Below are 288,358 nucleotides of genomic sequence, written 5' to 3'. Positions count from 1 at the left end.
GTGGTCTTTTGCTATAGGAGGCAGGAGATATGTGGAAAAGACACAATATATGGTAAAGCGTGTCAACTCGGGGAACATGAGGCCCGCTCCATAACGGAACTTGACTTTCCCTCTAACCTCACATCTGGAACAATTTCCCTGTGAGACCCTTCCACCCTAGGAGTGAGATAACAGAGAGGTATTTGTCCTTGTTTTACTAGAAATACAATCACCCCTACAGCCTACACCTGAGGTTAAATTACAGGAGCACTGCCTTTGATCTCTCTCTGTATTTGCTCTGTAGCCTATTTTGATAAAAAGCTGGCGGCTTCTGGCTTTGTTTTTCCTGAGGCCTTCTTGAAATTCTGAAATTAGTTCCCTTAGGGCAATGAAGAGCATCACTGGGGTTTGCTAGAACAGTGCTTGGCACATAGTAAGCGCTTAAATACCATAAATATTATTATTATTAAACCTGGCAGATCCAATCAGTGGTATTGTTTGAATGCTTACTTTGTGCAGAGCACCGTATCAAGCATTTGGGAGAGAACATTATAATAGAATTAGTAGACAGTTCCCTGCTCATAACAAGTTTATCATCAGATTTACAGAGCGCTTACTATGTGCAGAGCACTGTTCTAAGCATTTGGAAGAGTACGTTATAACAATATAACAGAGTTGTTCAAAACAGTCCATCCCTACTGTGAGCTTTACAGTTCAGTAAAATCCCTAGGGTTTCTAGTTAGGTAAAACAGGGATCTATTGAAGCACATGTCAGGAAATGGATACATGTGGTCGGGAACTGGGTCTGCTAATTCTGTTGTATTACACTTTCCCAAGTGCTTAGTACAGTGCTTTGCATTTAGTATGTGCTTAATATGATTGATTAAAATAATAATAATTATACCATTTGTTAAGCACTTACTATGTGCCAGGCATTGTATTTAGAGCTGAGGGGAAACATTTAGCAAATCGGGTTGGACACGGTCCCTGTCTCGTATCGGGCTCACGGTTTTAATCCCCATTTTAAAAATGAGGTTAACCTGAGGCACACCAGAGAAGTGAAGTGACTTGCCTAAGGTCACTTAGCAGAGACATGACAGAGCAGGGATTAGAATCCATGATCAAATCTGGGCAATAAGTAAGAGATGCAAATATTCTATTGCCTTACGGCACCCCCAGAACAGAGGGGCTCTTTCCCAGTCCCCCGCAGGTTTCCGGCTAGCTGAATTCCAAGTGTTTTGCAATACTAATCTAGAGCCTGCACAAGGCAAAATGGCCCCAGAGTTCAAACCATATCACTTGAACAGTGGCAGGAGCACGAGCTTGGGAGCTTGGGATGTGGGTTCTAATCCTGCCTCTGCCACTTGTCCACTGTGTGATGGTGGGCAAAGCACTTCACTTCTCTGTGCCACAGTTACCTCATCTGTAAAATGAGGGTGAAGAGTGTGGGCGCCACGTGGGACAGGGACTGTGTCCAACCTGATTATCTTGTAATTACCCCAGCATTTAGAACAGTGCTTGGCATGTAGTAAGTGCTTAGCAAATATCATAATTATAATTATTATTATCCTGAATGCAGCTGAGACTAGCTCAAATTCAGGTGGTCCCAACCACTCCCCCTTCCCACACTTCCCCTTGGTCAGCTCTCACGCATCTGTTCCCAGACTGCGGAAGGGGGGGATTTGGGTGGCAGAAAAGAATCACTCCTCCGTCCCAGCTGCAGGCTTTAGCGGAGCTCTTTGTGTGGTCCTTGGAGAGAAGCTTTAACCCAGCTGGGCTCATGCTGTGTGAGGGAAGGTGAGCCCCAAACATCATTCTTCCTCTGTGGGGTCCCGGCTGCTGGGGGGGACCCCAGGAAGGGGCAGGGTGAGGCCAGCTGAGGGAAGGGTTCAAAAGTCAGTCTGTTCCCACTGGGATGAAGAAAGGAATATAGAGACCAAACAATTTTTGACTGGCTCTGAGGTCTTGTTAGTAAAGGCAGAAACACGACGTGTATAAATGATTCATTCTAGGACTCAGGCCGTCTCTGAACCAAAGCAGAACACTCTCAGACGAGATGCGCTCCCAACTTTTCTAGAAGCCTCACTGGGGCCAATGGGAGTGAGTTTGTCTTCCCTCTGAGAGAAAAGAATAAGAATCAGAAGAACACTTAGTTCCCTGGAGATTCATTTTCTCTCAATAGATACAGTATATTTATTCACTGCTCCTGAAGCTATGTCATTTAGATGAAGATAAGATTCTTTTGTTCCACCATGAAGCCGGCAAAGTATAGGCTTACACATTAGGGTACCAACGTGTGACTTATTTTAAAATGGTTTTACTGAATGAAGAAATCCCTTCCTCCTCACCATCCTACACATCCCTTTCCAGGCACCTTTGATGTTGCAGCCCTCTCAGAAACTGGAAGAAAACGAGTAACCCTAAAACACAGGCCTAGAATAAGTTTGGATCTGGGGAAGAATGAACGGTTTCCAGCAGGAGACTCAAGGAAACAGGAGACTCAAAGAAGGCAGCGTAGCCCTAGGGGAGAGATCCCGGGCCTGGGAATGAGAGGATCTGAGTTCTAATCCCAGTTCTGTTACTTGTCTGTTGGATGACTTTAGGCAAGTCACTTCTCTGCGCTTCAGTCCTCATCTGTAAAATGGTTCTCCCGCTTTAGACTGGAAGCTCGTCGTAGGCAGGGACCATGTCTACCAAATCTGTTATACTATCACAAGTGCTTAGTCCAGTGCTCTGTACACAGTAAGTGCTCCGTAAATCCCATTGATTGATTGGAGTTAACTACCTGTTCTCCTTTCCCCATAGGTGTGAGCCTCATGTGGGGCAGAGACTGAATTCTAAGTTGATTATCTTGTTTCTACCCCAGGGCTTAGTACAGTGCTTGTCACAGGGTACGTACTTTGAATAGTTCTTTCCAAGTGCTTAGTACAGCGCTCTACACTCAGTAAGCGCTCAATAAACATGGTTGAATGAATGAAAGTACTTAAAAATATTATCATTATTATTATTTGATCAGAATCTTATCCAGACTTCACTGACATCAGGTTCAGCTTGGAAATTTTCATGAAACCTATATGCTTCCTGGTTCCAGATGTTCTGGAATCTTAGCGTTTTCTCTTCGAGGTTTTAGAGACTTCCATTTGCCCCACTAGATTGAAAAAGAAGAGTCTCAAAATTCAAAAAAGGGTCTTGCACGACTTCAGGTTTTTTATTTTTTTTTATAATGGTATTTGTTAATAATAATAATGTTGGCATTTGTTAAGCTCTTATTCTATGCCAAGCATATAGTAATACAGGGTAATCCGGTTGTCCCACATGAGGCTCACAGTCTTAATCTCCATTTCACAAATGAGGTAACTGAGGCACTGAGAAGGTAAGTGACTTGCCCAAAGTCACACAGCTGACAGGCGGCGGAGCCAGGGTTAGAACCCATGACCCCTGACTCCTAAACCCGCGCTGTTTCCACTGAGCCACGCTGCTTAAGCACTTACAATGTGCCAGGCACAATACAAAGTGCTGGACTAGATACAAGTCACTTAACTTCTCTGTGCCTCAGTTACCTCATCTGTAAAATGGGGACTAAGACTGTGAGCCCCCTGTGGGACAACCTGATTCCCCTGTGTCTACCCCAGCGCTTAGAACAGTGCTCTGCACATAGTAAGCGCTTAACAAATACCAACATTATTATTATTATACAAGACAATCGGGTTAGATACAGTTCCTGTCCAACACTGGGATCACAATCTTAATCTCCATTTTACAAATGAGGTAGTGAGGTACAAAGAAGTGAAGTTACTTGCTCAAGGTCACGCAACAGACAAGTGGCAGAGCTGAGATTAAAGCCCAGGTCCTTCTGACTCCTAGGCCCGTGATCTATAATACTGTTGGTATTTGTTAAGCGCTTACTATGTGCCGAGCACTGTTCTAAGCACTGGGGGAGATACAGTGTGATCAGGTTGTCCCACGTGAGGCTCACAGTTAATCCCCGTTTTACAGATGAGGTAACCGAGGCACAGAGAAGTGAAGTGACTTGCCCACAGTCACACGGCTGACAAGCGGCAGAGCCGGGAGTTGAACTCATGACCTCTGACTCTATCCATTGGACCACACTGCTTCTCCACCCTGCACCTTACTTTAGTTTGGATCTGAGGTGGGTGTGAAGGATTAGGTTCTAGTTTAACCAAAAGATTTGACCTGATAGGTAAGCAGGAAACTTTTCAAAAGAAGAGGACACTGAATTCTTCTCCCTTCAGCCCTTGCTAGCAAACCATTTCTGTCGGAATACATGGAGTCGTTTATGAATGCAGACTCGATTGGCTCTTAATTGTAAATAAAAATCACTTCATACTTCCAGTTCTGGTTATTCACCTTGTCTTGTCTTACGCTGTCTCACACCTGCTGGCTATTTATCTCTTTCTCCTAAAGTGAAAGTTGCGTTCTACACCTCTCCTGCACCTGTTCTGCACAACAGAGCATTGTCTGAAGTCTTTTTTTTCCCCCCTCTCTCTCTTTGGAAGAGTTGTTAAGCGAGCAGAAAAGATTTCAGTGTGTGGGCTATAAAATTGTCACTGGGGTAAATGTAGGACTGCAAGTGGTTTGTAATCTGATAATGTATTAACAGCCATTCTAACATCACACGACCCGTATGGGTCTATTTAATGGAGTCAGACTTTTTATGGTGTGAAATGAGAGATGACTGAAAAATGGTGACTTTCCCAGCATTTACTGAGGGCCGTCTCTTATAATAATAACTGTGGTATTTATTAAGCACTTGCTATGTGCCAGGCACTGTTCTAAGCGCTGGGGTGGATACAAGCAAATCGGGTTTGATACAGTCCCTATCCCCATTTTACAGATGAAGCCCAGTGAAGTGACTTGCCCAAGGTCATGCAGCGGACCTGCAGCGGAGCGGGGATTAGAAGGCAGGTCCTTCTGACTCCCAGGCCTGTGCTCTAGCTCTAGGCCACGTTGGTATCCCAACTTTCAATTCTGTCAGAGCGGCCGTGACTCGGATGTCTTACAGACACACACAGGCACACATTCACACACACTGGTGGGCAGGCAAAGGGCAGTAGAAACCATGTTACCTGAAACAAGACTTATCCCACCTAATATTAATTATTGTCGCATTTGCTTAGTGCTTTATTATGTTTCAAGCACTGCAATAATAATAACGATGTTATTTGTTAAGCACTTACTATGTGCCAAGCACTGTTCTAAGCGCATGGGTAGATAAAAGGTAATCAGGTTGTCCCATATGGGGCTCACAGTCTTAATCCCTCTTTTTTTACAGATGAGGTAACTGAGGCACGGAGAAGTGAAGTGACTTGCCCACACAGCTGATGAGTGATAGAGGTGAGATTAGAACCCACGTCCTCTGACTCCCAAGCCCACGCTCTTTCCACTAAGCCACGGTGCTAAGCCCTAGCAAGATAATGTGGGGCTCACAGACTAAGTGGGAGGGAGAACGGGTATTTCATCCCCATTTTAAATGATGAGAGAATTGAGGCACAGAGAAGTGAAGCGTCGTGCAAGATGAATGTATCACAAAAAGTATTTATGTATTTTAGGGTATTAAGTTCTTACTGTATATCAGGCACTGTAAGCTTGTTGTGGTCAGGGAATGCATCTGTTATATTGAACTCTCCCAAGCACTTATTACAGTGCTTATTAAGTGAAGCGATTTCCCCACGGTTGCACAGCTGGGATTAGAACCCACGTCTCCTGACTCCCAGACCCGTCTTCCTTCCACTAGGTCACGCCGGTTCCAAACGCGCCCTCGCCATCCCCACCACAGACCTGATTTTTAAAATTTGAAAAATCACCCTAGTTGATTCCAGCTCTGTCTCTTTCTGCAGATTGCTCAGTGGCTCATGCCCTCGCTTGCTCTGTGGGACTACATTCGATTTGCGTTTGCCACGTGGACGATATAAGGTCCACATTAGGTGCGCACCTGTTGTGAGGGGAGAGGAGGGCGGGAGAGGACATTGCTTCAAGTGACCAAATGGAATTAGATTATACTTCCTCCCGAAGGGTCAGAGGAGACAGACTTGCACCTGTTGGCTTGTTTTCAATGGGGATGCTTGTTTTAGAGGCTGCTTTAAGTAAAACCTGAACAATGGACAAAAAACCAGGCTTTGCAATGTGGAACCTGAATCCAGGGAAACCGGGGGCTCAGGCATTGGGCCTTCAAACCAACGGACGGAATTGATAAAGGGTAGTTTTTGTTGTTTCCCTAGGATCTCTCCAATGGACCGTAGTTGAACATAATGAGGAAATGGTCTGCGATAACAAAACAAAGAGGTAGTCTTTTCAGAATAGGTTTGCCCTTGCACTTTTCTGGGCAAACCAAAGGACCATGCAGCTACCGAATAGTCAAACCATAAACCGAATTTTATCGTGAACGAGCGTGTCTGTAAATACGACGCGTCGGTTTCGGGAATACGGGGAAGTTGATATTTCTTTACGCTAGTCAGGAAATCCGGAGGGGGGATTTATGCCAAAACAATACGAACTCTGCACCCTCCCGGGGATTATAATAGCGTCTTTCATTCCTTGATCGCACGCCATGTGGCCTTTTGTATTTCTAACTGGGTATCCGAGGTAAGCGGAGGAAAATTGTCTTTTCTTTTATTATATCAGGAGTCAGATTTTTTTTCCACACTGTTTTGCGTGAGTGATCTCGAAACACAAGCCCTATATAAGGTGGGTAAATCTTCATCCCAAGAGAACCTTGAAACTAGATCCCTTGACGTTCCAACGGAGCATGGAACTAGGAGTCCAAAGACTTCAATTCTAGTTCTTGCCTCTACCCTGTGTGACTCTGGGCAAGTCACTTCACTTCTCGGTGCCTCAGTTACCTCATCTGTCAAATGGGGATTAAGCCTGTGAGCCCCACGTGGGACAACCTGATTCCCTTGTGTCTACCCCGGCGCTTAGAACAGTGCTCGGCACATAGTAAGCGCTTAACAAATACCAACATGATGATGATTCAGCTGTGTGATCTTGGGCAAGTCATTTAATTTTTCTGCCTCAGTTTCCTCAGCTTTAAAATGAGTATACGATCCCTCTTCTCCCTTTCTTAAACTGGGAGCCCCATGTGGGAAAGAGACCATATCTGATCTGATTATATTGTCCGTCCCCCAGTGTTTAGCACAGTGCTATTCACTCCGGTCACACAGCTCATCTGTCCATTCTCACTCAGTCTCAGATCAGGAAACCTGCTCTCGGTCTCTTTCTCCTCCCTTCTTTCCCTGCCTTCACAATGTCTATAATGTCTGTCCTCCAGCCCAGCAAGAGAATGGAAAGTCTTTCCTCTGGGAATGCTGATGTAGATGGGTAAATTTCTTCTAATAATAATAATAATAATAGTAACTATTGTAAGTAGTAGTAGCCATATTAATACAATATAATATAGTAAGCACAGGCCTGGGATCAGAAAGACCAGGGTTATATTCTGACTCTGTCAATGGCCTGCTTGCCTGACCTTGGGCAAGTCACTTAACTTCTCTGTGCCTCAGTTACCTCATCTGTAAAGTGGGGATAAAGACAATGAGCCCCATGTGAGAGTGGGACTATGTCCATCCTGATTAGTATTAATGCCAGTGCTTAATACAGTGCCTGACCCATAATAATGATGATGATGATGGTATCTGTTAAGCGCTTACTATGTGCAAAGCACTGTACAAGATGATCAGGTTGTCCCACGTGGGGGGTCACAGTCTTCAGCCCCATTTGACAGATGAGATAACTGAGGCCCAGAGAAGTTAAGCGACTTGCCCAAAGTCACACAGCTGACAGGAGGCGGAACTGGGATTAGAACCCATGACCTCTGACTCCCAAGCCCGGGCTCTTTCCACTAAGCCTCGCTGCTTCTTAGTAAGCTGACACATAGTAAGCGCTTAACAAAAGCCATAAATAATCCATCACTAAATAATGATATTGTGGTATTCGTTAAGCCTTACTATGTGCCAAGAATTATACTAAGCACTGAGGTAGGTACAAAATCATCAGGTCAGTCACAGTAAGGCACAGTCCCTGTCCCACATGGGCTTCAGAGTCTGAGAGGGGAGAGGGACTAGGTATCGAATCCCCTTTGGACAGATGAAACAGACCCAGAGAAGTTATTTATACGAGGTCATACAGCAGGCAAGTGCTGGAGCTGGGATTAGAACTCAGGTCCTCCGACTCCCAGACCCGGGCTCTTCCCACTAGTCCAAGCTGTTTGCTAATGAACTGTTCCAGAATATCCCCAATGGTGGGGGCAAGGAGGCCCACAAATAACCCAGTCATCGTTTTCCTCCCCAGTTTTAGCAGCTCTTCTCTTCTCCCCAGTGTAATACATAACTCAGTCACATAACTAAAGAAAAAGAAAACATATTCGAGAGTGCCAGTACTATCTAAAGCATAATAATAATTATAATGGTACTTGCTGATAATAATAATAATAATGTTGGTATTTGTTAAGCGCTTTCTAAGCGCAGGGGCAGACACAAGGGAATCAGGTTGTGCCACGTGGGGCTCACGGTCTTCATCCCCATTTTACAGACGAGGTAACTGAGGCACAGAGAAGTGAAGTGACTTGCCCAAGTCACACAGCTGACAAGCGGCAGAGCTGGGATTCGAACTCATGACCTCTGACTCCTAAGCCCGGGCTCCTTCCACTGAGCCACGCTGCTTCTCATGTTCAGCTTGTTCAGAGCTTACTTCATGTCTGGGCACTGTACTAAGCGCTGGGGTGGATACAAGCAAATCGGGTTGGACACAGTCCCTGTCCCATGTGGGGCTCACGGTCTCAATCCCCATGTTACAGATGAGGTAACTGAGGCCCAGAGAAGTCACCCAGTCACACAGCAGACAAGTGGTGGAGCTGGGATTAGAACTCATGACCTTCCGACTCCCAGGTCCACGCTGTATCCACCATGCTGCTTCTCAAGTATGTCCCTTGGCAGACTCAGAGTTGGGTCAGCACAGAGATTCAAGCTTCAAACCAGTCTATGGATTAACAGTCAGTCAGTCAGTCAGTGGTATTTATTGAGCTCTTACCACGTGCAGAGCGCTGTACTAAGCTTTTGGGGGAGTACGGTACAACAGAGTTAATGAGCACATTTCCTCCCATAAGGATCTTACATCATCCACAACCTTCTATTTTCAGTCTCCCAACCGCTCAGTACAGTGCCCTGCACACAGTAAGCACTCAGTACATGTCACCGATTGAATGATTGACAGGACCTTGACGTCTCACTACTTATCACTACCTAGAGAAGCAGCGCGGCTCAGTGGAAAGAGCACGGGCTTGGGAGTCAGAGGTCATGGGTTCGAACCCCGCCTCTGCCCCTTGTCAGCTGTGTGACTGTGGGCAAGTCACTTCACTTCTCTGGGCCTCAGTTCCCTCATCTGTAAAATGGGGATGAAGACTGTGAGCCCCACGTGGGACGACCTGATTCCCCTGTGTCTACCCCAGCGCTTAGAACAGTGCTCTGCACATAGTAAGCGCTTAACAGATACCAACGTTATTATTATTATCTTGTCCCAAGATTCATCCCTTCATTCAGTCGTATTTATTGAGCACTACGGTGTGCAGAGCACCATACTAAGCGCTTGAGAGACTGTGATATAACAGTAAGCAGAGGAGCCCAGAACAATGAAGCTCCAAACTCTCACTGCCAAATAAAGACTGAAACGTTCGGGATGTAGAGAGGGAAATTGAAGAAGAAATGAAAAGAGCGAGAGAAAACTCATAAAGAAGAGGTTAAGGCTGCGGTGAGATGAGTTAGAGAAACAGCGTGGCTCAGTGGAAAGAGCCCGGGCTTGGGAGCCAGAGGTCACGGGTTCGACTCCCAGGTCTGCCCCTTGTCAGCTGTGTGACTGTGGGCAAGTCACTTCACTTCTCTGGGCCTCAGTTCCCTCATCTGTAAAATGGGGGTGAAGACCGTGAGCCTCACGTGGGACAACCTGATTCCCCTGTATCTCCCCCAGCGCTTAGAACAGTGCTCTGCACGTAGTAAGCGCTTAACAAATACCAACATTATTATTAAAATTGACCCAGGAGATGCCAAGTTACAGTTACTCTTTCGTCGCCGACCAATACGAATTCCATGTCTGTGAGGTGAGAGATGATTTTATAGGCTGCTGTAGAGGAGAACTCCTGGTGATAATAATGTTGGTATTTGTTAAGCGCTTACTATGTGCAGAGCACTGTTCTAAGCGCTGGGGGAGACACAGGGGAATCAAGTTATCCCACGTGGGGCTCACGGTCTTAATCTCCATTTTACAGACGAGGTAACTGAGGCCCCGAGAAGTGAAGTGACTTGCCCACAGTCACAGAGCTGACGAGTGGCCGAGGCGGGATTCGAACTCATGACCTCTGACTCCAAAGCCCGGGCTCTTTCCACTGAGCCACGCTGCTTCCCTGAGGGAGGGCAGTTAGTGGAACTTCTCCAGGACGAGTGAAGCGCTTTGCTCTCTTTGGGGGTTGTAAATCAGGCCAGGCCAATTCTTCCATCCACTGCCTCTCAAACAGGAGAAGGGTCACCACCAGGACTGTATCTGGTATATATCCATAATTAGGTACATATCTGTAATTTATTTACTGATATAATGTCTAGTTTCAAGGTTCTCTTGGGATGAAGATTTATCCTCCTCACATAAGGCTTGTGTTTCAAGATTACTCACGCAACCCACTGTCCAGAAAAGAATTGTTCCCTGATATAATAAAAGGAAGAACGATTCTCCTCTGCTTACCTTGGATGCACTGTTAGAAATACAAAGGCTACCCTGGTGCGTGATTGAGAAATGAAAGATGTTGTTATAATTCATTTAATAGTATTTATTGAGCGCTTACTATGTGCAGAGCACTGTACTAAGCGCTTGGAATGTACAGATCGGTAACAGATAGAGCCAGTCCCTGCCCTTTGACGGGCTTACGGTCTAATCGGGGGAGACGGACGGACGAGAACAATGGCAATAAATAGAATCAAAACAGTGATCATAATGTTGGTATCTGTTAAGCGCTTACTATGTGCAGAGCACTGTTCTAAGCGCTGGGGTAGACACAGGGTAATCAGGTTGTCCCACGTGAGGCTCACAGTTAATCCCCATTTTCCAGTTGAGGTAACTGAGGCCCAGAGAAGTGAAGTGACTCGCCCACAGTCACACGGCTGACGAGCGGCAGAGCCGGGCGTCGAACCCATGACCTCTGACTCCGAAGCCCAGGCTCTTTCCACTGAGCCACGCTGAAGTAAAGAGACATTAATGTAAGTAAGTAGAATTCTAGATATGTACATATATACACAAGCGCTGTGGTGCGCGGGGTAGAGCGAAGGGAGAGAGTTGAAGCAATGGGGAGGGGGACCTGAGGAAAAGGGGGGCTTAGTGTGGGAAGGCGTCTCGGAAGAGGTGAACCTTCGGTAGGGCTCGGAAGGGGGGAAGTTTGCTAGTTTGGCGGATTTGAGGAGGGAGGGCGATCCAGGCCAGAGGAAGGACATGGGCCGGGGGTTGACGGTGGGACAGGCAAAAAGGAGGCTCAGTGAGGAGGTTGGCGGCAGCCGAGGAGCGGAGCGCGTGGACAGGAACGGAGAAGGAGAGAAGGGAGGGGAGGAAGGAGGGGGCAAGGTGATGGAGAGCTTTGAAGCCACCAGTGAGGAGTTTTCATAATAATAATGTTGGTATTTGTTAAGCGCTTACTATGTGCAGACCACTGTTCTAGACGCTGGGGTAGATACAGGGTCATCAGGTTGTCCCACGTGAGGCTCACAGTTAATCCCCATTTTCCAGATGAGGGAACTGAGGCCCAGAGAAGTGAAGCGACCTGACCACGGTCACACAGCTGACAAGCGGCAGAGCCGGGAGTCGAACCCATGACCTCTGGCTCCCAAGCCCGGGTTCTTTCCACTGAGCCACGCTGCTTCTCCACCGACTCTGTTACGTTGTACACTGCCGAGAGCTTAGTACAGTGTTCTACACACAGTAAACATCCAGTAAATGCCACTGACTAATATATTCAAAAGAGTATTTTTCCAGTTGCAATGGTTCTTGATAGATAATATCGTATCTCTCTGTGGAGATGTGAGAAGACCAATGCAGATCTTTTTCCATCCAGTCAGGCAGTGTCTTGGTCATACGTCCAAATGAGAATGCATTTATTTGAACTCTGGTTTGAAAGATGGTGAACTGCTATTTGAATGGAGTGATTATCTTCTCCAGAGTTCCTTAGAGCCTAAGTCACTTTCCTTTTTTCATTATCGGTAAAGTGTTGACATCAATTAGGTAAAGCGTTGACATCAATTAGCACATAATTCCTGGAGTGTGTTCAAATGACTAACCTCAGAAGGGATTAACCCCCAAATGAACAGAATGGCGGAAGAAGCCCGGGGTAGTGGCTAGAGCCCAGGCCTTGGAGTCGAAATAATAATAATGTTGGTATTTGTTAAGCGCTTACTAAGTGCCGAGCACTATTCTAAGCACTGGGAGAGATACAGGGTAATCAGGTTGTCCCACGTGAGGCTCACAGTTAATCCCCAGTTTACAGATGAGGTAACTGAGGCCCAGAGAAGTGAAGTGACTTGCCCACGGTCACACAGCTGACAAGTGGCAAAGTTGGGATTCGAACCATGACCTTCATTCAATAGTATTTATTGAGCGCTTACCATGTGCAGAGCACTGTACTAGGCGCTTGGAGTGAACGAGTCGGCAACAGATAGAGACGGTCCCCGCCGTCGGACGGGCTCACGGTCCGATCGGGGGAGACGGACGGACGAGAACGATGGCCACAGATAGAGTCGAGGGGAAGGACGTCTCGTAAAAACCGATGGCGACGAAAGAGAATCGAGGCGATGTACATTTCATTAACGAAATAAATAGGGTAATGGAAATATAGACAGTCGAGCGGACGAGCACGGTGCCGAGGGGGTGGGAAGGGAGAGGGGGAGGAACGGAGGGAAAGGGGGGGAAAAGAGGGTTTAGCTGCGGAGAGGTGAAGGGGGGGGGTGGTAGAGGGAGTAGAGGGAGAAGAGGAGCTCAGTCTGCTCGGGGGGGGTCGCGTAACTCTGACCTCTGACTCCCAAGCCCGTGATCTTTCCACTGAGCCACGCTGCTTCATGGGTTCTAACCCCGGCTCTGCCACCTGTCAGCTGTGTGACTTTGGGCAAGTCGCTTCACTTCTCTGTGCCTCAGTGACCTCATCTGTAAAATGGAGATTAAGACTGGGAGCCCCACCTGGGACAACCTGATCACCTTGTATTCCCCCCTCAGCGCTTAGAACGGTGCTTTGCACATAGTAAGTGCTTAACAAATGCCATTATTATTATTATTATTATTAAAATGAGGATGAAGACTGTGAGCCCCACGTGGGATAATCTGATTAGTGTATCTACCCCAGTGCTTAGACCAGGGCTTGGCACATACTGAGCGCTTAACAAATACCATCACAATTGTTATTATTATTATTTGCTTGTATCCACTCCGGCGCTCAGTAATCACTCATTCAATCGTATTTATTGAGCGCTTACTGCGTGCAGAGCACTGTACTAAGCACTTGGAAAATGCAATTCAGGAACAAATAGAGACAATCTCTGCCCAACAACGAGCTCACAGTCTAGAAGCGGGGGAGGCAGACATCAAAACAAGTAAACAGGCAAGTACATTGCTTGGCATATAGTAAGCACTTAAATACCACAATTACGAAGCAGCGTGGCTCAGTGGGAAGAGCCTGGGCTTCGGAGTCAGGGGTCATGGGTTCGACTCCCGGCTCTGCCATTTGTCAGCTGTGTGACTGTGGGCGAGTCACTTCGCTCTTCTGGGCCTCAGTTACCTCATCTGTAAAATGGGGATTCACTGTGAGCCTCACGTGGGACGACCTGATTGCCCCGTGTCTACCCCAGCGCTTAGAACAGTGCTCGGCACACAGTAAGCGCTTAACAAATACCAACATAATTATTATTATTATTATCCACCTTGGTAATCCTTAGCATTGTTCTGCAGGGCTTGGGCTTTTGGGGGATTTGGGAATACGCACCTCACCTCCAAGGTAGGCTCCCCACATCGAGGCAGGCTTCCCATAAACTGATCGGGGATCCTGTTTTCAAAGGAAACGGGAGTTACGTTCCAAATCGGGGGGAAAAGCAAGGCCTAGGGGAAAGAGCCTGGGCCTGGGAGTCAGAGGACCTGGGTTCTGATCCCGGCTCTGCCATTTGACGGCTGTGTGTCCTTGAACAACTCCATTAACTTCTCTGTGTCTCAGTTTCCCCCATGTGTAAAATGGGGATTCAGTACCTGTTCTCTCTCCCCTTTAGACTGGGAGCCTCATGTGGAATAAGGACTGAGTTTAACCTGATGATCATCTTGTATCTACCCCCGTGCTTAGCGCGTAGTAAGCGCTTAACGAACGCCGTTATCATTATTATTTTGGCTAGTGTAAAAACAGAATTGGCCTCCGTTGCAAATTTAAAAACCAGTATACCCAGTTCTTCTACAGTGTGCTGATTGAGGGCTTGCAAAAACCTGCATTAAGGGTATTGAAACGCACCACGGACTTAGTGGATAAAGCCCAGACCTGGAAATCAGAAGGGTCTGGGTTCTAATCCCGACTCTGCTACCTGTCTGCTGTGTGACCTGGGGCATGTGTTGCTTAACCTAGAGAAGCAGCCTGGCTTAGTGGAAAGAGCATAGGCTTGGGAGTCGGAGGTCACGGGTTCTAATCCCGGTGCCGCCACTTGTCAGCTGTGTGACCTTGGGCAAGTCACTTCACTTCCTCTGTGCCTCAGTTCCCTCATCTGTAAAATGGGGATGAAGACTGTGAGCCCTACGTGGGACAACCTCATTACCTTGTATCTACCCCAGCGCTTAGAACAGTCCTTGGCACATAGTAAGCGCTTAACAAATCCCAACATTATTATTAACTTTACTGTGCTCAGCTGTCCATCTGTAAAGTGGGGATTAAGAGCTGAGGAACTTGTGTCTATCCCAGGTCTTAGTGCAGTGTCTGGCACAGAGTAAGCGCTTAATAAATACCATAATATTAAGGAAAATTTGTGTGGTAGGACTCGCTGCATCTGACATTGCACTCAAGAGTGTGAATCATTCCATCAGAGACCGCAGCCCGCTCTATCCGACAAAGCTTGCGTAATCGGACGAACTTTCCTTAATTACCAGCATCCGAGCTGGGCAAAGAACTGTGTATTCGAAGACACCACTGAAGGTGAAATTCTCCTTTGAGTTTCTCCTAGACTGCAAGCTCCTTGCAACTCCTTGTGAGCAGGGAAAACGTCTACCAACTCCGTTCCATTGTATCTCCCAAGTGCTTAGTACAGTGCTCTGCACACAGTCAGCGCTCAATATATATGATTGATTTAAGTGAGTGACAAGGGCAATGTGGGACCTACAACAGACACACAAAAAGACTATCTCGTGTTGTTATGTTTGATTTTTGCAGTGCCTGGCTCCATTAGAAGCAGCGCGGCTCAGTGGAAAGAGCCTGGGCTTCAGAGTCAGCGGTCATGAGTTCGACTCCCGGCTCTGCCGCTTGGCAGCTGTGTGACTGTGGGCGAGTCACTTAACTTCTCTGGGCCTCAGTTCCCTCATCTGTAAAAATGGGGATTAACTGTGAGCCTCACGTGGGACGACCTGATGACCCTGTATCTACCCCAGCGCTTAGAACAGTGCTCTGCACATAGTAAGCGCTTAACAGATACCAGCATTTATTCATTTATTTTCTCTTGACCTACTAATCTCTCTTTCCTTACTGAACATTTGGTTGGAGTGAGCCTCTCCTCCCTTGATGGCAGCGCTTCATCCTGGTCTGTCCTAAGCGGTTGATTCCCAGTGATGGGTTGGGATGGCGACACTGTCTGAAGCTTTGTTTTACCGTATCCTTTAAACATTTCCTCTGACCTCTTTGCTTTCCATTTCCCAGTTCCAACTCTCCGTACCAAAGTTGATTCCTGCTGTTGTCCAAATTACTCTCTCAACCTTCAGTCTTATAAGATACATCTTCTCCAAAAGCCCGCCCCTGACTAAGCCCTCATTTCTTCTATTGTCACTCTGATTTGCTCTCTTTAGTCACCCCTCCCTCAGCCCCATGGCACTTATGTCCATATCCGAAATTTATTTATATTAATATTTCTCTCATTGTGAGCTCGTTGAGGGAAGGGAAAGCATCTACCAATTCTGTTATATTTTTCTCTCCGAAGCACTCAGTACAGTGCTCTGCACACAGTAGGCGCTCAGTAAATGTGACTGATGACTGATTCCCCATAGAAGATGCAGCAAAAACTAATAGTGAAAAGCTGGCATATTACCTAAATGAGTGTGCTGGGTATTTTAACCCTATTCGCCCTGCTTCATCTGAAAGCTTCGCCAGAAGGCTTCCGCACTTGTCTGCTGTTTGACCTCGAGCAAGTCATTTCACTTCTCTGTAGCTCAGTTATCTCATCTCTAAAATGGAGATTAAGACTGTGAACCCCGTATGGGACAAGGATTGTGTCCAACCCAATTACCTTGTATCTACCCCAGTGCTCAGTACAGTGCCTGGAACACAGTAAGCACTTAACAAATACCAAGCTTTTTTTTTAACAGAGCGTGAGCTTTGTGAGTACAGTTCCATAGAAGACCCCCAGTACAAAGCACTCCGTCGGTTAAAAGCTCAACTGCACCAACGTGTAGCCGATAAGTTTTTTAGATAGTTGGGCTTTGGGAGAGGACCCTTAATCTATCATAATGGAACATTAACTTCAATTAAAGCACATTTTCAGGGTTCTATTTTTATAGCACCATTAGCATCTTTACTAGGATGAATGAGGTGGTGTGATCGGAGTGGGAAAGCCCAGAAGGGATGAGGGTAAATAGCGGCGGATTCTTTTAGGTCTTGCTTAGCATTCACTTTGCAGTGCAATGCAAGGAAGAGAGTCCATTAGAGGAGAGCGTGAGAGAAAGTTGGGTGGGTTTTTCTGAGTTATCTTACAGTTCCACTCTCCAATTGGATACGTCTCCCCCTACATTCTCCTGAGTGTCTACAAATATAGGCCTGGAAGTGAGGCTTTGTGTTGTGGAAAATGTACAGGCCTGGGAGTTATGGGACCTGAGTTCCAATTCTGCCTCTGTCGCTTGCCTGCTGTGTGTTCTTGGGCAAGTCTCTTAACTTCTCGTTGCCTCAGTTTCCTGTAAAACGGGGATTCGATGTTATGAGCCCCATGTGGGACGGGGATCGGGTCCAACCTGATTATCTTGTACCTACTCCAGTGCTTAATAGAGTGCTTGGCATATGGGAAGAGCTTAACTTGTACCACAATTATTATCTTAATTAGTATCTGACCATTCTGCTTTAGAAGAGGCCAGACACTGGGCACCCAAATATAGCAAAAGATGGATGACTTAGAGGAGAAGCTCAGAACCAGTGAAGAGGAATTGGCCCAGGAATTCCAAACCATTGGAAGTAGCATAGGAACGTCTCCTGAGAAGGCAAATGGGCCACTGTTCTCTGACTAAGCCTCCTTTCATTTCCCTGGGACGTTTTTTTTCAATGATATTTATTGAGTGCTTACTATGTGTGGGGAACTGTACTACACACTTGGGAAAGTGCAAGTTGAGAAGATGGAATCCCTCCCAGCTTGATGCCCTAAAATGTAATTTGATTTGATTTTTTTGGAAACAGCATAGCGTAGTGAATTGAGCATGGACCTCTATAAATATCTAGAAAAATGGGTCCAGAGAGAGAGGGAAAGACAGAGGAGAAGGAAAGTAAGGGTAAGAGAGATGGGGAGAGAGAGGGAGAAAGAAAGGAGGGAAGGTAAAGGGTGAAGGGAAAAAAGAGGAGGGAGAGAGGAGAGAGACAGAGAGAAGGAGAGAAAGAGGGAGAGCACTTTTCCAACTCTCCAGTTATTTGAAAGCAATCTATTTTATAGCTATTCTTGACAACCCAGGGTGGTCCCTGTTAGGTTCTGAGCACACAATCTCAGAGGATTTTCAACTCAACATCTTCTGGTTTGGGTCACATTCCCTCAAGCAGACAACCAGAGAATTTACAATGCCTTCCCCAGATCTGTCAGGCAGAGAGGACGGCTGAATTAAATAAAGCATTATGTTCCAGGGTATTGAGGTTTTGGGCTGCCCACTTCAGTCTTAGAGACAAGGCCTGTCAAAAAAACAATGCCTTCTAAATTGATAATTAGTGTTTTCTATTCAAGTTTGTTCTCCTAATTAAGTAGAACTTATTTGAAAAAAACTCATGTCATCTGCAAATAACTAGAAAGGAATGATATGAGGTGCAGTAGTAAAGCATTTCCCTCCAATAATGCTTTGTGGAAGACTAGAGTTTTCTGGAAAACCTCAAGTCATTGTATTGACTTCATTAAATAATTGCATAATTAGTAATTGCTTACAGGAGGGCAACATGTTTTATTTAAAGCAGAGAATATTTTCTGCCCCAATTTTTTAAAACTGCTTTAGATCCAATTTGTCAACAATAATGAGAAACACTAAAGGGGGAATTAAATAGTCTTTTTTGGTTTTGCTAAGTACAGACACTAGCTGAGACGAGTCCAAAACACCACTATTTTTAAAACTGCACGTGCACACACTCACAAATCAAGTGAAGAAAATCCAAAGTAAAACTCCCAAAAAAGCATGCCTTTTAGGTTATTCACTATATTAGTATAGCAAGCTTCAGCTCCTGCCTTTTCTTCCCCCAAATGTTAGCCTGACTACTGATCATTCTAGCTTGGAATACTATACCCAAACTTCCTCAGAGAGTTTTTGGGTGGGTCCTAATTTGTTAGCTCTCCCTGTAGCGATTCAAAGATTTCTTTTTTTCACCTTGGCCTTCATCTCTGACCTTTCAAGTCATCTTAAGTGCAATTGCCAAAGCTCCTTTGAAGAACAGCCCCCAGTTCCTCCAAAGTAATTTATAATAATAGCCCAGGCTGCAATTTTTAATAATATGCCTGCAGATGAAACAAAATCGGGCATTAGAAACAATCCATGCAAAGAAGAAGAAAGACTTTGTGGTACAAATTTTCATCAGCCACACAGAACTTAATGCTCTTAAATTCTGCTACCTTAGCAGTAGACTATCAATCAATCAATCAATGGTATCTACTGAGCATTTACTGTGTGTACTAAGCACTTGGAAGAGTTGGATAGAATTAACAAACATTATCTCTGCCCTCAAAGAGCTTGCAACCCTTTGGGGGAGACAGTACTTTCCAAGAGCTTAGTACAGTGCTCTGCACACAGTAAGCGTTCAATAAATATGATTGAATGAATGAACGAACCATTTCTTTAGTGGTCTTTTTTGTGGTATTTGTTAAATGCTTACTATGTGTCAAGCACTGGGGTAGATACAGATCAAATACATCAGAAACAGTCCCCTTCCCACATGGGGCACACAGTTGAAGTAGGAGGGAGAGAAGGTATTAAATCCCCATTCTACAGTGGAGGAGACTGAGTCACAAATAAGTTAACTGCCTTGCCCAAGGTCCCAAAGCACACATCTGCATTTATGCCTAAATCAATAGCTTGACCGGATTATTAACAATGGAGTTTTGAGATTCAGTCAGTTCACCAGCATTAGGCAATATTCATTACTCAATCAATGATATTTACTTGGCACTTAACTGTGTTGAGAGCACTGTACTATGCACTTGTGAGGGTACAATAGAATTAACAACCATGATGCCTGCCTTCAAAAAGCTTACAATCTTTTGGGGGAGATACACCTCAATCAAGCATTTATTGGTATTTAATAGTGCTTATTTTGTGCAGGGCATTGTACTAAGTGCTTGAGAGAGTTCAATATAACAGAGATCATTCATTCAATCGTATTTATTAAGCCCTTACTTTGTGCAAGGCACTGTGCTAAGCGCTTGGGGGAGTACAATATAATAACAAACACATTCTTTGCCCACAGTGAGCTCACAGAACCTGGCCCCCAAGCAGTTTTCAGTCTAGAGGAGGAGCTTACAAGTCTAACGGGAGAAGCTCCCATGGGAGAAGCTTGCGGACTAGAGGGGAGAATCTTACAGACTAGAGGGAGGAGTTTATAAGCTAGAAGAAGAGTTTACAGTCTAGAGGAGGAGCTTTCAACCTAGAGGAAGTGCTTACAGTGTAGAAGGCATGTGAAGAATTGACTATTTATGGAGCTCCTGGCTAGTGATACATGCCAATGTGGAAGGGGGAAAACTGTGCTTTTAATATGCGCTAAAGCCCGGGGTTAAACTAAGAGCTAAAGTAGTGAACCTGGCTGCTGGGAGGCCACTGCTGTGTAAAGACCTGTCAGCCCTGCAGGAATCAAATGAAGCAATACTCTCTTTGAGAAGAAGGTCCTGGAACATTATGAAGCAGACTGGCTGAAAAACAGACCTAAACACTGCAAATGGCAAATATATGCTAGGAGCAGAGATATGTCTTTGTGTACACACAGTGTGGAATGGCTCTTCAAGCATGCGTCCAGTTTTTTTTTTTTTTTCCAGCTACACCTGCTTCTGCACTCGTAGCTTTGCCTTCATACCCAGATTAGATATAGTCAAAAAATTCACAGCCTTTGCCTGCGGAGACACTGCTGGATTATTTCCACATTCCAGTCAATCAATCATATTTAATGAGCGCTTCCTGTGTGCAGAGCCCTGTAGTAAGCACTTGGAAGAGGAAAATAGACCAATAAATAGACACATTCCCTGTCCACAGCGAGCTTACAGTCTAGAGGGGGAGACAGACATTAATATAAATAAATAAATGACAGATAAGTGCTGTGGGGCTGGGATGGGGGATGAATAAAGGGAGAAAGTCAGGTGACTGTGAAGGGAGTGGAAGCAGAGGAAAGGAGGGCTTAGGGAAGGCCTCTTGGAGGAGATCTGCATTCAGAGCCTACACTGCTGCCTTCCTGATGGAAAAAGGGCTATTATGGACAGTATTCTTCAAGCCGATTCGTCACTTCAAAGAACAATTATCAGGGCATTAGTCTTCTTGCCTAATTGAATTGGTTGAAGTTTCAAAGATTGCAGAGATGTGAGGTTCTCCTTTTCCTATTGGATTCACAGGGTCTGCCAGTGGCACAAATATCAAAATGAATTCTTAAGATCATGCAATTCACGGGCCTAGACTATATTGCTTCTCCTACCTGTAATTTATTTTCATACTCCCTAGATTGTAAATTCATTTTTTATAGTATTTGTTAAATGCTTACTATGTGCCAGGCACTGTACCAAGCTCTGGGATGGACACAAACTGATCAGGTTGGACACAGCTCATGTCTCAAGTGGGACTCACAGTCTTAATCTCCATTTTACAGGTAACTAAGGCGGAGAGAAGTTAAGTGTCTTGCCCAAGGTCACACAGCAGGCAAATAGCGGAGCCAGGATTACAACCCAAGTCCTCCGGCTCCCAGGCCTGTACGTTTTTCATTAGGCCACAGGGCTGGTGTCTACCAAATCTCTTACATTGTATTATCCCAAACATTTAGTACCGTAAGTACTCAATATATACCAACCGATAAATGACTGATTGAGGTTTGTCTCCCTCAACAGATTGTAAACTCTTAGAGGCCAGGGGATCAGTTTTGCTAATTCTATTGTACTCTCCCAGGTGCTTAGTGGAATGTTTGGCTCAGTGTTCTTAATATGATTGCTTTACGTTTTGCAGTGGAAGCTACTTGTCAAAAGGGATCATATCAGCTTGTTATTCTGTACCGCTAATGCACATAGTATAGGTCACTGTACTAAATGCACGCTCAACAAATGCTGCTAGTAATTGCCCAACTGGGGCAGGGAATGTGTCCGTTTATTGTTGCACTGGACTCTCCCAAGCTCTCAGTTTAGTGCTCCGCACACAGTAAGTGCTCAATAAATACCGTGAATGAATGTTAGTAACGGTAAGGCAGTCTTAACATCATCATTAATGGTATTTATTGAGCATTTCCTATGAGCAGAGCACCATACTAAATGATTGGAAGAGTACAGCTCACCAGAGTTGGTAAACACCTTCCCTGCCCACAGCGAGCTTACAGTCTTATTGTAAGAAATCAACTCCACATCAGTTCCAAACCTACAGTGTGGTTTCTGGAAAGAGCACGGGCCTGGGGGTCAGAGGACCTGGGCTCTAATCCCAGCTCTGCCAATTGCTTGTTGTTTGGCCTTGGGCAGGTCACTTCACTTCTCTGTGCCTCAGTTCCTCAAATGTAAAATGGGGAATACCTGTCCTCCTTCTTAAACTGTGGGCCCCGGGAAGGACAGAGACTGTGTCTGACCCAATTGATTTGTACCTACCCCAGCGCTCAGAACAGTGTTTGACACATAATAAAAGCTTAACCAATACCATAAATAAATTCTTGATTCTGAGTTCTACTCCTTTGCTTAAAACAGAGCTCGACACCAAATAAAGAGCAAATACCCTAGGAAAATAATTCATTTAACACCCTAATTCTCAGCAGAAGGCTTACTCAGTGGCAGCTAGTCCCTGGAAAATTCAACCCAAACCCACCTGAGTTTGAGATTTAAGAGCTAAGGTTAGTGGCTAGTACAACATTCAGATGGAGAATTGAATTATGTAACTTGCTCATACTTCATGACCTAAGCCTCCGAAGAGGAAATAAACTTGGAGCTAAATCTTTGAACAAAAGTATTTCTCAGACTCCAGACTTTTTTGGTTTCATGTTTCCAGCTGAATTTAGACAACTACACTGCTCCTCTAATTTGCACCCATTTCCCATCAGCTTCCAGGAGATCCAGACATAGGCATCATCTGTTTCAGTGTTGTCTCTTAGCAACTGATTCTACACGTATCCGATCACTGACACCACGCCACCTTCCCCTAGTCTGCCAAAACTATAATTGCATTTCTAATTCGACCCGGTACTGATTCTCCCCAGGAACTTCATGTTTTCCAGTTTAATAAAAGAAGTAGGACAAAGAGTAAGAGCCCACCAGAAAACACATTTAGGTCTTAGTGCTTCAAAAATGCATTTGAGCCCGAATCCCTTAAGTACGTAGGTTCTCATCACCTCATCCTCTCCGACCCCACAACACTTAAGTACTTACATTTATTCTCACTTCTAGCCACCTTTTTTATTATGGTATTTTTTAAGCACTTACTATGCGCCAGGCACCGTACTGAATCCTGGGGGTAGTTACAGCTAATCTAAAACTAATCAAGTTGGACACCGCCCATGTCCCACGTGGGGTTCATCATCTTAATTCCCATTTTATAGATGAAGTGACTGAGGCTCAGAAAAGTTTGATTGGCTTGCTCGAGGTCACAAGAAATGTGACGGTGTCAGGTTTAGAACCCAGGTCCTTCTGACTCCCAGCCCTGTACTCTATCCACTAGGCCATGCTGTTTCTCTACCCATAACATATTTTAATGTCTGTGTCCCTACTAGATTAGAAAGTTCTGGAGAGCAGGAATCATGTGTACAGATTCTAGAGTACTCTTCCAAGAGCTCAGTACAATTCTCCACACGTATTAAGTGTTCAGTAAATTCCATCAACTAGTAGATAGAAATCAAATAATTTTGGCACCATTAGCCAGGTAAGGTTGAATTCTCTTCGGCTACTTTTTGAGTGTTTACTCTGTGCAGCCCACTGTACTGAACCCTTGGAAAAGTGCAGTAGAGTAGGTAGACACTCCCTAACCCTTAGAAACTTCCAATCTAGCTCTTAGAGGGTCATTTTCTAAGATGGCGGAACTGAGAGGTTAAAACTGAATGAGTGCTTTGCTTTGGTGCTACATCTGCAGAGACACTAGGGTATATACCTTTACATCTTAGGAATTGATTACTAATTTATTATAGAAGCAGTATTTCCTAGCAGACAGAGCAAAGGCCTGGGAGTCAGATGGACCTAAGCAGCGTGGCTCAGTGGAAAGAGCCCGGGCTTCGGAGTCAGGGGTCATGGGTTCGACTCCCGGCTCTGCCACTCGTCAGCTGTGTGACTGTGGGCAAGTCACTTCACTTCTCTGGGCCTCAGTTACCTCATCTGGAAAATGGGGATTAACTGTGAACCTCAGGTGGGACAACCTGATGACCCTGTATCTACCCAGCGCTTAGAACAGTGCTCTGCACATAGTAAGCGCTTAACAAATACCAACATTCGTTCTAATCCTGACTCTGACACTTGAAGGCCGTGTGACCTTGGCCACACTTCTCTGTGCCTCGTTACCTCATCTGTAAAATGGAGATTAAGAATAGGAGCTCCATGGAGGGCAGGGACTGTGTCCAACCTGATTTTCTTGTATCTATCCCAGACACATAGTAAGTGCTTAACAAATACCATTAAAAAAAAGAATAGACTGAACATTCAGATCATTGAGGTCCTATTAACCTGCTCTGGTCCAGTTCCGTACCCAGAGGTGGATCAGAAGACCAGATCCAATCAGTCTTCTAGGGCTGGGGAAACGCTGCCTGCTGTCCCTCCTTGCCGACCTCCCAGCCTCCTGTCTCTCCCCATTCCAGTCGATACTTCACTCTGCTTCCCGGATCATTTTTCTACAGAAACATTCAGGTCATCTTTCCCCTCTCCTCAAGAACCTCCAATGGTTGCCCATCCACCTCCACATTAAACAGAAACTTCTCACTATCAGCTTTAAATCACTGAATCATCTCGCCCTCTCCTACCTCGCCTCGCTACTCTCTTACTACTACACAGTCCACACACTTCATTCCTCTAATGTCGACGTTGTCACTGTACCTCAATCTCATCTGTCTTGCTGCCGACCTCTTGCCCACATCCTGTCTTTGGTCTGGAACGCCCTCCTTCTTCATATCCGACAGACAGTGACTCTCCCCACCTTCAAAGACTTATTGAAGACACACCTCCTCTAAGAGGCTTTCCCTGACTAAACTCTCCTTTCCTCCTCTCCCACTTCCTTCCGCCTCGCCCCTTTATTCATCCCCGTCCCAGCCCTTCAGCACTTATGTACATGCCTGTAATTTTATTTATTTGTATTAATGTCTATCTCTCCCTTGAGGCTGTAAGCTCACTGTGGACAGAGAACGCGTCCGTTATATTGTACTCTCCCAAGCACTTAGTACAGTGCTCTGTACACAGTAAGCGCTCAATAAGTACATTTGACTGACTGAATCCCTCCCTCCGCCTCAAAAGAACCATTCATCACCACTGGCTTTCCGCTCGCTGTGGGACATCCTTCTATAACCAATTTGGGCCAGCATCTGGTTTCAGTCAATCTATATAAACCTCCCTCGGCTAAGATGAACAAACCAATAAAATACAACTTCTCTAAGGAAGGAAGTAAAATGGCGGTGGTAAATCTTTAGTGTCGAAACAAGATCATTCTGTGTTTTAAACAAGGTCTCCCAGCAGGCACTGCTTGTACCTCTAGCTGAGCAGTAGCTATCAGTAGTTGAAAATCCTCCACACCAATCACCCCATCAATTAATCAACAATATCTATTGAACGCTTACTGTGTATGGACTCCTCTTCTAGGCTTTCCATAAAATGGTTCTTGGCATCACCTTTCCATTAAAGGCCTTCACTGGTCACCTACTGTGTGCAGAGACCTGTACTAAGTGTTTAGGAGTATGTAGCTCAAACAGAAGGTACAAACCCTACTCTCAAAGAATTTACCACCTAGTAGAAATCAATCATCCATACTGAGCATGTACTGTGTGCAGAGCATTGTACTAAGCGCTTGGAAGGGCACAATATAACGGAGTTGGTAGACACGTTCCCTGCCCACGGGGAGTTTACAGAAAGACCAGAATTGCTTACGAATAACAGAACAGGAGAGATTTTAAAACTTCAAAGGTTAATAGGAATGAAGCAAGGTAACTACTCACTGTGCCCTGATCTTGGTCTATCTCACTGCAGATCCCTTTCCTACATCCTCCCCCTCTTCTGCAACTCCCTCTCCTCCAAGATATAAAGATAGCTCTGCCACTTGGCAGCTGTGTGACTGTGGGCAAGTCACTTAACTTCTCTGTGCCTGTTACCTCATCTGTAAAATGGGGATTAACTGTGAGCCTCACGTGGGACCACCTGATCACCCTGTATCTACCCCAGTGCTTAGAACAGTGCTCTGCACATAGAAAGCGCTTAACAAATACCAACATCATCATTATTATCATTATATACTTATTTACTTATGTATACTTATGTTCATCTTTAAATTATAGATTGTAAATTATTTATATTAATGTCTGCCTCTCCGTCTAGACTGTAACCTTATTAAGGGCAGGGAAGGTGTCTGCTAATTCTATTGTATTGTACTCTCCCAAGCGCTTAGTACAGTGCTCTACGCCTACTAAGCACTCTGATTTCTATTAGGTGGTAAATTCCTTAAGAGCAGGGATTGTGTCTGTTTGAACTTTACACTCTCCGACACTTAGTACAGTGCTCTGCACACAGTAGCTAACCAATAAATGCCACCGACTGAAAGGCGATGTCATTGTTTGAGTGATAAGTGGAAAAATCAAGGTAAATTAATTGGACTAGATGTGATTTTAGGGAGGAGAACAGGGTTCTTACGGGATGTGAAGGAGAATGGAGGAGTGTATGAACAAGTTGGAGACCCTTTTGTAGATGAGGAGAATTGGGGTCTAGGAGATATAAATTGGAAGAGAGTTTAAGCGGGGAAGGAGAATATGAACAAGAGGTCAGAGGTGGAAGAAAGAAAGGAGTGTCGACATAGTAAGGTTAGCTTGGGCGAGGGGAGGATGCAGGCTGTGGTGTAGAGAGCTGAGGAATCACAGGAAGCGCTGGTAAGGGATTCTGAAGTTAACGGTCAGGAGTTTCTGCTTACTGTGGAGAGAAATGCTTGACCCTTGGTGGCCTTTGAGGAACGTGGTCTAGTAGACGGAGCATGGGCCTGGGGGTCAGAAGGACCTGGGTTCCAATCCCGGCTCCGCCACTTGTCTGCTACGTGACCTTAGGCAAGTCGCTTCACTTGTCTGCGCCGCAGTTCCCTCATCTGTAAAATGGGGATTAAGATGGTAAGCCCCATGTGGGGCGTGGACTGTATCCAAATTGATTAGTTTCTATCTACCCTAGGGATCAGTACAGTTCCTGGCACGTAGTAAGTACTTAATGAATGGCACCAAAAGAAAAAAACGAAACAGAAGACGAGCCAGCGAAAGAGACTGAGAAGGTGCAGTCAAAGAGGTAGAAGTAAAACCAAGACCTTGAGCCCCATGTGGGACAGGTGGGACCGGGACTGTGTTCCAACTTGTATCTTCCTCAGCGCTTAGGACAGTGCTTGGCACATAGTAAGCGCTTAACAGATGCCACTATTATAATTATTAAAACCAGGAGAGAATCGATGATGCCACCGAAATCAAGGTATCAGAAGGGAATGGTCAATAAAAATGATGGCATTTACTAGGTGCCGGGCACTGTACCTAAGCACGGGGGTGGATACGAACCAATCAAGATGGACACAGTCCCTGTCCCGTGTGGGGCTCACAGTCTCAAACCCCATTTTACAGATGAGGTAACTGAGCCACAGAGAACTGAAGTGACTTGGCAGGGTCACACAGCAGACAAGTGGCAGAACGGGGATTAGAAACCATGACCTTCCGACTCCCGGGCCCGGGCTCTATCCACTGTGCCACGCTGCTTCCCCACAAGTGTTGAAGACAGAAGAGAAATCAAGGAAGCTAAGGGTAGATTAGAATCCACTGAATTTCGGGGGTAAGGGAGTTGAGTTGAGGAGAAAGGGTTGTGTGAAAGGCAAAGGCTTTGGCATAAAGGAAGGGGAAAGCTGATTGTCAATCCATGTGGAAAACAATGACTTCTGACAGATTCACAGATTCTAGAGTGAGGAGGTCTCTACATCAATGGGACAACGGGTTGGGTGAAGGAATTCATTCATTCCTTCATTCAATCGTATTTACTGAGCGCTTACTGTGTGCAGAGCACCAATAAGAACACCTGTTGAGCGCTTACGTGCCAAGCACTGTACAAAGGGTTAGAGAGATCAATCAGTGCAATTTATTGAGTGCTTACTCCGGGCAGAGCACCGTACTAAGCGCTTGGGAGAGTACAGTACAACAGAATTAGCAGACACGTTCCCTATCCATAACAGGCTTACAGTATAGAGGATGAGCTTATAGTTATTTGTCTAGAGTAGATACGACATGAGTGGATCAGATCCAGTTACTGCCCCACTCAGGGGACGCACAGTCTAAGGGAGAGGAAGAACAGGTTTATGATCCCCTTTTTATAGATGAGGAGATCGAGGCACAGAATATCATTTATTTAATCGATAGTATTTATTAAGCACTTACTGTTTGCTGAACGCTGTTTTAAGTGCTTGGGAATGCACCCAATTTGCACCCGTTATTCAGCCCCACCCTCAGCACTTTTATACCTATCCACGATTTATTTACTTATGTTAATGTCTCTCTCACCCGCTAGACTGGAAGCTCACTGTGGGCAGGGAACGTGGGGACCATGTCTGCCGTACTGTACAATCCCAAGTGCTTAGTATAGTGCTCTGCACGCAGTAAGCGCTCTCTAAATCCCCTGGATGACAATGGGAATATGAAATACAACAGAGGGAGTAGAAACAGTCCCTGCCCACAAGGATCATACAGTCTACGGGGAAGTTAAGTGATTTGCCCAAGGTCATAGAACAGGCAAGTGTCAGGGTCAGCATTAGAACCCAGGTCCTCTTACTCCCAGGTCCAGGGTCTCTTTCCATAAGGTCATGTTTCTCCATTATTCCCCTCGGTTTAAAATTTGTGGTGATCTCAACGGTAATTTTTGAATTGTGTCAGTCTGTACTGAAAGTGTTCCAGCATTTAACAAAGACCACAATTATTATTACTACGCATGCAACCAAATTCCATTTTTTTAGTGGCATTTGTTAAGCCCTCTATTTATGCCAAGCAATGTACTAAGCTCTGAGCTAATCAGGTTGGACACAGTCCCTGTCCCACATGGGGTTCACAGTCTTAAAGCCTATTTTACAGATGAGTTAACTGAGGCCACAGAGAAGTTGTAACATGCCCAAGGTCACACAGCAGACAAGTGGTGGAGCAGGGATTAGAGCCCCAAGCACGTAGTACAGTGCTCTGCACACAGTAAGCGCTTCAGTGGAAAGAGCCTGGGCTTCAGAATCAGAGGTCGTGGGTTCGACTCCCGGCTCTGCCACTTGTCAGCTGTGTGACCGTGGGCGAGTCACTTCACTTCTCTGGGCCTCGGTTACCTCATCTGGAAAATGGGGATTAACTGTGAGCCTCACGTGGGACAACCTGATTACCCTTTATCTACCCCAGCGCTTAGAACAGTGCTCTGCACATAGTAAGCGCTTAACAAATACCAACACTATTAATAAATTGGATTGAATGAATGAATGAACCCGGGTCCTTATGACGCCCATAAAATGAGGGTATGTTTCATTCATTCATTCAATCGTATTACTTGAGCGCTTACTGTGTGCAAAGCACTGTACTTAGTGTGTGGGAGGGTATAATATAACGACAAACAGACATAATCCTGCCCACAAGGAGCTCAGAGTATAGAGAGAAAGACATTAATATTAAATAGATAGATAAATATAGATATATATGTTTACTAAAGGGTGTCTAGCTCCTACGTTGTGATCTTTGTTTTTGAAGAGACAATAGGCGAAGGGCTTCTTAACTGATTGAGTGTGATTGAATTTCTGGGTGAGTTGGCTAAATCGCTAACTCAGGAATCTCCCACTATAACCCACCCGCTAACATTAACCTAACTCACTATACCTGCATCTCACCTGTTTCACTGCAGTTGCCTTGCCCACGTCCTCTTTCTGGCCTGGAACTCCCTCCCTCCTTCACGTACAACACGCCACCACTCTACCTACTTTCAGAGTCCTCCTAAAATCATATCTCTGCTAAGAGGCCTCCCATCCCCGAAGCAGCGTGGCTCAGTGGAAAGGGCACGGGCTTCGGAGTCAGAGGTCAAGGGTTCGAATCCCGGCTCGGCCACGCGTCGGCTGTGTGACTGTGGGCGAGTCACTCCACTCCTCTGTGCCTCAGTTCCCTCATCTGGAAAATGGGGATGAAGACCGTGAGCCCCACGTGGGACAACCTGATTCCCCTGTGTCTACCCCGGCGCTTAGAACAGTGGTCTGCACATAGTAAGCGCTTAACAAATACCAACATTATTATTATTATTATGACCTCATTTCCCCCATTTCCCCACCTACTCACTCTCCTTTATATATATATAAATCTCCTTGGTAAATATATATATATATATATTACTTGGTAAGCACTTACTAGGTGCCAAGCACTATTCTAAGCATAGAAGTAGATATAAGATAATCAAGTTGGACACAGTCCCCGTTCCACAGAGGGCTCAAAGTCTCAATCCCCATTTGCCAGATAAGGGAACTGAGGCCCAGAGAAGTAAAATGACTTACCCAGGGTCACACAGCAGACAAGTGGCAGAGCCGGGGTCTAGGTTCCTTGATTCTCTCCCCACAGCACCCTTAAGCACTTTGATACCAGACCGGTGCTGCACTGCACTGCAAACCTCACAGCACTTAGAGAAGCGCCTTGGCATAATGGATAAAGCACCGGCCTGGGAGTCAGAAGGTCCTGAGTTCTAATCCCGGCTCCGCCACTTGTCGGCTGTGTGACCTTGGGCAAGTCACTTCGCTTCTCTGGGCCTCAGCGACCTCACCTGTAAAATGGGGACTGAGATGGGGAGCCTCACGCGGGATAGGGACTTTGTCCGACCCGATTTGCTTGTAGCCACCCCAGTGCTTACTACAGTGCCTGGCACACAGTAGGAGCTTAACCAACCCCATAATGATCACTTATTATAATAAGTAGCAGCCTGAAGCAGCCTGGCTCAGTGGAAAGAGCCCGGCTTGGGAGTCGGAGGCCATGGGTTCTAATTCTGACTCCGTCGCTTGTCAGCTGTGTGACCTTGGGCAAATCACTTCACTTCTCTGTGCCTCAGTTACCTCATCTGTAAAATGGGGATAAAGACTGTGAGCCCTATGTGGGGCAACCTGATTACCTTGTATCTGCGCTTAGAACAGTGCTTGGCACATAGTAAGTGCTTAACAAATACCAACATTATTATTACTTATCTATAATGTATTTTAACGTCTGTCTCCCCAACTGGACTTCAAGCTCTTAGAGAGCAGAAATCTGGTCTGTCAACTCTTCTGTACTTTCCTAGGTGTGTAGTACAGTGCTCTGCATTCAGTAAATGCTCAATAAATACAACTGACTGGTTAACTGATTAAAATATTGTCTGCATGGAGTCCAGTCCAAAAGGGGGCTTGGATTTGGGGTTTATGGCTGTTCTTGTGGAATTTGTTACAATTTACAGGTGGCTCTCAGGTCTGGAGGTCGAAGGACCTAGGTTCTAATCCCGACTCCTCCATTTGTATGCTGTGTGACCTCGGGCATGTCACTTAACTTCCCTGGGCCTGTCACCTCATCTGTAAAATGGGGATTAAGACTGTGAGCCCTGCTTGGGACAGCGACTTAGCTTGTATCTGCCCCAGCACTTAGTACAGTGTCTGACACATAGTATGCACTTTACAAATACCATACTACCAAATACCGATACCATAAAAAAAAATTTTTAACGGTGTAAATGTCATACTGTGAGGGCAGGCTGCCCTAGCCACCCTGACCCCAGAATTCACCTCCGACACTTAGGAGATGACACCAGCAGACACTTGAAGCATTTCGAGGGGCTACTGTAAGAAGTACATTTAGATAAAGGTGATTGGCAGGCACTGTGGTCTCTTTTACATAGTTATAAAAGAACCTGAAGAGGTTTTAGTGCTACCATCTGGCTCAGAGGTGGTTCAACACTTTGGCTGCCCTTATTTCTTGAGAACCACCCTTCATCTCAGTGTTTTAACATTTCACCGGTCTCCCAGAAGGGAAGGGCCTCTCTGTTGCTCAATAGCATCTCCCTTACCTCCGATTCGTTACGACGTACAGTTATGTAAGTAAAGATTTACAGCGGAGGATTGGGGTGACCTATACCATTCTTTTTTTCTTCCACACTAAGGCTGCCCTCCCTGAATGATGGAAGAGCAGATAAATTGTGAGAGAATTGAGAAGATCAGAGGCAGACCCAGGACACAAGAAAGGATGGATTTTTTTAAGGACAAAGGCTACTTCTGCTGCCAGTAGGGATAAAGGTCGCCTTTGTGATGGATTCAGAGGGAGCTCAGACCTGTGGTTTTTAACCATCTGTTCAACAGCAGGAGGCAGGAAGGGAAGAGCCCGAATTTCCGGCCCCTGAGAATGGATACCAGAGGTTCTTCTCTGGTAAATTTAAAGAACTGCCTCAAAAGGCAAATATCTTTTCTGGGTCTGACAGAGTCAACAGAGTCGGTCTTGAGCAAATATCAACTCATTGTTCTTTCTGTCCTAAATTCTTTCCGCATCAAAGCACGAGTTCTGTTTCAGGCACTGGAGCCTGGAGGATGAGGTTTCTGTTCACCGGGTCTTTAGAAAACTCAAGAAATAAAATGTAGGTCGTTCTCCCAGTGGACTAGATTGAGTCGTGAGGGTGGAAATCTTTCGGCAGCCCAGCCCTGTCTTCTGTTTTGGATTTATGGTATTTGTTAAGGCTTACTCTGTGCCAGGCACCGTTCTAAGCTCTGGGGTAAATTGAAGATAATCAGATTGGACACAGTCCCTCCCCAATAAGGCGCTCACAGCCTCAATCCCCATTATAAAGATGAGGAAAATGAGGCCCAGAAAAGGGAAGTGACTTGCCCACGGTCACACAGCAAACCAATGGAGGACCTGGGATTAGAACCCCGGTCTTTCTGACTTCCAGGCTCATGGTCTATCCACTAGGCCACACTGCTCCTAACAGTCACACAAGGGGTGGGGGAGCAGTGTGGACGAGGACGCAGCATCCCTGATGATGGCTCAGTGCTTAGCACCGTGTTTGTCACAAAGTAGGCCCCTAATTACAAAACAAAATAAAAATACTATAATGCCATGGGTGTCTGGAGCTGGGTGATTTGGAGCTGGGTGATTTGGAGCTGGGAATGGGTTTTACATTCTTATAGATGAGGTAACTGAGGCATAGAGAAGTGAAGTGACTTGCCCAAGGTCACACTGCAGACGGGTGACAGAGCCAGAATTAGAATCTAGGTCCTTCTGTCTCTCCAGTGGACCACGCTGGATGGTGACTATCCTGTGTGACATCACTGGGGGTGGGGTTAGGAGCAGCCCAGAAGGGCTGGGACTGTCCCTCTCCACGCTCTCATCTCTCAATTGATCGATTGATCCGTTCCTTGATATCTACTGAATGCTTACAATGGGCAGAGCACCGTACTAAGTGTTTGGGAGAGATTTAGTTAGGATCCCTGCCCTCAAGGAGTTTACAATCTCCCAGGTGGGTAAGTGCCAAATATCCCAGGAGGGAATGCAACCTTAACAGGCAAATTTGCCCTTTGCCTTTTCTCTTATTAATGACTCAGAACCACAACCCACTGGACCTTCTAGCAGCGGATAGAGAATGGAATTATTCCCCCTGAAAAACAGCCAATGCTGACACATCCAAGGAACGTGTTCCAAAGAAATGGACATTTGTCAAGACTGACAGGGGAGAGATTTCCTTTCATGTCCAGCAGAATGCAAAAATAAGAATTCCATTAGAAAAGGAAGGCATTTCATCTCTTCGATCCATGCCCAAAGTAGAAAGATGTGAAGTGTCTCTTTTGCTCGTAAATCTCTAGAATCCAGGTCTTATTGTGATAGGAAGGCTGAGGTTATTTTCTTTCTCTCTTTCTCTCTCCCTCTCTCTGCAGGACACTGTAGGCAAACATTCCTCTTTGTTTTGGCTCACTGGGGCTTATGCTTCTTTGAGCCCTGCCTGGTTGTAATCAGGCATAACCACCGAGTTTCACATGGTTCGCATAAATCGCCCAACTACAGCTCAGGTATGCAGAAAACTTGGCCTCCGATTCACCCATGATCAATGGCCGAAACAGCGTATTCCCACGAGACCCTCCAGCTCCTCCTCGTCCCAGTTCCACTTACGAGACAGGACCCGATTTTGAACATAACCCACGTGCACCATTTCAATCAGAAATTGCACTCTGGTTTTCAAGCAATCAATTGCATCTGTTTGAGCGCTTACTGTCTGTGCAGAGTAGACTGTAAGCTCATTATGGGCAGAGAATGTGTCTGCTTATTCTGTTGCATTGTACTCTCCCCAACGCTTAGTACGGTGCTCTTTACATAGCTGTCAATAAATGCCATTGAGTGATTGATTGCAGAGCACTGTACTAGGCATTTAGGAGAGTACAGTTTAACAATAAACAGACACATTCCCCGCCCACAATGAGCTTACAGTATAAACAGTGAGATGTGGCCTAATGGATAGAGTATGGGCCCAGGAGTCAGAAGGACCTGGGTTCTAATAATAATAGTAATAATAATAATTGTAGTATCTTTTAAGCACTTACTATGTGCCAAGAACCGTACTAAGCGCTGGGGTGGATTCAAGCAAATAAGGGTGGATGCAGTCCCTGTCCCATGTGGGGCTCACAGTCTCGATCCCCATTTTACGGAGGAGGTAACTGAAGCACGGGGAGGTGAAATGACTTGCCCAAGGTCACACAGCAGACGTGTGGCGGAGCTGAGATTAGACTTCTGACTCCCAGGCCCGACCCCTATCTGCTACGCCATGCTGCTTCTCATCTTGGTTCTAATCCTGACACCGCCCCTTGTCTGCTGTTGATCTTGGGAAAGTCATCACTTCTCTGAACCTCAGTTACCTATCTGTAAAGTGGGGATTAATAATAATGATAATAATGTTGGCATCTGTTAAGCGCTTACTATGTGCCGAGCACCGTTCTAAGCGCTGGGGTAGACACAGGGGAATCAGGTTGTCCCACGTGGGGCTCACAGTCTTCATCCCCATTTTACAGATGAGGGAACTGAGGCACCGAGAAGTTAAGTGACTTGCCCACAGTCACCCAGCTGACAAGTGGCCGAGCCGGGACGAGTAAGACTGTGAGCCCCACGTGAGACAGGGACTGTGTCCAACCCAACTGGCTTGTATTCACCCCAGTACTTACTACAGTGACTGGCACATAATAAGTGCTTAACACATACTATTATTATTAGCATTATTGCTATTATTACTGAACTCTAGTGGCATGGGGTAACCAGAGACTTGGGTCCTGGTTAAGCTGTGGGCAGGGATGAGGTGACCACAGGCCCTACTCCCCGAATCAGGAGTAGGCAGGCCAGAGTCCCACTTCCACATCTGTGATATTGAATCTACTTACCTCCAAGCACTTTGATGCTCACCCAAACCTTACAACACCCTCTTCCCTTGAAGCCATTATTCTGAATCCCCCCACCCCCCGACCAACCCCGCATGTCCCTGGGCTGGACTTATTTGAATTATACTTACCCCAGTGCTCAGAACAGTGCTTGACACATAGTAAGCACTTAGCAAGCACCAGTACTTAATACAGCAGCGACTGGCACATAATAAGCGCTTAACAAATACTAATCTTCTTATTAGCGTTACTGCTATTATTATTGAACTTTACTGGCAAGGGGTAACCAGAGCCTTGGGTCCTGGTTAAGTTGTGGGCAGGTATGAGGTGACCACAGCCCATACTCCCTGAATCCCACTTCCACATCTGTGATAGTTAATCTACTTACCCCTCAAGATTTTGATGCTCACCCAAGCCTCCCAGCACTTCTGTACCTATCCTTATACTCTATTATTTCCCCTGTCTGTAATTTATTATAATGTCTGCTTCCCCCTGTGAGCTCCTTCGGGGCAAAGATAGCATCCGTTATTGCGCTGTAATAATAAATAATGATAAATGTCGTATTTAAGTGCTCACTGTGTGTCAAGCACTGTTCTAAGTGCTGGGGTAGATAGGAGTTTATCAGTTTGGGCACAGTCCCTGTCCCACATAGGACTCCCAGCCTTAAAGCCCATTTTAAAGATGAGGGAACTGAGGCACAGAGAAGTGAAGTGACTTGCTCAAGGTCACACAGCAATAATAACAATGTTGGTATTTGTTAAGCGCTTACTATGTGCCGAGCACCGTTCTAAGCGCTGGGGGAGATACAGGGTAATCAGATTGTACCACGTGAGGCTCACAGTTAATCCCCATTTTCCAGATGAGGTAACTGAGGCACAGAGAAGTGAAGTGACTTGCCCACAGTCACACAGCTGACGAGTGGCGGAGCCGGGATTCGAACTCATGACCTGTGACTCCCAAGCCCGGGCTCTTTCCACTGAGCCACACTGCTTCTCTAGACAAGTGGCAGAGCCAGAATTAGAACCCAGGACCTTCTGACTCTCCCACTGGTCTAGTCCACTAGGCCATGCCGCTTTTCCAAGCCCTTAGTAGAGTGCTCTGCACACCTTAGGTGCTCAATAAATACCACTGACTGATTCACTGATTGATCTGCTCTTGAGTTTTTATTACCCTTTTTATTTTGTTAACGAGGTGTATATCCCCTTGATTCCATTTATTGCTATTGAGTTGTCTTGTATTTGTCTGTCTCCCAAACTAGACTGTGAGCCCGTCAATGGGCAGGGATTGTCTCTATCTGTCGCCGATTTGTACATTCCAAGCGCTTAGTACAGCGCTGTGCACATAGTAAGCGCTCAATAAATACTACCGAATGAATGAGTTGCATAAAATTCACCACATCCTCTCACACAACTAGACAACCTCACACGCACATACGGACTCTTGTACACTTACACACACGAGCCCTTCCACATAGTCGCATCGATGCACGCCCGCCATTATACAGCTACACATCCCTTGATGCTACCCATGGCGGTATCTTCCACACTGACCGCTACCAACTAATTGAAATGAACAGCCCGTTCTGAAGCACTCCGGTTTAGGATGAAGTTTCAAATCAACAGTGGTAGCATTCCTAGCTGGTACCTTTGACGGGGAGGATCTAGTAATCAGGACTTGGTGCCTTTTGCGAAAAATCTCCTTCTTTAATCAGACCCATGGGAGGAGAAAGGAAACCCTGGGGGGTGGGATCGATTGGATTTTGCTTTATGGAGGATAAGAAGGTTTGAGATTTGATAGAATATAATGACCTTGGGGTCATGTGAGAGGCACATTTTTCTAAATATTGAAGTATATGAAATTCACATTCTGATCCCATGAATAATTCCAACTCTACGGATTAAATCTGTCATGCCGTCTCTGAAACAGAAGGCGGACATCCCCGGTAAAGAGAAAACTCTTGGAGGACAACCATAATGCAACCATGTTTCATCACTCAGCTAAGACTGTGGGTTGTCTATCCTCATTCTGCAACTATGGTGTGTTCATTCATTCATTCGATCATATTTACTGAGTGCTTGCTGTGTGCGGGGCACTGTATTAAGCGCTTGGAAAGTACAATACAGCAATAGAGAGAGCCAATCCCCGCCCACAACGGGCTTACAGTCTAGAACACTGTACCGAGCGATTGGGTGAATACCCTGCCCACAACAAACTTACAGTCTAGTCGTGGGGAGAGAGACATTACTATAAAAAAAAAAGTAAATAATAAATAATGTTGGTAGTTGTTAAGCGCTTACTATGTGCAGAGCGCTGTTCTAAGCGCCGGGGTAGACACAGGGGAATCAGGTCGTCCCACGTGGGGCTCACGGTCTTCATCCCCATTTTCCAGATGAGGGAACTGAGGCACAGAGAAGTGAAGTTACTCGCCCACAGTCACACAGCCGACGAGCGGCCGAGCCGGGATTCGAACTCATGATCTCTGACTCCAAAGCCCGTGCTCTTTCCACTGAGCCACGCTGCTTCACAAGTACAGCTGTGTACATAAGTGCTTGGGGCTGAGATGGGGGAAGAACAGAGGGAGCAATTTAGGGCGAAGCAGAAGAAGTGGAAGAAGAAGAAAGGGGGGACTTTAGGGAAGGCTTCCTGGAGGAGACGGGCTTTCAATAAGGTTTTGAAGTGGGGGAAGAGTATATGTCTGTCAGATCTGAGGAGGGAGGGAATTCCAGGCCAGAGGCAGAGCATGGGTGAGGAGTATGAGGCGAGATAGGTGAGATTGAAGCACAGTGACAAGGTTAGCGTTAGAGGAGCGAAGTATGTGGGCTGGATTGTAGTAATAATGTCGGTATTTGTTAAGCGCTTACTATGTGCAGACCGCTGTTCTAAGCGCCGGGGTAGACACAGGGGAATCAGGTCGTCCCACGTGGGGCTCACGGTCTTCATCCCCATTTTCCAGATGAGGGAACTGAGGCACAGAGAAGTGAAGTGACCCGCCCACAGTCACACAGCCGACGAGCGGCCGAGCCGGGATTCGAACTCATGACCTCTGACTCCAAAGCCCGGGCTCTTTCCACCGAGCCACGCTGCTTCTCAGTAGTAGTAGTGGAGTAGTCAGGTGAGGTAGGAGGGGGCCAGGTGATGGGCTGCTTTAAAGCCAGTGGCGGGGTAGATTAAGTGACTTGCACTGTATTTACTTAGTGCCCGGGTAGATACAAGATAATTGGACCCTAAATGGGGTTCACAGTCTAAATAGGCAGGAGAACAAGTATTGAGTCCCCATTTTTCAGATGAGGTAACTGAGGCACAGAGAAGTGAAGTGACTTTCCCCAGGTTACAGCAGTGGCCGAGCTGGGATTAGAATCCAGGTTCCCTGACTCCCAGGTCTGTGCATGCTGCTTCAATACACTACCGATTGATCAGTGTATCGGAGAAGTAAATGAAGGAGATTTCTGAATCAAACACATACATTTAGTTCTCTCTTCTCTGCTTACTTTGAAAGCTGAGAACCAAGCGGGAGAAAGGGGAGAAGTGGGGAGAAGGATGGGGAGAAACGGGGGGGAAGAAAGAAAGGGGGAGAAAGGAAATAGGGGGAAGATGTTCTTGTTGCAACTTCTCCTGTTGGGTGTAGGAATGTCTCTTAAAACACAAGTGTTTAGAGGGCAGGGAATGAAGTTTTGGAACTGTCCAGTGAGGGCAGGGAATATGGAATATGTCTGGTTATTGTTCTCTTGTACTCTTCCAAGTCCTTAGAACAGTGCTCTGCACCCAATAAGTGCTCGTAGATTGAATGAATGAGCCCAGCAGGGTAGGAATCAACTTTAATTTCTTGGTTGTTAACTTGTTTCCTGACTTGTTAGCACAGAACAAGCGTTAGCTCCCCTGCCTTTCACTGTCGCCTCGTAATCCTATCCAGAAAGAGAGGACCGGTGAATTCAAAGTGACTAAATCCCTCTCCCAGAAGTCACTCTCACTTCTGCCTCAGTGGGGAAATATTCATTCATTCCATCGTATTTACTGAGCCCTTGGAAGAGTACAGTACAGCACTAAGTAGACACATTCCCTCCCCACAACAGGTGTACGTTGTGCTGTGGGGCTGGGACGGGGGAAGAACCAAGGGAGCGAGTCATCTTAGAAGGGGTCCCTGGTCTGCAGAGACAAAACGGGGAATGACCTTGATTTAAAGAAAACCTGCAAAAACAGTGAAGGAGCAGGGTGGCGTAGTGGACAGGGCACTTGCTTGGGAGTCAGTGTGTCTGCTGTGTGACCTGGGGCAAGTCACTTCACTTCTCTGGGCCGCAGTTCCCTCATCTGTAAAATGGGGATTAAGACTATGAGCCCCATCTGGGACAGGGGCCATGTCCAATCTGACAGTCTTATTTCTACCCCAGTGCTTAGTACAGTGGCTGGCACATATTAAACGTTTAATAAATAGTGGCTTGGACTCACTGACCTTACCTGGGAGGCTCAGTGACTGAATGGTTTCCATAGTTAATGGACTGGAAAACCAGGATGGAGAGCAAATGTGGCCCTTCCACAGATACACTGCTACTCATTCATTCATTCATTCATACAATAGTATTTATTGAGCGCTTACTATGTGCAGAGCACTGTACTAAGCGCTTGGAATGGACAAATCGGTAACAGATAGAGACGGTCCCTGCCCTCTGACGGGCTTACGGTCTAATCGGGGGAGACGGACAGAAAAGAACGATGGCAATATATAGAATCAAGGGGAAGAACATCTTATGAAAACAATAGCAAATAAATAGAATCAGGGTGATGTACATCTCATTAAACAAAATAAATAGGGTGATGAAGATACATACAGTCGAGCGGACGAGTACGGTGCTGAGGGGATGGGACGGGAGAGGGGGAGGAGCAGAGGGAAAGGCGGGAGAGGAGGATTAAGCTGCGGAGAGGTGAAGGGGGGGGGTAGAGGGAGCAGAGGGAAAAGAGGAGCTCAGTCTGGGAAGGCCTCTTGGAGGAGGTGAGCTTGACATCATTTACATCACCTAGTGGGAAGAATCCAGGAGTCAAGAGAGCTGAGTTCAAGTTCCACATCTGCCACTGGCCTGCTTCACTTAAGCTCTTTTTCTCTCCATTTATTCATCTTTAAAATGGACTTACAGTCTCTAGACTGTAAGTTCGTTTTGGGTCGGGAACATTCCCACCAACCCCATTCTAATGAACGTTCCCAAATGCTTAGTAGAGTGCTCTGTATACAGTAAGTGCTCGGTAAATAGGATTGATTGATTGATTGGGAATAATAATGCCTGCCTTCCTCTACCTCAAAGGATTGTTTTGAGACTAAAACAATGCAGTTGAGGGGAAAGCACTTTGAAAAATAAAATGTGCTACACGATCCAAGGCGTTATTATAATACTGTTTGAATAAACATCTCCCAAAGTATGACAAAGCTAGTATCCATCTCAATATTCTGCACTACAAGAGCGCACTGAATGTTAAATGAGCTGGGCCTGGATTTCCCATTCTTAAAATGTTTTTTTAAAAAAAATAAACCATATCCAAATGAACAAATCAGACACTTTGTTGTGGAAATTACTTCATCTCAAGTCTGTTGAAAATGATCTGCACATGTACCAACACAGGTACAGAAACGGTGCCATTTACTCAGGAAAAGATTGACAGGAAGATGATGCTTGATTGGGGTTTTTTTTGTAGGTTGTGAAAATTCACTGCCTGGTGGAAGAATAAATACGTAACAGCTGTAGTTCTATTTAAGGACTTGGCTATTTTAAGGAAAGACATACTCTCCATTGTGATTTTAGGGTGTGTATGTTGCGGGTGGGGGAGATTTTTAATCAGAGCATATAATGTAAATTACAATCATTTCAATCTGACAGGCATAAGGAGATTGAAATCAGGATAAATTAATTTTGATTCCAAAATACAATGGAGGAAGGATGGCTCTTGGCTGGACTCTTCTTGAAGGGTTTAGTGTCCTGAAATACAATGACTTAAAATACCTCAGAAATTCACTTGAAGCATTAAACATATAGGGTTCGTGCTTGGTAGATCTGGTGGTTTATTAAAGAGATTCCATCTACTAGACTTTGACTCCTGGAGGGCAGGGATCCAGCCTACGTTACTCTATTGTACTCTCCCGAGTGCTTCGTGCACTGTTCTGCACATAGGAAGCACTCACTAAATATACTGTCTATACACTGTAACTTTCTTGTGGGCAGGGAACATATCTACCACACTGTACTTTCCCAAGCACTTAGCACAGTGTTCTACACACAGGTGTTCAATAAATTCCATTGATTGACTAATTTTGCTAGGACATAAAATTCCTTGATTTTCTTCAGAAAACTGTCTAGTTCGTAAGAGCCTTGTGGTCAGGGATTGTGTCTACTGACATAATAATGACAATAATAATAAAAATGGTATTTGCTAAGCACTTGCCAGGCACTCTACCTAGCTCTGGGATAGATGCAAGATACATGGGTGAACACAGTCCTTGTCCCACACGGTATTCACAGTCATATTTATTGATTATAATATATCATTTTTATTTGAGCATATTTATTGTGTTCAGAGCACTGTACTAAGTGCTTGGGAGAGTACAGTATGATAGTATAAAAGATACAGTCTTAATCCCCACTTTACAGATGAGGAAACTGAGGCCCAGAAAAGGTAAAGTGACTTGCCCAAGGTCACACAGCAGACAAGTGGCAGACCCGAAATTAGAACCCAGGTTATCTGACTCCCAGATCTTTGCTCTTTCCATTAGACCATGCTGCTTCTCAATACAATACTCTATTCACAGTACTCTGCACCCTAGGGAAGAGCTCAGTAAATATCTGGGATGCTTAGGTCGCTTGGTCATCATTTAGTTTCGATAAGAGGGATAAGTCCATTATAAACATAGCACAGCTGTGGTTGGGATCCCCTAAACCCACTTTTAAAAAGTTCTTCAACTTGCTGGAGAAAGATTTACTCCGGTAAAGTGGATGTGAGCTCATCGTGGGCAAGGCAAGTGTCAGTTTGTTGTTGAATTGCACTCTCTCAAGCACTTAGTACAGTGCTCTGCACACAGTAAGCACTCAATAAATACAATTGAATGAATGATTGAAAGGTGAATTTAAATAGTAAATAATTCACAGGTATTCACCACGGCAATCTGTGTGTAGGAGTTATTTTGAAGGTTCTTTTTTTCAGAAATGATGTGCTGAATTGCGGGGCTGCTAAAATTGTGGATCCAGTCCAGAATTCTTTATCAACTCACTAAGAATGGTAGAGATTTCTTAGCAAAGCCAAACCATTCCTGGTCTATTAACCCAACAATCCATTCATAAAAGCTCTAATGTCTGTACACAAGCCAGGGTAAAGGACACTAAGAGATGTAGAGCTTTAAAGATTACCGGACAGAAGGGGCATAATACTGTGGATGAATTCTCTTTGACTCCAGTGAATAGAAATTCAAGATCCAAACCTTGAATTATTTTAATGTCCAACAGTCAGAATATGGGCCCACCGGCCCAACTTCATAGAACTACCCCCAAAATTCCTGTGCTCTTTTTCTGGCTTATTTTCAGAGAGGCAAAATATAGCTAGAAAAAATAGGTAAAGTAGCCTCCCTATTAATATAATGCTTTATTGTGTAGGCAGAAGCGTTTAAAAAATTCATGGATAAGAGCTCCATAATGGATTGTTAGAAGGAAACATTAGGCATGTTAAAACGTTCAAGAGGGTTTGGGGTCTAAATGGATTCAACTCATTATATACAGGGACCATATCTACCAACTCTGTTGTGCTCAGTACAGTGTTCCGCACACCGTAAGCGCTCAGTGCCATCGTTGATGATGATGAGGATGATTGGTGGATAAGAAATCCCTGAGGCCGACTGGGGGTAGAAGTTGAGTAGAAAGTCTGGATCTTCTAATGAAGACCTAGCCCTAATCATGAAAGGGGAAGTCAAGGAGAACAAACATCACAATCAATCCATCAGTGGTGTTTATTAAGCACTTACTGTATATAGCGTACTTTACTACGTGCTTGGAAGAGTACAGTATAATAGAATTGGTAGACACGGTCCCTGCCCACAAAGAGCTTACAGTCTAGAGCTTTCAGAGCTCCAAGCATCCTTTGGTGCCACAGCTGGAGACAGGGCATCGGTCTTTGTGGCCCCTTAGTTTCGGTAGCCTCTTTTTTTTAAGTTCGGAATCTCCAAGGAGTTCAGAACACATTCCCCAAATCATCTCATGGGCCTTGGGAGCCTTGAGGAAGTTAAAAAAAAATCTACTTGAATATATTCATTTTATCCTTATTTGGTTATTCATCTGTTCCAGCTGCAGCTAGATGCATAATGCGACTCAAATGCAAGCTCCTTGAGGGCAAGGATTGTGTCTTCCAATTCTATTGTATTGAACCCTCTAAATGCTTAGTACAGTGCCCTTCACAAAGTAGCTGCTCAAAAAATACCATTGATTGATTTTAGCCAACATGAAGTGATGAAATGCCCGGAGAAGAAGACGGGATAAGGAAGGGATGTGATAAAGGAGAGGCCACACAAGCTGGGATACATATGATGGGAAACCTTCTGAAATAGGGACAAAAGCTACACATTCGATTTTCCAGGTGATTTTTCAGTAAAGACTCTACAGAACAGATTATAGTTATAATGCAGTAAGGGCTCAATAAATAGCACTGATATGAGAAGCAGCATGACCTAGTGGAAAGAGCACAGACCTGGGTGCTCAGAAGACTTGGGTTCTAATCCCTGCCCCGCCATTGCCTGTTGTACGACCCTGGGCCGGTCACTTAACTTCTCTGTGCCTTGGTTTCCTCATCTATAAAATGGGGATTCAAAACCAGGTCTGCCTCCTACTGTGAGGCCCAAGTGGGACAGGGACTGGATCCAACCTAATGATCTTCCTTCTACCCCAGCACTTTGCACATAGTTCTTAATATCATTATTATTACTGTATTTTTTTCTTGCATGGACATTACTCTCTCAGCATCATTGACCTGATGCATCTAAGGCCTACCTAGTGGAGTTGTTAAGAATTATTCGCTTTTTTATGAGACAGAGAGATAGATGGACAAATAGGGACAAAAATATGGAGAGGGAATTAGAGAGAGAGAGCGCAAGAGAGATACCAGGAAATGCGGTATGATTTGCAGATTGTCTCTATAGCCTGCTATTCTGATTCCATTATCTCTTTCAGCTCACTCTTCTGTTTCATCATTCTGGCCACTTCTGTAACCGTTACCTTGTCCTTGATGTGTGTCCAAATTTACTCCTAACTGGATTAACGGTCTGGGAAAGACTGGCCCCTCTCGAATCCACCTCTAGGCTCACATACAGCTCAGTAGAAAGTCCGGTTTTATCCCTGAAGTGGATTGAGTTCAAGTAGCTGACCCTGTGAACTAGCCTTTGACCCTACTTGCTGACCCTACGAATTAGTCCAAAAGAAAGCACAGAGAAAGACAATCGATCACTGGTATTTCCTGAGCAGTTACTGGGTGTATTAACACCGTACTAAGCACTTGGGAGAATACGACAACGCAATAGAGATGTAGAAACGTTCCCTGCCCGCAAGGAGTTTATGATCTAAAGGGGGAGACAGACATTAAAACGAATTGCAGATTTGTAGCTAAGTATTATGGGGCTCGGGTAGAGGTGAATATCAAACGCTTATAATAATTATGGGCTTAGTGGAAATGAGGGCTTAGTGGAAGAAGACATCTTGGAAGAGATGTACTTTTATTTGGGCTTTGAGGGTGAGGCGATCAGTGGTCTGTCATATATGAAGGGGAAAGGAGTGGCAGGCCAGTGAAAGGACATAGCCAAGGGGTCAGCAGTGAGATAGACGAGATTAAGGTACAGCGAGAACACCTTCACAGCATCGCTAAATTCCACCCTTTCCTCTCCATCCAAACTGCTACCATGCTCATCTAAGCACTTATTCTACTCTGTCCTGATTACTGTATCAGCCTCCTTGCTGAATTCCCTGCCCCCCGTCTCTCCCGACTCCAGTCTACACCTCACTCTGCCGTCTGGATAATTTTTCTCCGGAAACGTTCAGTCCATGTTTCCCCACTCCTCAAGAACCTCCGGCGGTTGCCCATCTGCCTCCCCATCAAACAGAAACTCCTTACCGTCGGCCTTAAAGCACTCAGTCACCTTGCCCCTTCCTACCTCTCCTCACTACTCTCCTACCGTAACCCAGCCATTTCATTCCTCTACTACTAGTCTTCTCACTTTATCTCCTTCTTCGTCTATCACAACACCAACCTCTCACCCACGTCCTGCCTCTGGCCTGAAACACCCTTCCTCTTCATACCCAACAATCACTCTCCTCACCTTCAAAGCCTTAATTGAAGGCACATCTCCAAGAGGCCTTCCTGAAATAAGCCCTCCTTTCCACTTCTCCTACTCCCTTCTAAGTCCCCCCGACTTGCTCCCTTTATTCATCCCCCCTCCCAGCCCCACAGCACTTAGGTATGTTCCCATAATTTATTTATTTATTTTTGTAATGTCTGTCTCCCCACTAGACGATAAGCTGATTGTGGACAAGGAATGTGTCTGTTTATTGTGGTATTTTACTCTCCCAAGGACTTAATACAGCACTCCGCACACAGTAAGCACTCAATAAATACAACTGAATGACCAACAACCAAATGCCTCCGGAATCACAGTGCAGCTCACCGTGGGCGGGGAATGTTTCTCTTATATTGTTATAATATACTCTCCCAGACAGTACAGTGCTCTGCACATAATAAGCTCTCAATAAATATGACTGACACACTAAGTCCTCAATTTAATAATGATGGTATTTGTTAAGCACTTACTATGTGCCAAGCACTGTTCTAAGCACTGGGGGAGATACAGGGTAATCAGGTTGTCCCACATAGGGCTTACAGTCTTAAACTCTATTTTGCAGATGAGGTAACTGAGGCCCAGAGAAGTCAAGTGACTTGCCCAAAGTCACACAGCTGACAAGTGGTGGAACTGGGATTAGAACCCACGACCTCTGACTCCCGAGCCCACGCTCTTTCCACTAAGCCGCGCTGCTCAATAAATATGAATGACTCTGTGACTTCAGATCACAGTGTGGCACAACAGGCATGATCTTTGCAGGCTTTCAGAAGCAAAGAAAATCACAGGGATGAACTCCCTGAAAGATTCACTAAGATTCTGAGACTATTTTAATGATACCTGGTTGGATCAGGTCCTTGGGGTGAAGCGGTAGCAGACATGGATTTCTTCCATTTATTCTATGCAATCAGACTGGCAGCAAGGAGAGCTGGAGGGAGGAATTAGAATACGCTTCCGCTCCTCTGGGAAATTCTTCTGTCACTAGGGATTTTATTTACCAACTCTATTATACCAGACTCGCCCAAGTACCTACAATACAGTCGCCTAGTGGTTAGAGCATGGGCCTGGGAGCCAGCAGGACTTGGGTTCTACTACCCAAGTAGTAGAGAAACAGCGTGGCTCAGTGGAAAGAGCACGGGCTTGGGAGTCAGAGGTCATGGGTTCAAATCCCGGGGCGGCCATTTGTCAGCTCTGCAACTTTGGGCAAGTCACTTCACTTCTCGGTGCCTCAGTTACCTCATCTGTAAAATGGGGATGAAGACTGTGAGCCCCAAGTGGGACAACCTGATTCCCTTGTGTCTACCCCAGCGCTTAGAACAGCGCTGGGCACATAGTAAGCGCTTAACAAATACCAACTACCGGCTCTGCCACGTGTCTGCCGAGTGACCTTGTGCAAGTCACTTCGCTGTGCCTCAGTTACCTCCTCTGTCAAATGGAGATTGAAACTTTGAGCCCCATGGGAAAGGAACAGTGTCCAACCTGATTTGCTTGTATCCACTGCAGTGCTCAGTACAGTCATTCCACAGTTATTATTTTTATCAAAGTAAGAGTTTAATAAATACTTGAATCATTACAATTTATTATTACCCTCCCCTGTCGGCAAAAAGCTATTTCCTCTTTGGTTCCTAGGCTGACCCTGGATGTCCCTCCCCCTCCTCTTTGGGCACCTTTGGTCTAGCCATCCCCAACGGGGTGAGAAGATTAGAGATGCCTCAGATTTCCAAAATTGTTTGCCTCCCCTCTCTCTCACCTCAGTTCAAAGTACATCTCATCCAAGTCTACAGGCCCTGCAGCCAGCTCTGTCTCTGTGGGACAAGGGACTTTGATACGACAATCCCCTTCGGCTCCAACAGTTATTCCTTCTCTATTGGTTTCCATGACTAGGGGACATAAAAGCCTAGTTCCCAGTTTCTCCCAAATCCTTCATCAGTCCTCCCACCCCCCACCGAAGTTTCTGAGGGGTACTTTACACTTTGTTCTTCTTTTTAAAGTTAAGAAGCAGAGAAAACGTTGGGCCTGCATTTGAATGTCAAGAAAACAAAGATTATGACAACTGCAAGTTTTAACACATTTAGAGTGGATGGAGAAAGAATTGAAATAGTTGACTATTTTTCTCTTCTGGGGTCAATAATCAATAACAAAGGAACTAGTAGTCCAGAAATACTGGATGAAGAGGAGTCACTCCTGGACAAATGACCACTCGGAGGACAATCAGCATGGCTCAGTGGAAAGAGCACGGGCTTGGGAGTCAGAGATCATGAGTTCGAATCCCGGCTCTGCCACTTGTCAGCTGTGTGACTGTGGGCAAGTCACTTAATTTCAATTCAATTCAATAGTATTTATTGAGCGCTTACTATGTGCACAGCACTGTACTAAGCGCTTGGAATGAACAAGTCGGCAACAGATAGAGACGGTCCCTGCCGTTTGACGGGCTTACGGTCTAATCGGGGGAGACGGACGGACAAGAACAATGGCGATAAATAGAGTCAAGGGGAAGAACATCTCGTAAAAACAATGGCAACTAAATAGAATCAAGGAGATGTACATTTCATTAACAAAATAAATAGGACTTCTCTGTGCCTCAGTTACCTCATCTGTAAAATGGGGATTAACGGTGAGCCTCATGTGGGACGACCTGATGACCCTGTATCTACCCCAGCGCTTAGAACGGTGCTCGGCACATAGTAAGCGCTTAACAAATACCAACATTATTATTATTATTATTATCACTGGGTCCAAGGAAACTGAGCTCTCCTCTCCCATTGTCAACTGATCCTTCCAAAAGTCTCAGAGCTCTATGGGAAGTCTCAGCCCCCTGTCCTGCTAACTCGAGTCCCTGCCTCTCTCTTCCCAAGCCACAGGACATCCCAGACCCCTTGGACAATTCAGTGGGAGGGGCTGAGGCTACCCCATAAAACGAGCTGCACCTCAGCAACTGCACATTCCTCATTAAGAAGGACAACTGGGAAGATGGCGAACAAGATACCTTTTATCCTTAAGGTGACCCCCAACCCCCACCAGGGCAGCATGGCACGTAGGTTCATCCTAATAATAAAAACAATAATAATGGTATTCGTTAAGCACTTACTTTGTGCCAGGCACTGTATTCATTCGTTCAATCCTATTTATTGAGAGCTTACTATGTGTAAAGCACTGTACTAAGCGCTTGGGAGAGTACGATACCACAGTAAACAGACACGTTCCCTGCCCATAAGAAGCTTTCAGTCTAGAGTAGGGAAACAGACCTAAATACAACTAACTAAATTACAGTTACATAAAGTGCTGTGGAGCTGGGAGTGGGGATACTTAAGTGCTGTGGGGCTGGGAGCGGGGGAAGAGCAAAGAGAACAAGTGAGGGTGATGCAGAAGGGAGTGGGAGTTGAGGAAAGGGTGGCCTTAATCTGTCCGAGAAGGCCTCTTGGAGGAGATGTGTCTTCAATAAAGCTTTGAAGCAGAGAGTAATTGTCTATCGGATTTGAGAAGGGAGGGCGTTCCAGGCCAGTGGCAGGATAGGGGCTAGGGATCAGCAGTGAGATAGACGGGATCAAGGCACAGTGAGAAGGTTAGCACCAGAAGCGAAATGTGAGGGCTGGGTTGTAGGAGAGAAAAACGATGAGGTAGGAGGGAGCAGGGTGCTGGAACATATAGAGCCAATGGTGAGAGGTGTTTGAAGCGGAGTTGGATGGGCAACCACTAGAGTTTTTTGAGGAGCAGGGTGACATGTGCTGACTCTTTGCCTGGGTGGATACAAGCAAATCAAGTTGGACACAGTCCCTGTCCCTTGTGGGGATTATAGTCTCAATCCCCATTTTACAGATGAGGGAACTGAGGCAAAAATTTTGGTGCTTGACCCAAGATGGGTCTTGGATAGGTGTCCCTGATCTTCTAAAATAAATATAATTATAATGATACTTATGGTATTTGTTAAGCGCTTATTGTGTGCCAAGCACAGTTCTAAGCACTCTGGTAGATACAAGATAATTAAATTGTCCCACGTGTGGCTCACAGTCTTAATCCCCATTTTACAGATGAGGTAACTGAGGCGCAGAGAAGTTAAGTGGCTTGCCCGAGGTCACACAGCAGACAAGTGGTGGAGTTGGGATTAGAACCCACATTCTCTCACTCCCAAGCCCGTGCTCTTTCCTCTAAGCCACGCTACTTCTGTGGGAGAGGATTTCTTCAGGCCTGCTGGACCTCTGTTAGGATCCTTTACTTTCAGGAAAGAGAAGCAGCGTGATCTAGAGGATAGAGAATGGACCTGGGAGTCAGGAGGACCTGGGTTAGAGTTCTGGCTCCTCCAACTGTCTCTTGTGTGACCTTGAGCAAGACTGACTTCTGTGCCTCAGTTACCTCAACTGTAAAATGGGGATTAAGACTGAGCTCCATGTGGGACAGGGACTGGGTCTAACCCCATTTGTTTAAATCTACTCCAGTGTTTTGTATAGGACTTGGCACATAGTAAGTACTTAACATACCATAAAAAAGAAGATTCCGGAGTTCTAGAAATTGGAAGTTCTGGCTTCAGTTAGCATGCGCAGCAGAAAAGTAGACAGGAAAGATACATATAATTGTACTAGCCTATGATAAATGGGTTATTGGTTGTCTAAAAATGGGCAGTGAACAATTTAATAAAATCTATCAATAGTATTGAGCACTTGTGTGTAGAGCGCTGTAAGCATTTGGGAGAGTACAATACAACAGAGTTGTTAGACACGAGCTGATTAACAGAAAAATCACACAACAAAACTCGGTAATGTTGAGAAGCAGCATGGCCTTAGCGGATAAAGCACCGGCCTGGGAGTCACAGGACCTGGGTTCTACTCCCATCTGCCCTGTCTGCTATGGGAACTTGGGCAAGTACAATTTATGTGCCTCGGTTACCTCATCTGTAAAAAAATGGGGGTTAAAACGGTGAGCCCCATGTGGGACATGCACTGCCCAACCAGATTAACTTGTGTCTACCCCAGTGGCACATAGTAATCACTTTTAGACTTCCTTTTCCACTTGTCTTGAATAATCCAAGCACAGATATTCTGTGTCTGAGACTAAAAGACCAGAGGAAAACATTCCAGAGCATCAGGTAGACATTTCAAAGTCTGAGTACCTGTGCATAAACCAAGACGTGAACTGAAGAAGCTGCGTGGCCTAATAGAGATTGCACAGACCTGGGAGGAGGCTGCTTAAACCGACAATTTATGACTTGAAGAAGCATGTGGCCTAGTGGAAAGAGCACCGATCTGGGTGGCTTCCCCACTTGCCTACTCTGGGGCTTTGGGCAATTCACTTAACTTTACTTGCTTCCTTATCTGTAAAATGGGGATTTAATACTTGTTCTCCCACCCATTCAGATTTTGAGCCCTGTGTGGGGCAGGGACTGTTCAGTCTGGTTGTTTCTAACCCATTCTACAGTAGGGAAGAGAAAAAAAATCGTATTTAACATAACATATTAGCATATTTAAAAGAAGGCTAGAGACCAGGAAAGTGTGACAGTATTTACTTTTTGTTCCCTTTGTCTCTGGAATCACCAAAAGTCCAAGGAGACTTGAAAGACGGAAGACCGGCTAGACAATTGATGAACAAGTTTTCCTGCTCCAGGCTACGGAGCACTAGAAAATTGAAGGATTCCTTCATAGGTACTCAGAGCACTGGCCAAAACCCAACAAACTGGATTTACTTTAACATCTCCTGCAAAGTTCTGGGCTCAGGAAAAACCCTGGAGCACATTTCCAAAGTCCCAACAAAGAGTGCAAACTTGACTTCCAGGCAGAGGAGACATCAGAGGAGAGGAATTTGGAAATTGAAAATGATTTCAATTTCATGACATAAATTTGAGAAACTCAGCCAGCCACCATAGCTTGTGTAAAACTTGTCTGAGTGGTGTGATTAGGGACAGGGATTCAACGTTGCCTGATGTCTCATGTCTGGGGCATTTATTCAGAGCAGAAAGTGATTCCATACTGATGTATCTGTTCTCATTGGTGAAAAATATAGTGAATATACTTGGTATTTGAAAATCTGGGATCTGGGATGCATTCCATATGTTGTAGGTAACCAGCAGATAAATGAGATTATTTCACAGGTAAATTTATCAGCATTCAGAACAGTGCCTGGTACATGGTAAGCAGCGTGGCTCAGTGGAAGGAGCCCAGGCTTGGGAGCTGGAGGTCATGGGTTTGAATCCCGGCTCTGGCGCTTGTCAGCTGTGTGACTTTGGGCAAGTCACTTAACTTCTCTGTGCCTCAGTTACCTCATCTGTAAAATGGGGATTAAGACTGTGAGCCTCAAATGGGACAACCTGATTACCCTGTATCTACCCCAGTGCTTAGAACACCGCTCTGCACGTAGTAAGCACTTAACAAATACCAACATTATTAAAAAATACCATAATAATTATTTTAAGTGTAGGGTGTGAGAGCGGACCAAGATGAGAACATGAAGGAGTGATAAATTTCTTCCAAAGCGATGTGGACACAGGATTGGAAGGTATTTTCAGCATTTACAGCTCCCTTTTCCTTGATCAAAAATCCTCCAGGCTTTGGTCTCAGTAAGGTAGGTCTTAGGGTGTTCAGTAGACAATAAGCTCCTTGTGAGGAGGATTTGCAGCTACCAACTCTATTGCGTTGTACATTCCCAAGCACTCCAGAGACCAATGATACAGAAGTTTGTTTTTTTTTTCTTATGTAGGCCAGAAGCCACCAAACATGGCGTGAATGTCAGTGAAATGGAAGTTCTTATAGGCTTCGTCTTTCCACTTAACGGTAATAGCGGTATTTGAGAAGTGCTGACTATATAAGTACTGCAGGATAGTTAGAATAGACATAGTCCCTGTCTCACATGCTTGCTTACACTCTAAGGGGGAGGGAGAGCAAGCAGCAAGACAGAACATTACCCTGAGTTCTTTATGAATCCCTCACTACGGAAAACTCTGTGCAATAAATTCTCTCTTGACCAGCCACAAATTGGCAAGCCAACCATTTCTTCCAACATCACTGAGTTGCCCTACCTACTTGAAACTGTACCCTTTAAGCACTTGATATTCATTCCCCCCTCAACATTTACGCACCTGACCATATTGTTTAGACTGAAAGTTCACTTGGGTCAAAAAATGTACCTACCAAGTGTGCTATATCCTAATCTCCCAAGTGCCAAGTATAATGTTCTGCACACGGTAAATTCTCTGTAAATATCATGGATTGAGTCATAGTTTATTTTATTGTCCAACTCCCCCTCAAGACTGTAAAGCTCTTAGTGGGCAGAGAACGGGTCTACCAACTCGGCTGTAGTATAGTCTCCCCAGCACCTAGTACAGTGTTCTGGACACAGTTATTATTCAGGAAACGCCAATGCTTCTCTACAGTTTGATACATAGTCACAAGAACATTCCCTAAAGGCTTTTCACCCCAGAACACATGGGGAAAACACAGGCTACAGAAGACCTCACCTCATTTTTCTTCATGGCATAAGGTCTCCTTTGTTCTCGTCTGTCCGTCTCCCCCGGTTACACCGTAAGCCCGTCAAAGGGCAGGGACTGTCTCTATCTGTTACCGATTTGTACATGCCAAGCGCTTAGTACAGTGCTCTGCACATAGTAACCGCTCAATAAATACTACTGAATGAATGAATGAACCTCACTGTTGGCTTACAACTTCTTTCCATAGGACAGGATAAAACTTTTTCAGAGGGAAAAAGTCTCAAGGTGCTAATAATTTTCTTTGACCAGTCCGACAGATGACACTAAAACCTCTTCAGGCCTACGCTAACCACTATCCCCTCCAACTAGGGCTCAAGATAGAGCAGCATTCTATTTAAATGCTGATGGAGACTCTTCCATCCGGCAAGCTCCTTTACTCATTTGCTATTGATCTTCTGCCTGAGTTTTTTCTGTAACAGCCACTGTTAACTGGCACAGCTGGGTCAGTGAGTCACTGATCTGGGTCAGAAATTCCCAGTTCTTAGCATGGCTCGAGGTACTCAGAATTCGTCGCCATTCTGGGTAGAAGCAGTGATGTAATCAGATGCCGTTGCTTAGTTCAGGGATAGGACACGGTGATGTCGTCTTTATTTTTCTGAGGGAAGACAGCAGTTCACGGGTTCTACGTCTGACTCGAAGGGAGTCTGCTTGATTGGGGTGTCCAGAGGAATTAGCTTCTTGCGCCCTTCCCTGCAAATGGCACCAATTCAAAGGTTCAAGTAATTATGGCATTTGCAAAGCACTTACTATTCATTCAGTAGTATTTATTGAGCGCTTACTATGTGCAGAGCACTGTACTAAGCGCTTGGAATGTACAAATCGGCAACAGAATGTACTATGTACCAGGCACTACACTAAGCTTTAGACGGTAAGCTCACTGTGAGCAGGGAATGTTGTCTTTTTTATTGTTCATTTCATTCATTCAATCGTATTTATTGAGCGCTGGCTGTGTGCAGAGCACTGTACTAAGCGCTAGGAAAGTACAATTCGGCAACAATTAGAGATAGTCCCTACCCGATAAGGGGCTCGCAATCTAGAATGGGGGAGACGCAACAAAACAAAGCAAGCAGACAGGCAATATTGTTATATTGTGCTCTCCCAAGCACTTAGTACAGTGCTCTGCACACAGGAAGTGCTCAGTGAATACGATCGACTGACTGACTGGAGTAGAAACAAAGCAGTCGGGTTGGACACAGTCTAAAGTCGAGAAGCTGCATAACCTAATGGAAAGAGCACAATCCTGGAAGTCAGAGAGGCCTGAATTTTAATCCTGATGCCATTGCCTGTTTGCTATGAGACCTTGGGCAGTCACTTAACTCCTCTGTCCCTCAGTTACCTTATCTGTAAAATGGGAATTAAGACTGTGAGCCCCATGCGGGACATGGACTGTGTCCAACCTGATCGGCTTGTATCTACCCCAGTGCTTCGTACAGTGCCTGGCATATAGTAAGCTCTTAACAAATGCCATTCAAAAAAATCCCAATTCTGGTGTCAAAGGCTGGGCTTTGAATGCACAGTGTCAGAGAGGATTTGGTTTATTTTATGGTTGCATCAGCAGCTTCAGGATAGAGGTCAGGGGTTTGGCAAATTAAACCAAAGTGGTCTTTGGAATGCTAAATAACTCCACTTAGATTAGCATATTTGGAATGCTAAATAACTCCACTTAGATTAGCATATTTTGAACACATAATCAGCAGGACTAATTCTCTGGAGAAGACGCTATTGCTAGGAAAAGTCCAGGGAAAATGTGGAAGAGGCAGACCGGCAACTAGATGGTTAGAGACCATAACGACGATAACGGAAGAACCGTTAGAAGGTTGTGGATTATGGCAGAGGACGGGATGTGCTGAAGACAGTATATCCATGGAGTCTCTAGGAATCGGAAATGACTCGATGGCACTTAATAATAATAGGATTACTTCAGAGCGGCCATTTTAGCAGACAGTGTGGACAGATGCTTACAATATCAAGATATTAAGGGAATACTATTTCCCCAGAGATTTAAAGTAAAATAGAGAGGCAGGAGAGCTCCTCTTTTGCAGTGCTGCATAAATAATTCCATTTCCAGTCAATGCTTTGTAATAATAATTATGGTATTTATTAAGCACTTACTATGTGCCAGGCACTGGTCATTTAATCATATTTATTGAGCGCTTACTGTGTGCAGATCATTGTACTAAGCTCTCGAAGCACTGAGGTAGATACAAGTTCATCGGGTTGGGTATGGTCCCTTTCCACATATGGCTCACAGACTTAATCCCCATTTTAAAGATGAGGGAATTGAGGCACAGAGAAGTTAAGTGACTTACCCAACTTCACACAGCAGACAAGAAGGCAGGCGGGAAGGTGTCAGTAAAGCAGGGTGGGGCTGCTCAGGAGAGGCCTTGGGTGGAGACCACCCTGAAGTCTTGAGGACCGTCAAACCCCCCCCCCCACCCAAATCTAGTTTGCAACAAGCCCACAGGGAGCTAATTCTGGAATTAGGGCAGGGAAATTTCTCCTGAAAATTGGTATCAATCACATTTATTGAGTGCTTACTGTGCAGAACACTATACTAAGCATTTGGGAGATAAGACTGTAAGATCGTGCGGGCAGGGAACAGGTTAATATTGTTATATTGTACTCCCCCGAGGGCTTAGTACAGTGCTTTGCACACAGTAAGAGCTCAATAAATATCACTGACTGCCACTATAACACATTCCCTGGCCACAACTTATGGTTTCCCTTCGGCTACTGTTCTCTCTTCTGTGGGTATGGGAATGGAAGCGAGGGGTGCAGTCTGGATGAGGGAATACCTAAAAGGTCAAAGCAATGAAAGGCCAGATCTGTGGGCATGAGGGGGTCTCCGACGTTTCTCTGGGACCTCCCAAGTGGGAAGGGGAATCAAGGTGTCTGGACTGTAAGCCCGTCGTGGGCAGGGAATGTGGCCATTTATTACTATGCTACACTCTCCCAAATGCTTAGTCCAGTGCTTTGCACACAGTAAGTGCTCCATAAATGTGAATGAATGAATGAATGAATGAATGAATGGACTGTAATGAGCCACTGCCATTCCAGTGTTTTTTACCCTTCACTCCTCCAGGGCTTGGTAGCAACTGTCATGAAATGAGTCCCTCCTTGGGGTATTAAAACACCAGCTGCAGATAAGCCTCTAAATCCACTGATGTTTGATTGCATCATTGAAACGACACCCATCGGATTTGCCTCATTTGTCCTGATGAAATTCCTGTCACTTTTCCCTATAAATAATTCAGGTAAATGGCAGTGGTCTCTATACTCCTCTCCTCACACTCCACCTCAGGGATTTATGGGGGGGGAGTGGGGGTGGGGAGGGTCAGCACTCTTGTTACACGAAGCCTTAGAATTGGGATCAAAAACTGGGTCAGGTCCTTTCCTGTCAAAGTCTTCCTTCCCGGAAAAACAAAATGAACAACCCTTCCCCCCTCCCCCCAAAAAACTGGTTTATAAGTATGTGAATTTGAAGGGTGGTTTTACCAAATTGATTCCCCGAACAAAGAAGGAATAAAATGTGGAGGATTCTATCATCCAAAACATAAGGCAAAACATTCCCAGGGTTTTAAAAGGGTTCATCAAATCCCCAGCACACAACTGACACCTTCCAGAATGCTGAGGAGGAAGTGACATTGCTTGCATCACCCAAAGTCTGAAACGAATCCAGCATTTCCATTATAAAGCCACTAATCCAACAAGAAAGTCTAGATAAACTAGAACAAAGAGGTGGCCGTGAAAAGGCTGTGTTTGAGGACTGAGCGGTGTGATTTTAACCAAAAGACAAAAGCCCTGATAAATCTAGAAGATGTGTGGCCTGTCACTGAGTCTTGTTGCTGACATACTAAACCGGCGTTATCGAGTGCTGTGGAGTACAGAGCACTGTAGAGGCAACTTGGAAGAGTACAAGCAGTGTGGCCTAGAGGACAGAGACTGTGAGCCCATCGTTGGGCAGAGATTGTCTCCATCTGTTTCTGAAATGTACGTTTTAAGCGCTTAGTACAGTGCACTGCACAAAGATAGAACAATAAATACGATTGAATGAATGAATGAATGAAAGAGTACAGGTCTGGGAGTCAGAGGATGTGGGTTCTAATCCCGGCTCTGCCATTTGTCTGGTGTGTGACCTCGGGCAAGTCAGTTAACTTCTCTATGCCTCCGTTCCCTCATCTATGACCTACTCAGGCTATGATCCTCATGAGGGACCTGATTACCTTGTACCTACCCCAGTATTTAGTACAGTGATGGGTACATTATAAGCACCCCTATGCGGTTATTTTATTTTAGAACTAGTAATAGTAGGAGTGATGAAGTGATCGTATCACAATTAAGTAAGAGGTTCAGCTTCTGTCTTCTAGGAACGCATAGTCTTACGTGGTACCTGAGTTACATCAATCAATCAATTATATTTATTGAGCATTTACCAGGTTCAGAGAACTGGACTAAACACTTGGGAGCGAGTACAGTATAACAGAGTTGGTAGACACATTCCCTGCCCACAGTAAGCTCACAAGCTCTTAGAGGGGGAGAGAGAAATTAATAGGAACAAATAAATGACGGATATGGACATAAGTGCTGCGGGGCTGAGGGAGGGGTGAATAAAGGGTGCAAATCCAAGTGCGAGGGCGATGCAGAAGCGAGGGGGAGAAGAGGAAATGAGGGCCTAGTCAGGGAAGGCCTCTTGGAGGAGCCGTGCCTTCAAGAAGGCGTTGAAAGTGGGGAGAGTGATCCTCTGTCGGATTTGAGGAGGGAGGATGTTCCAGAGGCAGGATATGGGGAGGGGTGGGAGGTGAGATAGAGGAGACGGAGATACAGCGAGTAGGTGGGCACTGAAGGAGTGAAGCGTGCGAGGTGGGTTGTAGTGGGAGAGGAGTGAGATGAAGCAGGAGAGGGCGAGGCGATTGACCGACTTAACGCCGATGGTGAGGAGTTTTTGTTTGAGGCGGAGGTGGATGGGCAACCTCTGGAGGTTCTTGAGGGGTGGGGAAACGTGGACTGAATGGTTCCGTGGAAAGATGATCTGAGCAGCAGAGTGGAGAATGAATTGAAGTGGGAGAGACAGGAGGCAGGGAGGTCAGCAAGGAAGCTGTAGTACAACACGATTGGCTGGTTTTCACAGCTATTGCTGTCTACATCCATTTTTCCCCCTTTTAGATTGGGAGCTCCAGGTGGGAAGGAATCGGGTCTCCCCCGATAATCTTCTTCTTACTCCGGCACCCGTGGAGTGGTTAGCGCATTGTAAGTGTTCACAATAATGGCATTTTCTCTAGGCAATAAGCTCCTCTCTAGACCATCAGCTCCTTGTGCCTTGTAGGCAGGGAATGTGACTCCTGACTCTGTTGGATTATACTCTCCAAGTGCTTAGTACAGGGCTCTGCACACAATAAGTGCTCAATAAATACCACTGATAGATGGATTGCTAAATTTATTTTGTGCCAAACTTTGTAAAAAGCACTAGGGTAGATACATGACATCTAGGTTGGTCACAGTCCCTGTCCTATACAATAATAATGATGGTATTTGTTAAGCGAGACTCACAATCTAAGGGGGAAGGAGAACTGATATTTAATCCCCATTTTTCAGAAAGGGAAACAGAGGCACCGAGCAGTGAAGTGACTTGCCCAAGGTTATACAACAGTCAAGAAGACCAGCCAGGGCTAGAACCCAGGTCTCGTGACTCCCAGTTCTGTGTTCTTTCCTAAGTCTCTGCTTTTTTTTTACTAAATGTAATAATAATAATAATAATGTTGGTATTTGTTAAGCGCTTACTATGTGCCGAGCACTGTTCTAAGCACTAGAGTAGACACAGGGGAATCAGGTTGTCCCACGTGGGGCTCACAGTCTTAATCCCCATTTTACAGATGAAGTAACTGAGGCACCGAGAAGTTAAGTGACTTGCCCAAAGTCACCCAGCTGACAAGTGGGCTAGCCGGAATTCGAACCCATGACCTCTGAGTCCAAAGCCCGTGCTCTTTCCACTGAGCCACGCTGCTTCTCTATCCCAACTAAGTTAAGTCAGAAATCCCCGCCACGAGCGGTGAGTCTCTGACTTGTCCTAGTCGATTTAGGAACTAAAGAAAAATCAGCATAAGTATGGCAAAAAGCAAATTTGATTTCCAAAATGTTTTAGTCTCCCAGGCCCACGGGAACCTCAGAACGGGCAGTTGTTTCTCGAATCACTTGTCTATTTAACTTTGATTTGAACAGTAGACCAGAAGTCATGTTTGCTTTTTCATTTACACAGCCCGAAACTACCTATTCATGCTCTGCAAATATTAGTAATGGTAATTTTAAGCACGTTCCTATCCACTCCTGACCTACTAGAGAAGCAGCGTGGCTCCATGGAAAGAGCCCGGGCTTGGGAGTCAGAGGTCATGGGTTCGAATCCCGACTCTTCCTCTTGTCAGCTGGGTGACTGTGGGCAAGTCACTTCACTTCTGTGCCTCAATTCCCTCATCTGTAAAATGGGGATTAAGACTGTGAGTCCCATGTGGGACTACTTGATTTCCTTGTATCTACCCCAGAACTTAGAACAGTGCTTGGCACATAGTAGACGTCTAACAAATGCCATCGTCATTATTACTATTATGGCCGACTCTGCTCTACACACAGTAAGAGCTTAATAAATGCCACTGATTAAGAATTAAGAGGGACAGCTGACTTGACAGCACACATCCTTACTGTTCCTATTGTTGATCTTTCCTTATGTATCCGTCACCGGCCCCGTGACCTCTCAATTCTTAATCAGTGGTATTGACTGAGTGCTCACTGTGTGCAGAGCACTGTACTAAGCGCTTGGGACATTGATAGACATTGATCTCTGCCCATGAGGAATTTACAATCTAGTGAATTATTTTTCATTCTGAAATTGTGATCCCCCTGAGGGGCAGGACCTTGCCTTGAATCTCACCTGCGCATTCTCAGTAAGCATCATTAATACTACTAGTAGGAGAAAGAAGAGTAAGAGGGATGAAAAGAAGAGTCACTTGGCAAAAATTTCAGTTCTGTATATCCCCCTTCCTCGACGGTTCTGAATCACTTCCATTAGAAAACCCGGACAAGGTTGTCTGCTAACGCACAGACGGGCAAACTCAACTTGGCATCTGAACAGTCGAGCTGTGTCGGTGCCGCTTGAATCGCTGCCAACAGTTAATATCTGGAATCAAAACTTAAAGAGCACCTCTCTTAATGGTGCCTGATTCCGCACAAAGCGCGAGATGAGAGAGCCCTTGCGACGCATGTTGGCCAATAAGCACGAATGAATGAAGGGGATGTACCAGGTGGCAGAACATGGGTTATTAGCCTAAGCTATTGAACGGTATCTAATTGTCCCAGCTACAATCGCAGCATTAGCTGAATAAGCCAAAAGGAATCCAATCCTGAGCAGATATAGAACCAAAGCATTCGAAATACAGTCTCCTTCTCTTTAATCTTTTCTCCCTCCCAGACTCCACATCAGACGGACCTCAGCTCTCTCCACATATATAGTCCTCCGAAAATTTAACCTCTCTAGCCATCTAACCAATTGTTATAATAATAATAATGGTATTTAAGTGCTTACTATGTGCAAGGCACTGTACTAAGCCCTGGGGTAGATGCAAGCAAATAAGGTTGAATACGGTCCCTGTCTCCCGTGGGGCTCACGGTCTCAAATCCCCATTTTACAGCTGAGGTAACTGAGACCCAGAGAAGTAAAGTGACTTGCCCAAGGCCACACAGCAGACAAGTGGAGGAGCTGGGATTAGAACCCATGACCTTTTGACTCCCAGGCCCGTGCTCTATCCATTATGCCACGCTGCTTCTGCGTATGCGTTTGTTATATTGTACTCTCCCACGGACTATACGGTAAACTCTCAGTAAATACGATTGATTTGATTCTAAACTACCAACTCTGCTATACTGTACTCTCGCGGGCGCTTAGTGCCGTGCTCTGCACACAGTAAGCACTTAATAAATACCACTGATGATAAACTACTCCAGTTGCCATTCTAACAATAATAATAATCACACTGTTTGCTAGGCATTTACTATGGGCCAAGCACTGTGCTAAGCTCTGGGGTCGTTGAACTGTAAGCAGATCGGACATAGTCCGGACACAGACTCTCCCCTCCTTCAAAGGCTTTTTGAAGGCACATCTCCTCCATGAGGCCTTCCCTAAGTCCTCCTTTCCTCCTCTCCCACTCCCTTCTGCGTCTTCCTGACTCGTTCCCTTCGTTCATCGCCCCCCACCAAGCTCCACAGCACTTATATCCATATCTTTCATTTATTTATTTACATTAGTGTCCGTCTCCCGCTCGAGACCGTAAGCTCACCGTGGACAGAGAATGTGTGTTTATTGCTGTATTCTCCCAAGCGCTCAGTACAGTGCTCTGCACACAGTAAGCACTTAATAAATACCATTGACTGACTGACTGACTGATTGGATACAGTCCCTGTCCCTCATGGGACCCAACTCCTCAAAGCACTGGTCAGAATTGGAACTGATGCCCTATGGCCCATGACATTGAGTCTGACAAGGTGTAACTGGTGACATTTACAGTACAATTTTTCCAGACCTTGTGTGTGAGTTGAAGTTGCCGGATGTTTAAGCGATGTGTCCGTCTAATAAGTCTTCAAGAACAGTTTGATGGTGGCCCTTTGAGCGGCTGAAGGGGCTAAAATATAGTTTTCTCTGATCTACTGCTTGAAAATACAGAGCTGGAAATCTCTCTAGAAATATATCTCCTTAAAGGACCAGTCTAATTCAAAGAGGAGCTTACACATGATGAAATATGAAAAAACGCTATTAATGAACAGTCACAGGGACTGCTTGCTCACAGAAGTGGGACCCCCATCATTGATTCTGGTGCAGGTCACTTTGTTCACCCAGAAAGCAAAAATCAAGCTGACATAGTAATGAACCGGAGAGAAGCCGGGGGCCTAGACACGTGAGGTGGCCTTTAGTTTGTGAGGAAGGGTTGGAGCCTAGAAATAATGGGGAGGTACAAAACTGACAAGACTTGGTGACAGACTGAATTTGGGGGTTAAAAGAGGGCCGGAGTCAAGGATTTAGCAGGGATGTGGACTTAGGAGGCAGGGAGATGATAGGAAAGTTTCTGGAGGAGAGGATTTAGGAGGGAAGATGAGGAGTTCTACCTCTATCAAATGACAAGAAATTCTAATTTCTTTACATTAGAAATGACTTTCCACTTTCTTATTTGCTTCATTTTAATTGTCTATACATTTCCTGTGGCTTTGCAAACAGGAAGCTGAATCTTGCTTGAGAAGCATGCCAAGAAAATTACTCTGCCTTGTGCAAGTGGGAGAGTGATTTTCCATAGCTTCTGAGAACGTTGGCTTTTTCCAAAGCTTCTGGGCAAGTCGTTACCTTTTATCAATGCAAAGTCTCAAATTATCTGCTAGAGTTTTTTCCGTCTTTTTCTTCCACGGTGGGTAAGTGGGTTCAGGGCCAGCAGACGTGATTCCAGTCAATCAGTGACTGCTGTGAATTCTTTAAGGGGAAACAGTTTAAAACCAGTCTGGTTATCTGGAAATTCTCTGCTCTCTAGGGACAGCAAACGCTCAGCTCAAACAATTGTGTGAGTGTTTGTGCGTGGGTGTGTATGTGCTCCACAATAATGCTGGGTGAGCAAAGTAAAAAACTGAGCTCCAAATCAATCGATCAATTGTATATATCGAGCAACTATCTGTTGATCGTATTGAGCACCTATCGAATGTATGCTACTGTTGTATAACAAAAGCCAGGCAAACGTTCCTGCCCTCAAGGAGCTTACTATCTAGTGGGGGAAATCAGACAAAAAATATTTACAAATAGTGGAAGCAGGAGTAAGAATAAAGAAACAACCAAAATATCAAAAATGTGTGTGAAGATGGGGCACAGCTATAACAGGATGGAAGAGTTAAATAATTATGACTATGAAAATAAATAACTGTGCATACATATGTAACTTGTGATGCTACTTGGGGCCTGTGAATTAACCTGGGAAGGATTTGGGGGAAAGAATTTTACCAGTCCTTCATTTCCCGAGTGGATTCATTCATTCATTCAATCGTATTTATTGAGCGCTTACTGTGTGCGGAGCACTGAACTAAGCACTTGGAAAGTACATTTCAGCAACAAATAAAGACAATCCCTGCTCACAACGGGCTCACAGACTAGAAGGGTGGGAGACATATCAAAACAAGGAAACAGGCATCAGTACCATCACTATACCTACCTTGTATGTACTCTGGTGCTTAGAACTGACATTCAAATGTATTTATTGATCACCTTGATTCTATTTATTTGCTATTGTTTTAATGAGATGTTCATCCCCTTGATTCTATATGTTGCTATTGTTTTTGTCTGTCTCCCTGATTAGACTGTAAGCCTCTCAAAGGGCAGGGACTGTCTCTATCTGTTACCGATTTGTACATTCCAAGCGCTTAGTACAGTGTTCTGCACATAGTAAGCGTGCAATAAATACTATTGAATGAATGAATGAATGAGCAGCAGTGTATCTGTGGAAGGGCCACATTTGCTACTGAATGAATGAATGAATGAATGAATGCAGAGCACTTTACTAAGCACTTGTAGAGTACAATTTGGCACCAGAGACAATCCCTACCCAACAACGGGCTCACGGTCTAGAAGGGGAGAGACGGACAATAAAACAAAACAAGTAGAGAGACTTCAGTAGCATCAATAAAAATAAATAGAATTATAGATATAGTAACTTCATTAATACAATAAATAGAATAATAAGTATGTACATATATACACAAGTGCTGTGGGGCGGGGAAGGGGTAGAGGGAGTCGGGCTATGGGGAGGGGAGGAGGAGCAGACGAAAAGGGGGCTCAGTGTGGGAAGGCCTCCTGGAGGAGGTGAGCTTTCAGGGCTTTGAAGGTGGATGCTATTTGTAATTCCCATTAACTTTATCAACCTCTGAAGTCTTCCCACCAAATGTTGCCACAAATCCTAGGAGAACCCCTCTAGACTGTAAGCTCATCACAGGCAGGAAAAGCGTGTAGCAATTTTGTGGTACTGTGCTCCCCCAAGCTATTAGTACAGTGTTCTTCACACTGTAAATGCTCAGTAAATACAATCGATCTAGTGATCCCGGGAGGTTGAGAAAAGAGATTCATGAACTGTAGGGAAAAGTAAAGAATAGTTACAAGGCTAAAAATGTTCGCATAAATTAATGGGTGATAGGATCTAAAAGGGCTGTTGTAATGTACTCTCCCGAGTCTTAATACAGTGCCGTTCACACGCTAAGTGCTCAATAAATACCAGTGATTGATTGCTTGATTTAGGCTTGGTTTTTTATTTAGTTTGAGCCACTCAATTCTAAACAGAAAATTCCTTCTCTGAGGCTATCAATGAAAATTCAAACGCGCCAGCAGAGCTTCAGTACTGTCTCACTCCTTATCAAGAAATTCAGGGAAGACTTTGAAGTGTAGAAGGCCTAACAATAGATTACTAATGAACAAGTGTTTGGGGTTTGGCCGTCTTTCAGGCCTCTAAGGCCTTAAACCTCACAAAAACATTTTTAATATCGGTTAATCCTTGATAAGGAGGATGATTTTTTTTTTTCCTTTTCAGAAGTAAAAATAAATTTACTCTTGTTCTGGAGATAAGCTTTTTTTCAGAAAGTGTGATAGGGCAGGGCCTCAAACCTTAGACCACAATGTGTTGGCTTTGTGAAAAGACAGAAACAACAGGAACCCTAAGGTGTGAAATATCTTTACTTACAGGTTATTTTCCTCCATCCAAGAGAGCCAGGAGGCCTGATAACACTGTCTCTTTGTTCGGGATTCTGGGCTGCTTGCCATGCTCAAGAACAGCCCATAGCCAGAGCAGATCAGGACAACAACAAAGTCTTGAACTTTTTTTTTTTTTTATAGTATTTGTTAAACTCTTACTTTGTGCCAGGCACTGCTCTGACTGCCAGGATAGATGCAAGGTGATCAAGTTGGACACAATCCCTGTGCCATATGGGGCTCAGAGTTTTAATCCCCATTTTACAGATGAGGTAACTGAAAGCCAGAGAAGTTACAGTCTCTGTACAATCTCTGTCCCACATGGGGCTCACACTCTGAGCCATTATATGGAAGAGGAAACCGATGCCTAGAGAAGTTAAGCGACTCGCCCAACGTCACACAGTGGTAGAGTTGGGTTTAGAATCCAAATCCTCTGACTCTTAGGCCTGTACTTTTTTTTAATATGTGATACATTTTTAAGCACTTTACTAGGAGCCAGATAGTGTTCTAAGCACAGGAGTAATGATGATAATAATATTTATGGCATGTGTTAAGTGCTTACTATGTGCCCAACACTGTACCAAGCTCTGGGTAGGTGCAAAATAATCAGGTTGGACATGGTCCCTGTGCCCCATGGGGCTCATAGACTAAGTAGGAGGGAATAGGCCAGTAGCCACGCTACTGCTCCTTTGGGGGAAAGGGCAAGAGTTTCCAAGTAGCCAACCAATGGTCCAAGCTTTCCTATTCCAACCCAGCCCACACACATCGCTCCTCTAATGCCAACCTTTTCACCGTACCTCCATCTCGTCTATCTCGCCCTCCTCCCGCCTCTGGCCCGGAACGTCCTCCCTCCTCATATCCAACAGTCACTCTCCTTCTGTTCAAAGCTTTGTTGAAGGCACATCTCCAAGAGGCCTTCCCTGACTAAGCCCTCTTTTCCTCTTCTCCCACCCCCTTCTGCATCACCCTGACTTGCTCTATTTATTCACCACCCCCTACCCACAGCACTTATATGCATACCTGTAATTTGTTTATTTTCACTGATGTCCGTCTCCCCCTCTAAATTGTAATCTTGTTGTGGGCAGGGAATGTATCTGTTATTTTGTTACGTTATATTCTTCCAAGCACTTAGTACAGTGTTCTGCACACAGTAAGCGCTCAATAAAAACCATCGACTGGCTGACTGACTTTCAAGGGGAAACTACTTCTAAAAAGTTGTCCCCACCTTTAAAAGCTAAGCCAGTTTGGAAGTCAGCTCCGTGCCTTCGGTTTATAACCCAGAGCGCTGGATCTGTATAGATTCCGAATAGATGAGTCTCAGCACTTTTAAATTCAGCTCGATGATTCCCATGGCGTCTTGGATGCAAACCTGCAAAGCGACATGAGAGATGGCATGGTCCGGTGAATGAAGCGTGGGCCTGGGAATCAGAGGACCTGGATTCTATTCTGACCTCCTCCACTTTCATTCATTTAATCGTATTTATTGAGCGTTTACTGTGTGCAGAGCACTGTACCGTCCTCAACTGTAAAATGGGAATACCTGTCTCTCTCCTACTTAGACTGTGATGGCTATGTGGGACAGGGACTGTTTCTGCTCTAATGAACTTGCACCTTCCCCAGTGCTTAGAATAGCGTTTGACACATAGTAACTCCTAAACAAATACCATAAAAAAGCAACAGTAAGATCGCTCCCCATCAAGGAGTTTATAATCTCAGGCCCATCTGTTTCTCCTGGGTGGTCCCAAGGATATCTGGTAAGTGTTCAACCTGATTGGCCTATATCTACCCCACTGCTTAGAGCAGTGCTTGACGCACAGTAAGCACTTCAGAGATATTATCGTAAATCATATATTCAGTGTCTTCAGTGGCCACCCTTCATAAACCCATAGAAGTAGGAGGAGAAGGAGAAGAAAGAGAAGGATTGGTATGTATTACATGCCTACATTGTGTAAAGCACTTATTAAGCCATGTGAGCACAACAAGGGCATTGATTTAGAGGATGTGTGTAAAGTAGAAAATACCAGACCAAGGACTTAGACAAGTCCCTGGAAGCTGAGGGACTCAGAGTCCAGGAGAGAGAAGAGAAGGCAGGCACGCAGCAGCGGCACAGGAGAGAGTCGAGGACGGAAACTCGAGTTTACTGTGTGGAAGGCGGCAGTGGTCAACTACTTCAGTATTTTTACCAAGAAAACTCTCTGGATCCACTGCCAGAACAATTGCAGATGGAGAGCGAGGCGTTCTGGGACAGATGCGTCCGTGGTGTCGCTGTGGGTCGGAAATGACTCGACGGCACGAGACGAGTCTATTTATTTTATTAATGATGGGTATATATCTATTTATCTATTTTGATGATATTGATGCCTGGCTACTTGTTTTGTTTCGCTGCGTGTCTCTCCTTTTTAGACCGTGAGCCCGTTGTTGGGCAGGAATGGTCTCTAGACCAACGAGAAGCAGCGTGGCTCAGTGGAAAGAGCACGGGCTTTGGAGTCAGAGGTCATGAGTTCGAATCCCAGCTCTGCCACTTGTCAGCTGTGTGACTGTGGGCAAGTCACTTCACTTCTCTGGGCCTCAGTGACCTCATCTGTAAAATGGGGATTAAGACTGTGAGCCCCACGTGGGACAACCTGATTCCCGTGTCTACCCCAGCGCTTAGATCAGTGCTCTGCACATAGTAAGCGCTTAACAAATACCAACATTATTATTATCATTATTGTCTCTATCTGTTGCCGAATTATGCATTCTAAATGCTTAGTACAGTGCTCTGCACGTAGTAAGCGCTCAATAAATACAATTGAATGAATGAATGAAAGACAAGAGGGGGACACCACTGTTGTCCCAGAGTGCTTCACTGCTCCAGACGGAGCCATTCATGGTTCGAGTGACCATAATCCACAACTGTTCTGACTGATGGAAATGTTGGGGGGCGGGGTGGGGGAGGGAGAGGAGGAGGCCACCCCAGTTGCCAAGCAGGACCCCATCCAGTTGTGAGGGTATCCGACTGAGGGTCTCTGTCTATCCCCACCCCTTCCCATTTGATTTTCCATCAATTAAGTGCTTTACACATTGTTAGCATGTAATAAACACCAATACTCTTCTTTCTCTTCCCTCTCCTCTTTCTTCTCCTTCTCCTCCTCCTTATTTGGGTTTATGAAGAGGGGGCCGCTGAATATATGACATATGATGGTATTTGTTAAGCGCTTACTATGCGTCAAGCCGTGTTCGAAGCACTGGGGTAGATATAAGCCATCATATAAGCCCACGGTGGGCAGAGATTGTCTCTCTTTATTGCTGAATTGTACTTTCCAAGCGTTTAGTACAGTGCTCTGCACACAATAAGCACTCAATAAATATGATTGAACAAATGAATGGATATATCATATGATAAATGTCTGAAACATTTGCCTCAGAACCTGTTTACTTACTCAGAATAATAGTAATAATAATAATAACAATAGGTTTTTTAAGGCCTTACTAAGCAGCAAGCACTGTATTAAGTACAGGGATAGATACAATACAATCACATTAGACACAGTCCCAGTCCCTCACGCGGCTCACACTCTGAGGAGGAAGGAGAGCACATACTTTTTTCTTCTTTTCCTTTTCTCCCACTCCCTTCTGCGTCGCCTTGACCTTTATTCATCCCCCTCCCACCCCACAGCATTCGTGTCCATCTCCGTAATTCATTTATTGATATTAATGTCTGTCTCTGCCTCGAGACTGTCAGCTCACGTGGCCAGGGAATGTGTCATCTATTGTACTATTTCCAGCTCTTAGTACAGTGCTCTACACACAATAAGCATTCAATAAATACAATTGTCTGCCTGACCGACTGACAGGCATGCTGACTAAAACTTCCCTCTTTTTCCACTAGCCAACTCGGCCAATCTGGATTCCTGAGCTTTCTGAAAATGCAGCCACCAGATGTACACAGAGTCACAGTTGCCTGCTGTTCTATAAATGAATAACAGAGCTCATTCTCCACTATTTTTTATTTGGGCTCTTTATTATAGATCCCAGGTGCCTTTCACTCCGTAATAACTGAGCCGTTTTCAACCAATAATTTTAATTACAGCCTTTTCGGTCCCTCCCTCTAACTGTTCTTTGTTTCTCGTTCCATCCTCCCAGATTCCAGGTAGAGGAAAAGACGTCTATCGACGTACACTGCCGGCCTTCTTCAACGGGCATGCCTCTTTATGGTATCTCTTAAGCGTTTACTAAGCGCCGGGCACTGTAGTAAGTGCTGGGGTGGATACAAGCAAATCAAGTTGGACACAGTCCCTGTTCCACAGAGCTAACAGTCTTAATCCCCGTTTTATAAATGGGGGAACTGAGGCACAGAGAAGTTCAGTGACTGGCCCAAGGTCACAGAGCAGAAAAGTGGCGGGGCGAGGATTAGAATCCAAGTCCCGCTCTTTGCCCGAGGCCACTCTCCCAAGCAATTAGTACAATGCTCTAGAGAGACTAAGTGTTCAATTAATGACGCGGATATCTTTGAGCTACTTTTTTCTTCCAATTTAGGATTCACTGCCTTCGTAATAATAATGTTGGTAGTTGTCAAGTGCTTAGTATGTGCAGAGCACTGTTCTAAGTGCTGGGGTAGATAGAGGTAATCAGGTGGTCTCACGTGATGCTCACAGTCTTAATCCCCTTTTACAGGTGAGGTAACTGAGGCACAGAGAAGTCAAGTGACTTGCCCACAGTCACACAGCTGACAAGTGGCAGAGGCGGGATTCGAACCCATGACCTCTGACTCCCAAGCCCGGGCTCTTTCCACTGAGCCATGCTGCTTCTCTACTCCTTCATACTCCCCCCACGCCCTAAGAGGTCTTTCCTTCCTGTTTGCTCAGCCCTACCTGCCCCTGAGGGTTATCGTCGCAACTCCAGACCCAGTTGATCAGTCAGTGGTATTTATTGAGCACTTGCCTTGTACAGAGCACTGTACTAAGCACGTAGGAGAGTACAATACAACAGAGTTGGTAGGCACATTCCATTCCAGACATTAATATAAATAATTAGAGAAGCAGCATGGCTCAGTGGAAAGAGCCCGGGCTTGGGAGTCGGAAGTCACGGGTTCGACTCCCGGCTCCGCCGCTTGTCAGCTGTGTGACTTTGGGCAAGTCACTTCACTTCTCTGGGCCTCGGTTACCTCACCTGTAAAATGGAGATTAAGACTATGAGCCCCATGTGGGACAACCTGATCACCTTGTGTCCCCCAGTGCTTAGAACAGTGTTTTGCACATAGTAAGCGCTTAACAAATACCATTATTATTATTATTATTAAATATATTATGGCTATGTACATACGTGCTGTGTGCGGCTGAGAGCGAGGTGAATATAATAATAATAGTGGTATTTGTTAAGCGCTCACTACGTGCCAGCCACTGTGCTAAGTGCCGGGGTATGATACGATCTATAAAATGGGGATTGAGACTGTGAGCCCTGCGTGGGACAGGGACTGCGTCCACCCCGATCGGCTTGTATCCACCCCAACGCTTAGTACAGTGCCTGCCGCACAGTAAACACTTAATAAAATACCGTAGTTATTGTTATGATTATTAAAGGGGACAGATCCAAGTGCTTAGTCGACCCAGAAGAGAAAGGGAAGAGGGGAAATGAGGGTTTAACTGGGGAAGGTCTCTTGGAGGAGATGTGATTTTAAGAGGCCTTTGAAGGTGGAGAGAGTGGTGGTCCGTCAAATATGAAGGGGGAGGAAGTTCCAGGCCAGAGACAGGATGTGGGCAAGAGATCAACGGGGAAGCAGAAAGATCGAGATACGGTGAGTAAGTAGAGGCTGGTGTTAGAGGAATGAAGTGGGTTGGCTTGTAGGAAATCATGGAGTTAAGATAGGAGGGGGAGAGCTGATTGAGTGCTTTAGAGTTAGGAGTTTCTGTTTGATGTGAAGTTGGATTTTTTTTTTACGGTATTTGTGAAGCCCTTACTATGTGCCAGGCACTGTACTAAGTGCTGCGGTAGATGCCAGAGTGTCAGGTTGGACACAGTCCACATCCCACGTGGGGCTCAGAGTCTTAATCCCCATTTTATAAATGAAGGAACCGAGGCCCAGAGAAGTTAACTGATTTGCCCAGGGTCATGCGGCAGACAAGAGGTGGAGCTGGAATTAGAACCCAGGTCCTCTGCCTTCCAGGCCTGTGCTCTTTCTACTAAGCCACACTGCTCCAGTGGTCGGGCAATCGCTGGAGGTTCTTGAGGAGTAGGGAAACGTGATCTGAATTTTTTTTTTAGACAAATGAGCTGGGCAGAGGAGTGAAGTGTGGACTGGAGAGGGGAAAGACAGAAGGCAGGGAAGTCGGCGAAGAGGCCGATGCTCCTGTCAAGGCAGAATAACACCTCCAAACTGACAATTCTCAGTCCATTGATCCTTGCTTTTTCTAGACTCACTGTGGGCAGGGAATGTGTCGGTTACATTGGTAGGGTTGTTTTGTTTTTATGGTATTTGTTAAGTGCTTTCCATATGCCGGGCACTGTTCTAAATGCTGGGGTAGGTACAAGCTAATCAGGTTGGACGCAGTCTCTATCCCACACGGGGCTCGCCAGTCTTAATGCCCATTTTACAGTTGAGGTAACAGAGGCACAGAGAAGTCAAGTGACTTGCCCAAGGTCACACAGCAGACAAGTCACAGAGCCGGGAATAGAAGCCGGGTCCTTCTGACTCCCTGCCCTGTGCTCTATCCACTACGCCATGCTGCTAGGGGTTGCTGCACTGTACATTCCAAGCACTTAGTACAGTGCTCTGCACATAGTAAGTGCTCATTATATACGACTGAATGAATTGAATGCTAACTCTGCACTTATTACAATTCTCCAGACACTGAGTGTTGTAATCTCCTTGAGGACAGGGATTGCGTCTATTATCTCTTGTACTCTCCCAAGCGCTCAGGACAATACTCAGCACACCGTAGTTTGAAATCTCCTAGAGGACAGGGTTCATATCTACTAATTCACGTGGCTCAGTGGAAAGAGCCCTGGCTTGGGAGTCCGAGGTCATGGGTTCGAATGCCAGCTCTGCCACTTGTCAGCTGTGTGCCTGTGGGCGAGTCACTTCACTTCTCCGGGCCTCAGTTACCTCATCTGTAAAATGGGGATTAACTGTGAGCCTCACGTGATTCCCCTGTATCTACCCCAGCGCTTAGAACAGTGCTCTGCATATAGTAAGCGCTTAACAAATACCGACATTATTATTATTATTACCCTCCCAAGCACCCAGTAAAGTGTTCTGCACGTAGTAGTTTGTATCTTTCTTGAGGGCAGGAACTCTGTTGTACTCTCCCAGCACTTAGTCCAGTACACTGCACCAATTAAGAGCTCATTAAATGAAATGATGGTACTTGTTAGGCACTTCCTATATGCCAAGCCCTGTTCTAACTGCTGAGATAGAAGTTGATCAGGTTGGGTACAGTCTCTGTCCCACATGGGGCTCACACGCATCCCTTTTTTACAGATGAGGTAACTGAGGGACAGAGAAGTTAAGTGACTTGCTCAAGGTCAAAAAATAGGGGTGATTATTGCTATACTGGATGTTGAGGGAATTTACTGAAAAAGCAAAAGATTCGATCCCTATGCCCCACAAAAATTAGCTAGAGAGTCAGGAGATATTACTTTTAATAACCCTTAACCCTGACCTGGAGTTCAAACCACTGGATGATTTGGGAATCATTCCGGAATCTCATTCCTTTTTCTGTGGAAGCTTCAATCAGTCCATCAGTGGTATTTGTTGTGCACTTACTGTGTTCAGAGCCCGGTACTAAGCACTTGAGGAAGTATCTTGAATCCAATATAGTGCTTGGCACATAATAAGTGCTTAACAAATATTATTATTTGGAAAAGACCTCTTGGAGGAGATAGGATTTTAATAATATACGGAAGTATTTGTTAAGCCCTTAATATGTGTCAATCACTGCTCTAAGCACTGGGATAGATACAAGGTAATCATGTTGTCCCACGTGGGGCTGACGGTCTTCATCCCCATTTTACAGATAAGGTAACTGAGGCACAGAGAAGTTAAGTGACTTGCCTCAAGGCCCCACACCAGACAAGTGGCAGAGGCAGGATTAGAACCCATATCTCCTGACTCCCAAACCTGTGCTCTTTCCACTAAGCCACGCTGCTTCTTCTTCTTCTTTTAGACTGTTTAGACTATAAGCCCCATGTGGGACTGGGACTGTGTCCCACCTCATTCATTCATTCATTCAATAGTATTTATTGAGCGCTTACTATGTGCAGAGCACTGTACTAAGCGCTTGGGATGAACAAGTCGGCAACAGATAGAGACGGTCCCTGCCGTTTGACGGGCTTACGGTCTAATCGGGGGAGACGGACAGACGAGAACAATGGCACTAGACAGCGTCGAGGGGAAGAACATCTCGTAAAAACCGATGGCGACTAAATAGAATCGAGGCGATGTACAATTCATTAACAAAATAAATAGGGTACCTCATATCTTGTATCTACCCTGGAGATTAGTGTAGTGCTTGATGCATGGTAAGAGCCACAATCATTATTATTATTATTATTATAATCATCACTCTCACCCCTTCCAAGCCTTATTAAAGGCACATTTCCTCCAAGAGGCCTTCCCCTACTAAGCCCTCATCTCTTCTTTTCACACTCCCTTCTGCGTCACCTTTGCACTTTGATTTGCACCTTTAGTTCACCCCACCCTCAGCCCCACAGTACTTAAAACATATCCATAATTTATTTATTTATATTAATAGCTGTCTCCCTCTCTAGATTGTAAGATCACTGTGGGCAGGCAACATGTCTACCAACTCTATTTTACTGTACTCTCCCAAGCCCTGAAGTACAGTGTTCTATGTAATAATCGCTCAATAAATACAATTTATTAGTAGTAGTAGTATTCATTCAATTGTATTTATTGAGCACTTACTGTGTGTAAAGCATTGTACTAAGCGCTTGGGAGAGTACACTATAACAACAAGCAGATACATTCCCTGCCCACAACGAGCTCACAATCTAAAGGAGACTAATGACAATAATAACGATGGTATTTGTTAAGCGCTTACTATGTGCCAAGCACTGTTCTAAGCACGGGGTTAGATACAGGTTAACCGGGTTGTCCCTCATGGGGCTCACAGTTTTAATCCCCATTTTACAGACGAGGTAACTGAGGCACAGAGAAGTGAAGTGACTTGCCCAAAGTCACACAGCTGACAAGTGGCGGAGCTGGGATTAGAACCCACTTTCTATGTTCTATTTATTTTTAATAATGATGTGTATATAGCTATAATTCTATGTATTTATAATGATGCTACTGATGCCTGTTTCCTTGTTTTGATATCTGTCTCCCCCTACATTCTAGTCTGTGAGCCCGTTGTGGGCAGGGATTGTCTCTTTTTGTTGCCAAATTGTACTTTCCAAGTGCTTAGTACAGTGCTCTGCACACAGTAAGCGCTCAATAAATACAAATGAATGAACGAATGAAAGTCCTCAGACTCCCGAACCCATGCTCTTCCCATTAAGCCACGCTGCTCGTAGGAGGAGGAGGAAGAGTTGGTATACATGAAGCTTACAACCTATACTTCTGTTTTCCTTAAACCCCTCTAATATTACACAAGTGTCCGGCTGTCCATCCCATTCTCTAGCAACACAGGAGTATTCTAAAAAGGAGGAGGAAGGAGAGAAACCATGTTCTGAATAACCAAGAAGCTCAGGCTGCAACAGGATTTGGTGACCTTCCACAGAAGAGGTCTAGGAACAGAGAGAAGATGAAAAGTTCTTCAGTTGAAAAAACCCCAAGAATAAATAAGGAAGTTCCCCAGAATGAAATGCCCTTCGAAACAATGGTCTTTCACAAGATCACTATCCATCAATTGAGCCTGGGGTTAATGATAAATGATGAGTCTTGGCTATGTAAACAAATGGCAAGAAAGAAGCCCAGAGAGACAGCAAATCGACACCCAAGGGAAAAGTGTTGGGCATCCATTTTATCTCTGCCACTGGGGAATAGTGAAATATTCCCCGGGTGTCCTGAAGTGAATTTCTAGAAGGACAAGAGCAGGAGAAGATATCAAAAAGAAAAAAAAAAAAAGACCATGGTGATGATAAAATGTTGAAAGGATTAGGATTTTCAGTGGGGAAAGGCAGGTGGAGAGGGCACAGGATTAAAGTTTACGAAACAATGAAGGATCTCCACAGGCCAAAGCAGAATTTCTTATTCCAGATGTTCAGCAACACTGAGATCTAGGCTCCACCCATTAAAGATAAATTCTACTGTCTCTTCCCTAAGTGCTCAGTAAATGCTGATCAATCCCTCAATCAACTGATCAGTGGTATTTATTGAGATTTACTGAGCACTTACTGTGTGAACAATAATAATAATAATAACGTTGGTATTTGTTAAGCGCTTACTAGGTGCAGAGCACCGTTCTAAGCGCTGGGGGAGATACAGGGTAATCAGGCTGTCCCACGTGAGGCTCACAGTTAATCCCCATTTTCCAGATGAGGTAACTGAGGCACAGAGAAGCGAAGTGACTTGCCCACAGTCACACAGCTGACAGGTGGCAGAGCCGGGAGTCGAACTCATGACCTCTGATTCTGAAGCCCAGGCTCTTTCCACTGAGCCACGCTGCTTCCCCAGTGAAGAGCACTGTTCTTAGAGCTTAGGAGTGTACAACAGAGTCGGTAGACATGCTCCCTGCCCACAGCGCACTTACACTCTAGATGGGGAGACTGACAACAGTATAAATAAATAGTTTAAAGATATGTACAAAAGTGCCGTGGGGCTGACGTTAGGGTGAATACCAAGTGTCCAAGCTTTGGAGAAGCAGCATGGCTTAGTGGAAAGAGCATGGGGTTGGGAGTCGGAGGACATGGGTTCTAATCCCGGCTCTGCCGCTTGTCTGCTGTGTGACCTTGGGCAAGTCTTTTCACTTCTCTTTCCTTCAGTGACCTCATCTGTAAAATAGGATTAAGACTGTGAGCCCCACGTGGGACAACCTGATTACCTTGCATCTGCCCCAGTGCTTAGAACAGTGCTTGGCACATAATAAGCGCTTAACAAACACCGTTATTATTATTATTATTACAGCTCTAACCGCCCAGATGACACAGAAGGGAGAGGGACCTGGGGAAAAGTGGGCTGAATCGAGAAACGCAATGAGGCCTCGTAGAAAGAGTATGGGTCTGGGAGTCGGAGGACCCAGTTTCTAATCCGGGCTCCACTCACCTGCCCGGATCTTGGGCAAGTCACTTAACCTTTCCGTGCCTCAGTTACCTCATCCTTAAAATGGGAATTAAATCCTTCTCCCTCCAACTTGGACTGTGAGTCCCATGTAGGACAGAGACTGTGTCCAACCCCTTGTATATAGTCTTGTATCTATCCCAGGGCTTAGAACTGTATTTGACACATAGTAAACACTTAACGAATACCATAACCCCCCCAAAAAATATGAATTTAATAAGGCTTTGAAGGTGGAGAGAATGAAGTTCTGGAGAAATTGGAGAGGGAGGGAGTTCCAGGCCAGAGGGAGGATATTCATGCATTCATTTAATCGTATTTATGGAGTGCTTACTGTGTGCAGAGCACTGTACTAAACCCTTGAGCACTGGACTAAGGACATGGGATATGTGAAAGGGGTCAGCAGTGATGATGACGATGACATTGGTGATAATGTTGGTTCAAATACGAAAAGCAACACCTCTGCACACAGCAAATGGTAAACGTGGAACTCAGCACCACAGGCACATGGGCCTGGGAGTCAGAATGTCATGGATTCTATTCCCTTCTCTGCCACTTGCCTTCTTTGTGACCTTGGGCAAAGTCACTTCACTTCTCTGTGCCTCAGTTACCCCATCTGTAAAATGAGAATTGAGAATGTGAGCCCCAAATGGGACAGGGACTGTGCCTAATCTGATTTGCTTGTATCCTCCCCAGAGTTTAGATTGATGTCTGTCTACTTGTTTTGTCTTGTTGTCTATCTCCCGCTTCTAGACTGTGAGCCCATTGTTGGATAGGGATTAATGTTGGTATTTGTTAAGCGCTTACTATGCGCAGAGCACTGTTCTAAGCACTGGGGTAGATACAGAGTAATCAGATTGTCCCACGTGAGGCTCACAGTTAATCCCCATTTTCCAGATGAGGTAACTGAGGCACAGAGAAGTGAAGTGACTTGCCCACAGTCACGCAGCTGACAAGTGGCAGAGCCGGGAGTCGAACCCATGATCCTCTGACTCCGAAACCCAGGCTCTTTCCACTGAGCACTGTCTCTATCTGTTGCCGAACTGTACTTTCCAAGCGTTTAGTACAGTGCTCTGCACACGGTAAGTGTTCAATAAATAAGACTGAATGAATGAATGAATGAATGAACAGTAGGTAGTAAGTGCTTAGCAAATACCATTATTATTATTATTATTATTATTAATTGTGAGATTTAAGTGCTTACTATGTGCCAAGCACTGTGCTAAGCAGTCTGGGACACCACAGAAGATACAACATAATCAGGTTTGATGAAGTCTCTAGCTCACCGAGGGCTCACACAGTCTAAGCTTTCCAACTTGACCCTAGGATGATTTGTATTGCAAAGAGGGCAATTTCTTAAATGAGAAATACAATATTTAACCTTGTGAGAAAAGAGAAGCAGTTTGGTCTACTGCAAAAAGCACAGGCCTAGAAGTCAGGAGACCTGGGATCTCTTACTATTCCACCCCTTGCCTGTTGTAGCTCTGCCGTTTTCCTGCTCTATGACCTTGGACAAGCCACTTAACTGCTTTGGACCTCAATTTCCTCATCTGTAAAGTGGGGATTATATAGCGGTTCTCCTTTCCTGTTAGACTGTGAGCCCCATGTGGGACAGGGAGCGTGCTTACCCTGGGAGCATAAAAAGGAAGAATTAAGGCAATAACAATAATAATAATAATAGGATTTGTTAAACACTATATGCCAAGCACTGTAATAGTACTCTCCCAAATGCTTAGTACAGTGCTCTGCACACAGTAAGTACTCAATAAATGCTCACTCTAGGTTTTAAGACTCTCCATCACCTTGCCCCCCTCCTACCTCTCCTCCCTTATCTCTTTCCACCGCCCACCCCGCACGCTCCACTCCGCTGCCGCCCGCCTCCTCACCGTCCCCCGTTCTCGCCCATCCCGCCGTCGACCCCCGGCCCACGTCCTCCCACGGTCCCGGAACGCCCTCCCTCCTCACCTCCGCCAAACTCATTCTCTTCCCCTCTTCAAAACCCTACTTACAGCTCACCTCCTCCAAGAGGCCTTCCCAGACTGAGCTCACCTTTTCCCCCTGCTCCCTCTACCGCGCCCTTCACCTCTCCTCAGCTCAGCCCTCTTTTCTCCCCTTTCCCTCTGCTCCTCTCCTTCTCCTTTCCCATCCCCTCAGCACCGTACTCGTCCGCTCAACTGTATACATTTTCATTACCCTATTTATTTTGTTCATGACATGTACATCACCTCGATTCTATTTATTTGCTATTGTTTTAATGAGATGTTCATCCCCTTGATCCTATTTATTGCTATTGTTCTTGACTGTCCGCCTCCCCCGATTAGACTGTAAGCCCGTTGAAGGGCAGGGACTGTCTCTATATCTGTTTCCGATTTGTACATTCCAAGGGCTTTAGTACAATGCTCTGCACATAGTAAGCGCTCAATAAATACTATTGAATGAATGAATGAATGAATGAATATGATTGAATTGAATTGAATAAGTAATTGAATACCATACTGGATAATCAGATGAGGCAGTCTCTGTCCTACATGGGGCTCACAGTCTAAGGGGGAGGTGAGAAAGGTACTGAATTCTCTGTTGACTGATGAGGAAACTAAAGCACAGAGAGGCTAAGTGACTTGCACAGCAGGGAGGTGTGGAGCTGGGATGAGAATACACGTCTCCCGACTCCCAGTCCTGGATTCTTGGCACTGGGCCATGCTCATTTTCTTATTCTGATTCTTCTTCAGCCAACTCTTTGCACATCACTGGTCTGTTGGTCGAAATGATTCCACTTGACACTCTGCTTTTTGCCTGCAGAGAGACAAGTATCCTAAGGTTAAGGTGATTAGAGCAATGATAAATAAATCCCTCCAGCCTCCCCTACCATCTGCATGCAAATTCAAAATCTCATGTTTTGGGGATTAAGCAATCAATGAAGTACATTTACTGAACACTTACTGTATGCAGAGCACTTTACTAAGAGCTTAGAAGAGGACAATAAAACATAGATGTTCCCTGCCCACATGGACTTCACAGTCTAGAGGGAGATGGGTTATGAATTTTAAAAATCTAGAACTCTTTGCATTTACTAGTCCCCTGTTGTCTCAAATATAGAGTCTTTTTCATTATTTGAATGCAGATTCTGTTGTGCTCCCATTCTGAAATAAAAAAGGAATTTATTTTCCAGCTTGGGTCAATTGCCTATGGCTAGCCAGATGCAATCTCGGAGAATTCACGTCGATAAGTGGAGAGAAGGCGTGTTTCCAAGAAAGCCCGCAGAGCAGGAGTAGGTCAGAAAATGGCTCTCTGCTGCTCTGCCAGGAGGCAGCAAATGATAACCCTTCGGAGGCGGTCCTGTTTGACCAACGGTCACCCCAGCCCTCATACGAGAACCACCTCCCTTAGTTCGTTGCCTTCTGGGAGGGAGTGGCACAGAACTTACTGTCCAAATTGGAAATGTTATCTAATCATTCTGAAAATCTCCGGGACACTCTCGGCCCCTCCGGAAAATCGCCGAGAATCCTCTCCCCTTTCTTGACGGAGTTTAGTTCCCTCTCCTCCTGAGCCCGGGAGGCTTGGTCTGGGTTCGTCTCGCACAATAATAATAATAACTATGGTACTTGATAAGCGCTTACTATGCGCTGAAGCACCCTTCTAAGCACCGGGGTAGATATGAGTTAATCGGGTTGGACACAGTCCCTGTCCCACATGGGGCTCACGCTCTTATCCCCATTTTTACAGATGAGATGACTGAGGCACAGAGAAGGTAAGTGAATTGCCCAAGGTCACACAATAGACAAGCAGTGGAGCCGGAACTAGAACCCATGTCCTTCTGACTCCCAGGCCCATGTTTTATCCATTAAACCATGCCACTGCTTCATCCCCAGTTTGAGGTGGCTACAGTGTCTCCCTGTGTGGGAAACAGGGGAGTGTAATATTCCCTGGGTGGAAGGACCCTCTCCAACATCTCACTCAGCAGCCTCCAAATCGTTTATCCAGACAAACACTTGCTCCCTGAGCCATGAGGGGAGAGAGTTCAACTATTTGTTTTTCCACTAGATTGTAAACCGCCACTGGATTGCGAGCTCCTTGAAGGCAGTAATCACGTCTACCAATTCTACTGTATTGTTCTTTCCCGAGAGCTGAGTTCAGCACGCCTCATAATCAATCACTGGTTTTTTTTGAGATCTTACTGTGTGAAGAGCCCTAGACTAAGCACTGGGAAGAATACAATACTCAATCAAGGGAATTCACTGGGCACTTTCGTGTGCAGAGCACTTTACCAAGTGCTGGGGAGAGTACAATATAAGAGAGTTGGTAGAAACATTCCCTGCCCGGTAGAATTGGTAGACAACTTTCCCTACTCACAAGGACCTTACCGTCTAAGGGTGGGGGAGACAGACATTAATGTAAATAAATAAATTACCAATAGGTATAAATGTACTGTGGAACTGAGGGTAAGGTGACTATCAAGTGCTGAAATAATAATAATAATAATAATGATGGTATTTGTTAAACACTTACTTTGTGTCAAGCACTGTTCTAAACTCCCAAGTGCATACCGCGAATTCTCACTGAACATTACTGATTGAATTTCCCAGCCATGAGAAACAGCATGGCCCAGAGGAAAGAGCCTGGGTCTGGGAGTCAGAAGCTCAAGGGTTCGATTCCCTTCTCTGCCACTTGTCTGCTGTGTGATCTCGGGCAAGTCACTTAACATCGCCATGCCTCAGTCTCTTCACTGGCAAAATGGAGATAGGGACTGAGTCCATCTTGCTTAGCTTGTACCCCAGGGCTGAATTCAGTGACCGGCACATAAGTAAGCTCTTAAATACCACCAAAAATAAAAAAATCCACAAGAGTCTTGCCGCAGAGAGCCCTGTGTTTCTCACCCAGCCTGTCAGGCACCTGTGGGGTGAATGCAAGTCATCTATTGCACATTCCCTGCCCACAATGAGCTTACAGTCTAGAAAGGGCCACAGACATTAATATAAATAAATCGCAGATACAATACATTACAGCTGTAATAAATAAATTACAAATTAAATCCAGTGTTCTGCACACAATAAGGGCTCAATAAATACCACTGATTGAAGTCAAACTCTACTGTTTGCTCATCCTAGGTCTCTTCTGGGTTCCTGTAACAATAGAGGGAGGAGGAATTAAGCTAGACACTAGTTTGCTGGATTTTCAGTGGCAGTCTGAACAAAGAAGAAATTAGAGTCCTGAGCTTCTTTTTTGTCCAGTGCTCTAGAAAAAAAAAAAAAAGGAACTCCAGGGGAGATGATTAATTAGCTAACATCCATAAGACATTCTGAGCTACTTTAAGAGAAAGGTGCTCCATAAACAGGAGGTATTATTTCTTGAGGTTCCTGAACAGCCTACGATAGCACTTTTCTGATTCTGGAATCGATAGAGAATGAGGTAGTCAATTCTTAGCACAAAGGTAAACTTGGATCAAAGACAGCTGGGGAAAATGGTTTGTACGCAAAGGGACTGAAGGTTAATTAAGTGCTCTCGGCAGAAGAGATTGGATGAAGAGGAAAGATTGCCTTAGTCAGGGAAGGCCTCTTGGAAGAGATGTGCCTTCAATAAGATCTTGAAGGGGGAGAGAATCACTGTCTGCAGGATTTGAGACCAGAGGTGGATGTGGGCTAGAGGAGGTGAGATCAACTGAGATCAGGTACGATGAGGAGGTGAGATCAACGAGATCAGGTACAATGAGGAGGTGAGATCAACGAGATGAGGTACAATGAGGTGGTTAGCATTAGAGGAACAAAGTGTGCGGGCTGGGTTGTAGAAGGAGAGTAGGGAGATGAGGTAGGAGGGGGCAAGGTGACTGACTGCTTTAAAGCCAATGGTGACGAGTTCTTGTTTGATGCAGAGATGGATGGGCAACCACTGGAGTGTCTTGAAGAGTGGGGAAGCATGGTCTGAACCTTTTTTGAAGGAAAATGATCAGGGCAGCAGGGTAAACTGTGGACTGGAGTGGGGAGAGACGGGAGGCAGGGAGGTCAGCAAGGAGGCTGATACGATAATCAAGGCGGGTTAGGATATGTGCTCATATTAATATGGAAGCAGTTTGGATGGAGTGGAAGGGATGGGTTTTAGCCATTTTTAACCCCTGACAGCAATCTCCTGCTCCAACCCCTGTAACAGGGCCTAGAACCAATCCCTGCTCCAGCCTCTGCCTTAGCCCCTTTAAACAATCACCCAGTTGCACAGGATGCTTCCCAGAGCAGATCCAGGCAGAGACCCCGGAAGGAAGGGAAGTACAGCATCTCCCAGGGGGCCCCCTTCCCACTTTTTAAGGGTGGTCCCCACCCTGAAAAGACCCAACAAGATTCAGAGGAGACTGAATTAAGCTGAAGATCTGTTGTTGCTTCTTTGTTGAGGACTGTTAATTTGGCCCTCAGGACTTCAGATCGAAAGCCCCCGTTATCCAATAGAGACCCTGAAATGACCTTGCAATACTTTTGTCATTCAGTCATTCATTCAATCGTGTTTACTGAGCGCTTACTGTGTGCAGAACACTGTACTAAACGCTTGGGAGAGCACAATAGAACAATAAACATACATTCCCTGTCCACAATGAGCTTACAGTCTAGAAGCAGCGTGGCTCAGTGGAAAGAGCCCGGGCTTCGGAGTCAGAGGTCATGGGTTCGACTCCCGGCTCTGCCACTTGTCAGCTGTGTGACTGTGGGCGAGTCACTTCACTTCTCCGTGCCTCAGTTACCTCATCTGGAAAATGGAGATTAACTGTGAGCTTCACGTGGGACAGCCTGATTCCCCCGTCTCTACCCCAGCACTTAGAACAGTGCTCTGCACATAGTAAGCGCTTAACAAATACCAACATTATTATTATTATCATTAGAGGTGGGGAGATGGACATCAATACAAATAAGTAAATTACAGATATGTACATAAGTGCTGTGGGGCTGGGGGGTGGAGAGAAGAGCAAGTCAGGGTGATGCACAAGGGAGTGGGAGAAGAGGAAGGGGGGGGCTTAGTCAGGGAGGAGATGGGCCTTCAATAAGGCTTTGAAGAGCTGGAGAAGAATTGTCCTCAGAGTTCTTTTGTCTTCAGAGCACCTTCTACTAACCGATTAAGGTCCTTGACTGAGTATCTCCAGTGGCCCTTCTAGGCTGCAAGCTGGTTATACTGGTTATACTGTACTCTCCCAAGTGCTCAATGCGGTGCTCTGCACGCAGTAAGTGCTCTATCAACACCATTGATTGATTGACCGACCGGTCCCCCCGTGGCTGAAGGGACAGTCCCATCCAAGCACAGAGGTGGAAACTAGAATACTTTCCTCTACTGCCATAGCTTCTCGAAATGCTAATTATAATAGTAGCTGTGGTGTTTTTGCAGTGCTTACTATATACAGAGCACTGTACTAAGTGCTGGAGTAGATATGAGCTAAACACATCGGACCCCGTCCCTGTCCCACATGGGCTTCCCAGTTTTAGAGCATGGAAGAACAAGCATTTAATCCCCACTTTACAAATGAGGAAACTGGGGCACAGAGAAGTGACTCAAAATAATAATAATTTTGGTATTTGTTAAATGCTTATTATATGCTAGGCACTGTGCTGAGTGTTGGGGTAGATGCAGTTTCAACAGCCGATCTCCCTCCTATTTAATAATGATAATTATAATAATAATATTGGTTTTTGTTAAGTGCTTACTATGTATCAAGCACTGTTCTCAGTACTGGAGCAGTTTCAAGCCAGTCAGGTTGGACATAGATGCAGAGGCTGAACGATAATAATAATGTTGGTATTTGTTAAGCGCTTACTATGTGCAGAGCACTGTTCTAAGCTCTGGGGGAGATACAGGGTAATCGGGTCGTCCCACGTGAGGCTCACAGTTAATCCCCATTTTCCAGATGAGGTAACTGAGGCCCAGAGAAGTGAAGTGACTCGCCCACAGTCACGCAGCTGACAAGTGGCAGAGCCGGGAGTCGAACCCATGGCCTCTGACTCCGAAGCCCAGGCTCTTTCCACTGAGCCATGCTGAAGTGACTTGCCCAAGGTCAAGCTGTAGACCAGTGACAAAGCTGGGATGAGAACCAGGTCCTCTGACTCCCAGGCCTGGGCTCTTTCCACTAGGCCACACGGCTTGTGAAGAACTGAAGGGAAAATGTCTGAGGCGGGGGAAGAGGGAATGGGGCATGGCTGCCCTGAGAAGCGAACAGCTGGCCTGGGGAAATCTCAATATTGGAGCAGGGAGGGGAGGAAGAGACTTCAGAAAGCAGTCCGGGGAGGTGGCTGCCCAGGATAGCTTTGAACTCCAGCTCATCATTATTTTATGCGCCGACTCTCCTTTGTGCCCGAGGATGGAGGAAGGGACTTGCCTTTAGTATCTGCCATACAGGCTCCCGTTCTCATTGCTGGAGCGAGGTTTCAAACAGCAAGCCAAGAGGGTCCATTAAAAAATCCCTTCTACCTATGGGCCCCAAAAAAGCAGCGCTTATTAGAAATGCCCCCTCCCAGCCCTTTGGAGCCGTTTACAAGCCACTGGTTTTTATAATTATCATCCTCATTATGATTGATAATCATAATTGTTGTGGTATTCGTTATGTTCTTACTCTGTGCCGAGCACTAGGCCAAGTGCTGGGATAGATGCAAGATAATTATGTCTTGTCTTTTGCCGTCGAGTCGTTTCCGGACCACAGTGACACCACGGACACATCTCTCCCAGAACGCCATCTGCAATCGTTCTGGTAGTGGGTCCAGTGAGTTTTCTTGGGAAAAATACAGAGGGGGTTTACCATCGCCTCCTTCCGCGTAGTAAACTCAAGTCTCCTCTCTTGACTCTCTCCCATGCCGCTGCTGCCCAGCACGGGAGAGTTTTGACTTGTAGCTGATTGCCTTCCACTCGCTAGCCACTGGCCAAGCTAGGGATGGAATGGACTGGCCTCTGCTCGACTCTCCCTCCCATAGCCGAGACTGGTAGAATACTGGAAACTCTCCAGGTGTCACCCTGAGAGGGGATGATGGTCTCTTCCTCTAGACCATAATCTCGTCGTGGGCAAGAAATGTGTCTGTTATATTGTTCTCTCTCAAGAATTAGTGCAGTGCTCGGCATACAATAAGTGTTCAATAAATATGACTGACTGACTGACAGACTGAATGAATGAATGAATGAATGAATGAAGATAATCAGGTCAGGCACAGTCCCTGATGGACATGGGGTTCTCAGTATCAGGGAGAAGGAGAACCGTTATTTAGTCCCCATTTAGCAGATAAGGAAACTGAGGCTCAGAGAAGTTAAATGACTTGTTCAAGCTGCTTTGCTTGAGAGGGGAGGCAAGGGAAAGTAGAGAGAGAGAGGCACAGCAGTGGGAGAATGGAGGAGGAAGAATGCTGGGGGTGGTGGGTAAGTAGGAGAGGGGTAAAGGAGTGTTAAGAGAGTAGAGGAGAGGAGAGAGGAGTGAGGGACGGGGGGGGGGGAAGGAAGACAAATGTGAGGAACTAATTGTGTCCAGGTTAGGCCTCTCCAAGATCTTAACATCACAGGGTGGGCAGGGGGAGAGGAGGCAAACTGATTTCCCAACAGAGCGGCTCCCCCTCGCCCTCCACCTCCAAGAGGCTGCTGGCCAAATCCATCTGGGTTCTCCGGCATCAGAGAGAGAAATGTTTCCGGGTTTGACCGTCTTCCGAGACTCACTAGCCGCCCGTCGCCCATCCCGCCTCTGGCCCGGCCCCAGCCCGGGCCCCTGTCCCGGTCCCATCCCCTCCCAGCCTCTGGGACTGGGGGCTTCTCCTCTCTCAATTTTGAGCTTTCCTCATCTTAACTTCCCGGGAAGGTGGGGAAAGGAGGGAAAGGGGGAGAGGGAGTACTGTTCGTGCCCAAGTGCTTAGTACAGTATTACACACAGATCCTCTAAGAGGCCTTCCCAGACTAAGCCCCACTTTTCGTCATCTCCCACTCCCTTCTACGTCATCCTGACACGCTCCCTTTGCTCTTCCCTCCTCTCCCTGCCCCACAACACTTAGGTATATATCTGTCATTTTATTTATTTATATTGATGTCTGTTTAACTGGATTGATGTCTGCCTCCCCACTCCCGCAAAGGTGTGAGCTTGTGGTGAGCAGGGATTGTCACTTTTTATTGCTGTATTGTTCTTTCTCAAGGACTTAGTACAGTGTTCTGCTCATAGTAAGCACTTGACAAATACGATTGATTGAACGACTGAAGACACAAAATAAGTGCTCAAAAAATTTGATCGATCGACTGAGAGATGAGGAGAAATGGGGGAGAGGGAGGAGAGAGAGGAAATGAGGGAGGGAAGGAGAAGAGGAAGGGGAGGTGGAGAGGAGAGAGGGGATGATGGGAGAGAGGGAGAGATGGATGGAGAGAGAGAAGGAGGGAAAGAGATGTGGAAGGAGAGAGAGAGGGAAGGAGGAAGGGAGAAAGGGAGAGAGAGAGGAAGAGACGGAGGGAAGGGAGGAAGGGAAAGATGGGGGGGGCAGAAGGGAGGGAGAGATAGAGGTAAGGAAGGGAGAGAGAGAGAGATGGAGGAAGAGGGAGGAATAGAGAACGGGCGGGAGAAAGGACAGGGAGGAGGTAGAAAGGGGATGGGCAGAGAGAGGGGTGATTGGGCACGTCCTCTCAGTCCCAGTGGAGCAGTCCCTGCCCACGCCCGGCCACCCTCCGCCTGACACTGTCAGATAGGAATTGGGGCAGGGATGCTGCGGCCAGCCTGCCTAGGCAGGCCGGATTGAGGCTGGCCGGATCCAACAATAACTGTGGAATTTGTAAACCAGCCCTCATTCTGTGCCAAGCCCAGATACAATGCGATCAGATGGGACACGGTCCCTGTCCCACACGGAGCTCACAGTCTAAGGGGAAGGGAGAACAGATATTTAATCCCCATTTTAAAGATGAGGAAACCGAGGCCCAGGGAAGTTAAGTGCCTTGCCTAGGGTCGCACGGTAGGCAACGGCCGGGACAGGGATTAGAACACAGAATTCATTCATTCATTCCATCGTGCTTATTGAGCGCTTACCGCATGCAAAGCACTGGAGTGCTTGGGAGAGTACAATTTAACAATTAACAGACACATTCCCTGCCCGTGACGAGTTTACAGTCTCGAGGGGGAAACACAGAACACAGAAGCAGCGTGATCTAGTGGAAAGAGCACGGGTTTGGGAGTCAGAAGAACTGTGTTCCAATCCCAGCTCTGCCAATTGGTTGCTGTGTGACCTCGGGTAAGTCACTTAACTTCTCTGGGCCTCGGTTCTCCTGCTCCCCTCCTTCTTAGACTTTGAGCCCCGTGAGGGACGGGGACTGCCTTGTCTCATGCTGTCGAGTCGTTTCCAATCCATAGCGACTCTATGGACGTCTCTCCATCTCTCCCCATCTCCATCGGCAACCGTTCCGGTAGTGGATCGGAAGAGTTTTCTCGGTAAAAATCCGGAAGTGGTTTCCCATCACCTCCTTCCGCGCTGTCAACTCGAGTCTCCACCCTCGACTCTGTCCCGTGTGGCTGCTGCCCAGCACAGGTGATCTAACTTAATGAACTCGAATCTACCCCAGTGCTTAGGACAGTGTTTGGCACGTAGCAAGCGCTCAACAGATACCATAAAAAAGCCACCTAACGGCCAGGCCTCTGCCCTTTAAACTGGGTCACGCTGCATCTGGGTTGGGGTTGGGCCTGGGCTGGGCTTGGGCAGAGGCTGGAGATCTGGGACCCCGGGAGAGAGGAGGAGGTCCACAGCTTAATCGGACCAATTATTGCTGCTGCGCTGCCTGGAAGGAAACTCTAAATACATTAGCGGGATGGTAAAGCTTTTAAGGCTTTCTCGGGATAGAGTGCCCGGCTAATGAGAGGTTAATTCTGTTTCGAGGGAGGCTGAGCCGGTTTCCGGAGATAAGTGGACAGGAAGCACATCCCACCCCCGGCCTCGGGCGAGCAGACCCCCAAAAGATTTCTGCACCTGCTCCCGGCCCCTCGTCCCTCCCGGCCCCTCCCCTCGTCGGCCGGGCCCTGCTCAGTCCTGCATCCCCAGACCTCGCCCCCAAATCCTTGTCCCATTTTCGCCCCCCAGCCCAAATCCTGGCCCAGCCCGTGCCAGTCCTCTGTGGTCATCACAGGTGTAAGTGGGCCTGGAGTGGGGTAGGTCGGCGTGGGGTCAGATCAGGAAGGAGAGAGGGAGGGAGGGAGGGAGGGAGGAGGAAAAGCAAGAGGAGAAGGAAGAGAAGGGAAAGGAGGAGGAAAAGGAGGAGAAGGAGAAAGAGGAGGAGGAGAAGGAGGGAGAGGAGATAGAGGAGAAGGAAAAGGAGAAAGAGGAGGAGGAGGAGGAGGAGGAGGGAGAGGAGATAGAGGAGAAGGAAAAGGAGAAAGAGGAGGAGGACGGGAAGGGGAAAGAGGAGGAGGAGGAGGACTGAGAAGGTGATGAGGATGGTCATAAGGAAGAGGAGAAGAGGACATGGAGAGGGAGAAGGAAAGGGAGAAGGAGGACAAGGAGGAGGGCACAGATGGAAAGGGAGTCAAGGTCCGAAGGGATGGGCAAATGGTGTGAAGGTGGGCCTCGGGGTTTCTCCAGCCAGGCTGAAACATTAATGCTATCCTGGACCAGGATGGACCTTTCTGTTTCCTTCTTGCTCCAGCGCCTCCGATTTTTCCCTTTGCCCTCTACAAAAGCAGAAGCGGCGTGGCTCTGTGGATAGAGCACGGGCTTGGGAGTCAGAGGCCATGGGTTCTAATTCCGGCTCCGCCACACCTCAACTGTGTGACTTTGGGCAAGTCACTTCACTTCGCTGGGCCTCAGTGACCTCATCTGTAAAATGGGGATGAAGACTGTGAGCCCCACGTAAGGCATCCCGATTACCTCCTATCTACCCCAGGGCTTAGAAGAGTGTTTGGCACGTAGTAAGCGCTTAACAAAGACCAGCATCGTCGTCACCGAAACCCCGCCGAGCTCACCGGACCCGGGCCAGGCCGGGTTCGCATCGCCCAGAGGATCGGCAGCTTCCCCTCCCCATCCCCCGCCCCCAAACCGGCCGGTTGGTCAACCGCTCTCATTTCAAGACCCTGGTGACAAGATCCACCTTGCAGTTTAAAGGTGAAAATTAGCATTTTCCTCCAGGCGATCGTGCCCCGCGCCAATAGCAAAGGGTGGATTGTTAGGCCCTTAAATCTTGAACTGTCAAAAGCTACAAAAAGAGGCTCCTAAGAGCCTCGGAGAGGAGAGGGGGAGGTCGGATTTTCTTGGGGGGTTTTTTCCTGCGAAAAGTCCCATTTCGTGAAATTGGAGGTTTGCGATGATTGGAGCGCCCTCTCTTGTCCCGGAGCCCTAGAAAACTCCAGGGAACTTTGTCAAAGGGGAAAGGAGGAAATCCGCCAAGATTGCCCACTGGTCACTCCTTCCGTCGTATTTATTGAGCGCCTACTGTGTGCAGAGCACTGTCCTAAGCGCTTGGAAAGCGCAGTCCAGCAACAGAGACCATCCCCACCCAACAACGGGCTCACAGTCTAGAAGACGGGGCTCCCAGCCTAGTATCGAGCGCTTGGGAGAGGACAATACAACAAATAAACAGATAAATTCCCTACCCACGACTCAGAGCCCCTCCCACCCCTGAGATGATCCGGTTGGTTTTCCTTAATGTGGTCCTTTTAGGACAGGTAATTATCCACACCGATTGGTCATCTGCTTTGCAAAGTATGTCCTGGATTAAAGGCTTAATTTCCGGCAACTCAATCCATCAGTGGTATCAATTGAGCGTCTACTCTGCGAGGAGCATGTAACGCGCAGCTCGTGTAACAGTTCACTAAACCATAGGTTCTTTCCAAAGACTTTCTTTTTTTTTTTTCCCGCTTTAATAGCATCGATAAACGGCATTAACAGATAGTGTCATAATTGATACCCAAAATCACGTCTCCAGGCAGTACTCAAGCTGTTATTATACCATATTATAAAAACACGCAATAGTCGAATTATATCTTGGTTAGTGAAAGTTATGTTTACTGTTTGAGTCATACCCCTCTAATTATGCAATGAAAAGTTGCCATACGAGAACATGAAGGCCCCTTCTGCATTAAGGAATGTGTCTGCAAGTAATAACTTAGATGTTGTTTGAAACTGAATGATAAAAACAAACCTCCCATATTATTCAATCTAGTTGATGTAAAAAAAAATGCACGATGTAAAAAAAAAAAAGCAACAGCCTCAAGATTGCCACCCTCAGATTAGAGACACTCTGAGCCCTTTAGACGGGATTTTTTTTTTGGGGGGGGGTAGAATTTTGAAGGTTAACTTGTAAAAAACGTAAGGATTTCTTGGCCATCTGAAGTAGAAATGCACTTACTTGAAGGGGAGAGGTAGTGAAAGTGGATTCCGGCGTTGGAGCAATTCATGGAGATAAGATACCACTTCACACCTACTGATAACAAAATTGGATCCTATTATCTGACCCACCACAGGCTTCCCGCTTTTCTTTTCTCTAGACTCCCTGCATGCCCGATGGGCAAAATATCCCTTTTCGGGGGCGACTAAACCGCCTTAACCTGGGAAAAAAAAAAAAAAAAGGGATTTAGCTGAATGTCTGTGTGGCCAGTTTGGCGAATTTGCATAGGGTGCAGAAAAGTTTAATGAGGCCATTAAATAAACCATTGCATGATTACTAGCCCTTTGTGCATGACTTAGGTCTATCCATTAATCTATAAAATAACTCCAAATGGAATGTATTAAAGTGAATCCACTGTGGCTATATACAAAGTAAATACTTTAGAAGCAGCATGGCCTAGTGGATAGAGCACAGTCAGAAGGTCCTGAAGTGTAACCCCTGCTCTGCCACTTGCCCGCTGTGTTACCTTGGGCAAACCCTTTCACTTCTCTGGGCCTCAGTTACCTCATCTCTAAATGGGGATTGGGTCTGTGAGCCCCACCTGGAATACGAACTGTGTCCAACCAGATTAGCTCGTATCCACCCCAGCGCTTAGTAGAGTACCCGGAACATAGTAAGCGCTTAACAAACACCATGATGTTATTATTATCCTCACAGCAGTTAGCACCACTTAGCTGTGTGGCTTTGGGCAAGTCACTTCACTATGCCTCAGTTGCCTCATCTGTAAAATGGGGATTAAGTCTGTGAGCCCCCCCCCCCCGTGGGATTACCTGATTACCTTGCATCTACCCCAGCGTTTAGAACAGTGCGTGGCACATAGTGAGCGCTTAACAAATACTATTATTATTACTATTATTAGTGTCCGGCACAGAGTAAGGGCCTAACAAATACTATTAAAAAAATACACAATCTCTACACATAAACTCTCCCTGTCAAATTAAAAGGACCGGAAACATTTTAAATAGAAAAGTCGCCCACACTTCTCCCCCACCCCCGAAGTAGTGAGATCCCAGTTTCCTCCGGGAAATTAAACGCTCTCAGGAAATTCCTCCTGGCGCCCACCAACGTGGCCTAATGGATAGAGCTCGGGCCTGAGAGTCAGCAGGACCTGGGTTCTAATCTCGACTCTACCACCTGTCTGCTGTGTGACCTCGGGCAAGTCACTTTACTTCTCTGGGCCTCAGTTCCCTCATCTGTAAAATGGGGATTAAGGCTGTGAGCCCCATGAGGAACAGGGGCTAGGTCCAATCTGCCAAACTCGTTTCTACTCTGGCGCTTAGTCCAGTTGCTGGCACATAATAAGCGCCTAGTAAAGACCATAAAAACCCCTCGCAATGCGCATCACATTCTGCTTCAGACAGCACATGTGGCGCTTCAAACCTTTCTAAAGCAAGGCCAGGGTTGGCTGCGTGGAGGAGGAGGAGGAGGAAAAGAGGAGAAGAGGAAGAGGAGAATAATAATAACTATAATTATGGGTATTTGTTAGTGCTTACACTGTTCTAAGCACTGGGGTAGATGCCAGGTAATCAGGTTGTCCCACGTAGGGCTCACAGGCTTAATCCCCATTTCACAGATGAGGGAACTGAGGCACGGGGAAGTTAAGTGGCTTGCCCAAGCCACACGGCAGACAAGTGGCAGAGTCGGGATTAGAAGCCTCGACCTCTGACTCCCAAGCCAGGGCTCTTTCCATCAAACCACGCTGCTTCTTGAGGAGGAGGAGGAGGAGGAGGAGGAGGAGGAGGAGGAGGAGGAGGAAGAGAAGAAGAGGAGAGGAGAGGAGAGGAGAGGAGAGGAGAGGAGAGGAGAGGAGAGGAGAGGAGAGGAGAGGAGAGGAGAGGAGAGGAGAGGAGAGGAGAGGAGAGGAGAGGAGAGGAGAGGAGAGGAGAGGAGAGAAGAGAAGAGAAGAGAAGAGAAGAGAAGAGAAGAGAAGAGAAGAGAAGAGAAGAAGAGAAGAGAAGAGAAGAGAAAGAGAAGAAAGGAAAGACAGAGGAGGAGGAGAAAGAGGAGGAGAAGGAGGAATAGAAGGAGGAATAGAAGGAGGAGGAGGAGGAGGAGGAGGAGGAGGAGGAGGAGGAGGAGGAGGGTCGGGGCGGTGGTTGGGGCGGGGTCCCGGGACGGGCGGGGGCGGGGGCGGCGCTTGCGGCCGTCCGCCAGGGGGCGAGCTGGGGCCCGGGCGGCGGCGGCGGCGGGGGGGAGGGGGGAGGGGGCGGGCCCGGCCCGGGGGCCAATGGGCCAATGGGCAGCGGGCTCGGGGCGGGGCCGGCCGGCGATTGGCGGCTGGCGCGCCGGGGGGCGGGGCCGGGGGCGGGGCCGGGGGCGGGGCCGGGGGCGGGGGCGGGGCGGAGAGGGCGGCGGCGGCGGCGGCGGCGCGCACACAGGGGCGCAGCCCGGCGGGGCCCAGGAGGCGGCCCGGACCCCAGGCCATGCTCCCACACCCGCCCGGGCCCGGGACCCCAGGGGGCCGCCGCGCCCACGCCCTGCCCTGACCCCCGACGCGGACACCGCAGCCCGCGCGGCCCCCGGAGGAGGCTGCATCGGGGCCGGGGCGCCCATGCAGCAGCAGCAGCAGCAGCAGGAGCAGCAGGAGCAGCAGCAGGAACAGCAGCAGCAGCAGCAGCAGCAGCAGCAGCAGCAGCAGCAGCAGGTCCGGCGGAGCCTCCCGGAGGCCTGCATGGCCGGGCATGGGCAGCGCCGCGCCTTCCCGCCCGCCCGCGGGGGCTGACGGCCCCGCCGCCTTCCTCCTCCGCCTCCGCCTCCGCCTCCTCCTCGGCCTCGCCCTCCAGCTGCCCCTGCTGCCCCCAGGTGAGCCCCGCGCCGCCGCCGACACCCCGGGGGGGGGGCCGGCCTGCTGCTGGGGGGGGTCTCAAGGCTCACCCCCCCCGGAGACGGCTGGAGGGGCTTCTTAGTGGGGGGGGGGGCTTCAGGCTGACACCCCCCCCCAGAGATAGTTGGAGGGGCTTTCTTAGCTGGGGGGGGCCCTAAAGCTGACCCCCCCCCCCGGAGGTAGTTGGAGGGGCTTCTTAGTTGGGGGGGTGGTCCTAAGGCTGACCCCCCCCCCCGGAGATAGTTGGAGGGGCTTCTTAGTGGGGGGGGGTCCCCAAAGCTGATCCCCCCCGGAGATAGTTGGAGGGGCTTCTTAGTTGGGGGGGGTCCTAAGGCTGACCCCCCCCCCCGAGGTAGTTGGAGGGGCTTCTTAGTGGGGGGGGTCCCCAAAGCTGATCCCCCCCGGAGACAACTGGAGGGGCTTCTTATTGTGGGGGGGGTCCCCATAGCTGATCCCCCCCGGAGACAGCTGGAGGGGCTTCTTATTGTGGGGGGGGTCCCCATAGCTGATCCCCCCCAGAGACAGCTGGAGGGGCTTCTTAGTTGGGGGGGGTCCTAAGGCTGACCCCCCCTGGAGATAGTTGGAGAGGCTTCTTAGTTGGGGAGGTCCTAGGGCTGATTCCCCCCCCCGCCCTCCTCCCCGGAGACAGGTGGAGGGGCTTCTTAGTGCGGAGGTCCTAAGGCTGACCCCCCCCCGGAGATAGTTGGAGGGGCTTCTTAGTGGGGGGGTCCCCAAAGTTGATCCCCCCCGGAGATAGTTGGAGGGGCTTCTTAGTGGGGGGGGGTCCCAAGGCTGACCCCCTGGACACAGAGGGAGGGACTTCTTAGTGTGTGTGGGGGTCCTAAGGGTGACCGCCCCTGGAGATAGCTGGAGGGGCTTCTTAGTGAGGGGAGGAGGGGTCCCAAGGCTGACCCCCTGGACACAGAGGGAGGGGATCCTTAGTGGGCGGGGGGGTTCCTAAGGCTCACCCCCCGGCAGATAGTTGGAGCGGCTTCTTAGTGAGGGGAGGAGGGGTCCCAAGGCTGATCCCCCTGGAGACAGTTGGAGGGGCTTCTTAGTAGGCGGTGGGGGGCGTCTTAGTGGAGGGGGGCAATGCTGACCCCCTGGAGACAGCTGGAGGGACTTCTTAGTTGGGGGGGAGGGGGCTTCCAATGCCGATCCCCCCGGAGACAGATGGGGGGAAGGGGCTTCTGATGCCGACCCCCCCGAGACATCTGGAGGGGCTCCTTATGGGGGGGGGGCTTCTAATGCAGACTCCCTGGAAATAACTGGAGCGGCTTCTCAGTGTGGGGGGGGAGGAGGTCCCAGTGCAGACCCCCTGGAGATATCTGGAGGGGCTCCCAATTGCGGGGAGAGGGCTCCCAAGGTCACCCCCGGAGACATCCGGAGGGGCTTCTTAGTGGGGAGAGGGGAGGGTCCCGAGGCTAACCCCCCCCCCCGGAGATAGCTGTGAAGGGGCTACTTAGTGGGAGGGGGGGGTTCCCATTACTGATCCCACTGGAGACCACCCCCCCAAGGGCCCATCCTGGTGACCAGCTGGGTGGGGGGGGGTGGCGCCCACATCCAGACACCCCCGCCCCCCCCCAGAACCTGGGAGGGGTCTCAACTGCAACTGAAGCGGCCGGAGGATGGTCTGGGAGTCGGAAGGGAATCAGAAGTCTGCAGTGTGACCCGGGGCAAGTCACTTCGCTTCTCTGGGCCTCGGTGACCTCCTCCGTAAAATGGGGATGAAGACTGTGAGTCCCACGTGGGACGACCCGATTGCCTCGTATCCACCCCAGCGCTTAGAACGGTACCGGGCGGACAGCGCTTCAACGCATATCGTCAATAACCTTCTCGAGGGCAGGGAGCGAGCGAGTCACCGACCTCACTTGTACTCCCCGGAGCGCTCAGTACAGCCCTCCACGTGGACTGAGCGCACAGAAGAAGACCGTCGACCTGAGGCTTCCTGTTTCTCAAAAGGCGATCGTAAACGCTCCGCGGGCCTCACGCCGTTGCGGCGTCTTCTCCCGGGCATTTAATACGGTGTCCTGTGCCGAGAGCGTTCAATAGATAGCATCGATCGGTTGTTCAAGAGGAGGTAAATCCTCCCGGGACCTCCCGCCCGATCCTGCGGATCGATGAGTCGCTTGTATCCACCCCGGCGCTTAGTACGGTGCCTGGAACATAGTAAGCACTTAAAAATACCATTATCGTCGTCGTTGCTATTATCGGCTAACCGCGTCGTAGCTAGTTGGGACCACGTTGCCCTGGGCGGGAGACCGACTCCTTCCTCCTCTACCTCTTTCTTCCTTCTTCTCGGGCACTCGCCCAGCAGCGAAAGCGTTGGGGGACCCGAGGGACCACCTTGCATTTTCAAGGATATTAAATTTTAAATAAACGCCCCCTCCCCTCCAAGGGCCTCCCACCCGCCTCCGGGTGAAACCCTCTGCCCGGTGCCCTCTGCCGAATCCCGTAGTTTTTGTCGAGCGGATGCGAAAGGATCTGCGCCTCTTCCCGAAACCCACTGGGGAAAGGTTTGCTTCTCATCCTAAGGGGCGTTTTTTGGGCCACGGGAGCCCCCGGGGAAGCAGGGCTAGCGGGGAGCCCGTCGTTTCTATTAATTGGGCGGCGTGCAACCGACCAAATTGGTCACCGGCGTGCCTAGGTGCTGGTGGATCCCCCAAAGCGCTTAGCACAGTGCTTTGCACACAGCGCTCCAGAGATACGATCGAATAGACGAATGAGTGGTGGGAGAGGGAAGCTGCAGAGCTCTTGGGAGAACCACGGATAATTTGTTTTGTACGGAAATAAATGTATCTGAAAATTGACAGGGAGGGAGATTGATTCTCTTAACCGGAGGTTTCAGAATTAGAGTGGTTTAGAAGAAATCATTTGTTTTTTGTTTCTTTTTAAAACGCACACGCAGAGGCTGCTTTGCGTTCCCTTTGTTTCCCACGTGCACCCAGAAATCCCACTGATATAATCCAGGAGTGCCCTGCCGTGAGAAGGAAAGGTCTGCAGGCCAGATTGAAAGCGTTTTGTTTCCCAATTCCAGACACGGTTGCGAAGCGGAATGATCGATGACAGGGCTGGCTCTCCTGCAGTGTGGAGAGCTTCCATTGCCTTCAGCGGGAGGGGCGGGGAGGCTTTCTGATTTTTCGATTTTTAGCCGCTAATCGAGGGTGCGTCGAGGCCGGCCGGCCGACCGTTTCTCACTCGGGCTTGTGGAACAGCGACGGTTTTGAACGGCGGGGTGGTTTCGGATCAGCGTAAGGTCTCCCGCCAGATCCCCTTATCGTCGGGCTACGTGTGCCTTATTGCCGCCCCCGTATAATTCGCCCCGGCAGCCTTGCCACCGGCAAGTGTCAGTGCAGAGTAAAGTTCGCCACCCGTTGCATTACCTTCTGTAGACAAAAGCGATTCCGTTTCAAGATATCGCGGTTGGGCCTGCTGGCGGAGTGTGCGGCGTGGATTTGTGGCGGTTTCGTGTGTTTGTGTCAAGTCACCGGGCGGAAATTCAAACCCGTTTTTCTCCAGGAGTCCGCGTGACAGCGGAAGAGCCGGATGGATCCTCTGTTGCCGGAGTTCCCCGTGACATTAAATCCCACGGCCGGTGAAGACGGCCGGGCTTCTACCTGTAGACTGTGAATCCGACCCCTTCGGGAAGCCGGGAGTGCATTTATTTGCGTATTTTTAGCAAAGCTCTGCGTTTCCTGAATGAAGATCAAATATGGAGTTACTTGCTTACTCATACACTTCATGGCCTTTCTTGGCTAGATGCTTGAGATTGTTTCTACTCTGCATTGTCTTGGCATCTTGACAGGAGGTTTACTTTAGCTGCCTGTAACAGGCAAAGTGTGCATTGTCATTATAAATTCATGAAGCCTGGATATTTCTGGGTGTATGCTGTGAATTAGTCATAATAAAGAAGCTTGGAGTGGGAGCTGAAACTGCTGACCCTTTAACTTCTCTCTCCCCTTCTGTCTTTCCCTCCCCCTCTCTCCCCCCTCTTTCTCTCTCTCCCCCCTTTCTTTCTCCCCCTCTCTTTCTCTCTCCTCCAGTCTCTCTCCCCCTCTCTTTCTCTCTCCTCCTCTCTTTCTCTCCCCCCTTTCTTTCTCTCTCCCTCTCTCTTTCCCCTCTCTTTCCCTCTTCCTCTCTCTCCCTCTTTCCCCTCTTTCTCTCCCCCCTCTCTTCCCTCTTTCTTTCTCCCCTTTTCTCTCCCCTCCCGTTCTCTACCTCTTTCTCTCTCCCGCCCCCTTCTCTTTCTGTCTCTTTCTCTCCCCTTTTTCCCCTTCTCCCTTTCTCTCTCTCTCTCTCTCCCCCTCTTTCTTTCTTCTTCTTTCCCACTTTTTCTCCCCGTCTTTCTCCCCCCCTTCTCCTCCCTTTCTCCCCCCTTCTCTCTCCCCATTTCTCTCTCTCCCCCTCCTTCTCTCTCTCCCCCTTTTTCTCTGTCCCCCTCCTTCTCCCTCTCCACCTCTTTCTCCCTCTTTCCCTCTCTTTCTCCACCGCTCACTTATTCCCATCCATTCATAGTCAAAGAACTGTACAAAACCTGCCTCTTTTCCTTGGGCCGGGAGCCTGGGTTCTGTGTACAGTTTCTTTGGGCGGTATTGACACTGTCCCAGGGAGCAACCGTGAAGGAAGAAGGCCGGCAGGGCCTGCCCCTGCCCCTGCCTCCTGAGGGTTGTAACTGGAGCCTCCCTCTCCTGGTCCCCTCTGACCACTGCATTCGCATCTTCCATCCTCCTCTTCCTCTGGATATTTTATGGGGATTGGAAGTAATTACAAGTAAATGGATGCTCGGTTGAATTTTATTGACCATAAAAAGAACAAATAGGCACAGCGAGTTTAGTGGAAAGTTCTCGTGCTCTCATTTGGAGTCCAAAATCTGTTCATTACCCGAGTTATCACCATCTCCCCGCTGTCTCCTTGTTGGGCATCTGATTTGGAAAATGAATTCTGAGCTCCCTTAAACCCAAAACCAGGCATGGTGGCAGCAGCCTCCCACCCCCCCGCTGGGCTCCCCCATCCTCCTTCTAGAAAAGAAGGGGTCCTGGTGGGCAGCCACATTCTGGGAAGGCATAATAATAACAGTAATAGTAATAATAATAATGATAATAATGTGGTACTTGTCAAGCAGTTGCCATGTGCAGAGTGCTAATGGTAAACACTGGGGTAGGTACAAGATAATCAGTTTGGACAAGGCCCCGGGCCCACATGGCGTTCACAGCCCAAGTAAGAATAATAATAATAATAGTGGTATTTGTTAAGCGCTTACTATGTGCAAAGCACTGTTCTAAGCGCTGGGGGGCTACAAGGTGAGCAGGTTGTCCCACGTGGGACTCACACACTTTTAATCCCCATTTTACGGATGAGGGAACCGAGGCCCAGAGAAGTTAAGTGACTTGCCCAAAGTCACACAGCTGATGAGTGGAATCGTCCTTTTACAGATAAGCAAGCCAGGGCACAGAGAAGTTAAAGTGACTTGCCCAAGGTCACAAAGCAGGAAAGGGCCAGAGCCGGGATTAGAACCCGAGTCTTCAGACTCCCCCCCCCCCCCCCCGCACTTGGTATAACCTACGCAAGCCAAACCAGGCTCTCCCTCTGGACCTCGGTTTTTGTCCCTTATGCAGATTCGCTCTGAATCCTGGCGACAGAGTGGGAAAAATTATTGGAGCTCTTTAGATGAGAGATACCGCAGATTCTGTCAACTTTGAGCTGAGGGGGAAAATGCACAGATTTTGCGGGTCTGTGCCGGGGGACAACTATGTGGAGTTCGGGGCGATGGGCCGAATGATCAGTTCTGCCGGAGTCTCACCGAGACTTAGCGATATCAGGGTCTAGGCGGGTTTTATTTTCACTTCTTCCTGAAATTTGAAGTCTGAGGACGTAGTTTAGGTTCCCTCAGGCTTTTGTCCTTGGGAAATTTCTCCCTTAAAATATCAGCTATTATTTCACAGTTTAGTGTTTTTAATGGATTGGATTATAAGCTCCTTATGGGCAGGGATCGGATCTAGTTCCTTTATTGTTTTATACACTCCCAAGTGATTTCTGTGATGCTCTCTACCTGGTAAGTGCCCAGTAAATAGCAATGTCAGTATGAGGACCGTACGCTTTCAAATTGAGAAGCAGCGTGGTCTAGTGGGTAGAGCATGGGCCTGGGAGTCGGAAGGACCTGGGTTCAAATTTCAATCAATCAATTGTATTGAGCACTTACCGCACGCAGAGCACCTGTACTAAGCACTTGGGAGAGGACCACGTAAAAGAATTGGTAGACACATTCCCTGCACACAGTCTAGAGGTCACACTTGTTTGCTGTGTGACCTTGGGCAAGTCTATTGATTTTTATTAATGCCCGTGTACTTGTTGTGATGTGTATATGTCTATAATTCTATTTATATTGATGCCGTTGATGCTTGTTTACTTGTTTTGATTTCTGACCGCACCTCCCCGCCGCCCCCCACTGTAAGTCCATTGCGGGCAGGGATTGTCTCTCTTTATGATGGAATTGTACTTTACAAGCGCTTAGTACAGTGCTTTTCAGACAGCAAGCACTCAGTAAATATAATTGATTGAATGAGTGAATGAATGAAAGTCACTTCACTTCTCTGGGCCTCAGTTACCTCAGTTCGTTCGGTGGTTATTTACTGAGCGCTTACTGCATGCAGAAGCACTGTACTGAGCGCTTAGGAGAGGTCAGTTGTAAAGTGATTAAGATTGTGAGCCTCATGTTGGACATGGACCGTATCCAACCTGCTTAGCGTGTATCTACCCCAGCATTTAGTGTGTGGCACATAGTAAGTGCTTAACGATTACCACTTAAAAAAAAAAATTCTGGGCCCAATCTCTCCAGCCTCTCGCGGACCCCGTTTCCTTCTCTGGTAGCAGATCGGCTTGCATTGGGAGCCTCGTGTCTGAAAAGGATTTCGGGACCCGATTCGGTTTATCTGTGGCACCGAGTCCAGTTTCAGCCATTTTTTCTCTTCGTGCCTCAGAATCCCCGATTCCTTTTTTGACAGGCCCTCGGCGGCGATTTTGGCTTTCAGAAAACAGGGCGGAGAAGAAAACTAAGAAATTAGGTTTCCCTTGCATTTTGGGCACTGCGGGTATTCCGCTCCGCTCTGGCTCCGAATTCCAGTTGGGTTCGTTTATGCCACCGGGGTTGTCTGCTGGCTCTTTGTACGCTTTGTTCTGTCCTTGCCCTGAGCCGGGAGCTGCTCCAGAATAGAGGCCGGACTGGAGAGAGCTGCGGATTGTTTAGCCACAAGCCTTTTAGATCAGCCGGTGAGAGTAGAGGAAAAATTGGGGGGGGTGGGGGGAATAAAAGCTGAATCGTTCTAAAGTTGAACTCTGCAGAAGCCAAAGGATTATGTTTTACACGTGAAGCAGAGCGAGTGTGTGTGTCGAGTTTATGCACAAGAATGAGAGTGTCTGCTTGTGCGTACATGAAGTGGAACGTAAATATACTCATACCACCTGCGTTTTCTTGGAACTCCTCTCCCCAAAGTTGTTTAAAGCTGTTGAATAGCTTGGATTCAACAGTTAATCAATTTTAAGCTTTAAACAGCTGTGGTGGAGTTGGTGGAAAACTTTTTTTAAAAAAAAAACACCTAGGTGGCTGTCTTCAGCTCTGGGCCTTGCTTAAAGGCTGTGAACAGAATTTCCACAAAGAACCTAACTCTCATCTCCGCTCCGTCGGTTTCCTTCTCAAGGGGCATGGTTTAGGCCGTTGAGCTCAGATGCAAGCAGAATTCTCTTCCCTGAGTTGGTTGTGAAACGGCGGCGTTTAAGCGATCCGCCATGGCGGCACGTTGTACGGACGGCTTCGTTCTCCTTGGCAGTGAGTTTGTGTCTGTTGTATTTTTTTCCTCAGGGTTGGTTGACGTTCAAATGGGAGGTCGACCAATGGGCATCTTCCTGATTGTGCCAAGAGTTTCTCCCCCAGAAGGCATTTTGCTCACTCGTGTATCATCAAGAGGTGGTGTCTCGAAGAATGTTCCCTACTATGTTAATGATAATAATTGGTTTGTGGATTGAGCTCTGGGATAGATGCACCCACCCGGGGTTCACGGTCTAAGGAGGAGGGAGAACAGGCATTGAATTTTACGGTGAGGAAACTGAGGACGAGGGTAGAGCCGGGATCGGTGGAGGGGCACGCTCCGTCCCCCCGCGCGGTCCCTACTCGTTTCAAACGTCTCCCCTTCCTTCCCCGGCCAGGCGCCTGCCAGCAGCCGGCCCAGTGCCGCATCCAGCGCTGCACCACGGACTTCGTGACCCTGACCTCCCACCTCAACCCCGCCGCCGATGGCTTCGACTCGGAGTTCTGCAAGGCCCTGCGGGCCTACGCGGGCTGCACCCAGCGTACCTCCAAAGCCTGCCGAGGGAACCTGGTCTACCACTCGGCCGTGCTGGGCATCAGCGACCTCATGAGCCAGCGCAACTGCTCCAAGGACGGGCCCACGTCCTCCACCCACCCGGACCTCCCCCACGAGCCCTGCAGTTACCCCGGGGACTCGGAGCCGGGCCCCCCGGCTCACCTCTTCTGCGGCCTGTTCGGGGATCCTCACCTCAGGACTTTCAAGGACCACTTCCAGACCTGCAAGGTGGAGGGGGCCTGGCCCCTGATCGATAACAACTACCTGTCGGTCCAGGTGACCAACGTGCCGGTGGTGCCCGGCTCGAGCGCCACCGCCACCAATAAGGTAAGACGGGCCCCTCCCTTCGCCGTGTCCCCCCTTCCCCCCAGCAGCCCCAGAGCTGGGCCTGGAATGGAGGACTGGAAGAATACTAATTGTGGTACTCGCTAAGCGCTTACTCGGGGCCAAGCGCTGGGGTGGCTACAAGCTGATCACGTCGGACGGGGTGCACGTCTCACGTGGGGCTCGCGGTCTTCATCCCCGTTTTACAGATGAGGTTAACCGAGGCGCAGGGAAGTGAAGGGTCTTGCCCAGGGACACACGGTAGACAAGGGGCGGAGCTGGGATTAGGACCCCAGTCTTTCCGACTCCCAGACCCGTGCTCTGTCCACTAGGCCACGCTGCCCGGAAGGGCCGGGCCGAGAGGGAGGGGTGGAAGGGGAGCCGGCCCTTCTCGCAGGGAAACGGATGGGGGCGAGCGTTTCGTTCGAGCGGGTCGGGGTCGACTTAAGATGGACCGGGTTGAGTCGGATGAGCGTGGAAAGGGAACACCCAAAACTGGTCCTTTCCCAGAAGCCTCCAGTGGGGAAGTGGTATTAGTCTCAGAGATACCTCAATTTGGGTGGGTGCTTTAAAGAACCAACCGATGGCGTCCCGGGCCGACCCAGTATCCTGTTTCCAACTTTGCCGTCAGAGAGCACTTGGAGGAGCCGGTTGAGGTTTGCCAGTCTTTAATTCCCCTCTAGCAACCCCTCTGTGAAACCGTCGTCCACTGTGAGCTCGTTCTGTAGATTGTAAGCTCCTTGTGGACGGGCAATGTGTTCGTTATATTGCTCTCTGTATAATCTCTCCCAAGCGCTTAGTATAGTGCTCTGCACACAGTAAGCGCTCAATAGATACGATCGACTGAATTCAACCTTCCTTGACCCAGCCACCAAAAACACCTCCATTATCCGCAAGTGCATCCTCGGCTCCCGCGACGACTGCGGTGTCCGTTGAGCGGTCACTGTGGGCCGAGCACTAGGCTAGATATAATAGCGGCAGATGGGACGGAGTCCCCGTCCTACAAGGGCGCTGTGTGCTCCGTCCCACCGGTCGTTACGGGAGGCAGCGCCTAGAACTCAATGAGGGTGGGGCGAGGGGAGGCAGAAACTCGATCTGGGCTTTTCGTACCGTGTATTGTGAGATTCGAGAGGGCGCCGGATTGCTCGGTTTGTCCCGCTTGGAGGTTAGAGGGTGAGGTTGGTCGGGGAACCTTACCCTCCTGCTGTGTGAAAAAGGGGAAGCGGTGGTGGTGATGACGGTGACCTGACCAGGTTGGACCGGAGAGGGCAGGTGGCACCAGTGGAGGTGAGGGTAGATGGGTAATAATAAGAAAGCACGTTATGGGCAGGGAATGTGTCTATTATATATGTGTACTCTTCCAAGCGCTCAGTACAGTGGTCTGCACACAATAAGTGCTTGATAAGGCCGATTGAATAATGGTAACTGAGGCATTTAAGCACTTCCTACGCACCCAGCTCTGGAGATGGAGACAGTCTCTGTGTAGGGCTCACAGACCAATGGGGGAGGGAAAATAGTTATTTAATCTGTATTTTGCAGACAGAGAAAAGTTCAGTGACTCGCCCAAGGTCTCACACAACGGTCACGTGGAGGAGCTAGGATAAGAACCCAGTCCCAGGCCGGTGGCATTTCCACCAGGCCAGGTTGGTGGCTGTCTTTGGAAAAACACGGAGAGGATCTCGGCTTCACCCCGGAGCCTGAGGGTTTCAATTCTTTCTGAGAAGCAACGTGTGGTCTCGCCTGCCTCCGCCTACAGTCCTTGTAGCTCGCTGTGGGCCGGGGAACGTGTCGACCAACTCTGACCTATTGTACTCTCCCAAGCGCTTAGTACAGTACTTGCTCAATCATCGATGAGGTGGAAGAGACGGAGGAATGGAAGGAAGGGCGGAAAAATGACGGTGGTGTGAGGATTGCTGTGAATCGGGGACCAGAAACTCTTCTGAATAGGGTTGAGGGTAGAGTCTGGGCTGGGTTTGGAGAGGATCAGAGGAAGTGGGTGTTGGGAGTGATCCAGGCTCCAGGGTGGGAGCCATCAGACGGAAAGTGGCTCAGGCAGTGGAGCGTTGTTTGGTTCTGTTTGGTTCTGGCCAAAGACTTGGTCGGAGGGCGGTGGGAAATGGAGTTGGTTGGGGTCTGATGGGGAAGGAAGTCTTTCGAGGAGAACATCTACAGTGGCATCAGAAAGTTCTCTAGGCGTGGTGGTCTGCGGGAACTAAAGGCCACGATCCCTCGGGAAAGAGTTTAATCACCGTAAACTCGTTGCGGGCAGAGATTGTGTCCGTCTATTGTTATAATGTCCTCTCCCAAGCGCTTAATACACTGCTTGGCACATAGTAGGCGCTCAATAAAAATAATTGAATCAGAAACGCGGGGATTCTGGGGAAAGGAGGAGCAGTGTGGCCTAATGAAAAGAGCACGCACCTAGGAGCCAGAGGACTTGGGTTTTATTCCCGCTTCGGTTTCCTCATCTATAAAATGGGGAGTTCTCGTTCACCCTCCCGCTTGGGAAGTGAGCTCCTTGTGGGATAGAGGCTATGTTCCACCTGATTGCTTGTGTCCACCCCAGCCACATAATAATAATGGTGTTTGTTAGGTGCTTATTACGTGCCAGGCACTGTACTAAGTGCTGGGGTGGATACAAGCAAATTTGGTTGGACGGAGTCCCCGTCCCACAAGGGGTACACTGACTTAATCCCCATTTTACAGATGAGGTAACTGATGCACGAAGAAATTGGATGACTTGCCCAAAGCCACACAGCAGGCAGGTGGTGGAGCTGGGATTAGAACCCAGGTGATCTGGCTCCTAGGCCTGCGCTCTTTGCATTAGGCCACGCTGCTCCTCCTTTCCTGGAAAGTGCTTAGTACAGTGCTTGGCACAAAGGAAATGCTTAACAGACACACTATTATTATTATTAGGGGATTCCGCAAAGGGATATTTCTTCAAGGTAGGCCGTCAGGTGGTCACACTTGGGTGAGGAGATCTGCCTTACGGTAGCCGCTGAACAAGAGCGGCTCACTGGTGCCCAGAATCTCCCTTAGTGAATCCTACCTCTGTACTGTACTCTCCCAATTGCTTAGTACAGTGCTCTGCACACCCTCCTTGTTAATGCTCAAAAAACACCTTTGATGTTGGCAAATCTCCTAGGAGGTGCCATAAAGTCAGAACAACAGGGAGTGAGTCTTCTGAAGCCGGATCCCAAATCATCCTTTGTTCTGCCCCCTCGGGGAGGTATTTTTAATTGGTATTTGTTGACTACTTACTGAGCGCCATGGGCTTGGAAGAAGATAGCAGGAGTAAGCTGCCTTCCTCTGCTTTGAATCTAATGACTGGGGGTAAGGGGAAAGACAGGCAAAATTCTTTTTTTTTAGAAACGGAAACAGAGGAAGAGCAGGTACACAGCAGGTAGAGGATGAACGTCAGGATGAAATTGCTGAGTTGAACGTGCATCTGTTTGTAAGTGCTGACGCCGAGCGGGCAGAGAACAAAGGAAGGCAGGCGTTCGGGTGAAGAGAGGAGTTCAGAAAAACAGGAGCCCTCCCCTTGCCACCTTTCTCCTTGACCACCTGGGTCGGTAATTAGTGTCGTAAACTTGCCGGGGAACAGAGAACAGCGCTTGCCTCCGCCGCCTTCGAACCCCAAAGCTCAGGTGGTCTGGAGGCCTAGACAAAGACCCCACCGACGGCAGCCCTCAGAGTCGACCTTGTTTCTGGGCGTAAAAGCCCTTCCAGACTTGAAGAACTTTCTGGAAGAGCCCCGGGGTTCAGCCAGCTTCCCTGCAGTCGAACAGCCGGTCCAAGGGGAGGGTGGCGTTTGCCGATCGGGGCGGAGGGGAGGAGACGGTTGGGGGCGATTTCCCAACCGTCTCCGAGGCAGCGTCTCTTCGGCCGTTTTCCGAAGTGGCTGGGGGCCGATCTTGGTCTCCTCGGGTCGGTGTCTGCCGGGAGATGTGGTTCCGAACCCGATAGAGAGCCTTAGATTCGGCGGAGGACTCTGGATTTTACCGTAACGTACCGGATGGAAATAGTGAACCGCTTCTTTTGGGTGGGGCACCCTTGGGCCCTTAAATAACCAGAATCTGCCCTGTTTGGGAGTCGCCTTATCTGCGTCTCCGGTGGTGGAGTCCTAGATTGTGAGTTCGTGGTGGGCAGGGAACGTGTCTGCCCACTCTGGTATGGTCTCCCAAGCATGTAGTACAGTGTTCAGCACACAGTAAGCGCGCGGTAAATACGATGGATTGACTGGAGTGAAGAACCTGGTCCTGGAGCGCGTTCACGGCTTCCAGAAAGCTTCTCTCCCAGAGCACTTTGGGAAACCGATCTGTGTGGGAGGGGCCCGGACCCCAAACAGACTCCCCTCTGGGGGAGGAGGGTCAGGGGTCGCGTAGGCAGTTCCCACTCTAAATGTTTAGCTAGGCCGGGTACACGCAGACAGCTGCCTCCTTTTTCAACTCGCCTCATAAATCAGCCCCGACTGCCTGAAATCGATTCATCTGCTTCTTTTCCTATTCTTACATGTGCTCTCTTCCTTCCCCTCCCTTCTCTCTCCTCACCTTCCCGCTCTCTCCTCTTTCCTCTCCTTTCTGCTCTCCTCCTTGCTCTCTCCCCTTCTGCCTCTCTTCTTCCCACTCTCTTCCCCCCTCCCATTCTTTCCTCTCCTTCCACTTTCTCTCCTTTCTGTTCTTCTTTTCAACTCTTCCTCACTCTCTCCTCCTCACTCTCCTTCCCACTTTCTCTCCTTCCCACTTTCTCGGCTTCCCTCACTGTCTCCTCTCTGCTTTCTCTCCTCTCTGCTTTCTCTTCTTCCTTCCCCACTTTCTCTCCTTCCTGCTTTCTCTCCTTCCTGCTTCTCTCCTTCCCGCTTTCTCTCCTTCCCTCGCTCTCCTCCTTCCCGCTTTCTCTCCTTCCCGCTTTCTCTCCTTCCTGCTTTCTCTCCTTCCCTCGCTCTCTCCTTCTCTCCTTCCTCGCTCTCTCCTCCTTCCCTCGCTCTCCTTCCCTCGCTCTCCTTCCCGCTTTCTCTCCTTCCCGCTTTCTTCCTTCCCGCTTCTCTTCCTTCCCTCGCTCTCTCCTTCCCGCCTTCTCTCCTTCCCGCCTTCTCTCCCTTCCCTCGCTCTCTTCTTTTCTTTCCCTCGCTCTCTCTTTTCTTCCCTCGCTCTCTCTTTCTTCCCTCGCTCTTCTCCTTCCCTCTTTCTCCTTTCTTCCCTCTCTCTCTCCTTTCTTCCCTCCCTCTCTCCTCCCGCTTTTTCTCCTTCCTACTTTTCCCACTCCGTCCCACTCACTGCCCTTCCCACTCTCCCCCGGCTCGCTCTCTCCCCTCTTTCCCCGCACCCCCCCTCCCGCCCCGCCGGGCCATCCCCAGTTACCCAGCTTGCCGTTCTGCCAGGTGTGTGCCAGGTTGTAACTTCTGGCGGAATGATGGAAGCCTGCGCGGCCGTGGGACGGATGGCCCGGGATCTCTCCATTCCTCCCGCCCCCACGGGCTTCGGGGGAGGAAGCCGGGCCCTGAGCCAGCTCCCCGTGAGCTGCAGTGAGACCCATCCTGTTCGGGGACTAATAATGATAATGTCAGTATTTGTTAAGCGCTTACTGTGTGCAGAGCACTGTTCTAAGCGCCGGGGCGGATACAGGGTCATCAGATTGTCCCACGTGAGGCTCACGGTCTTAATCCCCATTTTACAGATGAGGGAACTGAGGCACAGAGAGGTTAAGTGACTTGCCCACAGTCACACAGCTGACAAGTGGCGGAGCCGGGATTCGAACCCATGGCTTCTGACTCCCAAGCCCGGGCTCTTTCCACTGAGGGTACCAGAGGAGTGCTAAGGGGATGCCGGGCTGGGAGGGAAGACCTCTGGATTCCGGATTGACACACCAGTTAAGTTACCGCTGGCTCCCTCCACCCCTGGCGCGTGTGCATGCGCGCACACATACACACCCACACTGACGCCACCCGGTGCCATTGTGGTTCAGCCCTACCCGCTTGGGTTCATTCATTCATTCGGTTTTATTTATCGAGCACTTACTGTGTGCAGAGGCACTTTACTAAGCGCTTGGAAAGTTACAATTGGGCAACACATGGAGACAATCCCTACCCGACAACGAGCTCACCGTCTAGAGGTGGGGAGACAGACAACAAAACAAAAGAAAACAAGTACGTTTATGGCTACGGTCCCGTTGCTCTCATTGATCTCTTTGCCAGAATCTTGTTCCTACGCCCTCTCTGGGACACTGACCGCTTCCCATTGCTCTTCCTAGGGGATGGCGATGAGGAACGATAATTACGATACTCGTTAAGCACTTACTGTGCGCCAAACACTCTTCTGAGTGGGGGTGGGTACTAGTTAATCGGGTTGGACCCAGCCCCTGCCCACATTGGGTTCATACTCATTAATCCCCACTTTTTACAGATGAGGTGACTGAGGCGGAGAGGAGTGCAGTGACTTGCCCAAGGTCACACAGCGGTCAAATGGTAGAGCCGGGAGTAGAACCCACGACCTTCTGACTCCTCCTGGCTCACGCTGCTTCTCATGGGCACGGCTAGACACCCTAGAGATCTGCTTAGGGCAGTGCCGTGTGCAGTGCACTGTGCAGGCCACTGCGCCCCAACCTCCTCCCTGCTAGCCAGAGAGAGCTTCTGCACCCCAGTGCGCAGTGGCTTCAGGCTGTGGAGGGCGAGGACGTCACCAATCTCTGCCACGTTCATTCATTCAATAGTATTTATTGAGCGCTTACTATGTGCAGAGCACTGTAACTAAGCGCTTGGAATGAACAAGTCGGCAACAGATAGAGACGGTCCCTGCCGTTTGACGGGCTTACGGTCCTTGGTCGGTCTTGGTCCGTGCCCCTCTAGGGAAGACCCAACTGGCCACAGACTAGGTCTGGGGGCTCCCCCCAACCTGGGGCTTCTCCGATTCCTCCCCTCTTCTGATGGGAGAAACAAGCTCAAGGATGTCCCGCTGTGACAATGATAATAATAATAATAATAATAATCGTATTTGCTAACCGCCTACTCTGTGCCGAGCGCTGTGCAGATACAAGGTAATCAGGTCCAACACAGTCTCTTTCCCCCCTGGGGCTCACAGCCCAAGAGGGAAGGAGAACAAGTATCCGAACCCCCACTTTACAGGTGAGGAAACCGAGGTATAGAGAGGCGAAGGGGTTTGCCCGAGATCACCCAGCGGTCAGGTGGCGGAGCTGGGATTAGAATGCAGGCCACTTAGCACACAGTGCTCTGCACGTAGTGAGCGCTCAGTAGATAACGATCGAATGAAAGAAAAGGCCACGCCAGGGCAGGAAGCGGGACGATGTAGGAACCTCTGCCTGGGCTTGTTATCCAAAGTTTCGCGGCTGAGAGTGGTCAGAGGATCTTGTCGGACCCTTGGGCAGAGAGGCCCGGGCCGTGTTTGTGGTCCGTGTGCCCTCCCCTCCCGCCGTGCCCGTCTGGGACCCGTGGACCAGTTGGGTTTAGGGGGTGCTGCTTCTCTCTGCCCACAGCCTTTCACATCTACATGTGTCCCTCACCCACTCCCCTCCAACAACAGAGCTAAGGGCCACAGCGGCTAAGCAACCCTCTGCAGAAAATGACCCCGTCTGGCCTCGTTCTTTTCACCTCCCAATGAGGAAGCCAGACAGAGGGACTTGGGACGGGCCCTTTTGCCAGTTTTATTACCCCAGTCCTTCCCCTTTGCCTCAAAAATACAAATTATTTCCCCAAGACGTGCCTGTTTTCCTCCTCTCCGTTCCCAAGCTGAGCACGTTAAGCCTCTGGGTAGATCTGAAGAAATACAGATGGGAAAAGGCTTTTCGTTTGGAGGGAAGCTTTGAAATTAGCGCTTCGTCCAGCCGTCGGTTACGTGGGCTCAGTCCCACTCCCGGTTCTGTGGAGTTTGGGGTTCCTGTCAATCGGCCAGTCGATAATATCTACGGAGCACTGTTTCTAATGCGAACAGTAAAGAGAACAGCGTGGCTTAGTGGAAAGAGCATGGGCTTGGGAGTCAGATATCGTGGGTTCTACTCCCGGCTCCGCCACTTGTCAGCTGTATGACTTTGGGCAAGTCACTTCACTTCTCTGTGCCTCACTTATCTGTAAAATGGGGGATTAAGGCTGTGTCCCCCACGTGGGACAACCTGATAACCTCGTGTCTATCCCAGCGCTTAGAACGGTGCTCGGCGCATAGTAAAGTAGTTAACCAAATATCATCGTCATTATTATTCTCAAATGTCTGGACGAGCACCGCAGGGCACGTAACCAAACAAGGCTATTTATTGAGTGCTCGCCGTGTGCAGGGCAACTGTACTCGGCACTTGGGACGGAACTGGTTAAACACAGTCAGGGATATGTCTGCTAATTCTATTGGCTTGGCATTCTCCCGAGGTTTAGTAACAGTGCTCTGCCGTGTAGAAAGTACCATTGATTGACTGATAGATCCCTGCCCGCCGGTCAGTCCAGTCGTATTTATTGAGCACTTACTATATGCAGAGCACTGTACCAAGCACAAAGAGCTTACAGCCCATGGGGACAAACAGACATTAAAATTAGAGATAGGGGAAATAGTAGAGGAAAGACAAGGATGAGCAGTGGTGTTACAGGCGTTATAACGTTGCGGTATAATCTCGCAAGCACTTAGTACAGTGCTCTGCACATGGTAAGCGCTCAGTAAATACACTGGCCGATCGATTTGGTTCTGTTACTTTAAGAAACACAGAGGCAAGAAGCCAGGGTGTCAGGAAAGCCCTGAGAGTGGAATTTGTTTCTCTTTCACTCTTGGGGCGCCTTACGTCCTTCCCTTTCTGAGGGTCCGTAATTTGTGAGAGGGATCGCTTCCGTCCGCGGTGCTTCTGCTTCCGTTCGGTTGCAGAGAGGTAGAAGTGTTGATTTTTTTTTCCTCAGCTCGGGCCTGGGGGCGTTGTGTATTCCTGGAGCAGGGCCATCGAGCTGGAATTTCTTGGAGGGATCAGATGCTCCAGAGCGGCTTGGTCCTGAGCATCTGGGCAGGTGGGAGAGGGCGGGGAGCCGGGGACGAGGTCTGTCTGCGGCCGAAATCTCTGTCCAGTTAATCATAATAGTAACAATGATGGTATTAAGCTCTTACAATGTGCCAGGCACTGTACCAAGCACTGGGGAGGATAAAAGCAAATCGGGTTGGCTACAGTCCCTGTCCCACGTGGGGCTCACAGTCCCAATCCCCATCTTTCCATATGAGGCCCAGAGAAGTGACTTGCCCAAGGTCACACGAAAGACGTGTGGCGGAGCCGGGATTAGAACCCAGGGCCTTCCGACTCCCGGGCCCGGGCTCGATCCACTAGGCCATGCTGCTTCTCGGTTGCGACCGCTTCCCGGTTCATGCTGGATTCACGCTGGAACCTGCCGTCTACACTGCAGGCAACGCGTACGTGCGTACGCGTACCCATACGTGAAATCGGAAAACTCACCATCCAAGACGAGTCCTGTCTGCGTTTTCCGGAAATGAGTTCATCGTAACCGGTGGTTTCTTAAGCGCGTCGCTATAGGCCAGCGGTGTGCTTTACCGCTGGACTATCTACAAGATTATGAGATCGTACGCAGCCCTGTCCCACGTGAGCTCAGCCTCGAGGGGGAGGGGAAGAGTGGAGATTTAATTCCCATTTTACAGATGAGGAAACCGGGCACGGTGAAGTCAAGTGACTTGGTCAGGGTCCTCCCTGGGATCAGCACGCAGGCCTTCTGACTCCCAAGGTCGGTCCGTCTTTCCTGTCTTAGTCCGGTGTCCTGTCTTTCCTGGCTTCCCCGGTCTTCCGCATCTTTTCCATATCTTTTCCATATCTGCTACCCCCGGAAGCAGCTAGTGGAAGACCACAAGCCTGGATGTCAGAAGGACCTGAGTTTTGATTCCGGCTCTTAGCTTGTCTGCCGGGTGACCTTGGGCAAGTCCCTTCACTTCTCTGGGCGTCATTCGCCTCATCTGTAAAATGGGGCTTAAGACCTTGAGCCCCCATAGGGACATGGATTGGGTCCAACCCGATTAACTTGTTTCCACCCCAGCGCTTAGTACAGTGCCCGGCACATAGTAAGGGATGTAACAAATAACTTTTTTTTTTTAAAAAAAAAGACGACGTAAAGATCGGGTCCGCTTTGCCTCTGCGGGCCCGGCCTCAGAAGGAGCCCACGTGACCACGTGCGTTCTCCAGCCACGCACACGCCCGGGGCTCCCGCACTTAAAGTGCCACACAAGCGGAGATCGGACACCGATAAACGCGGCTTCCGGGATGCGATAAGCACCGAGAGTTAAGTGCTCTCTGCCCTTGGGGTCTGGTGCCGCATTCTGCACATTCAGCACTCCGGCGCCTTGGGAGGGGGATTTAGCCAGAGCCTCTCGGAGACGGAACTTTCTAGATCCGGGGAGAGTTCAGATGGCCACTGGCCGTGCCGTCGCGCATTCAGCGGGGACGGGCGTCCCTCCCGGGACGGGGAGCGGGGGCCGTGTGAATTCTCGTGCTGCCCCCGGGGCCGTCTCGTTACGCTTTAGGTTGATTTTTATTTTATTTTCATGCTAGATGGGGTGGGGGAATCTGTAGCTGGCGTGTGTCTCTCTTCCTGATGGGTTTGTGGGTGGTGAAGATCACAGCGATTGAAACATTAAAAATGAATGAGCAGAACCAGAGTAGTTGTCTAAGGGGCAGGCAGGAGGTTTAACAAAAGGCATCGATGTTTTAAATGCACAGCAATAGCAGGCATCAATAATAGATGCTGCGGCAGAGCGCAAATGTGCCAAATTGAGTTATGACAGTACATGGATTAGTTCATCGAGGAGGTGGGTGGGGGAAGAGGCCATTCGGTTTGGTGTTTGGAGGTCTGCAGTTTTCTCTCCTCGCCGCTCTGGGAGCACACACGCGTTTTTACTTTTTTTTGGGGGGGGGGGGCTATTTGTTAAGTGCTTACCATGTGCCAGGAACTGTACTAAGCGTTGGGGAAGATACGACGGTAGTCAGATTGGACACCGTCCCTGTGCCACGTGGGGCTCACAGGTTTTAATCCCCATTTGAGAAGCAGCGTGGTTTAGTGGATAGACCACGGGCCCGGGAGTCAGAAGGACCTGGGTTCTAATCGCCGGCTCCGCCACCTATCTGCTGGGGGACCCTGGGCAAGCCGCTTCACTTCTCTGTGCCTCAGTTATCTCATCTGTAAAATGGGGGTTAAGAGCGAGCCCCATGTTGGACAGGGACTGCATCCAAACTGCTTAACTTGCATCTACCCCAACTCGTAGAACAGTGATTTTCACGTAGTAAGTGTGTAACGAGTACTATTATATTATCATCATTATTTAGTATTATTATTTGAGAGTCTTCCCCAGTAGCCAGAGGAACAGGTGGTCTCTTAATAATGATAATTATTAATTAATATAATAATGGTATTTGTTAAGCGCTTACTATGTGTCAAGCACTGTTCTAATCAGGTTGGTTACAGTCCCTGTCCACATGGGGCTCACAGTCTTAATCCCCATTTGACAGATGAGGGAACCGAGGCCCCCAGAGAAGCGAAGTGACTTGCCCAAGGTCACACACACAGCAAACAAGTGGCGGAGCTGGGATTAGAATCCAGATCCTTCTGACTCCCAGGCCCGTGCTCTATCCACTTAGGTTCATGCTGGCTCCTCATTTGATGGGAGGAGGCCGATTCCTCTTGGAGAAGCAGGCAGGGTGGCCTAGCGGGTGGGACAGCAGGACTTGCAGCCAGGAGAGAGATCTGCTTTCTAATCCCGGCTCTGCGAGTCACCGAATTTCTCCGCCTCAGTCATGTCGTCCGCAAAATGGGGATCGAATCTTTGGGCTGTCATCCCAGCTCCGCCACTCATCTGCTGTGTGACCTTGGGTTAGTCGCTTAACTTCTCTGTGCCTTAGTGACCTTACTGTAAAATGGGGATTAAGACCGTGAGCCCCATGTGGGACACGGACCGTGTCCAACCCGATTTTTTGCATCTACCCCGGTGCTCGGTACAAGTGCCCGGTACGTAATAAGTGATTAACAAGTACCGTTAAAAAAAGTACCTATTCTCCCATCTGGTCTGCTTGTATCTGATCCGGTGCTTGGCACATACCAAGCGCTTAGCAAATATCGGTGGTGGTCATTATTATTAATAGTTATTCCCGCGGTTGAAACTTAAAGGTCCGAACATGCACAGATGTGTGAGTTTTTCCTTCCAAAAGCCTCTTCTAGGCCTGCTTTCGGCCATCATCCCTATCGCACCAATTGGGGTTCATTGAGCACTCACTGCGTGCCGACCACTGTACAGAGCACCAGAGAGAGTGCAGTCCAACGGAGTTGTCAGACACCTTCCCTGCCCACACCGTATTTACGCTCTAGCGGGGGGAGGGGGGCAGACATTAATATAAATCGTTAATAATTTAAAGATACGAGCATAAGTGCTGACTTCTCATCTGGGTTTCTCTGCTCCCTTGCCCTTCCCCCACCTTCCCCACGAGTCCCCCGTTCTCTCATCTTTTCTTTCTGTCCTCACGCCTTTGCCGATCCGGGCCGTCTCTCAGGAGCACTCCCTCCCCTTCGCCGGGCTCCTTTCTTGGGGACACGGTGTCCACCTTTAAGCAGCCCGGGTCTTGCTTGGGGAAAGGCTACTGTGAACGCCCTAGATGAAGAGCCCTTAAGGAATCCGTGCTCACCGAGGTAGTAGATGTGACCGTTCAAGCCGCTCGAGCTACTGAAATTGGAAATCTGTGGGCGTGGGGATGGATGGACCAAGCAGGTTGTAGGTGGGAGTGGATGTTGCCCTGCTGGACGGTGAGGCTTCTTTGAGGTTGGCCTCGCCCAACCCCAGTGGCTTCTCTCTTGGCACTTTTTTTCTTTTTCTCTTCTCTTTTCCTTTCCTCTCCTCTTCCTCCCTCCTCTCTCCTCTCTCTCCTCTTCCTCTCTCTCTCCTCTCTCTCCTCCTCTTCTCCTCCTCTTTCCTCTCCTCCTTCCTCCTCTTCTCTCTTCTCCTCTTCCCTCTCCTCTTCTCCTCCTTCTCCTCCTCTCTCCTCTCCTCACTCTCCTCTCTCCTCTCCTCCTCCCCTCTCCTCTCCTCCTCCTCTCTCCTCCTCTCCTCCTCTCCTCCTCCTCTCCTCCTCCCCTCTCCCCTCCTCCCTCTCCTCCTACTCCCCTTCCTCCCCTCTCCTCTCCTTCCTCTCCCCTCCCCCTTCCTCCTCCTCCCTCCTCCCTCCCTCTTCTCCTCCTCCCCTCCTCCTCCTCTGCCTCCTCCTCTTCCTCTCCTCCTCCTCTCCTCTCCTCCTCCTCCTCTCCCTCTCCCCTCCTCCTCCTGCCTCCTCTTCCTCTCTCCTCCTCCTCTCCTCCTCTCTCCTCCTCTCTCCTCTTCTCCTCCTTCTCCTCCTCTCTCCTCTCCTCCCCTCCTCCCTCCTCCTCCCTGTCCTTCCTCCCTTCCCTCTCCCTTTTCTGCTCCTTCCTCCTCCCCTCTCCCCCCTCCTTCCTCCCCCTCCTCCTCTCCTCCCCCCTCGGCTCCTCCCCTCCTCTCCCCCTTCCTCCTCCCCTCCTCCCCCCTCCTCCTCCTTCCTCCCTCCCCCTCCTCCCCTCCTCCCCTCCTCTCCTATTTCTCCTGTCTCTCCCTGTTTCTCTTTTTCTGTTTCTCTTCCTTTTTCTCTTTTCTATTTCTCTTCCTTTCTCTTTCTTTTTCTCCTTCTTTTTCTTTTCTTTTTAATGGTATTAAGCGCTCACTAGGTACCAGGCACTTTCTAAGCGCGGGGTAGATACAAGTTGATCAGGTCGGTCACAGCCCATGTCCCACATGGTGCTCACGGTCCTAATCCCCATTTGACAGATGAGGTAACCGAGGCCCAGGGAAGCCAAGTGACTTGCCGAGGTCACCCAGCAGACAAGCGGCGGAGCCGGGAGTAGGCCCACCCCGTCCCTGTAGACGGTGCCAAGCTGGTTTAAGGGAGAGTCGAGGAAGCTAGAAAGAAAATCGGCTGTCGAAGAAATGATCATTTAAGCATTGAGCGGACTGCTGTTGTGATCGTGGGAGCGAAGGTGGTTATTATACGGAAATTCCCACCTCGCCTTTCATTACCGCCATCTTGTCGCGCACACCTCCAGCTCGCTCAGGCGCACGACAGAACCGGCGCGGAGAACCCTCCCTCCCCTCCGACAAACGGAGACAATAGAGCGTTTTTGGCCCGCTGGCTAAAACCGTTTCCTAGTTCTCTGGGCTGGCTGGTCCCGATCCTGTTTTCTCGGAGGGCCGGGAGACGCTCTGGGACATAAATGGCATCTGGGTTGGCCAGCAGAAGATCCCGAAACTAGACATGGTTGGTAGGGAAATGCAGCTGGGTTTCAGGGTAGGAGGGAGGTGGCGGAAACCACCCCCTGTGGAACCCCGTGTGGGACGGGGACGGTGTCCGACCGGCTAAAAACTTGCATCCTCCCCAGCGCTTAGAGCAGTGCTTTGCACACTAGACGGAAGCTCGCTGTGGGTGGGGACGCGGCTACCAATTGTATTCTCCGGGTGCCGAGTACTGTGCTCTGCTCAATAAATACCACCGATCCCGTTGATTGACTGACAGTGAGCACTTAACAGATACCATTTAAAAAAAACATAGCAAACGCTTAACATTCAGTCGTATTTATTGAGTGCTCAACAAATACCATTGGAAAATAAACATAGTAAGCCCTTAACGAATATCATTAGAAAACATAGCGAGTGCTTAACGGATACCCCAAGGAAAAAAAACATAGTGCTTAACAAGTACCATTTAAAAAAACCTAGTAAGCGCTTAAATGCCATTAGAAAATAAACATAATAAGCGCTTAATAAATATCATTTAAAAAAACATAGTAAGCACTTAACAAATACCACTAGGAAAAAAAACACAGTAAGCGCTTAACAAAAACCATGCTAAAAAAATAGTAAGTGCTCAACAAAAACCATTTAAAAAAAATAGTAAGCGGCTTAACAAATACCACTAGAAAAAAGACATGGCACTTAGCAAATACCATTTAAAAAAACATAGCACATTTAACCACGACCATTAGAAACAAATCCCGGCACTTTGTTAAAGCGGCTCTGGTTCGGGGCGGTCTGGTCCGTCTGTCCGGTCTGATTTCTTCTCCCGCTCCCTTCTGCGTCTCCCTTGCGTTCGGATTTGCTCCCTTTCTTCACCCCTCCCTCAGCCCCACAGCACTTAATGTCCGTCTCCATAATTTTTTTTTTTATTAACGTCTGTCTCCGCCTCTAAACTGAAAGCTGGTGGCGGGCGGGGAACGTGTCTTCCAGCTCCGTTGTATTCTACTCTCCCAAGAGCTTAGTACGGTGCTCGGCATGCAGTAAGCGCTCCATTAATACGACAGATTGATTTGTAATAGGAGGAGGTTCAGACACGCTCCTGTTTGCAAAGCGCTGGACTGAGCACTGGGGAAAGCGCAAGGGTGAGATGGAGATGCAGTCTCTGGTCGCCCGCCCCGGGGCTCGCAGTCTAAGGACCGGAGGGGGGCGGCTACGGACACTCAAGAGGAGCTAACGAAAATAGAGCGGGCAAGGGATGCGAACGCTGAAGGAGCAGTTGGGATTCAGGCCTTAAAGAGGTGCAGCATGGGCCCAGTGGAGAGAGCGTAGGCCTGAGGGTCGGGGACCGGGGTTCCGGTTCCGGCTCCTCCATTTACCTGCTGGGTGATCTCGGGCAAGTCGCTTCACTTCTCCGCCCCAGTCCCCTCATCTCTAAAATGAGAATGAAGACTGTGAACCCACGTGGGACTTGGACTCTGTCCAACCCGATTAGTTTGTATCTACCCCCGGTGCTTAGTACGGTGCCTGGCACAGAGTAATCATTTAACAGATACCAATTAGGAAAAAAAAGACCGTCAAACCCAGAAGGCACCGCTGTAGCAGTGGTTTTCCTAGCATCGTAGAGGATAAGACCTCATGCTCACACTGGGCTGAGCCTTCCCCAAGCTGGAGCGGGGGCAGTTGGGGATCCCCGTTGTCCTAAAGGTCTTGATGGTTAATCAGTCCGTATTTACTGAGCGCTTAAACTATGTGCCGGGCACTGTACTTAAGCACTTAGGAGTGTACAGTGTGATAGAGACATTCCCCGTTCACAGGGTTACAGTCTAGAGTGGGGAGACGGATGAATAAATGGAAGGTATGGACGTGAGTGTCGTGGGGCCGGGCACGTCGGGGTGACGGAGGAGAGGAGGCTTTTTCCACAGTGGCCGCCATTGAGTGGGCTAGTAATGATAATGACGACGGTGTCTGTTAATCGCTTCCTACGCGTCGAGCGCTGCGGTAGATAACAAGCAAATGGGGTTGGACAAAGTCCCCGTCCCACATGGGGATCACAGTCTTCGTCCCCGTTTGAGAGATGAGGCGACTGAGGCACAGAGAAGTTAGGCAAGTTCCAGGCACAGCGGACCGGCGGTGGAGCCGGGATTAGAACCCGGGTCCTGCCGCCGCGCGGGCCCGGGCCGCTTCCCGGGCGAGACGGGGGAGGGGGGTGGGGTCGCGGCCCGGGAGGCCCCCGCCTCGTTCCTCGGCCCTCGGCGCCGCCTCTGACGTCTCTCTCCTCGGTGTCGTCTTCCCCCTCGCCCAGATCACCATCAATCTTCAAGGCCTACCCCGGCTGCACGGAGCAGAAAGTCTACCAGGCGGTGACGGACGACCTGCCGGCGGCCTTCGTGGACGGCACGACCGGGCGGCGGGCCGGGCGAGCGGCAGAGCCTGCTGGTGGCGGAGCGGGAGAGCGGGCGGCTGGTTGAGCTGCAGGCCCGCCACCTGGGCACCACGGTCTTCGTGCGCCAGCAGGGCCGCTACCTGACTCTGGCCCTGCGCATGCCCCGCGCCCTGGCCCTGGCCTACGAGGAGAGCCGGGACCTGCAGCTCTGCGTCAACGGCTGCCCGCTGAGCGAGCGCATCCAGGACGGGCGGGGGCGGGCGCCCGCGGCCCCGGGCCCGCCCACGGCCCCGCCCCCGCCGCTCCCGGCCCCGGCCCGGGCCCGGCCGGGCTCCACGCTGGCCGGGGCCGCCGCCCGCTGCCGCGAGAAGCTGCCGCTCGACGACATCTACTTCCAGTCCTGCGTCTTCGACCTGCTCACCACGGGCGACGCCAACTTCACCGCGGCCGCCCACAGCGCCCTGGAGGACGTCAAGGCGCTGCACCCGCGGCCCGAGCGCTGGCACATCTTCCCCGGCCCGGCCAGCGGCGGCCCCGTGGCCGCGACGGCGGCCCCCTCCGCCTGGGACTCCTCTGCTTCGTCCTCGTTGCGTTTTTGTAGGGTTTTTTGTCTAACAGAAGTTTTAAAATATATATTGTCATAATATATTGAGTATATATGTATATACCATGTATATGAAGGGGGGGGGAGGGGGCTCGGCCTCCACCCCCTCTCCCCCGCCCCGCCTCCCTTCCCCGCAGCGTGTACATAGTGTGGTTGACTCTTTTCACCTACGTTGTATTCTTTGATGGTATCAAGTTTTGTTTTGCAGTTTTGTGAGATGTTTTTATAACGTCCCTGCCGTGGGACCTGTTTAGAAAGCACTTTATTTTTTATATATTAAATATTTATGTGTGTATCTGGTTAATACGTAGAGTACGTGCTTGCACGAGCCCCTTCTCCTCCGTCCCCCCCGTCCCCCTAAAGCGGGGGTCGCCGGTCCTTCTACCTGCAGCCCCCGCTTCTCTCCAACGCCTGCGGGTGCGGCTGGGATCCTCCCCTCTCGAGCCTACGCCGGCTCGGGCCAACGTGGGCTTCCGAGCCGTCCCGGCCGGGAAAGTGCTTACGGCCTGGGCCGCGGTCCTGCGGTCCCCTGTCCGCCCCCGTCGCCGTCCCCGTGCCTTCTGGGAACGTCTTCTCTTGTCACTCGCTGCTGTTGCTGTTCCCTTCCCCTCCCTAGGGACCCCCTCCTCTCCTCCCATAGCGCACGGAGCCACTCCGGCTCTTAGGAGTCCGTTCCTTGCCCCCTTTGGCCGCCGGCAAGGCCCGGCCCGGGCCGCGAGCCCACCTCCCCTTCACGGGGGACGGGGGGAGGATCCGCTGGTCGGCGCGTGGGCGTCTCCCCCGACGTCTGCCACTTCCCTCCTCCTCCCGAGGTCCTGGCCGGCACGGGAACTAGGCCGGGGCCGCCACACCACGGGAAGTGGAGCGGACGAGGGGTCGCGCCCGGCCGCTCGGAGAAGCTCCCCGACCAGCCGGGAGCCGTTCGGGTAGGGAGGCGTGGGCGGAGGGGAGACCCATCGGCGGGCTCCCCCCCGCCCCCGGCAAGGTCCCGGTCATCCGAGGACTCAACCCCCATCTCGGAGCGGAGGGGGCCGGGAAAGAGAATTCAAAATTGTATAGCTTGCTAACCCAGGCCGGGTGGGGGTAGAGAATCGGGGTTGTGCGCTTGTCTCCTCGGCCTTATCCATCGAAGCTGTTGCTTACGTATCCTGTCTCCCGGCGAGTCGGAACTCTGGATCGCCAGGGTAGAACCCCACCGCCGACGCCACTGATTTTCGGATGAGCCTACCCCTCCGCCACCGCAACCCGGGTCAGTGGGACCTGTTCTCTGTGGCCAGAAAGGGGTCCTTCTCTGGCGGGGGAACGGACGTTTTCTTTTTCTCCCATTCCTAACTCCGGTCAGAGAACGGATTCGCACACGTCAGCTCTTCGATCCCCTGGGATCGAAGAGCTCATCCCAAGCAGACGGATGCGTTGCAGTTGGCAGCGGTCTCCCGGAAGGCACGGGGAGGGCGGCGGGGGGTGAGGGGCTCAGGGGGGAACACTGGATTTCTTAGACCCTCCGACCGGCTTCCCGCTCGGCGCTCCGGCTTTTTTGTTTTGACGCTTGGATACGCCCCTTCCCCCCTCGTCGGTCTTTGCGGAAACCTTTCGATGTGGTCCGGTGGATATAGTGCTAAGTATCTGTTTGTGTAAAAGAGTGACTGTGCAGTGTGTAAATACTTTTAAGTTATTACACTAGAAGAATAAAGTTACGTACCCTGCTGTGGAATGTTTGTCGTGGAGTTCTGGAGACCCCTGGCGGGAGCCGGGCCGCAAGGCGGGTGGAGGGTCCCCGGGGGCGGGGGGCTGCCTGCTGTTTGGAAATTAATAATAATAATAATAATAATGGTACTTGTTAAGCGCATACTAGGTGCCAAGCCCTTAGGTAGATGCAAGTTAATCAGGTGGGACACAGTCCCCATCCGGTCAATCCCCATTTCGTTCATCATTCAATCATATATCCCGAGTGCTTACTGTGTGCGGAGCACCGTACTAAGCGCTGGGAAAGTACAATACAGCAATAGAGTCCCTGCCCGCAACGAGCTTATAGTCCAGAGATAAGGTAACTGAGGCCCAGAGAAGTGATTTGCCCGAGGTCGCACGGCAGGCCAGTGGCGGGGTTGGGACTAGAACCCAGGTCCTCCCGACTCCCGTGTTCTGTCCACTGAGTTTGTGCCTGTACGTCCTCTCCCCCGCCTGGGCACTGGTGGGGGAGGACAGTGAGCCAGCCGGCACTACCCACGGGATCAGAGAAACGGGACGAGAGAAACTGGCCGTGTCCGTAGCTCCCAGCAACTCGGGGGTTAGCGCAGTTCCTAGTACAGTACTTTGCACACAGTAAGCGCTCAATAAATATGATTGAATGAATCAAGTGCCCGAGCTCTGCTCTGCCTCGGGGCCTTCTCTTTACAGGGTATTTTAAAGCTTTTTCCGGGAAGAAATAGTCTGTAGATTCTTGCTGCTTGGGTGTTCCCTCCCAAAATGACATCCCGGAGTGGCTTTTTTTTTTTTTTTTTTTACAGGAAGACAGTCGAAAGGGCCTGGGAAATGAGAGAAGAAATCAGGCAAGCCTGAGCCTGTTAGATCGGGAGAACAAATAACGAGACGTTCGGATTGCAGGGAGGCAGAGGAGAGGCAGGCTTTCTTGAGAGGACCCTTGAATATCAGGCTGTTGGCAAGGTCTCTGTGGGAGAGGAGGGAATGACTTAGAAGTGCCCTTCTTTACTAGTTGCTCTGGGCAAGGTTACTTTCACATCATAAATGGGGTATTTGGTAAGGGCTTACAACGTGCCAGGCACTCTACTAACTGCTAGGGTACATGTAGTGGGGTTGGACACAGTCCCGGTCCCTCCTAGAGCTCCCAGTCTCAATCCCCATTTTACAGTTGCGGTAACAGACACAGAGAAGTAAAGCGACTTGCCCGAGGTCACAGAGCAGACAAGTGGTAGAACTGGGAATAAAACCCAGGTCCTCTGACTCCCAGCCCCTTGCTCCTTCTACCAGGCCATGCTGTTTCTCTGCTTCCTTCTTCCTTCAATCGCTTACTAGTATCTATTGAGCACTTACTCTGTGCAGAACACTATACTAGGCAGTTGAGAGAGTACGGTACAAGAGATTTGGCAGACCCGTTCCCTGCCCACAATGAGCTCACAGGCAGTAATTTGTCTCCTGACTTCCTCTGCCCACAATGCTTCATTCGCTCCTATTCACAGATGAGGGTGCTACACACACACACCCACACACACCACCCACCCACCCACCCCCCACCCCCACTTCTCAGCCATCTCTTAAAAGATCTCCTGCCCAGCTTCAAAAGCTATGCTTTCCACCTGTATCTCCAAACCCACACCTCACAACTTATCAAATCATGACACTTGTGCTCACTCCTCCCTGCCTGACTGCCATCTTCAACAGCTCGCTCTCTGATGGCTTCTTCCCACCTGCCTCCAAACGAGGGCACATTTGCCCTATCTTTAAAAAAAAAAAAGCAAAACTAGAAGGCTTCTCTGGCCCCCACTCTGCTGTCCAGTTAACCACCACAACTCCCTGCTTCCACTTCTGTCCAAGCTGTTCCGATGGCTTGCCCCTCCATTCCAGGCCATCTGAATATCCCCCTCTTTCACTCCACGGAGATCTGCCCTACAATACCTAGTAAACACCAACACATCTAAAGCTCCTGCCCTCATAAAGCCCACCTGCCCTTCAAAAAAAATAATAAATCTCCTAGGGTCACCCAGTGGCCCTTTTTGTGACAAAGAGGCAGAAGAGAACGCCTGACCAGTCACTACAGCACATGTTGCAAGGAAAACCACACAAGGGAAAACAATCGTATATGTACGATTCATTCATTCATTCATTCGACCGTATTTATTGAGCGCTTACTGTGTGCAAAGCACTGTACTGAGCGCTTGGGAGAGTACAGTAGAACTACAAATGGACACATTCCTACCCACAACTAGTTCAGAGTGTAGAGGAGACGGACATTAATAAAAGTTACGTGGCCAGAACTGTAAGTCGCCTATTGGCAAATGCGCATGCAGAGTGGACTGTTATTCCAATTTGAAGAACGATTAGAGAGAAGGGAAGCTAGAGACAGAAAGATATGGATATTGAGAGACAGATTGATAGATTTTATATAGAGAGAGAGAAAGAGGCATAGAAAGTTAGATAGCAAGATAAGGATATTGAGAGACAGATTGTTAGATTTTGTATACATAGACAGATAGAGGGATAGAAATACGTATATAGAGAGATAGATACAGAGAGATTGAGATAGAGACACAGAGAAAGAGATAGAGGGACACAGAGATAGAGACAGGCAGATGTCACGGGTCATTTAGTGAGTATTTTCCCTGAACTGCCCCCTTCCTTGAGCAGGAGGAGTGATGGATCTATACCAACCCCACCCAGCTGGGTCCATCTTCAATCAATCAATCAATCAATCGTATTTATTGAGCCCTTACTATGTGTGGAACACTTTACTAAGCGCTTGGGAGAGTCCAACATGACAACATAACATATACATCTTCATGCCTCAGTGAGGTTTTCAGAATTGGAGTACTTAATACAGTATTCCGCACAGAGTAAGCCTTCAATAAATACCACCGACGGATCAACTGATTTCTCCACTGAAGGCAAATGACGACATCTGCTTGATCCATTTATATTGCGATTAGTGTGAACACAGCAGCTTCTGATTAAAGAATCAATGACAAACGGCCCCTGCCAGATGGATGAGTCTTCGATATTTGGAGCCAAACCGCGCACGAATGAATCACGGGGTAACACCACCAACAACCCATATAACACCATCACCAACCCATAATCCATAAGCGCTCTCGCTGTTTGAAGATTATTTCCGCCGGTACCATAACTCTGGCTGGTGTTACCTGATGCCCTTTGAAAGGTGGAAGGGATTCACAAGTTTTCCTGACGATAAAGACCTTTGCAAACAATACATTACCAGCTGGAGGAGATCTCCCCGGTATTTTCATCTAAGGGACAAAAATGGAAAAATAAAGGAATCGGTAAGTGGAGACAACGAGAACCTTTTGGACAGTGTAGAGAGCAGTGCTTCCGGGTCCAGATCGTTTTTCATCTTTCTTGGAAAGGAAAAGGCCACCGAGAGGAAGAGGGGGCAGTGGAGGGAGGTGGGACTTCAAGGGGCTCAAAATCCCTGAATCTGGGAATGCTGAAGAGGGAGGGATCTTTTTATGGTATTTGTTCAGCGCTTACTATGCACCGGGCGGTGTACTGAGTGCTGGACTAGATACAAGTTAATCAGGTTGGATACAGTCCGTGTCCCACACGGGGCTCATAGTCTTAATCCACATTTTACAGTTGAGGGAACTGAAGCCCAGAGAAGTGAAGTGACTCGCCTAAGGTTATACAGCAGATGAATGCCGGAGCCGGGATTAGAACCCAGATCTGTGCTCTACCCACCGGATCACTCTGCTTCTCTTCCAGCAGCGTTAGAGTCTGAGAAGGGAAAGTCAGGACTGTGGGTGGCGATGGGGTGTTTGGGGGAGGTGAACGGGCCCGCTAGCCTGAGGGAGGACAGGTAAACCAAGGCAAATGGCCTCTTATGTGAGCACTGAATACGTCCAGGCAATGTCTGCTCCACTTCGGCTCTGATGAAAGGACGGACACCTGTTCCAAACTTTGAAGCCAGGCTCCCAAACGAAGCGGTCCTACCTGGCGAGGCCACAGAAAACACCCGACAGTGAAAATTTTCCTTTAAAACGAAGCAAAAATAAGAATCTTGGAAGACTTCAGCCCACAGATACTCCGTATAGCCAAGCAGGCACAGGCCTGCAAGTCGGAGGACCTGGTTTCTAATCCCAGGTCCTCCCCTCGCCCAAGATCACAAGGCAGGCAAGTCACTTCACTTCTCCATGCCTCAGTTCCCTCATCTGCAAAATGGGGGTTCAAAGGCTGTTCTCCCTCCTATTTAGACTGTGAGCCCCATGCGGGACCTGATTATGTCAAATCTACCCCAGGGCTATAGTGCTTGGCAAATAGTAAGGGTTTAACGAATACCACATTTATCATTATTAGGAGTCATGTGATGGAAGGAGTTCACATTTTGGAAGCTTTACTTTATCAAAGAGAGACAGAGAGGAAGACAGACAACCAGTTGAGAAGCCCGAATCACTCCCTTCTCATAGCATCTTCAGCCTAAGTTGCGTTAGCACTGTGCGGTGGCCTCCAATGGGTCCCGTTCACTCGTCGACCACCGGCCCGGAAATCATTCCCGTTCGAGAGAGATTTCCGACGATGAGGAGGAGGAACGTATTTTCCAGTGAAATTTCACAAAACCCCTTCTCTGCTCTGCCTCTCATGAGCCTTCTAAAAGAAGGACGTTTGTTCTTTGTCCGGCATTCACACAGACTGGTAAATAGGGGTGATTTAAGCGGCACACAGTGCTAGGAAAGGTCAGGGAACGTAGCCCCGAGCGCCGGATTGGCTGTGTGTGGGGTGGGCCGCCGGATGCCGATCTGACACTTTCCCCTTGCGTGTCCTGAGGCAAGTTATTCAACTCTGTACCTCAGTTTCCTCATCTGTAAAACAGAGATTCAATCCCCGTTCTCCCTCCCCCTCAGACCTTGAATCCCTTCTGGACTGTGTCCGATCTTAATATATCTTGTATCTACCTCGGCGTTTCGCACAGTATCCCGTATAAAGTAAGGGCTTAACGAATATCAGTCATTATGATTTGATCTCCTGTGCTGGAAGACGATTGAAGCTGAACCCAGCCTTCCCTGATCATCTCAGTCGGTGAGTCGTATTTATTGAGCACCTACTGTGTGCAGAGCACTGTACTAAGTGCTTGGGAGAGTGCAACGTAACGATAAAGACACATTCCCCGCCCACGACTAGCTTGAGGGGGAGGCAGACATTCATAAAAATAAATTACAGCAGTCAAAGGACGTGGGTTCTAATCCCGGCTCCATGACTAGTCTGCTGCATGACCTTAAGCAAGTCACTTAACTTCTCTGTGCCTCAGTCACCTTATCTGTAAAATGGGGATTAAAGCGTGAGCTCCGTGAGGGATAACCTGATTACCCCGTGTCTATCCCAGGGCTTAGAACAGTGCTTGGCACAGAGTAAGCGCTTAAAAATACCCATATTATTATTACTGCTGTGGGGCTGGGAGGGGGATGAATAAAGGGAGCGAGTCAGGGCGGCGCAGAAGGGAGTGGGAGAAGAGGAAAGGCGGGCTTAGTCAGGGAAGGCCTCTTGGAGGAGGTGGGCCTTCAGTATCATAGGCTCTTGTTTCAGCCAGCTCCTAGACGCTTTGTCTCTCGATCCTCTGGATCTGCAACCTCCTTGTTGGCAGGGAACTCTGTTGAATCGTACTCCTCCAAGTGCTCAGTGCAGTGCTCCGCCTACAGTAAAGCGCTCAATAAATACCACCGATTGATCGTTTGGAACACCGGGTCGCTAGAAGTTAGTTCTACTTCTCTTGAGAGGCTCTTTCTTATTTTTCCAAGCAGCAATCAGAAAAAGAAAAAAAAAAGCCACTCACAAATTCCAAAGAAACTGCCATAAGGTAGCAGAGTCATCAGAGGACAGAGTTTGGCATTTTGCGTTTCGAGGCTGCCCATGGTCTGCATTCTGATCTCGGCCACAGATCGCGATTTCGGGCTTCCCCTGCAGAGCACTTTAAAAGTTCACACGTCCACCATCTGGGCTCTGTCTAAATGGCAAAAATGTGCAGTTTTACTATAATAAACATGAACTAAAAGGACCTTTGTCTGAAAGAACAGCTATTGACCCGCTTGGGGCTGGAAGAAGGCCACTGGGTGGGCAGGGGGGGAACAAAAGATTCTTTCAATAGCCGTGTAAAATCCCAAACTCTGGTATAACTTGGTGCTTTTACTATAGTAACTCATGTTTGAAAAGGAACCTGTTCGTAAAACCCCATAAAGAAGCCAGGAGCAGACTGAACTATCATTTTGTCTGATGCCAACATTCTCCGAAAGAAAACGTGCCTGACCATCTTTTGACCGGCCTGCTCGATTCTTTCCTAAACTACCTCCTTTGCTGGGCCAATAGAGAGGGTGCAGTGGGTGGGTTTTTTTTTGTTATTATTTCATTTTGTTTTGTTTTTGGGGATATTGGTTAAGTGCTTCCTATGTGCCAGGTACTGTACTAAGTGCAGGAGTACATATTTTGTCATGGGTTCAAATCCCGGCTCTGCCACTTGTCAGCTCTGTGACTGTGGGCAAGTTACTTAACTTCTCTGTGCCTCAGTTACCTTATCTGTAAAATGGGGATTAACTGTGAGCCTCACGTGGGACAATCTGATGACCCTGTATCTACCCCAGCACTTAGAACAGTGCTCTGCACATAGTAAGCGCTTAACAAACACCAACATTATTATTAAACTAATCAGATTGGACACAGTCTATGTGTCCCACAAAGGGCTCACAGTCTTAATCCCAAACAGTGTAGCTTGGTGGAAAGAGCCCGGGCTTGGGAGTCAGAGGTCGTGGGTTCTAATCCCTCCTCTTCCACTTGTCAGCTATGTGACTTTGGGCAAGTCACTTCACTTCTCTGTGCCTCAGTTACCTCATCTGTAAAAGGGGGATTAAGACTGTGAGCCCCCCCATGGGACAACCTGATTACCTTGTGTCTACCTCTGTGCTTAGAACAGTGCTTGACACATAGTAAGCGCTTAACAAATGCCATTATTATTTTACAGATGAGGTAACTGGGGCCCAGAGATGTCAAGTAGCATGGCCGGGGTCACACGGCAGACAAGAGCGAAGCCTGGGTTAGAACGCAGGTCCTTCTGACTCCTCGGCCTGTGCTGTATCCACTAGCCCACCCTGCTTCTCATGCCCTCGTTGCATTCCTAGTTCCCAGTTCCCTCTATTTAGAAAGAGGGAAAAGGGTCCTCTATCCGTGGAGAGGGACTCAACTCCTGGAGAAATGTTGCATCTGCTCGTTAGTAGAAAGCAAACTAGTGCCGGGATCTCTCTGGGGGGCAGTGGAGCGAGCAGTGGGAAGGGCAGACAAGGAGGCTGGGGTATTCAGGGCTTGGTAAGGTGCTCCCCAAATATCTCCATCTAGGGAGACCTAAATTAAAATTGCAGTTTAATAACTGAAGACATGCTGCTCTCTAGTGGCAGAATCGGACCTCTCCATTTGTCATAAAAGTTTTGTTGAAACTGTGCTAAGTTTTGTTGAAATCATGTAATTGTGTAATGTCCACGTCCATGAACTTCCTGGAACATGACCCCGGGGCCCAGAATCCCCTCGCATGGCTCTTGTGGGGGCCTGAACCCAAACTCCTTAACCAAGCTCCCCTCCCAATTTCCTTCACCTGGATCTGGGCCCAGGTAAGGGAACCTCCTGGCCTAGTGGGGCAGAGGTTTGGAGTCACAGGAACCTGGGTTCTAATCCTAGCTCCCCTACTTGTCTCCTGGGGGACCTTGGGCAAGTCACCTCACTTCTCTATGCCTCCGCTTCCTCAACTGTAAAATGAGGATCAAATATCTATTCTCCCTCCCGACTTATGCTGCTGGTCCAGGATGTTAGCAAGTATCACAATTATTGCTAGCCTTGGAACGTAATTATAATAATGAAATGGTATTTGTTAAGCGCCAAGCGCTGGGGTAGATACGAGGTAATCAGGTTGTCTCACGTCGGGTGACGGTCTTAATCCCCATTTTACAGATGAGGTAACTGAGGCACAGAGAAGTTAAGTGACTTGCCCAAATCACCCAGCTGACAAGTGATGGGGGGAGGGATTAGAACTCACGACCTCTGACTCCCAAGCCCGTGCTCTTGCCACTATGCCATGCCTCTTCTCCTATTTATACATCTATTCAATTGTACTTTCAATTATTTATATTGATTACTCTGTAAATAACGTGTGTCTCTCCCACTAGAGTGTAAATGTGATGCGGTCGGGGGATGTGCAATCTACCTTTTTTTTTCTTCCCATGAGCTCAGTACAGTTCTGCACCTCATAGATGCTCAATAAACGCTCTCATTATTACTTCTACTTCTATTTTCCCCTTTCTCTGGCAGAGGGAACGTGAGAGGAATGGGTATCCTCTCCCAGGGCTATCGGTTACATATCATCATTATTATGGTATTTTTTTAAGCACTTACTATGTGTCGAGCATTGCCCTAGGTGCTGCGGTAGCTATAAGTTAATAATGTTGGGCACAGTCCTCGTCTCACATGAAGCTCCCAGTTTAAGTAGGAGGGAGAACAGGTATTGAATCTCTATTTTTGCAGATGAGGCAACTGAGCCAGAGAGTTAAGTGACTTGCCCCAGGTCACAGGGCAGGTGTGTGGCAGAACGAGGATTAGAACTCAAGTCCTCTGACTTCCAGGCCCTTGCTCTTTCCACTGGGCTTCATTGCTACCTCTACTTGCTTTGTCTGCCGGGAAAACAGTTCTGCAGCTAGGGTAAGGGCGCTGAGAATTGGGTTCCACATAGTTTCCTCAGCTCCTGCTAGGAGTCCAAAACAGTTCAGAAGGCAGCGTGGCTCAGTGGAAAGAGCACGGGCTGGGAAGTCAGAGGTCATGGGTTCAAATCCCCGCTTCGCCACTTGTCAGCTGGGTGACTTTGGGCAGGTCACTTAACTTCTCTGGGCCTCAGTTCCCTCAACTGTAAAATGGGGATGAAGACTGTGAGCTCTACATGGGACAACCTGATGACCTTGTATCTACCCCAGTGCTTAGAACATTGCTTGGCACATAGTAAGCGCTTAACAAGTACCAACATTATTATAATTAACCAGAGATCAAGTAGGCAGGCCAACTTCCTCCTCTAGACTGTAAGCTCAGTGTGGGCAGGGAACATGTCTACCAACTCTGTTGCACTCTATTTTCCAAAACGCTTAGGACAGTGCTTTGCACATAGTAAGCACTCAATAAATGCCATTGACGATGATGGGATGGGTTGTGGGCAGGGAATGTGTCTCCTTATTGTTGTATTGTACTCTTCCAAGCATTTATTTAGTATAGTGCTCTGCACACAGTAAGTGCTCAATAAATACGATTGAATAAATCTAAATCATTGTTCCCCCAAATGAGATGACTGGAGAATTTCTGGGCAGTCCCAGAAGGAAAAACCAAACATCAATCTCAGTTGCATTTATTGAGTGTTTACCATGTGCAGGGCACACTGAACTAAGATCTTGGGGGAATACAATAGAGGGTTTTTTTTCATGATATTTGGTAAGTGCTTACTTTGTGACAAACCCTGTTAAGTGCTGGGGCAGATACAGGTCAATCAGGTTGGACACAGTCCCAGTCAAAGTTGGAGGGAGAACTCATTCGATGCCCATTTTGCAGATGGGGCAACTAAGGCACTGAGAAGTTAAGTGATTTGCCCAGGGTCACACAGCAGGCGATTGGCAGAGCTGGGTTTAGAACCCAGATACTCTTGACTCCCAGGCCTGTGCTTTTTCCATTAGGCCACGTTGCTGGCTTCAGCTAGGCTATCCTTCCTAGCCCGGTGATAAAAAAACAAACTGAGGCCATCCAGATGTCGAAATACTTGTCAGACTTACAATTCCGCCAATCCAGGAAAGGCCTCCTCTTTTTGAAATGTTGTATAATTAAGGAGCTAGGAAGGCGCTCCAGAAATCGACTCTTCCTTCCAGAATGTCTAAAATACCTGGTTTTGTGTTCGTCTATTGAAACTCTCTATGCATCTCCCCTTGGTTGTACTGTGTGATTAGAGTAGCCAATTGCCCTTCTTCTCAGAAAACCTCAGTCACCCTTTCCTTCTCATTGCATGGCTCGAAAACCTCAACTCTTTTAATCCTTCCATTATTAGGCTCTATCCTCCCAGCTCTTTACGACTCTATTCTGGACTCGTTTCTCCAGATCTTTTAAAAATGTAGTGACTAATAGAATACAATACCGTAATAAGACAGTTTTGTGGAATATAAATGTAACTCCATATTTGTGTGAATATTTCTCTAGCTGTAAACCCAAGTCGAGTGGTTACTTTTAGCGATAAACTTGTGGTTTGAGGTGATACTTCTGGGAAGCAGATTGCTAATGTAAATGCATCCCGGTGCATCGAAGATGAGGCAAGCTACTGGATATCATTTTCTGAATTGACGAGTCACGATTCTGAAGCACACTCAAGTAAAAGTCTACGTGAACATGCCAGTCTCAGACCACAAATATCACTGGAATGGTTAAAGAGCAAAACACAAGATGTGTCTGTTGTGAAGCGGTGGAAAAAGCTCGGGCCTGGGAGTCAAAGGGCTTGGGTTCTAACCCCAGACCCGTTACATGCCAGCTTTGTGACCTCAGGCAAGTCACTTAACTTCTCTGGACCTGTTTCTCATCTGTAAAATGGAGGGATGGATTAAAATCCTACTTAGACTGTGAGCCCCAAGTGGGTTCTACTTGGTTTCCACTCAAATTTGCAATGAAGTGAAGGAGTGTTAGGAGAAAAGGAAAAATGATTACTAATAGCACTACAGCAATGTTTTACTGTCGGGGAGAAAATGCCATTGTTCAGACAAGATGAGGAGTTGACTGAATGATGTTCCGTCGCATTTCTTCAGAAGGCAGGAGTGGACCCAGGTAACCGTTACAGGTTAGGTGGGGAAAATTGGGAATGAAATCTGATACTCCCTAGAGTGCTTTTCTTCTGTTTCACAGGGCCCTTTCCTTCTCTGAAACTCTTCATTTTCCCGGGTTGGTTTACCTTTTCAGGAGGCATTGCCTGTAGCTGTTCTGTATATAGTAAAATCTGAAAGTGCCACGGATTGGCTTTGGGACTGTAAGCCCTTTAGGAATAGTCAGACAACTTTAGAGACCTTCCTTGCTAGCTCTATCCTCTAACCCAACACCACAACTATCTCACCATTTCCTTTAGTCTCCAGGACATCTCTGCATGGATACCTCAATGACACTGCAAGTTCTAGGGATCTAAAACTGATCTTTCCTCCCAAATCCTCTCCTCAGATTAACTTTCCCATTCCAAATGAGACCACCATTATCCTTCTCGACTTTGAACTATGGCATTATCCTTGATTCCACCTATTTTTTCACCCCTCAATTTCAGTCTGTCACTAAATCCCACTTGTTTTTCCTCCCTGGTATCTCCAGAACTCATCCCAAACTCTCAATCTAAACTCCCACCCGCTTGTTATATATCCCCTAGCTCTATCAGTCTCCTCTCAGATCTCCCTGCCTCCACTCTCTCCCCTCTCTGGCCTAGATTTCTTTCTGCTGTTCAGATCTTTTCCCCAAAATGTCACTCCTCCCGAGACAACCCAACTCCTCAAATATCTTCAACGATTACCCATTTCTCTCTGATTCGAGCAGAATCTCCTTCAGTTTTATCGCCGCTACCATGCAAACAGGGAAGCAGCGTGGCCTGGTGAAGAGAGTCAGGGAGTCAGAGGCCCTGAGATCTAATGCTGGCTCTGCCACTTGTCTGCTGTGTGGCCTGGGGTAAGTCACTTCACTTCTCTGTGGCTCATTTCCCTCATCTGTAGAATGGGGATTAAGACTGTGAGCCCTCTTGTGGGTCGGGGACTATGTCCAACCTAATTAACTTGTAACTACCCCAGAGCTTAGAACACTGTTTGACCCATAGTAAGTGTTTAACGAGTATCATAAAACAAACTTGGTGTGGTTCCAACCTGATTAGCTTGTATCTACACCAGCCCTTAGTACAATGCCTTAAACACAGTATCGGTTTAACCGATACCATTAAAAAAAAACAAAAAATGAAAAACACACTAAGCCAATCATGCATATATTTGCAACCATCTGTACCACTTACTGCTGTGCATCTCATTACTTAAGCACCCACCTACATATCTAGTTTCCTTCTCCCTCCTATTACATTATTTTACCCCTACTTTCCTCTCCAACCAGATGGACAGTGGTTAATACTTGGAAGAATACAACAGAATGAGTAGACACCTTGCATCGACACGGCTTGAATTCGAGTGCAGGTATGCTAAGACAATCCTTCCTGTCACATAAGAAAGATTTCCTTCCTATAGTAAGAACTCCAAAACAAAGTATTAACAAAAGCATAAAAACAACACACAACTAATAATACAGGCCTCAGCTTAAGGAGGGTAACTGGACTTACTAAGATCATTTATCCCACATAAGGCAGCCCCTTTCTTTTAAAAGGGGATGATTGTCACTTACCTCATGTCACCGCTTATCACGTCTAATCTCTTTCCAATCCATTCCTACTGCAATGATGAGTAACAGTGACAGAACAGGTGTCTGCCTTACCGTCCGAAGGCTCTGGATTGTACACTTTGGATGTTAAGCTACCTGTACTCTATCATTTGGAAAATCCACCCACACAGCTTAACATTGTGTGGAAAATGTTTTATATGAATACATGAAACAATTTGAAACATTTAACATAGCAGAACGATTCTTTTTACTACCTTCCAAAATGCATTTCACAGAAATATGTGCTCTTATAGTCACCGCTTCAGAAAGCTGTTAAATAAAAAGGTTAAATATTCTATGTCCCCTATCCCTATTTTAATGTGGGTCCCCGCCGTAGACTATAAGCTCCTCCCGGGCACGGTTTGCGTCTATCAACTCTGTGCATATTGTACTTTCCCAAGTGCCTTGCCCAGTGCTCTGCACATGACAAGTCCCCAATAAATGCCACTGACTAAATCTGGCCTTTTGTCTTGTTTTTTTTTTTTTTAAAAAACCATAAAACAGGCTAATCTTTGTCATGTGGAGTCAAATATGATACAGCACCCTAACTCTTGAAAATCACATCACCTGAAAGTTATGCTCATAGCAAGATTAGTTTTTTAATAAAATGTACCTATAGAATATAAAGGCATAAGGCTGCACCATAGATATTTCTATATTAGATTTTTTTCACATTCCCACAAATACGATTTTTATTTTATTCTCGAGGCTAACATTTTCCTCTGGAATTAATCATTCCACCTCCAGCTGCCCAGTTTCACTACAGCATTTTCATCTGCCTAAATGCACATGTCATCTGAATGTGAGCGACTGCAAAAAGATTCTCATGCAATCTAATACAAAAGGATGCTCTCTAGACTCTTCTAATAAAAAGAACATTCTCCTATATAAGCAGTCTATTACAGTTAGGCGAATCATTTATTGAACATACTTTTAAAGGACTTTTACCAGTACAGTAGAGTGCATAAGAAGCTCTCGTCCTAGAAAAGAAATCCTCCGAATGATGCATACTGAAACGGAATGCGCATGTGAAGGCAGATTTAAAAAAATAACCAGAATGCGGGCCGAATAGAGAACGCTCCCCTCTCTCCACGCTTCTGTCCTACTAGCTTTCTCCACCCTTCTCATCTAAATAGACCAAAGATTTTTCCCCTTTTTGGCATAATTAATGAATTCTGAAGAAAATGAACAATTCCTCCATTGTGCAGTTGAAAGGCTACTCACATTAAAATAGACTTGGGCCAGTTATCCGCCTGACATAGCCTAAGTAAACGCGGCACGGTAAAAACAACAGTCACATATAGGCCACTGCACTGAATCAACAAAGACAACATGGTTAATTCTGAGACTCTTGATAAACAATTATATTTCAAGTGACTTGTCCCCAGCTGAGACAAGAAGCTGCCTACCAGTCCTCATATACCATCAGCTATGCATTAATACCATAAATCTCCTCAGTTTAACATCATGTTCAACGTTGAGTCAGATCTTTAAACAGTTATAAAAATATCTGCTGTCTTAGGTAGAGAAATCTTAGTACACATAAATAATTATATACACCAACTGCGTTTTGCTTCTAAGGAAGAAAAATGCTACATCCCTCTTCAAGTGCTACATTGACTGGCAAACCAAAGGCTGGGAGTTTTGAGGCATTTCTCCGATTACGATTAGACTCTCCCCTTCGGAAAGGGAAGACGACCTTACTGATTTTATACGGCTATTTGGTTAGTAAGGATAGCTGACAATACAAGTCATTTGCTTTCAAAAATGCAGCCAATATTTCAACTGTATTTGATGTCACCAAAATACAAAGATCTTTGGAACGAAATGGGAAGTCCGAATTTTTTTGATCTGTTTCTGCAACTTTTTTAACTTGCATTTTAGTGTCTGATATGAAGACGGGACCTCTGCTTCTGAAAAACACCAGTGTGGCTGGGTTTGGTCAAGTTTATAAAATTGAATTTGAAATCACATCCTTTTGCCCACGGGCAATTACTGTACTGTCAAACCCCCCAATTTTCAGAGAAAAACCCAAGGATGACAACATACACCACCACCAAAAGGGGCAAATCGGTTCGCCGAGAAACGTTTTACCGGCCACTGGTATGACTTTTGTCCGTGCTTTTTAAAATCACAGATTTAGAGGAAGGGTATAATGCATAGCCTGTATTTTAAATAGTTACCAAGTTTTTTTTTTTTTCAGAAGCTGGAATCGTTAGTATAAAACTCAATAATACTGAGGAAGTTATACTGGAGTTAAAAAGGCAGCAGAAAATTACAGGAGCCCACATATCCTTTTAGTTAAATTTAATTTGCCATATATAGAAGGTATCTATATACAATCAGTGTGCACTGTAACAGTTTCTATTAAAAGTCAATCAGTTCATCTAAAATGTTAACTGGCTGCATAGCACATTTGACATTATTGCCCACATGAAAAGGGAAAACAAATGGATTTACAATTAAGTTTTGGCTATTTGAATTTTGAAGTGGTCACATACCTGTCCTTTCAAACCAATGCACCTGAAAGTGTTTTCAGAGCACGCGGCTTAGATCGTAAGCATTTTCTCACCATTTCATCACTACGACAATCACGACACTGACATCTGAATTTTTAAAACAAACATATCTAATAAAATATCCGATAAAAAAAAGGAGCGCTAGGGGACATTCTAGTGGAATAGTGTTCCCTTTCCCCATTTTACATTCGGAACAATGATTCTTATTAAAAAGTTCAATATGTTGATTTTTCATTTTATTTTTGTGTGATAAGAAGGCCTGAGTTGGTGGGGAAAGGAACAGTCAAAAAAAAGCCTGAGAGGGGGAGAGGGTGAGGGGGGAAGTGAAGGGGAAGGGAAGAGAAGCTCATTTCATTAATTTACAATAATTTACAGCCGTCTTGTTTTGTAAAAAGGCAATACAACTGATCACAAACAGAAAAGTCCTGGCTATTTTACAGTCATAGGTACAGAATTTAAATATTCAAGCTTGTGATGAGAAGCGGCAAGGTGGTCGCAGTGTACAATGTAAACAAGTAGCTTTGGAAAGTGAACAAGAGTCCTTGAGAGTTCTTTACTAAGGGGGAGGAAAAAAAAAAAAAACCAACCAACAAACACAAAACCAAAACGAAACAAAAAACAGAAAAACAAAAGACAACCAAAAAAACTCTTCAATCCTTCCTGAATCATGATCACAGGTCAGTGTGTAAAGTTCATGTACAAACATAATTTAAAGAGAGTTCAGCCTAAAAACCACTGACGTGAAGAGTTTCATCCAGCCTGAAAGGGGCAGTGTTGAGGTCCCTATATAATAGTAAACATCTTCCATTTCTTTAAAAAAAACGTGCCACAACATTTGGGGCACAGTGCAGCATAAACCTTAAATACAAAAATATTTTTTTTTTCTTCTGTTGGGATAATAGACCTTGCATCCTGGAAAGAAGTAACAATACTGCTACCGACTAAAGATCCTGTCCGTATCTTTCAAGTTATGTAAGGCAATTACTGTGTTAGTTTTACAATATATGGCTAAAGGGAAGTTCGGCCGACTCGGGGCGGGGGGACGGGGGGGACGGGGGACGGGGACGCGTCGGCGTCTGTTATGTTTTCCGACTGCTCCAAGTATGCTCCGGCGTGCTTTTGTGATCGGACGAGTGTTCGAACGGACACTTATGGCCCAAGGGCGATCTGGAGCCGTACGGGGACCTCTGTTCTAGGGGCGATCGGGGGCCGCTACCGGAAGCTCTGTGGTCCATCTGCCAGTCTGAGTGGTAGCGATAGTCCCGGGAAGATTTGTGGTGGGAGTAGTCACAACTCGATCGGTGGTCCGAGTGCAATCGATGGTCTGAATGGGAACGGTGGTCGGAATGGGATCTGTCTTTTAAACTTCCTTCCAGGCTCGACCTGTGATCTCGACTCCTGTGATCGTCCAGTTTTCGGTGTTTGCTATCGCTGTAGTATCTGATGCGAGAGGGAGGGAGAGAGCCAGAGTGAGACAGAGAAAGAGAAATACAGCTCTAACAGTATTGCCAGCGGCTCTTGGTAAAACATCAGATTATGATTTCTCAGTCGGTTGATCACTCGTACTTACTGAGCGTTTATTGGGTGCAGACCACTACACTGAGCGCTTTGGAGAGTATACAATAACAGACTTGGCAGACACCCGCCCAGCCCGCGATGAGCTCGTTTTTAACTACCATGAACCGCTCCCTAAGCTTTGAAAAATATGGAGATGTGACTAGGAGTCGAATGTGAGAGCTGACTTCTCCAAAAAAAGTGATTATCGAAGACTAATCTAATGAAAAAAATGAAGAAAACGATTCGTAGGAGTCAACAACTCGGAAGACATTGAAAAATGAAACGAGCCTCATTTAAATATCCAGTGCTCAATTTGTGGCTCTCTCTCATTTTGAACACAACAGTACCACTGCCGTTATATTTTTATTCACTTTTGGGTTTTCTTTTTAATAGAATCACCAAAAAGACATTCATTTTATTTTGAGAACATGTTGTAGCTTAAAATCGGTCAGCATCACCTAAATGTTGGGCTAGGGTAACACTGAGTAACAATAAAGACCAGACAGTTTATAAGACCAATCTAAAAAAAATCACGACACCAGGCGGAAATACAAAGTCCTGCAAAGTGGGGTTAAACTGATGTTATTATTACAGATAAACCTTCCACATTCAGCAAATATATTTTAGAGACAGTCAAGAGACTTGGGGGGAAAAAAGGCAATGTTTATAGGTTTCCCCTGAGTATTTCAAAGTGAGTGAACAGTAGCACTTCGGAGAGGTTTTCTGGCCCTCAAAACAAAACAGAACAAAAAGATCTAGTGTCAAACTCGGGTAGCAGGGACCCGCGGCCTACAAACTCGGAGGAGGAACGCCAGGCCATGACGCATGCCAATTTGGGGCGGCACCAAGCTGCTGCCACCCACGGGGAAAGCCAATGGAGGAGTGGGCAGAGTCAGTGCCCTCGGGGAGCATGCCAGCAGCACAAAAACACTGCTGCTGCCTAGTAGTAAACTGGGAAGAGTCACTCTTTATTGCTGTATTGTATTTCCCTACCGCTTAGTACAGTGCCCTGCACACAGTAAGAACTTAATACAAATGAATGGATGGGGGAAAAAAAAAAAGGATCTGCGCAATCGCTCCCAACGAATGTATTTCTTCATAAGGCCGCCGATGTGTTCAGACTAGATAAGCCACATCCAAGCAACCAGAGGGAAAAGGAATGGAGTGAAAAGGCATCCCGGAAGAACGGAGAGGCTCACCTGCTTTCTGGTTTGTAGTGATCCCAATCCCGGTGGTCTTTTCCGTTGCTGAAGGAAGAATAGGGCCTTTTCCGGGAATCGCCTTTCTTGTAAGCATCTCCTTGATGCCGATCTTTATGGTGATCGTGATATTGTGACAGATGTCTATCGGAAGAATAACTGTCCCTGCTGCTGTCATCGTGATTCGTATTCTCTTTCAGTCTTTCCACATCTACTTGGGAAACGTCAAAATGCGGCATTTTACCAGACGCCGCAGAAATTCGACCACGGCCGGGCTCCTTCAAACCAGCGAACCCGCCCTCCCTCGAAACAAACCCGTCTGCTACCTACTTCTCTCGAATATTTAAAACTGAGGTGAGAGTAAGGGCCAAGGAGTGAGAAAGGTACAGAGTAGATCCAACTCATAATAATGCTGGTATCTGTTAAGCGCTTACTATGTGCCGAGCACTGTTCTAAGCGCTGAGGTAGATGCAGGGTAATCAAGTTGTCCCACGTGAGGCTCACAGTTAATCCCCATTTTACAGATGAGGGAACTTAGGCCCAGAGAAGTGAAGTGACTTGCCCACAGTCACACAGCTGACAAGTGGCGGAGCCGGGATTCGGGAACCCATGACCTCTGACTCCCAAACTCGGGCTCTTTCCACTGAGCCACGCTGCTTCCCATCTTGGAAGTACTGAAAGCATCTTGGAGGAATTGGGAGTAGGTGGAAAAGAAGAAGTTAAATGGCCATGAGGGAACCCCCGGGTGAACAGGTAGATTTTCTGCCTAGCTCCAGCCACACTGGACTGAACCCCAAGAGAATAAGAAACAGATTTAGCCTGGATGAGTTGCTCCTTTAAGCTATTCCACTTAATTACTTGCCTTATGGCTGTAAAGTTGAAAAGTTGCAGTGCATTCTAGGATGGTCTAATAATTTCACATAGATGGCATGCTTACAAACACTAGTCTATGAGAAAAGTCCCCTCACACCGACACCTCCTACCCGCTATGATTATTTTCAAGTATCAAACACAAATTCAGCTTTCTTTCTAAAATATCCCCAAGCCTATATTACAGCATAGGTGGGCATGGCTTCATTCTAAATTTAACATAGAGCGCTCCGTATGGCGGGCACTTGCAAGAGTAGTAGAAGGTGAAAAAGGTTTTATTTAAATGAAATTTTTCATGTTATACTAGATTTCTTTTCTTTCAAAAGTTTCCCCAAATCTTTCAGCATAAAGCACATGGATGCAGTTTCATTTCAAATATATTATTCAAATAAGCACTGCCAAAATGCTTAGTGTCCTGATAGCTGTTCACCAGTCTTACTAAAAAATCCAGGGCAACACCATGCTTGAATAAGAACATAAAAGTTTGGATTCTATTTTACTCAACCAAATTATGGCCACAATTTTAAGCCATGCATATCGGTTCGGCACATGTTGTCACAGGGGTAATCTCTTCAGTGATATGCCTTTTGGACATGAAAGAAAACACCCCCGCACAAATCATGGAGACTTGCCAAAACAGGATAAAATGCAATGCCTTCCTCTCAAACAAGCTGGCAATTATTTATGTTACCGTGATTATTCAGCACTGGTCACTTAACTTTTCCAAATGTGAGTTTGATGAGAACCAGAAGGCACAAAATGTAAAGGTTCATCTTACAGGACAGCGACAGAAGGCTATATAAAAGTTACTGGTTTTTTTCCAGAACTGCCCCTGCCTTTTTGAAAATGGTATCTGTAAGTGCTTACTATGTTCCGGGCACTGTACTAAGCACTGGGGTAGATACAAGATTGACAGGTTGGATGGAGTCTCTGTACAGCACAGAGCTCACAGTCTTAATCCCTATTGTACAGATGAGGTAACTGAGGCCCAGAGAAGCTAAGTGATTTGCCCAAGGTTAGAGAGCAGACAAGTGACAGAGCCGGAATTAGAACCCAGGTCCTTCTGACTCCCAGGCCCGCACTCTGTGCTATAGGCCAAGCTGCTTCCCTTCTGAATGGGATTTGGTTAATAATGTAATGCTGCACATCTTCAGAACATCTCCAACTAATTAGACATGGGTTTTGTTTCATTTCCACCTGTGTTTTCTCTCCCAGCGCTTATTACAGTGCTCTGCACACAGTAAGCGCTTAATGAATTCTATTACTGCATTCAGTTCTTAGGTCTGAAATAGGGAACCCACTGCAATATAATCTCTCTACATTCACAACTTACATTTTAGCCAGATAGGTACCTTGTCATGTAATAATTCAATCTACGTCTGCAAAAGTAAAACACGGATCAATTTAAATGCTGACAAAGAAAAAGATGATGCGGTACCTGGATTTCTAATCACGTGAGTATTCATGGTACTGCCGCTGTTCTGGTCATTATGTTGCTATAAGGAAATTATACAAATTAAATACATCAATAAAAAAAGATTTCAAAATACAGCTAGTATCCATTTGAGACTTTAGAACAAAAAGGTATGGTGTGACGCATTACCTGAGATTCCTGTCGCTTTTTAATAGCGTGCTTGTATAATTTGTGCAGTTTCCTTGCATCAAATTCTGTAAACTTGGAGACGAAAATCCATAAATTTCTACGAGGAGAAACAGATGCTGTTATTCTTCCATTAAAGGCTTTTTGTTTCAAATATTTAAGATAGGAGCATATCACTATTTACCTGGTACATTCGAGAGTGTGACCTTGTTAAACATGAGTGAATATGAAAAACATCTATACCAACCTTTATCAGTCAATTTTATTTCTACACCTCACCACAAAGGAAAGGCAATCCCTAAGTCTCCATAGAAGAATTCACTTGCAGGAGACATAAAAAAAATACAGAGTCAGGTTGAGGAACAGCAAACAAAACCTGGAAGACTGTAAGAGTAGATAAAAGTGATCAGCTAAACAGAAGACTCCAAAATGAAGAGGAGGAAGGCAAAATGAGAGAAGTGTGCGTGTGCAGAGTATAATCTAAGAGAGTCAGAGGTTCTGCCTTAGCTTTCACTGAATGAAGGCGCTGCATTACCCAGGGGTTATTCATTCATTCAATAGGATTTACTGAGCGCTTACTCTGTGCAGAGCACTGTACTAAGTGCTTGGAATGTACAAATCGGTAACAGATAGAGACAGTCCCTGCCCGTTGAGGGGCTTACAGTCTAATCGGGGGAGACAGATGGACAAGAACAATAGCAATAAATAGAATCAAGGGGAAGAACATTTCATTAAAACAACAGCAAATAAATACAATCACACAGGCGGCTGTCAGACAAACCTGAACAACTGACTGCAAAAGCCAATTTGTGAATTTTAAGATTGAGAGCATCTCTTTTTAATTATCAAAAAATTTAAGAGTTTTGAAATGTGTTCTCCAGAAAGAAAAATGAATCAAAATTGATAGGACCACTACAGAATGGATTAAAATATTCATATATGTAAATCTAATCTACAGATACTCGGTAAGCGTTCCCATGACAGAGTTCTTGGAAGTAGCAGGGAAGGTGCTACTATCTATTTTCCACTAACTCACGTTTCCTCTCCCCGCCTGCATGGCCACTCGAGGATACAAGAGTGCAATGGCTGAACCCCAGTCATGGATTTGCCATGGAACCAATCCCTTAATAATGGGAACTGAACTCTTCTTTCATTCATTCTATTGGAATTTTTGATCACTGCACTCCGTTAAATTTATTTTACAATGCAGTGGAAGAGGAAAAAAACCAACCCCAATTTTGATCTTTCTAATACTACTTAATTCAAAAGTTCACATAAAAATTTAAGATATGAAAACATTGACACTTTACACAATATACTAAATAAATAAAAATGGTCTTTCCAGGAACCCTGACAAGTGATTACGTTTCAAATGAAAAGCAGTGTGCTAAAACCTTCTGATGACACACAAATGTCTTTAGGATTTCAACGGTTCAGGAATAATCAACATACCCGAAGACAACGTGCGGTTGTCCTTTGCAATAAATTGATTTAAAAATTCAAATCCAGAATTGTGAAAAACTCAAAGCCACTTCACCCCGTCCAAGGCGGTGAGTCCATTCGGTCTTATGTGTGTGTGTGTGTCTTTTTAAATAGCATTTGTTAAGCGCTTACTGTGTGCCAGGCATTGTATTAAGTGCTGGGGTAGATATGAGGTTGTCAAGTTGGACACACTCCCTTGTCCTGCATGGGTCTCGCAGTCTTAATCCCCATTATAAAGGTGCGGTAACTGAAGCACAGAGAAGTGACTTGCTCAAGGTCACACAGCAGGACAAGTGGCAGAGCCGGGATTAAAACCCAGGTCCTTCAGTCTTCCAGGCCCGTGCTTTACCCACTAGGCCACGCTGGTCTTTGTGCTGCCCTGCTCAATTCATTAGTCTCCTCCGCCAAACCCTGAGAATCCTTTCGTTATCCCAATCCCCAGGTGCGATTTGTCAGATGGCAGGTTGGACTGACCTAGCGCATCAGTGGCCCAGCACTTGAGGGCAGGGATCATCAGGTCACCTTTTTGCCTACTACCTCTACTGTCGTCTTCCAAGCGCTCAGTACAGTGCTCTGCCCAGAATAAGCGCTCAATAAATGTTACTGACCGACTGGCCAACTGGCTAGCAGATGAGAAGCTGAGTCAGGTGGGCCGGATGGCTGGAGTGCTTTCCTCCATTTCCGTTTAATTTCCTAGGCCAACGACGAACGGATTGCCAAGTCAACGGAAGGCAGAGGAGCGGTGGTGGAAATGAGACACGAGGACAGGAAGGGGGAAGAGGGCCACAAGACGTAGTAGTTTCGCAGAAAAATCAACCAACCAACCAGTCGTGTTTATTGAGCGCTTACTGTGTGTTGTACTAAGGGCTTGGGAAAGTATGACGCAGAGTTGGTAGACACGATAATGGATTTCCCGCTAGACTTTTAGCTCCCTATGGCCAGGGAACATGTCCACCACCTCTGTTGAACTGCACTCTCTCAAGCGCTTAGGAAAGGGCTCCGCACACGGGAAATGCTCAATCGATACCACTGGATGATTGTCAAAGGAGCAGGGAGGGTGAATAGGAGAATTGAGGGCCTAGGTAGGGAAGGCCTGACTAGTAGTAGCGGATTGCACACGGACACAACCTGCCAGTCACGTTCCCGGCGAGGTCCAGTGTGTAATAAGGGTAAATGTGTGCCACAGTGTTCGGTGCGTGCAAGCCTTTTTCATGCGCAAGACCCCCATAGGGCCAGAGTGACCGTTGCAAAATGCCCACGCTGAGTCACCGTGCCAGACCCCAGACAGAGTGGATACTTAGATCGGAGCAGCTTCCACTAAGGGTCAGTTTGACTGAAAAGACCGGGATTTTCTACCCCTCTAGAGATGAAGATTGAGAAGGGACCTGAATATAGTTGAAAAATCATGAAGGGCGCGGGTGGCTGAATCTAGAATCCGGATTCTTTAAAGCCCACAGAAGGGCTGGGGGCACCTAGTGATTCTTGAAAGGCTCAAGATACAGGAAACATTTATGAGCTAAAAGGCTGACACTAACCAAGTGGGATTTAATCCACCCAGTCCTGGCCGACCTCATGTGGAGGACAACTCATGTTGTGGAACTTGGTTGTTCCCACATCACGTCATATGAGTTTACACGACTCTTTTCTCCTGTACAGTGCACGGTACCCAAAGCGGGCCCGCACTGTGGAACATTCCCTACCGACTGACCTACCTACCGTGCCAAAATGCACAGTAAAAACATACGTTCTGGTGGAACTGAGCGTCCAGCCCAGAAATCGTGCCGACAGAGGGTATCAGTTGGGTCACCAAGGGTTTGGGGAACTTAATGGATGAGAGAGAGACAGGGTCTTGAGGGGCCAGTCCAAGAAATAAGAATAGATTTCAGAAAATATTCATCGCACTGCTCCCCCATGCATCCTCTGACGCTGCTGTGGACTGTTGACCTGAATAAATCACATCACTTATGCCCGTTCGTTTTTCAAGGGAAGGAGATAATTCAGTGGCTCTTATTTTTTGCCCTGGCTTCTTCAGAAGTCTATCCAGATCAACTGGGACTGCGCATGATCCTAGTGTATGAAAATCTGGATTAAAAAAAAAAAAAATGGGTTTTTATGATGTAAGGGAAATGACTGCTGGCAGGATTTCAGGCCTCATAAGCCATTACAGGGCATAAGAGCCTGCAAAAAACAGGACACATTTTAGCAGAGGAATTGGAATCAGGGGGATTGGCTGGAAAGAGCTCTTATTTGGCAGCCGGAGAAATCCACATCACATTTTACATTAAGCACTGACATTTCTTTCAAAGGGACTACCGAATTAAGTATATCCTGAACCCAAAACATCTGGATAAACCAGAGTCAGAGATAGGGAGGAAACATATAAAGTGGTGCTGGAATTCAAAGGGCTCAACAGTGAAACTACGGAGTAAACCGACATTGCAAAGAAAGTGGTCGCATTAATTTACAAATTGACACCAACTACTCATACGTCCTAATACCTGGCTTGTTAATTTTACTATGCGGAGCAGAACACCTGGCAAAATTTCATCATATATTGCTTTTTTTGGGCAGAGCAGCGACCCTGGCCAACTGCAAAATTCCATATTACAGTCAGGAGTAAAAAGTCAAAATTAAAAGGACCTTTTTGAAATGATCGGTTCTTTTGAAGCTAGCATTTCGTTATTTCAAAAGATCTAGCCACACGGCTCGAAAACGTGTAGAGAAAAGCAATGGTGGAAGATCATTAATTAGATGAAGAATACACAGACTCAGACTGTGAGCTCCGAACAGGCCAGGGACTGTGTCCGATCTGACAGATTTATATCGTTCCCAGCGCTTAGAACAGTGCCTGACACACAGTAAGCACTGACCAAGGGATCACTGTGAATTCGAAAGAACCGTAAGATTGGAAAACAGATTAACAGTGCTTGAAAATGCCTTATAAAATGAGAGTTTATATATGACCAAGACACTTAACAGTGTGGCTTTTTAACAGATGACATCACCACGTAGCTTAAGGCCAGGCGACTGAAGGTGACTATCAGGAGACATAACTAACGACCGCAGAAAGACAGCTAGCTTTCGAAGCTAAGTGCAAAGATCAGCAACTAAACTGAGAAACATGCTTGCTATTAAAACTGGGAAATAAAACCAACAAATACCGACAATTACCCGATTTTCGCTTGAAGCTTCCTCAAGGGTAAGAGTTTACTTACTTTCTCCACTGCTTAATTTGTTCAGGGTTTGCATATTCTTTGAGACACTCAGTAATGTGATCCCCGATTTTGATCAGACACTGTCTGGTATGTTCCAGCTGTTCTCGCTCGGAAAGGCCTTTCTCGGGTCGATCAAGCTGCTTCAGGGCTGCTTTGACAGGCCTCATTCTTTCTTTGCACTGGAAAACGGAAAAGGGGGCAAAAGAGAAAAACTGAGTTCTAAAACCCGACCCACCCTTGCTGTGCTATTTCCATAGGCACATTCAGCGCTCTGACAGGCCAAGGGAAACAGCCGTCCTCGTCTCACAGCTCTTAAAGTCTGTTTAACTGCAGGTTTCCTTTGGAAAAGTCATAATTTATACTCGGTTTGAAATCAGCTTTAATGTTGACTGGTGTGAAAGCACTGGATTGTTTCTGACATCGAAAAAACTTAGTAGCATATTAATGGTATGCTTTTTTTTCTCTGACATCACATCACACAGATAGCTATGGTCAGTTCCTCTACAACATAGGTTCTTGATCATTATTTATGGTATTATGTGCTTACTGTGGGCAGAGCACTGTATTAAGCGCTTGGGAGAGTATAAGACAGAGTTGGTAGAAACGTTCACTGCCCACAACGAGCTGTACTTGCCCTGCACGATAACCTAATGCCACACATGGCTGGCAACTGACAATCCTTGATGGAACAGAGAAAAGTGAGATGCCTCAGCAGCTGTCACTCACCTGACTCCCATTAATTTTGGGAAATGGCTCCGTGACTTGTCTGCTGCTTGACCTTGGGCAACTCACTTCTCTGGGCCCTCAATTACCTCATCTGTAAGACTGTGAGCCCCACCTGGACAACACTGTGTCCAACCTGATTAATTTGGATCTACCCTAATCCTTAGAACAGTGCCTGGCACATAGTGTTTAACAAATACCTTTTTTTTTAAAAAAAAAAAAAAAAAGACAGTGAAAGAAAGCCCTGAAATCCTGTGACATTATTTGATCCTCTTGTATAAGGTGGAAAGTTGATCAAATGAATAAAAGTTCCATGCTACAGTTACCTACTATGCAACCTCTGACATGATCTACTAGAAAAAGCATGGGCCTGGGAGTCAGAGGACCTAATGCCAGCTCTGCCACTTGCCTGTTGCATGACCTTGGGCAAGCCATTATTATGTGATTTATTAAAAGTATAATCTCTTCCAAGAGGCCTTCCCCGACTAAGCCATTTTCCCTACTCCCTCTCCCTTCTTTGCCACTCTTGCACTTGGTTTTGGAACTTTTATTAGCAGCCACGCTCTACCCTATAGCACTTATGTACATATCTATTATTTATTTTGATGCCTGTCTCCCCCTTTACACTCATATAAGCTCCCTGTGGGCAGGGAATGTGCATACCAATTCTGTTATACTGTACTCTTCCATGTGCTCAATATAATGTTCTCCATACAGTAAAGTCTACAAAAAATCGGACCAAGTCACGAGTTTTCTGTGCCTCAGTTTCCTCATCTGCAAATGGGGATTAAATAACTGTTCTCCCTCCCCGCTTACGCTGTGAGCTTCAAGAGGGACAAGACCGATGTCTGACTTGATTATCCTGTATCTACCCCACCGCTCAGTATAGGACTTATCATGTAGTATTTAAATACCAGAATTATTACTGCTACTAGTCCGTGGGCCTCTTTGTTAGGTCTTTTATCTGAAACAATTCAAACTGAAGCAGACAACCTCCCTCTGCCCCGACCAATGAATACACATGCCTGCCTGTCAGAGAAGGGCAAAAAGCCACAGCCAAGAAGGTGTTAAAGGAGCTGTGAGGAGCTGCGACCAGCAGCTCATCACCCCATTTCCCAGAATCACAGACATCGTCGACAGCAGAAGTGTTTCCAGAAACGGAGAGGTGGTGACAGTGGGATGGAGACCCTGAGAAGTGAAAACAGATCATGTCGCAGAGAGATGTCTGACACCACACACGGGGATACCAGGAAGACACACAGCCAGAGATGCCAGTAAAAAGATGGAGGGTGACAGAGAAAGACACAGATTGAGATACAGGTTCCCTCTAGCCTGTAAGCACGTTGTGGGAGGGGAACGTGTCTACCAAGCATTACACTGTACTCCCCCAAGTGCTTAGTACAGTGCTCTGCACACAGTAAGCCCTCCATAAATACTGATGATTGAGTGATACAGAGGCAAAGAGAGACAAAGCCAAAAAAGAGACATGAGACCACCCATTTTTCTGTCCATCGGATGTGCATTTAACAGTTCACATTATCTGTCAATGATCAATGAGTGGTATTTACTGAGCACTTACTGACGCTGGTTCTAGTCACTTGGGAGGGAAAAAGAGCTTTTTTTGGCCTCATGAATAGTGCCTAGGTTCCTTGTGTTCCCTTCCCCTAGTACCTCTGGCTTAAAACACAAAAAATACCACTCTTGGCTCCAATCTTAAAGAAAACACAAAAACACTTGAAGCAGCAAAGAGGGGAATATCACTGAATAATAATTGTGGTATTTGTTAAGCGCTTACTGTGTGCCAGGCACTGTACTAAGTGCTAAGACAGATACAGGCAAATTGGGTTTGGACACAGTCTCTGTCCTGCATGGAGTTCGCACTCTCAATTCCCATTCTATGGATGAGGTAACTGAGGCACAGGGAAGTGAAGTGACTTGCCCAAGGCCACACAGCAGGCAAGTGGCGGAACCAGGACTGGAACCCATCTAGCTCCTGAACTCGCTCCTCCTCTCAGCTCTCCAAGACTACTACTAGTCCCAAGTGGGAGGTTATGTTCAAAAGAACAAATTGGCCTGGGAATAAATTGAGCCTGTCACCCCTGGTTGGAGATTACTCAAGTGTTTCTACTGCCTCTCAGGATTCCCATCGGTCGGGGATGAAGGTGAATTTCCCTTCACTTTGTAATGATGCAATCTGCATTACTCTCATGGTTTTTAACGCTAACGCTAAATGAGGCATGAAATGGAAGATGTTTCCCAGCTATCAAAGGAAGCCTCTAAACGTATCACCGTAGCTAGGTTTTCTTAAGAGGGAACCCAAGGAGACAGATTTAAGATGACCCTTCTGCAAGCAAGGAAGAATTTATGTGTATTTGGGGGGGGGTAAAGAAGAGAAGGAGAGAGAGAGAAAAGAGAAGGAAAGAATCAGTTCTCTGAACTCCTGATTAAATCCTTGGCTTCCAGGCTATCTGAAAGAAAGTGGAATTAGAGAGATTGAGCTAACAGGACCCTTTTTCAGTGGGTGAATAGCACTCTTTGGTTTCTTTACTTCCCCTCCCCCCAAGTCTGCTTCCCAATGAACCATTAAATTAATGGTGAGAACGGTTGGTAAAAAGGAAAACTATCTGTTTCTTGGGCATGTCATTATAAATAATTTCATATTTCTCTTTAAAGCAAGCAGCTAAATATTTTAATGCAGGATGCTTTTATTACTTTCTGCAACATAAAGGTAAAAGCTCTGGGAGCTCTCGCCAAGCAGTGCCGGTTATTTAATGAAATGTAACCTACATTTAATTGTTTATGGTTTCCATGCTTGTCTTCCACTTCAGACTGAACTCACTGAAGGCCAAAACTGCCTTTAATATTTTCTCCTTACAGCCCCAAGCACCTAAATTCAGGGTTAGTGAGTTTCACACACTAGGTAACTTTGAAGATGACAATAGATAAAAATGCTAGTTCTAACAAAAACAGATTTTTTTCCTCCGTATATTGTAATCCTGCTGGGATCCTGGGAGGAGGAAGGAGGAGAATAAAACTTCACACATATTTTCCAAGTAGTATAGTTCAATATGACCTAAAGATCTACGGTACCAGAAATGAAGTACCAGAAATTCCTCACTAGACATGACACCCTCAAGATTTCTTCCAGGCTTCCACCAGCCTCTCAGGTAGAATTCCCTGATTTCCTCACCTCTCCCAGTTACTAGCCCTCACTGACTCTTCTCTTTCTTTCATGACTAGAACCGATCTTGAACCCATTACCAATACTTCAATCACCAGATGACAGATGCTACAAACCTCTGTGTATCTGAGGCGTAGGACAACACGTTAAAAAAAAAAAGTACGGTAAACTGGTTCTCCCAATCTTTTTTTTTAATTTTATATTCTATTCAATGCTAACGTTAATTAGGAAAGAGTTCCTGCACACTGTGTTTTGGAGATGATTATCTAGAATAAAGGTAGGCAGTTTTGGTTAATGGACCACTCCCAGTGAGGACTGTGATTGGGGAAAACAAGTGCACTGATCTGTTGCCCCCCAATCAAAAGAGCAGCCAAGGATCCATTTTGTGGCCTTATTTCACCCCCCAGTGGCCTAAGGAATGTGATACTGCCTGAGAATAATGGCAACTCCCAATTTTTCAATTGAAACTTTTCCACTTCTAAACTAATTCAAGTGTTCTAGGTAGTTACAATGAAACAATATTTTGTTATACATCTTGGCACTATTTTAGGATTCAAAAATTCTATTACTTACAACACTGAATGTTTTCTGATCCAGCTCTTCAGATTCTTCCGATATAGGAACGGGCTCTCCGCTTGCAGTGATATGAACTGGAGCATCTAATGCTGCAGATTTCTTAGATTTCTCTTTGTTATCAGATTTGGTTTCACTTATCTATTAAAAAAAGAGCAAGAGTAAGATGATCGCGTTTCCAGATTAACAGCTCAACTGCTCAAGAGCAAGTGTTCTTCTTCAATGACTGTGCTTAGAATTGTTTCACATGTATTTTTCACTGAGTTCTAATTGGGGAAATCACATAAATGGAAACTTTCTCCAAACTATCTAGCGTTCTAGCGAGGCATGCAGGAAAAATGGTTCCAAAATCGTTCTCCTCCTGTTGGGAGGCACAGAGATGTGAGCTACCCAAAATATAAGCTTCTGGGAACTACACCCCTGAATTAAATATCATGAGATAAGACTTGCCTTCTCTTAAATTGTAAATATGCTGATCCCACAAATAATGATTGGCATAGTTACCTTTTCTTCCTTCATGTCTTTCTCTTTCTGCATAGCTTCTTTTACTTTGTTTTCTCTTTTTTCTTTAATATCCTTTTCCTTTATATCCTTTTTATCCTCCTTTTCTTTTTTCTCCCTTTTAAGTTCTCTCTTATTTTCCTTTTCTTTTGCTTCCCTCTTTTCTTCTGGCTCCTTCTTAACACCAACTTCTGGCTCAGGTTTTTCTTCGCTTTCTTTTTCTGTCTTACTTTTTTTATTTGGATGTTTCACACAAGTGATTTCATCCTGAAAAGTGCAAGCACGTCCACCGCATTACTAACCATTCCTAACAATGGTCAATTAAAAAAAATCCACTTGGCACTAAAGCAATTCATTAGTTTAATTTTACACAAATATGGATTCTGTGCTGATTTGAAATTTACAGGGCCCTGCAAGGTGGACCATAAGGGTCTGAGAGGGGAAGGAGGGACTCAGAACTACTTACTCACTGACACAACTCATTTTCTGGGAGAACTGGATGATACAGCTGTGGCCAGGAAATGCGAGCCAGACACTTCAGAACATAACCAAGCATACAGAGGCCTCTGCCTGAAAGCCTGAAAGTCGCCAGATAACAAACCCCCTTCAAAATGAAGCTGACACATAACTTGGCAGCTTTTCCCTGAAACTCACCTTTTCGTCCTCGTCGGATTTTTCTGAGGGTAGCGGAGAAGAATCACTCTTTACTGCCTCTTTCACTTTGGCAGATTTCCCCAGTTTACTCTTCTTTGTCCTTGTTTTCCTTCTCTTTGAGTTGCCCTAAGAATAAGAAGCCCATTTTTACCTTGGCCAACTCTACGTTCACAAAGATCACTAGAGAATATGCCAAATTGCTCCTCAAAACTGTAACGGTTAATCTACTAAAAAAGCATACTGACATCACATACGGAAAGGAAGATCAATCGACATACATGGGAACTGACTATCTTGCCTAAGACTTGAGTTTTTTGCATAGAGCCTTCACTCAATTAAAAAAAGTCTCGGCTACAAATCACTGGCCCAGTTATCAACAAGGGGCATCTCCCCCGCCCATCTCTAATTCTTAGCTTCAGGGCTAACAAAATGGGAAGGACAACTCGAGTTTGCCCTAAATAACAGGACTCCCTATGGAATCCCTCCCATGGAATTCTTGGACCGGCAGTGGGAACCATTTCTATGATATAAGATGGACACACATCTAAAAGTAACCCACGATTATTCCCCAGAGAGAATCAAATCTATGACAAATTACGTTTTGATGCCAACTAAAGGAAGCTTAACTGATCTTCATTTTTCTGCACACAGTTTGAATGATACTCAGAAAAAAAAACTAGCTCTCCATTAACTTGGGAACCTCATAAAATGTTAAGGAATGCATTTACACTGTAGATATCCCCAAAACATGGGAATTTGACTTACGGCACCAGAAAGTCTCTGGGCTTCTTTTCTTGCAAGATCTTTATTTAATAATTTAATGAGGTAGTCCGCTCGAGTCTGCAATTGCTTTGCTTGTGGTTTTTTATCCGGATCATCAGGTAGAATCTGTAGAGAAAACACCGTTTTATGCCATTTTGAACTTCAAACACTAATAATTACTGCAGCATATAAGCATATTGTAAGCATGTACGTTTTTAGGCAACAAAAATTCAGTAGTCTACAAGATGTGTTCTTTGAAAAAATGGACCCTGAATGCAGGAAAGAATGTGGTGCTATGAATATCTACACCAAATGCTATTTGGAGCGCTGCTGGCAACAAAATCTCTCATTTATGGGCAGATTAAAGAAGAAACATTAGCAAGAATGGACAGAACATAGTACCACCGGTCCTCGGAGGGGGTAACTTCATCTCTCAGATTTTTGGAATAAGATTTCAACTCTCGTGGAACGCAGCAGTGACAGTGACTGAACTTCTCCGTAGTGAGTGAAAGGAGAGGAATTTATTGAGGACATACTGAGTGCAGAGCTCTGTCCTAGGCAGTTGAGAGAGCACAATATAACAGCTGACAGGCCCGTTGCCAGCTCACAACAAGATTACTCGGGGATCCTTCCATCAGGATAAGAGGTTGGTTAATGTGGCCTCCAGGGAAGGAAAGGAAAAGCCAGGTGCTAGTTGTTTTCCAGGACACATTCCTGTTCTATCTGGCTTTTCTGTTCCTTGGGATCCCTTTTTCTTCATCCCTTAGACTGGCCTCCTTGCCGCCAACTAAGTGTTGGAAAATCTGATGGATTATTATGGACCTTCAAATAGCTCTTTGGGGTTTCAGAGAGAGCTGCATCTCAGAAATGAGACACTTCTGCCTTTAAGGAACCCAGGGTCAAAGACAATGGCCTCAAGCATCTAGTATACTGAACACAGCTGCCACTCAATCACCGGTGTCGTTGACGATGAGGCATATGCGTATTCTTTTACATTCACCTGCGAGAAAGCTCCAGAATCTCTTAGGCATTCAAGTCCTCAAACTCAAAGGTCCCCTGACCTAACTTCTAGTGTGTGAGTGAGTGTGAGGTCAGTGGTTCTTTTAGAAACTTTTTCTTTAGTAACAGAAAAAAACATTGTTTCTCAAGTTTTCAGTTTAGCTCCGTAAACCTGCAGTGAGCCTCCTCACATAAGCAGCGTGGTGCAGTGGACAGAGCACGGGCCTGGGAGTCAGAAGGCTATGGGTTCTAATCCCAGCTTTGCCACATCTGTTGTGTTACCTTGGGGGAGTCACTTCACTTCTCTGCATCACTTGCTTCATCTGGAAAGTGGGGACTGAGATCGTTCCATGTGGGACAGGGAATCTGCCCAACACGGTTCACTTGTGTTTAGTACAGTACCTGGCACATCATAGGCCCTTAACAAAAATCAGTGGGGGTGGGTGTGGAGGAGTAGGGGGAAGAAAGCAGATGTCTACACTGAAAGCTCCAGGCCATGTGATTTTTCTGTCCTAAAGCCAGGGTTGAACCCTAACCACAAGAAGTACTTATTGTCACGTGGAGGAAATACGCTTATAGGGTGGACTTCGGCCCCATCTAAAGGTTCATCACTAAAGTGGCAGTCTTACACTCCTGAGGGGTAGTCACGTGCCCACAAACTGAACAGGAATATCTGAAAAGATTACAGAGTCTCAAGTTCAGGCTTGTTGATGGACTGGAGTACGAGTTAGAATCCCGCCAAGAGCTCGAGTCAGTCCACAGATTCCCTGCCTACGGGTTGGGTCTGGGGAGCCATAAAAGCCTGAACTGTTTGCCACGGCTGGGAATCGGGAGAGCCAGGATAGAGCTAAGGACAGTGCTGCTTGTATGTGGTAAATTCATGAATATGAAAATATGCAAAACTGAGCCTGCAATTGAGCTTGTTGTTCTTAGAAATGGCCCTAAAAGAAAAACACCCTGCTGTGCTTCATTTTTAAATGAGGACAAAATAGCAGGTAATTCAAATTTTCATGAGAGGGCAAAGTCTAAAGTGTAAAATAAATTACTGTTCCACAAAGCTTTTAGGAAAACGTAATATTTCTCTCAAAATTGAAAAAGAAAAACCCTTAGAAAAGACAATAACTTAATATTTTAAGGAATTCAATCACAGAGAAGGAACTTTACAACACTGCAACTGACATTTTACACACATGATACAACTTTAAATAACAGGTAACACTGTCCCCAAAATGTCAGAACCTTTTACACTAGAAGAAGGAGGGCACATCCATACCTTATGGGTTAAGCTGAGATCAGGATCCATTTTAATCATTTCCCAGCTTCCATAACCATATTCATAGATGCCAATTAAAAGGTTGGAATCATCTTCTTTGCCCCAGTCTATATCGAAGTGAGCTGCTTTGGTGTGGCAAGGGATGGTATACCTGGAGACAAGAATATGAGAAAGGCCTTCCTGGGTCAGATCAATGATACGTCTAGTATTGCCTCCAACAATGACACTTTGAAAATCTTTGAAATGCGTCCCAACTATCTCTGTAACATCCAACCTTATGGTGGTGAAGCTGCTATCAAACCCTTTTACCATCATGAAAATTTTATGAGGAAACCCATTTTACACAAAGCCTTACAAGAACTGTTTGATTAAAAAAACATTACGTTCCCATTTATCCCACTTAATTTCTCTGAAATTAAAGCATCAGAGATTCTGGATGAATGTAAAGAAGAATGCTTATCCTTGTTAAAGGATAACAAACAAGTGGAATGGGTCACTAAGAGGGTCGTGGAATCTCCAACTCTGGGGATGCGTAAGGAAAAAACGGCCAATCATTTTTCCTGGAAGGTTTAGCCAGAGGAATGCAGAATTGCCCAAGTCGATGGTATGGGATCGCTCCCAGCTCTAGGATTTTAAGACACAAGTGACAAGATGCATTTAACATATGGACTCCCCAGAAAAACGCTTTTATTTTAAAGTCATCAAGAAACTCACCTTTTTCTTTCCTCTGGATCTGAAGGAATGGACTTGTGCAGCGGTACTAATTCCTCTTCATGAGAGATGACAAGTTTTGCATTCACCTGTACTCCTGATATTCGGAATGTTGGACCTTTCACTTTCCCAAGTCGACCTCCTGAAATTAAATATGATTTTCTTTCAGTTGAGTTACGTATACGTAACGATTTCACATAAAGCGAGTCAGAACCAATAAGATTCAGAAAATCAGTTCGGCTTTGAGACTGAATCTCTTAAGTTATGTCGGTTTCAGATACCAAATAAACTATTTTCAATATTCGAACAATTTCAGTTTTCACCCAATTGCTGACAAAAATCATCACAGATTCATAAACAGAACCCCCGCCACTACTATGGCCCTAATCAAAGTGTCCACAATTTGACTGAAATTTTTGGAAACGATGATTTGACTTTACCAGACAGTTAACTGGTCAGTCTATATTATGCAATCTGTTTAAATTGACTTTAATTTTCAAAGTGATTCTAAAGCAAGTCATTCTTTGGTGAAACAAAAGTCTGATTCTAAAACTGTCCCCAGTACTTGAATGGGAACATTTCTGGATTTATGCCACATTAAACAGCTTCTGTATTAAACTTCCTTAGCACTTAAATACGGTATTTACATTTTCCAAACCGTATAGTACTCCTCACAGAAACTTAACGCCTTTAAATTCCTTTAAAAATAATACTTTTCAGTCCAAAGACTGCTTTCCAGTTATAGAAACAGAATAACTTACATGGAATGAGAAAGGCAATTTAAAAAATTTGTATTTATACTACTTTTCCAAAAACAAATCCAACTGGGAACTTGCTAAGAATAGTAAAGTCTCTTTAAATTAGTTTACTGGGTAAACTGAAACAACTTCTTCTTGATAAAATAGCTTGAATAAAATAAAGGATGAGTAATGGGCAGTTCCAAGAAAAAATTTAGTTCTCAGAATGCCCTGCTATTTAAATAATTATTAAAAATGGGGAAAAAAAACAGCCAATGAATGTCAACCATTGAAAAGAATGTCCTTTCTTACTGCCAAATTACTATGATCACAGTTTTTGGTTAGAACAAGCAGGTATGTCAAGTATCCCAATTCAAATGCCTTTAAATTCAGTTTTTCCTGGATTTCAAATTGTACAATACTTCTCTCTAACACAGCTACTTGGCTTTTCTTACACTTTACTACAGCTTGGGATATTTTCTCCTCACCCATCTTTTTACATTTCACGCTACTTAATATTTTACCTGTTCGTTCCTGTCCAGAAGAACTGTCCTTTAAAGCCTTGATGCATCCATTATGAACAAGTTCCCCTAATCTTCTGAGATCTGTCTCTGATTTATCAACTAACTCGGCATCTCGAGCAATGGCATCTAACCTGTGATAAAAGGTAAGTGTAAGCTTTATTCAAGATTTCAAAAAAGTCTGAAAACAATGATTGGCAATTGGCAAGACTAACAGTAAAAGGTTATTTGACTCTGGATCATAAACTGCATATTCTAGTTCTGCAAAACTGATATGTGAAAAGATGAAAAGGAACAATTCAGTTGAGTGCAAGGGAGAAACACAATTACTGTCTAAAAATTTAAGGTTAAAAAAATAAATCACGCCATCTGCGATGTGTGAAATAGCGTGCCCTCAGCCTCTGATATTTGCTAAAGGATAGTGACTGTTTCTGTATCTGACACTCCATTTCAAAAGAGAGATCAATAGAAAGCAAGGTTTCTGCTCATTATTACAAAAGCTAACGTTAAAGGCAGATCTTTATCTCAATCAGCAAGGAAGTGGAACTTCCAAAGCATTTCAACGACACCAATTAGGTGTTGTGACTACAACTGGTCAACTGTAAACATTAACTTTAAATAAATTTGAAGAAGCTTATTTCAGATGCTCAGACCCTTCTCCCCTCTAGACTGTAAGCTTGTTGTGGGCAGGGAATGTGTCTGTTTATTGTTAATTTGTACCCTCCCAAGTGCTTAGTCCAGCGCTCAGAACACAGTAAGTGCTCAATAAAGACAACTGAATGAACATTACTATTACACAGTAAAACCTGCTTCACCTGAACTTGGTATATAATGGAAAAACTTCTTACTGTTTAGTCAGAATAAAATTAAATTTTTACTGAAAGACCTGAACCTAAATATGTGTGTGCATACACATATATATGTATGTATATGTGTCTATACATACACACACAATGCATATGAATACACACACACACAGACGAGATGCACTGCTAAACTCTGAAAAATCAAATCATTTGCTGAGGTTGATAAACTGTCTCTGAGACATCAAAGGTGTTCTGCTTAATTAGCTTCATTAGATATAAAGATTAAACATATGTAGCTTATTTAGCATATTACAGATACAAGCCTGAGGCTTAATTCAAGAAGCAATAGAATCTAACGCTTAAAAATGCTCACAGTGTTGTCTAAATAACTTAAACAACAAAAATTGCCCATGCTAACTAAAAATAATTCTGTTATTGGGATAGTAACAGTTCTGACAACGATAAATACATTTACCTTTCCAGAGGACCACCAAATTTCTTGTAACTCTTGATAAACCTAACAGAAAATAATTGCTAAGTTTAAATGTTTGCGTCACTGTTCAAATTTTTTTTAAATGGTGTTTATGCAAATATCATCAAAAACCCCCAACCTAAAAAAAATAATGCCCATTTTACAACACAGATTTGAGTTCAAAGGACAACAGTCCCCCACCCTCCAAAAAAAATTTAAACCACAAAGAACCCCTATACACATTCAGAAAACCCAGTCTCACACTAAGTCTGGGGACCAATATAAATAAAACAATAGAAGCTAAAATTTATTTCAGAAATTATTTTATTTTTTCACAAGACAAAAGATGTTCAGAACTAGACATTAAGTCGTAGAAAATGGACCTGGATCTAATGTAGACTTTAAGTTCAGAGTGGGCATTCACCATATATATTACACCTCCCTAAAGCAAGATGAAAAGTTAAAAACTGCTCAAAGATTTTGATTCCGTTGTGGAGTGATGCTAACATCAGAAAATGGAAGCTCAGTCAAAATAAAAGCAAAACAAGCCCCCGTGAGTGATGATGACAGAATGGAAAGGAAAAGGAAATTATTCATGGGAGAGGTTCATTTTCACATCATGGCCAACCACTAGAGCAGTCATGAAAGTTTCCTTTATAAAAGCACCCATATTTTAGCCTTTCTGGGTAGAGGAGAAAAATGAGGAAGAATTTTGTCTAAGTCAGGTCTATATCCCAAAGGATACAATGGTTTCAATAGGGATAATAAGTATAAATTCTCAAAAAAGTACAGAGCTGAGCAACATTTTTACAGTCTTCACATCCAAATAGATTACATAAAACAAAAAGTAACAGTCATTCTCTCATCATCCTCTAAGAAATCAGCCGCACATACAACAATTAGAGTCGAAGGGATACTCCAATTTAGACCGTCATCACCTTACCTCAGTCCCTTACTGGGACTTTTAATTGATAAATGCTTTAACATAATTCCTTTTATAAACAAGCCAGAGTGGTGCCAAGAAACAGAGTCACTAAATGACAATGTTCCTTTATCAAAACTAAGATAAGCCCTATAAAGCATGGTTAGAAGGGTTATATTACAATTATTGAAAGGAAGGGTTAGCGGGGTGAGGAATAGAACTTGCTATATGACTAGGTATAGAATTTTATTTTTCACTCTTTAAGCATTTTAAAAGAGCCGCAGTTAAGCTACAAAAATATCGAGAACCGTGTAGAAATAATTAAGCAGTTTTAAACAATTCAGCCACCCATTACAGAATGAGATCCTAGGCCTGCATGCCATATATATAAATATATATATATATATATACATATATATATATATCTCGTTTCTAGGCTCTGTTACTACTGTACTACAGCAGAAGAGCTGAATTTCTGGTAAAAAAAAAAAAACCTTCGCTTACAAATTCAGGAGGGATAAAAAAAGTAAATGGTTTAGTCATTTAGATATTATTTAGGTTTATCCCCATGATCAAGGCAATTGGAAGTAAAATGTTCTTATTTCATCTTACCGCCTAATTTCTGCATCACTAAATCCTTTAATATTCTCCCGTGGGATAGTTCGGGGTCTTCCTCGCTTTTTTGGCCTTTTCCTTTCAGAGATTGAATCACTGTCTGAGCCAGAGTATCTTCTGCTTCTACTGCGCCTGCCTTCGCTTCCGTTGAAGCTGATCTAGAATTTCACAAAAGTTGTCAGATATTTCCACCTAAGCGACTGGATACAAACAGTTTGTTCGCGTGACGAAGAATTTTAATCTGAATGCTCTTTACCTCAGGCTTACTGACGGGGACCAGCGCTACCAGAAATTCTGCAATTTAATTTCAATTCCATGGGCACACGTTGCTAACGTTCTCGCCTGTCCCACCGTCGGCCCCCGGTCCATGTCCTACCTCTGGCCTGGAATGCCCTCCCTCCTCACAACTGCCAAACTAGCAGGCTTCCCGCCTTCAGAGCCTTACTGAAAGCTCACCTCCTCCAGGTGAGACCCCCCTTTTCCTCTGCTCCTCCTACACTTCCCATTGCCCCATCTCTCTCCCTCTGCTCTACCTACCTCTCCACCCCACAGCACTTGTGTATATATGTACATATTTATTATTCTATTTTATTAATGATGTGTTTATATAATAATAATCATGTTGGTATTTGTTAAGCGCTTACTATGTGCAGAGCACTGATCTAAGCGCTGGGGTAGACACAGGGGAATCAAGTTGTCCCACGTGGGGCTCACAGTCTTAATCCCCATTTTACAGATGAGGGAACTGAGGCACAGAGAAGTTAAGTGACTTGCCCACAGTCACACAGCTAAGTGGCAGAGCTGGGATTCAAACCCATGACCGCTGACTCCAAAGCCCGTGCTCTTTCCACTGAGCCACGCTGCTTCTCTAGTTTATAGAGAAACTATTTATTTAGAACTTTATATCTAAACTTCTATTCATTTATATTGATGCCTGCTACTTGTTTTGTTGTCTGTCTTCCCCCTTCTAGACTGTGAGCCCGTTGTTGGTTAGAGATTGTCTCTGTTGCTAAATTGTACTTTCCAAGCACTTAGTACAGTGCTCTGCACACAGTAAGTGCTCAATCAATACGACTGAATGAAGGAATAACAAGGGGAGATAAGGAAGAGAGTTTTAAAATTACCTGCTTCGCACAATTTCTCATTCTTGGGAGCATATAGATTTCTTCAAGCTCTTTTTGTCTTTCTTCCTCTTCTAACCTCCGTCTTTGATCTTCTGGAATGATTTCCTCCCAGTTCCTTGAATTTCTTTCAGGTTCTATATCTATGTCATCTTCATCCATATTTGAAAAATTGGCCACCTGGTAAAGGACCAAAATTTTTAAAAGAGAAAATCTTTTAAGAGTAGCATAGAACTGTCTCTCTTCATTCAAACCATTTGGTTACTAGTAAAAGCTGTAACATTCCTTATAAAGTAGTTAATCCATTTCATTTCCTTAAAAATCAACGTAAATAGGGACCGTGTAATTTTAAAAACCTCGGTTGGCAACCCTGAATGAGAAAAGCTTAGGAGTCGGATTCACCATTTCTCCTAAAACGAGCCACTCTTCTAATTCCCTAAGGACCCTCTCATCCACTTCATCAACAAAAGACATGAATGTCCTTAAAATCTTCCCTGCACTTTCACCCTCCTCCTGCTTCATCTCCTGTCTCGTGTCAAAACCCAACTCCCACTTGATGTCGGCAGGGACCACGTCTACCAACTTAGTTGTACTGTACTCTCCCAAATGCTTAGTACAAGTGTTCTGTACCCAGTAAAAAATCAATTCTATTTACTGAGCACTTACTGCTCAATAAATACCATTTATGATGATGATGAAATGATCCCAATGACATGCCCTGATAAACATTTCCTTCTAGATTGAGGTACTAAATTCAGAAGAAGAGTCCAGAAGTTCGACTTTCCTCATAATCTAGTATGGAATGTATAAGGTTAAAAGGCAAATAAATGAAAAAAACACGGCACCTTGAACTGGGAAAGCAGTTCATCTCCTACAGTCAGTGGACCTGGTTCATTTTCATGAGTTTCAGCCCTCTTCAAGATTTCATCTATATCCATTTCCTGGAATTTAAAAGGAATTAAATAACTAAAGAATATTATATGACCCGTTTTCTTTGTTAGAAAGTTAACTGAAGCTCTCCTTACCTGGGGCTCTTGTTCTTCACCTTCGGGTTCCTTAAAAAGTTCTTCTGCGCCAAACTTTAAAATTGCAGATAACTCTTCCTTGTTGAAAGGAGTAGAACTGAGAATCAAAAGAAATTACATTTTCATGTCACCTAAGGATTTGTACCAACGGGTTGCTCCAAAAGGGCAAAATAATCACCGGAAAAGTCAGCTAAATGATTTGACAGTGGCCTCTGGAATTTTCCTAATGCCCATCTAACGGCGGGCAAAGTGCCTACCTTGAGGGAGTGGAGCCTGTGTGGAGCACAGTCTTCCCGGTCGTGTCCATTCTCTGAATTACTAGATGATCCAGCACCATCTTCTTCTTGGCTCGCTCAAGGATATCTTCTTCAACCGAACCCTTGGTGACTAGCCGATAGATATTGACCTGGACGAGAACATCCACGCTTAGCGTTATGAACATACGCTAGCCATTAAAATTACACTAATCCTGCAACTTCACTGCTTTGATTTAAGAATCAGTTATGAAAAGAGAAGTGTGGGGCCTATTGGCAAGACCATGGGCCTGATCAGAGGAATTGGGCTTCTAAACCTGGCTCTGCCACTCGTCTGCTATGTGACCTTGTAGCTTCTCCGTACTTCAGTTAGCTCATTTGTAAACTGGGAATTAAAACAATCCCACATGGGACAAGGACTGCGTGCAATCTACCTCAGTGCTTAGTACAGTGCTGGTCACATAGTAAGCACTGAACAAATACCACTAAAAGAATATTAACACGGAAGCTTCTTCAACTACTTCGACTCAGGTTCTCATCCTAGCTCTGCAACTTGCCTTCGTGTAACCTTGGGCTCCTCACTTGACTTCTAAGGGCCTGAGAAACTTAGTTACCATATCTGTCAAATGGGGATGATACACCTGTTCTCCCTCCCTCAGTCTGCGAACCCCGTCTAAGACAGGGACTGTGCCCAATCTTATTATCCCGTATCGAGTCCAGTGTTAGCACACAGTAAGCACTTTTCAAGTACCATTATTACCGTCCCTCATCCACTTTAAATTGCATGGCTTGTTAAACCAGGTTCACCATAAAAGCCAAGCTCTCCTAAAACATATAAACATTTCGACGAGGACACAATTTCTTCTCACCCACGATCAGAATGTTCTGATATCCCCAGCCTAAAATACACAGGGCAAAGAACTGACCACTCTGGCCATACACAACTATGTTCCTCCAAAAGCAGGAATAGATTTTCTGTGGGTGGTTTTTGTCAAAGAACATTACTTGGCAAAATATAGCACAGAGAGTGGAGTGGGTAGGAGGAGAGGGAGACTCGGGGGGTGGGGGGGGGTGGGAGAGAAAAGGAGGGAGGGAAGGAGAGAGGGAAGGAGGGGAGAGAGAAAGAGGGGAGAAAGAGAAAATGCACATTTGTGCCTTCTCAGTAGCCGCAGTGATCCTCCCCCAACCAAGTGGCAGAGGCTCCAGTTCTGGACCAGGGCGGGCAGATGAGCAGGGCCACATTTGGCTTCGAGCCACATGGAGTTTACACAGCCGCCCCAGATCCGACATCCACCTCACCTCTGGATCATTCCCAGAGCTGTGTGGGCAGCTCAGACATGAGGATGACAAACAACTGGTTCTGGCTGAGCTCCAAGGCTGGAGCTCAGAAGAGCCTGTGACCCAGCTCTAGAGACCAGTGAAGATAATGGGAACCTCACAGGGGACAGAGGTTGCAGTCCTACCAACCAGGTGGCAAGTAGAAAGGAAGCCATCAGCTTTCTTTAACTACACATTACAAATGATTTATTTAGATTAACGTCTGTTTCCCTCTCTGGACTCTAAGCTCCTTGTGGACAGGAAACGTGTCTGCCAACTCTCTTCTATTGTACTCTTACAAGTGCTTAGTACGCTGCTCTGCACATAGTAAGCGCTCAGTACATTCCACTGATCGATTGATCAGTGCCGATCCCCCGGGGTGATGGCCTCTTCTACCTCTCTTGGAGGTGATGCCCCGTGGCCTACAAATGTCCAGTGAAATGAAAGATGGCATAGCAAAACCCACAGGATCCTTTTGAAAACAGCAGTTCAGAAACACGCGTCTACTGGATAAGGCTCAGAGTTGAACTGCCACTAACTTAAGGCTGCAAAAATGCACTGTGCTGTACAGCATCTTGACTCCGTGTCATGCAGGCTCTACTGACACATTTTGCTAACTTGATGGGTAACTGGAAAAGGCATGACCTAAATAAATGTCTATCAACTCCTCCATTTGTAGAATAATTGATCCCATCTTTCCCAGAACTTTCCAAGTACTGTGCTCTGTGCACAAGCACTTTATAAATACTCTTGATGGATAATTACCACTACCCAAGGGATGATCAGAGAATCAGTTAATGCCTGAAATAAGATTCCAAAATAGATAGTTTCAGGAATATTACATGATAGACATACCTGTTTCTTTTGTCCAATTCTATGAGCTCTAGCCTGTGCCTGAAGATCATTTTGCGGGTTCCAGTCAGAATCAAATATAACAACGGTGTCAGCGGATGCTAGATTAATTCCTAAACCTCCAGCTCTTGTAGATAATAAAAAGCAGAAATCCTGCATAAGAGTAAGAAAAGCAAATGATTTTAATTTCACCCACATTGCTGCTCTGTCAATACTTTAAATGGCATTTATTTCATCACGGTCTTAATGTTTTTTAAGGTTCCTCAAACGATGTGAAAAATAGCTCCTTCAAACATGGATAATGGAATAAGTAACCATGACTGACTTTTTGATTTCAGCAACAAATATCATAAAGGACTCTTACTGCTTTTCTGATGTATTTATGGTACAGGCAAATTATTCTGCAGTACCGCCTAAATTGGCACAACAGTACAAATTACTTGAATGAAAACAATCAGTTCACACCTCTGATCCTTCGGCATTAAAATGATCTAGTGCTTGTTTCCTCAGTTCTCCTTTGATTGAACCATCTAGTCTCTGAAATGATAAAACACACCAATTAAAACTCTGCATAAAACTGCATCGAAGTTTTACTTCTAAAATGAAATCGGAACAATGACAGAATTAGAGAAATACGCACAAAAATATGCACTGTGAGGAGATATTCAAACTGCCCTACAAATAGTTTCAGAGCTTTAAGCCCCACAAAAATTCTGATCTAGCGCTGTCCTCTCCAAAACCGATTCCGCTACACCAGATCTCCTTATCCAGCATACCTCCTTTCTGGCATGCACTCATCAAAGATATTATACCTTGGGTCATACGGAAATTATATTTTACCCCTTGTTCCCAGTGCCCTTTCACTGACTGGCTTAGTTCATGAAAGAGTAGAGGGGAGGTTTTGGGAGGCATGGAGTAGGGAGTCTGGGACTCATCTGTACCTCGCTTTTTCTTTTACCACTCTTTCTTCCCAAGTCGACCGAAACAGTCGTCCCCCAGAAACAGCAGCGACAACTTTAGTGCAAGTTCTGCCGGATATAGGGCCAATATCACACCAAAGGACAAGGCTCTAGTGCCTAAGGAAAGCGGGTCCTGGCGGCACCTTGTTTAGAGAGGTTTCTCCTCATGGGAGTAGGAGGCTTTTGGGGGGGTGGCGGAGTGTGGAGGCCAGGGCGGGTGAGTTTAGGCAGTCAGATCCATCATGAGAGGAGAATTTCCAAATCTGCCCAGCAGGACAAGTGACTTGCCTGCACGTGTCCTACTCTTGCACCCCTGTCGTTTTCAGCTCTAGCTGTGTGAAGGACGGTGGGACTTTTCTGGTTTTGCATCCCCTCTCTGCTTTTCCACTTCCCCCCCCCCCCAAAATCTCCAGATCCTTGGGCCACTAAATGCCTGAGGGCCCGGTGGTGCTGCAGGCCAGCTGTTGGGGAGATCTCTGAGATATTCAGTTCTGTGACTACAGCCAGCACTCACCACTCTCCAGACCAACTGCCGGCCACAGGAAGACACCGAGTTTTTGAAACGTCAGTCAAAACTCAATTCGACTAAAGAAATGGAGCTTGCCTCTTTCCATGTGATGTGGTTTCAAGCTCAAAAGCCTAAACAATTATCAGCCCAGCCAAACTTTTATCTCGAATGGTTATTCCCGTCAGTAGGGAATATTACTATGCTTGAGAGGCAGCTCTGATTCGGTTTAGAATTCTGAGGCACTATTTCAACAACAGTTTTGGTCTATTTTGGGTTCCTACGTAAAGGTCCATAAAAAGTCAGGATGTTGAGGGGCTCTGGTACGAAGGAGAAGAAAGCGTTGTCGTTGGGGAAGGAAAGTAATTAGCAGGAAATTACATTTGTGGTTTCATCTCTTTAGGCACGAAGGTAGCTAGGCAAACTTTTTTCCTTCCTTGTGAAAATGCAGATGGCCCATTTGTGAACTAAAAATATTGGCTTGGTTAGGATGCTGGTCTCAGGGACCTACATTCTAAGCCTCAAAAAGTAGACTGAAAGTGATTTCTTGGGGGTGGAAGGGTCGGGTTGGGAGGGTCGAGAGGGAAGGGTGGGGGTTTATGGGTGCCTTAAAATGAGGTTGGAATAGTTTGTAATTGCCTTAATAATAGCAGTTCTATTCATTCTTTAAAACAGGGCTTAGAGGATGCTTAGTTGATAATACAGAAACCCAAAAGGTCCAACCCTGAGGGACCTCCACAGAGTCACGTGTGTATTCAAAAAACAATATAAAGGAAAACTGGCCTGCAAAAAAGATCGTGACAGAAACAGAAATACTACTATACTTCTTTAGGACACTACGCTCAGGAGCATTCAGCTGACATTAGCGTGTGTGGGAGAAGTTAATGAAAATTTTGTAGACCAATACAAATTTTATGGGCTTAAAGGAGTTTTTAAAAACTAACCTTAAGGCTGCATAAAAATGCACTGGGCTACACAGCATCTTGACTCCAACTTTCACATTCATAACCTAAGGGGGTGCTGATTCCCCAACTTTTTGGGAAACCTGAGTTGACGTCACATCAATTTTCCTCAGCTGAAATCCATTTTGACTAAAGTTTGGAAACCTCGTTGTGATTCCGGGGCTCACAGACTTGCCCAAAGTCACACAGCTGACAAACGGTGGAGCCGGGATTTGAACCCACGACCTCGGACTCCTAAGCCCGTTGTCTTTCCACCGAGCCACACCGCTTCTCACACGCTACTACTGACAGAGGAGTGCACACAACGCTATGGCTCTTGAGAGACAAACGGCACTGGGGCTGGCCCGTGTGTCTGGGAGCATGGTGGGATATTGGCAGCACCAAGCTTCCCGATGTACCCACCGTGCCCCTCTAACCACCCTGATGCTGTGATCTCTTCACCCTCGCATTCAAGGGCTAGCTTGGAGTTTTAGGGGCATTTTCATTTGGTCACCAGCTCCAGCATTTCATTCTCACTGGGGCTGATAGGCCTGGATAAGCTCCACCGTGGCTGGAGCCTTGAACTGCTTTTTCAACTTGAAAGAATCCAGGTTTATGACTGCTGTTCAGTTTCCGAATAAATATCTTTAACAGGTGATCTATAAGCACTTTCCTTCACATAATTTCCCCAAAGCAATAATTCCTACCACTAGATCAAATCCCTGAAAATAGATTTAACGGAAAAAAGGGAAAAGGGTTGCTTGGTGAAGATTATCTGGAAAAGGCATTAATGCTAGTTCTTGTGCCATTTCAAAGTTAGAAAAAACCCCAAGTTTTTACCTGAAAGGGGAACTGACGATATTTCAAATATTCCGCAAGAATATCTAACATCCGCACCATCTGAGAGAAAATAAGAACTCTGTTGCCTCTTTCTCTTAAGCGAATCAAAAGCTTGTCGAGAAGAATCAATTTTCCGCTGCTTCGGATTAAATGCTGCCAAAATAACAACGGTTGGGAATTACAAAAACAAATACATCAACCTTATCGACTGAACAGATTCCCTCCATTGTAGTACGTGGTAAGTATCGAATCAATCAAGAAAGTGTGCCACGCTTTTTTTTTTAAATTATACCCCGCACGCCCAAGCTGAACGATGTTCAGATGCTTCTGAAAAGTCTAAGTAGCAGTCGACCTCACTAAGTTGAACTTCCGATGGGTTACGGATGTTCCCCCAAATGGTGTTACCGTTGCAAAGAAATCCAAACGATTAAAAGACATTAAAAGCATCTCCTTCCTTTCCAATCAGATATGCAAATTTCCAGAATTCGCCTGTGTCGATAAAGACGTTTCGATCAGATGGATTACCTGTAAGGCCTCCTGTTTGTTATAGAATTCATTATTATCAGGTGGTTTAATGAGGTAGCAATGGTTACAACACTTCTTGAGCTCCATCATGATGTTCAAAAAGCCTGAGGTACTGCCCTTCGAACCTTTGCTGAGGGCTTTATAATTCCGGGTTAAAATCCATCTGGAAAACAAACCCCACGATTGTAAGGGTATACAGCACGAAGTGCACAATTGCTTGATATATCCTGAATTCTTACCCAAGCAAAAAAAGTCTACCGAATTAAGAATCTAAGCTCCAGTTAAACCAAAACTTACAACGCTTTTATTTTTCATCTACAGAACACATATCAGCGTGCTAAAATCCTTTAAAGGCATACTGAAAAACTTGATCTGTCGGTGTAAAAGTTGCTAGTGACGCGACTGGGGCGGTTTCTTACTTGTAATATTGCTTCTGCAATGCACTCATCTCCATTCTTAAAATCTGTTCAACCTTGGCAGGAAGAGATTTTTCGACGTCTTTCTTAACTCTGCGCAGTAAAAAGGGCTCAAGCTCTTTGTGAAGACTGGCATAGCCATATTCCCTCCCTTTGCCGTGTTCCTCTTCAAATTCTTCCCAGGAGGCAAATCTTCAACAGAAAAGAAAAACACGAAAGTTACTATTCGAAGCCTTATAATGGAAAACAAGCAGAATCGACAATATTTAACGTGACAGTATTTTATAATAAATGAGTTTTCAAATCAAGAGATGCCCTTCTTGATTTCCTGATGAGGATTAGTTTGCATCTATAATACAATTATCGCCACTATCTGATACTTTAAAAGAATACAACCTCCCTCTGAACTGCTGGGTATTCTAGTCAGGCATAGTCTCAACACGTACTAGCAGTCAGAATGCAATTTACTGAACAGACTTAAAAATTTATCTTCGCCCTTTGAAATTTCACTCCAATCCAATCCCTGTAATTTCTCTGTTCTGCAATCTTTTATACCAGTCACAAAGAAAGGAAACGTTTTCTGGATTTATCCAATCTCGCAGAGCAACAAATCAGCACGTTAACCTTCGAAATTCCAAGCCTAATGTTCCCCTTCCAGAAAACGCCTAAGAAGAAAATATTCCAAACTTGTCCTACTTTTCGGGCATGATGAAGTGCAGCAAAGACCACAGCTCTTTGAGGGAATTTTGCAGGGGTGTTCCAGTGATAAGAAGGCGGTGATTGGATTTGAAGTCTATTAAAGTCTTGTACAGAAGTGAGTCGTCATTCTTTAAACGATGAGCTTCATCCACACCTATGAAAGCCCAATTCAGGCCACCTAGGAATGCCTTAAAGGTTGGGGAAAAAAAAAAGACATTTCATAATTAGAGATGATGGAAGATGGAAAAAGTCCTCGTTTTGAAACACTGGTTTGCCAATAACTGTCCACAAGCAAAAGAAATACCTGACTGCTACGCAAAAAGTAAAATAAATCTGTGCCAAGTCCCTGGAGCAAAATATGTAGGAGGTAAGAATGACAACGCCGAGCATAATCTATGGTAAATATCATATTTTAAACCTTCGGTCTGTTAGACAACATTACGAAAAAATAAGAATCACAATATTCACACAGAGCAGGTGCCACGGACTTTCACCGTAAAGAGGGACTGGTAGGGGGATGTACTTCACTTGTGCAATTTTTAAATCTTGCAGGAGAGCTGGGGGTGGGATCGGGGGGTGAGGGGGTAAGCCAGCAAGCCCAGAAACCCTCATGGGTGATCCAGAAGCGAGGAGTCAGCAGTCGTCATCACATCTGATATTCAGGTGGCCTTCAGGGGTCAGAGGGCTAGATAGCCTTGACATAATCAGAATACCCAGGCAGAGAGTTTGATATAATAATAACTGCGGTATTTGTTAAGCTCTTTCTATGTGCTGAGCACTGGTCTAATACAAGAGATCTGAAGGGTACAGGATTAACACCCTATAACAATAAGGAACATTTGAAATATTTCTGAGAAACAAGGCCAGGAGGTACTAAGATTTCTTGATCTTCTATTAGCAGCATGGGCCTGGATGCCAGACGACTTGGGTTCAAAGCCCCGCTGCGCCACTTGCCTGCAGTGCGACCATGGGCAAGTCACAACTTCTCTGTGCCTCTTGTTTCCTCAAAGTAAAATAGGGATTCGATACCTGTTCTTCCTCCCACTTAGATTGTGAGCCCCATGTGGGACGGGGACTCTATCTATCCCAGGGCTTAGAACAGTGCTTGGAGCATAGTAAGCGCTTAAATATCATTAAAAAAAACCCATTAAAACTCTTAGTATTAACACTAAGGTACCTAAGAAAAAATAGAGAAAATTTGGTTATTTAAAACCAAATAAAAATCCAATAAAGATTGGACCTCCGAACACAAATAACATTTAGAATGGTTTTGCTATAACCATACAAGTAGATGGAATTAAAACACATCAGTTCAACAAAATAGAGAAACCATAACAAGTGGACTATGGGAAGAGTATTTTCCTGTCTTAAATCCAAACATTTTTTGTGGCAAAACTGTGGGAAATCATATAATTGGATCGATTCAGTGTACTGATGCTGGGGTTTAGTGAAGATAAAAGGGCAGGAAACAAAAGCAATTAACAGATGGTCAATCTGAATTATTCAGATCCCAACTTCACCTCCTTTTCTTACCCTTCATTCATTTATTTATTCAATTGTATCTGTTGAGTATTTACAGCATGCAAAGCGCTGTACTAAGCAATTGGGAGAGAAAATAATAACAGGCACATTCCTGCCCACAACCAGCCAGTCTAGAGGAGAAGACTCTGCCATTTCACTTCTTAGCACCGCCACTAAAACATAAGCTAGTTTGAAGGAGTAAGAGGAAGGACAGGAGGACTCAGAGAAAAAGAAAGATAAATTTTGTTACTATGGCAAAAAAAGCCTCCCAAAAAACAAGCTAGGTGGGAAAGGGTGTTGACCCTGTAAGTTAAAATGAGGCTTCAGAAGTCATCCGTGGTTACTGAATCCCCTCTCCCAGATTGAAAAATTCTGAATACCACATACCTTATCCTTCAACAAAATTTCATAGGTTGTCAAAAGTATATTAAACTTTAGACGCTTGGTCTGGAGGTGCATCCATTCATGAGTTCTTATCTATTTAAAAATACAAAGTTTCGTCAATATTAGAAATCATTTTATAAAGCACTACAATTAACATTAGCAATCAATTCATGACATTCACTGAATGTTTACTATACTCAGAACCCTGAACTTAAGGGCTTATCAAATGGAATAAAAATTTAAAAGCAGTAACAATGAAAGATCCCCTCTCAGGACCTCACCTGGAGAGTTTCCAGTCCTCTACCGGTCTCGGCTAGGGGAGGGAGAGTCAAGCAGAGGCCTGTCCATTCCATTCCTAGCTTGGGCAGTGGCTAATAATAATAATAATAATGTTGGTATTTGTTAAGCGCTTACTATGTGCCGAGCACTGTTCTAAGCGCTGGGGTAGACATAGGGGAATCAGGTTGTCCCACATGGGGCTCACAGTCTTAATCCCCATTTTACAGATGAGGGAACTGAGGCACAGAGAAGTTAAGTGACTTGCCCACAGTCACACAGCCGACAAGTGGCAGAGCTGGGATTCGAACTCATGAGCCCTGACTCCAAAGCCCGTGCTCTTTCCACTGAGCCACGCTGCTTCAGGCCATCTGCTACAAGTCAAAACTCACCCATGCTGGGCAGCAGCGGCATGGGAAAGAGATGAGGGTAGAGACTCGTTTTAGTGCGCAGAAGTGCGCAATGCAATTTACTATGCAATGGTAAACCACTTCCTTATTTTTTTACCAAGAAACTCTATGGATCCACTACTAGAACAACTGCAGTTGGAGGTGGACATTGAGAGAAATGTGTCCGTGGAGTCGCTATGGGTCGGAGAGGACTCGATAGCGCAAGACAAGAAACAATAAAAGCAGCATTGACAGCTTTTAATGATGGTTTACATGGGGTAAATATAGAATTTTCTATATTGATTTATGGACCCTATATATCTTTTATAATTTGTTACCCATCTAACACTCCATGCACCCAAAATTCATCCCAGCCCTTGGTGGCTATTAGAAGCAGGAGGTCAGATTTACTGGGGCGGAGATGGAGGGGCAGGGGGTAAGAGATGGTTAGGAACCAAAAAGAAGAAGAAGGAAAAAAAATAGATGGGGGAGAGGAGGATCAATAATACTTATTGAGAGATTACTGTTTGCTAAACTGTACTAAGTGCTTTGGAGAATACAAATAAGGAAGTAGGCACATTCTCTGCCCTCAATCAACCAATGCTATTTATTGAGCACTTACTGTGTGCAGAACACTGTACTCAGTGCTTGGGAGAGTACACTACAAGAGTTGCTAGACATGTTCTCTGCCCACAGGGAGTTTATATTCTATGGGAGGTGTGGGGGGAGGAGGGAGAGAGATGCAAAAATAATAATAAGATAGGAGGAAGAAGGAAAAGTGAAACTAGTGTAGACTAGTGAGTGCTTAAGAGGGTACGGTAATTAGGGGAACTGTACCTCACCTCAATGATCTCATTACTACAACCCAATCGGCACAATTCACTTCTTTAACGCTAACCTATTCACCTCAACCTCATCTTTCTCACTGCTAATCCTTTGCCCACGTCCTCTTCTAACTTGCAACCCCCTCTCCTTTCCAACGGACGACTACTCTCCCTCCCTTCAAATCAGCTCTCCAAGAGGCCTTCTCAGAATAAGACCTCACTTCTCTTTGTGAGCTTGGGGACACAAAGTGAATAGGGATTTTAGAATGGGGCTGGGCCGCTGGGAGAGGAGCGATTTCAAAGAGCTCCTCCAATTGGGAATTCTCAGGTCTTGTCGGGAACCCGGGATGAACCAGAATGGGAGTTCAGGTCTATAAAAGCCATGAGGAAAAATTGTTCCCATTGTCCTGATGGAATGGGCACCTTTGCCCTGAAATGACTCTAAATTAAGGGAATTGAGTCTTTGGATTCTGTGAGTATTCGCCTTCCATGGAGAGACTCCTGAGAGGAACCTTGATCAGAATTTTCCCAGTCAGAAGCAGCAAGAGACTCCGTTCCCAGAGTGGAAACTTGGGAAAGAAAAAAACAAACCCTGAAGCAACTATGTTTTAAAGTCTCTGCTTCAGGAATAGGGAAGGTACTTTGATCCTAAAGCTGGAATTTGTTATAAGTTGCTTTTTCAAAGAGAACTGTAAATAGGTCAAACAATCGTATACATCTTTCATACTCATATACCTACTTCCTCTTCCTTCTTCCTACCTGCAATTTATCTCCTGTGAGACAGTAAGCTCTATGAGGGTAGGGATCATGTCTACTCATCATTTATTTCCCTGTACCCTCTCATGTGTTTAATATCCCGTTCTGCAAACTATAAGTGCTCAGCAGATGCCACTGATTACATTACTGTAGCTTGGCGATGTTCACTTACCATGTTTCTGCTGTTAACGTCCCCTAAGTAAACCACGGCATTCATCTGAGGAGCCCAGGTTTGAATTTCTCTTTGCCAAGAAGTAAGAGTAGAAAGTGGCACGACTAATAAGAAAGGTCCATATAACTGGTGTTCATGGAACAGGTAATTTAAAAAGGATATAGTCTGTATAGTTTTGCCAAGGCCCATTTCATCAGCAAGTATGCAGCTGTTCCCTCTAGAAGAGATAGGAAAGGATTAATAGTGCTTTTCCAAATTCAAATGATAAAAAAAATTTGACACAGCATGATAGAAATAAAAAAAGCATCTAAGTCTTAAGCTCAGCAACGTTTATACACTATAAATGATTTGGATTTTTAAATTACACTTTAAAAAAGCACTGGAAATACCATATGCCAATTTATTTTTTAAACTAGAGTGAAAGCTGGAGTGCTGCCAAAACAAGATCGATTCCTTGGGGACAATAGGGAATGTCTTCACTTAGGAGGACACGGTGTTTCCACCAATCAGGATGTACGCGAATCTTCCGGGGCTGTTCTGTAAAAAGCTATCTCCGGGAGAGCCAACCGGGCTGTCTTAGGCAGAAGCGGAGTGGGTAGACAGCCAATCCACCTAGCCAACATTCCTTCCCTCTATAATGATAATAATAATGATGGTATTTGTTAAGTGCTTACCATATGCCAAGCACTGTTCTAAGCGCTGGGGGATATACAAGGTAATCAGGTTGTCCCACGTGGGGCTCACAGTCTTAATCCCCATTTTACAGATGAGGGAACGGAGGTACAGAAAAGTTAAGTGACTTGCCCAAAGCCACACAGCTGTTAAGCGGCAGAGCTGGGATTAGAACCCATCATCTCTGACTCCCAAGCCTGGGCTCTTTCCACTAAGCCACGCTGTTTTTCTATGAGCTGGTGCAACTTTCCCAAAGCTACATCCCCGCCAAATGCCTGAATTTAAGACTTAATTTGGGCTGGGATTTGTTAAGGCTGCTTTCCCGAACCCGAGGGCTGATCCCCTTAAGCCGACAACCTAACCGGGGGCACCAGAGTTCCCTCTGCGACAGTAGGAGGCGGTTCTTTTGGTCGGAAGGCCACTCTGCAATCTTCGGAGAACGTGACGTGTGGTGAGCAGGCACAGATTTGGTCCCTCTAAGAGGGCGGGCGGGTCTGAAGCTGGGAGCAGCTGTTCCTCTGAGCTGGCTGTGGGCACAGTCCACTTCCACCGGCAGCTCGGGTCTGGCCCCCTGGGCCGTATTTTGGCCACCCCTGCTCTAACTTATTTGAGAATCTTATCCCAGCCGGCAGTTTCCAGAACCACGCCGTGCCGAGAGGCTCTCGCAGCCAGTCAGAGAAATAGGAGTACGAAGAAAAATGCCAATATTTACCCTCCCAACCTTCCTTTCAGGACTAATCGGCCCGGCTTCAACTAACTACCCTTCGTCATATCTGAGGGGAGTTGGGGAGGTAAATTCCGCCCAGCTAAAGACTACAGCGAACACATATCAACAGGAGGGGGCCGTGGGCAAAAGAGGAGTTCGAAGAGTCTCTTGTGAGAAATGGAAAAACAAAATTATTTTTCAACCCTCAACAGCCGGAAGTTAGCAAGACTGTTGCCCTTCAAGTTAGAGAAAAAAATCAGAGTTGGAGAACAGGCCCGATTATAACCACATTTTAAACACTGGAATAAATTCCCATACTTTCGATGACTTACTTGCACCATGAATGGGCGAGCCAATTCAGACCATTTAATTGATAATCCCTTAGTTCTAAACCTTCATGCCCTCCAATATAGGATGGCTGTTTCTTCAGTGCAACAAATCTTGGCCTTTGTTTTAAAACCTGTAACAAGAGGACAAAACTGTGTATTAAGAGGACAAGATTATGTTTTAGCAACTCAACATTACCGGGTATTCAGGGCATTTGTTAAGAGCTAATTACGTGTCTCCCTCTGGACTGTACGCTCCTTTTGGGTAGGGAATGTCACTGTTTATTGTTGTATTGTACTTTCAAGAGCTTAGTATAGTGATCTGCACACAGTAAGTACTCAGTAAGTAGGACTGAATGAATAAAAGTGTCAAGTACTATTTCAAGCTCTTGGGCAGATACAATGTCATCAGGATGATGAGACTTTGAAGTTTACCAGGAAGTCACCATAACCATTACAGATTTCAATTGCTCACTCACTGCATTAACATTAAGGTCCCAGAGGGAGATACCATACCTTCCCCCAGTCCCCCTATTCTGCCCCGGAGGGCCCAGGCTCCCTTCCCTGAGGCAAGGTTGTTTCGGATCTCATGGAGACCCCAGAGGGGGCCACTCAGTTCAATCACACTATGAGCCAGCCTAGGTAGGTATTTTGATAGTCCTCATTTCCTAAAGGATGTAAGAGTGGAAGATGCTCTACTTGTCCAAGAAACTCAAGGTAAAAATAACTTTCCGTTCTCGGACAGGTCGACCTGTGATGTGGAAATCTGAAATAAACTCGATTTGTAAGTTTCCCTGGGTATGGACAATTGATAAACTAGGTATCAGCAGAGGAAATTTCCATGTGTACAGTTCATCTCTCACTGGCAGAAATAAAGATGATGTTGAGAGTATTCCCTCCTCCAGCTTCTCTCCCAAAATTGCTAGGGAGAATCCCAATTTTTTTATGTTGCTAGTCAAGTGCTTACTATGTGTCAAGCGCTTTTTGAAGCACTGGGTCAAGTACGTGTTTATCGGGCTGGAAAAATCCTTGACCCACATGGGGCTTAGAATCTAAACTGGAGTGAGGAGGATTTAATCCCCATTTTACAGATGAGGTCACTGAGGCAGGGAGAAGTTAAGTGACTTGCCCAAGGACACACAAGCAGACAAGTGTCAGAGCGGAATTAGAGCCCAGGTCTTTGGCTCCCAAGGCCCATGCCCTTTCTCAATTACAATAAACTTCAAAATTTTGACATTTTTAATCATCTGGACTGTAATACTACTGATAGACAGAGGCTCCTGTAAAGACAGGCCACCGAAAACTGCTGCTGGGGGGAATGATAGTTTTGGGTTGATGTGCGAGATCAGTCTAATTTAAAGACAAGTTTACCAGTTGCTAATCTGGAAAGAGTATAGTTTGCCACAGGAAACCAGTGTAAATGTCCAAGCAAAATACCAAAAGATATTTGAAGGCATGAAAATGATATGCATATAAATGAGATATGTAACAGTTTTATATATAAAGCTAAGTTTAGGATTACACTCCAGTAATATATGCTTCCAAAATGGACCATTAACCTTAATAAAAAAATAAATAAAGGAGAGGGGAACTAAAGAATTAGAAATACAAAGAAAAAGTTCATACAGCTATAGATCAGGTTAAATTCATTATTGATGGTAGACAAAAAGATGGATCAGAGACTGTGTTTGTTTCCCATGAACTGAACGTATTAAAAGAAAACTTCTGTCCTTGCTTAGATGAGTTGATGTTTTTAGTTGACTGGCAGAGGGTCAGATACTTTATCTCCCCAAAACGTATCTTCCGAGTTCTGGCACATTATTAGAGGACTCATATACCACTTGGAAAGTTATTAGTTTACAGGACTATTATTTAGGGGACATTCTCTTCCTGAACTTTCCCCATAAGAGGAGTACCCCAAAAACTAGAGGATAAGGAAATGTTTATTTGATATGATTGATTTGTGGTGCAGGAGAGAAGCATGAAAGAAGACTCGAACAGACATTGATTTCAAATACACAGAGAAAACAACAGACTGAATGCAAGCAAACAATAGCCTAGAGGGAAGGAAGATTTCATTTGTACAGGGAAAACTGCGGACAGATGTAGTAACAATGGACCAAAACTGAAATCAGATAGTTACAAAAGTCAAGGAAGAGTTAAAGAGAAAATGGTCATGCTTAATTTGATCAAAAGGCATATTTTGTATCGGTCACGAGAAACAAGACATTTAAGGCTTTTACTAAAAACAACAAAAAAACCCATCTGGTGTTATTGGGAGAAATTTGATAGTTTGGTGGAGACCAATGTATGGAACCACAATGAAAGACATTAAGCTCATACAAAGGAGATTCTAGGAATTGGCTCTGTATGTAAAAGCCCTTGTGTTTTTGTAGGGAAGGCAATTCTTTGGAGAAACTACTGATAAATCTCCAGGAACGATTTTAAAAAAAACTTGTATGACACCACCATTAGTCCAAAGGCTATTACTTCCAAGTTCAGATTTGCTCTAGGCTGATCACTGATTATTATTGCAGACACCATCAAGAACATACGTACGATGGAAAATGTTTAAAATGGGAGCCTATCAAGTACATCAAACTGTGATGGCACGTGGATGTAGTCAAAAATTGTTACTTTTCAAACCAGCCGTATCTACTACCCTGAGATTGGGTGTATTACCTTGGGCATAGCTGATATACTGGCTATAAATTCATAATGATAGAGAAAACGAAAATCTGTCAAAAATACCAAGTCGTGGATCAGAAACTTATGTGAATTTAATCAAGCATAGGGATTGTACATGACAGAAAAACACCCTAGCTATGATTAATCTATCTCTTAAAACATCGCAATATTGAATTGCACATCAACAAATGTAGCTGTTTAAATTAAGTTCTATTTTTTCATGACACAATATTCCTTTTAAGATAAAGCTTTGTGTTTCTCTGCTAGACTGTTAAAGCACCCTGAGAGCAGGGACTGTGTCTACCAACTGCACTATACTCTCCCAAGCATCTGGTACAGTGCTCTGCACAAAGAAAGCACTCAAATACCACTGACTGCTTGACAGATGTTGAGCCACAATTCAACACTGTGCTTAATTAAGAAAAACAGACCAGAATGTGGCTTCTTTAATGTCACTTCCAACCCAGGATATCATCATTACCTTCAGGAGAGGATCTTGGCATGACTAAATTACTGAACCACATAAGAATAATCAGCTCTTTCCCTTCTACCTATTCTCACTCCTCTCCCACTACAATCCAGCCCATATATTTACCTCCTAAAGCTAATTTACTAACCTCTCTCCTTCCCACCCTAATTTCCCCCCCTTTCTTCGAATCACCTAGGGCTTGAGGCCCCATCCCCTAAATCCTTAGGTACTCACCCCTTCCCCACCCCACTCAGGTGTTGCTGCTTCCAGTAGGTGTAATTTATTTTAACATCTGCCTCCCCTTCCAGACTGTCAACTTAAAAATAAGAATCAAACTTTCCCAAGCATCCGGTTCTCTGTTCACAGTAAACCCTCAACAGATATCACTGATTGATTACTTTTCGATAAAACATATAGGAACCATCTTGATAAGCAAATGAACTCCACAGAAGCAGTGTGGCCTAATGGAGAGACCAGAGGCGTGGGAGACACAAAGACCTGGTTTCTAATCCCGGCTCCACCACTTGTCTGCTGTGTGACGTTGGGAAAGTCACTTCTCTGTGCCTCAGTTACCTCATCGGCAAAATGGGGATTAAGACTGTGAGCCCAGTGTGACACAGGGACGGGGTCCAACCTGATTAACTTGTGTCCAACCCAGCGCTCAGAACAGTGCCTGGCACATGGAAATGCTTAACAAATCCCATTTGAAAAAATACAAAGAAAAAGAAGAACATCAACGTAGAGCGAAAGACAGCTGAATCACAATTCCTCTCCGCTCAAACCATGGCTTACCCATTTTCCTGCTGAGAATGCCCCTCTCAAAACTGAATAAGCCTCGCTTTAGTTCTCATGCATTCAGTATGAATGTGGAAAACATTCTATAGATAAAGTTTTGAGAACACTTTCATAATTCATACAGCTAACTCAAATAGATCCCATTCCTTTCTCTCACTTTTGGTAGCAATCAATCAATTACAATGGTATTTATTGAGTGTCTAAGTTCAAAGTACAGTACTAAGCAAGGGGGAGAGTGCAAATGCATTTTCACTTAGTCATTAATTGATTATGGTACTTCTTAAGCGTATATTGTGTGTTAAGCTCCCATCTAGGCGCTGAAGTAAATACAAGTTAATGAGGATGGACACAGAATAAAGTCCTATCAGTAACAGACGCCATTTTATTGAATCCTTCATCTACTCATGTAAGAAAAACCCAACTAATCATCCTTTAAATTCTCTATTCCAAAGGTTTTCAACTTTTTTTTTTCCTTAAGAAACTACTCATTTGGGGGTTTTTTGTTTGTTTTGTGGTATTTAAGTGCTTACGGTGCATCAGGCACTCTACTAAGCAGTGGGGTAGATACAAGCTAATGAGGTTGGTCATATTCCATGTCCTACATGGGACTCATAGTCTTAATCCCCATTTTGCAGATGAAGGAACTGAGGCACAGTGAAGTGAAGCGACTTGCCCAAGGTCATACAGCGGACAAGTGGTAGAACTGGGATTAGAACCCAGGTCCCCTTCTGACTCCCAGGCCCAGGCTCTATCCACTAGGCCATGCTGCTTCTCAAGGTATTTTCAGAACATTTTCCCCACTCAAAAAACATTAACCTGAGAGTTGGGTGACAAAAAAAACCCCAAAAAACCAGTCTCCGTAGGCCCAAAGCCTAAGGTCCTGCCTTCTGGGGCTGCCCCACCTCCCCCAACTTCCCGGGATCTGTTTCCACCGTTGGCTTTAATGGCAGCACTTTCTCTCCCACCGCCCCCCACCACGCCTTTGGACTTTGCCTGGGCATTCCCCAGTCAATCACCTTTGTTCTAAGCCGCTTTATACTCACTTTGCAATCTTTGAACGGAGTGGTCTTAGATTGATTTCTGCTGAAATATTCATCGATGCATGGCTGAAACTTTTTGGAAATGAGTGCTCCGTCTTCCCAACTGCACTCGGAGTACGGCAGGCCCTGCCATTTGCAATAGTAATCTGGATAGCCCGCTGCTGACTTCTGGTTTGAATGGGCTATGGAATACACAGAGATGCTCAGGTTAGATTTTACATTTCTTATTTTTACCACAATCCTTTTGACTAGCAGAATAAGGTGCTCTCTGCCCAAGACAGACCAAAAAAAAAAGGGAAAAAAAAGGCACAAATTCTACTTCCGTATCAGCAATGTCTCGTTCACTAGTCGTTTAACGTTACTAGGATTTGCTCCTGATACTTTCAATTCAGCACCGGAGGTGAGAAAGATGTCACGCTGCACTAATGCAGTTATTTTGGCCATGAGATCGCATTCCCATGCAGGCCTCCTAATTAGGTCAGATGTCCACCTCAATGACAGCTGCTTCGTGGGAGTCATGGGAGTCATCCTTTCAAGCCCGGGGCCGGCCTGCAGGCCAGAACTCTGAAAGTTACTCTCAAGTCACCATCTGTGGTAACCCTGGGGGAGGGGAAGGCGCAAGGCTAGGAATGGGAAAAATTAAGCCCCTGATATGTCAGCAGATCGAGTGGAGGTTGGGGGTCTTGAGGGGAGCCTGGAGGTGAGGTACGGTGAATGTAGCTCCAAAGACACTGGAACAACATTTTAAATAATTCAGCTTATCAGGAAGTTTTGAGTCTAAACTTTCTCTGCAGAAAAATGACTTTTTGAAGAGCACGCTTGCCTTTGAAAGACCGCCTTTTTCGTTAAACCACATCAACGGTGAAGAAGTTCATTCAGCTTCATCTAATGACCTCACAGGGTGAATAGGAGGCCACAGTATTGTACTTACCAATTATTCTCTCCACGATTTGATACTGTTTATGTAAATCATCTGTTAGTTCTTGCTGGCAATTATAATATTCCACATCTTCTGGAGAAGCATTTTTCAACCTGGAAGGCAAGTCGTGATTAATACTTATCCTCACACACACAAAAACCCAACTATTAGCAATGAGATGACATCTTTTTCATTAGTCCATCCTATCAAGAACCCTACGGAGCTAAAACCGAGCAGGGGCGGGGGAGGAACTGAAAGAGAATTAGTAACTCGGCCAAGATGACAGATCACAGCTTTGGAATTCCTAGCTGGTGCCATACAAGACGTAGACCGACAATGCTGGGTGTTATTAATACGGGGCCTGCAGTGGAGGATGACATACCAAAACTAAATGGGCATCAAAGGTCCCTCTGGGGGTTCACTGAAAGGAACAGGACCGAGACCAGAGAATCGTGGCTCACCACAGATAAAGATGGTGACATCGGAAGGAAGGATTAGAAAATACACTCACCATCTTTTGGTTTCCTGATCCTTTTTCTTGTAATTGTCTAATTTTTTCATCCCTTTAACATTCTGCTGCTTTAAGGTTTCTTCGGTCTCCCAAGTATTGTGGATATGAGACCAGCCTTTCCATTTAATTAAATACTGGGTCTCTCCGGATTCCTTCGATTTTTCGTAGCCTGCGTTCGGATCGCCGTCTGCTTCGACCGCGTATATCGTCGTGGTGGCACCCGTTGCTGAAAACAAAACACCGTGTGTTCTGCTAAGAGATTTTGGTCACGAAAATCCTTGCAGAGACAGTTGGCTGCACGTGTATTACTTGGTTCACAATCACCAACAGTTGAGAGTACCGAATAATTTGTGACAGTGAGGAGAGGCGAGCCCACACCTGGGATATACGGAGAAAAACTGAGAAGTTTCTGGAAGGGTGGCTGACAGCTGGGTACCCTCTCCCAAAGGCAGGACTGGGAAAAGCAGGCAGGCAAGCAAGCCAGGTGGGGAACAAGCACCACAGCTGTCTGGAGTTAGTTCGTGAACAAGGGAGAAGGGGGAGGGAGAAGGGGTTCAGACCCAGCTGGAGCCCAAGCTGGGTCACCTCAGGAAAGATTCGAGGCGGCGGCTTGAGACACTGGAATTCTTCACAGAATCTGGGTCCAGCAATGTCAATTGCCAGGAAAATCTGTGGACGAGGTGGACACAGGGGACCTGTTGGAGGGAAGTGCCAAGGTTTCATGGGAAGATGACTCCTGGGCAAAATGGGCTAGTCCCAGGAAGACCTGACAGAAAATCAGACTTCTTTTTAGATGTTAAGGTTCTTCAAATGGTAAAATATACCAGTTTGGATTCCCATTCCAAATATCTGTAGCGATAGGGAGTATCCTGATGCCAAGCGGGGGCGTAGGAAGTTGAAGGACTTGCCCAAAGTCACACAGCAGACAAATGAAAGCCAGGAATAGAAGGAATAGAACGCAGATCCTTCGACTCCCAGCCTTGTGCTCTTTCCACTGGACCACGCTGCTTCCCATTGATAACAACACCCGAGAGACTGTAGCCACCCAAGGTCTAGCCATCCCCAACACCACACCTCCTTAAAAATACCACCAGGAGATTCGGGGAGCCTCTTAGCCCACTCATTTCCCAGTTTTGCTCACACACAGGTTTTCAAATGCTCATTTCTAAAAGGGCAGAACTTGTATGGGTGCCAGGACTCAAAGCTGAGGCCGACACTCTCCTTTCCCAGGGCTGTTGACCACGAGTCCTATGAACTTCCTCTCCAGAAAATGCATCCAGGATCAGCAGAGAGGACATACACACCTACATCGCTTCTTCCATGCAGAGCTGAGAGTAGAAGGCTGGCTCCACCCCTACCCTTGGTTGGGTTGCGATCCGAACCAAATCTAATCAACTGCCACAACTCGTGAAGTCTCCCCAGTGCTTTATACAATGCCAAGGCGCACGGTACGCACTTAACCAATACCAGAGGGAAAAAAACCTCCGATACAATGATCTCATTTTTACAAATACAAATCCTGAGCCTGTGAAAGATTTAACTTTTCCAAATCTTCCCAGATGCCTTGTGGCAGTTGACCATGAATGGACAGATGGGCTGTTTAGAATTCTACTTAGGAAATCCGGACGGGGAGAAAACAAATGGAAATACCTCCTTTTCGTCCAATCCGACTGTCCATAAACCTCTCTATCGTTTCAAATTCATCCTCTTCCGGTTGAGGAACGTCTTCCCCGCAGACTTCCAACAAGTCATCCGAATCTGTTTTCATTTCTTCATCTTCCTTATAGCTAACATTGACGGTGGCCTGGCGACGAGACCCTCTTTTATCATAATCATCGTCGTCGTCATCATCGTCATCCTCATCCGAAGAATCGATCTGCCTTTTCTTCTGCCCAGATATCTTCTTTCCGTTCTTCGCTTTTATTCTGAAAAAGAAAATATAATTCAGCAAAATTCAACTGCTTGAGTCAAGAAAATTGGATAACTGACAATTCAAAATTTTCACAGCTGTAAAACTGTGCCCTTTACCTGTTCTGAGGTTTCCTGCTCTTAACTTTGTTTTTTGGCTCATAGTCAGATTCACTTTCTTCACAACTGCTTTTCTCTCTCTCTTCCTCTGATTCTGAGTCTGATCCCGTCTGAGAGGGAGAACCTGACCCAGACATTTGCCAGTCTTCACTGTAAGTATTAAAAAAAAAAAATAAAATGAGACACACACAGAGTGCTTAAAACCCCAAAACACTTTCTACACCTTTTAGAATCTTATAAACACGGAGTTATGCTAAATCAAATCCCAAGCCAAAACCTTTTCTGACAAGTCTTATTACTTTAATATAAAATTTATCTGTAAAAGTGCAAATCGCCACTAAACAAAGATATTGTTTCAGGGGCATAAGGAATGTTCGACTGAAACGTGTCTTCTAAAATAAATGTATTGGATTTGCCAGATCATTATGCAATAGAATCGTAAACACATTTAGTGTTTAGACTTGATGCATTTGGTGTTATTTTACTGGGAATGACAACAGCATGGTAAGGACGCAAGTAATTCTTTTGATTTTCTCTTATGATGAACTCGCTGTGGGCAGGGAATGTGCCCGTTGTTATATTGTACTTTCCCAAGCGCTTAGTACAGTGCTTTGCACACAGTAAACGCTCAGTAAATACGACTGAATGAACTGTATGAGTAAACAGAAATTTGCTTAGGGCAAAAATGAGTTTCAGGTTTATGTAGTTATGGTGATGCTTTTGTTCTTAATAAAATCTGGGCTATTTTCCCAGTTAAGCCAGTCTGATTTTAAATCACGTTTAATCGTAACCAGAATGGAGAGAGATGCTTGTGAACAGAATTTACCAGGTCATTCAAATTTTTACCAGTCTGGTCTCCACAGTGTTGTTACCCTGGTAGCAAACCAAACAGTGGCAGGGTCCTTGATACTGTGGGAAAAGGCTAGAGGACCACCAATCCAACTCTCTGTTTCACCATCAGGAGAGGTAGGACTACGACAGTCAAGTCAACCCCTGAAGGAGACACATTTTGAGGTCCTGGGCTGACTAGGAGATTGTTTAGCCTGAAAAGGCTGTGGACATTCATGGAACCATTCTGGCAGCCTCTTATTTTAAAAAACATGATCGCATCTGTGTGGCAAAGAAAACCACGTGGTGGAGGTGCGGTTCCCTCATGTCTAAGACCAGGGATGCCGGGGGAAAATTCCTAACCTAAAACTGGACTGGGGAGTTCACTCTAGGTTAGCTTCTCCCCCTCTTTCAGGTCTGGGTAGCACCAGGAGATAAGAAACCTCCACACACTATTTAAGAACTTCCCTCCCTCCCCTGCTCCAAGAACATTCAATTTACAGATAAGACAAAATAATCTGGAAAATGAAGATTGGGGCACTTAAGGTGGAGCCCGGCTACACATCTAAAACTAATCCTCTAATTCAAGTGCCAATATGAATTTGAGCGTTTAGAAACTAAAGATTTCCAGGAATCATTTCCACAAGGAGGCCTAGCGTGCAGCGACACTGTACACCACAAATGCAATTCTCTGTCCTCCAAGCCATCCTCACTCTTTGTGTTTCTTCCTCTTGACTTCACTAGAATCATCATCCTCGGAATCTTCACTGCTTGATGAATCCTGCGGGGCCAAAGCAGACACATGTTACCTAAAAGTCTCCGAGAAGGGGACTGACCTCTCATCCCATCTTCAACCAGGGACAAGTGAAAGCAATGAGGGTGGCTAAAAAAATTAAACAGTCAGTGGCATGCAGTGTACTTTTAAAGAATGGGATATTTCTCTCTTTTTTCTCCTCCCTAAAGCTATCTTTGTGGGGTTTTTTTTGGGAAGAAGTTGAACTCCATCAGTGGGCCGATCCTAATTTAGCAGGTCACACTATGACCTGGTACATTCAAAAACTCAGCTCTCGCCAGGGCTGGCTTTAGAGCGGGTCAGGAGTGGTTCGGTGGGGGAAGCAATGGCTTGTCACCTCATACGCACACCCCTTATCTCTTACCTCCTCTCACACACACGCTCACACCTTTCCCTTCTGGGCACTCTGCCGCTCTAAGTCTTGAACAAAATATTGCCACGGGAAGAGAGAGGAAAACAGGGTCACCTCAAGCCTTCCTGCTTTTAGTCTGCCCTAATAATTGTGCTCTCCTTTCTATTTATACCGTGAGCCCCACGATGAACAGGGTCTGTGTCCATTCTAATTCACTTATATCTACCTGAGCGTTTACAACAGTGTTTGACACATAGCAAGCCCTTAAAACACCGTGAAAAAAAGAATGTGGTGTTTATTAGGCTCTAAGTGCTAAGCAATGGGGCAGATAAAAGACGACCCGGCAGGGTGAGATTCCTGTGTTTCTTGCTCTACAGAGCGCATGCATGTCAGACTGACAGGACTCTGGAGATTCTCTGGGGCCTCCAACAGAGCCAGCTGAAGCCGGGAAGCTGGGGCGAGCCCAAGTATCCAATCCCCTGCCTCTGTGGCTAACCAGCTCCCTTCCTCTACCTTGGTTTGAATGGAATCTTGCTGCCACTTGCTCTCCAGGACTCCAGGGGCCTCTCTCCCCTTAGCAGACATTTCCCCCGTGCTAGGAATTCAAAAGAGAGGCAGGAACTGGTCCCTTCTACCCCAGGGCAAGGAGCCGATCGGCTCTGCAGAAGCTGAGGAAGATCAGAACATCTCCACTTCTCCGTCTTTCCCTCGGCGACGCTCTCCGACTGTTTCATCTGACCCAGCTTCCCCCGTATTCTGGGGCCATTATCCCCGCCCCCCACGGAAGTCCAGATGTAAACCCCACCGCTAAATCTCTGTTTTATGGTATTTAAGCGCTTATTACATGCCAGGCACTGTACTAAGCTCTGGGGTGGACAGAAGCTAATCGTGTTGGAAACAGTCTCTGTCCCACAGGGGCTCACAGTCTTCATCCCTATTTTACAGCTGCGGTAACTGAGGCCCAGAGAAGTGAAGCGACTTGCCCAAGGTCACTGCACAGATAAATGGTGGAGCCGGGATTGGAACCCGGGTCCTTCGCACTCTCAGCCCCGGGCTCTGCCCGCTAAGCCAGGCTGCCTCCCACGCTACCTGGAAGAGGCGGAAGGGTTCTCTTCATCAGTTTACAAAGCATCTGTGACTAATGAATGCAGTTGCAGAGCATGGCCTACATGTCACACCGGCGGTCTAAGCGAGATGAGCGAGCTTCGCCTGCGTGAGCTATAGGTTGGGTCACCGTGGAGCTCCACTTGGTCACTCTACCACTGCACTCCAACAGTCACTACTTCTACCTGGGACTGCAACGAGGCAACTGAGACAACTGAAGCCGAGCGCAACTTCAACTAGACTCTTCTTAGGCTCACGCTCAAGTCATACTTTTAAAATCTCCTCAGCAAAAGAGATCCTCTTCTCCCCTGTTCCCAAATCTTCATCATCATCATCATCATAATGATGGCATTGGTGGAGTGCTTACTATGTGCCAAGCACTGTTCTAAGCACTGGGGTAGTACAAGCAGCGTGGCTCAGTGGAAAGAGCCCGGGTTTAGGAGTCAGAGGTCATGGGCTCTAATCCCAGCCCTGCCACTTGTCAGCTGTGTGGGTTTGGGCAAGTCACTTAACTTCTCTGGGCCTCAGTTACCTCATCTGTAAAATGGGGATTAACTGTGAGCCTCACGTGGGACAACCTGATTACCCTGTATCTACCCCAGCGCTTAGAACAGTGCTCCGCACACAGCAAGCGCTTAACAAATACCAACATTATTATTATTATTATTACAAGGTGATAAGGTTGGACAAAGAAGCAGGGTGGCGTAGTGGAAAGAGAAGGGGCTTGGGCATCAGAGGACATAGGTTCTAATCCCGGCTCCGCCGCCTGTCTGCTGTGTGACTTTGGGCAAGCCACTTAACTTCTCTGTGCCTCAGTTAGACCTTCTGTAAAATAGGGATTAAGACTGTGAGCCCCATGTGAGACAACCTGATTACCTTGTACTACTCCAGCGCTTAGAACCGTGCTTGGCACACAGGAAGGGGTAACAAGTGGAAGCAGCGTGGCTCAGTGGAAAGAGCCTGGGCTTTGGAGTCAGAAGTCATGAGTTTGAATCCCAGCTCTGCCACTTGTCAGCTGTGTGACTGTGGGCAAGTCACTTAACTTCTCTGTGCCTCAGTTCCCTCATCTGTAAAATGGGGATGAAGACTGTGAGCCCCACGTGGGACAACCTGATTCCCCTGTGTCTACCCCAGCACTTAGAACAGTGCTCTGCACATAGTAAGTGCTTAACAAATACCAACATAAAGTGCCATAATGATGATGATTATTATTATAGTCCCTGTCCTATTTGGGGCTCACAGTCTTAACCCCCTTTTTAAAGATGAGTGAACTAAGGCACAGACAAGAGAAGTGCCTTGCCCAAGGTCCTTCCGACTCCCAGGACTGCGCTCTATCACAAGGCCACGCTCCTTCCCTAAATCAAGCCCAGGAAGGTACATGTGCATTGCTTAAAAGTCAGTCACTGACTGGCCCGTAAGCTCCTTGTGTGCAGGAATTGAATCTACCAACTCTGTCATACTGTACTTGCCTAAACTTTTAGTACAGTGCCCTGCACAAGGTACATACTCAATAAACACCACTGATTGCTTGATAGGGTGCTATTTGGTGCCAGAGTTTTTACTTTCAAGAGTAGAAATCTTCTTTAAATTAAGAGACAACATGAAATTGAGAATGTAGAGCGTGTTGTTGGGTTTTTAGGTTACATAAATGAGGGGTTTATTGTAACAAATATCAACCTCTAGTCCAAACATAGATGCTATCAATTAGAAGTGAGTAAAACAGCTCTCATTTGGAACTGAATTTACTTTTGGGCCACTAAGTTTTGTTGACTAAATTTCTACCTAAATGGATCCCAGCGACAAAGAGACTGAAGCATGCCTGTGCTTCAAGTGAGTTATTTAATCCTTCGTACAGACTAGCACTGAATTGATATGGTAGCAAGATGTCAGGCACAAAATGCTAAATTATACTTATTTTTAAACGTTAAAATCGCAACATCAACAGTGATGAAAGGGTAAAGATTTGTAGGTTTGCTTTTTACAAAAACAATCACACCTAAACCTTTCAAAAACCTAACTCTTCCTATCTCTTTTTGGAAAGCCTCAATTTTTTTTTTTTAACATTTTCCTACGCACCCACTGATAATCTTCTTGTCAAAATATTTCACGCTTCATGATGAAAACTCACCTCTTCTGATCCACTGTTTGATGAAGCTTGCTGTTGTTGTTGCTGCTGCTGCTTTCTGAGCATTGCGGATCTCTGAACGGCCAGAATACTAGGACTGGACTTCCAAAACTAAATAAAAAATGGAAATGTTACACGGTGAAGGATGGAAATATTTCCCTGAATTCAATTCACTTCTTCAACAGCTAACTGACGTGATGAAGACAAGTCGTTCCTGGATCAGTTCGTACTAATCAGAATGAGAAAATGAAATAGCCTTTCAACACTTTTCCCCGGCTCTAAACCCCAACAAATATTCTCTGCTCCTCTTCCAAAGCAACTAGGGAGAATCTCATTTTCACTTTAATGAGAGCTCATTGATTACACTTTGAGCAGATGTATTGAACTGAGTTGCAAGAGAATGAAAGCTGACACGTTTTAGGGCTTTCCCCCTAAAAATATTCCACACAAATGTTTTCCTCATTTGTAATGGCCAGAAGCAAATCAGATCATACTTGAAACAAGGAAACTGAAGGATATGGATAACAGCCATAAATACAAATAGCCTCCCACAAGAACCCTGAAAAATAGAATGAGGGAAGAAAACCAATGGCGTTCAATCTGGCCAGGCAAAAAGCCCTTGGGGAAGGTCAGGGACGAATGACTAGTTGAACGGAATCATACTGTTTTACAAACAGTAAAAAAACATAAAAGACTTAACACGCAAGAGAAGAATCACAAAATCATCGGAGGTAGAAATTCTATTTTTGGCAACCAAAATATAGTCTTTCAAAAATGGGAAGCCAAAATGGGAAGCCAGCTAGTAAATCAATCATACTTATTGATCACCTTCAGTGCAGAGCTTAGTATGACGGTGCTTGGGAGAATACAATAAAGAACATCTAACTGAAGAATACGTACGGGAAGGTCCTGTGCCATAATTGTCCTTCAAAGCAGACAATATTTGGTTTAAAGACACAATATATTTTAGAGCAAACTGATAGGCCACGCTGAGAAACAACATGGACTAATGGATAGAGCACAAGCCTGGGAGTCAGAAGGACCTGGGTTCTAATCCTGGCTTCGCCACTCGTCTGCCTTGCTGGGCAAGTTACTTCACCTCTCTGTGCCTCAGTTACCTCATCTGTAAATGAGGATGAAGACTGTGAGCCCCATGGACTATGTCCAACCCGATTGCTTTGTATCTACTCCAGGGCTTAGAACGGTGCCTGGCACATAGTAAGCGCTTAACAAATACCATAAAAAAATAAATAAATCTAGATTTATGCAAATCAAAGGGCCAGAGGGTACCTACCCAATTCCATAGTTTCAGAAGGGAAACTGGACAACTTATCATTAAAAGAGATGGTTGGAGGTGGGTACAAGGTGCCCCACTAACAAAAGGAAAGGAAGGACCTCCTCCCCACAGTGGAGAGCTCAAGAAGGCTTCCGCCAAATTCAATGACCCGTAATGGTTACTGGAAGGGACACTTTGGGATTCAGAAAGTATGTCTCCACTCATGAAGGTGGGTGTCCAAAAAGGGAAACCATCATTACATCTGTAGATCGCCCTGATAGAGACACTGGAGGCAAATAGCTATGCGTTCCTCTCCGCATCCGACTGAATCCCTGACCAACGGTGACCTCAAGACACTCCACTGGCTCTCTCCCTCTCACCTAGCCAGCCCCTGTGGCAGTAGCCCAGCTCACACTCTCCATCTCTCCCTTCCAAGCTTGCCCTCCCACTGGATGGTGGTCTCGATCCTTCCATTTTGGGCCCCTGGTTCGCCCCCTTCCTCTGGCCTGAACCACTCTTCAAATCCACCAGAAGGCCGCTCTCGCCACCTTCAAAGACCTTCCAAAACCTCTCCTCTTCCTGGAGGTTTTCCCCCAATTATTTATTCTCCCCAGATTACAGCCTCCCTATGATCTCGGAGCACTGTGTGGCACCTTGGCACTTATGCACTCAACCTTGGTTAGAACTGTGGCACATATCAATTTGCACTCCGTTCTCCTCCCTGTAGACTATTTTATGCTGGTTTCCCATTAGTTTGCAAGCTCTGTGGTGGCGGGGATCGTCTCGCTTACTCCCATCATACCCTCTCCCCACGTGATCTGTACAAAATCAAAACTATGAACCGGACCTCCGGCCGGACCTAGTTTGGGCACTTATTCGAATCATCACGACATTTATATGTGCACACCACGGGATAAGCCATGGGGTGGGCGATGTTCATTACAGTGGGGACATCCACGTTATCCTCATTGTACAGATGAGGAAACAGACCTGGAGAGAATAAGTGCACACTTAGTTCGCCAGTGACAAGGTTACCAAACTGAGAAAACTGGGTCTCCTGACTCCTAGTCCTGTGGCTCTTTCCACTAACAATGATTATGGTAATTGTGAAGTGCTTACTATGTGCAAAGCACTGTTCTAAGAACTGGGGAAGATATAACAATCAGATTGGCCCCAGTCCCTTTCCCAGACACTCAATCTCCATTTTACAGATGAGGTAACGGAGGCCCAGAGAAATGAAGCGACTTGCCTAAAGTCACCCAGAAGACAAGGGACAGAGCTGGGATTAAAACCCAGGTCCTTCTGACTCCCAGGCCAGTGCTCTCTCCATCAAGCTATGCCGCTTTTCTACCCACTAAGCCTCACTGCCTCCTTTTTCTATTCCCTAAGAGGCTAAAAAGGAGATTAAAAAAGGATCGACTCGGCTGGTGATCAGTTACTCCCAGTCAAACTTTTAAAAATGAATGTACCTCATTCTGGCTCTTCCTTTACCCCTCAAAATAGAAAAGGCAGGAGGTTCTGTGAGCGTGTTTTTTTTTTTTTTTTTACCTCGGCTCCATCGACTTTCGGTGGTTTAGCTTGCACTTGTTTCTTGTCTCTGGAAGCGTCCGACTCGGTATCCGAGCGAGTGCCCGACTCGGACCCGGAATCGGAGTCACTGCTGCCTGACTGACTGCTGCTTCCATCGCTGCTGCTTCCGGAGCTCGAACCCGATCCAGATCCGGATGCTGATCCGGAGTCATCGTCCGACTGGCTGCAACGGGAAATGGAGTTCATGACAAAGACGGTCTTGACCTTGAAAGTCTTGTTGACTTACGAGACGGTAAGCTGGACGTGTGCAAAACGGGAAATTGCTTCTTCCACCTTATTTTTGAATGTTATCTGGGATCCACCGATGAAACGGCTTAATTTTAAGCCTGCAGCTTTTTAAACATCAGATGCTCCAGATCATTTTGTTCTTTTGAATGAATTATTAAACCTGACCACAAATATCCTGGCGTAATTTGAGCCACAACACTGCTTTAAAATAAAATGAGTCTTCGTCTAGAAATTAATAGACCATATCAAAAAGCAAAACATTTTACCGTAATTAAGTACGATAAATGTGTAAGTGCTAAGACACACCTGTCAAGTATACTCTTTTAAAATTAAATTTCTATAATTACTCCAAAGTCCCCTCCCCACACTGCCATGATTGTACGTGGTTCTACGGAGAAGCATCCTTCTTGAAATGAAACATTACATTTCTTTAAGTAAGACACGTAGTTAATACTTGTTCCTGTAAACACCTCTGTCATGCAGATTCTGCTTAGTGAAATAAAATCAAACACAAAATAGACAGAGAACACAGCACATTTCGCTTTCGAAAATAAGGATAAATTGTTTAGCTTTAAAATGAAGAACCAACCTTTTCTTTGAGACTTGGGGTCTTTTTTGAAAAGATGCTAAAACCATGCCAAAAACGAAGATAATCTAGGAATCCACGTAAAATATGACTGACATTCACATAAACAAAAGGTTACAACCACAAATACACATTCATTCTTCAGGCTCATTATACTCTGCAAAAGCCTGAAACTCAGATTTACGTAGACACAGAAATGATACTGTAGAAATGCCCAGTGAGGCTGGACTGTGTCCAACCTGATTATCTTGTATCCACCCTTGTGTTTAGTACAGTGCTTGGCACGAAGTCAGACACTTAACAAATATCATAAAAAAGATAAAAAAAACCACGATACAGTAAAAATGCCCCAATTACCCCAAAATGACTTAACCACGCCAATTAGTTGACTTAACAGAGGCTACTTTGTATAACTGAGCAAAAGGGTACCCCTATGTCCTTCCTATATGGCCAAATCAAAGAGGGTTATATTATTTCTTTTTTCATGCCCAACTGGTTTGAATAACTGCTCTCTACAACAATTGAGTGCCTACTCTATGACAATTCATTGTCAGACAGGCCAAGAATTAATGTCTTCTATCAATCCAATACCACAGCATCTCAAAGTTTAACTTGATTGCATGAAACATTACTATGAGAGGCGCTTGGGCTTTTGAGCTCAGAGGTATGATAATTGTGGTATTTATTAAGCGCTTACTATGTGCCAGGCACTGAACTAAACGCTGGGGTGGTTACAAGCAAATCGGGTGGGACACAGTCCCTGCCCCACGTGGGGCTCCCAGTCTCAACCTCCATTTTACAGACGAGGCAACTGAGGCCCAGAGATGTGAAATGACTTGCCCAAGGACACCAGCAGACAAGTGGCAGAGCCACGATTAGAATGCAGGTCCTCTTCTGACTCCCAGGGCTGTACTACTTGGCATTAAAAAGCAACCTACCCCCCAAAACCAACCATCGTGCATATCCAAAGTTCCAATATAATATTCCTTCCTCCGTTACCCGCTAAAACGCCCCAAACTGAAATAACTCCCTCTTCAAGCTAAAATAATTCTACCTAGCATTCTTGTATATAAGTCCGTTTTATTTCTGCCCTCTAGTTGTAAATACGCTTATCTTCTGTTAGCGTGTAAGCTCTATTTTTAGACTGTGGGCCTCTGGATGACTAACACGGATCTATGCATTCTTTCCCAGTGCTTACTACAGTGCTCTGCCAAGAGGAAGCACTTAATAAATGCTCCTACTATTAGTATAGGATGCTTCATTATTCTGTACTTCCCAAGCACTGAGCACGGAGCAGAGCTCCAGAGCTCAATAAATGCTGCTGCTGCTGCTTACTGCCACCACCGCCACTATGGTTCTGAAAAAGACAGCTATTGCAATGTTTTACGTGCTTTATATGTTTATTCTAAGTCTAGGCAGGAGTTCATGTAATTCGGTTACAGATGTTTCACCAGATTTAAAGAAATACCATTACCCAGTTTTAATGGCTAAAACGAGTAACAGTTCAAAAATGCAAAGTAATACAAAGCTTCTCTTCAGCCGTCCAAGAGGACGATAATAATACTAATAATCATGGCATTTGTTAAGCACTTACTATGAATGGGCCCAGCGTTGCTCAGAGCACTGGGGCAGGTACAAGATGATGAGGGTGGGGACAGTCTCTGTCTCTCACCGGGCTCCCAGTTTACCGGGCCCGTTCAGAGATGTATATCTGACAAGTGATCGCAGGCTTTAACGATCCACATTTTTAAATACTGAAGAGAAAAATTTCAGAGGGTACCACAAAAGTAGTACATTATTCCCGTGGCTCTATTTGCCACAAATAGAACAGCAGAAAAAACAGTTGAAAACTGTCGTTTCAATTGAACCAAAGCATCGCCACCGTTAACAGCACCTACTAAGCATTAACTCTGTGCAGTGCTCGGGACAGTACAATATAATAGAGTCAGAAGACACTTTCCTTACCCATACCGAGCAGAAACGGCGAGCAGGAAAATCATCCCTGCCTTCTGTTTGACAGTCGGTCAGTCGACTGTATTTATTGAGCGCTCACTGAGTACAGAGAACTATACTGAGCATTTGGGAGTGTACGATGTAACGATATAACAGACACACTTCCTGCCCACAAGCCCAATTGTTTTTGTTTTTCTACCTTTGTAGTAAAGCGAGAAAGAACATGCAGTCACATAACAACAGGTTATGTGTGACCAGCAAATTATAAAAGGGACCAGTAAATACAAGCTGGCAATGAAATCTCAAGATCTCATGCAAATTCACGGGGAGAGTAACAAAGGGGAGAGAGGAGGAGGAAAATACCGGACCACATCAAATAGCAGTGTGAGGTTGGAACTTGGTTCCCCATGTCAACAAAGGTGAAGAGTACTAGAGGAAAAGTACTCAACGGCCCCAGCGGCTCTGTTCCTCATTTTACTTGAGATTGCGAAGCTTGTTGTGGGCAGGGAACATGTCTACCAACTCTGCTGGCGTGTCCTCTTCCAACTGCTCAGTACGGCGTTCTGCACACTGTAAGCGCTCAATAAATACCACTGGCTGATTGATTCGACCCCCTCGTACAGTGAGGGCTCCAGAAAAGGAAACTTTAAAGCATTTTAAAACAAATTTAAAGAGACAGTTTCACAAGCTCAATGTCAGTAGGAACACATTTTGATCACGCTCATGCTCTGAAACTATTACATCGAAGTAACAAAGAAAAGGAGCGCAAAAAAAAAAGGAGGGGAGGGAGAAAAGAAGAGCCCAAGCAACATGACTGGAATTAGGGAGGAGAGGATTAATTACTTGGGCACCCAGAGAGAATTGCTGCTGCATCTCAAAATACTGAGTTAGCAATAGCCCGTGGGGACTGGGAGAGATGCAAGAATGCAGTCCGACCACTCGTCACCTGGTGCCCAGTAAATGTGAACTGAAAAAGAAGGGTCGGGGGGCAAGATGTGGGAAGGCAGGGAGATGCCCACAGAAAGATACCAGGCGGGTGGGAGACTCATTCATTCCTTCAGTCGAATTTATCAAGCGCTTCCTGCCCTGAACTCAGTGCTTGGGAGAGTCCAATGTCCGGATCTGTGGTGGGGTTGGTAGCACTTTCGTCTCAATCTCATTGGGACCTGCTGAATTTCACTTTAATTTTTCAAGGGTTTGGTACGGTGCACCCAGTAATCGCTCGATAAATACCACTGAATGAATAAACGGACGCATTCCCCGTCCACAACGAGCTTACAAGTCCAGAGGGGCAGCTTTCGGGCCAAGACGACTCGATCCGGGGCTGGCCGCCATGATGAGTTAGTGCGGTGCGTATACATGGGCAAGAGCGCACCTGGAGACTGGAAAAACTTTCACACTTCTCAAATGGGAGGCTTTGCTTGGAATTTAGTCAACAATTTATAAGAACTGTCTATTAATTTTCAAGTCTAGGCCTAGATGGTAAGTTTTAAAGAACCGGGCAGCGTACAATTTTAGAATGTGCTTACTCTTGAAAGGTTCGCCTTAAGGTTTTATAATGCGAACAGACAGCTGTTGCAGACACCAGACCTCTACGACACAAAAAACATGACGACACATTTTTTAAAGTCTCCTTAACCGAGCTAGTAGTTCACTTAGAAAACTAAGTGTGTGTGCTTGCTGTTTTACTCCTTTCTAGTATGACCTACTTTTATGTAAATCTAAAACACACTGGAAGGCGGGCCTTGGGTTTGATCCATCTCCATCTTTAAAACAACAAAAATTTTTACTAAATTAGAAGACAGGGAGGGGAGATAAAAGTAAGAGCAACAGTGATACAGTGTATCTCTAGACTGGAAGCTCCTTGTGGTCAAGGAACAGGTCTACCACAAATGCTTAGTAGAGCGCACACACTAAGTACTCAATAAATAATAGCGATTGGTCGACTGCTTAACCGTCAACATTAAAAGACACATCGTGAGACGATTTTCAATCTTGAAACCGTACCAATCTTCCTGAAAGCACAGCAGTACGTCAAAAGAGAAGCAGCTTGGCTCTGTGGAAAAAGGCCAGGCTTGGGAGTCAGAGGTCATGGGTTCAAATCCCAGCTCTGCCACTTGTCGGCTGTGTGACTATGGGCAAGTCACTTCACTTCTCTGGCCTCAGTTACCTCATCTGTAGAATGGGGATTAAGGCTGAGAGCCTCACGTGGGACAACCTGATTACCCTGTGTCTACCCCAGCGCTTAGAACAGTGCTCTGCACATAGTAAGCGCTTTACAAATACCAACATTATTATTATTATTATTATTATAATATCAGTAAAAACACATCTCCCCTGCTTTCTCACTTGCCTAACGTTCCCAGTGCCATCAACCGGTACCTTCCGACTCCCAGGCCCAGGCTTCTATCCACTACACCATGCTGCTTCCCACCTGAGTTTCCCCTGCCAGGCTCATGACCAAGGTTAGACCCAAAGCCCTTTGCCCCCTGACTGGGTACTTCTGTGGCAGAATGACTGAAAGGTGCTCCTGAACTTCTTCATGGAATTGCTCGTTGCGGTGGCAGAAGAAAGGCGGTCTTTTTCTACCAGCTTCCAAACGATGGCAGTATTTTTACCTGACATATCTAGAAAATAATATGCTACCACAAAAACGAGGAAAATAGTCGGATCGTTCAACTTAAAATGGGCTTAGCTGGTTGAGTTAAAAAGGCAGGTTACTCAACTTAGAGTTCTTCTGGAAAGCGTGCGACACCTCGGATAAATAATCTGTTTTTATATTTTCTTACCCTGGTAGATCTAATTTATATTTCAAGATCAAAATAACCATAGTGAACCTTTCAGAGTGAACATGAATAACATGCTTTTAAATCAGATAACACTCAAGCTAGGTTTGAGAATGTATTATGCATTATGATTACTTTTTTTCCATTCTCCGGCGTTTTCTCCCATTGAAAGGATGAATAATACCTCAGTACTAATGCTCTTGCCAACACCTTCCTCTAACTTGTGTCAATAATAAAGGAAAACTGGTGTAATCTCGTTCCTTTCACTCTGCTGCCAGTGTTTGAGAATCACTGTACAAGAACAAATAAGGCATACTCTTCCCTGAATCAAAACACACCCTAAAATTAAGACTAGGAGAAAACAATATGCCATTCTTCCTTCAAACTAGACGCTCCACCGCTATCAATTTTCCGCTTTAAAAAAAGCATTCCTCACAGTGTGAAAAACATGCAATTTCAATTTTGTGTGCTGCCATCTAGCAAAGTGTGCAGGAATGGGGGAGGGGGGAGCCGTGAAAGATGCAAGATGCCAACCCAAGCAGTAAGAGGACTTGGGAACACATAAAAACGTCACTCCTGGAGAATCTCTTCCTTGAGGGAAGGCTAATCTGCCTCAAAACCTATCTGTGAATAATATACCCATATCCCTTCTTGACTATCTGTAGAAGTAAAGCGGAACAAAATGCTAAAGTTTAACTTGGGTAATTAAGGGCTCAGGTCAAAATACAGACTCTTGAAACATAGGCTAACTTTTCCATTAAAAAAAATAAATGTTTTAGGTAGAAAATTAACACTTCATTAAATTGCACACAGAATGGATGTAATAAATTCAAAAGAATCATTCCTCTCATTTGTAATATGAGGAGGGGAAATCAAACATCCCCCACACTGAGACAGTGGTGCAATGCACATTTTCACAAGAGTGAAACTGATGTCAGCACCATGTTACTCTAAAAAGCACTCAGCTCTCCAAAAAGCCAGGGGTTAGACCGACAGGCCCCTCACTTGGAAAACTCACATCATAGTACACGCTTCTTGACTCTAACGTCAGACACCTGTGTACAACTCTTTCTCTCCAAAATCTCATTGCATTCTATCCACAGAATCCACTGTTTCGACAACACGCAGCGCGACAGCCAAAATGCGTGCTCAAACCACATTTCGACGGAACTTGTCAAATTGTTGCGACATCACTAAGTTCCTTCCTGCACTAAAACAATCACTCCAAAAGTACATTTCAGCACTCAAAGGAATTCCCAGTTACTCAGATGTTGGGAAAAAACAAAACAAAACAAATAAAAAAAAAAAACCCAAGCACAGTCCTCTCTCCCAATGACCAAATTACCTGAAATCCTAGAAAAAGAGTAATTGTTACCCTTAGGTATTTTCTTTAGCCTTTTTTTCCTTCATGGCCTATCCCTTCACCACAAAACTACTTTTAAATGCAAAGTTACTTTTGACCACAGCATGAAATACACGGTTGCGAGTGGCAAAAAGAGAACGGCTGGGAAACCGAGCTGCAGTGGTAGTTTCGAGGAAGTCTCTTCGGTTGCCCATAATTTAGCACTGGGTTGAAAGTTACAGGTGCATCCTGACACACATTTTCAAGGAGTGTCTGCACCCACTCAATCCAAACTCTATCAACTCTACCACTTTCTTCTTTCCAAATTCTGGTCACTGAAACAGAGGGATTAAGTAAATGAACCCAGAGAGGGGGGAAAAAAATTGGGCCCACCAAATAACCTGAGCCTTACTTTGCCAAGTGCAGATGAGGGTGGCTAGTATGTGCCCAGCTTGCTAGATCAAACGCACCCAACCATCTCCTCTCCATCCTGTGGCACCATGAGTAGTGGCCAGAGGGCATTGAGGGGCGTGGGGCTGAGCATCGGGGAAACGATTACTGTGGCGAGCCGCAGCGTTGGGGTGGTAGAGCCCCGTGCAGGCCCGAAATACGGCGTGAAAGCGCAGAGGCCGTTCACACTGCCAGCCGCTTGCTTGGTGGTGCTCCAGTTGCCATGTGCCCCATCTCCCGACCAAATCGGGCCCAAAACGGGCAAAGAAAAATACGAGGGTCACTCTCGGTCCACTCCAAACCAGGAGGAGGAGAAGCAGAGTGGACTAGTGGGAAGAGCACGGGCTTGGGAGTCAGAAGGAACTGGATGCTCATCCTGGCTCTGCCTCTTGCCTGCTGTGTGACCTTGGGCAAGTCACTCTGCTTCTCCGGGCCTCAATTACCTCCTCTGTAAAATGGGGATTAAGACTGGGAAAAATGGGGATTAAGACCTGATTGGCCCGTATCTATCCCGGCACTTAGAATAGTGATTGGCACACATTAAGCGCTTAAATATCCTTAAAAGAACCCGAACCAAACAAAAAACCCCGAGATTGTTGGAAGTGCTTTGGAGTCACTCTAAACATCTAACCTAAACTTTCCCAGCAACTTTTGCAGGGGGGAGGGGTGCGTATCAAGAATAGGTTACGGACAATTTGTCTTTGGGCTTTCAGACCTGCGATCTTCAGGATGATGATGAGGCGGGGAAACACTAATTCGTGGGATCATTACCACGAATTCCTCTCAAAGTCACCTGAAACTGGAGGGGTGGCAGTATTCGAGTAAGGCAGAGGCAAAACAACCGAGGGTGGACGACAGGACAGAGCGGAAGGGAAGGCGAACCGCATTTTGGGGTTGCGAATAAGGGGAAAAGGATGGACTCCTGTCTGATGCAATCAAATCAATTATTCGAGGCTGATTATCCTTTCACTGCTTGTTAACACCTCTGCCAGCGTGCAAAAGGGGGGAAAAAAAAGAAGCTGGGGAAAGTCGAGTCTGTGAATTTGGTTGCTTTTTAGTTCGAGTTAAAAAAAAAAAAAAGTTTCGTTCTGGGAGATGCTTTAAGGTTTTGGTTAAAAGGGATTTTTCAAGTTTCTCCCCATTGGAATGTAAAAACTGAGTTTCCTAAAGTTAGGGCAGCACTACTGTTACTGAAAGACATGATCCACAAGGGAGAGGGAAACACATCAAATGACTTGCAAGCGGCTCTTTTAATAATAATGATGGCATTTGTTAAGCGCTTACTATGTGCCGAGCACCGTTCTAAACGCTGGGGCACTTTTCTAAGCACTGGGTTCGACCCCAGATTACAGAATCTCCGGAACCTGAGCATTTTCTTCCTTATTAAGATCACTATCCCCACCTCCCCACCCCCTATTTGGAAGGGGCACGTAAATGGTGAGGGACTGTAGGGCACAGATCGCAGAGTTTTCTATTTACATGGAGCCTGACAAAAGGAGCGTGGCACTGAGTAGGGAGATCCAGGTTCCGATCCCATGGCAGGGGACCGTGGCAAGTCACTGGGCCTCTACTTCCTCATCTGTAAAATGTCAGATTGTGGGACAACATGGGGCCAGGGCTGGGCCCGACCTGACAGCCTTGCACCTACTCCAGGGTAGGTGCACACAGACCTTAATAAACGACAGTGATTTTATCCCACGCAACCCTCATGTACTTGAAGCTACAGACTAAGAAACTGAGTTATCTGGTGTATTTTTTCACATGCTCCTAAGATACAGGGAAGACTGTGATAGCACAAACGCTTAAAAAAACATATATCAAAGGAATAAGACACAAGGGAACTTGAACTATCTGAAAGCATTTGTTTTGAAAAAAAAAACTTAAGGGAGGGGGGAAAAGCATGATCCAAATCGGATACTCTAAAGTGATCTTAAAGTAAAAACGACTGCGTGAGGCCTGCAGTTTACGACAACAAAAAACCCTGTGCCCTTAAAACATTATGTTCCAAAAAGCCTTATTTTCACTTTTTAAAACCCACTGATTTCACTTACAAGAACCATTATTTAGAGGGGAAAGAAAAACAGCAAACGAACGCTGGTAGGAGCACGCCAACCACTGATCTTTCAGACACTCTGCTGAACACCTACTGCTTCCTTCTTTCCTGCCTAACTTTTTTCCATTACCCACACTGGTACAACACACAAGGAACTAATTTCTTGTCTTTACTGAATGGAACACAATAGGGGCCTGGCACAAGAAGTCATAACATTTCTAAGACGTTTTATTAGGCTGAAGCATATTTTCTGTGGACATCAATAACGTGGAAAGATGGCAAAAACGAAATCTGTCACCACTCCTAAACAAAATCCTTCACGACAATCCTTACGGCCAGAGCTTCGAACAAGAAAAAACTAACTCCCCATTACAAACGGTTCAGATCACGAAATGCCAGGTAGTGATTTAACCCACCCCCACTTCACGTGACCTTATTATTAAAAAAAAACACCAAAAACCTGATTTACGAAAAACCAAAGTCCAACCTTTTCAAACAGTCTTCTGACAGAGGGAAGACAGACGGTCCCATAGTCAAAACTCTCTAACTTTTTTTTATTCATTCAGTCGTATTTATTGAGCGCTTCCTGTGGGCAGAGCACTGTACTGAACGCTTGGGAGAGAACAATATAACAATAGGCACATTCCCTGCCCCACAACGAGTTAGTGACCAAAGTTCTCAATCCTCAAATCCAAACTTTTTTAAGATCCGCTCAGCAGGCCATAACCGTTATATGAACAAAAGGAGGAGATTTTTCCCTACCAGTACCTTCTCTTCTACCTCTCCCGGTAACAAAATTGAACTAAACCTTTTCCCAAATCAAGAGCTAACGAGGCCAGAAAAATGAAGCGCTTCAGAGATCGTAAAGTTATTGTACGCTTAGACCACTTCAAGAGGCCCTAGTTGTTTTGTTTTTCCTTTCCGTGAAAGAAAGGCTAAAAGTAAATTTTATCAATCAGTTATGTCAACAGGGTCCAGTCTCCCCAGCCATCCCCAGGAAAGAAGTTTGGGGATGGGAGGGAGGGACTTCCTCTGCTTTGGGTTCGCCAAGGTGACACTCCACCCTCTCGGCGGTTCCCGGGTACCAGTGCCGGTTTTAGGATGCACCACCTTAGACCATACAGAAAATGGCACCAGGGATGCTGAAGAGATGATTACGCACCTTTCCGCTCACCCGGCGAGGGGGATGGAAGAGAGTCAAATTGAATAATGTGGAGTAACTGTATGGACTACTTCCCCTTCAGAAATGTCCCACAAAAGTATCGACTACCTGAACTTCAAGAAGGAAAAAAATTGGACGTGTTCCCCTCTCTCTTGTGGATCAGTCGGCTCCTGGACTAAGTTTTATGGTCTCTGTATTGACTTTTTTCTTTCCAGAGAAAGTCCCATGGATTTCTGCATTTATTACATAACCTTAATTATGGAGAACTTGGTTTTTAGTTCGTAAAAAGGTGAGAACTACCGTGGAAAGACCCTGTCCCTCGGTTCACACAATCCCCTAGTCTTCCCAGGCCTCTTGCACCTACCTATCTGTTATACTGGACTGGACTGGACTCTCTCCCAAGTGCTTAATACAGGGCCCAGCCCACAGTAAGCACTCAGTAAATATGACTGACTGATTGATATCTGTAATTCATTCAAGCGTATTTGCTGAGCACTTACTGTGTGCGGTGCACTGTACTAAGCCCTTAGGACTGTGTGCGGTGCACTGTACTAAGCCCTTAGGAAAGTACAATAAGAGAGATTCTATTAAACATGGGATTTTCTCCCCCATCAGGCCACAAACTCCTGGGAGTCTGTGTTTTTGTTTTATTCTTCTCTTTTTACTTTTTAGATCTTTGTACTTTTTAGAGCTTGGGATGACGCTTTAACACAATAGGCGATGTCTATTATCAGCAGGGACCAGATTTCCATATTCCTTCTCAGCTCTGTCCTACTGCACATTTTGGGCATTCTGATAAAAGGACTCCTACTCCTTAAATGTTGCTTCAGATAATGATGCTTAACAGCCGCTGGTTTTTAACAGCATTTAGAGGAAATGGAGCCAAGTTTGTTTGGTTGTTGTTTTTACCTTGATTCTCCGCTGCTGTTTCTGACACTTTCTTCATCGCTGTGTCCATTCATTGTAGATACTCAAAGATTAAAAATATAAATATAAATCCTCCCCAAGTTTAAAAAGCTGGATAGAGTTCAGTCCAGTCTCTTTCTCGTCGCACGGTGAAAATTTATGGGTGGCTTTGTTCCGATGTTAAAGGGGTATCGGGGGCTCCTTTTCGGTCCGCCTAGGGAACATAAAGTGAAATCAATTCCAAATATTTGACAGCGATCACACAAATCGGGCAGGTCAGACCTCAGGGAGGACGGGAATCGCTTTTCTAAAAAGTCATCTCAATACCAAACCCGGTCCACGTTCCCGAGGCCCCGCATCAAACATAACCCCCACAACAGCACCAGTCTGGAAGGGACCCAGAGGATGTTTCCAGGCTGACGAAGTTGCTCCGCACGATGGGTGGATGCATTTAAAAGGGGGTTCATTCATCCCACCGTATCTCTCGAGCGCACGCCGGGTGTGAAGCCCTGTGCTAAGCGCTGGGGAGAGTACCGTCAGACTCCGGGACACCCAGGAGGGCAAGTGGCCGAGTGGCAAGGGCCTTGGCTTGGGAGCCGGAGTCCCGGGTCCGCCGGCCCGTCTGGTGTGTGATCTCGGGCCAGTCACTTGGCTCCTCTGGGCCTCGGTTCCCTCGTCCGTAAAATGGGGATGGAGAAGTGCGGGACGGGGACTGTGTCCAACCCGACTGCCTCGCATCTAGTGCTCGGCACCTACTAGAGGCTTAACAGATACCCTCCTTATCATTACTATCTTCATACACCAAAAGGGCCGGTTCCAGACTCGTCTCCGTGCAGACGTCGGACGGGGGGCCGGCGGAGGAGGGGGGGGGGGGGTGCCGTGGGCACCACACCTGTGTGCAGGTGGGCGGGTCACTGCGTCCAGTGGAGCCCAGGGGGCTTCAAGAGGCCTATTTTTCTTCTCCGGGAGGCAGAGAAGGGTGGGATCCCTGTAAGGTTCTCGGACCTTGTGACGTCTTTGGCGAGGAGAGAAGAAGAGAGGAGGCCCTGTGACCTCCCTCCTGACCTCCTGACCTCCCTCCGCCTGAGCGGGCATCTCCCCCATCCCATCCCATCCCATCCCGGGGGCACAATCCCCTCCCCTGGCGGAGCCATCCATCCCTCCAACCCTTCCTCCCTCCATCCATCGGGATACGGCCCCATAAACAAAGGCCATTCCCGGGCCGGGATGGGGAATGGGGGATGGGGAATGGGGGCTGCGGGCCGTCGGACCCCAAATCTCCCTCATCCCTTCCCCCCACCACATTACCGCTCGCCCCACGGAGGAGCGGCGGGAGCGGGAGGAGGAGGGGGAGGGAAAGAAACGGAAGGAAAAACAAAAAAAAAACAATCTTGGGAGAAGAAAGGGCAGCCCCGTGGGCCGGCGCGGCTCTGGCCTCAACAGGGAGGCCTTTCTTTCGGGAAGCTCCCAAATGGCTGGGGGGAAAGACACACATTCATTCATTCACTCACTCAGGAGTATTTATTGAGCGCTTCCTCTGTGCAGAGCACTGGACTGAGCGCTCGGAACGGACAATTGGGCAACAGATAGAGACCATCCCGGCCCAACGACGGGCTCACAGTCTAATCGGGGGGAGACAGATGCTCAATCATGCATTCAATAGTATTTATTGAGCGCTTCCTCTGTGCAGAGCAGTGGACTAAGCGCTCGGAATGGACAATTGGGCAACAGATAGAGATGATCCCTGTGCACTGATGAGCTTACAGTCTAATCGGGGGAGACAGACACTCAATCATGCATTCAATAGTATTTATTGAGCGCTTCCTATGTGCGGAGCACTGGACTAAACGTTTGGACTGGACAATTGGGCACCAGATAGAGACCACCCCTGCACAATGACGGTCTCGCAGTCTAATCATCCCACATAGCCGCACATTCATTCACTCCAGAGTATTTATTGAGCTCTTCCTCTGTGCAGAACTCTGTACTAAACGCTTGGCATGGACAACCGGGGACCAGATAGAGACCACCCCCGCACAATGACGGTCTCACAGTCCAATCATCGCACACACAGACACACATTCATTCACTCCAGAGTATTTATTGAGCGCTTCCTCCGTGCAGAACACTGTACTAAACGCTCGGAATGAACAACTGGGGACCAGATAGAGACCACCCCTGCACAATGACGGTCTCGCAGTCTAATCATCGCACACACAGACATTCACTCACTCCAGAGTATTTATTGAGCTCTTCCTCCGTGCAGAGCCCTGTACTAAACGCTCGGCATGGAAAACCGGGCACCAGATAGAGACCACCCCTGCACAATGACGGGCTCGCAGTCTAATCATCGCACACACAGACACACGTTCATTCACTCCGGAGTATTTACTGAGCTCTTCCTCCGTGCAGAGCACTGTACTAAACGCTCGGAACGCGCCAACCGGGAGGACGGGCTCGCAGCCCAATCGGCGCACGCACATTCATTCCCTCGTCTTTCCTGAGCGCTGCCCCGTGCAGGGCACTGCCCTAAGCGCTCGGAACGGACAACGGGGTCACGGACACACTGCGAGACCCGTTGGGAGGGAAGGAGGGAAGGAAGGAGGGAGGGAGGCCTTTGCGGGCCGGTCCTTCCCTCGGGGCCCGGCCGGACTTCCTGAGGCTCCCCCTCCCCCCGCCGGCGGGGGAGAGAAAGTTGGCCGCCGGACGGTTTGGACGCCCCCGCCCCCCCCCCAATAAATACCGTGAAATAAATGGATGAATAAAGGAGGCCTGGACGCCCCCCGCTTCCCCCCCCCCTCCCCCCACCGGCCGGTCCTGGCTGGGCCGCGCGCGCGCGCACGCGCGCACCCCCCCCCCACGTGCGGGAGGCTTTCTCCTACCTGGGCCCGGTCCTTCGGCGCCGGCCGCCTCCTCCTCGTCGTCCTCCCCGCTCGGTGGGTCGGTGGGTCCGGGAGGAGGCCGCCAACCGGCCCCGGGGCAGCCGCCGTCAGCCGGCGCGCGCACGCGCGCTCCCGCCGCTCAGCGGCCCCCGCCCGCCATGACACCGCGGGCTCGCGCACGTCGGCGTCCTCAACGCATGCGCGCCGGGGGGGGGTCCGACCCTCGGGCGGGCTGCGGGGAGAAGGGGGGGGGGGGGGGACGCGCGCGCGCCCCCGCCGACGGCGGCTCCGGCCCGGAGCGCGCCTCCCCGATCCCTCAGCGGCCGGCGGCGATGGCGGGAAAGGGCACGGGGGAGGTCGGAGCCGCGCCGCCGCGGGACGTCGGGGAGGGCCCTGGCGGGGCCGGGGAGCGGGCGCGGCGCCGTGGGATGGCGCGCAGGCGCGGGGGCGCGCGGCTCGGGCGGCCGGCGGTTTAGGCGCAGGCGCGGGGCTGCGGAGCGGGGTGGCGCGCGGGCTGCCGGCGGCTGCTGCGCAGGCGCGGAGATGTGGGAAGGGCGAGCGCCGGCTGCCGGCGACTTGGGCGCAGGCGCGGACTTGTGGGAGGGGGCGAGCTCCGGCTGCCGGGGACTTGTGCGCAGGCGCCGACTGGCGGGTGGGGCGAGTTCAGACTGTCGGCGGCTTGTGCGCAGGCGCGGATGTGGAGGGGGGGAATGGGGGCGACTTGTGCGCAGGCGCGGACTTGAGTGTGTGTTTGTGGGGGCGGGGAGCTCAAGCTGTCGTCGGCTTGTGCGCAGGCGCGGTCTGTGATGGGTTCAGGAGTGATGGGCTTGTGATAATAATAATAATAATAATAATTATGGTATTTGTTAAGCGCTTACTATGTGCAGAGCACTGTTCTAAGCGTTGGGGGAGATACAGGGTCTTCAGATTGTCCCACGTGGGGCTCACTTTTTTTTTTTAATCCCCATTTTTGCAGATGAGGTCACTGAGGCCCAGAGAAGTGAAGTGACTTGTCCAAGGTCACACAGCAGACAAGTGGCACCTCGGGATTAGAACCCACGACCTCTGACTCCCAAGCCTGGGCTCTTTCCACTAAGCCACTCTGCCTGTGCCCTCCTCCCCGGCCTGTCCATCTCCAGCCATCAGAAGTGATATTTATTGAACGTTTATTGGGTGCAGAACATTCATATTGATTGAGCGCCTACTGGGGACTAAGCACTTGGAAAGTACAATTCAGCGGCAAACAGAGACAATCCCTGCCCACAACGGGCTCACAGTCGAGAAGCGGGGAGGCAGCCATGAAACCAAGTCAACAGGCATCGGTTGCACCAATATAAATAGAATTGTAGATCTCTACACATCATTAATAGAAATAAACAGAATTACAATTATAAATAGGACCATATATACACACGTGCTGTGGGGCGGGGAAGGGGGACGAGCAGAGGGAGGGAGGTGGGGGAATGGGGAGGGAAAGGGAAGGCTCAGTTTGGGAAGGCCTCCTGGAGGAGGTGAGCTCTCAGTAGGGCTTTGAAGAAGGGAAGAGAGTTAATCCGGTGGCTGTGAGGAGGGAGGGCATTCCAGGTCAGCGGGAGGACGGGGGCCAGGGGTCGACGGCGGGATGGGCGAGACCGAGGCCCAGTGAGGAGGTTAGTGCCAGAGGAGAAGAGTGTAGTGAGCGCTTGGGAGAGGGCAGCGGAATTGGTAGACGCCTCCCTGCCTCATGATCACCAACTCCCACCTTTCCACCCTGAACTGAGACTATTTCCTCTGCCACTTGTCTGCTGTGTAGGCCTTGGGCAAATGACTTCACTTCTCTGGACCTCAGTTCCCTCATCTGTAAAATGGGGTTAAAGACTGTGATTCCCCATGTGGGACAGGAACTGTGTCCAACCTGATTTGCTTGTAGCCACCCCTGCTCTTAGTCCACAGCCTGTCAAGTAGTAGTTTCTTAACAAATACCACAATTATTCTTGTTCCCCCCAGAGAGGCAATGTGGTGTAGTGGATAGAGTAGAGGCCTGGGTGATGGAAGGACCTGGGTTCTAATCCTAGCTCTGCCCCTTGTCTACTGTGGGACCTTGGGCAAATGACTTCACTTCTCTGGGACTTTTTAATGGCATTTGTTAAGCGCTTACTATGTGCCAGGCACTGTTCTTAAACCCTGGGTAGAGACAAGGTAAATCAGATTGGACCCTCCCTTTCCCATATGGGGCTCACAGCCTTATTCCCCATTTTAAGGATGTGGGAACTGAGGCCCAGAGAGGTGAAGTGACTTGCCCAAGGTCACCCAGCAGACAAATAGGGGAGCTGGGATTAGAACCCAGGTCCTTCTGACTCCCAGGCCCGTGCTCTATCCACTAGGTCATGCTGCCTCATCTGTAAAATAGGGATTCAGACCGTTAGCCCCATGTGGGTCATGTGCTTAGAACAGTGCCTGGCACATAATAAGCACTTAAATACCATTTAAAAAAAAACTTCTGGAGAGATGTGGCGGAGATGGTGGGAACGTTTGTGGGAGATTGTGCACACAGTAAGCGCTCAATAAATACGATTGAACGAATGAACTGATCAGGACAGGCCTCCTAGAGGAGGTGTGATTTCAGAAGGGTACAGAGCACTGTACTAAACACTTGGGAGAATACAGTACGTGGTCCCTACCCTATTCTCACAAACTCCCACCTCTCCACACTGAACTATTTGATTCTATTTATTGCCATTGTTCTTGTCCGTCCGTCTCCCCCGATTAGACCGTAAGCCCGTCAGAGGGCAGGGACTGTCTCCATCTGTTACCGATTTGTACATTCCGAGCGCTTAGTACAGTGCTCTGCACATAGTAAGCGCTCAATAAATACTATTGAATGACTGAACCGAGAATATTCCTCCCCGCACCGTTCGGGAGAGAGGTAGGGGAGATTGCAGGAAGTATGTAAAGCCAAAACTCTGAACTCAGATGAAAGTGCTGTAAATGTCAGGCTGCTTTAAAATGCCAGGAAAAGTGCTCTTTCCCCTCTCTTCCTGATAGAGTGCGAATCAAGAAAAGGTGAGGTCAGGAGCAGCCACGTTCAACCACGGGCACTGTGAAAATACCAAAATGCAAGAGTCCTTTCTAATCCGGCGGGATGTCGAAACTAAAACTGCACAATCAAATCCACAGCTTGAACGGCAGCACATTAAAAAAAAAAACAAACAGCTGGGGAAAAGGCCAGGTTCCAAGGGTAGCTTTTGCTTTTTGTTTTTCAAATAACCCTTCAGAGCTTTGTGAGTCGCTTGTTTAGCTCTCGGTTCCTTGGTATGCAGTGTGGCCTATTAGAAAGGGCACGGGACTGGACGTCAGAAGACCTGAGTTAATAATAATAATAATAATAATAATAATGATGGTATTAGTTTACGGTGCCAGGCACCGTACTAAGTGCCGGGGTGGATATCTAATCCTGACCAGGCCGCTTGCCTCCTCGGTGACTGGACAAGCCATTTCCCTTTCCTGTGCCTCAGTTTCCTCATCTGGAAAATGGGGCACTTACTGTGTGCAAAGCACTGTTCTAAGTGTTTGGGAGAGTTGGCAGACGAGGAGCTTACGGTCTGCCCTCCTACCATCTACTATAAGACTGTAGGAGCTTAGGACTTTAAACACGGTTGGATATTGGGAAACACAGCCCGGTTACCGAGGCTAACGCCGGACTTCGGGAAAAGTACAGTGCTCTGCACACTGTAAGCGCTCAATAAATACGACGGAATGAACGAATCGCATGGGTCTATTATGGGTTGTCGTAGCATACGGAGGAGTGAGGCATGATCTGGAAAGTGGCTCGGGGTTGTTAAATGGGACACCTCAGCTAGGGGGATGGGATTGGAATCTTGAACTTCCCCTACCATGTTCAATCAGTCAGTAGTATTAAGCCTATTTATTCATTCATTCCATCAATCACATTTATTAAGCACTTACTATGTGCAGAGCACTATACTGAGTGCTTGGGAAAGTACAATACATCACTAAACAAAACAGTGATATTCCCTAAAGTTTGTGTCCTTGGGAGAGTATCATTGAACTAATATAATAATAATGATGATGATGATGATGATGGTATTTCACCTGTCCGCTTTGTGACTTTGGGCAAGTCACTGAACTTCTCTGTGCCTCAGTTACCCCATCTGTAAAATGGGGGATTAAGACTGTGAGCCCCACGTGGGACAACCTGATTACCTTGTATCTACCCCAGCGCTTAGAACAGTGCTCGGAACATAGTAAGTGCTTAACAAATACCAACATTACTATTATTATTATTATTATTATTATTATTATTATTAAGGTCTTACTAAGGACTGTTCTAAGCACTAGGGTAGATACAGGGTAATCAGGTTGCCCCACAGTCTTAACCCTCATTTTACAGATGAGGTAACCGAGGCACAGAGAAGTGAAGTGACTTGCCCAAAGTCACACGGCTGATAAGTGGCAAAGCCGGGATTAGAACCCACGACCTCTGACTCCTAAACCCGGGCTTGGGCCCATGTGACCCCTGCCCTCAAGGACGTTACAGTCTAGTGGGGGAGACAAGACACTGGGTGAAATTACAAATAGGAGGAAGTAAGAAAATACAGACTGCTAAGGGGGAATGTATCCAAGTGTTTACGTGACAGGTAAATATGGATTGGGGGTGAGGGGGACGCTATAGGGTGGGATGATCACTCTCCCCTCCTACCCCCTGCCCCCATTCAAAGCCTAATTAAAAGCACATCTCCTCCAGGAGGCCTTTCCTGATTAAGCACCCCCTTTCCTCTTCTCCCATTCCCTTCTGCATCTCCCTGACTGGCTCCCTTTGTTCTTCCCCCGCTCCCAGCCCCTCGGCCCTTATGTACACATCGGTCATTTATTTATACACACTAATGTCTAGACCCCACCCTGTCTAGACTATACGCTCGTTGTGGGCAGGGAACGTGTCTGTTTATTGTTGTACTCTCCCAAGCACCTAGTACAGTGCTCTGCACACAGTAAGCGCTCAATAAATACTATTGAATGAATGAATTGATCAGAGGAGGTGTGATTGCAGGAGAACCTGGACTGGCCCCCACTTTTAGGGGAATCTTCTAAACAAGATCTCCCGAGTTCATTCCGCATGATCTTTAGGAACCTAGGCCATCTAGGTGCCTAGGAATCTATCTCTTCATCACCTGTCCCACAGGAGAGACATCTTTCCGGAAACTTTAGCCTGGGAGTCCCATGTGGGATGGATCCGATACTGCATCTATCCCAGGGCTTAACACAGTGCTTTGTAAAAAGACAAATGGTATTTGTCAAGCGCTTACTCTGTGCCAGACACTGTCCTAAGTGCTGGGGTAGATGCAAGCTAATCAGGTTGGACACAGTCCCTGCTCTCCACAGGGCTCAGAGTCTCTATCCCCGTATTACAGATGAGGTAACTGAGGCACAGGAAAGTTAAATGATTTTCCCAGGGTCACACGGCAGGCAAGGGCAGATCCGGGTTTAGAATCCAGGTCCTCTGACTCCCAGGCCAGGGTTCTTTCCCCTAGACCACACTGCTTCCCTAAATGCTCTGCACATACTAAGTGCTGAACAAATTTCACCATTAGGATTGTTACAATAATAATTACAATATTAAAATGGTAATATCGCATATCGTCATGATATATAACCTAACGATCGTCGTTATTATTTTCATCCAGGAGGAATTCAGCCACCCCCAGCACTTTGATTTGGCCAGGGAAAACAGCTGAGAACCACTTCTTGGGGTCCCACAGAATTGCACATTTCTTAATAATTATGGTATTTGTTAAGCGCTTACTATGTGCTAAGCACTCTAGACCTTGTTCCTGCCCCCTGAGGCTAGGAGGAGGGTATAGGCACCTTGAAAAGGCCATTCAGACACCTTGGAAAACTCCGACTCCTGCCTTTATAACAATAATAATAATAAAAAATAAAAATCATAAAAAATACTACTCCAGATTGTGGTATGTGTTAAGCGCTTACTATGCGCCAAGCACTGGGTTAGACACGAGATAATCAGGCCAGACAATCCCTTCCCCATGTGAGGCTCAGAGACTGAGCACGTTCACTCAGGATGAAACCAGTAAAACTAAATTTGTATCTAAGCAAATGCGTCCTGCAAATGTGAATAATCTGCCAGACCTTTCCACTCCTGAAAGGTATTGAACAACTAAGGTTACGAATTTGTATCTGGAAACCACAAGATATTCTTGATTAAGAATGATTTTGAGGAACTGAGAAAGCTGGCACTGTGGAAAAAAAAAAGGTTACTACAGACTGTCACTAAAAAGACTGTCGCTGAAACAGAAAGACTCTAGTAACAGGAAATGCCCAGGCTCAAAATAGGATCCTTAGATTGTAAACCCAGCGACAAAGACCACGACGTAGAGGGATGGGCACCATGTAGATGCTCAATAAATTTAATGATTTAATCCAAATTCAGAATTAAATCGCGGATAGCTCCACAACTGCTTCAGCAGCCATTTGGCTAATTTCAGCTGTCCGCGTGAAGGAAGGAAAGAGTGTCTATGTTTCTCACCTCCCTCGAGGAAAGCGATTCTCCCCCAGCTGCCCGCGTAGAAAGGGGGAACCGTCCTTCAAAGATGACACTAGTGATGTTCGGATTTTGGCCCTGCCTTTGCCCTTGGGTTGGTTCTCTAAACCGTGAAAATCCAGTAGTTTTCCTTCTCCGCCCCCTCGGCATTAGGGCAAGCATTGGTCAGACACCAAGAAGATTCCAAGGATTCCCAAAGCACCTGTATCTGTATCTGTAATTCGCACGGGCTCCCCCTCTAGACTGTAAACTCCTTGTGGGCAGGCCTAACTGGGTTCATGGAAGGATTTCGTTCCAGTCTGAAGGTGTAGGATGGGAAAGGGCCTGAAGATCTTTTCAGTTGCCCGAGCTGTGACTCCTAGGTCCCGTACTTTGGCATCATGCATGGCTAAAGAGAACCAGCATATTCCTGGGAGGAGGAAGGGCCCTGATGAAGAATCACCAAGTGCAGAATATCCCAACTTCAGGGTTGTCGTTCTCATCTCACGGAGGTGGGGGTTCTGTATGGTCAAGCAAGGGAAAACTGAAATATCTGAACTCTGGGAAAATACCGGCCTTGGGCGATAACATGCCCGTAGCCCCCTCGCTCCATTCCTTGGGCGGCCGAAGCTCAGGCCTCAGCTCTCCTTTAGAGTAAACCTGCATCGCTTGTAAAAACGCGCTACTTCATCCCTTCCCCTCGAGACTCAGGATGGACCATTTTGTGACTGGTCGCCCCCAGAGAAAGTCTCTCTGCCGACTGGAGCGTGAGCACCTACTCTTCCTATTTCTGAATAAATAAACTAAATACCTAGCTGTCGTCGGCTTGGTGTGATTGCTCTAACTTTTGGGTAGCGCTAGGAAGGCCCGGCACAGCAGGGAACCAACTCGGTCGTATCGTACTCTCCCCAAGTGCTCAGGATAGTGCTCCGCACACAGTAAGCGCTCAATAAATACCATTCATTGATCGACTGGACTCAGGCACTGCCATCAGTTGATTGAAAAGAGCAGAGATATAAGGTGGGGCGAGTTGGTGAGAAAACTGGAAGTCAATCGGGAGGAGCAGTTCGGGGTCAGCAAAGGTCATCTCTGGACAGATCTGAAGGGCCGGGAAACCAGATTCTGCCATTTTTCCCAGGAGGGAAGACCTCTCTGTCCAGCGTCATTCATTCAATCGTATTTATTGGGTGCTTACTGTGTGCAGAGCATTGTACTAAGCGCTTAGTACTGTACTAAGTACTATAAGTACTTAGCACTGTACTGTGGAGATAACTCCACACACAGGCGCCCAGACATCCCCCGCGCTAAAAGTGACGCCCTACTTTCGGGGTGAAGAAAGTGACGCTCTCCTTTCGGACACTCACTGTACTAAGCGCTTGGGAAGGTACAATAAGGGAAGCAGCGTGGCCTAACGGATAGAGCACCGGCCTGGGAGTCAGAAGGTCATGGGTTCCAATCCCGGCTCTGCCACTTGTCTGCTGGGTAACCTTGGGCAAGTCACTTCCCTTCTCTGGGCCTCAATTTCAACTCTAAAATGGGGATTGAGCCTGGGAGTCCCATGTGGGACCTGGACTGATAATCCAACTTGATTATTTGGTGTCTCCCCCAGTAAGTAAAAATACCTTAAAAAATAAAAAAGAAGACACAATCCCTGCTCTCAAGATGTCTACATTCCAGTGAGGAAGATAGATCTTAAATGAATTACAGGTAGGGGGAGGCAACAGAGTTTAAAGTGACAAACATATGGGAGGGTGAGGTAACATCATTTATTCATTGAATCATATTTATTGAGCACTTATTGTGTGCAAATCGCTGTTCTAAGCTCTTGGGAGAGTACAATATAACAACACAGACACACTCCTATCACTTAACTTCTCGGTGCCTCAGTTACCTCATCTGTACCCGAGGGGAATCAGGTTGTCCCATGTGGGGCTCCCAGTCTTCATCCCCATTTTACAGATGAGGTAACTGAGGCACAGAGAAGTGAAGTGACTTGCCCACCGTCACATAGCTGACAAGCGGCAGAGCCGGGATTCGAACCCAAGACCCCTGACTCCCAAGCCCGGGCTCTTTCCACTGAGCCACGCTGCTTCTACTTATGGTTGTAGAGAGTGGATAGGAAAAATCGTAAACCCATACTGTGCCCCTTGTAAAACGATAAGCGAGGAGTAAAGGGATTTGATCATCAAAACAAACGTGTTCTTTGAGCGCTAACTGTGGGTGGAACACTGTATTAAGCGCTTGGAAGAGTAGCGTACGAAAGAGTAAGTATAGGTGATCCCTGCCTACGAGAAGCTTACAGACTAAAGGGGGAGACCAACATCATCAATTATTCATTCATTCAATCATATTTATTGAGCGCTTACAGTCACACAGCTGACAAGCGGCTGAGCAAGGATTCGAACCCATGACCTCTGACGCCCAAGCCCGGGCTCTTTCCACTGAGCCACACTGCAAAAGGACTTGGACAAAAGTGCTGAGAGGCTCAGAGAGAGGTAAATAGCAAACTGCTTAAGGGTTCTTGGAGGAAGTGTGATTGTAATAAACAGTTCACTTACATACTCTGTCCCAAAATTTCTCCACAATTTCTCTGCACCTCAGTTTTCTCATCTGTAAAATGAAGATTCAGTTCCCGTCCCCCCACTCCTTAGTCTCAGAGTTCCATAGAGACTAGAGAAGCAGCGTGGCTGAGCGGAAAGAGCCCGGGCTTGGGAGTCAGAGGTCATAGGTTCAAATCCTGGCTCTGCCACTTGTCAGCTGGGTGACTGTGGGCAAGTCACTTCACTTCTCTGGGCCTCAGTTGCCTCATCTAGAAAATGGGGATTAAGACTGGGAGCCTCATCATCTAACCCAGTGTTTAGAACAGTGCTCTGCACATAGTAAGCGCTTAACAAATACCAATATTATTATTATTAATAGGGACAGCATCGTCGGCCTTCTTCGTTTTCTATTTACTCCAGGAATAATAATAACAGCAGTAAGAGATGGCTTACCTTGCTTATTTGTTTGTAATCTTGCTTGGGGGCCTCCTGCTTCCCAGATCATGGATCAGGGGCCAGATGTGAACCCACCCCTCAATTTATCCTTCTCCTCTCTGGTGCGAACTCATGACAAACCCACTGTGAACACCTGACAACTCCACGCTTACATTTTAGCCGGTGGGCACGGAGCCCGCTTCCCTGAAGTCCTGGCGAGAAGCAGGGAATTGCAAAAAACTACAGAAAACGGATTGAAAGAGTAGGAGGGAAAGAGGGCTACTTAAAAGTGAAGCTGGGAACCAGAATCAAATACACACGGCGTCGGTCACAGACGAAAGAGAAAGAACAACAAATTGTTTAGTTAGTAAATGCCGAGAAAACATGTTTTATTTGGAGGGGAATCATCTCCAAGACTGTCACTTATTTAGGGCAGTGAAAATAGGTTTATTTGGGGGAAGAAGCTTTCGATTTGCATTTTTATTTTAAGTTTTTGTTCCTGGGTCTTTATTCAAATGCTTCAGCTGTCTGGATTTTAAGTCATGGGAGGCGGAAAACGAGGAAGGCAGGTGGAAGAAGCGGCTCCGTGGAAAGAGCCCGGGCCGGAGAGTCAGAGGTCATGGGTTCTAATCTTGACCCTGCCGCTTGTCAGCTGTACGACCTTGGGCAAGTCACTTAATTTCTCTGTGCCTCAGCCTCATCTGTAAAATGGGGATGAAGACTCTGAGCCCGACGTGGGACAACCTGATTACCTTGTATCTACCCCAGCGCTTAGAACAGTGATTGGTATAAAGTAAGCGTTTAACAGATACCAACACTACTATTATTATAGACATTTCTCCTTTTTATATTTAAGAGACGGGAATAAGAATTGCGGTATTAAAGTGCTCACTATGGGCCAGGCACTGTACTAAGCGCTGGGGTAGTTAAAAGAACATCAGGTTGGGCAGAGTTCCCGTTCCACACAGGTCTCGGGGAGAATGGGAATCAAATCCCCATTTTACAGGTGAGGAAACTGAGGCACAATAAAGTTAAAGGACTTGCACAAGGTCACGTAGCAGGCAAACGGTCGAGTGGGGATTAGGACTCGGGTCTCCTGACTTCTAGGCCTGTCTGCTCTTTCCACTGGGCCACAAGGCTTCTCGAGTAACGGAACTATTGGATCAAAGCAGTGTTCTTTGCCTTCTGCCTCTGAGACTGTCTACAGGATGTCTGGGGGAGTTGCTTCCCTCCTTCACATGCGCCCACATTCTCAGCACTTTCTCGAGGGGTGTGGTTTCAGCTATGAGTTGGCTGTTCTTCCCTGGCGGGCTTTCAGATTTGAAGAATTACTACATAATAGTAGCAACTGATACCAAGCATGGCCCAGTGGAAAGAGTCAGAGGACCTGGGTTCTAATCCCAGTTCTGCCAAACTGCTTGCTGTGTGATTTTGGGCAAGCCACTCGATTCTCTGTGCCTCAGTCTCCTCCTCTGTGCAGTAACGATTAAATCACTCCTACTTAGACTGTGAGTGCCTTGGAGGACAGGGACCGCGTCCAACCTGATTAACTTGTGTAGTAATTACGGTAATGGTTAAGCGCTTACTACATGCCAGTACTACTGTACTAAGCGCCGGGGTGGATACAAGCAGATCAGGTTGGACAGTCCCTGTCCCACGTGGGCTTCACAGTCTCAATCTCCATTTTACTGTTGAGGTAACTGAAGCACAGAGAAGCCAAGTGACTTGCCCGAGGTCACACGGCAGACGAGTGGTGGGGACGGGATTAGAACCCATGACCTTCTGACTCTCAGGCCCAGGCTTTTTCCACTGTCCCGAGATGCTTCTCTCTATCTACACCAGTGCTTAGTAAGTGCTTAATAAAAATAATAGTGATGATAATGATAATAAAAAAATAGTAACAGTAATGAGGAAGTATTTTACCATGGCATTTTAAATACCTTTTCCTCAAAATGTTCTAGCCCTTGGAGAGAGAGGAGAAGAGCGAGGCTTGAAGATACAGTGGGGCTGAAATCTGGGAGTGGAGACTGGGGAGACAAGGCCTCTCCCCCAAAAGTGCAATATAAAGGCTTCATTAGCTTTTACTGTCTTTAAGTAATAATATCAAAAATTGTGGTATTTGGTAAGGGCTTACTATGTGCCAAGCACTGTTCTAAACACTGGGGTATTCAGGTTGGTAATCAGCAGTAATAACGGTAATAATGGGGGCAGAAAATGTGTCTGTAATCGGTCAGTCAATCAGTCAGTCAGTGGTATTTACTGAGCACTCCCTATGGGCAAAGCACTGTCCTAAGCCCTTTGTAGAGTGATAATAATAATGATGGCATTTCTTAAGTGCTTACTATGTGCGAAGCATTGTTCTAAGCGCTGGTGGGGGATACAAGATGATCATGTTGTCCCACATGGGGCTCACAGTCTTAATCCCCATTTTACAGATGAGGGAACTGAGACACAGAGAAGTTAAGTGGCTTGCCCAAGTTCACAGAGCAGACAAGTGGCGGGGCCGGGATCAGAACCCACGACCTTTGACTCCCAAGCCCGGACTCCCTGCAGCGTATGCAACGGACACATTTCCTGCCCACAACAAGTTTACAGACTAGAGGGACCTTTTTGTCCTCTCCTAAACGTTTAGTACAGTGCTCGGCACACAGTAAGTGCTCAATAAATACAGTCGATCAATCGATTGATAATAGCATCAGCAGCAGCATTTATTGGGTGCAGCGCACTGTACTAAATCCTTGGAAGATACAGAATGATGACGTGACAGGTTCGCTGCCCGCGAGGAGCTTTCACAAACAAGGAAGACAAACATAAAAATATTTACAAATAGAACAACATAAATGCATCGAGCCGACCTAGATACACGAATCCCGAGGCGGACGTACATAAATTCATAAAGGTTAGAGTTGGCCGAAGGGGTGACGCGGCCGAGGCGGTTGGGAGACGTTGGAGGAGGAGAGGTTTCAGGAAGGATTTGAAGGTGGGGAGAACCGCAGTCTGAAGAGGGGCCCAGGGGAACCCTGTGAGCAAGAGGATGGAGCTGGAAGAGTTGAGAGCGAGGTACAGCTAATTATAATAATAATGATAATAATGATGGTATTTGGTAAGCACTTGCTGGGTACCAAGCACTGTTCTGAGCGCTGGGGTAGATACAAGGTGACCAGGTTGACCCACGTGGGACTCACCGTCTTCATCGCCATTTTACAGTTGAGGGAACTGAGACACAGAGAAGTGAAGTGGCTTGCCCAAGGTCACAGAGCAGACTAGTGGCGGAAGCGGGATTAGAACCCACGTCCTCTGACTCCCAAGCCTGGGCTCTTTTCACTAAGCCACGCCGCTTCTCCACGATCTAAGAACCTCAGGTTTCAAAAGTTGCAGGTGGGTAGAAAGGGAAAGCTAATTAGACTCGGTGGGAAAATAAAGCGGGAGAAAAAAAATGAAAGCGACCCAAGTCTTAGAAAGGTAGAATTATGACAAGAACCGGTGATCGCCCGCTCAACTGTATATGTTTTCATTACCCTATTTATTTTGTGGATGACATGTACATCGCCTTGATTCTATTTATTTGCTATTGTTTTAATGAGATGTTCATCCCCTCGATTCTATTTATTGCCATTGTTCTCGTCTGCCCGTCTCCCCCGGTTAGACCGTGAGCCCGTCGAAGGGCAGGGACTGTCTTTCTCTGTTACCGATTTGTCCATTCCAAGCGCTTAGTACAGTGCTCTGCACGTAGTAAGCGCTCAATAAATACTATTGAATCTGGCAGAAATGGACAATGCTTGGATGAGAGAAGCAGCGTGGCCTGGGAGTCAGAAGGACCTGGGTTCCAATCCCGGCTCCACCACCCGTCTGCTGCGTGATCTTGGGCAACTCACTTGGCTTCTCTGGGCCTCAGTTACCCCCTCTGTAAAATGGGGATTGAGACTGTGAGTCCCTCGTGGGCCACGGATTGTGTCCAACTTGATTAGCTTGTACCGACCCCCGCGTTTAGAGAGGTGTCTGGCACCTAATAAGCGCTTAACGAATGCCATATAAATACAAAAAAGCCTGTCCCGAGACATCAGTGGAGAGCACGGCCGGGGAGATGAGCCCAGAAGTCGCCTAATTACTGATCCTGGGAGCTGCATGAGATCATCTTCAGAGCCCGGCGAGAAGGGGACACTTCCAAGAACAGCATCGAGTCATCTTTCCTCCCTCCTCCTACACAACCTCTTCCTCTCTGCCACTCCTCCACCCACTGCTGGTGTGTTTTATACCGGTGTGTGCCTGGGTGGAGAGTATGTCTGTGTTGGTGTGTGCGAGAGAAGAGAGAGAGAGAAGGGGGCTCATTTTTGAGTAGCGGGTGGAGGCAGAGAGCTGGATTTAGAGCAGAGGGTGGGGGTGGAATCTGTTTTAGACTTGTAGGGTTTTTTTGGAGGTGGGAGGTGGAAGGGAAATAATCTGGGAGGGCTCCCTGGGACTTGAGGGACATACACATGTATATTCTTATGAGAAACAGCGTGGCTCGGTGGAAAGAGGCCGGGCTCGGGAGTCAGAGGTCAGGGGCTCTAATCCCGGCTCTGCCGCTTGTCAGCTGTGTGATTTTGGGCAAGTCATTTCACTTCTTTTGGCCTCAGTTCCCTCATCTGTAAAATGGGGATGAAGACTGTGAGCCCCACGTGGGACAACCTGATCACCTTGTATCCCCCCCAGCGCTTAGAACGGTGCGTTGCACATAGTAAGCGCTTAACAAATACCAACATTATTATTATTACACAGGGGCACAGCCCAGGAAGAGCCATAAGGTGGAAGGAAGAGAAGGGGCAAGGAATATACTTGCTCTGTATCCTGTCTGAGCCTCACTTTGAGTTTAAAGGGACTACTAATGACCGCTAGACTGTAAACCCGTTGTGGGCAGGGAACATGTCTACCAACTCTGTTGTATTATGTATTCATTCATTCACTCGTATTTATTGAGCCCTTACTGTGTGCAGAACCCTGTACTAAACACTTGGAAAGTACAGTTCAGCAACCAAGAGAGACAATCCCTGCCCAACGACGGGCTCACCGTCTAGAAGGGGGGGAGACGGGACAACTAAACAAAACAAGTAGACAAGCATCAAAATAATCCTCTCTCAAGCGCTAGGTACAGTGATCTGCACTTAGTAAGCACTCCATAAATGCCACCGATTGATTGTTGTATTTTCTTCTCCCAACCGCTTTGGGTACAGTGCTTTGCACCTTGTAAGCTCTCACTCGGTAAATGCCAGGGAATGATTGAAGTGGGCCACGCACCACTGTTTGGTCTTGGCTTTTCTAGCCTTGGTTACTGAATGGTTTCTCTAAGGATAACAATACCTGTGGTATTTGTTAAAAAATTACTTTGTGATTTTGCACTGTATTAATCACGGAGATAAACAAGATAATCAGGTCAGGTCCAGTCCCGCATGCAGTTTTCCAGGTCTCAGGAGGAGGGAAGAAGGGATATTGAACCGCCATTTTACCGATAAGGAAACGAAGCCACCGAGATGTTGAGTGGCTTGCCCCAGGTCCCGTAAACTGACAGGTGGTAGAGGCAGGATTAGAACCTAGGTCCTCTGCCTCCCAGGCCCGGGCTCTTTCCACTCGGTCATGCTGCTTCTGAAAGCGTTGGCTAGACACCAAACTACAATCAATCAGTCAGTCGATGGTATTTATTGAGCACCTACTGTGTGTAGAGAAGCATCGTGGCTCAGTGGAAAGAGCCCGGGCTTGGGAGTCAGAGGTCATGGGTTCGAATCCTGGCTCTGTCACTTGGCAGCTGGGTGACTGTGGGCAAGTCACTTCACTTCTCCGTGCCTCAGTTGCCTCATCTGTAAAATGGGGATTAACTGTGAGCCTCACGTGGGACAACCTGATTCCCCTGTGTCTACCCCAGCGCTTAGAACAGTGCTCTGCACATAGTAAGCGCTTAACAAATACCAACATCATTATCATTTATTAGAACACGGTACTAAGACCTTGGGAGAGTATAATGCAACATAGTTGGTTAGACATATTCCCTGCCCACAATCAATCAATTAAATTCACTGAGTACTTACTGTGTGGGTAGAGCACTGTACAGAGCGCTTGGGAGAGTAGAATACGATAATATAACCGACACATTCCCTGCCCACAATGAGTTTACGGTCTAGATGAACATTTTTTCACCCCACAAGACTTGTGTCCCCGTTTGCAATTTATCCTCCCTCCTGCTAAGGTTGTGAGGCTCTCACTGAGCAAGGTCTGTGTTCAGTTGGCACAGAGCGAGCATTTAACAAATGCCACAGTTATTCTCTATTCAACTGTATTTATGGAGCACTTACTGTGTGTCGAGCACTGTACTAAGCGCTTGGAAAGTACAATTCAAACAGTGAAGAGAGACGATCCCTGCCCTCATCGGGCTTCTTTACAAGAATGTTGTGCAGGCCTGGGAACGGGGACCCGATTGCAGGGGACTCAAGCCCTTAGTGCTCTGCACAGAGAAAGTGCTCAATAAACACGATTGAATGAACTGGAACCCAAAAGAGGCCCGAAGGGTGCAGAAATGAGACGTGGTCATCGATGTGGTAAATAAAACAGAAGCCGTGATCGTAGAGTCAAGCTGGAAATTAGATCAATCAATCAATCCATCAGTGGTACTTACTGAGCACTTACTATGCACGGAGCACTGTTCTAAGTGCTTGGAGTAGCAGATATACAATAATAATAATTATGATATTTGTTAAGCGCTTACTATAGACCAAGCACACCAAGAGGAGTGGGGCGCTAGCGGTCTCTGAGACTCATGCGGATACCTTCCCTGTACTTATACACAGTAGCTAACGGTATATGCACACTAAATATTAGGAATCATCTAGTTATAAAGAATTTAATATTTTGCAGCACTAGTCGGTACAAATGCATTGAAATCAGTTCAGTTTTTATTTATCCAGCCAGCTCTAAAGAGTCAGCAGGATTTATCGAGCCTCCAAAATGAAGTACACTGCACTGACCCCTGGAGTAGAAATAGGATGGCCTCATTTTCCCGAAAGACATCTGAAGGTTGAGGAGCTAATCGAACCGGGATTAGAAATGTAGAGTTTCCCACTAATCATGGGATTAGGACCCACGACCTCTGACTCCCAAGCCGAGCTCTTTCCACTAAGCTACGCTGTTTCTCTAGGAGCACCAGCTATGCTGAATTACTATCTCCCCCAGCGCTTAGAACAGTGCTCTGCACATAGTAAGCGCTTAACAATATCATTATCTTATTATTATTTTTAAGTGGACGATCTGTAAGAAGCCTAAAGAGATGAGCCAGCTTCTTGTATTTTTACTTCCATATTGCTAAGTATGGCTGTTTGTTTTGATGTCCGTCTTCCCCCTTCTAGACTGTAAGCCCGGTGCGGGCAGGGATTGTCTGTATTGCTGAACTGTATTTCCCAAGACCTCAGTACAGTGCTCTGCACACAGTAAGCACTCAATAAATATGATTGAATGAATGAATGAAGAACCAGCAGTCAGGTTGTCTGAAGAGCGCAAGGAATGACAACTTCACTGTTGTGAGGAACAAACTGTGACAGGCATGTTTAGTCTCCGACGACATCAAGAAGTCCCAGAGGCAGGAGAGAAACCGTAAATGGCTTCTGAGGGAGGTGAGAGGCCTAAATACTTCCTTTCTTATATGACCGACCCATGTACTTTGCCCTGCTTGAGGTGATTTGGGACTCTCTTTGGCCTTCTCTTTAATGCAATGGTTTCTCCAAGCACCACTCCTCGTTAGGTTCGGGAAGCAGCCTACCCCTGTCAACAGTTTCTTCAGGGCATAAACCTAACTAATCTTATCATGTCTCCAGTGGCTTTTTTTATGGTGGAGTTTGTGGAGGACTTATCGGTTTAGATTTGCGACAATCTGGGAGCGTGGAAAGTGAAGCGGAAAAGATCTGCGTAGGGATTGGGGTTCTCGTTGTGTTTACCGAGTCTCTTACGCTGTATTCTCCCGAGTACTTAGTACAGTGCTCTGCACACAGAAACTGCTCCATAAATACCACTTTTCTATGGAATGGTATTTTTTTTTGTGCTATTTGTTAAGTGCTTACTGTGTACCAAGCGCTGTACTGAGCGCTGAGATAGACGCATGATAATCGGGTTGGACACAGTTGTTAAACCCTTACTGTGTCTCAAGCACTGTATCATGTTGGTATTTGTTAAGCGCTTATTAATCGGGTTGTCCCACGTGAGGCTCACAGTTAATCCCCATTTTACAGATGAGGTAACTGAGGCACAGAGAAGTTGAGCGACTCGCCCACAGTCACACAGCTGACAAGTGGCAGAGCCGGGAATCGAACCCATGACCTCTGACTCCGAAGCCCAGGCTCTTTCCACTGAGCCACGCTGCTTCCCCACTGTACTAAACACTGGGGTTGGTACAAGCTAATCAGGTTGGACACAATCCCTGTCCCAACTTTCACTTTATTCATGTTTGTTAAGCGCTTACTATGTGGCAGGCACTGTACCGAGCACTAGGATAGATACAAGCAAATCTGGTTGGATTCATTCATTCAATTTATTCGGCAGTTGTATTTATCGAGCGCTTTCTGTGTGCAGAGCACTGTACTAAGCGTTTGGGAGAGTACACTGTAACAATAAACAGACACGTTCCCTGCCCACAACGAGCTTACAGTCTTGGGGGTAAAAAACACAGTTAATGTTCTTTATAGAGCTCCCGGTCTTAATCCCCAAATGACAGATGAGGTAACTGAGGCACAGAGAAGAGAAGTGACTTGTCCAGGGTCACACAGCAGACAGGTGGCCGAGCCGGGATTAGAACCCAGGTCCTCCTGACTCCCAGGCCTGCGTTCTTATCCAATAGGTCACACGCTGTTTCCGGTGTAGCCCTGGAAACCGTGGGAGTTGGAAAATGGGAGACGAGAGCCATCTGGCCTCCAGTGAAGCCAGCCGGTTAAGTCAGATCCCACCATCCCTCCTCCCCTTCTCCCTTCCCACCTGCCTATCTGTCTCTCCTGTCTCCAGGCCAGTGGCACTGAAAAGCACCGAACACGGAGATATTTGGGAGGTCACGTCACATGTGCAACCCCAGACTCAAGGCAAATTCATCGGCGGTATTTAGGAGGGCTTACCGTGTGCAGCTACTTTATCAAAAATAAACCTGCAATCACAGCGATCTGGTGAAAACGAGCCAACTCAGTCAAGACCACGCGCGAAGCGGCGTGGCTCGCTGGAAAGAGCCCGGGCTTGGGAGTCGGAGGTCATGGGTTCGAATCCCGGCTCTGCCACTTGTCAGCTGTGTGACTGTGGGCAAGTCACTTCACTTCTCTGTGCCTCAGTTACCTCATCTGGAAAATGGGGATTAAGACCGTGAGCCTCACGTGGGACGACCTGATGACCCTGTATCCCCCCCAGCGCTTAGAACAGTGCTCTGCACGTAGTAAGCACTTAACAAACACCAACATTATTATTATTATTAGAACACCGTACTTGGGAGAGTTCGGCACAGTGGAATCGCTAAACACGATCCCTGCCCTCGATGACTTTGCGGCCTAGCGAGAGGTAACGTTAGGGGCAGGGAACGTGTCTGCTAATTCTGTTGTATTGTACTCTGCATAGAATAAGCACTACCGGTCTATCGATTGATGTCCCAAGCACCATTTTGGGAGACCTCTCACACCTAGGTTGTGTCGACTCCCCCAACTCTTCCAGAGTCTTTGCAGTGCCCTAAAGTGCTCTTGCTCCGCCCTTTTTCTAGATCAGTGCACGGGATTACTGTGTTTCATCTACCGGTTGGAAGAGACCCTTCAGAGCTGGGATGACGCCTCAGCCTGCAGTTAAAACAGGAGAGGGCAGCCACACACTGCCTTAAAGGATTTCTCAGCTCACATCTCGCTGCCAGGCAGAAAGCAAAATTCAGAGGCGGCAAACTCAAACCCGCGCATCGCTTCTCTGAGGAAACTACGCGAACTAAGCGGAGGAAACATCAGGACATCTTCGAAGCTTGCTGTCGCTTTTTCAAAGTGGAAGAGCCCGAGAGCCAAATGGGCCTGACCTTGAAATGAATAGAGCTGGGCTGGAGAGAGGATTTCTTTGAAAGTTTGCCCTGAGAAAGCTTCTCTTCTCAGCATCTTTTGTGCCACAAATTACCCCCTCCGGGGTGCTTGTGATTTCATAGTTTTATGGTATTAGGGGCTTACTAGGTGTCAGGCATTGTACTGAACACTTGGATGGAAGCAAGATAATCAGAGTCCATGCTCCAGATGGGGCTCACAGTTTTAATCCCCATTTTACAGATGGAGTAACTCAGGTGCAGAGGAATGAAGAGACTTGTCTAAGGTCACACAAAAAGGTGGAGAAGGCAGGATTAGAACCCAGGGCCTCTGACTCCCAGGCCTGTATTCTACCCATTAAGACACGTTGCCTCTCATGCTTAGCAAGTTCACTGCTTTTCATTCATTCAATCGTATTTATTGAGCGCTTACGATGTGCAAAGCGCTGTACAAAGCGCTTATTGTTTTCCGTATATAAGGGGTTCCCTGGAAAATAAAGAGAACAAATTCTCCTATTCTTCCAGGTCTAAAGCCCATTTCCCTGTCAACTTAGTTACAGACCTGGATTCTTGTAAATCGTCTGACAGATATGTCTCGTTTATGTTACCGAGGTTTTCGACACAATTTGCCATTCAACTCCGGATGTGAAGTTACTAGAGTAACTATTGAAATCCATACTGAAATCTGGGCCAACTCGCCAGGAGACTATATTTTGGAAAAAATAAAAAAGATCATTCAAACTTGGGCAGAATTTAAACGATGTTTGATTAGCATTAATAATGTGATCAAAATGACACCTGCAAATAGCATCCCCTGGTTAAAACATGAAACTTGGTACACTTAAAGTAGCTTTATGGTACTTTTTTATGGCATTTGTTAAACATTTACTATGTCCCAAGCACTGTACTAAGCACTAGAGTAGATAGAGACTGATCGGGTTGGACATCATCATCATAATAATAACAAGTATGGTATTTGTTAAGCACTTGCTTTGTGCCAAGCACTATACTAAGCGCTGGAAGGGATACACGCAAATCAAGCTGGACACAGTCTGCTGTCCCATGTGGGGCTCACAGTCTTAATCCCCATTTTACAGATCAGGTAATTGAGGCACAGAGAAGTAAAGTGATTTGCCCAAGGTCACACAGCGGACAAGTGGCGGAGCCGGGATTAGAACCCAGGCCCCTCTGACTCCCAGACCCGTGCTTTATCCACTAGGTCACACTGCTTCGCATTAACAACATCCTAGCCAACAACATCCCTAGCAACATCCAAGCTAAAACATGTAGTAGAAATAGATGTATTATGGCAGAACTGAGTGTGAACAAATCAGTGTGTACGTATCAATCAATTAATTATATTTATTGAACACTTACTGTAAGCAGAACACTTGGGAGAGTCCAGTCTAAGAATATAACAGATAGGTTCCCCGCCTACAGTGAGCTTACACTCTTGAGGGGGAGACAGGAATTAATATAAATAAAAAAAATATGGATTTGGACATAAGAGCTGTGGGGCTGGAGGGGGATGAGGGGTGGTGATTAAAGGGAGCAAATCAAGGCGATGCAGAAGGGAGTGGGCGAAAAGGAAATGAGGGTTTGGTCAGAGTAACTAGGTGCTAAGGTCCGTTGTAGATCCATCGACTGCTGTAGGATGACACATCCTCAGCTGGCGGAAATTCACTGGGAAGTGTTTCCTCCTTCGGGAAGTGGGATTCCGCAAGTCTAACGTGAGTAGCGGCGAGGCCTAGGAGTCAGAAGGACCTAGGTTCTAATTCTATTTCCACCACTTGTCTGCTGTGTGACCTTGTCAAGTCATTTCTTGTTGCTTCAGTTACCTCATCTGCATAATGAGGTTCTTACCAAATTCCAACAGTGTCCTAATTAATAAAGAAACCCATTCAATAATCAATCGATCATATTTATTGAGCACTTACTGTGAGCAGAGCCCCGTATGAAGCATTTGGGAGAGTATAGTATAACAGAGTTGGCAGAGACATTTCCTGCCCGCTAGGAGCTTACATCTAGAGGGGGAAACAGATTTTTTAATATATAAATAAATGCTATGGATATATACATAAGCCTCTAGACTGTAAAATTGATGCTAGACTGTAAACTTGTTACGGGCAGGGAATTAACATGTCTGCTAAGTCTGTCGTACTGTCCTCCCCAAGAGCTTAGGACAGTACTCTGCACTTAGTAAATGCTCAATAAATGCGATTGATTGATTGATTACAGTGGGATTGAGGTTGTGGGGAATAAAGGGTACAAATCCAAGTGCCGAGGTGACACAGAAGGGAGAGGGAGTGAGGGAAATGAGGGCTTCATCAGGGAAGGCTTCGAGGAGGAGACGTCAAATGAGGGATTACGGTTTTTCCCAGTTGCTAATTTTAAAATCATTTATAAATATTCAGTAGCATTTATTTAGAATCAGTTGCATGTAGAATACTGTACTTGACCTTTGAGAAAATAAAATGAAAGTAAAACCCATGCTCCCTGTTCTCAAGGAACTTAATCCATCAAACAGTCAGTAGAAAATAACACTGATTGAACTATAGAATCTGAGTAATCATTAATATGGATGTACATATTATGGGCATAGAATATGTACACGTTATTCATTTGGTAAAATGGAGTTTAAAGGTGTTCGGGCTTCAAGAGGAAATGTGAAATTCCTTCATCATCTTCCAATCGCTTTTCAATAAATGACCTGGGTGAGTCACAGAGGCAAACCGCCCGCTCTGAAAGATTAAGTAAAAGTCAGAAGCAGCGTGACCTGATGGAAAGGGCGTGGGTCTGGAAGCCAGAAGACCCGAGTTCTCGTCTCGGCCCTGTCAACAGCCTGCTGGGTGACCTTGGACAAATTGCTTAATCTCTCTGTGCCTCGGTTCCCTCATGTATAGAATGGGGATAAGGTTCCCGCTCTCCTTTTTTAGACTGTGGGTGTTCTGTGGCGTCGAATCTGGGTTCCGATCTGGCTATCTTGTGTCTTACCCTAGTGCTTAGCATAGAGTAAGCGGTTGAAAATATCACAAGAGTCAGTAAGATAAGTAGTCGATTAAACTGAGATTCATTCATTCATTCATTCAATAGTATATATTGAGCGCTTACTATGTGCAGAGCACTGGACTAAGCGCTTGGGACGAACCAGTCGGCAACAGATAGAGACGGTCCCTGCCGTCGGACGGGCTCACGGTCCGATCGGGGGAGACGGACGGACGAGAACGATGGCCACAGATAGAGTCGAGGGGAAGGACGTCTCGTAAAAACCGATGGCGACGAAAGAGAATCGAGGCGATGTACATTTCATTAACGAAATAAATAGGGTCATGAAAATATAGACAGTCGAGCGGACGAGTACGGTGCCGAGGGGATGGGAAGGGAGAGGGGGAGGAACAGAGGGAAAGGGGGGGAAAAGAGGGTTAAGCTGCGGAGAGGTGAAGGGGGGGGCGGGAGAGGGAGTAGAGGGAGAAGGGGAGCTCGGTCTGGGAAGGCCTCTCGGAGGAGGTGAGTTTTAAGTAGGGTTTTGAAGAGGGGAAGAGAATGAGTTTGGCGGAGGTGAGGAGGGAGGGCGTTCCGGGACCGCTGGAGGACGTGGCCCGGGGGTCACAGCATCACCCTCTCCCTGTCTCGCAAGCACATTTTTATTCTTGACTTGTCTCTCTCATTCCACCCTCATAATCAATCGGTCTCCAAATCCTGTCAGTTCAACCTTCACAACATCCCTAAAATCCACCTTTTCCTCTCCATCCAAACAGCTACCCTGATAATACTCGTCCGCTCAACTGTATATATCTTCATCACCCTATTTATTTTGTTTATTTTGTGTAATGAGATGTACACCACCCTGCTTCTATTTATTTGCCATTGTTTTTAGGAGATGTTCTTCCCCTCGACTCTATTTATTGCCATTGTTCTCGTCTGCCCTTCTCCCCCGATTAGACTGTAAGCCCGTGAAAGGGCAGGGACTGTCTCCATCTGTTGCCGATTTGCACATTCCAAGTGCTTAGTACGGTGCTCTGCACCTAGTAAGCGCTCAATAAATACTATTGAATGAATGAATGAATAATGCAAGGATTTATCCCTTTTCACCTTGATTACTGCATCAGGCTCCTAGCTGACCTCCCTGCTTCCTGTCTCTCCCTTCTTCAGTCTCTATTTCCCTTTGCCGCCTGGATCGTTATTCTGCAAAAACGTACAGTCCATGTTTCCCTACACTTCAAGAACCTCCACAGGTTTTTTCTTGCTCCTTTCTACCTCTCCTCACTGCTCTCCTACTCCAACCCAGCCCACGCACTTCATTCCTCTAATTCCAACCTACTCACTGTACCTTCATCTCATCTATCTTGCTGCCACCCCCTCACCCATTGTTCCCTCCCAAGCACGTAGTACAGTGCTCTGCACACGGTGAGTACTCAATAAATATGATTGATTGATTGACCCCGCCTCTGGCCTGGAACACCCTCCTTCTCCACATCCAGCACATGACAACTTTCCCCATCTCTTCCAAGAGGCCTTCCCTGACAAGTCCTCATTTCCTCTTTCCCCATTCCCTTCTGCGTCACCTTTGCACCGGGATTTGTAAACTTTATTCACCCCACCCTCATCCCCACCCCATTTATGTCCATAGCCATCATTTATTTATTTATACTAATGTCTGACTCCCCGCTCTAGACTGTAAACTTACAGTGGGCAGGGAAAGTGTCTTCCAACTCCATTATATTGTACTCTCTTCCGGGTGCTTAGTACAGTGCTCTGCATACAGTAAGCACTCAGTAAATATGATTGATTGATTGATTGATTGGAGCAGTAATAATAATAATAATAATGTTGGTATTTGTTAAGCGCTTACTATGTGCCGAGCACTGTTCTAAGCGCTGGGGGAGACACGGGGGAATCAGGTTGTCCCACGTGGGGCTCACAGTCTTAATCCCCATTTTACAGATGAGGTAACTGAGGCACCGAGAAGTGAAGTGACTTGCCCGCAGTCACACAGTTGATGGGTGGCCGAGCAGGATTCGAACCCATGACCTCTGACTCCAAAGCCCATGCTCTTTCCACTGAGCCACGCTGCTTCAGTGGATCAGCCTCTGCCTGATCCACTGTGGGCCTGGATCGATAGCGAACTTGACTAGAACTCCCTTTCTGAACTTCAGCGAGGTTTTGGAGAGATCTGGATAAGAGCCTGGGAGAAAACAACATGCAAATGATATTTAATGCAAATGCAGCAACCTGTGCCTTTATGACACTAAGTGTTACATATTAAAGGAGCAGTGTGGCCTAGTGGAAAGATTCTGGGCCTGGGAGTCAGAGGACCTGGGCTTTAATTATTGGTTTTGACAGTTGCCTGCTGTGTGGCCTTGAGCAACTCATTTAACTACTCTGTGCCTCAGTTTCCTCATCTGTAAAATGGGGATTCAATTCCTATTCTTCCTCCTACTTAGACTGTCAGATCCACGTGAGACAGGGACTGTTTCCGAGCTGATTAACTTGTATCTAACTCAAAACTTAGAACAGTGTTTGACATATAGTAAGCATTTTACAATTGTAATAATAATAGTATAATAATATATTCGTATCACTGAGAAAAGTTGCCTAGTGGACAGAGCACGGGCCTGGGAGTCAGGAGGACCTGCATTCTAATCTCTGCTCCATCACTTGTCTCCTGTGTGACCTTAAGAAAGTCACTCAACTTCTCTGTGCCTCAGTTACCTCATCTATAAAATGGGAATTAAGACTGTGAGCCCCATGTGGAACAGGGACTGTGTCTGACCTGATTTGCTTGTCAGGTCCAAGGGCAGGGACTGTCTCTGTTACTGATTTGTACATTCCAAGTGCTTAGTACAGTGCTCTGCACATAGTGAGTGCTCAATAAATACTATTGAATGAATGCTTGTATCTACCCCAGAGCTTAGTACAGTGCTTGGCACATAATAAGGGTTTAACAAATACCATTATTATTATTCATTCTGTCCATTTTCTAAAAAAGTAATTGCAGGCTATCTCATCCATTAAGAGTTCCTTAGATTTGAGCCCCATGTGGGACAGGAACCGTGTTTGATCGGGTTATCTTTTATCTACCACAGCACTTTGTTCAGACCCTGGCACATAGTGAGAGTTTAACAAATTCTGTTATTATCATTATTATTATCATCATTATTATCTAAGAAACTTTCAGGTACAAAAGTCCCAGAAACATGTCTGAGATACGACTCCTATTTGTAATAAATGGATAACTTTCTGTCAGCCATTAAAATAATATTTTACATTAAATTCAAATGTGTCAACAGATAACCTAGCTAATGCCTAATACATTTAATATCAATGAGTAGTTCATTTCTTTCCATTTCATATGCCACTAGATGTGTAAAAATGGAAATTACTCTCATCTTTAGTGGCAAAATATGGCTACCTTTATAATCCCTAAAAATGAAGAGCCCAAACTAGTTATTATTTAAATAGCGAAAGCTCTTGTTCATAGGGGAAAAGGAGCGGGTAAAATATACGTGGCATTAAGAGCGAAGATTAAAAGTTGTAATTAATTACCCTTTTAGCCCCTTATGATGTGTTTTATATCCATTATGTGTCTGGCAGGGGAGAGAAAAGTTTCATTACAATGTTTAGAAACATAATTTGTTACATAAAACTGTTCTGATGGGAAGAGTTATAGGATTTTATTTCAAGTGCCCATCAATTCTTTAACTGGAATATTAAATACATCGCTGGTTTCTGTCAATATAAATTCAAATAGGTAATGAAGCCTTTTGTCATGATTCATGACCAGAGTTTTAGGAATTCAAGTCTACTTTGGGGGCCACCTAATTAAATATCAGTCGAACGAAACAGTTCATCTGATAGACAGATCAATTTGCTGCTCAGTTTGAAAAGTGACATTATCTAACATTTCAGTTTTTAATAGGAAAATCAATCCACGATAAATAAAATTCTGGAAAAGCCAATGTACCGATTTATCTTTAGTGCTTGGCACATAGTAAGTGCTTAACAAATATCATCATTATTATTTCTGGACCTACTCTTAATTTTGATCCTTCTTCCCTATTCACTTTCCTCCAAAACGTTTAAACATTATGAATGGGAATAGTCCTTTAGGGCTCATGTTTCTCCCTGTAAAATCACAGTCGGTTCAATGTCACCTGCAAAATTGCACACTCATTAGACTTTCTTCTAAACACTTAAATGAAAATGTTTTAATTTGGTGTGGCAGGAAGGAAGGAGAGTTTGAGTTGTCTCTGCTTGATGAAACCTTGATGAAAGCTAATAACCATCAGAAAATGAGTTGGAAATTAGGTAATATGTTTCAGCTTGTATTAAAGAACATCATTTTCGTTAATTGCTCATTGAAGTTTTCATTCCAATCTGAAAATTGCTCTGCAATATTATTTAAACATTTTACAATGTTAAGATATTATTAACTGTAGTTGGAAATGCAATACAGACTTTCAAATAGACTCTAACTCACTATTAAGAGCGTTTTGTTTAGATTTCTCTCTCTCTTTTTTTTTTTTTTTTGCTGCACCTCTTCAGTTTAGGTGATGTGAAATCAGAAAATTATAGTCTTTTCTGGTTTAGAAAAGAGTTCTGACCAGGGTTAATTCTCACCTTGTCTCTGTCTCATTGATTCTCTCTGTCTCTCTCTCCTTCCTCACCCTCTTCCTTACTGCTTAAACTACTCAAGCAATTTCTAGAGATTTAAGAAATTGATATTCCTACTGTCAGGGAATAGAATACTAATACCCCACTACACAAATCATAAAAAAATTGCATTATTTTTTCCACTGTTAGAAAACATTAACATAAAAGAATCCATGTACTGTCACTAGTCTTTCTTTCAGAATATACAGTTAACATGGAACCTCCATGTGTATAAATTCACAGTCCGTATTCACCTATAAAGAAGGACATCCAGCTGATTCTCACCTTGTTCCAGGAGTTAGAAATCTAGGAAGGCAGCCCTCTCACTGACATGAAGGGAAATACTGAGCTACAACTCAGAATTCCTGTCATGTTAAACTCAAATCACAAGGTGACACCACCTCAAAAAACCCAACACTTTGACCCATTCTTAATTCATTCACCTGTAAACTGGGGATTAATGCCGTGAGCCTCAACTGGGACATGAACTGTTTCCAACCTGATTAGCTTGTATCTATCCCAGCGCTTAATTTAGTGCCTGGCACATAGTAAGTGCTTAAAAATACCATAAAGAAAAAAGAAAGCCAAGATGGCAGCAGTAACAGTGAGCTGAGCAGTGGTGGTGGTGATTTCTATGGGTTTGGTCCCCATCGCCTCTATTCCCTCCCTCTGCTCTACCCTCCTCCCCGCCCCACAGCACTTGTGTATATTTGTACGTATTTATTATTCTATTAAGGGTGTGTATATATCTATCATTCTATTTATTTTGATGCTTTTGATACCTGTCTACTTGTTTGGTTTTGTTGTCTGTCTCCCCCTTCTAGACTGTGAGTCCGTTGTTGGATAGGGATTGTTTCTATCCGTTGCCGAGTTGTACTTTCCAAGTGCTTAGTACAGTGAACTGCACACAGTAAGCGCTCAATAAATACAGTTGAATGAATGAATGAATGAATGAATGGTCATCTCGGGCCTGTGGAGAGAGAAAAGGAAGCTATAGAAGTGGATCTGGAGAGGCAGGAGACGTGGGAGAGATGAGTGTAGGGATCAGAGAGAAGGACCGGGTAAGGATGAGAGCAGGGGAATAATAATAATGGTATTCTTTAAGCGCTTACTATGTGCCAAGCACTGTTCTAAGCGCTGGGCACTTTTCTAAGTGCTGGAATGCCAGGGATGGAGGCGGAGGAGGAGCTTTCACTAGATTGGGGCAGGACTAGCTCTCCCTAGTCAGACAAGAAAAGGGTCAAGTTCAAAACTTGTAAAATTTGTAAATTCAAATATCAGTTGGTCCCAAAACATACCTAAAAGGGGGTTTTATGCAAATAATAATGGGAACACATTGGTAAGCAAGCCTTGGGGGAGATGCGATTTAATCAATTTAATCAATTCTGATTCAGTCTCCATCCCACATGGGCAATTTATTCATTCATATTGTCTGTCTCTCCCTCTAGACTGTAAACTCCTTGTGGGCGGGGAATATGTCCATTTATTGTTGTACTGTACTCTCCCAAACGCTCAGTACAGTGTTTTGCACATAGTAAGTGCCCAATAAATATGATCGAATAAATGAATGAGGAAGGAGGATTGATATTTAATCTCCACTGTACAAAAGAGGAAATTGGGGCCCAGAGAAGTTAAGTGACCTGTCCAAGGTCACACAAGCAGGCAAGTGTCAGAGCCGGCACTAGAACTCAGGCCTCCTGACTGTGAGCTCTCTGCTCTTTTCACTAGGTGATCCCTTTTATTTCCACAGAAAGTGGTGGAAGGCCGCTTGCAGAGGGGTAACTTTTTCTCGCTCCATTATTTTACTTTCAAGGCAGAACTCTCAAAGACAGCAAATGGGATTTGAAAAGTTCTGCTTCGCAGAAACCACTGAAAAGCACTTCTCTGCACTAAAGAAAGTCAGCCTAGTTTCTTCCTTTGTTTAGCAGGTTTTATACAATTCTGAGCCTGGAGGGTGAACAATAAAAAGAGAACATTAGTCAGCATCTTACATCGGCTCCTATTCTACTTTGAAGACATCAAATCACTAGTCTTTCTGCCTTTTTGTCTCCGCAAATGAATTGCTTTTGCAGTCCCCCTATCGCTCTGATCAATGGGCTTTGTTTTTAGGATCAAAATGTGAGCCCTGCTTGCTCAACTTGTCAATCTGGCCTGGCAGGATGGTCTGAAGAATTTGGAAATGGTGTGCAAATTGCCTCACTAGCTCATTTTTGGCTCTGATTCAGTTCCCTTATCAAACTACCATTTTGTATGGGAGGGAAGGTCCATACAGCAAAGAGATTTTCTTCAAGAACAAAATGAAGTCAATAGTTTTTGTTTTGTTTTTAATGGCATTGGTTAAACGTTCACTATGTCTCAGGCACTGTACTAAGCGCTGGAGTACGTACAAGCTAATCAGATTGGACACAGTCCATATCCCACATGGGGCTCACAGAATCAATCCCCATTTTTCCAGATCAGGGAACTGAGGCCCGGAAGACTGAAGTGACCTGCCCAAGATCACGTAGTTAAAAGTCTCATTGTCTCCTACTAAGGAAAAATGCTTTCCCCGTCTTTGATATTCATATTGTTTATCTTCAAGTCTAAATTCACTGGAAAAAGTCCTCAATATCTACTCCCCTTAGCTGCAGTCACCACAGACTTGAGCTTCACAAGATTCCTTTAAAGTGAGGAAACCAAAACATGACTTCCTGGGAAAAATAAGGTGAAGCGTTCAGGAAAATCTCCAGATAATTAGAGGCTGAAAAAATCCTTTGATGGAGGAAAGGAAAAGGTCAGAAATATCTAGATTCGTTGTCTGAATTTGTTAAGTTTATTGATAAATGATCCACTTTCACTTCACTTCTCAGGCCGATAATTTGCTGATTGAAACCAATTTTAGATAGGAAGCTTCTGTTCTTCCAAATGATTCCTTATTTCCGTCAGATCAGGGAACTAATCGTTAACTCCCAAGCCAAAAGCTGACTAGAATAGTTGCTTTTTTGTTGTTTTATGGGTTTTGTCAAGCGCTTCCTATGTGACAACACTGTTCTTAGCGCTGGGATAGGGTGCAAGTTCATTAGTTTGGACACAGTCCCCGTCCCGCACGGGGCTCATGCTCTAAGTAGGAGGGAGCACAGGGGTTTAATCCCCATTTTACAGTTGAGGAAAATGAGGCACAGAGAAGTGAAGTGACTCGCCCAAGGTGACACAACAAGCAATCGGTCAAGCCGGGATTAGAATCCAAGTCCTCCCGCTCCCAGGCCCGTGCTCTTTCCACTAGGATATGCTGACTACTTGTTTTGTTCTGTTTTGTTTTGTTGTCTGTCTCTCTCGTTTAGACTGTGAGCCCGTTGTTGAGTAGGGATCGTCTCTATCTGTTGCCCAATTGTCCATTCCATGCGCTTAGTACAGTGCTCTGCACATAGTAAGCGTTCAATAAGTACGACTGAATGAATTGAATGAGTGTTTCTCAGAAAATACCCGTTTCCTAAGATCTGAAAACAAAACTGTCGGAAAACTGGCGACTAAATGGTAAGGTTAACGTCTGTGTGCTTTCAACAGAGTAAAACCCAGAAGAGAAAGCTTCCTGGGTCTGTTTTCAAATGACGGTAATTTAGTACGCAGCTCAGGTAAGAAAAATGATTTTGCTTCAAGATGGAAATGCTTAGGACAGGAAATAAAAGCTCCCAAGATAAGTGAGTTCTACAGTGTTTTTCTTTCTGAAGAATGCAGCTGAAATGAGTCACAAACAAGATATCTGATGTACGTAGGCAGGAAAACCTGCCTTTGGTGCACATTCTCGTCTGCAAATCACTTAGGGATTTGAAGATACCAACAGGCACTGTGTTGTCTGGCCCAAGTCCAGCCCTGTGAAAACCCCTACTACACAGCCGACTGCTGCTGTTCATTCAGTAGTATTTATTGAGCACTTACTACGTGCAGAGCACTGTACTAAGCGCTTGGAACGTACAATTCGGCAATAGAGAGAGACAATCCCTGCCCAATGACGGGCTCACGGTCTAAACTGCTGTTGCTGCAGTGCATCCTATAGGGGTCCAAGAAGAGCAGCGTGGCCTAGTGGATAAAGCCCTAAAGACCTGGATTCTAATCCTCCTCCGCCACTTGCCAGCTGTGTGACTTTGGGTGACTGTGTTGACTTGGGGACACACTTGACTTCTCTGTGCTTCGTTTTCCTCACATGTGAAATAGGGATTCGATAACGAGTTATCCCTCCCCTTTAGGCCGTGCGCTCCATGTGGGACGGGGACTGTGTCTGATCTGATGATCTGGTACCTACCCTAGCGCTTAGTACAGGGCATGGAACATAGTAAGCATTTAAGAAAATCAATGATTCTCCTTCTCTCTCAAATCAGAAAATCAAGACTTCAGAGAATAACACGGGGTTGAAAAGGTTCGTCTCCCGCCTCTGCCTTCAGGCGGATGTGTAATGAAATCACGTGTAGGACAATTTATTTTCTTCAAGATTTTCCCTCAACTTTAGGTGCCTATTTCCTAGGTCTCTTTCCCACCACCCCGGTCTTCCCAGCCTCGTGGTCTGACTTTAAGGGGTTGTTCAATCCGGCTGATGCTCTTCAATAATAATGTTGGTATTAGTTAAGCGCTTACTATGTGCAGAGCATTGTTCTAACTGCTGGGGTAGATACAGGGTAATCAGGTTGTCCCACATGAGGCTCACAGTTAATCCCCATTTTACAGATGAGGTCATTGAGGCACAGAGACGTGAAGTGACTTGCCCACAGTCACACAGCTGACAAGTGGCAGAGCCGGGAGTCGAACCCATGACCTCTGACTCTGAAGCCCAGGCTCTTTCCACTGAGCCAGGCTACTTCCAGAGCCTATTCTATTCTCAAATCGATTTGTGAATGATATATGGGAAGGACTGGTTGAATTTATGGATAAAATCCCATAGCTAGGCGACCTATTCCAACTCAAGCCTATCTGCTTACAAGAGCAACATCTTACAGTCTTTCTCTCGTTTTGTTCAGATTCCGGCGCCTAATTAAATTTGTACTGTGATATTTTCCAAGCCAAAAAGTGATAAAAGAGTTCAGGGGATGGGATTTTTTCCTCGAGACTTTATTTGATATGATCGAATAATAATAGCCACAACAAAAACTGTAACAACAACAACAACAAGAAGAATAATAATAATAGCATCTGTTGAGTATCTACTGGGTCAAGCACTGTTCTAAGCCCTGGAGTAGACACAGGTTAATCGGGTCAGACACAGTCCCTGTCCCCCATGGGGTTCGTAGTCTAAGTAGGAGGGAGAACGTTAAGTCTTACATCCTTAATTCCCATTTTACAGGGGAGAAAAGTGAGGCACTGAGAAGTTAAGTGACTTTCTCAAGGTCACACAACAAGGAAGTGGTGGAGATGGGATCAGGACCCGGGTCTTCTGGCTTCCAGACCTGTGCTCTATCTACTAGGCCTCACTACGACACTAACTGGAAGCAGCGTGGCACAGTGGCTAGAGCAGAGGCCTGGGAGTCATCCATTCATTCATTCAATAGTATTTATTGAGCGCTTAGTATGTGCAGAGCACTGTACTAAGCGCTTGGACTGTACAGTTCGGCAACAGATAGAGACAATCCCTGCCCAATAATGGGCTCACAGTCTAAACGGGGGGGAGACAGACAGCAAAGCAAAACAGAACAAAACAAAACAAGTAGTCTTGCGCAGACATCATCAAGATAAATAGAATCATAGATATATACCCTTCATTAACAAAATAAATAGAGTAATAAGTAATATATACAAATATGCACAGTGCTGAGGGGAGGGGAAGAGGGAAGAGCAGAGGGTGGGAAGGGGGGAATGGGGACGGGAGGAGGAGCAGAGGGAAAGGGGGGGAAGGTCAGAAGGTCATGGGTTCTAATCCCGCCTCCACCACTAGTCTGCTGGGTGACCCTGGGCAAGTCATTTTACTTCTCTGGCCCTCATCTGTAAAATGGGGATTAAGACTGTGAGCCCCACGTGGGACAACCTGATAAACTTGTAGCTATTCCAGAGCTTAGAACAGTGCTTGGCACGCTGTAAGTGCCTAACAAATACCATCATCATCAAGTAAAGCAGAAGGCCAAGCAGATAAGTGCCCAGTGCTTAGAACAGTGCCTGGCACATAGTAAGCACTTAACAAATACCATTATTATTATTATTATTGTAGTATCATTCACTCTTATATGGACACTATTTCTGGACAGCCTCACTTACTGGAAATTCTTTCTGGGTCTCAGCCATTTTGAATTCATTCAACGCAAAAGTTTCTGTTTAAAGCCAGTCCACATTAGGGGCCATTTTTAAAACCCCATCTGCACCACCGCAAGTTCCAGTTAATTAGGCTCATAAAATCTGGCTTCTCAGAGCAAGCCGGTTCCTGCAACTCTGCAGGAGCAGGGATGAGGTTTTATAGAAGGGTTGGCAGTAAAAAACCTTGTCGGTTGTAAACAGTGCTTTTTCTGCACCGGGAGTGGGTGGGGCGTTGATTATCCGCAACTCTCCCAACCTCCACTTCTAGGGAATTATCTTCTGGCAAAAGGCTCAAGGTTCGAAGTGGAAGAAGAAGTGTGGGCTCGGGGAATAGTGCGGGCCTGGGAGTCAGAGGACCTGGGCTCTCATCTAGAAGGAGCATGGCACAGTGGATAGAGCACAAAGGATCATGGGTTCTAATCCTACCTCTGCCACTTGTCTGCTGTGTGACCATGGACAAGTCATTTAACTTCTCTGCGCCATAGTTACCTCATCTGAAAAATGGGAATCGAGACCGTGAGCCTCATGTGGGATAGGGACTCTGTCCGGCTCGCTTTGCTTGTGTCCACCCCAGCGCTTGCTACAGTGCCTGGCACAAAGTAAGCGCTTAACAAATATAATTATTATTCTAATCCTGGCTCCGCCACTTGTCTGCTGTGTGACCTTGGGCAAGTTCATGCATTCATTCCTTCAGTTGTGTTTATTGAGTGCTTACTGTGTGCAGAGCACTGTACTAAGCACTTGGAAAGTACAATTCAGCAACAAAGAGAGACGATCCCTGACCACAACGGGCTCACAGTCTACAAGGGTGGAGACAAACATCAAAACAAGTAAACAGGCATCAGTAGCATCGGTGTAAATAAATAGAATTATTATACACATCAAAACAAGTAAACAGACAATAATATAAATAAGTAGAATTATAGATATGACCATATACACCGTGGGAGGGGAGGAAGGTTAGAGCAAAGGGAGTGAGTCCACTTTTCTGTGTCTCAGTTACCTCACCTGTAAAATGGGGATTAAGACTGCGAGCCCCAAGCGGGACACTGACTTTGTCCAATATGATTAGCTTGTATCTATCCCAGCGCTCAGTACTGGGAAGTGCTTCATAAATATCATAAAAAGTGAAAAGGAGAGAGGGTAGAGGTGCCAGGGGAAGTCAAGGCAGAGAAGCTCCTTTACTTCCAGACCCAAGGGCTGCAGAATCAGCCTTTGATTGGTCTCGAGGGCGGTCGAGTTATGTAAAGTGAGATAAGCCGGCATTATCTCCCAGATCCCGACTCCTCCCCCGGCTTCCAGAATGTTCCGGCCACCTCGGATGCCAGCTGCTTTGACTGGACTCTCAGCGTCCGGCCGAACTGGAAGAGGGATGGTTTCCTTCTGATTCCGTCCCTTGGTATGAAGTGGGGGGGGGGGGGGGTCCTGTCGTTCATTCATCCTTTCAATCGTTTTAATGGATGGCTACTGTGTGCAGAGCCCTGTACTAAGCGCTTGGGAGAGCGCAACATAACAACAGACTGTCCGGGGATGGTGTCTTTAGAGGGATCGGACCATTTACCGGAAAATCCCGAGTCCGCCGTGTTTGGAAATACCGTGGTCCAAGCGGGAAGAGCATAATGCCGAGCGTGGCCGGAGAGGAGATGACCACATAGCTCTTCAGGGAAGGTCACTGCCCTCACTCTTCTGTACCGTAAGCTCGTTGTGGGCACGGAATGTGTCTGTTGTATTATTCTACTGGACTCTCCAAAGTGCTTAGTACAATGTCTGCGCACAGTAAGTACTCCATTAATACAACTGACTGCTCACTGTGGACAGGGACTGTGACTCTTATATTGTTCCATTGGAATCTCCAAAGCACTTAGGGCTCTGCACACAGTAAGTGCTCAATAAACACGATGGACTACCTGTTGTGGGCAGGGAATATGTCTGTTATATTGTTCTATTGTACCCTCCCTAGTGCTTAGTACAGTGCTCTGCACACGCAGTAAGAGCTCAGTAAATACAATGGACTGCCCACTGTGGGTAGGGAATGTATCTCTTATATTATTAATAATAATTATGGTCATTGTTAAGCACTTACTATGTGCCAAACACTCTTCTAAGCCCTGGGGTAGATACAAGATCATCAGGTTGTCCCACGTGGGGTTTATGGTCTTAATCCCCATTTTACAGATAAGGTAACTGAGGCACAGAGAAGCTAAATGACTGGCCTTAGGTCACACAACAGACAAGTGGCGGGCCGGGGATTAGAACTCCCATCCTCTGACTCCCAAGCCACAGGCCATGCTGCTACTCTTGTTATATTGTATTCTCCCAAGCGCTTATTACAGTGCTCTGTACACAGTAAGCGCTCAATAAATATCATTGACTGATTGGCGGACTGCCTGGTAGGGCGTTGGAAGCCGAAGGAGGACACTGGGTAAGAGAGCCCACTGTTCCTGCTATCCAGGTGATGGTCTGTTTCTCTTCTGTCCGGATTGGGCTTCAGAGAAGCAGCGTGGCTCAGTGGAAAGAGCACAGGCTTGGGAGTCAGAGGTCACAGGTTCTAATCCCGGCTCCATCACTTATCAGCTGGGGGATTTTGGGAAAGTCAACTTAACTTCTCTGTGCCTCCATTACCTCATCTATAAAATGGGGATTAAGACTGTAAATCCCATGCGGGACAACGTGATAACCTTATATCTCCCTCAGGGCTTAGAACAGTGCTTGGCACATAGTAAGCAGTTGACAGATACCATCATTATTATTATTATTTGGAGAACCGGGATTTATACTTGCTACCAGAGCCCCTTCCTCCTTGGCTCCCGCCTCCAAGCTCCACGGCCCAGAAGCAGCATCTGTTTTCGTCTGCCGTCAGGGGACTCTGGAAGGAAAATAATAATAATAATAATAATAATAATGTTGGTATTTGTTAAGCGCTTACTATGTGCAGAGCATTGTTCTAAGCGCTGGGGTAGATACAGGGTAATAAGGTTGTCCCACGTGAGGCTCACAGTCTTAATCCCCATTTTACAGATGAGGTAACTCAGGCACCGAGAAGTCAAGTGACTTGCCCACGGTCACACAGCTGACAAGTGGCAACACAGTAACTCTGGAGCAAGGGAGAGGAGGGAAGTGGGAGCCCCACGTGGGACAACCTGATTCCCCCGTGCCTATCCCAGCGCTTAGAACAGTGCTCTGCACATAGTAAGCGCTTAACAAATACCAACATTATTTTTATTATTAAGTGGGAGAGGAGGGAGAGAAGGGAGGGAGGGATCGATATCCTGGAGATGCCAAAAGTTCGGGGGGATCCAAAAAGAATCAGGCAGACTTCTGCCAAAATGGCATCTTATGATGTCATCACGTTACTCTGCATATGGCGTCACGATGTAAGTGATGTTATATGGATGTCTGGCCCCCTCACCCCCCCACCCCTAGACTGTAAGCTCGTTGTGGGCAGGGGACGCGACTGTTTATTGTCCTATCATACTCTCCCAAGGGCTTAGTACAGTGCCTTGCACACAGTAAGCGCTCAATAAATATGATTGAATGAATGAACGTCATCAGTGTGTCAGGGCTCAGACCTTCCCCCTCAGCCTTCCTCCCCTCCTGGCCGGGTCTCAGGCCCCTCAGGATCCCTGATCCTCAATTGGGAAGCAGTGCGACCGTGGGAAGTGGCAGGGCTTAGTGGAAAAGACTGGGCCTGGAATCAGAGGACCTGGGTTCTAATCCCGGTTCCCATACTTGCCCGCTGTGTGGCCTTGGGTGACTTACTTCACTTCTCTGTGCTTCAGTTTCCTCTTCTGTAAAATGGGGATTCAATCCCTGTTCTTCCTCCTACTTGGACTGTGAGCCTCAGGTGGGACAAGTGATTGTGTCAGGTCTGATTAATTTGTATCCATCTACCCCGCTGCTTAGAACAGTGCTTGACACATAGTAAGTGCTTAACAAATAGCATTATTATGATTATTATAATCTCCAGATCAACTGGGGAAGTCACTTCACTTCTCTGTTCTTCAGTTTCGTTATCTGTAAAATGGATTCAATATCTCTTCTCCCTCCTACTTAGATTATGAACCCACTTTAGGGCAAGGGAGAGCATCTGTTTTGATTAATTTATCTCTACTCCAGTACTTAGAACAGAGCTTGACACATAGTAGGTGCTTAATACATATCATTAATAAAAATAACAATAATATGAATATCTCCAACTTAACTGGGCAAGTCCCTTCACTTCTCTGGTACTTCAGTTTCCTCCTCTGTGAAATGGGGATTAAATTATTGTCGTTCCTTGGGCAGTGAGCAATAATCCCACCTGATTATCTCGTACCTATCCTAGCATCCAGTAAAGTGCTTGGCACACATTTAGCTCTTTACAAATATCCTAGTTACTATTATAATTCCCCGAAGCCCTTCACCTCTAGTAATGAATACTCAGTAAATAATAATAGTTATTATTATTATTACTCCCCGAAGCCCTTCACTTCCAGTAATGGATACTCAGTAAAGTCAGAAAACCTCCTGGGTGCGGGTGGTCAATAAATACGGAAGGCTAAGCCACGGAGAAGCAGCGTGGCTCAGTGGAAAGAGCCCGGTCTCGGGAGTCAGAGGTCACGGGTTCTAATCCCGACTCTGCCACTAGTCAGCTGTGTGAACTTGGGCAAGTCATTTAACTTCTCAGTGCCTCGGTCACCTCATCTGTCAAATGGGGATTAAAAAACTACGCGCCCCAGGTGGGACCACCTCATCACCTTGTACCCCCCCATCGCTTAGAACAGTGCTTTGCACATAGTAAGTGCTTAACAAATACCACAATTTATTTATTTTATTAGGGATAGCTGCAAGGAAGCTCCCCTTAGGAAAAAAGCATCAAATATATCACATCTCCTCCATAGGTCTTTCTTGATTAACTCTCATTCCCTCACCCCCTTCTGCCATCTCAGCCCTTCCGCATCACGTATCCACTAACGAGGTTATACACCTCCAAAGTACTTACCTGGGTAAGCTCCACCACATATCTGCTGTGTGACCTTGGGCAAGTCACTTTATTTCTCTGGGCCCCAGTTACCTCATCTCTATGGGGATTAAAAATGTGAGCCCATGTGGGGCAGGGACTGTGTCCAATCTGATTAACTTCTATCTACCCCAGAGCTTAATATAGTGTTTGGCACGTAGTAAGCACTTTGCAAATACCATAATAATAATGTTATTAATTCTTCCTGGGAGCACCTATATGCACATCTTTAAATTTACTTACTTGCCTCTACTTGAAATTTATCGTAGCGTCTGTCTCCCCCGGCTAGATCGTAAGCTTCTTGAGGGCAGGGATCATGTCCACTAACTCTGTCTCTATCGAATGCTTAGAACAGTGCTCAGCAAGGAAGAAGTGCTCGATAAGTCCTGTTGATTGATTGACGAATCTGATATCAGAAACGCGGAAGTACCGCAACAAGAAATTCCCTTATCAACCCTGCGATGCCTGGGACGGTGTAAAACGATCCATCAGTGGAATTTGTTGAGCGCTTTCTGTGTGCAGAGGCCTGCCCTAAGTGTTAGGGAGAGTACAATATAATGGAGTCGGCAGGTCCATCTTTCTAGCAGCGTGGCCTAGTGGATAGAGCATGGGCCTGGGAGGCAGAAGGACCTGGGTTCTGATCCCGGCTCCACCACTTGTCTGCTGGCTGACCTGGGGCCAGTCACTTCACTTCCCCGTGCCTCAGTTACCTCATCTGTGAAATGGGGATTAAGTCTGTAAGCCCCATGTGGGACGGGGACCGGGTCCAACCTGATTTGCTCGTATTCCCCGCACATAGTAAGTGCTTAACGACTACCACAATTATTATTATTATCATATCGTATTTTAACCTCTCTGGCTCCCTCCCTGTCCCCACTTTAGCGTGTCCCCACCGCCCTCTCCCGCCGACAGAGACGAGGCCCCGAGTGAGATGAAGAGATGCCCCAACAGCCACTCAGTGAATTGCCGCTAGAACCAGGAATAGCAGCGGAGTTTCCTGCGCCTAGGCCCGGAATGCAGCCGAGCAGGAAGTAGAAACGGTCCCCGTTTTACTCAAGAGCAGAAGCGAGAGTCATTCGGAGACTGCAGAGCGATCCTGGAACCGAAAGCCACCTGGGATGAGCCCCGAGGGCAGGGGAGCGTGTCCGTGACCGGCTCGCCCTCGCTCGTCAACGGGGAGACGACGGCCGCAAAGGGCAGCTTTCACTGATTCCCCCCATCCACCGGCGCGGCCTCCGCGGACCTCACTTTCCCAGGAGGTTTTTCAGTCCTGGCTCGTTCTCCTTTTGCGCCTCTTCTAAGGCACGAGGTGCGCAATGAGGTGGGCAGGGAGTGGACCAGTCATACCTCGCCTGTGACACATGCTTTTTTTTTTACGGTATTTGATGATGATGATGGTATTTCTTAAGCGCTTACTCTGCATTAAGCACTAAGTGCTGGGTTAGATTACAAGGTTATCAGGTTGTCCCACGTGGGGCTCACAGCCTTAATCCTCATTTTCCAGATAGGGGAACTGAGGCACAGAGAGGTTAAGTGACTTGCCCAGAGTCACGCAGCCGATGAGTGGCGGGGCCGGGGTTCAAACCGCTTACTAGGAACCAGGCACTGGACTAAGTGCTGGGGCACAGTTTTTTTTAAATGGTATTTGTTAAGAATTTACTAGGCGCCAGGCACTGTATTTTTTAAATGGTATTTGCTAAGCGCTTACTAGGCTCCAGGCACTGCAGCAAACACTGGGGTAGATTTAAGCTAATCAAGTTGGACGCGGTCCATGTCCCACATAATGATAATAGGTGTGGTATTTGTTAAGCACTTACTATGAGCCAAGCACCGTACTAAGAGTTGGTGATATAGTCTTTTTTTTAAATTATAGTATTTATTAAGCACTTACTAGGAGCCGGGCACTGTACTGAGCGCTGGGGTAGATATACTGTACTATACAGTGTACTATACCACATACTGTACACTGTACTAAGCGCTGTGGAGAAGTAGCGTGGCTTAGTGGAAAGAACACGGGCGTGGGAGTCAGAGGTCATGGGTTCGAATCCTGCCGCCACCACACTTCACTTTGGGCAAATCACTTCACTTTTCTGTGCCTCAGTATCTCATCTGTAAAATGGGGATTAAGTCTGTGAGCCCCACGTGGGACAACCTGATAACCTTGTAACTATCCCAGTGCTTAGAACAGTGCTTGGCACATAATAAGCACTTTCCAAATGCCATCATTATTATTATCATTATTGTACTGTATTGGATCATTGTATTACTGTGCTGGTGACACATAGTCTTTTTTATGTTTTCTGTTAAGTGCTTACTAGGTGCCAGGCACTGTACTAAGCGCTGGGGTAGATATGAGCTAATCAGGGTGGACACAGTCTGTGTTCCCACATCGTGGTATTTGTTAAGTGCTTAGTATGTGTCAAACACTGTACTGAGCACTGGGTTAGATACAAGATAATCAGGTCCCAGATGGGATTTGCATTCTAAGTAAGAGGGATCACAGGTACTGAATTCCATTTTGCAGATGAGGGAATTGAAGCCCAAAGAGGTGAAGTTAGACCGTGAGCTCGTCACTGGGCAGAGATTGTCTCTATCTGTTGCCGAATTGTACATTCCAAGCATTTAGTACAGTGCTCTGCACATAGTAAGAGCTCAATAAATACTACTGAATGAAAAGTGACTTGCCTAATTAATAATGTTGCCATTTGTTAAGCGCTTACTCTGTGCAGAGCACTGTTCTAAGCGCTGGGGTAGACACAGGGTGATCGGGTTGTCCTACGTGAGGCTCACAGTTAATCCCCATTTTACAGATGAGGGAACGGAGGCACAGAGACGTGAAGTGACTTGCCCAAAGTCACACAGCCGACGAGCGGCAGAGCCGGGATTCGAACTCACGACCTCCGACTCCCAAGCCCGGGCTCTTTCCGCTGAGCCACGCTGCGATTCTCACAGCAGACAAGTGGCAGACCTAGGAACCCAGGCCCTTCTAACTCCCGTGCTCTATCCAAGAGGCCACATGGCTATATCGTGGGCTTTGCCCGTACTAGCGGTGCGTGTGGAATTTTGAAATGCTGTTGAAAGACGGGGGAAGCACTGGAGAGCTTCAGAAGGGGAGGTCCCAGGGCTTTTACTGGAGCTTGAAATTGTTTTCGAATATTTGTTTTGTCATAAATCCTACCCAAGCGACAAGAGATAAGTCTCGCTTGGGGAAGTGTGATTGACCCCTAGAGGATCGGCAGCTGTGATGTGTTAGGATCCACAACAGAACTTCCTGCTCTTCCCTTATCTGCCCCCAGTCTAGTCCAGAGAACCGTGTGGACAATTCAAGCCTAAGCGAAAAATCGTCCTCATATTTTCCTAACATTAGAAGTGAACGTTTTATTTTGGCTGGAAATTAATCGAGGGTGAATAGGTCATTCTGACCTCTTGAGTCATTTGAGCTCAGTGCGGTGCCCTTCACACAGTGAGCACTCGATAAATGTCGTCGACTGATTGATCAGCTGATTTAATGCCAGAGCTGTAGACTCCAGCGGGTTTGAAATATCCGCCAATCGATGATATTTACTGAGCGCTTACTGTGTGCAGCGGACTGTACTAAGCACTTGGGACAGGACAATACGGCAGAATCGACAGACCTGTTCCCCGCTCACAAGGTCTAGGGGTCCTAATGAGGAAAGATGAGACCTAATCAACACATCCCCTTTCAGGATGACACCTGGAGAGTTAGTTTCCAGTACTCCACCAGTCTCGGCTAAGCAGAGGCCTACCCGTTCCATTCCTAGCTTGGCCAGTGGCTAGCGGGTGGAAGGCAATCTGCTACAGGTCAAAACTCACCCGTGCCGGGCAGTAGCGGCGGGGGAGGGAGTCGAGGACGGAGACTCGAGTTTACTGGGCGGAAGGCGGCATCGGCAAACCACTTCCGGATTTTTCCCGAGAAAACTCTGTGGATCCGCTACCGGAACGATTGCAGAGGGAGGCGGGGCGCTCTGGGAGAGATGTGTCCGTGGCGTCGTTATGGGTCGGAGACGACGCGACAGCGTTAGACCAGACACGGTGAACACATGGATGGAGCGACAACTTGAGAGAGTCATAAGTCTAAAAGCCACGGCAGCCATGGGCACAAATCAATCAATCAGTCAGTGGTATTTATTGAGCACTTACTCTGCACAGAGCACCGAACTAAGAGTTTGGCAGAGTATAGTAATAATAATAATAATGGTACTGGTTAAGCCCTTTCTATGTGCCAAGCACTGTTCTAAGCTCTGGGGTAGATATAAGGTAATCAAGTTGTCCCACTTAGGGCTCACAGTCTTAATCCCCATTTACCAGATGAGGTAACTGAGGCACAGCGAAGTGAAGTGATTTGCCCAAAGTCACACAGCTAAGTGGTGAGGCCAGGATTAGAACCCATGACCTCTGACTCCCAAGCCCGTGCTCTTTCCACCATATTATTAATATTTTCATTGTTAATAATGGTATTTGTTAAGCACTTGCTATGTGTCAAGCTCTGTTCTAAGTAGGGGGGTAGATATAAATTAATCAGAACAGCTGCACTGCCTTGTCCAACGGCGGGTTCGTAATCTAAGTAGGTGGGAGAAGAAATACCGAATCCATTTCGCAGATAAGGAAACTGAAGAACAGAGAAGTCGCTTGCCCGGTTGATCTAGAGATTATGATTATCATTATCATTATTTGCAACAGTGATAATAATACTATTTGTTAAGCACTCATTATGTGTCAAGCACTGTTCTAAGCTAGATAGATACATATTGTACTTTCCAAGCACTTAGTACAGTGCTCTGCACAAAGTAAGTGCTCACTGAATACGATTTAATGAATATGAACGAATGAATGAATGAATTAGTATAAATACATCAGTGCTGACACGGTCTCTTGTCCCACAGAGGGCTCATAGTCCAAGTAGGAGGGAGAACGGGGATTGAATCCCCATTTTGCAGGTGAGGGAACTGAGGCACAGAGAAGTTAAGTAAGTAAGAGTCGCCCAAGGTCACAGAGCAGAGAAGAGAAGCTGCGATTAGAAGCCAGGTCCGCTGACTCCCAGGTCCGTGCTCTTTCCATCAGGGCACGCTGCTTCTCGTGGTAAGAGCTTGATAAGTACCACAGTTCTTATTAATCTGGTTCCAGAAGACTGCAGTTTATGTGAAAATATCCTTTGGATTAATCTTTTAGGGTTTTCAGGACAGAATCAAACCCCCATGCATGGACAAAAAATAGCAAGCAATGAGTAAAACATACCAAATGGAGACTTTTTTTATGATATTTGTTAAGCACTTACTCTATGCCAGGTGTTATACTAAGCTCTGGGGTAAATCCAAGCTAATCAAGTTGGACACAGTCCCTGTCCCACATGGGACTCACAGTTTTAATCTCCATTTTACAGATGAGGCCCAGAGAAGCAGTGTGGCCCGCCCCAGGTCACACAGCAGACAAGTGGAGGAGCCGGGATTAGAGCCCAGTTCCTTCTGACTCCCAGGCCCGTGCGCTAGCCACTAAGTCATGCCGCTTCTAGTTGGAAGATGCTCGCAGGTGGTGTCTAACGACTAAATCACCTTTCCCCTCCCCACACCTCCTCACGGCTCTGGTCTTCGGCAAGCTTTCCGCATCAGCAATTGCGACCTTCGGCCCCACATAAGATAAGCTCCTCCGCCTTCTAAGGAGACAGGCTGCGAGTATGAGCTGGCCTATCATACAACACGTGCCGGCAAGACGTGTCATCTAATTCACTCGCTGTTTTGAGCAGGCTGGGGGGATATTTCCAGTGTCTGGACGTGTCAGGGGAGGACACCGAATACTTCTTAAATGAGGCTGTCTCCTCGCATATCCCCATACTGTGGGAAATAGAACCGTAAGGATATTGTCCAAGCACCGTGGGTCCAATACAGGTCCGGTGGACGTCTCACCGTGCGCTCGGCGGAAGGCGTGATACCAGTCACGGGCCTGGAATGGCGAAACGTTCCAGCAACGAAGACCAAGCGAGGTAAGCAATCAATCAGTCCATCACATTTATTGAGTGCTTAACTGTGAGACCACTGTACTAAGTGCGTGGGGGAGTACAATATAGAAGAGTTGGTAGACACGTTCTCTGCTCAGAATGAGCTTTAAAGTGGGAGACGGGTGGATGGGGGGACGCGGCAAACGTTACCGGAAAATGATTTTTCGTCCTACATCTACTCCCGGAAATGGGGGATGACTCTCTTTTTAAAAAGCTTGATCCCCTGGTGAATTGGCTGCTGCGACCCAATAATAATAACTGTGGTATTTGCCAAGCACATTCAGTGTGCCAGGCACTGTACTGAACACTGGGGTGGATACGAGATAGGCGGGTCAGACACCGTCCCTTGCCCCACATGGGCCTCACATTCTAAGTGGGCGGGAGAACAGGAATTTCATCTATATTTTACTAATGAGGAAGACGAGACCCTAATCAAATAAGTGATTTGCCCAAGGTCACCCAGCAGGCGGGTTGCAAGCATCACGTTCAACTTTTAGATCCATTCCAATCCTACCTCCGTGCAGAGTATAACGTCCAGCAGCAAAACAGGCACATAGACAATGGGGCCCTAGAATAATACCTATGGAACTTGTTAAGCACTTACTATGTGCCAAGCCCTGTGCTAAACACAGGGATAGATACAATTCCATCAGATCAGACACAGTCCCTGTCCCACCTGGGGCTCACAGGCTAAGTGGAGAAGGAGAACGGGTCTTTCGTCCCCGTTTTACGGATGAGGGAACTTAGGCACCGAGAAGTTAAGAGACTTGTCCAAGGTCAAACGGCAGGCAAGCGGTGGAACTGGCATTAGAATCCAGGTCTCCTGACTCCCAGTTGCGTATTCTTTCTGCTAAGGGCAGCGAGGCGCTACTCTTCACGCCTCTCCTCTGCTGGGCAGGGCATGTTGGCAAGTCACTTAACTTCTCTGTGCCTCAGTTACCTCCTCTGTAAAATGAGGATTAACTGTGAGCCCCACGTGGGACAACCTGATTTCCCTCTATCTACCCCAGCGCTTAGAACAGTGCTCCGCACATAGTAAGCGCTTAGCAAATAACATCATCATTATTATTATTATTACGTTAGGACAGCGGATGACGACCGGATACGCAAACCACTGCTCTGATTAATTGGACCCGAAGTGGATAGAAATAACACTTCAAAGACTCAATGAAACAAAACCTCGAGGTTTGCATCCGGGGTGGAGGAAAGTTACGAGACAACAGGTCAGTCTGGAATCTCAGGAGTGGAGATACTCTCCTAGAATAGAGGTTTCAGGAGGATTGAGGTTCATATCTATAAATTACATAGCATTCATTATTTGCTATTTATTACATATTCTATATCGTACACTATTTATTTCTATTTAAAGCCGGTCTCCCCCTCTAGCTCATTGTGGACAGGGAATGCGTCTATTTACTCTGTTGTATTGTACTCTCCCAAACGCTTAGTATGATGCTCTGCACGCAGTTAGCGCTCAATAAATCCTACCAATTGTTCGATAGATTGAGGCACCAGAGGGAGAAATTAAAGCCGTTCTGGGCACTATGGGTAACGACTGTGTTGAATTCTCCTTTGTGAATCTTTGTTTCCCCCTGGGGTTCAGTACAGTACTTGGCAAATAGTACGTACTGTGATTTTAGGCTGTAAGCTCGTTATGGGCAGGGAATGGGCCTGCTAATTCTGTTGTATCATACTCTCCCAAGAGCTTAGAACAGTGTTTTGCACTGGTAAGTGCTCAATAAATACTGTGGATTCATAAACACTACTGAATGGATAATAGTAATTATATTTGTTAAGTGCTTACTAAGTGCTTACTATGAGAAGCAGTGTGGCGCAGTGGAAAGAGCCCGGGTTTGGGAGTCAGAGGTCATGGGTTCGAATCCCGGCTCTGCCACTTGTCAGCTTTGTGACTGTGGGCAAGTCACTTCACTTCTCTGGGCCTCAGTTCCCTCATCTGTAAAATGGGGATTAACCGTGAGCCTCACGTGGGACAACCTGATTCCCCTGCATCTACCCCAGCGCTCAGAACAGTGCTCTGCACATAGTAAGCGCTTAACAAATACCAAGATTATTATTACGCGTCAAGTATTGTTCTCAGCCCCAGGGTAGATACAAGCTAATCAGGTTGGACACGGGTCCCTGTTCCACATGTGCTCACAGGCCTGCCTAATCCCCAGTTTACATATAAGGCAACTGAGCACAGAGAAGTTTTCAATCATATTTGTTGAGCGCTTACTGCGTGCAGAGCACTGTACTAAGCGCTTGGAAAGTACAATTCAGCAACAGATGGAGACAATCTCTGCCCACAACGGGCTCACAGTCTAGAAGCGGGGAGACAGACATCAAAACAAGTAAACGGGCATCAGTAGCGTCAATATAAATGAATAGAATTATAGACATATATACATCATTAATAAAATAAATAGAATAATAAATATGCACATATATTCACAAGCACTATGGGGTGGGGAGGGGGGCAGAGCAGAAGGAGGGAGTCGGGGTGATTGGGGGGGGAGGGGGCAGAGGGAAAGGGAGGGTTTAGTCTGGGAAGGCCTCCTGGAGGAGGTGAGCTTTCAGTAGGGCTTTGAAGTGAGGTGACTCGCCCAAGGTCACACAGCAGACGAGGGATGGAACCGGGACTAAGGCCCAGGTCCTTCTGAGTCCCACGAATAAATTGCAGAAGTCCAGCAAAGGGTAATCGGATGGAGAAGAGATCGTCTGTCACTGTTAAATGCTAACTTTTAACACTGACCCCTTAGTGGTAGAGAAGCAGGGTGGTCAAGTGGATAGAGCCCTGGCCAGGGAGTCAGGATGACCTGGGTTCTAACCCCGGCTCTACCGCTTGTCTGCTGTGTGAGCTCGGGTATGTGACTTCACTTCTCTGACTTCCCTCATCTGTAAAAGGGGGATTAAGACTGTGAGCCCCATGTGGGACAGGGACTGTGTCTAACCTGATTAGCTTGTTTCTACCCCAGCGCTTAGAACAGAGTCTAACACATAGTCAATGCTTAACGAATACCATAAAAAAAGCATATAGCCATTCCTCAGATGTGAATTCAAGACTCTGCCTCTATGATATTTACTGAATGCTTTCTGTGTGCAGAGCACCGTGCCAACCGGTTGGGAGAGGACAGTACAACAGAGTGGGTAGACAAGTTCCCTGCCCAGTACAAGCTTACAGTTCAGAGGGGGAGAATTGAAAGAACTGAAATGAAAAGAAAAGAATTGAAACATTATCAGTTCCTGAGAGATACCGAGAAGAAAGCCTCTTGAGAGACACTGCTCAGGAGTTTAATTCAGAAAAAACAAAAAATAACAGAAGCAGCATGGCATAGTGGACAGGAGAACATGGGCCTGGGAGTCAGAAGGACATGGGTTTTAATCCTGGCTCTGCCACTTGTCTGCTGTGTGACCTTGGGCAAGTCACTTCTCTGTGCCTTAGTTACCTCATCTGATGAAGACTGTGAGCCCCATGTGGTGTCCGACAGGGACAGCGCCCAAGCTGATTGGCTTGTATCCACCCCAGCACTTAGTACAGTTCCTGGCACATAGTAAGTGTTCAGCAATTTTGTTTTTTGTGTGTGTGTCATGCTGTTGACTGGTCCCCGACCCATAGCAATGCCATGGGCACATCATTCCCAGAACGCCCCACCTCCATCTGCAATCGTTCTGGTAGTGGATCCACAAGTTTTCTTGGGAAAAATCCGCAAGTGGCTTATCATTGCCTCCTTCCAAGTAATAAACTTTAGTCTCCGCTCTCAAATCTCTCCCATGCCGCTGCTGCCTAGCACAGGGGAGTTTTGACTTGAAGCAGATTGTCTTCCCCTCGCTAGCCACTGGCCAAGCTGGGAATGGAATGGGTAGGTCTCTGCTTGACTCTCCCTCCCTCAGTCAAGACTGGTAGAGGATTGAAAACTCTCCAGGTGTGACTCTGAGAGGGAATTTGGTATTTGCTAACAAATACCACAATTATTATTATTAAAAAGGGAAACTAGCTAAAAGTCCCCCACACGCCGTCACCTCTGATAAACAATTCCCCCACAAAAATTCGACGCTTAACAAGGCGCTAAGGAAATTATTCACCGGCACCCACAAAAGGACTTTTCCCCGATTCAGACCGACAGCCCAGTCGCGGAGAAGTTCTCTCTCCTCACCTGCCTGTGAAGATCCAGCCCCCCTGGACAGTGCAGGAAAATTCCTCTGGGAAATCTGATCTCTTAAGAAGGCTTTGTTATTCCCAGATCCTGTCTAGGAGAAGGGAATTCCCTTTGGATTCTGGGAAATGGGAATGTGTCTGCTTATTGTTATATTGTACTTTCCCAAGAGCTTAGTATAGTGCTCCGCACATAGTAAGCGTTCAATCAATATGATTGAATTGAAACGTAATCTTGTTCAGGAGGGTTTCTCTGCAAAGATTCCTCTTCCCCTCCTGGTTTGGCCTCGTAGCAAGATCGAACGTTCGGCCGAGCGATGCGGAACCATTCCGTTGTGGGCTGGGATTGTCTCGAATTGTTGCCCAATTGTACTTCCCAAGCGCTTCCAGTGCTCTGCACACAGCAAGTGCTCAATAAATACGACTGAATGATCACGGGTCAGTCATATCAGTCACACCCGCACGCGTTGATAAAATCTTACTGTCTGTAGTGTCATCTTCAGATTCAAAAGTCAGACACACGTATGCTCACTCACACATATGAATTCACTCACTTTTTCCACTGCTTTTTTTTCTGTCCACAGTTTCCAGATAACACTTTAGACCTCCTTGAGGGAAGTGATCTCGTCTGCCCGCCTTATTGTATGGTTTTGGCCCAAACAGGGAAGGTCCCTTGGAGGAAATGTGCCTTCAGTAGGCTTTTGCAGGTGGGGAGAGTTATCGTCTGTCAGATATGAAGAGGGAGGACATTCCAGGCCAGAAGCAGGATGTGGCAAGGGGTCGACGGCGAGACAGACGAGATGGAGGAGCAGTGAGTAGGTTGGCTTTAGAGGAGCAAAGTGTGCGGGCTGCGTAGTAGTAGGAAATCAGAGTGGTCAGAGAAGGGGGGGTAAGGCGATCGAGTGCTTTAAAGCCGACGGTAAGGAGTTTCTGTTTGATGTGGCTTTAGATGGCCAACCACCGGAGGTTCTCGAGGAGTGGGCGAACGTGGACTGAACACGGCAGCGGACTGGAGCGGGGAGAGTCGGGAGGCCGGGAGGTCAGCAAGGAGGCTGATGCAGTAAGCAAGCCGGGAGAGGATAAATCTTTGGATTAACATGGTAGAGCTTGGATGGAGAGGAAAGGGCAGATTTTAGTGACATTGTGAAGGTTGAACCTTCACACGGAGTAGAGACCTTTAGAATGGGCAAGAAGGAGTTGATTGGTGACCTTCAAGAGGGAGGTTTCTGCGGAGCGAAGAGGGAGGAAACCAGATTGGAGAGGGTCAAGGAGAGAATTGGACGAGAGGAAGTGGGGACAGCAGGTGTGGACAACTCCTGAACAGGAGGCTAGACTGAACTGCTGTGAAGAAATCTTTCGGGCAGGCGGCATTTTTATTTGCAAACAAGAATGGTTTTTTTCCACGTAGACTTGAGACCAATTCATCTGGCCTACATCTGTAAAATGGGGGCATCCTATTTCTGAGGCAGGGGATTGGAACATAGAAGGGGTGGAGATGAGACCGTGAGCCCTATGCGGGACGGGGACTGTGTTCAACCCGATTTGATCGTATCCACTCCAGCGCTTAGTAAGCGTTTCACAAATACCACAGTGATCGTTATTCCCAAGACGGAGTGGCCTAAGTTCATTTGTTCAGTTTGAATCAGCAGCCTCAGCCCCAATATTTATTTTAAAATTAGCAGTGGATGGAAAGATTATTTCTGCTTCTTCATTTTAAATCATGTTTCCATCAGCAACTGGAAAAACACATTTTCTCTTTCTAATTTCACTCGTGATACATAAGTGAACGGATGCCCCGTGACTGACTGGATGCCCCGTGACTGACTGGCTTGCATGACATTTTGTAATTTAGAAAGAACGCCTCTCCAGTCTTCCTCTCAAGTGAGAACGTAAGTACCATGCTGCTGATTGGCAGAGGGGTCAGAATGAGATGATCGATCCCGCCATATTAAACGTGTGCCACAACTCATGACCAATGTCACCTTCCCCATTCTTTCCTCATGGTCAGAAAGCAGCGCGATTAATCAATCTCCTTCCAGATGGATGGTAGTTACAACTCTCTTTAGCCAGTTTTGAACTAAATAGTAAATTAAAGTGGAAGTCCCACGGAAATTTATGAGAATACACATGAAGAGCAATCCTCAACATGAAAAAGGGCGATATAATGAATGTATCTACAGTGAATAGATGCCAGTTAGCCAAGTTGGACACGGTCCCTCTTCCATATAGGGCTCACCCTCTTAATCCCCATTTTGCAGATGAGGGTACTGAGACCCAGAGAAGGGAAGCGATTTGCCCAAGGTCACACAGCAGACCTGTGCAGAGCTGGGACTAGAACCCACGACCTTCTGACTCCCAGGCTTGTGCTCTATCCACTAAGCCACGCTACTTCTGACCATAAACCTTGTAGTCAGTGGACCTGGGTTCTAATTCTGGCTCTGTGCCGCTTCTCTGTGACTCAGTGACCTCATCTGCTAAAATGGGGATTAAATCCTCCTCCTTCTTATTTAAACCATGGGCCCCAGTGTGGAACAGGGACCGTGCCTGAATTGCTCATCTAGTATCTCCCCAGCACTTAGAACAGTGCTTGACAGGTAGTAAGTGCTTAAAAAATACTAGATTAATTTTTATTATAAGAGAACTGGAGTTGAAAAGCAGCAGTCTTCTAGGTCACATCCTGCGATCAGAACTTCTCTTCCATTTTCCTTCCCTCAGTCCCTCTGTCCCTCTGTTCCCCTGGAGATTTGTGTGGTCATTTAAGAGAAGCCAAGGAGCTCCCTTATAATGAAATTTGAGGCTACTACCATTAGGAAAATCCATTTCAGAGCATGTCTTCACAAATATGAGAAGTGATGTGATGTAGTGGGAGTCAGAGGACCTGGGTGCTAACCCCAGCCCGGCTAATTGTCTGCTGTGTCACCTTGTGCACACCACTTTAACACCTCTTTGCTTCAATTTTAGCATCTGTAAAGTCAAGCAATCAATCGGAGGTATTTATTTAGCACTTACTTTGTGCAGAACTCTGCACTTAAGCGCCTGGGAGAGTACAACTGTTTAAACAACGAGTTTAAAATCGGGAGTAAATGGCTACTCTCCCTCCCCCTTAGACTGTGACTCCCAAGTGTCTCATTATTTTCCGGTATCTACCTCAACCTTCTTACAGGGCATCTTGCATCATTTCAAACATTAAAAAAAATCTGATAATTCCACTCTCCCAATTTTTTTTTATGGTATTCGTTAAGTACTTACTATGTGCCGGGCACCGTTCTAAGCGCCGGGTTAGATTACAAGATAATCAGGTTGGACACAGTTTATGTGCGGTCTTAATCTGCAGTTTACAGATGAGGCACAGAGAAATTAAGTGATTGGCCCAAGGTCACACAGCAGACAAACGTCAGAGGTGGGATTAGAACCCAGGTCCTCTGACTCCCACTATCCACTAGGCCACGCTGCTTCTCAACGGTGATCTCTCAGCGGAAAGAGCCCGGGCTTCGGAGTCAGAGGTCATGGGTTCGACTCCCCGCTCTGCCACTTGTCAGCTGTGTGACCGTGGGCAAGTCACTTCACTTCTCTGGGCCTCGGTGACCTCATCTGTAAAATGGGGATTAACTGTGAGCCTCACGTGGGACCACCTGATCACCCTGTATCTACCCCAGCGCCTAGAACAGTGCTCCGCACATAGTAAGCGCTTAACAAATCCCAACATGATTATTATTAAGCTTGTTTTCTGTTCTAATTTGCCTGTTGCCTAATAGGATTTTTTGTGTGTTCTAATTTGTCTCTTCTCTAAAAGGACACAGACCATTGTTTCTAACAGCGACCACAATTTGTTACCGTGCCGGGTTCCTTTTTAAGACAAAGAAGACCTATCACTGCAAGGAATTTTTTTGCAACTCCCATCTTAGAACAGAACAATGTTATCTGCCCTGCTCAATTCCCTTCTGAGCACCCAATCTAGCGAGATTTCTAAGCCTCTTTCGGAATTAGCTTCAGCAAGTGTGTGGACGTGTGGCCCACGGGAATTGGGTCTTTAAATAAGGCTCTAAATTCTGCGCCGTCCCTGTCTTTTATTTCATTTACGCTTTATTCCGACCCAGCAATTCAGGGCCAAGCCAGGCTTCGCGGAGCCGATGCTCAATGCGCAGGGCTCCCCCTTGTGGACAAAGCGGTCACTCCGGCCTCCCTCTAAATCATTCATTCAACACTATTTATTGAGCGCTTACTATGTGCAGAGCACTGTACTAAGCGCTTGGGACGGACACATCGGCAACAGATAGAGACAGTCCCTGCCCTCTGACGGGCTTACAGTCGAATCGGGGGAGACGGACAGACAAAAACAATAGCCATAAGTAGAATCCAGGGGATGGCACATAATAATGTTGGTATTTGTTAGGCGCTTACTACGTGCAGAGCACTGTTCTAAGCGCTGGGGGAGATACAGGGTAAGCAGGTTGTCCCACGTGAGGCTCACAGACTTCATTCCCATTTTCCAGATGAGGTCACTGAGGTACGGAGAAGTGAAGCGACTTGCCCGCAGTCACACAGCTGACAAGTGGCAGAGCAGGGCTTCGAACCCATGACTTCTGACTTACTGTGTGCAGAGCACTGTACTAAGCGCTTGGGACGGACACATCGGCAACAGATAGAGACAGTCCCTGCCCACTGACGGGCTCACGGCCTAATCGGGGGAGACGGACAGACAGAAACAATAGCCATAAATAGAATCAAGGGGATGGCACATAATAAGCGCTTAACAGATACCACAGTTATTATTATAACTATTACTACTATTCCTAATGTTGGTATTTGTTAAGCGCTTACTCTGTGCAGAGGACTGTTCTAAGCGCTGGGGGAGATACAGACTCATCCGGTTGTCCCACGTGAAGCTCACAGTCTTCATCCCCATTTTACAGATGAGGGAATTGAGGCAACGAGAAGTGAAGTGACTCGCCCACAGTCACACAGCTGACAAGCGGCGGAGCCGGGATTCGAGCCCATGACCTCTGACTCCCAAGCCCGGGCTCTTTCCACTGAGCCACGCTATAATGATGAAGGGGGTGTCCCCGAAGAAGAAGCTTGGCGTAGCCTCAAATTTGATTATAAGGGAGCTCCTTAGCTTCTCTTAACTGACCACACAAATCTCCAGGGGAACAGGACAAACCGGTAACTTGGGACATTGGGACTGAGGGAGGGAAAATGGAAGAGAAGTTCTGATCCCAGAGTGTAAATTAGGAAATCAATCATCATAATAATGATTAACACGAATCATTAGAGTATAATCCATATAATTAATGGAAAATAGAAGCAGCACGGCTCAGTGGCAAGAGCCCGGGCTTGGGAGGCAGAGGAGGTGGGTTCTAATTCCGCCTCCGCCTGTGTGACCTTGGCAATTCACTCCACTTCTCTGTCACCTCACTGGTAAAATGAGGATTGTCCCACGTGGGACAAGCTGATTGCCCTGAATCCCCCCCAGCGCTTGGTATAGTTCTTGGAACATAGTAAGGGCTTAACAAATACCAAATAATTGGTACCAAATAATAACGGTATTTGTTAAATACCATTGTTAATTATATATAATTGTTATATAATGTATATTATATATATATATAAAACTGTATATATTTTCATCACCCTATTTATTTTGTTAATGAGATGTACATCACCTTGCTTCTATTTATTTGCTATGGTTTTAATGAGAAGTTCTTCCCCTCGATTCTATTTATCGCTATCGTTCTCGTCTGTCCGTCTCCCCCGATTAGACCGTGAGCCCGTGAAAGGGCAGGGACCGTCTCTATCTGTTGCCGATCTGTACGTTCCAAGCGTAGTTCAGTGCTCTGCACATAGTAAGAGCTCAATAAATACTAATGAACGAATGAAAGCAGCATGGCTTAGTGGCAAGCGCTCGGGCTTGGGAGGCAGAGGACGTGGGTTCTAATCCCGCCTCCGCCTGTGTGACCTTGGGCAATTCACTCCACTTCTCTGTTACCTCATTGGTAAAATGGGGATTGTCCCACGTGGGACAACCCGATCACCTTGGATCCACCCCAGCGCTTAGTATAGTTCCTGGAACATAGTGAGCCCTTAACAAATACCATTATTATTATTATTATTATTATTATATAATAGTGGTATTTGTTAAGCACTTACTCTGCGCCAAGCACTGTTCTAAGCGCTAGGGTAGATACAAGTTAATCGGGTTGGACACAGTCTCTGTCCCACATGGGGCTCCCCCTCTTAATCCCCATTTTACAGATGAGGTGACTGAGGCACAGAGAAGTGAAACGACTTGCCCAAGGTTCATTCAATAGTATTTATTTATTCAATAGTATTTATTGAGCGCTTACTATGTGCAGAGCACTGTACTAAGCGCTTGGGATGAACAAGTCGGCAACAGATAGAGACGGTCCCTGCCCTTTGACGGGCTTACGGTCTGATCGGGGGAGACGGACAGACGAGAACAATGGCGATAAACAGCGTCGAGGGAAAGAACGTCTCGTAAAAACCGATGGCGACTAAATAGAATCGAGGCGATGTACGATTCATTAACAAAATAAATAGGGTAACGAAAATATATACGGTCGAGCGGACGAGTACGGTGCCGTGGGGATGGGAAGGGAGAGGTGGAGGAGCGGAGGGAAAAGGGGAAAAAGAGGGTTTAGCTGCGGAGAGGTAAAGGGGGGATGGCAGAGGGAGTAGAGGGGGAAGAGGAGCTCAGTCTGGGAAGTCCTCTCGGAGGAGGTGAGTTTTAAGTAGGGTTTCGAAGAGGGAAAGAGAATCGGTTTGGCGGAGGTGAGGAGGGAGGGCGTTCCGGGACCGCGGGAGGACGTGACCCGGGGGTCGACGGCGGGACGGGCGAGACCGAGGGACGGCGAGGAGGTGGGCGGCGGAGGAGCGGAGCGTGCGGGGTGGGCGGTGGAAAGAGAGAAGGGAGGAGAGGTAGGAAGGGGCGAGGTGACGGAGAGCCTCGAAGCCTAGAGTGAGGAGTTTTTGTTTGGAGTGGAGGTCGATAGGCAACCACTGGAGTTGTTTAAGAAGGGGAGTGACACGCCCGGATCGTTTCTGCGGGAAGATGAGCCGAGCGGCGGAGTGAAGAATAGACCGGAGAGGGGCGAGAGAGGAGGAAGGGAGGTCAGAGAGAAGGCCGACACAGTAGTCTAGCCGGGATATAACGAGAGCCCGTAACGGTAAGGTAGCCGTCCGGGTGGAGAGGAAAGGGCGGATCTCGGCGATATCGTAGAGGTGAGACCGGCGGGTCTCGGTAACGGATAGGATGTGTGGGGTGAACGAGAGGGACGAGTCAAGGATGACACCGAGATTGCGGGCCCGAGAGACGGGAAGGACGGTCGTGCCATCCACGGTGATAGAGAAGTCTGGGAGAGGACCGGGTTCGGGAGGGAAGATGGGGAGCTCGGTCTCGCTCGTGTTGAGTTTTAGGTGGCGGGCCGACATCCAGGCGGAGACGGGAGGGAGGGGGAGAGGACGGGGGCGGAGATGTAGATCTGCGTGTCATCTGCGTAGAGATGGTAGTCAAAGCCGTGAGAGTGAATGAGTTCACCGAGGGAGTGAGTGTAAATGGAGAACGGAAGAGGGCCGAGAACTGACCCTTGAGGAACTCCAACGGTTAAAGGATGGGAGGGGGAGGAGGCTCCGGCGAAGGAGACCGAGAATGACCGGCCGGAGAGGTGAGAGGAGAACCGGGAGAGGACGGAGTCCGTGAAGCCAAGGTGAGATAAGGTATGGAGGAGGAGGGGATGGTCGACAGTGTCAAAGGCAGCAGAGAGGTCAAGGAGGATCAGAATGGAGTAGGAGCCATTGGATTTGGCAAGAAGGAGGTCACGGGTGACCTCAGAGAGAGCAGTCTCGGTAGAGCGGAGGGGACGGAAGCCAGATCGGAGGGGGTCTAGGAGAGAATGGGAGTTAAGGAATTCTAGGCATCGATTGTAGACGACTCGTTCTAGGATTTTGGAGAGGAAGGGTAGTAGGGAGATAGGACGATAACTGGAGGGGGAAGTGGAGTCAAGAACGGGTTTTTTTAGGATGGGGGAGACGTGGGCATGTTTGAAGGCAGAGGGGAAGGAGCCCTTGGAGATTGAGTGGTTAAAAATAGAAGTTAAGGAAGATAGGAGGGCAGGGGCGATGGTTTTAAGAAGGTGAGAGAGAATGGGGTCCGAGGCGCAGGCGGAGGGGGTGGCACTTGCGAGGAGGGAGGAGATCTCCTCTGAGGATACTGCAGGGAAGGATGGGAAAGTAGGGAGGGGGTCGGTGGCGGGGAGGGGAGAGGCGGAGGGGTGACTTTGGGGAGCTCAGACCCGATGGTGTTGATTTTCGTGAGGAAATAGGTGGCCAGATCACTGGGGGTGAGAGATGGGGGAGGGGGAGGAACAGGGGGCCTAAGGAGAGAGTTAAAGGTCCGGAACAATCGGCGGGGGTGACGGGCATGCGTGTCGATGAGGGAGGAGAAGAAGCTTTGCCTGGCGGAGGAGAGGGCAGAGTTAAGGCAGGAAAGGATAAATTTGAAGTGTGTGAGGTCGGCTCGGTGCTTGGACTTTCGCCAGCGGCGCTCGGCAGCTCGAGCGTAGGAGCGTAGGAGGCGGACGGAGGAGGCGATCCGGGGCCGTGGGTCAGTGGAGCGAGAGCGGCGGAGGGAAAGGGGGGCGAGAGAGTCGAGATGAGTAGAGAGGGTGGAGTTGAGAGCGGAGACCCGATCGTCGAGAGTGGGAAGAGAGGACAGGGCGGCAAGGTGAGGAGAGATGCTATTGGAGAGACGGATGGGTCACAAAGGTCACAAGGTCACAAAGGAGACAAGCGGTGGAGCCGGGGTTAGGACCCACGACCTTCTGATCCCCGGGCCCACGCTCTATCCACTATGCCGTGCTTCTTCTTTGGGGACACCCCCTTTATCATCATAATTATAAGTAGTAGTAATAATAATTATAATCGTAACTGTGGTATCTGTTAAGAACTTATTATGTGCCAGGCACTCTCCTAAGTGCTTGAGTGGATACAAGCAGATCGTTGGGCTTGGACACGGTCTCTGTCCCGTGCGGGGCTCACGGTCTCAATCCCCATTTTACTGATGAAGTAACTGAGGCCCAGAGAAGTGAAGCGACTTGCCCAAGGTCACAGAGCAAACGGATGGCAGAGCCGGGATTAGAACCCATGACCTTCTGACTTCCAGCTCATGCTCTATCCCCTAGGTCACGCTGCTTTATTAGAGGCAGCGGCCAGATCGGAATATTTTGTGAAATCAAATAAATTCCAGGTAGGGGAAGCAGCAGATCATAAGGGTATGGACATAAGTGCCGTGGGGCTGGGGATGGGGACCTCGCCTCCCTTCTCTCCTTCTCCAGCCCAGCCCGCACTCTCCGCTCCTCTGGTGCCGCTCACCCCCTCGCTGGGCCTCCAGCTCGCCCGTCCCGCCGTCGACCCCTGGCCTACGTCCTACCTCCGGCCTGGAACGCCCTCCCGCCTCACGTCCGCCAAACCATCCCTCTTCCCCCCCTTCAAAGCCGTGTTGAGAGCTCACCTCCTCCAGGAAGCCTTCCCAGACTGAGCCCCCTTTTCCTCCGCTCCTCTTCCCCTCCCCGTCGCTCCGACTCCCTCCCTCTGCCCTCCCCCCTTCCCCTCCCCACAGCACCTGTGTATATTTGTACGTAGTCTATTAATGATGTGTTCATATCTATAATTCCATTTATCTGTTTTGTTGCTATTGATGTCCGTCTACTTGTTTTGTTGTCTGTCTTCCCCCTTCTAGACTGGGAGCCCATCGTCGGGCAGGGATCGTCTGTTGCCAAGTTGTTCTTTCCAAGCGCTTGGTACAGTGCTGTGCACACGTAAGCGCTCAATAAATACGATCGGATGAATGAATCGTTACCATTGATTGATCGGTTGATTCCTTGGGAAAGAATCGCTTCCCAAAGCCGATCTGTGAGATCTATGTCCTAGCTCTTGGATTAATGGCTGAACGCTTCCATAATTAACTGCTAAATATTGATATGGCGCATACGGGGAATCGCAGAGGGAAAGGAATCGAAATAGGTTAAAATTAAATGTTTGCAGTGCGCATTCTACGGGCATGTAATTGAATTTCAGTTTGAATGAAGAGAGAGGGAAAGTAATAGAGTTCTTTGGGTTGCCTTCACTAATGAGTTTTCCTCAACCCCACGAGGGCAGAGCTAAGCCTATGAAGGGAGACGGGGAAGCTCTCCTCCTGGCTCTCAGAGTCGAGCTAATTTTGTGAGCACAGATTCTGGTGACTTGGAATCTGATGGTACGGAGGAGTTTTTACTTAACGTATTTTTTTGCAAGTAAAAAGTGTTTTCAAAAACGAACCCGTGGTAATATCACCAGGATGGGGAAAATATTGCATGGCGTAGTGGATAGAGCACAGCCCTGGGAATCCGAGAGTCATGAGTTCTAATCCCGGCTCTGCCACTTGTCTGCTGGGTGGCCTCGGGCAAGTCACTTCACTTTTCTGTGCCTCAGTTACCTCGTCTGTAAAATGGGGATTAAAACTGTGAGCCTCATATGGGACATGAACTGAGCCCAATCCAATTTGCTTGTACCCACCCCGGCGCTTGTGTCTGGCCCAGACGTGTGCTTAACAAATACCACAATTATTATTATTAATTATAATAATAACTAATATCATTTTGACCACTCTGCAGAAGCTGCTTTGCAATATCCCGTTTTTACTGTTTTCACGGCCTGAAGCAGTTTGGTTCCTGACCCTCTTTTCTTCTGCAGATCCTGGGCTCATAGGCACATGTAGATACAGGTATCCATTAAGACACACAAATTCACTAATGTTTTCTTCATGAAGAAAAATAATCCACCTTGCAGTTCCAAAACAAAAAGCCATGACTCCGACTATGAGTCTTAATGTTCAAACCTTGCCCAGTGAATTATTATTATTGTTATATTACTACTACTACTACTAATGATAACACTGCTAATTAGTTATTATTATTTCTGCTAATAATAACAATAATTTATCAACAGTATCATATTCAGAAAACAAAGGATAGTCTTCTCTTTCTATATATTAATACCGTTACCTTACGTAACACTTTTATTTCTCCTCTCCTTCGATTCTCTTTGACCCCTTCCAGTCTGACTTCTGTCCCCTTAACTCCACAGAAACCATCCTCTCTAAGGTCGCCAATGACCTCCTTCTTGCCAAATCCAATGGCCTCTACTCCATCCTAATCCTCCCAGACCTCTCAGCTCCACATCATAAATTACCTCCTTGTCCCAGAAACATTATTAAAGTTTGGCTCATGACACTTTCCTTTCCCGTTTCTCCTCTTACCTCTCTGGCTGTTCATTCTCAGTCTCCTTTGAGGGCCCCTCTTCTGCCTCCCACCCCTTAAATGTGGGGGTCCCTCAAGGTTCAGTTCTGGGTCCCCTTCTATTCTCCATTTTCTCATTTACCCTTATGGCTTCAGCTACCATCTCTATACAGATGACTTCCAAATCTACACTTCCCGCCCTGACCTCCCTCCTTCTCTGCAGCTTTGCGTTTCCTCCTGCCTGGAGGACATCTCTACTTGGATGTCCTGCCGACCAAAACAGAAATCCTCATATTCCCACCCAAATCCCACCCTCCCCCATCTTTCTCATCACAGTAGACAACGCCACTCCCTTCCCTGTCTCACAAGCCTGTAATCTTGACATTATCCTCAACCCATCTCTCTCAGTCAACTCACATATTCAGTGTCACCAAATCCTCTTAGTGTTACCTTCACAACATGGCTAAAATCTGCCCTTCCTCTCCATCCAAATTACTCCCACACTGATCCAAGCACTTTTCCCGTCCCACCATGACTACTGCATCAGCCTCTTTGCTGACCTCCCTGCCTCCTTTCTCTCCCCACTCCAGTCCTTACTTCACTGTATTACCCCAATCATTTTTCTAAAAAAAAATCATTCCATGCTTTCCCACTTCTCAAGAACCTTTAATGGTTGCCCATCCACTTCCATATCGAACAGAAACTCGTTATAGTTGACTTTAAAGCACTCGATCATGTTTTCCCCTCATACCTTACCTCCCTTACAACCCGACCCATAAACTTTGCTGTTCTGATGCCAACCTACTCACTGTAACTCAGTTTCATCTATCTTGCTGCCGACCCCTTGCCCAAGTCCTCATCCTTCATGTATAACAGATAACCCTTCTCTCTCTTCTCTCTTTTCTCTTCTTTCTCCTCTCTCTCTTCTCTCTACCTTTCTCTTCTCTTTCTCACTTGTCTTTTCTCTTCTCTCTTCTCTTTTCTCTCCTCTTTGTTCTCTCTCCTCTCTCTCTTCTCTCTCTCCCTCTCTCTATTTTCTCTTTCTCATCTCTTCTCTCCTCTCTCACTTCTATCCCTTTCCCTATCTCTAATTTCTCTTTCTCATCTCTCCTTTCTCTTCTCTCTCATCTCTTTTCTCTCCTTTCCTCTCTCTGTTCTCTCGCTCCCTCTCTCTCATCTCTCTTTTCTCTCCTCTCTCTTCTCTCCTCTCTTCTCCCTCTCCTCTCTCTCCCTCCTCTATATCTCTCTCTGCCCCCCTTTCTCCCACTCTTTTTTCCTTTCTCTCTCCCTGTCTCACCATTATGAATTCTCAGCAACTTCCCCACATGTCGATCATTACAGTTTAATTACTGTAGTTAGACCTAAGTATAATTCTTATATTATAAACCGTATTGTCAATATGATCACACTGCTCTTGCTTTTAGCTGGGAGGTTAGTATTTCAGCTTCTATAATTGAAAATAGATGAAATTTTGTTTTTCAACTTTGGCGTAGGCTGGTGAGAGATGATTTGTTATTGCTGGGAACCTAGACCTCTGAAAAACCGAGTAACGTTTTTAGACACGCAGTGTGGCTTAGTGGAAAGAGCACGGGCCTGGGAGTCAGAGGATCTGGGCTCTAATCCTGGCTCCGTCACTTGACTGCTGTGGGATCTTGAGCAAGTCACTTGACTTCTCTGTGCCTCTGTTTCCTCATCTGAAAAATGGGTAGTAAATACCTGCTCTCCCTCCTCCTCAGACTGTGAACCCCATGTGATACAGGGACTGTGTCTGATCTATTTATACGGCATCTAACCCAGTCCTTGGTACATAGGAAGTGTTTAAAAAGCACTATTATTATTACTATTATTGATACATCAAAATCGGGGATACATTTGTTGCTTCTGAAGTGCTGCAAAGAACTTGTTTTACAAGTCGGGAGTTGGTTTTATTTTCAATCCAAGGGCTTCTACCTTCAAAACTCAACCTAAAGCCAGAGGAGGATATTAATAATAATAATAATGTTGGTATTTGTTAAGTGCTTACTATGTGCAGAGCACTGTTCTAAGCTCTGGGGTAGATACAGGGTAATCAGGTTGTTCCACGTGAGGCTCACAGTTAATCCCCATTTTACAGATGAGGTCACTGAGGCCCAGATAAGTTAAGTGACTTGCCCACAGTCACACAGCTGACAAGTGGCAGAGCCAGGATTTGAACCCATGACCTCTGACTCCCAAGTCCGGGCTCTTTCCAGATGTGGAGAGCCCCCTATTCTTTTTTAAATGATCAATAGATGTTGATCCGTATCTTGGAAAACAACAGCAGCAGTAATAAAGGGTTAACAGGATGGGATGTCCTCTCTGCAATGTACACAAATTTTGTTTGGCTAAGCAATAAAATGCTTCTTGCATTAGCTACTACCTCTTCTTTTAGGTAATGAGCCATCGATTATTTAATTTTGCAAAAAATGGTAAACATTGAACTGAGTCACTGTTAATTTCGTGAGCAATTAGCTTGGATTCTTGCGGACCCTTTATTTGTAGGTTCCCTTTCAGGTCACAGTGGAATTCCAATACCCGAAGACCTTGACTCAAATTTGAGAAATAACGATCCCCTCGACTGGACTTTTCAGGGTCTCTCATTTCACTACTCTCCTACTCCAACCCAGCCCGCCCGCTTCACTCCTCTAATTCCAACCTCTCTACTGTACCCAGATCTCCTCTATCTGTCCGCCGACTCCTCAGCCACATCCTTCCTCCGGTCTGATGCGTATATATCTATAATTCTATTTATTTATATTCATGCCATTGCTGCCTGTCTACTTGTTTTGCTCTGTTTTTTTTTTTTTTTTTGTCCGCCTCCCCCTTCCTAGACTGCGAACCTGTTGTTGGGTAGGGATTGTCACTATCTGTCACCAAATTGTACTTTCCAAGAATTTAGTAGATTGGTCCACACACAGTAAGTGCTCAATAAATATGATTGAATGAATGGAACACCCTCCCTCCTTGCATCTGAAAGACGATGACTCCCTCCTCGAAGCCTTATCGACGGCCATCTCCTCCAAGAGGCCTTCCCTGACTAAGCCCTCCTTTCCTCTTCTCCATCTCCCTTCTGCATCGCCCTGACTTGCTCCCTTCATTCATCACTCCCTCCTAGCCACACAGCACATATCCATATCCATAATTTATTTCTTTATATTAACGTCGTTCTCCCCCTCTAGACTGTAAGTTGGTTATGGGCAGTGTGTCTATTGTTACAGTGTACTCTCCCAGGTGCTTAGTACAGTGCTGTGCACCCAGTAAGCGCTCAGTAAATACAATTGAATGAACTGGATGTTTTTCTGCACCCTGACTTCATCTGTCCTGCCTTCATTTCTCACCAGTACCTTGGAGGGAAAGGACGAACTAGCGGATTTGGTTCTAGCCACTGATGACCCTTAATAGGAAACATGGAGTCACCTAATCACCCCTCTAGACCGTAAGCCCCTTGTAAGTAGGAAATGCGTCTGTTATATTGTCATATTGTACTCTCCCAAGCACTTAGCGTAGTGCTCTGCACACAGTAAGCGCTCAATAAATACAGATGACTGATTTGGTTGGAGGTGGGGAGATTGTCTCCAAAAATTTACTTGTTTTTGTCCATAATTTATTTATTTACATTGACGTATGTCTCCCCCTTCTAAACTATAAGCTCGTTGTGGGTAGGGCTGGCTGATCTCCTGATACAGAGGGAAATGAAATCACCTGATCAATCGATTAATCAATCAATCAGAGAAACAATTTTCCCCTCTTTACCGAGGGGAAAGAGCATGGGCTTGGGAGTTAGAGGATCTGGGTTCTAATCCCACCAGTTACCTGCTGTGTGAAGTTGGAGCAGTCACTTAACTACTCTGGGTCTCAGTTCCCTCATCCCTGTTATCCCTCCTACTTAGACTTCGAGCCCCACGTGGGACCTGATTGTCTTGTATCTAACCTAGTGCTTAGTACGGTGCTTAGCACATAGTAAGCACTTAATAAGTACCACGATTATCATTAGTCGTAGTATTATTAGCATTTGGTGAATGCTTATTATGTGAACTGCACTGTACTAAGTGCTTGGGAGACTACAGTAGAGCTGGTCAACACAATCTCTGCTTTCAAGGAGTTTACAATCTAGTGGGTGAAACACCATGGCTTCGTGGAAAGAGCACGGTCTTGGGAGTCAGAGGATGTGGGTTCTAATCCCGGCTCTGCCACTTGTCTGCGGTGTGACCTTGGGCAAGTCACTTAACTTCTCTGTGCCTCAGTTACCTCATCTGTAAAATGAGGATTAAGACTGTGAGCCCCTCGTGAGACAACCTGATTGCCTCGTATCCACCCGAGTGCTTAGGACAGTGCTTGGCACATAGTAAGTGCTTAACAAACACCACGGTAATAATAATAATAATAATAATAATAATAATAAAAACAAATAACAGGTAGGGGGAAGCCAGCAAAACCGAAATCAATCAATCAATGGTATTTACTGAGCACTTACTTTACTAAGCCTTTGGGAGAGTACATAACGAGAGAGTTGGATGACACATTCCCTGCCCACCAAGGGCTTAGAATTTAGAGTTATATTTAAAGTTAAATACACCAGAAGTTCTATTTAAAGTGCTCTGGGGGTGGGGTGTAAGTACCCGAGCGCTTAAGCAATGTCAGTCAGTTGTATTTATTGAGCACTTTCTGGGTACGGAGCACTGTACTAAGCGCTTGAGAGAGTTCAATAATAACAACATAACAGACACATTCCCCTCACACAACGAGCTTACAGTCTTGGAAATGCCAAAGTGGCAGAAAGCAGGGCAATTAGGAGTTAAGGTGATGGATTAATCGGGGAAGGTTTCCTGGAGGAGATGGGATTTCAGGAGGGCTTTGAAGATGGAGGGAGTGGTGGTCCGTCAGCTATGACGGCTAAGGGACAGCGATGGCCTTTCGGGTAGGAGGGAGGGGTTGACGGAGAGATGAGAATGCAACACAGTGTGGAGGAATATCTCTTGACTGAGGTGTAGCGGGAGAAGAGGGAGGAGACGTAAGGAGGAGAGAGCCTCCTGAGAGTCTTAAAGCCCGTGGTCCCTAGTTTCTACTGGAGAAGAATGAGCGACTGTTTGAGTTTCTCCTTTTTTTTTATAGGATCTGTTAAGCTCTTACGGTGCGCCAGGCTCTGTACCAACCACTGGGCTGGATACAAGCTAATCAGGTTTCCCATGTGGGGCTCACAGTCTTAATCCCCATTTTACAGATGAGGTAACTGAGGAGCAGAGAAGTGAAGTGACTTGCCCAGGGTCCCACAGCAGACAAGCGACAGAGCTGGGATTAGAAACCAGGTCCTCCTGACTCCCGGGCCTACGCCGTATCCACTAGGCCATGCCGCTTCCCAATCAGTCGAACGTTGCGTTTATTGAGCGCTGACTGTGTGCAGAGCACTGTAACTCAGCACTCGGGTTGGTAGACATGTTCACGGCCAACAGGGAGCTTACCGGGTGGAGGATCTGTGCCATGGGGAGATGGGGGCAGAATGATGTTTTAAAGAAAGGATCCAGGAAGCTGAGCGAAGTCTGGAAGCAACCTGGGTCAGGGCCGTCTGCCCTTGCCTTTGCTGAATCAAGTTGTGTTAATTATCGATTTTCTAATAGCCACTCTGACAAGACTCTAATCCACTATTGACTTTAGTCTCTCTAGGATACTTTCATTCACACCGCAAACAAAAACAAATAAAAGGTAACACAGACGCTCTGGGAGTGTAAATCTCCAGAGGGTCTAGCCTGCATTCTTCTTCATCCCATCTCAGATAATGAACAACTGCACTTGGCTGATTATTTGCTCAGAGATGTTAAAGTTTTCAAAGACACAGTTCTTTCTTCCAGAGGCTTCTCGCTGCAGTTAAGCGGTAATGGGATTTGCAGAACGTCTGTTTAAAAGGACCCGGTTCTGAAAAGAACAGGTCTTCATGAAAGGCAGAAATTAAAACCTGGTAGTCAATAAGTTGTAGAAAATACTGAAAGGGCATTGAAAAGGCAAGAGGAGGAACCAGACGGGAAGGTTAATGCAAAAGTAGGACAACTTAAAAAGTCAAAGGGTGGATAGTTTCACTTAACTTTCCAGTAACAAAGGAAGACTTGGTATCAAAATGGATTGTCAAATATCCAACTCCTGCTTAGCAGGACAATAAGAAGTGCTTACTCTGATTTGGAATCTATTCCTTCCTGCCTCAAGACATTTATTTATCATTTAGATCAATTGTGTGCACCCATTACTGTAACATCTAGGTGCTTTTACAAAACCAGGAAATACAGACATACCCTGCCTCCCAAATCTCGACAAATGAAAGGACAGGTATAAAAACAGAAAACATTGTATTACAGTTGCATCTTGGCCTCTTCCTCACGTTTTTTTATTTCTCTCTTTAGTTTACTTTGTGGTATTTGTTAGGCACTTACTACGCGCCAGGCCCTTTACTAAGCCCTGGGGTAGATACAAGCTTATCAGGATGACACAGTCCCTGTCCCTCATGGGGCTCACAGTCTTAATCCCCATTTTACAGATGATGATGATGTTGATGATGGTATTTGTTGATAATAATAATAATGGTACTTGCTGAGCCCTTACCATGTGCCAAGCACTGTTCTAAGCTCTGGGTTAGATACGAGATAAGCAGGTGGGACACAGTCCCCGTCCCACATGGGGTTCACATTCTTAATCCCCATTTCCAAGATGAGGTTACGGGCCCAGAGAAGTGAAGTGACTTGCCCAAGGTCACACAGCAGACATGTGGCAGAGCCAGGATTAGAATGCAGGTCCTCTGACTCCCAGGGCCATGCTCTATCCACTAGTGCTTTGAGTTTTCTTCCCCTCTCTCTTCTCTCTTCCTAGAATGGCCATTTGTTTGGTTTTCTTCTCGTTTACCACTGGTCTCTCCTCTTGTCCAAAGTGGAAAGGGTACCAGATGCCTTTAAGTCTGGGTTAAAGTTTGTTTTAAGCCCCTCTCTACATTCCCTTCCCACTTCCCCCACTGCCCGCCCCCAAGTTTCCCTCTCCCAGGATTCCCGTCCCGGAGTTCTGCAGCTCAGGAGCAGTGGCAACGTTTGGACCAGGCTGGGAGGGGAAATCCCACGACTCTTGACTAAGCACTTGGGAAAGTACAGTATAAAAATAATCGGACACGTTCCCTGACGACAATGAGCTTACTGTCTAGAGGATGTAGGATGGATGTAGAATGGATGAATGGATATTTCCCAAACTAAAGGCCTCTCATGTTCAAGGTCTTTCAAGTTGCACATGACCCCCACAAGTGCCTGGGAGGGGAATCCCATGACTCTTGACCAAATGAGGTAGAGACTGGGGGGGAAGTTGGAGAGACGTCCTCTGTTGGGGTGAACTCAGCCCGCTTCCTCAAAAAGGCATGTATGACATCCTCAATTTATGCGGCCTGTTAAGCACAGCACAAGTGAGAGTCATGTGCAACTTGAAATACCTTGAACATGAGAGGCCTTTAGTTTTGGAAATATCCATTCATCCATCCTACGTCCTCTAGACAGTAAGCTCGTTGTCGTCAGGGAATACGTCCGATTATTGTTATACTCTACTTTCCCAAGTGCTTAGTACAGTGCTTTGCACATAATAAGCGCTCAGGAAATACAGTGAATGAATGAATCCATTCTCCTCTACTTTCCTCCTTTTTTCTTCTCTTTTTTTCCTCCCTTCTCCCTTTACTTCTAGACCTAATTCTTGTATGACCCACATTGCACAATATATATATTTGACTGTGAGTCCCATGTGACAGAGGGACCGTGTCCAACCTGATTAACTTGTATCTACTCCAGTGCTTAAACAGTGCTTGTTACACAGTAAGTGCTCAACAAATACCATAATAATAGCAATAATAATAATATTATCCATCTACCGATCCACTGATCCATCCATACACTCCTCCATCTGTCCATCCATCCATCCATCCATCCATCCATCCATCCATCCATCCATCCATCCATCCATCCATCCATCCATCCATCTTCTTATCTGTCCTTCACTGTCAGAGGGTGACATCCTATTCATTTATTCAATCATATTTATTGAGCGCTTCGTGTGGGCAGAGCACTGTACTAAGCACTTGGGAAAATACAACAACAAGCAGTGACATCCCCCGTCCACAATGAGCCTGAGTGCGTGTTCGTGCCTGAAAAGATAAATGTTGGAACCAGCACTCCATTCCACCTTGTGGAATGTTCCCTTGCTCTGCTGAAGACTGTGAGCCCGTTGGGGGCGGGGATTGTCTCTACTTGTTGCTGAATTGTACTTCCCAAGCGCTTAGTATGGTGCTCTGACACACTAAGCGCTCAATAAATACGATCGAATGAATGAATGATGCAGTTGTCATGAGAAGCAGCGCGGCTCAGTGGAAAGAGCCCGGGTTTGGGAGTCAGAGGTCATGGGTTTGAATGCCGGCTCTGCCGCTTGTCAGCTGTGTGACTGTGGGCAGGTCGCTTAACTCCTCTGTGCCTCAGTTACCTCATCTGCAAAATGGGGTTCAAGACTGTGAGCCTCACGTATCTCCCCCGGCGCCCAGAACAGTGCTCTGCACATAGTAAGCGCTTAACAAATACCAACATTGTTATTATTATTAGAGTTGAGTCACGGTTAAAATGAGCCTTCTAGTCTTCTCAAGGTCTCTGCTCAAGATGAACGGCTCCTGCTCCTTGGCCACAAGCCTGCCCCGTCCATGGGCTCCGGCGTCTTCCTCGATCCGCTGATGAATCACATTATACCCTCCACTTCCCTTAATCAGTAAAAGCAGATTTTGTCCCCTCAGCTTGCCGCTGTCCAATTTCAGTTCTCTCTCGAGCAGTAGCTTAGGGAATCTTGCTAAGCAATTCATCTACTGGGCCACGGGAGCACCTGTGGGCAAAGTCACTTCCCTTCTCTGCGCCTCAGTTTCCTCATCTGTGAAATGGGGATTCAATCGCTGATCTCCCTCCGACTTAGACCTGGAGTAACTGCTATCTTCCACAGCGCTTAGAACGGTGCTTGACACTGAGTAAGCACTTGAGAAATACTATGATCATTATTATCATTCTCCTCACACCTCGTTGGGTGAATATTACCGCAGCTCTACCTCTATTCTAGTTTCTCACTGCCATCGAGCCTGGCTAGCTCTCTGCTCTCTGCGGGCTTGCAAGAGAGGCTGGTGAAAGTGCTTTAGAGGTGGTTAATTTGTAATACAGATTTTTTTAATGGTATTTGTTAAATGCTTACTCTGTGCCGGATACTGTTCTGAGAGCTGGGGTAGATAGAACTTAATCAGGTTGGCCCCAGCCCCATGTCCCACATGGGGCTCACGGTCTCAGCCCCCATTTTACGGATGAGGGAAGTGAGGCCCAGAGAAGGGAAGTGACTTGTCCGTGGTCACACAGCGGACAAGTGGTGGAGCCAGGATTGGAACCCAGGCCCTTCTGGTGCCCGGATCCATGCTATTTCCACTAGTCCGTGATGCTTCTCGGTCATCCGATTTTTTTAACGGTATCTGTTAAATGTTTACTACGTGCCAGGCACCGTACTAAGCCAGGGATAGACAGTATGCTCAGCGTGGGCAGGGAATGTGTCTGTTTACTGTTATAAATACTTAGTACAGTGCTCTGCAAATAGTGTTCAATCAATATGATTGAATAGTCACTGGAGTGACTGCAAGATAATCAGATTGGACACGATCTCTGTCCCATAAGTCTAAAGAGGGAGTAGGATTTAATACCCATTTTACAGACGAGGAAAATGAGGTCCTGAGAAGTCAAGTGACTCGTCCAAGGTCTCACAGCTGACGAGTGGCAGAGCTGAGATTAGAACTCAGGTCCTCTGACTCCCAGGCTCATGCTCTTTCCATTGACCATGCTTTTTTTCTTGGTAGGATACATGATTGATAGCAATTCTAGGTATTCACTGGACATTTGCAAAGGCTCTACCCATAATAACCTTGCTGAGTCTGCTCTGGTTTTGCCCCTAATTCACACTTCCCCCCCGCCCCACTGTAAAGCTTCTCAGATCCTGTTTTTTTTTGAGGGGGAGGGCGGGATATCTGCCACACACAGAGAAGCAGCGTGGACTAGTGGCTAGAGCACGGACCTGCCAGTCAGAAGGACCTGGATTCTAATCCCCGCTCCGCCACCTGTCTGCCGTGTGACCGTGGAAAAGTCACTTCCCTTCTCTGGGCCTCAGTTACCTCATCTATAAATGGGCATTAAAACAGTGAGCCCCATGTGGGACAGGGCCGTGTACAAAGTGATTAGCTTATATCTACCCCAGGGCTTCAGTACAGTGCCTGCTACATAGTAAGCCCTTAAAAAAATACCATTAAAAATGAAGAAAGAAAACCCCCTGACCCACGCAGTGATGGGGATTGGGACTGTGAGCCCCACGTCGGACAACCTGATTCCCCTGTGTCTACCCCAGCGCTTAGAACAGTGCTCGGCACATAGTGAGCGCTTAACAAATACCAACATTATTATTATTATTATTATTATCCAAAAGCTGCCGTTGTCCTAGTGGTCTGCCGTTGGACGGCTTCTGCTTGTGGCTTTCCCCTCCCTCCCCCAGCTGTATTTTCGAGGTCTCCTTCTCCCCAGACAGAGCTCAGCAGAGCTTCTCAGTCAGTCGTATTTATTGAGCCCTTCCTATGTGCCGAGCACCGTACTGAGCGCCCGGGAGGGCACGATAGAAGAACAGAACAGAGACATCCCCTTCTCCAGCCTCACTGCGTGGGGCACGACCCCGTCCCCAGTAACGTCACTCTTAACAGCAAGCAAACACTCTCCCACCCTCGACTTCTGGCAGACAACTCTGGGGATCGCGAGATGCGGGTTCTAATCTCACCCCCGCTCCACGTCCCGCCTCGGGTCTGGAACGCCCTCCCTCTTCAGATCCGACAGACGATCACCCTCCCCTCCTTCAAAACCTTACTGAAGGCCCATCTCCTGCAAGAGGCCTACCCTGACTAAGCCCCACTTTTCCTCATCTCCCACTCCCTTCTGCCTCACCGTGACCTGCTCCCTTTACCCAGCCCGTTCCCCTCAGCCCCACCAGCACTATGTCCATATCCATAATTTAGTTGCGTTAATGTCTGTCTCCCCCTCTAGACTGGCAACTCGCTGTGGGCAGGGAACGTGTCTACCAACTCCGTTATCTACCGGATCTGTTTTATTGTACTCTCCCAAGTGCTTAGTACAGTGCTCTGCACACAGTAAGCACCGGATACGTGCCATTGATTGATCGATGAAGGCCTTTAGTTTCTCTGGCCTCAGTTTTCTCATCTAAAAATGGGGATTAAAAACCCTCTTGGACTGAAAGCCCCTTAAAGGACAGGGATTCGGTCTGACCTGATTACCCGGTATCTAACCCAACACTTGGAAAAGAGTAAGCATTAACAAACGCCATAATTATAATCATCACTCCAGCGCTTTGCACTGCGCTTGGCACATAGTAAGTGCTTAACAAATACCATTCACCTCTTTCCAGGGCTATGTGACCTCGGGCTAGTCACTTCACTTTTCTGTGCCTCAGTTACCGCATATGGAAAATGGGGATTAAGGCCATGAGCCCTATTTGGGACAGGGACTGTGTCCAACCTTGTACACCCCAGAGCTTAGTACAGGGCCTGGCATATAGTAAGCACTTACCAGATATCATTAAAAACAAAAACAAACAGACAAAAAAAAAGTTGAAAATAAGTTGCCTCGTTAGCCTTTTTCTTTACCTTCCTGGGGGTGAAGAATCAATCAGTCAGTGGTATTTATTGAGCACTTACTATATGCAGAGCACTGTACTGAGCACCCGGGAGAGTACGCCACCACCGACACATTCCCTGCCCGTAACGAACTTACAGTTTAGAGGAGCATGTGGTTCCCATGCACCTGGCCTCTCTGGACAAGCACTTAGCGCAGTGCTCTGCACAAAGTAAGAGCTCAATAAGTAACACGGATCGACCCAGTGGTCCCGACGAGTCCTACCGGAGATTTCAACGGTTAGCCGGAATTGAGTTGGAGGAAAAAAATACACTTCCCTTAACCGATGCCTTTTTTTATTTTTCTTATTAAGAAAATTGAAAACGATTTCTTTCCCACTCCATTAGGCCAGGAGGCCCCAAGCATCAGGCAGGACTGATGCGGTGCTAATCAATCTGCAAGAAATACATTTGAAATAATGAGGTAAAAGGCCTCCCATTCTGACATCCACCCTAATGCTTTATGATCCTGCTTATTCGTGTTCCTAGACCTAAAATATTTATGACAGATAAATAGATCGGGGCCACCTGCTGATTTCTGGATAGATTAGGTTTAGCTTCTGCGCTGCCGCGCTTTGCTCAACATTTTCCAAGACCAAATAGCCTCTGGCTTCACAAGAATTAGGATCTGTCAAACCCGGTCGGACCGAAACGGACGGATTGATTTGGAAGAAGTAGGAAGGAATTGGGGTTTTTTTAAACCTCGAGTTTTCACTGGCTGAGTTACACTGAACACTGACCTCCCACGATGTCACTGGAATATATCTAGGCTTCACGAAAGGAGAAATCGGGCCAAAAATCCATCCTTTGCTGAACGACGATTCGTTTTAAGGAACACAATTCCTGGTTTGCGGCTCTAGCCGCGAGAATCGATCTTACCCGGTAGGTGACCTACGAAGCGGTAGACTGTGTGAATCTGATTCTTCGGAGTCCAGAGAGGGACAGAGCTTGGCTCTGAAAATAATTACTGAGGTATTTGATAAGCGCCAAGCCCTATACTAAGCTCTGGGGGAGATACTAGGTAATCAGGTCAGACACAGTCCCCGTCCCACGTGGGGTTTACAGTCGAAGGGGGAGGGAGAACAGGTAATAAGTCTTCCTTTTACAGAGGAGGAAACTAAACACTGTGGTTTAGTGGATCGAGTCCGGGTCTGTGAGTCAGAAGGACCTGGGTCCTAACCTTGGCTCTACCACATAGCTGCTGTGTGACCTTGGGCAAATCACTTCACTTCTCCGTGCCTCAGTCACCTCATCTGCCAAATGGGGATTATTATAATGATGACTGGTATTTGTTAAGCGCTTACTATGTATCAAGTACTGTTCTAGGCACTAGGGTAGGTACGAGGTTGTCGGGTTGTCCCACTTGGGGCTCACAGTCTTAATCCCCATTCTACGGATGAGGTAACTGAGGACCAGAGAAGTAAGTGACTTGCCCAAAGTCACAAAGCTGACAAGTGGCAGAGCCGGGATTAGAACCCACGACCTCTGACTCCCAAGCCCGTGCTCATTCCACTAAGCCGTGCTGTTCAGGTGAGCCCCAGCCGGGACAGGGACTGTGTCCGACCTGATTAACTCGTATCTACTCCAGCTCTTAGAACAGTGCCGGGCACATAGTAAGAGCTTAACAAGTATAATAATAATCATAATGATAGAGTAATTTGCCCAAGGTCACACAGCAGGGGAGCAGCAGAGTCAGAATTAGAACCCAGGTCCCCTGATTTCCAGGCCTTTGCTCTTTCCACTAGGCCATGCTGACTCTCCGCTCTTCTGTGCTCTCCGACTCCGATCATTCAGTCCATCCTGTTTATTGAGTGCTTACTTCGGGTAGAGCACTGTAGTAAGCGTTTGGCAGAGTGCAATAGACCAATAAACAGACACGTTCCCTGCTCACATTGAGCTTACAGTCTAGAGGGGGAGATAGGCGCTAATATAAAGGAATAAATGACAGATACGTACATAATTACAGTCGGGCTGGGAGGGAGGATGAATAAAGAGAGCAAGTCGGGGCAATACAGAAGGGAGAGGGAGAAGAGGTTAGGAGGGCTCAGTCGGGGAAGGCCTCGCGGAGGAGATGGGCCTTCAACAAAACTTTGAAGTGGGGGAGAGATCTTGTCTGAAAATCTCTGTGGTCATCAGCAAAGGCTGAAAATACGACAGTGACAGCCTTTGGGGGGGGTAGGCACGAAATGTAGGCCAAAACATTTAGAAGCAGCGTGACCCAGTGGAAAGAGCCGGGGCTTGGGAGTCAGAGGAGCTGGGTTTTAATCCAGGCTCTGACAACTACTTGCTGGGTGACCCTGGCCATAACGCTTAATTTCTCTAGAGCCTGTTTCCTCAACTGCAAAATGGGGATTCAATACCTATTGCATACCTATTAGGAAAGCAGTGTGGCTCAGTGGAAAGAGCCCGGGCTCGGGAGTCAGAGGTCATGGGTTTGAATCTCGGCTCTGCCACTTGTCAGCTGTTTGACTGTGGGCGAGTCACTTCACTTCTCTAGTTACCTCATCTGTAAAATGGGGATGAAGACTGTGAGGCTCATGTGGGACAATCTGATTACCCTGTATACCCCAGCGCTTAGAACAGTGCTTTGCACACAGTAAGCGCTTAACAAACACCAACAATATATTGTCCCTCTTTCTTAGACTGTGAGCCCCATGTGGGATGGGGACTGTACACAACCTGATGATCGTGCATCCTCCCCAGTGCTCAGTACGGTGCTCGACACATAGTAGGTGCTTAGCAAATATAATGATACCACAATTGAGAAGTAACCTGGCTTAGCGGATAGAGCATGGGCCTGGAGGTCAGAGGACCTGGATTCTAATCCTGGATCCATCACTTGTCTGCTGTGAGGTACTGTCTGCTGTGAGATGCTGGGTGAGTCATTTAACTTCTCAGTGTCTCAGTTTCCTCATCTGGAAAATGGGGGGTAAGACTGTGAGCCTCGTGAGGGACGTGGACCGTGCCCGAACTTAACTTGCATGTGATCCAGTGCTTAGTACTGTTGCTGAAACATAGCAAGCGCTCAACAAATGCCATAAAAAAATGAGAATGTGCCTCCAGCATGCTCCATTCCAGGCCGCATCTCTTCTGGCCATGAAGTCTGGAAATTCTCCCGGTGGTAGGGGAGGGCTTGATTACTGGCAGAAGCAGTAATTCTCCCCCATCATATCGGTACGTAATAATAACAATAATTCTGGTATTTGTGAAGCGCTTACTATGCGTTTCAGGCACCGTACTAAGCGCTGGGGTAAACCCGGTGTGGCCAGGGATCGTCTCTATTGCTGAATTGTACTTTTCAAGTGCTTAGTACAGTGCTCTGCACGCAGTAAGTGCCCAATAAATATGCCTGAATAAACGAATTAATGAATATGAGCAAATGGGGTTGGACAGAATCCCTGTCCCACCTGGGGCTCACAGTCTCAATCCCCATTTTACAGATGAGCGAACTGAGGCCCAGAGAAGTGAAGTTAGCTTCCCAAGGCCACACAGAAGACAAGCGGTGGAGCAGGGATTAGAACCCAAGTCCTTCTGACTCCCAGGCCTTTGCCGTAGACCCTAGGCCATGCTGCTTTTCTCTGCGACGTCCCGGGCGAGTTTTCCGATCCAACAACTACGGAGGACATTGTGGGAAATGGACAGACCTAGCAGGGGTCCTGCAAAATAGCCGGCTAATGTCTTGTCTTATGCCGTCGGGTCGTCTCGAACCCATAGCGATGCCATGGACGCTTCTCTCCCGGAAGACCCCCCCACCTCCATCTGTGATCGTTCCGGGAGTGGATCCATAGGGTTTTCCTGGGAAAAATCCTGAAGCGGTTTACCGTCGCCACCTTCCAGGGAGTCAACTTGAGTCTCCGCCCTCGACTCTCTCCCGTGCCGCTGCCGCCCAGCACGGGCGAGTTTTGAGTTGTAGCCGATGGCCTTCCACTCGCTAGCCACTCTCCGAGCTGGGGACGGAATGGACGGGCCTCTGCTTCACTCTCCCTCCCGGAGTCGAGCCTGGTAGAGGGCTGGAAACTCTCCAGGAGCCACCCTGAGAGGAGCTGGCTAACAGCGGTGGCAAAGACGAGCAGCGTGGCTTAGTGGAAAGAGCCCGGGCTCGGGAGTCGGAGGTCGTGGGTCCCAATCCCGGCTCCACCACTTGTCTGCCGTGTCACCTTGGGAAAGTCACTGAACTTCTCCGCGCCTCAGTTACCTCATCTGTAAAAATGGGGATTAAAAAATGTGAGCCCTGTGTGGGACAATCTGATGACCCTGTATCTACCCCAGCGCTTAGAACAGTGCTCTGCACATAGTAAGTGCTTAACAAATGCCATCATAATAAAAGATGGCAATGCCTACCAATAACTCAGCTCTGGTCAGCTTAGAGTTGGGTTGCGATAAATCAGAGGGGCTTGTCTCTTCTCTCCCAGGTGGCCCAGGACCTATGCTGGGAAAAATTTCACACACACACACACACACACCCCCGCTCCAGTCACACTCATTCACTCTGCCAAGCAGGCTGAAGCAGTTTTAAACAATCCAGGTATTTGTTAAGCACTTCTCATAAGCCGAGCACTGTGCTAAGCACTAAGGTAGATGATAATCAGATCCCACTTGGGGCTCACATTCTTAGTAGCAGAGAGAACAGGTGTCGAACCCCCAGTTTGCAGATGAGGGAACTGAGGCACTGAGAAGTGAAATGACTTGCCCAAGGTCAACCAGCAGACAAGCGGTGGAGTCAGAATTAGAACCCAGGTCCTCTGACTCCCGGGATAGCCCTCTATCCACTAAGCCACTCTGCTCCCCAGAGACGTTTGCCAACCGAACCCCCCCCCCCCCATCAAGCTCTTTCTCTGTGCACCGAGCACCCCATGAAGGCTGACGTTTTATTCGCTCTGAGTCTGTAAACAACTGCAGCCGGTTTTTATGTATTATGCTAATGGAGAAAATGATTTGCACATTTGTTACCGGCGTTTTGGAAATTTAGACCTGAGGAACCACAAGAAATATTGGTCGTGGTTCGGCCACGGAGTCGGTTCATGCGGGAGCGGATCAGCCATAAATATCAGAGATGTGCCAGTTGTCGCGTTACCCGCCCGCTGAGGGAATTCGATCCGCCTGGTCCTGAAAGTCACCTGGGATCTCTTCGCCCTGGAAGAGCTTTGGCAGGTGGATGTTGGGAAGGGTGAAAGGGACTGCTCTCCCAAGAGCTCAGTACAGTGCTCTGCACACAGTAAGCGCTCAATCAATACGACCGAGCGAATGAATAAATGACTGACTCTCCCAGGCTCTCGAATCTCTCCATCTGGAGATCAGTCAATCCATTCATCAACTGATGGCATCTGTTGAGCGCTTACCGTGTGCAGAGCACTGTACTAAATAATAATGATAATGTCGGTATCTGTTAAGCGCTTACTATGTGCAGAGCACTGTTCTAAGCGCTGGGGGAGATACGGGATAATCAGATTGTCCCACGTGAGTCTTAATCCCCATTTTACAGGTGAGGGAAGTGAGGTACAGACAAGTGAAGTGACTCGCCCACAGTCACACAGCTGGCAAGTGGCAGAGCCGGGATTCGAACCCACGACCTCTGACTCCCGAGCCCGGGCTCTTTCCACTGAGCCGCGCTGCTTCCCTAATGCTTGGGCGAGTACAATCCAACAAAATTGGTAGGCATTTTCCCTGACCACAAGGAGCTTTCAGTCACCTCTCCTCCTGGACAGAGACTGTGTCTGCTTATTGTTCTATTGTCCTCTCCCAAGCGCTCAGTACAGTGCTCTGCACACAGTAAGCGCCCAATAAATACGACCGAGTGAATGAATGAACGACTGACTCTCCCAGGCTCTTGAATCGCTCCACCCGGAGATCAATCAATCTAGCCCTCAATCTATGGTATTTGTTGAGCGCTTAGCGTGTGCAGAGCACCGTCCTAAATGCTTGGGAGAGGACAATCCAACAAATTCTCCCTGACCACAAGGAGCTTTCAGTCACCTCTCATTAGGGGCAGAGACTGTGTCTGTTTATTGTTCTACTGTCCTCTCCCAAGTGCTTAGTACAGTGCTTTGCACACAGTAAACGCTCAGTAGATGACGACTGAATGAAGGTCTCGGTTCCCTACGTGTTGCTCGCTAGGACCCTTTCAGCGGCCGCTGATGAAGATACTGAGTCCCGATGAGATAAAAAGCATCGTTTGGCATTAATCGAGGGCCAGCTGCATGCAGGGCATTACAGGGAGTGACTACGGTGGGTAGAGCACTGTACTGAGTGCCTACTTGGTAGAAAAGACAAAGCTAGATGACAAATGCGTTTGCATTATTGCATTAAGCATTCACTGTGGGCTGAGTCCTTTGTTGGGTGCTTACTAAGTGCAGGGCACTGTACTGGCTGACTGTTGGGTCTAGTCTCCTGTACTGAGCATCACTTGCATGGGGGGGTACTGTATTGGATGCCTATTATATGCAGAGCACTGTAGTGGGGGACTGTTGCGTACAGAGCCCCGATCATAGCTCTTACAATCTGCAAAGAACTATATCGGGTGTCTACTGTGTGTTATTACACTACTATGTAATAACAATAATTACAACCACGATAAAATAATAACGTTGGTATCTGTCAAGCGTTTACTATGTGCCGAGCACTGTTCTAAGCGCTGGGGTAGACCCGGGGGAATCAGGTCGTCCCGTGTGGGGCTCCCAGTCTTCATCCCCATTTTACAGATGAGGTAACTGAGGCACCGAGAAGTGAAGCGACGCGCCCAAAGTCACGCGGCTGACAAGTGGCCGGGCCGGGATTCGAACCCACGACCTCTGACTCCAAAGCCCGGGCTCTTTCCACTGAGCCACGCCGCTTCTCTAAGAGATGGGGGGGGGGGGGGGCGGTCAGGAAAACATCTGGAAACAGGGGTGAATAGAGGAGTCAGAGAAGGTGGAAGGCAGGTCTGGGGAGAGGGCAGGGAGGGATTTGTAGGGTGATTTTTCTTTGCCGGTGCTTGGCTCTCACCATCCCTCCAGACTGTGAGCTCGCTGTGGGCGGGGAATGTGTCTGGTGTTATATTGTACTCTCCCAAGCGTTTAGTACAGTGGTTTAGACACAGTAAGCATTTAATAAATATGACTGAATTGAATTAATCCCCATTTTACGGATGAGGCAACCGAGGCACGGAGAAGTAAAATGACCTACCCAAGATCACACGGCAGACGCGTAGTAGAGCCGGGACTAGAACTCAGGACTTCAATGTTAATAGTCATTAATAATAACTACGGTACATGTAAAGTGCTTACCGTGTACCAGCGTGGCATAGTGGATAGAGCTCGGGCCTGAAAGTCAGAAGGTCATGGGTTCTAATCCCGGCGCTGCCACTTGCTGCTGCGTGACCTTGGGCAAGTCACTTCACTTCTCTGGGCCTCGGAACAGTGCTTGACACATAGTAAGCGCTGAACAAATATCATCATCATCATCATCATCATCATCACCAAGTACTGTTCCAAGCGCTAGGGTAGGTACAAGTTTATCAGGTTCGACACAGTCCCCGATCCACGTGGGGCTCACGGCCTTAATCCCCATTTTACAGATGAGGTAACCGAGGTCCAGAGAAATGAAGTGACTTGCCCAAGGTCACACGGCAGACATGACTCCCAGGCCCGGGCTCTAGCCACAGAGCCAGACTGCTTTTCCACTAGGCCACGCTGCTTCTCCTCTGGACTGCGAGCTCACCACGGGCAGCCAATTCGTCCGTTATATTGTCCTGTTGTCCTCTCCCAAGTGCTTAGCACAGTACTCCGCTCACGGTAAGCGCTCAATAAATACGCGCGGTGGGGCGAAGAGGCAGCGTGCCGGTCCAGAAGCCCGAGGACCCGGGTTCGAGTGCGAGCTGTGCTGTTAGCCCGTCGTGTGACTGTGGGCGAGTCGCTTAACTTCTCCCTACCTCAGTTTCCCCATCTATACAATGGGGATAATAACAATGCCTGCCTTGGGTCCCCACCTCGCAGGGTTGTTGCGAGGGTTGAAAATGAACTAATTAACGTGAGAGCGCTCTGGTAGCGAAAGTCGTCTAGCGAACGAAGCTTTTCCCTCTAGACTGAGCTCACTCTGGGCAGGGAATGTCGCAGCTTATTATGATGTTGTCCTTTCCCAAACGTTTAGCGTAGTGCTCTGCAGAAGGTAAGCGCTTAATAAATAGGAATGAATGGATATTTGACAGATATTATTTGATCCCCAGCGATGCCAGGCGTTGTCAGCAGAGGCCCCCAGACCTCCACCTTAGCCCGCATCTGCCTTCTGGCCTACTGCCTTCTGGCTCTGGCCCGAGACCGGATTCTCTCCACCAGGTGTGGGCCCCAGCACAATTTTCGGAATTCTTCATCCCACCCCTCTGCCGGACCCAAGAAGGGGGGGGGATTTTTAGGGGAAACTACAAATTCGGACACGGGATCAGAAAGAACGCCAAGATCTCGGAGGGAAAAGCGGCAGGAGGGAATAGAATTGGAATCAAGACATTGCTTTCGTTAGCGTGGGTGACGATGATGGAATCCGTTAAGCACCTAGTACGCGCCGGGCGCCGTACGAAGCGCTGGGGTGGATGCAAGCAAATGGAATCGGACACGGTCCCTGTTCCATGTGGGGCTCGCAGTCTCAATCCCCATTTTACAGATGAGGGAAGTGAGGCACAGAGAGATGAAGTGACTTGCAAAAGGTCACACAGTGGACGAGGGGCGGAGCGGGGATTAGAACCCATGACCTTCTGATTCTCGGGCCCGTGCTCTATCCATTATGCCATGATCCTTCTCAGTGGAAAGAGCCCGGGCTCGGGAGTCGGAGGTCATGAGTCTGAATCCCAGATCTGCCACTTGTCAGCAGTGTGACCGTGGGCAAGTCACTTCACTTCTCTGGGCCTCAGTTCCCTCATCTGTCAAATGGGGATGAAGACCGCGAGCCTCACGTGGGACAACCTGATGACCCTGTATCCACCCCAGCGCTTAGAACAGTGCTCTGCGCAGAGTAAGCGCTTAACAGATACCAACATTATGATTATTATTATACTTTACCATGAGCTGGATGAAAACAGTTGACCCGAGTGATATGAAATAAGGAAAAATATCTTCATTCAACCCGTCGTAGCTAATGGACACGGGGTAGCTTTAAACTCAGGATAAAAGTCAGTCAATCACATTTATTGAGGGCTTACTGTGTGCAGAGCACCGTACTAAGTACTTGGGAGAGTACAATATAACAACAAGCGATCACATCCAAACCATCATAACTAAAGGACATGGAGTACCTTAAAACCTGGGATAAAATAAGCGTCAGTCAATCGTATTTATCGAGTGCTTACTGTGTGCAGAGCACTGTACTAAGTGTCCCTGTCCTGTCCTGTCTGGGCGAGTACAATAACACAATAAACAGACACATTCCCTGCCCACGATGAGCTTACAATCTAGGAGAAGGAGTTTCTAGGTTTCAAAGATAATCAATGTGTTCAAGGTGGATGATGATCATAGGATCAAGGGAGGCCAGTTAGGGAGAGGCAGTGCCCGGGCTTGGGAGGCAGAGGTCATGAGTTCGAATCCCGGCTCTGCCCCTTGTCAGCTGTGTGACCGTGGGCAAGTCACTTCACTTCTCTGTGCCTCAGTTCCCTCATCTGTAAAATGGGGATTAACTGTGAGCCTCACGTGGGACAACCTGATTACCTATCTACCCCAGCGCTTAGAACAGTGCTCTGCACATAGTAAGCTCTTAACAAATACCAACATTATTATTATTATTATTATTGTTACATTGCTCTGTATACAGTAAGTGCACAATAAGTATGAATGAATGAATGAATGAATGAGAGAAGGGAGAGATTGAGGGGAAAGGTGCCTGACCAGAACGACAGGGTGGGATTGGAGGAAGAACTGACCTTCTGGAACGGGGTTCCAGAGCAGCATCCTGTTTTCCTTGGAAGCTCCCACCCCACCCCTTCGTTCTTTTCCCGCCCCAACCAAACCTCAGCCCTTCCCCTCGGACGAGGGGGCTGGCAGGGGAAGGATGGAGGTCCGGGGCAGGACGCAGCCGACGGCGGCTTCGGCACAAAATAATTGCACGAGGCCATAAAGATGGAAACTTCCATGGCAGTTTTAGTGCTACCCGCAGATTAGATCCAATACTCCACCCTGCCAAGGTCTGCTGTCATGCTTGGAGGGGGTTTTGTATTACATTAATTTTATGAATGTACGTCTGAGGCCTCCAGGCTTTCGGTACGTTATTCCGGAGGATATTTGATCCGTAGCATGAATCAGAACTGCCATGCTATGAATTATTCTTAAAGAGAGGGCTCTAAGCCGCGAAAGATCACTGAGGGGAAGTCCCGTAACGCTTTTGTTGTAAGGGCCGGGGTGAGCTAAGCCTCATTTTCAACACTGGGAAAGGAACGACAAAGAGAAGCAGCACGGCTCAGTGGTTAGAGCACTGGCCTGGCAGTCAGAAGGTCATGGGGATCAATCCCGGTTCCGCCGCTCGTCGTCTGCCGTGCCTCAGTTTCCTCAGCTGTAAGAGAGGGATCGAAACTGTGAGCCCCCCGTGGGACGGGGACCGTGTCCGACCCGATTTGCTTGCATCAACCCCCGCGCTCAGTACAGTGCCCGGCATCTAGCTTTAACAAATACCGTACGTAGATCGGACGAGCCTCGGTCGCTGCCCTCTAGGGCCACAAGGCCTATTTAACTTTATTGATTTTTGTCCAGGAGAAAAACCCTTTCAGGATTATGACGCAAACCCCAATAATCATAATTATGATATCTATTGTGTATCTATTATCATCAACTTCATCATTAATGATATTTACTGAGCATTTACTATGTGCAGAGCACTGTGCTAAGTGCTTGGGCGAGTACAATGCAAAAGAGTTAGTAAACTTGTTCCTTGCCCGTAGGGAGCTTAAATCTAGAGGATTTACTATGTGCCAAAGCTTTGTATTGAACATGGGGGTAAAAACAAGATAATCAGTAAATGAATCAACTAAATATATTTATTGAGCATGTACAGTGTGCAGAGCACTGTACTCAGCGCTCGAGAGAGTACAGTACAACAGAATTAGCCCATTCCCCGTCCATGCAGCCTAGGGGGGAGACAGACATGAATAAAAATGAATAAGTAATTTATAATAAAAATTTAATTATAATACATAATTTAAAGACCTGAACAAAAGATAATCAGATCGGCACAGTTTCTGTCCCACACAGGACCCACATC

The 288,358-nt window shown here is 46.6% G+C and overlaps 2 protein-coding genes and 2 non-coding genes across 7 annotated transcripts; 1 reads left to right on the top strand and 3 right to left on the bottom strand.

The window, feature by feature from the left end:
* Window positions 1-84,809: 84,809 nt before the first annotated feature.
* On the bottom strand, window positions 84,810-84,947 carry LOC114816139. Its single transcript, XR_003763926.1, has one exon. It is a non-coding gene; the product is annotated as a small nucleolar RNA SNORA7 (small nucleolar RNA).
* A 7,971-nt stretch (window positions 84,948-92,918) lies between these two features.
* Window positions 92,919-120,768, top strand: RGMB (repulsive guidance molecule BMP co-receptor b). The gene is given in 4 exon segments (XM_029072938.2): window positions 92,919-93,109; window positions 101,331-101,819; window positions 118,378-118,472; window positions 118,474-120,768. Coding segments are annotated over 4 exon segments (1,329 nt in total). The 5' UTR covers window positions 92,919-92,988; the 3' UTR covers window positions 119,098-120,768.
* Window positions 120,769-135,003: 14,235 nt separating this feature from the next.
* On the bottom strand, window positions 135,004-205,575 carry CHD1 (chromodomain helicase DNA binding protein 1). 4 transcript variants are annotated; one of them, XM_039911119.1, is made up of 37 exons: window positions 205,474-205,575; window positions 202,595-202,805; window positions 191,084-191,288; window positions 188,263-188,370; window positions 184,599-184,666; window positions 183,058-183,207; window positions 182,680-182,954; window positions 181,030-181,255; window positions 180,531-180,631; window positions 179,603-179,781; window positions 174,614-174,741; window positions 172,904-173,120; window positions 170,490-170,579; window positions 168,579-168,769; window positions 167,886-168,074; window positions 167,467-167,629; window positions 166,942-167,094; window positions 164,162-164,233; window positions 163,700-163,849; window positions 161,531-161,679; window positions 161,274-161,370; window positions 161,094-161,189; window positions 160,252-160,428; window positions 159,125-159,285; window positions 157,594-157,635; window positions 156,316-156,446; window positions 155,058-155,196; window positions 154,344-154,494; window positions 152,075-152,197; window positions 151,310-151,435; window positions 150,659-150,922; window positions 150,155-150,295; window positions 145,678-145,856; window positions 140,984-141,080; window positions 140,819-140,876; window positions 138,511-138,724; window positions 135,004-137,194 (listed from the first exon to the last, which is right to left on the bottom strand). In XM_039911119.1, exons 2-37 carry the CDS (start codon window positions 202,645-202,647, stop codon window positions 136,834-136,836), a joined length of 5,424 nt encoding a protein of 1,807 aa, XP_039767053.1. In that variant the 5' UTR covers window positions 202,648-202,805; window positions 205,474-205,575; the 3' UTR covers window positions 135,004-136,833. The 4 variants fall into 4 exon arrangements, with proteins under 4 accessions (XP_039767053.1, XP_028913613.1, XP_028913619.1 ...); XM_029057780.2 differs by having other exon boundaries at window positions 138,511-138,721; XM_029057786.2 differs by lacking the exon at window positions 150,659-150,922.
* A 48,167-nt stretch (window positions 205,576-253,742) lies between these two features.
* Window positions 253,743-253,880, bottom strand: LOC114815544. Its single transcript, XR_003763332.1, has one exon. It is a non-coding gene; the product is annotated as a small nucleolar RNA SNORA7 (small nucleolar RNA).
* Window positions 253,881-288,358: the final 34,478 nt, after the last annotated feature.

The sequence above is a fragment of the Ornithorhynchus anatinus genome, chromosome 1 (assembly GCF_004115215.2).
Source record: "Ornithorhynchus anatinus isolate Pmale09 chromosome 1, mOrnAna1.pri.v4, whole genome shotgun sequence".
Lineage (NCBI taxonomy): Eukaryota > Metazoa > Chordata > Mammalia > Monotremata > Ornithorhynchidae > Ornithorhynchus > Ornithorhynchus anatinus.
Note: the sequence above shows the minus strand (reverse complement) of the source record. Positions and strands in the feature narration are given on the sequence as shown.

Coding starts and splice junctions, on each gene's coding strand:
- CHD1 (XM_039911119.1), bottom strand. CDS start 202,647: ATGAATGGACACAGCGATGAAGAAAGTGTCAGAAACAGCAGCGGAGAA. Junction 168,770..170,489: donor AAATTTTGTTGAAGGATAAG/GTATGTGGTATT, acceptor CCAACCTTTAAG/GCATTCCTAGGTGGCCTGAA. Junction 145,857..150,154: donor ATCAGAAAACATTCAGTGTT/GTAAGTAATAGA, acceptor TCCGTTTTCCAG/TGCAAAGAAAGAATGAGGCC.